Below are 288358 nucleotides of genomic sequence, written 5' to 3'. Positions count from 1 at the left end.
TGGCTTGGTTCTCTTCCCTCCCTCTGCTGGGTTTCCAGAACCCTCAGTCCGTCATCTTATTTCTCTAAGATTTGCTCCTCATTGTCTTTCGGTCTCAGCTCCTATGGCCTCCATTTTTGCCCTGAGTTCTGGCCATACTCACCCGGCTTGCCTCCAACCTTGCAGATTTCGCTCATGCTACCATCATCCTTCCAGATGCCCCCATCTAATTCTTCCTTGTGCAAGATCACTCTTCCTCCTCCTGTTTCACCCCACTGGGGAGCTTTGCTCTGTCTTTCACATTCTGTACCAAATCTCCGTGTCCATAAAATCTGTCTACTGGGATCCTTAGGAAGACGTCATCTCGTGTAGAGCATCTTGTAGAAACGGGGACATATGTCCTTTATTTAACAACTATCCACTTACAACGTAATATATCCTCGATATTATTGTATATACCATCCATATCAACTGATTACCTATATGTAACCATTGTTATGGTTCCTATTTTATAGATCATCGAACTGAAGCACAGGGAAGGTTAAATAACGTGCTGGAAAGTTCTAGAGGCATGACTTGAATCTAAGCAAATGATCTGGCTGAGGGAGTTAATTGGGAGTTGAGACAGGACACAGGTAGGGACTTTCAATTGTCAAGCTGAGGAAAGTGTATTTTTTTTTCTTTTCTTTTTTTTAGGCAGTGGAATCTACAGGAGGTCTTAGCATTCTTGTAATATGGATGGTCCAGAGGAGCTCTGAGCTCTGGATGGAGCTGAGCAGATGGCAGCTGCCCTGCTCTGGTCTGTGCTGGTTGGGAGAGGCTGAGGGATGCGGCATGAGGTCACTACCAGGTCACCAGGGCAGGGCATGTGGATCCTATCAGTGTGGCAGGAAGAATGGTGGCAGGCTCTTCTGTGTATTGAAAGAAAGAAACCAACTGCTTGCTATTTTGGTCTTCTTTCCTTCTCTGGAGCTCCGAGGCTAGACCTGAGTGAGGAAAGCAGGTGTCACAAGCTTTGCAAATAGTTAGGAGCATCTGGCTGCTCCCAGGGGGAAATTAGCATCTTGACTCCTAAGCCTACCTTCGGGCTGGGTCACAGTTGGTAGGGTGAACAGGTAAAAGAGGAAATTCAGTGGCTCTAACACTTGGGTTTAATTGTGGAGCTATTTCCAGTCTGTTTCAATGAAGTGATTCTGTGCTGTGTATGGATGAGTTTGGGAAGCAGAAAAGGTGGTGGGAAATGGAGGGGCATTGCAGACTCAGGTTGTACATTCAAAATTTACATGTTGAAGTCTTAACCCTCAGGATGGAGGGTGTTTGGGGGTTGAGACTTTACGGCAGTAATAAAGTTTACTGAGGACATCCTTAGTGGGCCTTGACTCTGGTGCTGCATCAGAAGAGGAGGTGAGGACTCAGACTCCAACATACAAAGTCACAAGAAGGAGACACCCGTCCACTGCACCTGGAGAGAGGCTTTACAAGACACCAAATCTGGACCAGGTAAAGTGCTCATGCCTGTAATCCCAGCTACTTAGGAGGCATAGCTGGGAAGATCAAGGTCCTAGGCTAGCCCAGGCAAAATATAAGATCCTATGAGAAAAATAAGGAGAGAGAAAGAGAGAGAGAGAGAGAGAGACAGACAGACAGACAGACAGAGACAGAGACAGAGACAGAAGAGGAGGAAGACTGGGAAAAAATGGTAGAGCTCTGGGTTTGCAAGCATAAAACCCTGAGCTCAAATCTCACCCTGAATCCAAACACAAAGCAAGAAAATAAATAAAACAAAACAACAACAAACAACAAACCAAAATGAAAACCCACTGAGGGTGCTGATGCTTTGCTCTAGAACTTCGAGCCCTCGGACTATGAGAATGTAAATCTCTACTGCTTTGACCACACAGGCAAGAACTTAGATCTTGGAGCAAGATGGCACTTGGTCCCCAAGGGTTTAGGCCAGGCAAATGGGAAGGGCTTCCAGGACAGGAGGGGCTCCGAGAGGGTCACCTTGGGCACTGTGTCTTGGTCCTGCAGAGTTTTCAGACTTGACAAGACAGCCGCAGCCCGTGGAGTCCCTTGGTGGGACCCCACCCGAGCCCACGGTGAGGGAACTCCTAATCCCACAGCGCTGGAAGGATCGCTGTCCGGGATGGCATCTCAGACAAGGTGCTTTGAAGAAGGGGGACGGGGTGCGGGGAGGCGCAGAGGGACGGGCACTCTGTCTGTGTCTCTTGACCTAGCTGTTACTCTTGTGGCTCTCACACAGCTCTCCCAGCATTGCTGAAATGATGATGTCATCCACGCCTTTCCCTGGGTACAGTGTGTGTGGGGGGAGGGGAGCGGAGGGGAGGGGGTGGTGGTGAGGTCTATGTAGAGATCCACTCGTTACCAAATGGAACTGAGAACCGAGAGGTGAGAACACAAGGAGAACTTGCCAGCTGGCATTGGGTGCAGGGTTCCCTCCGCCGGGCACCCTGGGAGGCTCCATAGGTGGGTGACGCATGCATGGAGGCAGGAACTGAAAAAGGGACCTGAAAGATGCATTTTCTCGGTAACAGGAGGAGGAGGAGGGCAGCATCTGAGGGGCCACGGCCCCAGCGGCTTCCCAGGAGCAGATTTCTGCCGGTCAGGGCCGTGACACTCTGAAAGGTCACCTGTCCTGAAGATGCCACCAAGGCTGCCCGTGGCCTTTGATGGCTACTGATTTTGATAGGACCAAAAGATACATTTAACATCTTTTCATAAGTCAAGATTGATTGATTGATGATTGATTGATTTTACCCAGAGTCCAGATATCCAGATACCACAATATCTAGGCAAAGGAGGCTGGGTTGGCAGCTGGGAGGGGGAGAGTCTGGGACATTGTGAACTATGGTGGCCCCAAGAATGAGGCTAGAAGCACCTGTTGAGTATCAGGGGTGGGGTGGGGGCAATCACAGAAGGGGAGGGGGTGCTACCTGGTCCCCCAGGGCCTCGTTGACTCTGAAAGCCCAGGCTGAGGTACCTGCGTGCCTAGCGGGAGCCCGGCAGGCTGCAGATGTTACTTGGTGTAGGGTGTAGTTTCTTCCCCGTGCATTTTCCTGGGTCCTGCAGCTGAGCGGACCCGAGGAAATGAAAGTTAACCACAAGTCGAGGACTTTGGGATCTCTAATCGTAAAGACTCACAGCACTTCCCAGCCACTGCAGACGACTGCTTGCCTCCCTGAGGGCGAGTTCTTTGTGGCAAGGAGAGAGGGCTGACCCCTGAGCACAGACATCGCAGGGGAGCTGTCAGGGTTAGCTTGTAGCTTCAGACTACAGTGTAACAGACTGATAGGGTTGAAGGTGTCCCCCTCCCCAAATGACTGTCTTAATCTGATTCATCCGTAGAGTTTAACGGGGGAAGCCACTAGCTGCATGCGTGGATGTTCTCAGTGCTGGCTAGACCTGGAACGCTAGCCTGATTTACAACTCCAGGACACCGAGGCTGGAGTGGAAGGCCTAGACACAGAGTGGACCACTGAGGACCCCGGGAGAAAGATTAGGTGGCCTTTAATAACAGTGAATGAGTTAAAAAAAAATTCCTGAATCCTGGCTAGCCCATCCTACCACTCTAAGGCCAAGAAGTCCTAAGATGTTGCATGGCCCAACTTCGCAGGACTGCTGTGGTTGGGGATTGAAGGTGGCCAAGCACAGCAGGAAGGCGGAGGCTGCTCAAATCCTCAGTGACATCACTGCACTCAAAGGGGGAAAAAATACACCGGGCAGAAGAGAAAGAAAACATCTCTTGACAAATCCCCTGTCTCTGTTGCTCTGTCTCTGCCTCTCTCTGCCATTGTCTCTGTCTCTGTGCTACTGTCTCTCTCTTTGAGGCCAATGAACAAACAGGAAAGCTGCGTCAGGCCTGCTCCCAGGGCAGATGGCGTTCTTGGGTTTCAGAATGAGTCGGTTGTTGCATAAACACGGTGGCTCCGGGTGGGGCTGGCTGCGCACTGATGGCTGCCTCCTGTCTGGGCTTAGGCCCTCCTTCACATGCACACTTTTCCAGCCCATGCCCCACCCTGCAGACCCTCCACTATGTGCACTGCCTGGCCACTGACAGTTGCTATCAACGACGTCTGCCCAGTTTGGCACTACGGTGAGGCCCATGGTATGGGAAGGACAATTCTGAGTTTCAGAAGGGCGACCTGGCTCTCTCAAGGTCAGGTGGAGAGGAAATGGCGAGGCAGGTGCAGTACACAGGGCTGTATTTGGCCAACTGACCGGGAAGTTCATTTAGAAGGGAGGAGGACCACAGGCTTGACCTTGGGGAGGGATGCTGAGTGAACTTGAGCGATGCTCTGGTACAAAAGAATGGGAGCCAGAGCCCCAGATCCTCATCCTGCTGGCAGTGTGACTTTCAGGGCTGGTTTCTGAATGTTTCTGAGCCTCACTGTTCCCCATCTGCAGAATGGGGATTTCGTGTCCCCTGCCCCCTGCGTCTGTGCTGCGGATGGACCGGGTTGAGTGTTTAAAGACCCCGCGGGCTATCTACCACATCCTCTCCTCCAGCCTTTCCTTGGCGTCTTGTATTTATGTTCTGAGTAACTTAGGAGGATTTCCATTTTACCACGACCCAAGGCTCACAGAGGCTCAATCGTTTGTCTTAGATCCAGTGAGAAGCAGGGCTGGCTTTGTTGGAGCTGGGGCTTGCGGTGTCAAATCTGGCTTGTTCCTGGCAGTGCCCAAGTTCCCTGTGCTGAAGTTCTTGGGCTTGCTGGCCACCATTGGGTTCCAGGAGTCTGTGACACGCGGCCTGAGGGCTGGTCCTGGGTGAGGCAGCCACGGATTCTCCTTCTGCTCATTTCCCTGCATTGCTGGGAGCCTCCAGCCTCCTGAATCTGCCCATTCATTCTGCTCTAATGGATGCCAGTGTGTCCCCAGGTCTCAGAGCACACAGTCCGACATTCCCATTCTCTGATTCACTGAGGCCTGCTGGGCTTTCTTCGAGGGGTTGCTCTGAGAGCCCCAGGAATGTCTTGGAGTCCAAGCAGAAAGCAAACTTGGAGCTGCTGGAGAAAAGCAGTGTGCTCACTGTCTAATTGTCATGCGAGCACAGCGACACACAGCTCAGTTATCTGAAGGAAATGAGTCAGGCGTGGGGAGAGTGAGTAGTAAAGAAAACTGATCTCAAACTTGGGCATCAGGAAAGGCTTCCTCAAGCAAGGGCTGTTTGAGCTGTGATTTGAAAGGCAAGTGTGAGCCAGCTGGTAGAGTGAGATGGAGGGGCTTTCCAGGCCCTGGAGACAGCGTGTGCAAGGGGTGGATGGGTAGGGGGAGGAAGAGACTTTCTGATTGATTGAGAATGTGGCTGGAGAGATGCAGGAGATAGGGCTGGAGAGGCAGACAGATGTTGGGATTTGGAGGGATTTGGTGCTACCCGAAGGGATGTAAGTTTCAATCACAGGGGGAAACGAGAGACCACTACTAGAGAGTTTTTAACCTGGAGTCTAGTAGTAGTGAGGTGTTCATAGACTTGTGTATAGATCTTTAATAGATTCCCCAGGCTTGGTGTGTGTGTGTGTGTGTGTGTGTCTAGTTTAGAAGGAGACCAGAGTAGTTACAAAGATACAACTCAGAGGCTATGAAGTGGGACAGGTAATAGTGGACAATACCTTGGACCAAGGTAGAGATGGTGGTGTTGGAGACACACAGATGCACACTCTGCTCCAGGTCCTGCAATAGACCCTTGGACAGGGGATAAGACCCAGAACCCCCTTCAGAGGGCCTGCGGGGCCTAGAAGGAAGGAGGCACACAGGCATCAATCATATCCGCTCAGGCATGGCTGCTGGGAACAGAGGACTGGAAGGCCTGTCCACACCATGTGCTATATAACTGGCTCTTTCCACCATGCACTTTGTCCGTCAAGCATGGTAGAAACAAGGTAGGTGAGCCTTCACTGTCCTGGCCTGCTCTACCCTATCTGGGAAGTGTGGAGACTTTCTGGAACAATCCCACGCAGCCTCCTTGATGATGAGAGGTACATGGTTCTATTATCTCTGACACCACAGGTGACAGCAAACAACCATCAGATGTGCAAATAAACACCTTAGACAGTGGAGACCCTACCCCCGGTGGGCGCAGGAAGCATGAGCGAGTTCAGCCAAGACCAACTGAGCCTGTCCCAGAGCAGCAGAGGGGTCAGACAGCATGTAGATCCATGACCGTTAATAAGTGCTTCTTGCTATGATTCATTAACTGTGGCCCACAGGGCGGATCAGTTCTGTTTTTATACATAAAGTTTTATTAGAACATACTCATATCCATTTCTCTACAATGGTTTCACAGGAAGGTCTTTGTACCAACAACAGGGACTGTTACTCTGCCTAGAGCAGAGCCTAAAATATTTCACTATATGATGACCTTTAAGAAAATGCTTGTTGACTTCTGGTTTAAAGTCTTGAGTTTTGGAGCAGTTTGTTACATAGCACTAGCTAACTGATGCACTAAGGGCTACAATAAAGAGGTCAGGAAGACACAAAGGAAGGATGGGTTAGGTCTCTGATGACCGTGCCATGGAGTGGTTGGGAAGAGGCTCAGTAGAGGAAGTGATGCTGTGTCTTAAGCCATGAGTAACTCTGGGCTCAGAGGGAAACGATGAGGAAATCAAGGGTCAGAGGGATTGTGATGAGACTCGAGTCTTGTGGCAGGTTTCCTGGTTCCTGTTTAGTGACATTTTCTTCCCTTGCTGTGGTAGGCAAGCTAAACTTTTGGGGAAGAGAGAGAGAGAGGGCCACGGGGCCAGACAGAGCAGAGTTTCAGCTGTTCCATTTCTGAGATGTGGGATTTGGTTAACTCACTTCATTTCTTGGTTCCTCCGTCTCTCCATTCACAGGGCAGGCGCGATCCTAGCCGTCCGTGGGATTGTTACGGAATTTCATGAGAAAATGGCTGATGGTTCTGGCACACAGCTTTATAATTATAAAGAAGAGCCACGGAGATGGTGACAGCTTCCTATTTTAAACTGGGACAGAGATTCAACTAAAGGACCACTGGACTTTCTGGAGGGGCCTCATAGTTCGGGGTGTCAGACATTGTGCACTCATGGGCCCTATATCACATGGACGCCAAAGCTTCCCTGCTGAAGGATTTCATCTTGAGGTCTCCCATCAATAGCATCTTGGGGCCCCCAAAGTTCTCTCTCTCTCTCCCCCACCTCTCTCTCTCCCCTAGCCCACCACCCTGGGTCTGTGTAGTTCTGTGGTGAGGGCACTCAGCCATTGGCTCTTACTGATAAGTTCTGGTTCTCTGGATGGGGCCCACGCAGGCAGTGAGGCCCCAGGAAAGGCATGGGTCCAGGAGAATGCTCCTCTGTGTATATGCACGCACCAGCACGGTGCCAGGCCAAGGGAGCAGAGAAGGACCCAGGCCTGGACCGTCTGTTTTTCTACAACACAGGGGGTCTGTCAAATAGGCTTTTAGCCTAACGTGATAAATGTAGAGGCAGAGAAGCATGGGGATTCCTGGGGCCCAGGGCGTGCTCAGGCTGTGTGAGGTGACAGGGGGAAAGCATACAGCAGAGGGTGGGTGTGAGCCTGTAGCTCAGCCTGAGCAAGGCATGATGGGAACTGATGCTGCAGAGCAAGGAGCCAGAGTCCAGGTCAAGGAGACAGTAGGTCCAGCAGCAGTGACCAGAACGAACACGGACTAAGACTCCATCCTCACCGTCACCCGGAGGATGGGAATGGGGAGGCCTGAAGACAGGAAATGAAGGACGAAGGGATCTCATGGTCACCATTGCAGGTGATGGTGTCTGTGGGCCTTCTTGGCCCCAAGCAGGAGAAAGTGTGAGGAAGTTTCTAGACTCATGGTGAGTTCATTCCGACGTGGAGCTCTCCTCCTGTGCGACACTGTGTGGTAGCGTGTGTCTTCCACACCTGACAGCAGATTTCCTCGTGTCTCTTCATCCCCTGGGCCGGGCTGATGATGCACGTGGACCCTTTGAGCAGGGCACCGGGGAGGCAAAGAGGAGGAGGACGCAGATCTCTCATCCGGAGCTGCGGGGTTCAGAGAGGGGACAGCTCGGATGTGGGGCTGAAGCGGGTCCCTGGGACTCAGAGGCCAGGGCTGGTCAGTATTTGGAAATCTTTTATGCTCTTGCAGATGAATGAAGAAGTGAATCAAAGCTAGAAGTAGATATTTAAAAAAAAAAAGTCCCATCATCACTTTGGGAGATGAGATGTCCCAGTGCCACGGAGGAAGAGGAACTGGCCGGCAAGGGGGAAAAGCACCCTTCCAACACACTTCCTGCCAGGCAGCCAACGCGGGGCGCGCGGGGGGTTGCTCCATCCAGCCCGTGTTCTCGCTGGGTTCGCTTTGAATGCCGAGGGGCTTGATTCCCTCCGGTCCTGCTTGGTGCTGCGCACTCCAGCCACAGGAAGGGAGCCCGCTGGCTGCTCTGATTATACAGGACTGTGACAGACCAACTCTTGAGTTTTCTTCCACGTGGAGAGCGTGGGGAGAACAGGCATTGGCTGGTGCCCCTGACCCTCCTGTGCCTGGCAGGCCGTGTGCAGGAGGAGGAGGGGAGGGGAGGGCACAGCACCCCTCCCCTCCCCTCCCCTCCAGTGCTCCAGCCTGCCATTCTCCCCACGATCCCACAGATGTGACAGCTGAAGAGACCCCATAGCACCCATAGCACACACTGAGGCCGTGCGACACTTCACCCAACGACACTCCCTGCCTCAGGTCGCTCACAGTCAGGAGGGGGAGACAAGGTCACTCACGTGCCCTCTGGGCATCACAGGAAAGGGGCTCCGCGCTCACTTCCAGTTGTGTGGGCTGGCTGGTGAGGATGTTTGTGCTGGGTGTGAATGTGAGGGTGAGTGTGTGTGGGCCTGCACGGATGTGTGGAGGAGAGTCAAGTGTGTGTGGATGGGTGGATGAGTGTGTGTAGGTGTGAAGGTGTGAGAGTTGAGTAGAGGTGGTGTGTGTGAGTGTGTGAACATGAGTCAGAGTGAAGTCATGCATGGATTAAATGAAAGTGTGTGTGTGTGTGTAAATGTAGATACCGGCATGTGGCGATGTGCTTGTACCAGGTGGTTCACATGTGTGTGTATGTGTGTGTGTAAATGTAGATACTGGCATGTGGCAATGTGCTTGTACTAGGTGGTTCATATGTGTGTGTGTGTGTGAATGTAGATACTGGCATGTGGCAATGTGCTGTACTAGGTGGTTCATATATGTGTGTGTGTGTAAATGTAGATACTGGCATGTGGCGATGTGCTGTACTAGGTGGTTCATGTGTGTGTGTGTGTGTAAATGTAGATACTGGCATGTGGCGATGTGCTGTACTAGGTGGTTCATATGTGTGTGTGTGTGTAAATGTAGATACTGGCATGTGGCAATGTGCTGTACTAGGTGGTTCATGTGTGTGTGTGTGTGTAAATGTAGATACTGGCATGTGGCGATGTGCTGTACTAGGTGGTTCATGTGTGTGTGTGTGTGTGTGTGTAAATGTAGACACTGGCATGTGGCGATGTGCTTGTACTAGGTGGTTCATGTGTGTGTGTGAGACCCGGGTGCACATGCTCATGTGTGTGGCAGTGTGTGTGAGTGCACGGGTGTGGGGATTAGGTGTGCATGCTGTGTGTGGCACTGTGCCTGTGGCTCTGAGTGTGTGAAGGCTGGAGGTACCTGCTCTGTATGACAGTGTGAGGGCGAGTGTGTCTAAGTGTGTGAGTTGGCGTGCATGCTCTGCGTGTGTGTGTGTGTGTGTGTGTGTGTGTGTGTGTGTGAGTACCTCAGTGCCAGTGCGAAGGCTGTGGAACATGGCGGGAGACCTGGGCTTCGGGTGCTGAGCCTCTGCAGTTGCAGTGGGAGCTGAGGCTCGAGGTCCCCTCTGCAGGCAGACATGAGGAAGAGGAGGGCTGCGTTGGGCAGCAGCTGTGCCTGGCTTGTGTGTGTGTGTGTGTGTGTGTGTGTGTGTGTGTGTGTATGTGTCCCACGGGGACCTCTTGCATGGCTGTGGGGGACAGTGCCCCCTCCCTGTCCCTCCAGGCTCCTCATCCTTGGCCACACCTGGGCCACACCCCAGCTTCACAGCCCGCCCACCCTGGTGCTCGCTGGAGCCGTCCTGCGTGGAGCTCCTCTGGCTTGGAGGGCTTCTGGTCTCGTTCTCCTGGCTGCTCTGCGGGGTTTGGATGAATCCCGGCTCCCTCATGATTTCAGGCTTGTTTTGCTTCCGCTCAGAGCACTGTCTTGCCCTCCCTGGGCCAGGGCTCAGCTGGCTCTGGGGAGGAGAAGAGGGATTGCCCCATCCAGCTGGGTCCTGCCCGGAGCCCCGTGGGCAGCTGTCAACAGCCCGGCCAGTTCCTCCTTAGACAAGATCCCTTTCCCGCGTTGCCCAGCTGGCTGCTTCCGGCACAGCCTCACCCCTACCCGCACCTCCCGTCGTGCCAGGGTGCCCACGGAGCCAGAGACGTGGTTCTCTTCACTGGACTTGTGCACACAGCACCTGCAGCGTGCCGCCTCTGCTCGCTGCAGGGAGGACCCCGCTAGAAAGACAGGCCACAGGCACGGAACTTGGGTGCTGGATGGGAGACGAGTTGGGTGCTCGGTTCTGATTGGTTGAGCGAATGAGCTTGATTGGCAATGAACTTGCACAGGGAGATAGAAAGTGGTCACAGAGGGTGTGTAGAGAAGGTGACGCTTAGCCAAAGACTGGGAGAAGGCAAGGGAGAAGGCCCCACAGCAGTACAGGAGAGGATGTGTTAAGATGTGTGGCAGCAAGTGCAAAGGCCCTGAGGTGGGAGCGTGTGGGTGGATTCCAGGGAAGTGGCTGGACCAGGAGGGCCGGGTAGGTCATGAGATCAGGGACTGAGCAAGAATGATCTGATAAGGCCTGGGAGCTTATCCTGAGTCACCTGAGGGGCTTTGAAAGCAGAAGTGAGAGGAATGGAGACGCTAAGGCTGTCCTGGCTGTTTGGAGAACCTGGGAGAGACCAGAGAGGAACAGGAAAACAGAAAGGGACCATTCAGTGGGAGTGCGCCCCCCTCCCCCCAGCCCATCCAAGCCCAGCTCAGGGGTGTTGGGTCCACACAGGGGACTCTTTTGCATTTGTTGTCACAACTGACAGCATCGTGATCACCAGCTGTGTAAACTTACAAAAGCTGGGTGGTTTTTTTCCCCCCTGTCTGCACATCACTTTTCTTTATTTTAAAATGGGGACACTCATATCTACTTTTCGGGGGAGGGGTGATCTTGAGGGAATCATTGTTATTCAGAACTATGATCTGGCCAGAAATCGGATAACTGGTACCCCTACATCAGTGGTGAGGAAATTGGGGCCATAATTTGCCCAACCAATCCGAAGTGTTGACAGTTAAATAGCCCCAAATCCAGGCTGGGTACAGAGATGTGTAGGATCCAGCTGTGATCCCTTCTGCCCAACCTAGCTCCCAGCCTCATGAGATACCAGGCCCCACTCCGAACTACTAGAGTCCTGGGTACTGCCCATTTGAGTACCCCATGTTTGCAATCCTTCCTTCTTTCCTTGCTTGCTTCCTCCCTCTCTTTCCCCTCCCTCCCTCCCTCCCTTCCTCCCTCCCTCCCTCCCTCCCTCCCTTCCTTCCTTCCTTCCTTCCTTCCTTCCTTCCTTCCTTCCTTCCTTCCTTCCTTCCTTCCTTCCTTCCTTCCTTCCTTCCTTCCTCCCTCCCTTCCTTCCTTCCTTCTGTGAATCACTGGGATTTGAACTCCAGCTCTACCATTTGACTCATATCCTTAGCCCTTTTTGCTTACATTACTTTCCTTGCTGTTGCTGTTGCTTACAAATACTTACAGTTTTCTTGATGAGTCTCATTTGGTTAATTGCCATGTTTGATTCCAGTCTGTAAGTGCTTCCCAAGCACTGCTCTGGGCTTGTGGCTTGCTGTGAATCTGGTCTTAGGAGTGGGTTTACTAATTTTCCCTAGATACTCGTGGATCCATCCTCTTGTTCTCTGGGTCTTGGAGGTGCAGAGACGACTGTCCTCTTCACTTGGCAGGAGAGCTCCTTTGATTAGCGATGGAGAATCCAAGAACTCTGGGAGGCATTGAAGGGTCCGCAGAAACTGAAAAATACCAAGGCCTGTGAGAGCAGTGCCTCTCTGGGAGGAGGTGGGTCAGGAAGCTTTTCTTCACGGATGGGCCGGTGCACCGCACTGGAAAGATGACAGGAAGGAGATGAGGGAGAGGAGAACTTGACAAAGCCCAGAGGGTATTATTAGCTTGTGAGTCGGGATTTATATTCTTTCATGGCTTCTCTGTCAGGCAGTGATCCGTCATACGTTATACACTCTCCTAGCATCTAACTCATGGAACTCTTTCTAGGTAGAGTTTCTAAAGAAGCCATGCGAGTTATTTAACTTTTGATGATTTTTTTTGTCAGCAGGATGTACACATAGCATTTATCCTGTAAGGTGAGAGGATTAAGAGTCCGTGAGTGGTGGATGTGATGATGGGCAGTACTCAACAGATGCTCAAGAAAGGTATTATTATTCTAGTGGCAACGGCCTTGATGAACTGAGGAACTAGCCTGAGCAGAAGCATGCTTATTCCCGCCTATTCTTAGGTTCCTGAACTCAGAGTTCTCTTCAGCAAGTGTCTTGCAGACACTTGACTTCAATGAATGCGTCTGAGGCGAACATCTACCCTGTCTGTAGGAGGCATCTCACCCCAGATTCGGCCCCTTGGGGGATGTAGGCCCAAGCCTGGCCTGCGGTGGAAGAAGGAAGACCCTCAGGACACTGAACCAGTCCTGCATTTTCCTGCACATGGCTTTGTGAGTTCCTGTTGGGGAGAGAACATTTGACCCCTGTTTTAGAAAGATTGCCTTTCACAATCTCCCAGTTCCCTCCGTGCAACTTGCTGAGCTGACAGGATGCACAGAGAAGAACTAACTATTTTTAGGGTAAACTGGAAGGATTAGAACTTGGCTCTCTTCTCAGATATCAAATCTAGTCTTTTAAGGAGCCCAGACAGGAATCACTGCGGAATTGGACACAGAGAGCTGTTTACTGCTCTCTCGTTGCTTGCAATTCCCACCTAAAAATGATACCAGGCCTCAGGGTACCAAGCCTCAGAGCTTTGTATAGATTGCATCTTTTATTTATTACATCAACCTCCTAGGTCTGGTTTAATTCACTCCCTTTTGCTGATAGGAAAATAGAAGCAAGGGGAAGGGAAGGAACTTGACTTCAACCACACAAGAGAGGACCAAGGGGAGATGGAATTGAAGGCTGCTCTGTCTGGCTTCTGGACCTGAAATCTCAGAGGATGACAATAATGAACCAGTCCACACAAGAAAGATGCCCCAGCCTTGCTGAGGCCAACCATTTGTTCTGGTGGGTTTGTCCAGAGCCTCACCTTGATGAGGGTTGGGGTAGTAGCTGATTCTCAGGCGGGGCATTCAGGCTTCTGCCTCTGAGCTCACAGCCTCCCAAGCAATGAGTAAAGTTTTACAACGGTCAGAGTCTTTCATTTTTCCTTTTGGACATTTTCTTCCCAGACACAGGCCTCCTAGGGAGTCTGGACAAGACTCCACAGGATTCTGGCCGGGGGTGGCAAATTGCCATCTTCGCAGGAAAGGAAGTGATGGGATCAGGCTTGCAGAGGCTAAAGCGGAGCAGCCCAGGAACACCTTGGGTACCACTGCCCACTGGCCTCTGCCATCTGGCTCTTAGAATGGCTACTCCTCCTCCCTCCCACAGGCTGCCTTTGAACCCACACCTCCACTCTTCTCCCAGCTGTCCTTCTTGTCGTCTAGGAAGGGAAGGTCCCAGGCCACTTTCCAGACTCTCTGGCAGCTAGGGATGGTCTGTGGCTTGGCCAGTGTGATGCGAGTGTACGTCTGATGAGATGTCTCCTTTCTCCTTGTGTGTAGAATGTGGGCATGATGGTTGGAGCCATGGCAGATACTTTACGAATATGAGGGAATAGTAAGAGAACTGCAAAGCTGGTCACGATACAAACTCACAGCAGCAGAGTCAACTTGAGTTGTCTCACTGTGTTTCACATCAATCTTGTGAAGTTAACATTATTTGTACCTTTGATTTTCTGGTACAGAACAAGCTTGGACTTTAAATATTATGGTAGTGAAAAAAAAATAGAAGCAATTCATCTCAACGATGGCAGTTTCATGAAAGGGGTGGCTTGGAGCTGAATTTTGAAGGATGAATTTTGATAAACACAGGGCATAATGGAGAGAGCATTCCTAGTTGAACTAAGAGCAGCAAATCCCAAAGCACAAAGATGCTCGGGTGACCCGGTTTGCCTCCAGTCCTTCACTTCGCTTCCCATGGTTGAACATGGCTGCCAGCAGCTTCTGGACTACATAGTGCTTCTCTCCTTAGTAGGTAGAGATGGAGATGAATTTTCTCTTTTGCTTCCAGCAGACACCTTGAAATCCACTCTGACTGGGTCAACTGACATCACATATTTACCTATAGAGCAATTCCTGATTGAGGGTAGCTGGAACTCAATGATTGGCTTAACCATGGTCACGTGGCTAGAACTGGGGTTGGGAAGAGCTAGCCTGACCCCAACCCCATAGGGAAATCAGGAGAAGATGAGAGCATGAGGATGTGTTCTTGGAAGATGCCTACATTCTCCTTCATCATCTTAAAAATTTTATATATTACTAGTCTTTCCCAGTTGGTTTTACTTATTATTAATTTTAAACAGTATGTCATTTTTTCCCTGTTGGTTTTAATAAAGAGGACTCTAAAGTTAGACTTGAAGCTAGGGAATGAAAACTTGGTCTTTAATCTGACAAAAAAACCCCAAGGGATAACTGGGCAAATGAACTGAACAGGTAGTTCTTGGAAGACGTAAACATGCTCAATAAACATATGAAACAATATTCAATAGCCCTGGTTATAAAGGAAATTAAAAAATGAGGGAGAATCCATCTCACCCCAGTCAAGAAATACTCACCATCAAGAAAACTAAAAGCAAATTCTGGCAAAGAGGTAGATGGGTGGGGGACAAGGACCCCCATACACTGCTGGGTGAGAAGGTAATGAGGGTGAGCACTATTGAAATCAGTACGGAGTTTTCTTAAAAAACAAACTATGAGCAAACGTAGTCATTATATTCAATGTACATTATGTAACGAGGGTAGGGACAAAAAGGGGGATGGCGGAAGGGGTGACATTGACTAAGAAGAATTGTAACCTCATTATACAACTAAATCATCATCATCATCATCAACATCAACATAAACCAGCCTCATGACTCTACCATGATCCTCTTGACTCACAGTGGCAGGCCAAAGATGCTTCTGTCTGGGCCTGGCCATTCCGATGCCCCAGGCCATGCTGTCATCAACGAATGCACACGTCTTTGGGAGGTCAAAGGCTGAGCAGGAAGCAATGAGGGAAGGGGACATTGCATCCGTCCATGCCCCCTCTTCAAGGGGCTCAGCTGCTGTGTGAGGTGGATGGGAAGAGCACTGGAAGGAGGTCAGTCCTTGGAGTCCAGGCCCCAGGTTCCAGTCCCAGTGCCCTCCCTGTGGGCTTCAGGTCCTCGCTGCCTACGATCTCATTTCAGCATCAGGGTACAGCTGGTTCTCTTCTTCCATAGGCAAGGATTGAAAAAGGCAGCAAGTGACCAGCGAAAGATGCAAGAGAGTGGACTCTTACTATCAAAAATAAGACAACTTGAAAGCCAGACTCCAGCCGTTGCCAGCACACCAGGGATGAAGATGTGACAGACCCAGGGGAAGAGGAAGAGCTGTGCTTGGACTTTCCTTCCCAGCGACTTCTCGGTGTCTTTTCCTTAGAGGCTACAGGGACCTGGAGGCCACGCCTCAGGCCCTCTCAGCGGAGACAACCTGTGCTGCCTGCACCTGCCGGCACCACCAGAGAGTCAGCACCAGGCCACCCACGCCACCTGTGGCCACCTCATCACTGACTCAGAGTCCCTGCTTCCTAAACTCCAAGCTTAAACTCTGCCCTGGGGACGCTGGCCTCCCGGCTCCTGTCTACTCATCGCTTCCGTGGTATTTAAAGTTCACCCTTCCTTCCTTCCTTCCTTCCTTCCTTCCTTCCTTCCTTCCTTCCTTCCTTCCTTCCTTCCTTCCTTCCTTCCTTCCTTCCTCCCTTCCTCCTTTCCTTCTTTCCTTCCTTCCTCCTTTCCTTCCTTCCTTCCTTCCTTCCTTCCTTCCTTCCTTCCTTCCTTCCTTCCTTCCTTCCCTCCTTCCTTCCTTCCCTCCTTCCTTCCTTCCTTCCTTCCTTCCTTCCTTCCTTCCTTCCTTCCTTCCTTCCTTCCTTCCTTCCTTCCTCCTTTCCTTCTTTCCTTCCTTCCTTCCTTCCTTCTCTCTCTCTTTCTTTCTTTCCTTCTTTCTTTTTTTCTTTCTTTCTTTCTCTCTCTCTCTCTTTCTTTTTTTCTCTCTCTGTCTCTTTCGTTCTCTCTTTCCTTCTCTTTCTTTCTTTCTTTTTTTCCTTCTCTTTCTTTCTTTCTGTACTAAAGTTTGAATTCAGGTCTCACACTAGTTAGGCTAGTTCTCTGTCACTTGGGTCACTCTACTTGTCTTCCTTTTTTAAACTGGTAATTTTAAGATGGAGTCTCACTTTCTGCTTGGGCCAGCTTGCTGCCCTGGGCCACTGGGATAACAGGCGTTCATCACCATGGCCGCCCAGTGGTCGAGACAGAGTCTTGCAAAGTTTTCTTTCCAGGTTGGCCTCAAACCTTGATCCCCTGATCTCCACCTCCCAAGTACCTAGGTTTATAGGTTTGTGCCCCAACACTCAGCCACTCTCATTCTCAAATGCCATCCCCAGAAATATCATATCATGAGTGCAAACCCAGGTTACTTGTCAAAGGCATAAAAAATACATACTCATGAAAATAAACTAGCCGTGTATATGCTGCCATCTGAGTTCATGCACCGCGCTGGGAGAGAGCTCCGGAACAGCGATGCTGTCAGTGCCCCGGGAGCCTCACAGGCAGGAGACCACACTCATCTTGTCCACCCAGGAGACAATGGCTCTGGTTTAATCCTAGCCTTTGGGTCATTGTACAGAGGAGGCAGCCCAGGACCAAAGAGAGATTAATTGACTCTGTTAGAAAAAAGTAGAATTTGAGATGAACGTGGAGTTTGAAACCCCAGGCTTCCCCCAACCCCCAACACTGTTTATAGAGTTCCACCAACAGAGGTTGCTGCTGTGGCTCCGTGGCTCACAGGTGGGCTGGGGGTGCTCTGCCAGGCTGGGTGCAGGGACAGCTTCCCCTCAGCCCGGCAGGTGGCAGGGCCGACCCAGGGGGTGAAGTTATTCTCCCTTTCCTGCATAAAGAGACCATCAATGGCATGAGATTTCATTGGGTGGAAGGCCGGCTGGATTCCTTTGCTCAGGGTCTATGTGCGGGGCTCCGTTTGAGGTGACCTTCAGGGTTTCTCCCCTGCACTCACTGTGAGTCCCGACTGCCGTCCTTGCTGCTCCTGGCTACGCGGTGCTGGGGAAGGCAGCGGGCACTCTGCCTTAGCGCCTTCATCGTTCCCGCGGGCCCCTGGGGGAGAAGCGTTGCCTGCCTCTCAGGATGGCCGCGTGGGGGGTGTTCACAGGGGTGCCTCACAGGAGGGCAAATGAGTCTGCAGAGTGACGGGTGCGTGGATTCGAGTGATGGCCAAGCATTCCTAGAGTGGCCACTTGGGGCTGTCTGCCCGTAAGTGCTGAGCTATCGTGAGAGTATTGTGGGAAACAGATCCATAAACACAGACTATGCACATGTATCCTGGGAGACGGGTCCCCAAACAAGCAGACTCAATCCAAGAGGAATGACTGAGTGCCACCTGACCCAGCCGACAATGGTATGGCTATGTATGTGCACACTGCGTTCACTTACACACACACACACACACACACACACACACACACACTCTCTCTCTCTCTCTCACACACACACACATGTTCATTCCCATTTTCTGCAAGGATCTTCCTTTAACATTTTTTTTGGTAATTTTTCTTTCTTTTTATTATTATCTTTAAGTAGTTGTACAAAGGAATTGCATTTAACAAAGCAGTGTATGAACATAATGTGTCTTGATCAATGACACCCCTTTCAATGACACAAATGTAATATTAATTGTACAAAGGGGTTTCATTATTATACATCATATGCTTACTTGAATTCACTTCCTCTGTTATTCTGTTTACCCTTCCATTCCCCCCCCCCCCCCTTTTTTTTTATCAGTCGTGGGGCTTGAATGCTGGGCCTGGGCGCTGTCGCTCAGCTCTTCAGCTCAAGGCTAGTGCTCTACCACTTGAGCCACAGCGCCACTTCTGGTTTTCTGAGTGGTTTATTGGAGATAAGAGTCTCACAGACTTTCCTGCCCTGGCTGGCTTTGAACAGTGATCCTCAGATCTCAGCCTCCTGAGTAGCTAGGATTACAGGCGTGAGCCACCAGCGCCCGGCTCCCCCCTCTTTTTAAATTAATTTTTAAATTGCTATTATAAAGGTGATGTACAGAGAGGTTACAGTGATGTAAGTCAGGTAAAGAGTACACTTCTTTTTGGACAATGATACCCCCTCCTTTTTATTTATTTATTAAAAAAACAGTTTTGATGGGCTTTATTAACAAATATAAAGTGTTTTAAAGCTGGGCACTGGTAGCTGATGCCTGTAATTTTGGCTGCTTTGGTGGCTGAGAATGAGAGGATCATGGTTTAAGGCCAGGCTGGGTAGAAGAGTTCTTAAGGACTGGCGCCCCTGCCCCCCGGCCCGCTCCCCATAGCTGGTCATAGTTGCACACATCTGTCATGAAAGGCAGAGATCGGGAGCATCATGGCATGGTACCAGGAGTCTCTGAAAACTCCTCAGGACTCCATCTGTGTGAAGGGAAGCTGGCCTCAGGAGCTCTGGCTCTGTAGGCCCTAGCAACTCCGGAAGTCTATAGTAGGTAGATTGAGGCCCAGGTGCATCTGGGCAAAAAAGGGACATCTTATGAAAAAAAAATATAACCACTAAAGACAGAGGTGAGTTAGGTGTGGCCTGGCTGCACAGCCGCAGCCTAGCGAGTGTGAGGCCCTGAGATGCAGCCTCCTCTCCGCTCACACCCCCCTTCCAGCGAGTGTGAGGCCCTGAGATGCAGCCTCCTCTCCGCTCACACCCCCCTTCCAGCCGATTCCCCCCTTCAGTCTCCCTGGTAGAGCCAAGTCTTTGTGTGTGTCTCTTACAGAGACCAAAGTGGACAAGAAGAATACTACTGCACCTTTGTTAAGGTTTGATCAATGAGTTTTGTTCCACCCTATCACTCAACAGATACACAGAATGTTCAAGGCTTTGTGTTCTTGAGAAAATGCAATGTCCTTCCAGAGTCTTCAACCGTGAGAGCCCAGAATGCCCCGGGGGTGCAGTTCCACGTTGCTACAAAGTGGCTGGGGTGGTGAGAGCGAGCAATGTTTGCCCGGTCACAGGAGACAGGAGTCAGGTTGAGATGAGAGGGTTGGGGGTGGGGGGCCGGGCACTCCGGGGAGCCGGCCCAGAGCAGCAGTCTGAGAGCCGGAGTTCACGTTTGTCACCCGTTTCATAAGCTTTTGTGCTTATCTGTCAATTAGTGAGCTGTGGGTGGAGGATGTTCAGATTAAATACACCACTCTCCTTGCTTTCTGGAGATCAAAGGAGCCAGGCATGGTGGCGCCTGCCTGTAATCCCAGCACTCAGGAGGATGAGACAGGGGGATCCTATATTTGAGGCCAGTTTGTATACAGAGGAAAATCTTATCTCAACAGACATGGGAGGTGAGGAAAGGCTGGTAGGAAACAAATGTACAAAGTGCTTGTTAAAAATCTGTGATGCTAACGAGTCACTTGGGGTTTTGTTCAAAGTGCTCTGAGAAGGTGTTTGTGCACTGCACCCTGGAAAGACACAGGCTTCCAGGATGGCTGCCACGGGGTTTCATTTCCAGCTCTGCCAGTTCACTCCCTGCATGACCTTAGAAAAGTTACGTAGTCTCTCTGAGCTTTGGTTTTCCTATCTAGACAAGAGCAAATAAAAGCCATCTTTGGGCACTGGTGAAGAAAGGGGAAACAGGATATTCTTGATAAAGCTTCTGGCTCAGTAAATGGGGTCTGTCATCATCTTCAACTGTGAGGGCCACGGGCCAGATGTTCAACTTCTCCTAGCATCTGGGAGCTTCAGATGTGCTTGTCATACAAGGAGGCCCAGCAGCTGCGAGAGGCGGAGCAAAGGACGGTTGTCATCTGATGATTGGCCAGTCCTCCTTGGGGCAGGGGAGGCCGCACAGCACGGAGGTCTGTCCAAGTCTAGCAAGGAACTCCAGGGTTGTAGGAGTAGGGTAGGCGAGCCAGGCAACCTTGGTGACCTCAGGTCCCTCTCATCCTCAACCCCTCTGGCTTCTGTCTGCAAGTGACCCCCTTCTGGGCCAGGCCCTGCTGATCCTGGGCAAAGACTTCCCCTGGGAGGGGGCCTTACCCTGGGCCTGAGAAAGAAGTCAGGCGTGCTTGGAATGCAATTGCAACAGAAGTTACCAGAGCCTGAGAGAATGCTGAAATCAAGTGATGTCGAGAGGTTGTGTTATTTTTGAAAAAAAAAATGACTCATTCTGAGAAACTCTCACAGCTTCCAGAACATTTACCTAGTGGCCTGTGTGTGCAGTCCCGAGAAATGCATCCTGTTGTCACAGTTGGGGGGAAGGAAAGTGGGGGGAGGTACAGGGCGGGAGGGGGGCTGGCTGGGAGGGTTGGGGGATTGTGAGAGGGAGTCTGAATGACTCTTCAACCCCAGTCAAGTTTAATTCCTGAGTCCTTTTGTCCACATTGTCACCACAAAACACATATTCTTTGAATAACTGTACTGAGTTGGAGGTGTGTGTGTGTGTGTGTGTGTGTGTGTGTGTGTGTGTGCGCGCGCGCACACACACGCGCACATGCTTCTATTTGATAGAGAAATGAGCTCTAGGCTTCTGGCTTCTTCTTCAGGAAGAAGGAGAGACAGAGAGAGAGGAAAAAGACAAAGAACAGGAAAAGGAGGGGGAGAATGAAGAGAGGAGGGAAGGTGAAAGGCAGGTGACTCATGAGTGGTTGTTTAAGAAAGACAACCCTATCTTGGAGGGCTGAGTCTGAGAGGGTACCGTGGGACTGACTCCTTGTTTGGGACACTCAGGGGCACACAGGAAAGAGTAGTAGGACATGATCCTCAGCCACCTGGGTGATATTGAGAGATACAGGTTCCCCCCCCCTCCAATCACACCTCCATTTCCCACCTGTAAAAGTAGGAGTGTGTGCAGGTAAAATGGACTCTGAGCTTCTTAAACGTGATAGGCATTCGAATATTCCAGGGAACTTGTTATAATCTAGATTGCTGGCCCCACTTTGGGAGCCTGCCTTTCGGACAGGCTGCCGTGGGTCTGTGGGTCTCCCTTGGAGTGGCGTGGGACTGCACGCTCCTGCACGCTCCTGCTGGTCTGTCACTCAGAGGAGCAAAGCACTTGAGGGCTCGTGGCCTGCTGAGTGTCATGCCACGGGCACGGAACACAAAAAGGAGTCAGATGTGGCTTTGGCCTTCTGGGTCTGGAGTACAGCTGTGGAATCAATTGGGAGAACAGATAACGTATCACACGACATGCGAGAACTGAAAAGGCTGGCGGGGTGGGTGGCCTGTGTGGGCTTCAGAGCACAGTGCTGGGCAGGCCCTTGGCGATCATCGCTATTCATCAGGCGGATGCATGCGGCTGTGGAAGCTGCTGGGGGAAGGGGTGGGGTTAGGGGGGTCGGACTTAAGGGAGTGCTTGACAGCTAAAATCTCAGAACCACAGACGAGGATTTAATATATACTGTGTATATACACGATACACACACACACACACACACACACACACACACACACACACACACACACAGGAGTGCCTGATGGCCAGAATCTCAGAACTGCTGGTAAATATTTAATATATATTTCATATATTAGTATATTGTATAAATGTATGTATAATGTATTGTATATATAAGTATATAAGCAAACACACATACAGATGATTGTATATGACCAGACACATACACATGCACACAGACTTCAAATTCATTATGCAGTTTCCGTATGTGCAAGTTCACCTTCTTCCTGAGGTTTACTGTACGCCCCCAAATCAATGTTGATGACGTGTTCTCAGTCACCGGCACACACGTGCGGGGAGCTGTGATCGCTCTGACTCACCCAACGCCCATGCTCACGGTGGGGTGCAACGAGGTGGTGTCCCACCTTCTTGTTTTAGCTCACACAATAAACAAGGTTCCTTTTTGTGGTCCATTTAGTTCCATGCTTTGAGTATTGTGCTCTAGTCAGACAGAACCTCATGTTCTAAACAGCCCCCAGAAGTGCTGACGTGCTGTCATTCGAAGCTGTGTCTCACACAGACATTATAGGTATGCTAGCTAAGCTTCACACAGCCTAGGCTGCAGCCTGGGAGATCAATACCCATGAACCAACTATGCACTCACTAAATCTTTTTGAGGTACTAGAGTTGTTTCTCAGAGCCTTACCTTTTCTAGGCTGGTACTCAACTACTTGAACCATGCCCCCAGCACTGCTCTTTGCTGGTTATGTTGGAGCTGACACCTAATGGGCTGGCATTGAAGTTCAATTATACAGATCTCAGCCACTTGAGTAGCTAGGATGACAAGCTTCCGCACTGGCTTTAAGTCTTTAAACAAAAACATTAAAAACAAGACTGTGTTTAGGCAGGTTGCTGAAAATATGATAAGCAGAGGCCTCTAGGAACCTAGCCTCTATTTTTACTAGGAAGGATGGCTTCCTATTTTCTCATCCAACATTCAAAGCAGTTCTGCAGAATGTAATTACCCTGAGTAATAGGAGAGAGGAGTACACACGTCTGTGTGCGTGCATTTATCATGACTGTGTGTGTGCACGCTGACACACATCTGTATCTTCTCATTCACGGAAGCGTTTCTGTCACTCGGAATTATACGTTGGTATATTTAACAAGATGATTCACAACTGGAAGCGAACCTTAGCCTGGTAGATAAACTTCCGGAACTTTCCTTCTCACCCTGACAATTAGCAGTCTTTATCCAGTCGAGCTGCCCAGGTTTGAGCAAAAACTGTCCTTCCAGTCATGCTGGACGTTTTCTTCGCTTGCTCACCGTGTTGCGTTTGCAGCCTCTCGCCAACTTTGGGTATGAAGGACAGGGCAAGTTTCAGCTGGTGGTTGACTGATTTGGTTCTCCATCAGTATTGATCAATGCCTGTGTTCGGTGGGTCGTAGAGGGGGACATGCTGTGGAAGCTACATCTCTTTGGAACCCCTTCATGAGGACAAGGGTTTCCGGATGCATCGCCCTACCAGGTGAGCTAGGGGGAGGCTGGTTTTCAGCAGCTGCTGGCCGAGGCCCTGCTCACCAGGCCCTGCTTCTCTGGGCCAGTCTTGTCCTTGTCCCCTAGGCTATAGCAAATAGGTCTGATGTGTCTCTGAGAGCTAGAGGCCCCTCCGGGCTTCCAGAGTAGAAGATGGTGTCTTCCCTGGGAGCCACTTTGAGGACCTTCCCATCTCTCTGTGTGGATGTGCTCAGGGGGGTGTTGGGGTGCTCCAGGCCTTCTGTTACTGGACCTTCTGTCTCCCTGGAGCTTTGCTGGTCAGTGGAGCGAGAGGAAGCACTGAGGCTGAAGAAGCTCAGCAGCTGGCGGCCATCCCACACAGACCTAGCCTGTCACCGTGAATTATTTACACACCAGGAGGAGGTCAGTGGGATGTTTAACAGGCTTGTTCGTAGGAAGGCTGCAGGTACTGCCTCCCATAGCCTAGATTCCTGGGGTGGGGGTGCATAGAAAATGGAGGGCTGGTTCGTTTCCTTCACCACCCCCTAGTGGGGCACCTGCAGCGATCCCTGCCTCCCAGCTCGGAAGCTCTCCTCCATGAGAGGCCCTCAAGGTCTGTTTCCAGACGCAGGCCTCACGTTGTCGCCTTCTCTCTTCTCTCAGCAAATGCTGTGCCAGGCCTCACGCTACACCTGTGCAGCACATGCTCCCTCCTCTGCCCGGAACCCTCCTGCGTGTCAGCAACCTTGGAGAGTGCTCCTACGCCGCCCCTCGCTGTGGCTCTCACTTCCCTTGAAGGTGCATGGCCTCTGAGTGACACCCTGAACTGTACTTCGGGCTGAGGGACGCCATGTTTCTTCACATATAACTCTGGGACCACGACAACGACTTCTTTAAAGCTTTGTGGTGTAGGCTCCAGATATTATTGCTAATGTAACTCTTATTCACCCTGTCCTAATCATGTCTTTTCCTCAAACTCATTTTTTTTTCTAGGAAACTCTAGCTCACAAAAGCACAGGGACCATACTCTCTCCCCTCTCTGACCTTATGTCTTCTAGTCCAGTACCCAGCACACAATAAATGGTACAATAGCATATACAGCCAACAGTAAGTAGCATATATAGACATAGCAGCCTCTCACCAACTTTGTAGGTTGATGGGATAGTAATAAGAGGATACATGAATGGAATACATGTGACAATAACAAGCACACATGAAGTAGTTCGATCGTAGTAGTTATGCATGGACTATACCCAACACTAGCATAGAAGCATACAAGACAGTCACCAGTAGCATACGCACAATGAATACACTTACATACACATAGAGTATGCAGGCCACATCCAACAGTAGCATGCACGTTTGCAGTATACCAAGATGTGGGGAATGTGAGTGGAATATACATCCAACAGTAGCAACAGCTTAACAGTAGCTTACATGTTTAGACCAAAGAGTATCATACACATGGAGAATATACAGAACAGTAGCATGAACACAAAGTATACATCTAACAGTGGCATATGCGCGTAGAATATACCTTACAGCAGCATACATGCATAGAATACACCCAGTAGGGGCATATACACATAGAACATAACTGACAGTAGCAGACATGCTCAGTCAACAGTAGCCTATACCCAGTAGTAGAAAACACCCCAGAGTAGCATATACGTTTAACATAATCCCAACAATATGATACATTAAAAAATATAGCCATTGGCAGCATACACTCATAGAATATACCAAACTGTAGAGTACAATCAGCATTAGTATATGTACATAGAATGCTCCCAACAGTATCATATATGAATTAAATGTACCCAGCAGTAGCATATATGCATAGAATATACCCATCAGTATATGGGCATACAATATGCCAGTGTGTGTGTGTGTATGTGTGTGTGTGTGTGTGTGTGTGTGTGTGTGTGTCTGTGTGTGTGTCTGTGTCTGTGTGTGTATAAAGTATGTGTAATAGTAGCATACACACACACAATTAACCTAATAGTGGCATTCCTGCATAGAATTCACCCACCAGTAACATACAGACATGGAATAACCCAACAGCAATATCCACGCATAGAACACACTCAATAATAGCAAACATGCCTAGAATGTAGCATTTATGCAGCTCTCTCTCTGAAGGTTGCATTCCAAGCTCTTAATTGGGAGTAAGTCATAGTAGTCCTAGTGAGATAGTGGCGCTCAGTACTCAAGCCTGGAGAAACAGGCACGAAGAGGCAAAAGCCCTCATATCAAATCACACATTTAGTGGGCAACCAAGTTGAGATTCAAATCCAGACAGCGCCGGTCAGTCTGTTCTGCTTTCTCTCATTTGGCAATGGTGACACCGACTGGATGTTTCACGGTAAAATCTGGCGCGCAGTAGTTGTTCAGTAAACTCGAGGAAGCGCTCTGGGCCTCTCTGCGTTTTGATCGCCATGTAGCTGGTCACCCCAGCAGCTACTAAAAAGGACAAGCATTTCTATTTGATAAACTTATCTCTGGGAAATTTTTCCTGATGTGTCATCTGGCCATATATCTTTCCCTGACCTGGTCTGTCTTAGATAAAGCATTTGACCTTCCAGGCATGGGAAGCAGCGTAGGCCTGCAGCGGCTCCTTGCTGCTCTCCTGTCAGCTGCAGATGTGATCCTTCTGTCTACACGCTCTGTTCTCTCTCTGTGTCTTCCTCACAGCTCCCAGGGTCCTCTGTGGAAATGGTTCTGTCTTGAGTGACCCTCCTCTTGAGGGGGAGGCTCCTTGAGTGGGAGGCGCCACCAGTATTCCTTAACAGTCCTACATCACATGCATATTGTTTGTGGATAAACACATTCACGACAAGGTAGTGAGCAGCAGAGAGAGCGAATGCCAGGCCTTCTGTTTGACTCTGTCACTGTTCAGATCTCTCTGTTGGTACCTCAGTCTTCCCTATCTGTATAATGGTGCTTACCATAGTCCACACGCCCCAGGGTCGTGTGGAAAAACACAGAGAGCACTTGGATATGATCCTAGCACTAGCACTTGTGCAGTGCTTAGTTATATCAACTCTTCTAGAATCTGATTCTTCCACATTGTGGAGTACCTCCATATGTCTCCCTCCCCCCAAGGCCTCATAAAAGGCCTGGGGCCTGGTGGGGATTCAATTTATGGAAAAGAGCCTAGTTCCACAAAGGCAAGCATTTATATGTAGCAGGAGCTCAGTATGCAAAGATGGGGGAAACTAAAAGGTCAGAATGTGTTTGGGTAAAGATTGCCCAAAGGAGACAGAATGACAGAGCGAGATACGGCAGCTACTGGCTCATTTACTCATTAAGCTCTGGTGTTCTCACTTCGGGGGAGACAGAGGAAAACAAACATACCTCTGGTCCTCCAAGAGATAGCACTGGAAACGTGCAGCACCGACCCTGACTTCTGTCGTCCAAGGGCAGCGCGTCCTTGGGAAGTTTTCCTCTTCCTCCTCCTCCTCTTGCTGTTCTTGGGCTCTGCTCATTTCTGTCCAGAAGAAGGCAGCTAAGATCTCCCGAACCCCAGAGGGCAGGTGCTACGCTCTGCAGCTGGTGTGAGGGGTATCATCAATCTTCTCCCACGCTCCTGCGCCCAGCACTATAACCCTTTTTGCAGACTTCACAACAGGCAGGCACCTTGCCTTTGCCCAAGGTGACCCTCCAGCAGCTGGAAACAGGAATTGGAGTTGGATTCCAGGATGAGCCTCCTCCCCATTCCCATGATGAGCTTCCAGGGCACCAGAAGAGCCAGGTAGGCAAGGGCAGAAGTGGAGCATTTCATTTGCTGCTCCAGGCATTTTCAGCAATAAGTGAGCTCCTTAGATCTAGATAGATCTATGCCCAGGGACTCTTGGCTGCTAAGGATGCTGCACACGGGTTTTCTTCCTGACTCAGCAGCCCCACCTGCAGGGTGTGAGGGAGCACTGCACGCATGACCCTCGGTGAGGATGCTGGAACCTGAAGCATTTCCAGAGATCTTCCGTAAAAAGTGAGAAAGACTGAGAAAGTCACTGACTTAAAGTCATAACACTGCTGGTGGCCGATCAGAAGCTGCATCCTTTCTGCCCTCTCTCTCCCCATTCTTCCATCTGCCCCCCTTCTCCTGGTCCATCTCCTGCCGCCTCCTCCATCACCTCCTTCTATTTCATTTTTTTGGACCTTTTATTGAACACTTGATAGATCTTGGGGATAGTCCCACACTGGGAGATAAAACTTGTTCTGGGGACCATTGTCACACTGCTGGTTGACACAGACAGTGGGACACATACAGCAGGAGGGGTGCAGTGGGCATTGCCATGCGTCAGGCCCAGCAGGCTTACGCTGGGGAGCACACCATGGTTCAGTAGGTGGTAGAGGTGGAACCCTGGTCCTTTCCACTCTCGAACTAGAGGACTTTAATCAATGCAGCACATTTGGTAACCAAGAAATGGCCATTTTCCAACAGCATTTTGCTCCTATTTCAAATGACTACTTATTTCCTAAGAGTCACGGGACTGTGGCCTTTAATGACTTGCTTCTTAAATCCCAAGAGTTTGTATTGAGGTATTGAGGTTCTACTATATACTGGGCTCTCTGCTTGGTGTTAGGGCCAGAAAAGTGATGGTGACACAGATAGAAGCTCCTTGTCTTGTAGGTCTCAGTGTGATACATGTGATACAACACACCTGTTTTTTTTTTTTTTTGGGTCAGTTGTGGGGCTTGAACTCAGGGCCTACGTGTTATCCCTGAGCTTTATTTTTCTTTTGGTGCAAGGCTAGTGCTCTACCACTTTGAGTCACAACTCCACTTCCGGTGTTTGAGTGGTTACTTGGAGATGAGTCTTTCAGAGTTTCCTTCCCTGGCTGGCTTCTAACTGTGAGCCTCAGATCTTAGCCTCCTGAGTAGTTAAGATTACAGGTGTGAGCCACCAGTGCCTGGCTGTGAAGTTTTTTTTAAACATAATTTATTGTTATTAAGGCATTAGACAGAGGGCTTGCCATTTGGTTAGTCAGGTAATGAGTACATTTATTTCTGGACAATGTCACCTCCTCTTCCTTTGCTGTGCTTTTTAAGTTTTACAGAAGCACATTTCTGGGTTTTGACCTAGGGAGTAGGAAATCTACTTTGGGTTCTATTTCTGCATTAACTACCAACTTGTATTTCTTTTACACTCCTAGGAATCTTACCCCCATTCTCTTTTATGGGAGTCCATGGCTAGTTTCTCTCTCTCTCTCTCTCTCTTTCACTTTGGTTGGTTGCTGAAATTAGAGTTCATCAGCTTCAGGTGGCATGCCCCAAGCCAGAAGACCAAGAAAGGTCCCTAGCAACCATGGAAGGAATTTCTCTACCTAAGTCAGAGGGGGGAATTTTAGACATCAGAGCCTGGCTACACAAACATCGCTAATGTAGAGGATGTTTTCACCCTCCCTCAGATCTCTTACCTTTCCCTAAATCATCCTCACTGGCCAAGAACATTGTGTGTATGTGTGTGTGTGTGTGTGTGTGCACGCGCGTGTGCGCGCAAATTTTAGTTTGTTTGATTTACAATAGAAAACAAGAGATTTTTTTCACTTTCCAAATAGAAAACTCATGGTACATCAACTGTATGTTTTCTCTGTTATATACCCTGGAGATATCAATTTAGACTGTCTTAGTGGACGTGTTCTTGCAGGCCAAGCTCAGGATTGGATGAGGAGTGATGAGTAAAGGAAAATCAACCAACCCACCAGCCCCCCAAGGGCTCCCAGTCCATTTGCTGGTGGCTTTTATGGTTATAAGCTCCTCTTCTGGAACCAGGAGAGTGGTCATGATGGGGTTTACCATCCCAGATGAGAGGAAGTTGCTTCTGCTCCAACCTTCATCCTATCAATATCAGAACAAGGGGCAATGGTGGCCTGGGGAGAGTTGTGGTAAGAATTCCCTCTGTCCTTCCTGGGATGTCCCTTGATTTCCCATTAATGCAGAGCCCCGGCAGCTTCGTAATGACAGGGTGATGTAAGAAGACATGCACTCTTAATTCCACTTACTTCTGGAGAAGTACATGGTAGCTCTGGCCCTCCAGGTGGTTTTAAAAAGTGAGAAATATGTGTGACTAGGCTAAGCAAAGTTTGCAACGAGCAAAGATGGGCCTTTAGTGATTCGTGCAAATAGATTGTTGGTGATTCCACCCTAGAGACTTAACATGTTTTCAAAAGTCTTGAAAAGCAGGTGTGCTATAGTGTAAACCGTACTTTCAAACAGAGCTACTCATTTCTCTATAAATACTATATATATATACACACACACTATACATCTATATATATACTATGTATATATATACACACACACTATATCTTCAGGATTGCTAGTTTCAAGAAATGAAAATAGCTAACTACAAAATGTTTTAAAAAATGATTCTTATGCTGGGAATGTGGCCTAGTGGTAGAGTGCTTACCTAGCATGCATGAAGCCCTGGGTTTGATTCCCCAGTACCACAAAAAACAGAAAAAAAAAAAACAAACCAGAAAAAGCTGGAAGTGGTGCTATGGCTCAAGTGGTAGAGTGCTAGCCTTGAATAAAAGCAGCTCAGGGACAGTACCCAGGCCCTGAGTTCAAACACCAGGACTGGCAAAAAAAAGAGATTCTCACATAAAAATAAATATGGATGCATGCATGATAGAGTCAAATGCAAGTGTCACAAGTATTTCCGAGGTAACAGCACATGATGGCTTGGTGATGGTGAGGGGTTGTTGAGCCTGGTCTTCCATCTGTCCCCCTTCTGGTGGTGGGCTGGGTGATACAGAGCCATTGTCCTCTTCTGATGAAGGTATTCTGCTGGAAACTTGTGAGACCCAGTTGTAAAATGTCCAGCAGAGAGGCCTCCCACCGCGGGGAACTTGCATTACTCCCATGGTCCTCCCCTCCTGAGGTCATGCTGTTGTAGAATGTTCTCTTTCTATAGCCAGCAGGACAATCAATAAAAGATGGCAAAGGCCATGGGATGTGCTCCACTTTGATTCCATTACGTTGTGTCACACTCTGCCTCGTCTGGGACTCCTTACGGGTTGGACAAAGCAAGCAGTCACATTGAGACACGAAGCCCACATGCTGAGGAAATCAGACATGAGTGGTAGCTCAGAGATGAAGACAGCTAACAGGAAGCCAGACCTTCCAGGAAACAGCCACAGGAAATGAATTTTGCCAACCTGATTAAGCCCGAACTATGCAGATGGGGGTGAAAATGCACACATAAAAGGGCATAAGTGACAGCCTTAAAACGATCGCAAAGCCCAGGAAAGTTGACTATATAGTTTTCTATAAAAATTGTCTCTTCAGGTTCCAAATATTTACAAGATCTCCCAAAGGACAAAACCCTCAAGGTCAAATTAAGTAACTCTTGGTAGAAACCAGGTCTGTGGAGCCCTCTTGGCCTGAGTCTGGAACATGAAAATTCTATTGAACTATATCAGGGGTCCCCTTATGGTGGAAAGGAGATGGATACCTAGGAAGTAGAGGATACTAATGGGAAAATGTTTTACCTTGGCTAACCAAAGAGTCCCTTCAGATTGTGCAGGAAACTTTGACATAGTGGCCCATACCTGTAATATTTTCTTAGGAGGCAGAGATCAAGAGGATTGTGGTTTGAGGCTAACTTAGGCAAAAAGTTAGCCAGATTCCAGCTCAACCAATAGCTGGGCACAGTGACACATACTGTGACCCCAAACATGTGGGAAGTATAAATAAAAGGATCACTGTCTAGGCTGGCCCGGGAAAAATGTGAGACCATTCCCAAATTAATTTTAAAGAAGCAACAAGTCTGGGGTATGGCTCAAGTTGTAGAGTATCTACTTAGCAAGCTCAAGGTCCTTAGTTCAAACCCCAGTATTAAAAACAAAAAGACTGTGTAAGAAAAGGACTGTGAGGTACTCAGATCTACTTTTTATTCTTCTTTCTTTCCTTTCCCTTCCTTTTCTTTTCTTTTCTTTTCTTTTTTCTTCTTTTCTTTCTTTTTCTTTTCTTTTTTTTCCTGCCAGTCCTGGGGCTTGAATTCTGGGCCTGGGCCCTGTATCTCAGCTTTCTTTTGCTCAAGGCTAGCGCTCTACCACTTGAGCCACAGCACCACTTCTGGTTTTTTCCTCAGTAGTTTATTGGAGATAAGAGGCTCACAGACTTTCCTGCCTAGGCTGGTTTTGAACTGTGATCTTCAGATTTCAGCTTCTCAGTAGCCAGGATTACAGGTGTGAGCCACCAGAGCCCAGCCAGATCTACTTTTTCCTTTTAAGTTTATAAGCTGTAAGGAAAAGGATCAAAGAACATAGTGGGTAGGTGACACTGAGTGGATCACAGAGCAGCTCACTCTTGTTCCTGGAGAGTCCACTCTGCTTAGCACTTTGTGGTTGGTCCATGTTCTTAACTCTCTTCTCCTCTCCTCTCCTTCTTTTCTTTTCTTTGGATTCACATCCCAATCCTAGCTGGGAATAGTATAATAAATATTTTCAGTCTTGTTCTATATTGTATCTCAATACCAACATCTATCTAATATAACAATAGTTACATCATTTGTTCTATTTAAATACAGAAGCTACTTTTTATTTATTTTTATTGTGAAAATACCGTATAGAGGGTTACAATTACATGGGCAAGATAATGAGTACATTTCTTATCAAGCATTGTTGCCTCCTCCTTTGTTCCCCTTCCCATCCCTTCCCATCTCCCCCTTCCCCCTTCCCCCAACTCCCCCTCCGCCAAAGTTGTACAGTTCATTTTTCAACCTAACAACTTGTACATCTCACCGTTGCAATGGGTCCACCTGTATCCCTATTTAAACAATTTGTTTTTTCCCTTCCCCTCCACAAATTATACCAACATCAAATACAGTGAAAGCAGGGGTTATACCATGGGGGAGGGACGTACAAAGCAACAAAGAAATCATCTTATAAATATGTTAGAGACAATCGCATGAAAGCAAAAACATTTGAATACTTATCTTGGCGTTCGTTTCACCTAACATCAACTTATCTGACCTTTTCTGCTTGACTCAGACATATACTAGTTGTTGCAAATAAGGGAAACCATGGGTCCTATGTTTCTTTCGGCCTGGCTTACTTCACTTAATTTTCCAAGTCTTTCCATTTCCTAACAAATGGGGCAATGTCATTCTTTCTGATGGAGACATAGAATTCCATTGTGTATATATACCACATTTTCTTAATCCATTCATCTACTGAGGGGCATCTGGGTTGGTTCCATATGTTAGCTATGGTAAATAATGCTGCAATAAACATAGTTGTGCTGGTAGCTTTAGTGTGATCTTGTTTGTAAACATTTAGGTAAATGCCCAAAAGTGGGATTGCTGGGTCATAGGGGAGCTCTCTGTGGAGTCTTTTGAGGAACCTCCATACTACTTTCCAAAGTGGTTGAACAAGTTTACACTCCCACCAACAATGCAGTAAGGTTCCCCTTCTGTCCACATCCCCTCCAGCATCTGTTGTTATTAGAGTTCTTGATTCTAGCCATTTTAACTGAGTGAGGTGGTATCTCAATGTTGTTTTGTTTGCATTTCTTTTATGGAGAAGCTACTTTTTTTTTAAAAAGAATTTATTATTGATCGTGTTTGCCCAAAAGTAGAGCCTAGGCAAGGACCTGTGGACCACAAGTCAATCTGGAGGAATCCTGGGCAGCTCCAGGAGGGAGATGCAGAAGGAGCCAACAGAAGAGCCAGAGATGGCTGTACAGGGTGTGAGTCAGTGGGCACTGCTGGCCCTGGGACTCACTTGTGCAGAGGGCCTCTGGTGGAGAGACAAGATGGTATTGTCCCAGAATTGCCTCATGGAGAGGACTTGGGTATTACCTGCTGTCTTGTTACTTGAGGGTCATTTTTGGAAGTAATAGTTTCCTGGATTTTCCTAAGAGCCAAGTGCATTGCAGTGAGAAGTGTATGAGAGCCATCACTAAACAGCAGGTGACTTGTGGGATGAAACGTTTGAGATGCGTGAACACTATCAGAAGGGAACAGCCACCTATAGTAGGACATCCCTTCCGAAGGGCACAGAAGGACTAGGGCTTATTTGGAGTCATGGCTTTCTAGGTCAGAAGATAATACATGATACGGTTAGAGTCAAGACCAGACATATGTGTATCACTGTGCACTTGAGTCACAGCCCGTGGCATCTTGGTTAGCTGCCTTAATCAGTTGGGTGCTGGGCCCATTGGTGAAGTGAGATTAGGGATGTGCTAGGAAAGTCTTCAAGAGGATATGTCAAAGCCACTGCATCTGGGTCTTGTCCATGACACTAGACTATTTATGCACAAGTGTCCTCTGTGCTAAGAATACTAGATCACCTCTTGTTTTTAAAACAGGACAAGTATTTGAGATCATCAAGAATAAGAATGAAACTTCCTTGGCCTGGAGGAGAGGGAATGGATCAAATACTAGGATTTGGCTTTAACTCCAGGCTTTGACAGCTGTGAGTAGACTGAATGTGAATTTCTTCTAAGGTTCAGACCATTTGCATAATCAATCCTACTCTTAATTAATTTCTACGATTCCTTTTTTAGCGATTAGTACATTATGGACTTTACCTGACTGTGTACTTTACCTGACTGACTTTTTGGATGATTCTCAAACAAACCTAGGAGAGAATCCAGGAGACCCTGGGTACCAGGGGGCCACTGGTTCGAAGACCACTGTTGAAGAAAAACCACGAATGCTCAGGATGCAGAGTTTGAGTTCAGAGTTGTACTGTGTATATTTTCCAGAACGCTGCCCATTTTCTGCTAAACACATGATACCTTTGAACAAATCTGGACATTTTCACTTTAATTATGTACATTCTTTTTTTACCTTGCTTTTGGAGTTTCATCAGTCTTTTTTTGGTGTGGAGAGGCAGACTTTTCACAAATTAAAGGCAGGGAAGCACTCAAGAGATCACACAATGATTTAAATACAACGGATGGTAACTCGAGGCTGATCAAGACCTTCACTGCATCAGCTCAGCTGCAAAATGAGCATGTGGGAATTTAAAATTAGTTTTGGAAAGTTCTTGTTATTAAAAATGTTTTAACTAGTTGTACAAAGGAGTTTCAATTCATTGAACCAGTTTCTAAGTATCTTTTTTTTTTTGTTGTTGTTGGTCATGGGGCTTGAACTCTGGGGTTGGGTGCTGTCCCTCAGCTCTTTAGCTCCAGGCAAGTGCTCTACCACTTGAGCCACAGAGCCATTTCCAGTTTTCTGGTGGTTTATTGGAGATAAGACTCTCATGACTTTCTTGCCTGGGCTGGTTTTGAACCGTGATCCTCAGATCTCAAGTATAATTCATCTTGATCAATGTAACCCCTTCCATCATTCTCTCTCTTCTCTTCCAGTCCTACCATCTCCTACACTGAATATAATGATATATTTTGGTATCTTTTTATTTTTCAATTAAGTATTGTGCTTGAACTCAGGGCCTGGGCACTGTCCCTTAGCTTTTTTGCTTAAATCTGATGATATACCACTTGAGCCACAGATCCTCTTCCAGCTTTTGGTGGTTAATTGGAGATAAGAGTCTCATGAACTGCTCTGCTGAGGCTAGCTTTGAACCATGATCCTCCAAACTGTGATCTCAGTCTCCTGAATAGCTAAGATTACAGATGTGAGCCACTGATGCTCAGCCCTAATTAATTTTTTGATAGTGTGTAATAAATCCATAAATAAGGTGGGCTTACTGGTTTCCTAGTGTCTCCTATTCACTTAAGTAGGATGGGACCATAATAACTTGTCTCTGTCCCAGAACTTCTATTTGTATCTATGCATAGGGTTAAGAACTTGGAGAAAAGTTCTGTTAGATGACGGTGAAGATTGTGTACTTCCTCAGAAATGGCTTGCATATAGGTGGACCAAAGAGTTAAAAATCTTTGATTGGAGTTTTGGGTTGCACAAAATACTGATGTAAGCGAAGGCTATCAAGACATCTCCTGTTGAGCAAGGCAGATGCCCTATCTCTGTGTGTAGGACAGTGTGTGTGTTGAGTGGATGGAAGAGAAGCTGTGGACCACCCTGCCCCCTGACATTGCAAACATGGCCCAGGATAAGTGGAAACAGACATCTGCTGTGGCCCAAGAGACTTTGGAAGGCCATGTTCTGGGAGTCCAGTGACTGATAAGCTTATGCTGTGTCCCACCCTTTGCTGGCTGTTTGACTTCAGGCAGGGGACTTAGTCACCAGGGAACCTACTTTTCTCATCTGTGAAATGAGGATAATGAGACCTAACTCCTGCCTTCCTCACAGGGAGGAGGAAGTTTCCTGAGATCACCTCCCAGAGCCTTTTGATGTGCTTGAAAGAACCTTCCTTAATTGCCCAGCCAGGCACTCCAACAGCAGGGAGAAAGTTTTATGGCCCAAGATTCCCACAGCCCATAATCTACATGCTCAGAAGCCCTCAGAGGTTTTTGGTGATAGATTTGGCTGGCAAAGTTTCTGCCAGGCCATCAGCAGAGATTTCTCAGAGCCTTAGTCACATAATAGGCGGTTTCTCAGGGGTGTTCTTGCCAATGCTCCACTTATTTATGTCGTGTTTCTGGAGAGTTCTTAGGAGCTCATGGCGATTTCTCAATGCTTCCCAGCCAGGCCCACAGCAGTCCTCTCTGGCATCATGGAGTGCTGTGAGCCTTTAAGGACAGCCCTTGTCTGTGAATACAACAATGTGTTTTCTTCCCCATTTTTGTTTTTGTTTTTGTTGGTGGTCATGGAGCTTGAACTCAGCACCTGGGCGCTGTCCCTGAGGTGCTTTTTTGCTCAAGGCTAGCACTCTACCACTTTGAATCACAGTGTCACATCTGGTTTTCTGGTGGTTTATTGGAGATAAGGGTCTCATGGACTTTCCTGCCTGGATTGACTGACTTTGAACCTCAGTCCTCAGATCTCAGCTTCCTGAGTAGCTAGGATTACAGGTGTGAGACACAGGCACCCTGATCTGGTTTTTACATGGGTGAAATGAGCATTACATTCACTTTCTTACTTTTGTTCTGTACTATCACCAAAGGATCCTGAAGAATTGTACTTTCTCCATTCTGGTTCTTTCTCCACAATCATCCGTGGCCAACTAATAAACAGGACATAGTGTTTAACTCCCCCCAACATATACTGTCCCTCACATTGGCTACAGAATAAGAACTGAACAAATTAACTTGGCATTTACCCCAGCTCAGTATCTGAGCCCAAGTTTCCCTTCTTTCCCCATTCCTCATCTCTTCCCTTGATCTTTCATTTACCACCTTTGGAATGCCAAGTACTCTGTTTAGCTTGGAGGCACAAAGTAGTGCTTCTGCTCCTGGGCAGAACCTCATAAAAGATGCAGACACAGAAACCAGGCAGTATCTGTGGTCTGATGGTACCCAGATGCCAGAGATATGGGTCTACAAGAGTCCATGAGGTGCCCCTACCTCTGCCCGTAGTGAGGTGAAGATGCCAGGCCTCACACTGAATCAGAGGAGGGAGAGTGGGAATCGGAACATGGCCAGACTTGGCATTTGTAAATGCCCTGGTGGCAAGCTGGGGATTTATTCTGAAAGAAAAGGAACCACAGCCATGAGATGATGTGGTCACCACACTCTTTTTAAAAAATGTTTTTTTATTGTAAAAATAGCATACAGAAGGGTTATAGTTACATGAGTAAGGTAATGAGTACATTTCCTATAAAGCATTGTTACCTCCTCCTTTGTTTTCCCCTACCATCCCTTCCTTCCCTACCTCACAACTACCCTCCAACTACCCCTGCCCCCTGCCACCCATGCCAAGTTGTAAAGTTCATTTCCTACATAGTGTCTTATATATCTCATTGTTATAATGGGTCAACCTGTATCCTTGTTTCAGCATTTTGTTATTTCCCTTCCCCTCCCCAAATTAGAAAAATGTATATGTAAGATACAGGGCACTGACATCAAATACAGTTCTAACAGGGGTATACTGTGGGGGAAGTACACACAAGAGAAACAAAAAATATCACATAGTACATTTTAGATATATTAAAAACAATAGCAAGAAAGAAAAAACAAGTTGTGTCCCTATCTTGGGGTTCAGTTTGCTTAACATCATCTTATCTGGTTATATGTACATAGCTTTTGACCTTTTCTGTTTGTCCCAGACATATACTAGTTATTGCAAATAAGGGAAACCATGGGACCTATGTTTCTTTGGGCCTGGCTTACTTCACTTAATATAACTTTTTCCAAGTCTTTCCATTTCCTAACAAATGAGGCAATGTCATTCTTTCTGATGGAGGCATAGAATTCCATTGTGTATATATACCACATTTTCTTGATCCATTCATCTACTGAGGGGCATCTGGGTTGGTTCCATATGTTATCTATGGTAAATAATGCTGCAATAAACATAGTTGTGCTGGACCACACTCTTAACTTGGTACCCTTGGTGCTTTGTGACTCCTGTCTTTGCCTTCTTCCTGACACTCTCCCTGCTTTCCCTCCCTGCCACCACTCCATTTTGTATGATCCCCTTCGATGCCATCTGTTCTTCGAGGATGCAAATCCCAGGGTCAGAATTAATTGTGCCTCTGGGCCCCTAGAGACCATTATGTGTATGCAGTCTTCCTTCTGTCCTGTGTTAGTTAGTTGTACCTGTTTGCGTCCTTCCCAGGAACTAATGCTTCTGAAACATCACATTTACCCTGGAGTGTTTACCTCTGCACTTCCCACAGCATTTAGCCGATAGTGCTTTGAGCCAGCTGCCCTTCAGGCTCCAGCCCCGCTGCTCATTCATTAGTCCTGTGATCTTGGGACAAGTCACTTTATCTCTGAGACCTTGACTTGTCTCATCTGTAAAGTGGGAGCAATGATTTTTTTTATTGCCCAGGATAATTGTGAGGATTAGGCAGAGTATCTAGTTAACACTCAGTAAACATCAGTTGCTTTTCCTCCTTCCTGCTCAAACACCTGGGGAGAGCCTCTGTGGGGGAGGGGGTGGTGCCTCATTCCTCCCATGGGCCCAGTGTAAGTGGCCCCAGCACCATGCCTGCTGGGCCAGGGTGCTGAGCGCCCGGGCAGAGGGGCAGAAGGTGAACATTATTGTGCTCGGAGTCTTGCTTTTCCATGCTAGCCGTCGCCTCCCATTCTAATCTGATTATTTTTTGACACCTTTAGTATATCACTCACCCTTAACGCAGACCAAAAGAAAGTGCTGAAAGTCACGGGCAGAAAGCAGATAGAACGATGCGATTCTCCTTGTCTAGCATTATGGCTTTCACCAAGCCAACATTGCTTCCTTCCATCTTCATAGCCCATAGTTCTTACAGCTACACTGGGAAGCAAGTAGAGTAACTGTTGTTGATTTAATTGAGACGAGAACCGAGGCACAGAGAAGTTGGGTGGCTGGTTCAAGTCCCAGCATAAGTTGAGGAATGGAGTGGTGCAAGGCTAGAATGAAAATACAGACAGTCTGAAGCCTGACAAGTTGTTTGAAAGAGATGATAGTGTTGTTTCTTGGTAGCCACCTCTGGCTTTCTATTGATGTAATGTCACCAAGAAGTTGAAGAAAAATTTTAAGTATTAATTGAAGCTAGTCTCTGTTTTATTTCCCTCTCTCTCTTCCTCCTTCTCTCCTTCCTTCTCTTCCTTCCTCTTTCCCTCCTTGTACCCTCCTTCATTGTCCATCCTTCCTTCCTTCCTCTTTTCCTGTTTCTCTCTCTCTCTCCTTCCTTCCTTCCTTCCTTCCTTCCTTCCTTCCTTCCTTCCTTCCCTCTCCCCTCCCTCCCTCCTTTTTCCTCTCCCTCCCCCAATCCTTTCCTCTCCTGCTTTTATTTGGTTTCATCATGGGAAGAGAAGGAATGGCCCCATATTGGGAGTCTCAGGAGGGCAGGATGTTTACTGGGCATGTTGGTCTACTTGCCAACTATATGTTGATCTAGAAAACAACCAATATGTGTGTATTGAGCACTAATATTGTTATCAGTGTACATTACTTATACAGATCAGTATTTCATTGTGACATTTTCACAGTATATTTCAATGAGTCTCACACTATCACTGGCAGGGCTAATACATTAAGCTTTCCTAGATCTCTCCCTCTTTGGACTATTTGCATTCTGACTTGGTTCTTTTTACTTCTATTTTTTCATGTCTCTTTCATCCTACAGATGTCCTAGGAAAATTGCTGGCTAAAGAATGAAGGTGATTCCATTTTGGTCAGCCTTTAACTTAAACATGCATACACATATAAACAACAACCACAAACCACAACCATAACAACAAAAAGATTTTTCAGGAAGGGCAGAGCCAGGCAGGAAAAGTTTAAAAATCCAAGAACGTATGTTAGCAAAGTCATTTTCTGCTCCAGCTGGAATTACCCCATTAGGAGGTGGTAGCATGGCCTTCTTAAGCCCCCTGATGGACAATTTCTTTTCCTGCAATCGTTTCAAACCATTCTGAACCATGAAACCCCTTCTCTCCACCCTCCGTTCTCAGCCACCACTCCTGTTATGAGAAGGAGACAGACAGAGGTTTCTTCATGCTCCCCTTAATGCTCCTGAGACATAGCCTGGTCATTGCTTGCTCTGGGACAAGGTGACCTACCTCCCACTTTTATACTTGAGATAATTGACATCTGTGACATTCAGGTTATTATTATTTTTTTCTTAGTTGGGTCCCTGCGAGCTCAGTTTCCTCTAATTTCTCATAGATCTTACAAAGCAACCAGCTGGGAAAAAGCCTCATGATTTACTGAGAGATATAAAGACATTGAAGAACACCTCACCTTCCATCCTCTGTAACAGCCTTGAGTTATCTCTTGGCAATGTGGGATCTTCACCTTAAGGATCCATGTTCTCTCAGATATAGTTTGTCAAGTCCCTTTCTTTCTCAAGGAATGATAAGATTTCCTGTGGCAGATGGCCAGGACCCTGGGCTTCCAGGCAGGGACTTCCCAGTCTGCTTGTGTGGGAGGCAGGAAGGCCGATCCACACCTACCACCTTAGCCAGGAATTTGCTGTGAGGGGGGCACTCTCTTTGGGGGGGAAGTAGGTGGGGCCAGGGTGGTCGTCTTCATGAAGCCCAGTCGTATGGTGCATTGGGATCTTTGAAAATATCCCACGGTGATTCTAATATTTGATATAAGGCTTATTCCAAACCTGATTACAAAACATTTAAATGTAATGACAGCGTTAATCTAGACAGATAGTTCTTTCTAGCTCTTACCCAATGGGAATAAGAACTACTGAGTGGAAGAGTTCCCAACGCTGGGGAAGAGGTGCCTAGCGCTGAGTGAGAGAAGAAGGGATGAGAAATGGTACACCCAGTTCCCAAGCCTCCTCAGAGTCAAGCCGAGACTGGATGCTTGGCCATTTCATCACCACACTGATCTTCGAGGCAAGCGCAACTTTTAGATGTCATTCAGATGACGAAAACACAGCTCTGAGAAGTCCAGGGATGTATGTGTTCCTGGACCACCAACTAGCTGACTTAGAGCTGGGATGTGAATGCGGTCTCACTCAGTCTCGAAGTCCAGTTTCGTGGTTCCCTGAGTGTGAGTGGTCCCCTGGGGACCTTCCAGCCCTGTCACAGCCCTTGTGATGGGACAGAAGCCCTCTCTCCTGAGGCCTCAGACCCCAGGACTGGCCATCATTCTAGCCCAAGCCAGGCCTTTCCTCTTACCCCTTCAACTCAAGGAGCATTTGAGACTTTTCCTGTCCATGTCTATTTAAAGTCAGCTGTACAGAAGCTGTATGAGAACACGTGTGCCACAGAGGCACCTGCGATTCTTGGTGTGGTCCTGTGGTATATTCCTGGCTCATCATGTCAAGCTCAACTTGGGAATCAGGGTCAGTTCTGGGCATTCACCTGAGGAAGAGGTGTAGAGAACATGAGCTGCATGGTGAAAGAAGCTGACAAGGGCATATGACAACCACAATAAAAAGTAATGAAAAATCAAAGTGGAAGAACAATCCCTACCAGAAAGAAAAAGTGCATACGCCCGCTATGGTGGTTCCTGCCTATAATCCTAGCACTCAGGAGACCTAGGCAAGGGGATCTTAGTTTCCAGGTCAGCCTGGACTACAGAGAAAGACTGTTTCAACAACAAAATAAACACCAGGAAGCAGGTACTGGAAAGGGATGGGGTGGGATCAAAAGGCAATGGAGTAGATGAGTAAAGAGGAAAATAGGGGGAGAGCAACACAGCCATACTAATGTGTAGCCTACAGAATTAAGAAGAGTGAAGGAGAAAGGGGGTTGGAAGGGGTGGATAAGAATGTTCAAAGGGGTGCCATTGATCAAGAAGCATGGTATTCATAAATCCTTTGTTAAATGGCCACTCCCTTGTACAACTAAAGATAATAAAACAATTTTTAAAAAACAAAAGCTGTAAATTTGAATAAGAAATTTGGAGTGGATAAGAGGAAGAAAGATAATTGCATTCGTGTGGTCTCAACAATTATTAATCATGTATTGGTTAGGCTAGGTGAGGCTGTGCTGTCATAGCAGAATGGCTCACTAACATGTCAGTGGTTTCGCTCATAGTAAGTTTATCTACATTCTGTGATGGTTCAGTGAAGATTGTGATTCTCTTTAGTTGTTTGAGATACGATGTGGAATGCACAGAATTTGGAACCACTAAAACAGGGAGGAGAGAGAGGGAAGAGGTGTATCAGCCTCAAGCTGATTCAGCCTGGGTGTGATTCATGTCAGTTCTGGTCTTAATCCAGTAGAGCTAGTTATGTGGTGGCCTGGTGTAACTGCAAGGGAGGCTGGGAAATAAAGGGCATTGAATAAATGTTTGGTAAATGTTGATTCAGTCTTTCCTTTAAAGTGAAGACGTCATATGCCAAGTACTATTTTACATATTTTATAAATATAAGGCCACCTAGTATTTATAATAACATTATGAAGTGGTTATCTTTATCTCTGTTTTTAAAAATATCTGGAAATTGAGGCTCTTCCAAGACATTAAATAGTTATCCCAGATTACTTATGCATGTATGTGTGTAAGAATGACATTCACACCTATGTACCATTGAGCCAGAATTTCTGCTCTAACCACTGCATTATGCATGCTACCCTAGCTTGTTACAGGTCTGGGGTAGTGAAAGGCTAGGACTGTTAAAGATCACCAGCTTTCAGAGAGGCAGAGCATCAAAAGGGCTCAGAAGCATTGGAGCTAATCACCCAGAGATGGCCAGGTTCTGAGGGGAAACTGAGGACTATAAAGACAAGTGATGTTTAAACTTTCCCAGTAAAGTATGTAAGCTTTGGAGCTCAAAGGCTGGTAAGATAAACTTCAAATTTAACTACAAAGGGCACAAAGACTTATCTTTCTCTTACTTTTCTTTTTTTAATGCTTTAAGACCTATGGCTTTGCATATTCTAGGGGACTCGTGTACCACCAAGCTACACCACCAGCAACAAATAGTTTTCATCATAACCACTTTAAGTCATACAAAAGTAGAAGGGATTGTGTGACAAACTCTGCATACCCCTTGCCTTGATTCAACAGGTGTCCGCATCTGTCTCTTATAATTTCACCTCTACTTCTCAAGACTGAAGGCGTGGCTCGAATGAAGATACACCCACATACCAAGCATGAGACCCTGAGTTCAAAATCCAGTACCCCTAGAAGGAGAAGAAGAAGGAGGAAGAAAAGAAGAAAGAGGAGGTGGTGGAGGAGGAGGAAGAAGAAGAGGGAGATGAAGAAGTAGAAGAAAAAGAAGAAGGAAGAGGCAGCATCCTAAGAATTTTAGGGTGGGGCGCAGAGTTTTTGCAATGAGTCCCAGACATCTTGTTCTCTACATAGGTACTTTGGGGTCCAAATTATTTTAATAGAGGATTGAGGATGGGCAGGGGCTGAGACATAGCTTAGTCCTCTGGAGAGGAATGGTGGCCATGATCAATGGAGGGTGCCATGTTTCTGCCATTAGCAAAAGACCCACACCCATTTCCTGGTCCCAGTCTAGGCCTTTCTCCACTATGAGTAACTGCTCAGCCTGCCAGACCTGGAGGAAAACATCTTGTGAAATGCTGTCTGTAACCAGGATGAGGAAAAAGAAAACACAATGTGTCTTGTAGATCCCTTAGTCGCAAGCATGTAGCTTCTCCAAGTACAGCCTCCTGCTGCTCACTGTGGGCCCCCAGCTCTGTTTGGATGCTGATGTCAGTCGAATCATCTGTGTCATTTCTGTAATCTCACTGACTCTGTTTGTCATTTCCTAGCAGCATGACTCACCCTGGCCTGCCCAGCAGGGAGACAGCCTGGAGAGATGGGCCTTATCAAACACACTCACAGCTCCTCCTTTCGAATCCAAATCCTTTCCCTTCCAAGCCTCATCTGAGCACCCATAAGAAGGACATGAGGTCATGGCCTGGAGCACCTAGATATAAGTACCAGGCTCTGGGAGGATCTCTGAAAATCAAGGAAATGTCTTTTGTCTCCCTGTCTGGTCCTTCTGTTATTCTCTACTATGTCAGAGTGAGCCCTTCCATAGTCTAGCAGAGGAAGATTTCTCCCCAGAAGCCTTCAAAACCAGCCTCCTTGCCTCCAGACAACCAAGGTAGAAGTAGAAGACTACAGCTCTGTCCCTCTGTGCATGCACTCTTCTTGTTCTCAGATTTGCTAATGACAACTGTAATGACGCCGTAAGCTGTCACCTCCTATGTCAGGCATTGTGTTTGGCTTCTGTTGCACACACTTGCTTGGAGGAGAGCCTAGGACACCCTGTCTACCTTCCTTTTAGAGACTGTCTTGCAGGACAGCAGAGCTCAACATTCCTGCTTAGCACTCTCTAGGGGCTTTCTGAGATTTGAATTCCTATAACCAATTTGGTGTTCAAAGAATGGTCCATAGCTTTGGAAAGGACTGGTGGGGAGGGGAAGGAAGGTGAAAGGCAGTCTTTGTTAGAAATACAGATGATCAAAATGTGATAATAAAAAAGAGAGAAAAAGTTCAGGCACAGTGGTTTATGCCTGTAATCCCAACTACTTGGGAAACAGAGAGGAGGAGAGTAACCAGACCAGCCTAGCCCTGGCAAAAAATTAGTGAGATTTCCATCTCAAGCAACATGCTGGATATGGTGGTATATATTTGTCATCCCAGCTCCACAGGTGGGAGACATCAATAGAACTGAGGTCCAGGCCACCCCAGGCAAAAGTGTAAGATTCTATCTGAAAAATAGCTGAAGCAAAAAGGGCTGGGACAAAGCTCAAGTGGTAGAGTGTCTGCCTAGCAAGTGTGAGGCCCTGAGTTCAAACCCAATGACAACCAGAAAAAGAGATATACAGAATCTTAGGTCCTCTCAGATTCCTGGATATTCATAGCAATTCACATGATGAGAAGTGAGAATCCTAAGGCCCAATGGGCCTAATGGATGCAGCCAACTTTGACTGTTAATTAGAATCACCTGGGAAGTTTTACAACTCTCAGGGTCCCGATTCAATCACCCCTCACTACCACCCAGAACAGAGGCATGACTAGTACTGGCTGTGGCTTGAATGTGTTCTTCAGGGCTGTCAACAAGGTGGTGATAGTACTAGAGGGAACCTTGAAGATCTAGAGCCTACTGAGCTAGTTAGATAATTGAGAGTACTTGAAAGCCATTAATGTTGGTCTCTTTGCCTGTGTTGGTTCCCAAGAGAGGGTGTTGTCACCAAAGCTCCTGAACCCCTCTGGCTTCTTGTCTTCATGTGAGACATGAGGTCATGATGATCTCCTCCATATTTAGACATAGCCAGGGAAAGTCCTCACCAGAGGCCAAGTTGATAAGACTGCTTGATCTTAGACTTTTAGCCTCTAGAACTGAGCTAAGTGAAACTCTTCTTTATAAAGTACTCAGCCTCAGGGATGTTGTTATGGCCACAGGAAACCAACCAATACAATTCCACAGCTGCAGATGAAGACATCTAACTTCAGGGAATTAAGAGGATGGGCTCTGGATTTGAACTTCTTGGGATTTGAATCCTGGCAGCACTACACACAAATCAGGAAAACTGATTAATCATCTGAGCTTCACCACCCTTATTTGTAAAACAAGCATGACAAAACACCTGTGTCATTGTGGTGATCAGAGGCTTACATGAGATCATGTGTTTATCACGGTGTGCCTGAGAACCCAGGGAACATTACCTGCCACTATCATCACTGTTGTGATTTACTATTTCTCACTCCCAAGTTTTTGGCAATACATGCTCTAAATGACCTGGCTTCTAGGATTTTTTTCTCTAGTGATTTATTTCATGGCCAGGGTGGCATGATGAAGAAAGCATGACCTTCAGAGGTCTCCCACTTGGTGTGTGATCACACGTGACCTCTCTTCATTTTCTGATTTCCTTGCCTCTGAGATGGATCTTGAGTATGGATGTCCAGGGTGAATAAGTCATGTGATGGCAGGTGCAAGGTGTGATCCTACTGGACCTCAGGACACTGCACTAGAAGGACTCTGATGGTTCCAGAAGGAAACCCATGCCCTGCCATCGAAGCATGTCCCTTGAGCCTCCACTGTAAATATAGCAGGAACCTTGAGCAACGGTGCCCTCAATGGGGAGACCAGTTCCTCTGTCCAGACAGGAGTATAGGATTGACATTGGAGATGGGCTTCATTCAGTTCTGGTGTTGGAGGAAACGGGGGTGTAGAGTAGTGTAGAGTAGATGAGTGATACCCGGGCTGCATGGGAGAGGCAGTGTGGCAGCAGATGGTGTGGGTTCTGTCTACACATTGATTTTAACCCCTACTAGCTATGCGGCTTTAAGCTCGTTACTGAATCTCTCTGTTCTTTATGTTCCTTGCCTGTTCGTTGGGGACACAGCATCTACTTCATAGAGTGGTTGACAGGGTTGAGTGTGCTTCAGAACAAAGAATGTCAAGAGTTGTTTTGAGCCCTAGCAAACATTCTATAATTGTCTATCGCCACCTCCCTGCCCTTAGTTGACTGACTTGTCTTCTTTGTGCTTCCACCCAACATGACTAGTAAGGTTCCAGTCATGAATCTCCTTTCTCCCTGAGCTCATCAATATGTTCCTGGGAGCTAGCAGCAGACTCTACCACATGCTGGGTACTTGAGGGTGAGTGTTATGAATATTTGTGAGGAGAAATGGGAGGACTCAGGGGTCATCTGATGTGAGCCGGAGACCTGCAGATTTCTGCAGTGTTATAGGGGATCAGATGTGAGTCACTGAGGCACGTGGTCATGGCCCCAGGATGCCTGGTCTCAGGCCTGGAACTCTAATCCCTTCAGTGGAAACTGGAAGAGAATTACTCAACACCTGTTCTGTGCCAGGACTTGATGAGTAGACGCCCCTCACTTTGGCCCATGAAGTTTGAAGCTGTCACCAGCCACTGCGCAGTCACCTTCATTCCCCCCTTGACTGTCAGCCAGCCAGGGAGAACCTGGGGTCTTGCTTTGCACACCACACTTTCTATCCATGCTGCTCAGGGCACAGGATGAGACTTGCAGCCTTTGGGAATCTGAAGAGTAGAGTGTCAGGTCAGAAAAACAAGCTCTTCTCTTGCTAAATCTGACTTGGCTGGGTTGTGACGCAATCATGCTGTTTTTTAACCAAATGCAGAATCAGTTAAAAATCCTTTCTCATGAGAAGGCAAGAACATCCCTTCCTTTCCTATTATTTCCCCTACTTTTACTGCCATATATAGGTGTATACATGCACATGATTATATATGTTGTTAATTTTTTCCAAAATAACGGGTTTCAATATGACTTGTGTGTGTGTGTGTGTGTGTGTGTGTGTGTGTGTGTGCGTGCATGCGTGCCAGTCCTGGAGCTTGAATTTAGAACCTGGGTGCTGTCCCTTAGGGTTTTTTTTTTAATTGTGAAAAAACCATACAGAGGGGCTGCAATTACATGGGCAAGGTAATGAGTACATTTCTTATCAAGCATTGTTGCCTCCTTCTTTGTTTCCCCTTCCCATCCCTTCCCATCTCCCACCACCCACCTCTTGGCCAAAGTTGTAAAATTTGATTTTCGACATAATGACTTGTACATCTCATGGTTGCAATGGGTCCCTATTTAAACGGTTTGTTTTTTCCCTTCCCCTCCACAAATTATACCAACATCAAATACAGTGAAAGCAGGGGTTATAGCATGGGGGAGGACATACAAAGCAACAAAGAAATAATCTTATAAATAAGCAAAAACATTTGAATACTTATCTTGGGTTTCATTTCACCTAACATCAACTTATCTGACCTTTTCTGCTTGACTCAGACATATACTAGTTGTTGCAAATAAGGGAAACCATGGGACCTATGTTTCTTTGGGCCTGGCTTACTTCAGTTAATATAATTTTTCCCAAGTCTTTCCATTTCCTAACAAATGAGGCAATGTCATTCTTTCTGATGGAGGCATAGAATTCCATTGTGTATATATACCACACTTTCTTGATCCATTCATCTACTGAGGGGCATCTGAGTTTGTTCCATATGCTAGCTATGGTAAATAAGGCTGCAATAAACATAGTTGTGCTGGTAGCTTTAGTGTGGTCTTGTTTGTGATCATTTGGGTAAATGCCCAAAAGTGAGATTACTGGGTCATAGGAGAGCTCTATGTGGAGTCTTTTGAGGAATGTCCCTTAGTTTTGTTGCTCAAAGTTGGCGTTCTTCTACTTGAACCATAGCTCCACTTCTGGCTTTTTGGTGGTTAATTGGAGAGAAGAGGCTCATAGACTTCCTGCCTAGGCTGGCTTCAAACCTCGATCCTCAGATCTCAGCTTCCTGAATAGCTAGGATTATAGGTGTGCTCCACAGTAACCAACTCTCTATATTTTTATACATGCTTACAGTGTACTTTGATTATATTTACCCCATCCTCCCTTGTCACCCTCCCCTCTCTTGATATTCCCACCAGAGTCCCCCTTTATACTTTTGTTGTTTATATTAATGTATATTTATTATAAAAAATAAGCTTCATTGTGACATTTTGATACATGAATATAGTATAATATATTCACCCATTACCCTATTTTGTACCCCTCCCCTTCCCTTCTATTAATTTTTAATTGACCAAATTACCATACAGCATTATTGTGGTCAGCTGCTAATCTCAGTATGTTTTGAACGTCAGCTCATTCTAACTGTTACAAAGTAGTAGGATTATCTCTGCTTTATGGATAAAGACACAGAGGCACAAAGAAGTCAAGTGAATTACCCAAAGTCTACAAGGGTGAGACTCCACTGGCTTGGCTACAGAATTTGGGCTCAAAATGACTAGGCTCTGCCATCTTTGAAGGCTCATGATCTTTACTTAAGTTCCTCTTTTTTTCTTTCACTCCACTCAGGACTTGAAGACGTCTTGCCCTGCAAGGTTGAATTGTTGCCAAGAACTTAGAGGACACTGAGACTCAGAGAAGATAGCTTTGTCTGTGGCAGCTAGAATTTGCTCTATTTCTGACTCCAGTGTGATGGCAGGTAATGCTAACTGGTCCATTCAATGGAGGAAATGCTACATTGGCAAATACAGAATCAGGGGTATTTCTTCACAGAAACATCAAGATTACCCTGCCCCAACCCATTCCCACACACTTGAAATCTTCTTTCTTTCCTCTTTCCTGTTTTCTCTCTTGACTTTTGCTTGGCAGCACTGGGACTTCTAGTTGGACTTTGGTTGACAGTGCTGACCACAAAGACATCTTTGTTGTGTTTTTTAACTCGAATGAGAACACAGCTCAATTTCCTCTCCTTTTTGGGGCATTTATTTGCTGGAGGTTCTATTGTGTCTGGCCTCATCCTATATCAGCAGTAGGAAGATGGAACATCAACCCATTTCTTGCCTACAGGCTGCACAGTCCTCTGACCCATCAATGTCACAATTTAGAATTGGATAAAATTTATTAATTAAATTTGATTACTATTTTAATTATTATTAAGTAGTTGTACAACAGGATTACAATTTTATAAGTTGTGAGTACATACTTCCTGGTTAAGTTGGATTATTTTATTTTTTTGAATTAAATTTAATTTTATTGTAAAGGTGATGTACAGAGGGGTTACAGTTACTTAAGTAAGGCAGTGAGTACATTTCTTGTTGAATATTGTTACCCCTCCCTTGTTTTTCTTTCACTTTCTCTCCCGCTTCGACTCCTCTGCCTCCAAGTTGTAAAGTTCACTTCCAACATGGTGTCTTGTGAGTATCACTGTTGTATTGGTTCACCCTTTATCCTTTGTCTTGCCGTTTTCTTATTACCCTTCCCTTCCCTAAATCAGATAAACATATATACAAGACACAGGGTACTGAAACCAAAAACAGTGACAACAGAGGATAAACCAAAGTGGGGAAAAAAAGAAAGGAAAAAAAAATGACTTCACACAGTACATGAAAAACAACAACAACAAAGAAAAACCTCTTGTTTCCATATCTTGGAGTTCATTTCTATTTCCTTTCTTTCTTTCGTTCTTTCTTTCTTTCCTTCCTTCCTTCCTTCTTCCTTCCTTCCTTCCTTCTTCTCTCTCTCTCTCTCTCTCTCTCTTTCTTTCTTTCTTTTCTTTCTTGTTGGTTGTGGGGCCTAAACTCTGGGTCTGGGTGCTGTCCCTCAGCTCTTCAGCTCAAGGCTAATGCTCTACCACTTGAGCCACCTTCCAAGCCATGGAGTTCATTTCTCTTAATGTCCTTTTATATGATCATATGTGTATAGCTATATTAAGCTATTGTGATCCTCTGTTCGGACTACCCTAGACATATACTAATTATCACAAATAAGGGAAACCATGGAGCCTATGTTTTTTGGGTCTGGCTTGCATCACTTAATATGATTCTTTCCAAGTCTTTCCATTTGCTTAGGAATGGGGTAATGTCATTCTTTCTGAAAGGAGTACAGAATTCCATTGTATACATATAGTAGATTTCCTTGATCCATTCATCTATTGAGGGGCATCTTGGTTGGTTCTGTATTTTAGCTATGGTAAAAAATGCTGCAATGAGCATAGTTGTGCTGGTAGCTTTAGTGTGGCCTTGTTTGTGATTGTTAGGGTAAATGCCCAGGAGTGTGATAGATGGATCATAGAGTAGTTCTATGTTTAGTCTTTTGAGGAACCTCCATACTGCTTTCCAGAGTGGTTGAACCAGCTTACATTGCCACCAACAGTGTAGTAGCATTCCCTTTGGCCACATCTACTCTCCAGCATCTACTACTATTTGTTTTCTTGATAATTGCCATTCTAACTGGGGTGAGGTGGAATCTCAGTGTGGTTTTGATTTGCATTTAGATACAGTCTTTCTCAGCTTCCCAGGCTAATCTTAAATTTATACTCTTGGCATGCACTACCACACCTCAAGATTAAAATTTTTAATTGACTTTTTTTTAGTTCGATGTTTTTGAGACATCATCTCTGTCTTCCAAGTTCTGGAATTACAGGCATATGTCAGCACATCTAGCTGACATATTTAGTTATTTAGAGCTTCAGAATTAATATAAACAATCTTAGAAGTACCTTTACGTACAAAGTAGCTACTATGTCTGCAGGCAACACGGATGATGATGGGGCTGTAAACTTCATAGTTAGGAAATCACTGAGTTAGGTAATATCAGACTTCACACGATCTTGTGTTGTGAACAGAATCATTGTATTAGTTTCCTGTGGTTGTTATAACAAAGGAACTCCGGTTTGATGGTTTAAAATAACAGGATAATTTTGTCATAGTTCTGGAGGCCAGTATTTGACATTCTAATCATCTACATGGCCAGGCTCTTATGAGACTCTCCAGAGACAGCCCTTCCCTGCCTCTTCCTCAGTGATGCCTGGGTCTGGCAGCCCTGGGCCCAGTTCGGTCTGGCTGCATAGCTCCAATCTGTTTTTGCCGTGATGTCACCTTTGCACTTCTAAGTCTTCTCTTGTCACATTCTTACAAGGATACTGACTGTTGGATGTAAGGTCTACCTGGGTAATTCAAGATGTGCTCATTTTTAAGATCCTTAGCTTAATTACAGGTGCAAAGACCCTTGATTCAAAAAAGTCATGTTCACAGGTCCCATGCATGTGGAGACATGTCTTTTGGGGTGCCATCATAAAAACCAACCAATAACAACTTTTGAACATCTAGTCTGTGCCCAGCACTGTGTTGAATGAACAGTACAGGGAAACAGAGGTGGTGAAGGTGGAGATGCTCTTCTGGGCGTCTCTACTCCCATTTGGAAATCAAGACTTCAATGTCGGTCTTTCCTTCCCATCCACCCCTCACCTCTTTTCTCTTCTTCTCTCCTCCTTCCATTCCCCTTCTTTCCTTTTTCCTTCCCTCCCTTCTCTTTTTTTTTCTGACTTAACTTTCCTTTCACATTCCCTTCTTGTTTTCCTTCTCCTCTCTCCCCTCCTGTTCCCTCCCCCTTTCATCCTTTCTTTTCTTATTCCCTCCCTCCCTCTTTCCTCCTTCCCTTCCTGTTTGCTTTATTGGGCTTGTAATTTGTATACTGAGACATTTGTTCCACTTGGGCATGCAGCTGAGGAAGTAAACTTGGAGAGGTAATACCTGAAGAGGTGTGTGGGTATGCAACACAGAGGAAGTGGACAGAGTCTGGATTTGAGTCTGCATTCTCTATAACAAGAGCCTGTATGCTAAGCTATCAGTCTACAGCCTCCATCCTCCCTCATGATCTCTAAAATCTTCCTAGGATCTTCCTCTGATCTCTTTAATTTCGGAGGCTCACGGGATCTTTTCTTGAATGCTGATGTTTAAGACTCACACAGTGAGTCTGCCCTTAGTTACAGGAACCCTAGGTTGTAAGGAGACTTTTCTGCCCTGAGAACTTGCACACCTCCTCAAAGTGTGTAGCTTACTTGTAAGGGAGGCCTTACCATGTGTTTGCCTGGCAAATTTACAGCTCGTGGCATCTCATTTTAATTTAACTAATCATCACAAAATGGACAACCGAAAGAGTGATTGCTGTGAAGATACGGATAGCTGCAGAGGGGAGGCAGGAGAGGAAGGGGAAAGCAGGGGTGGAGGGAAAGGTGGGAGAGGCAGGGAAGACTGGCTCCATACCCTCTAATTCCTGCTGTCTTGCTGCAGGCCAGATGGACAGCTGTGCTATTGCATCAATCACAACATTTCCCAAAAGTCTTGAAAATTATAATGATCACAGTGGGTCTCTTTGAGTGAGTCTTACCACAGCCAATGAGCATGAAGGCATTGCTTTGGGCGGGACATTAACAACTAAGTTTCTTTCCAACTATGTAAAGTCAGAAAGGTCCTAAATTCAGCCCTTTATGAAACTTGGTTATATAGGATAATTTTGAATATATTATTCAGTCAATAGTGGAAATGAAAACTGTATATACCATTGGTCAAACACGTGTGGTTTATCAAGATAGAAATTGCTGAAGAAATATCTGAAGACTATGAGAAGGTACAAAGACTTTCAGATCACTGTGAAATACTGGAAGATGTCTAGAATTTGCTGCCAAAGAATTGAAAAAACAAATATTGAACAACTTCATGTGAGCCATTCAGTTGCTTGAAAGAACAGAGGTTTTACACATATTTCATCTTAGACTATTAGTAAATTCTTATAATGGACATAGGAAGACCCAATTTTGTGAGTGGTTAGACAAAAAAATGTACTAAAATAGTATTAATAGTCAACGAATTTCTTAACAAAAACGGTGTGTGTGTGTGTGTGTGTGTGTGTGTGTGTGTGTGTGTTTGTGTTAACTGGAATGAAACATGAGGCTGGAATCTCTTGTGTAATTTATTTACTAAGTTGTTCACAGGAAGCTATGGAGTCAAAGAGGCTATGTCACCAAAGGACAAGGTATAGTTACTGAGGGTCACTGTGGAGTGTTAGAATACTGAGGCTACAGCAGAATTTTTTACAATACTTAGATCAGAAGAGAGTGAGCCTGAAATATTCTGTGCAAATAAATATTTCCTCAACTTTGGAAAAATAGTTGAGACAGAGTCAAGAGGAAGGCCACAAGCTTGCTAGGCACTTGCTCTACCATTTTGAATTCCACCCCAAACCAGTTTATATTTGGCTCAGTTTATATTTCAGATAGCTTCTTCTATTTGCCTGGGCCAGATTTGGACTGTTACAATGTTAACTTTACATCCTGAGTAGCTGGGATTACAGAAATGCATCACATGCCCCAATACTTGGTCTTTTTATTTTTTTCTTTTTAAAATGGTGAATGACTGTCTGATATAGTCTACTGTAGATACATCTGAAGATTTACATGCTATTAAGTTGTCTCATAGAGAACATTTATCCAGAAGGTAAATGTTATGATTTAATAATGAGTGAAATGGAACTTATAGACTTCAATGAGATACTCTTATACATGCATCTAAATGACCAAAATGAAAATAAATACCAAGAGTTGTAAGAATGTAATATGACTAGAAATCTTATACTTTACATATGAAGCAGAATGAGTGAACCCAAATCTAATAACCCCGAAATTCCACTGTATCTACTCAACAGAAATGCATCAAGATACTAAATTTAGACACAGGAATGTATGTAACACTGCCATTTCCAATACTCGAATTCTAGAAATGACCCAAATGCTGATTGGAAGTCACATGGATAAATTTATTGTGCACTTATACAAGGAGACACTAGATGAACAAAAGATCTACAATATTTGTCAGCGATCTGACATATCTCACAAATAAAATACAGAGCAAAAGAAGTCAGACACACAAAAGGGTGCCTCTTGAAGGATTCTACTTTTACAGGATTAAAAAGAATACTCAGGGAAAATTAAGATAGTAATTACCCTTGTGGTATGTTGGTGTGGAAATGGCTAGCAAGGAGTGTCATGTACAATATTTTGTATGCATGTGAGTATTCGATAAAAAGCCCATTTGTTCTACGAAGTCTGTGTTTATCACCTGTGCACCGAAACATGATTTCCATGTAAACATCATTGATCCCTGCATGTATAACCTATATCTCTATTTCTGAAAAGGTTGAAATAGAAAATTCTAGCTTGTTCTGAATTTCCACATGAAATATTCTAGGGCATATTGAACCTATTTGTGTTTTAAAGAAAACGACTTCTTCTAAACTGTAAAAAAAACATATGGTCATCAGAAAAGTTGGAAACTGACTGGTCAGATTGCATCAAAACTGTTGCCTAAATAGTGGATGGAATTTAAAAACAAGTATTATGAATGGATGAGTGCACCATTTCTTTCATTTCTGCCTGCATTGCTTTTTAAATTTTATTTTATTTTCATTCCTTTAAAATTTAATTTTTCTTTGTTTGGATGTGGGGGCTGAACTCTGGGCCTGGTGTCCCCCAGCTCTTCAGGCTACCACCCTAGCACTGGAACCACAGCACCACTTCTGGCTTTTTTCTGCTTATGTGGTGCTGAGGAATCCAACCCAGGGTCTTATGCATGTGAGGCAAGCACTACACTGAGCCAAGTTCTCAGCCCTTAGAATTTAATTTTACTGTCAAGGTGATGTACAGGAAGGTTACAGTTACATACATAAGGTAGTGAGTGCATTTCCTGTTCAACATTGTTACCCTTTCCCTCATTTCTCTAAGTAGTTGTACAGTTTCAGTTAAAAAAAAATCAGTTTATAAGTACAACACAGCTTGATCAATGTTCCCTCCCACCCCCCAAGCCCAAGTTCTGTGATTCCATGTTCACATATTTACATTGAATATTATGACTGTGTTTGCTCACCTTTCTTCTTCCCATTCTTCTGCACCTTGACATGTTTCAGCTCCCTGGTATTGATTTTGTTAGACTGTGAGTTGTTCCGAGAAGTCATAGTCTTGGACTCTTCCCTAGAGTACACTGTACTTTGATCACTTTGTGCGTATATGTATATGATATCTGTATAGATTTCATATATGTTTATAATTTAGATTTAACTCTCACATATGATCCAAAAAGGCACCCTTTGTTTCTTTGAGCTTGACTTAATTCACATAACATGATTTTTTTTCAGGTCCAGCCATTTCCCTGCAAATGATGTAAAATCATTCTGCCTGATGGATGACTAAAAAATTCCATTGTGTATATGTCTGTATACATACATAGATAGATATACACACATATACGTATATACATAAATGAGTATGATGGGTGAGTAATATGTATCTATGAGTAAATGATGAGTAATATCTCTATATATCTCTATCTCTCTGTACACATGAATAACATGAGTAAATTCCATTGTGTGTACACACACACACACACACACACATACACACACACACGACTCTGTACATATACTTGGCAATTTGCTGTTTGGTTCTAACAGGATCCATCTATTTTGTTCTGAGTGAGATGCAGGAGGATCCCATATACCAGCAGTGGGGAACAAGCTTTGCATGTTACCCAGGTGGGCTGCTTGGCACGTTCATGTACAGTCAGCATGCAACTGGGCAATCACACCACATCTTCCCTAGCCATTGATGTCCCTGTCTGTTTCTTTCCAGGTCCCTCATCGTGTATCTCCAATGAGAGCTCGCCTGGTTGAGCAGCACTAGGCAAAGCTCTTCTCCAGCCCTGATGCTCTGATGTATCCTGACAGCCCTGTGTTCCTTCAATTGAAGGTGTGGATAATTAAGGTAATGAACATTTTTCCACTAGCTGCTGAAAGCCTCATTAATCTACACACAGGTTGCCAAAGGCAAAATATGGCGTCAAGGGTGGGAGGATCAACAAAAAATAACTTTAGAAATTCATTAATCAGACTTAGTCAAGCACGCTGTTCAGAACGGAGAGTGCTTTTCCTGCAGTGGTCAGAGGATTAGACATGAAAGGAACTTCTTAAGCAATATTTGGGAACATCTAAGTTATTGTACTGGCAGTTATGACTAAAGTGGTTAGTGCTAATGGAATCTGTCCAAAGACCTCAGCATGGAGGATTCCATAAACATTAAATAGGCTAAGCTGGATGATCGAGGCTTCTAAATAGAGAGGAAGGAGAAACAATTGTGAGATCACACAGAAATAGTACACCCAGCTATGGCAGAGATGGCTGAGTGCTACAGATACTCATTTTTCTCCTTAACATTTGTAGTGACCCGAGTCAGGTGGGAGTCATGTGACTATTTGCTGTTGTACCTCCTCCAGCTCTCTCTTTTTCTCTGTCACAGTGGCCTTAGAGGACACTGTTTTGGATGAGAATAAACCACGATGAAGTAGGCTGTTTGAGCCGGGCTGCAAGTGTATGAAACACGAAATTGCATTATGTCAAGCTGCAGAGATTTCCTGACTTGCCTGTTAATGCAGCAGATGCTACCTCATTCTGACAAATACAACAACCACTGAAGGCTACGCATATTTTTTGCTTGAATGAGGGTGTTATTGTCTTATGATATTGTCATGAGCATTGTCTGACCTTCCATGAGATCTTCCTTCCTTCCTTCCTTCCTTCCTTCCTTCCTTCTTTCCTTCCTTCCTTCCTTCCTTCCTTCCTTCCTTCCTTCCTGGCTCCCTCCCTCCCTCCCTCCCTCCCTCCTTTCCTTCTTTCTTTTCTTTCTTTCCCTCTTTCTGCCAGTTCTAGAGCTTGAACTCTAGGTCTGGGCCCTGTCTCTGGGCCCTGTCACTTGACCCACAATTCCACTTCTGGCTTTTTGTGGTTAACTGAAGATAAGAGTGCCAGGATCTTGCTGCTGGGACTGGCTTTGAACTGTGATTCTCAGATCTCAGCTTCTGGAGTAGCTAGGGTGATAGGCATGAGCCACTCCTAGCGTCTTTAAAATGTTATTCATGGTCTGTGAATCTGCTGTTATCTGAACATGTCTCCCAAAGTCCATGTGTTGGACGTTGAATCCCCAGTGCAACAGCTGAGAGATGGAGCTGTAAGCATTCAGCGATTAGACAGAGCTCACATAGGGGATTGATTCTGTTATGGGAATGGGTTTGTTATCACAAAAATGAGTTTATTATGCAACAAGTGTTTGCCATCTGTGGTCCTCGCTAGTGACTCCCGCCTTCTCTGTCTCTCTTCTTTCTGCTCGCCACCATGAGATGATGCAGCTGAAGATCCTTACGAGGTCCTGGACTTCCCAGCCTCCAGAACTGCAAAATAATCACACCAACCAGGCTGTGATACTCTACTATAGCAGCATGAAACAAAAAAGATAACTTTAATTTTGAGTATTTCAGTTACTATTTTGAACAAAATTATACTTTAATGTATTTATACCTTTTTATATAATTTTAACAGAAATATTTGTGTATTTTAAAAATTGTTTGCTTTGGATAGATTCCTAGAAGTTTGTTTGCTAGATTGAATACTTGCATGTAGCATTGAGAATTGAACCTGGAGCCTTGTGCATGCTATGTCAGTGCTCTACCACTCTGGCTACAACACCGGCCACTGGGTTTTATGAGGCAAGAGTCTCTCTGTGTTGCTCAGGTTGGTCTTTAACTCAACATCCTTAGCCTCCTCAGTGCTGGGATGACAGGCCTGTACTATCAGTACTTTGAAAAAGCAATGGCATTGTGAAGATTCGTCGTGTACTTCTCAGGCTAGATTTTTGAGCTTTGTGGTCTTGACCTGTGATTTATCCTGCTTCCCAGATGCATTCTATTTGCTCCTTGAGCGATGTCTCTATTCTTCTTTCTTCTCTTGCTGTTGTCTTCACACCTCTTTGTTATTCCAGATCACAAATTTCTCACCCACATCTATTCTTTGGAGGTTTTCCTTTTTGGGGTCATCACCACTTCTCAGGTAGGAATTGGTTGGGGTGAAGAAACTGGACTCCTTGGAGAACTTTCTGTCTTTTCATCCAAGACCCTTTGGTGTCTCAAGAAACCTGTGGCTTTCTGCTATGTGTGGGTCCGTGCGTGGCCACGTGGGGGTGTTCTGCTCTGTGCATGCCTGGATCTTCAGAGTCATCACTTTCCTTCTTGCCACAGCTCCTCATTTGCTCAACAGCCAGTCGCTATTATAATGGCCCAGTCACTTAATTACCCTTTCTATCCATTTTCCCATCTGCAGAATGGGGACTGTTGTGCTTCTGGGCTGACAAGGTGTTGTGAGCATTAATGACTGTTTTGAGGCACGTTGAGATCTGCAGATAAACAAACCTCAAGTAGTAGAAAGTGCTAATGAGCCTCGGGTTGAGTAAGACCTGGAGAGGTGGCTTTGTTTCCCACAGAGGAGTTGGCTCCTGATCTCTGGACAGGCAGGTGTCTTCTGGTTGCTTCCAGAGGAGTCAACACAGTGAGTTCTGAAGGGAACTCTTCCTACAGACACTCAGCTCTCAAGAAAATAGGAAACTCAAAATTAGGTCTAAGGTCATATCAAAATACCTTCAGGACAGCCTGTCCAGCAAGAGTGTGCCGGAATGGTGTGTGCCAAGTAGGTACCACAGAGAACAATACGTAGGTTTCCTTAGATCAATTCCTAGATAAATTTTTCACAACTTTTCATGTTTTTGCATGCATGCGTTTTTGTGGCTACTTTCTATCTGGAGCAAGTGATACTGTTGTGTTTTTTTTTTTTCCCCCTTTCTTCTCATTCATCACAAGAATATCATTATTATTTCATTTGGTTTTTGTGCTGATCCTGGGCCTCATGGTCCTGCTTGAGCCACAGCGCCACTTCTGGCACGTTACGGTGTAATTGAAGATGGGAGTCTCACTGACTTTCCTGCCTGGGCTGACTTTGAATGGTGATCCTCAGATCTCAGTCTCCCGAGTAGCTAGGATTCCAGGCGTGAATCACTTGTAGCACAAGAATATTATTTACAGACTGTTTGCGATACATTGGACACTGCTGTAGGTATTTTGCATGAAAGCATTTAGTCACGAGTAAAGACAGGAGTAGAGCGTCCTTTGACTCTACTCTTCCTGAGACTCTAAGGAGCTTTGCCAACTCTCCAGACTGACCCAGGTTGTCGGTAGCAGAGAAAGGATCTCAATCAGGTGATTTTGGCTCCACAGCCTAGGTTTCTAATAGCCAGTGGTCCTATTTTTCTGCCACTAGATTTCCATTTGTGATACTGACGTGCGGTGCAGTTGTCTCTGGCTGTCCAAGGAGGAGTAGTTGCCAAGTCCCCCTCAGATACCAAGAGATTTATTTTTATATCCAGATTTATTTGCAGCTTTGCAAATAAATAGCTGTTATATTGTCTTGCTCATGGAATGCCGAAGAGAAAAACATCCTACCTGCTGCATACAAATGTTTGCTTTTCTCTGGATCATTTTTACTGTGGTCTGCAAATATGGAATCTACATATTTGGAGGCTCCATGGCGTACTTCTAAAAAAATCAATTTATTTAAAGTTGTAGAGGTAGGCTGATTGGAATTAGGAATTCTTTTTTTAAAAGTTTTTTTTTAATGTGAAAATACTGTACAGAGGGGTTACAGTTACATGAGCAAGGTCATGAGTACATTTCCTATCCAGCATTGTTGCCTCCTCCTTGGTTTTTCCCCTACCATCCCCACCCTCCTGGAATTAGGAATTCTAAGATACTCAATGTAATTGGATTAGGTACAGAAATTAATTTAAGAATATGGGGGTGGAAAGATGACAGGAAGGCATGGGGAGTCAATGATGGGCTGTGCTCTTTATACGGCTGTTCTGGGTCAGCATGCCAGCATTTCCTAGACTCTAACTGGAAGTCCAGATGTGTTCACCTAGAGACTCCATGGGTGAGGTCAGGAATCTACATCTGCAGCACCCCCTCCCTCCCCAAGGGCATTCCTGTGTATCACAAAGAGGTGACACACCGCTGTCTCACAACCCAATCTCTGTCCAGATGTACACAAACAGCAACAATACTGCTGATTGTCTGATGTTCCTCTGGTTTGACACTCTTTTAGCCAAATGTCAGAGAAAGACCTAGGCGAGCTGCTGCTTGTACCTACTCCAACTGAATTGAGTATCTTAGAATTCCTAATTCCAATCAACCTACCTCTACAACTTTAAACAAATTGATTTTTTAGACCTATGCTGTTGAGCCTCCAAAGAGGTAGGTTCCATATTTGCAGTGTGGTGATGGTGTGATGCTACATGCCTGCAACCCTAGCCACTCAGGGGGCAGCTGTAGGATGTAGAATTTGAGGAGTGCCTAGGATAATGTATGGCATCTGTAGTGAACATTTTCATGTTTCTTTTCCTTGTCAATTTTCTTCAACTGATATAGAATAATGATTTTCACCACATTTTCATTGAAATTAGATATAATCAGTGATCTAGAGATGATGGAAGTATATAGCAGGTCATGAGAAGGTTATATGAAAATATTACATCATTTTATGTGAAGGACTTGCACACTCTTAGATTTTGGTATCTGCTGTAGACTCTGGAACAATCCCCATGGATACTGATGCATGACTGCAGTTAGTATAATACACAGGCCTTTCAGGGACTTAATTACTAGTCATTGATGAACTACTAGTGCATAATCCCTTAGCACTGAGCATTGAGCATTTACTACAGAAACAATAATCATGCTAAAAATAACACCACCAATGCTAGTGGTGATTAAATTAGTGAGGGTTATGGCTGGTCTATTAGTTTAAGTGGCAAACTCTAGATTGTATTAGCAGATCCTTCAAATCTCCCTGGGTAAATGGTTGTTTGATGGTTTGTGGCTGTTTGGGGTGGCTCTTGTACAAAGTGTGGTTTGGGAATCTTCCATTCTGTGACTCTGTCTTCTTCATCAAGTAGTTTCCAAAGTCCTTGTGGAAGGGAAAGAGAAAATGTGGAGTGGATGACCACTTCATTGGCCAGAACCTGACTACTCTGATTTCAAGGAAGCCCAAGAGAGGTGGTCTTGGTGCCTGGGAAGAAGAGGAACAGAGCTGGTGAATGTCTAACCCATTTCTCCCATGCCGAGTGCTGAAGGAGGTCGTGCTTAACACTTGCATTCATTGGAACAATGGCTCACAGAACGATGGGAGCGTGGGAGGGCCAGGATGGGAGGCAGGGGAGGCACAATGGCAGAAACCACGGTCAGCCTCAGACACAACAGCGGTGCCAGCACCGGGAGCAGCGTCTCTGACTCTGCTGTTTCTGGACCCTGGACACCAGTAGGACTCTGAAAAGAGTCAGTGTCCTGCTCTCGAGTGAACCTATCAGTCTTGCAGACAGACTGACGCTTAAGTTCCTTCTAGTGTCCTCAGATGGACTTGGCATTCACTTTCTCCATGAGCTTCCACATGAGGAGCCAACCCTGGGATCTCTGAGGACTGATGGGAATAAAAGTGAGAGAGTGAGACTGAGAGCAAGAGGAGAGGGGGCAGGGAAGACGGAGAGAGAGAACGACTCGATTTCAGCTTATATCCTGTTCAAATTTACAACGTGCATTTTGTTTGCTTTTGCATGACAGAGCTGACACCTGTTGAAATGAATTGGGGCGAAGTGGCCTAACCAGTTGACAGAGCAGATGTGGGGAGCCGTGGGTTATAGTGAGTTTGTTTATTGGTCCATTTACTCACTCTGTGATGGGCTCTGTGATGACTTCAGGGAGATTATGATGAATCTGGTAAAGTTCCTGTCTTAAAGGAGGTCTCAGGTAAATGTTTCCAAATGGAATCTCAAGACCCAGGCACAGGACTGACCACAGGAGGGACCGGGAACGGCAATATCATGACAGGAAGTGTTCAGATGATGCGTGTGACTTGAATCTCAGGGAGGCGAAGGGACTGGAAAATCCAACTGAGCTTACAGTGTATGTCCAGAGCAGCCGCATGCAAAGCAGAGCTAGGGACTGTAGGGGAGATTACAGGCTTTGGAATCCGCACTTGCTACTTGTAAGCTAGGAGATGTTGGTTTAGAGTTACCTTTATGTTCAATTTATGAAAAGTGGAATCTACTACCCAGGGTCTCTGTGGAGATGAAGAGACCCCCAAACTGAAGATAGAAATGCCTTTTAGAGTGCATGACATAGTAGGTGCTCAATAATTGCAGTTGCATGGGAAGAAGGGTGAACTGGGGATCTGCCTTCAGGGAAATTGCTCTTTACCCACTAGGGGGCTGGATTATGGGATGGAATCAGAGACAGAGTATGTGAGAGGAGAAGTTAAATATCTGGGATCTTGGCCACAAACTGGGTCAGAATATAGAGGAACAGTGCTCATGGTGTGGTAGGGGTGAGAGTTTATCACCAGACTCCGAGTTCCTGTCTGAATTCCATCCTCCATATAATAGCAAGTTTTATTTTGTTAAACCTCAGTCTCCTCTGCTGAGAAATGGGGATGACAGTACTACCCACCGATAGGATAGTTATGAGAAAGGAATGAGCAAATCACACAGGGTTTAGCATACTGCCTGGCATCTGGCTGCTAGCACCTTCAATATTATTCCTGTGGAAGTGAAACTTGGACAGTGATCATCAGTACATCAGGAGAAGATTGAATGAGATGTTTACGTTAGGTGTCCTGCACTGCATGTGGCACATGGGTAGGTGTGCTCAGACGTCTGCCCTTGAAGGTAAAACGGATGTCAGCGCCCCAAGCGCAGTTGTGAGCTTGTTAGTTTGATTATGAGGTCAGCTGGGAAGTGGACAGTAAGCTAATAGGCAAAGTGGGGTTATTATGAAAAGAGAAACGGGCAAGGCGAAAACAAAGCAATGAAGTCATGAAAATCAAGGAAGCGGGAAACACTGCTTCCTTCTTCCTGGAGTCACGTCAGCCCCATTGTCTCCCCCTGGTGGTCATCACAAGCAAGCCGTCGCATCTCCCTTTGCAGTTTGAATATTCCTACATTTGAAACATAGCCTGAAAAAAGAAACATAGAAGGAGGGTGTTCTTTTTTTTTTTTTTTTTAAAGGTTTCCAGAATTTCTCCCCAAATCACGTGACCCTTTGTTCACCTCCCATTGCTGAAATTTTGTCACATGGCCCAAACTACCTGCAAGGAAGTCTGGAAAATATGTCTTTACTCAGAACAGCCAAGTTTTTCCAGTTACGGAAGAAATGGAGAAAGTAAAACAGAAAACAACACCAAATCTAGTAGTCTTCATTAACATATTTGCTCAAAACATTACATACCACTTTCCTATGAATTTGTCTAGACTTACGGCACCTGGTAGATGATGAAAGTCGCTTGTTCAAGGCTACACCCAGGAGGCTGCAGAGTCAGAAGAACGGAGAGTGTTTTGGTGCTAACTCTCACTACTGATGATTGTCAATGACCCCATTGATCTTGGTGAATCTGTTGGAGAGAAATGGAGCGGGTACAGTCTTTCTGCTGGGTGGTGAGAGCTTGGAGAACAGGGCCATGGTGTTTTCTGAACACACCATCATCTTTTGCTCTTAGCATGGTACCTGGAACATAGACATACTCCATAATGGAAGAACTGGCAAGTCACTGTGGAGCACCAGTTTTTCTTAATGGTGGTCTCCACACTTCTGTCGTTTCCAACTAGCTTCACAGTTTAAGTAGGAATGTTCAGTTGGAGGCTCTATTGCTCAGGCAGGCTTGTCTTTAGCACACACAAATAAATGTTTTAGTACTGGATGGGACACTCTCCAATGCGGTGTCTCTTAAATCATCCCAGGCTTTTTCAGAGCTTGAGATGATTAACTTCACTAGAGACGCAGAGAAACCGAACTTTGAAGAGGTTTAACAACTTTCAGTAAAGGGTGGAGTTGTGTTCATCCTATGGTGCCCAATGGTGGCTGTGGTTTTGGAATTCCTCCCTTCTTCATTGCTTCTTACACATCAATAAAACCCTAATAATGAGTGAGATGTGATGTTTGGAAAGCAACATGAAGGACGAATCGATGTGAGACCTGCTGTTCTTGAGACTTGGGAAATTCTGACTGTAGAACTAGCAAGTGCTAGGCTAGGGTGTGTGTGTGTGTGTGTGTGTGTGTGTGTGTGTGTGTGTGTGTGTGTGTGTGTGAAGAGATGGCCTATCTGTTGGGGGGAGCACAATTTTTCACCTCCGGAAAGTCAGGATATATACAGGGTACAAAAGGAATACAGGTAGCACAGGAGACAGGCCTTGTACACTTTAAATGCTTCTTTGCTTCCTTTTTCTAAGCTTATTATTAAACCCATGTCAGAATAAGAGTTTGAATTTGTGCCAGTTACTTCCTGGGTACATTACCTCCCTTCTCCAGGTCTCAATTACCAATCTAAAATGCAGATGGCATTAGAACTCAACAAGTAGGGTGGTTGTGAGAATTTAATGAGATAGAATATACAATAAATTCTAAGTGTTATGATATTTATGATGAATATACTCAGATAATTAACTGTACTATAAGAAGACACTTAGCTAAAGAACACGGGCAGGTGGTTAGATGATATTTCAAAATATCTGATTATTTTGCTTACTATTAAGTTTATCAGTCAAGTTGAGGCTATATTTCTCCCTCTAACCAGCAGGTGGTGCTCATGTTGTGTTTAAATTTTGAAAAGGGCTTTAAAAAATCCATACATATTCATATTTTCTATTTTTACCAGAAAGAGTAAGAAAGAAATCTTTTAAAAAAAGGCCATTGTCTATGCCATGGGGAGATAATTAGGGTATGTAAAACAGCTGATACAGTAATTAATAAGAGCAGTGACTCAAGAGTCTGGAAAAGCTTTACTGCAAAACGGCAGGAAAGTAATTGACCTCACGGGCACAGGATAAAAATCAAGAGCTCACACACAGCAGGGAAAAGCTGGCCATGTTCTTCCCTGGGGAGATTTAAAACCAAGGGAGGGGATCCTGGGGCTGTGTTTCTGAGGCTCACAGTTGAAGGTAAGTTCTACAAGGGTGGGTCTCTCCTGCCGGTTCCCATCCACATTCTCCAGGCCTACAGCGATGGCACGAACATAGTAGGTCCTCAACCAATGTGTGAATGAAAGTGCAGCACCTCATGTGCAGAATCTGGAACTGTCTCTTTCCTCACGGCTCCATTAGGTTTGGGGATTCTGGGGACTGGTCTTGATTGGAGGGTGTGGTCCTGCATGTCACCCTTCTCAGACCTGGGGGCCATTTGCCTTCCAAGTGGATGCTGTGTCCTCACTGAATTCTCTACAGAATCATCCTTGGAGTCAGGTAGAAAGAAGAGAGCGTGGATGGATCAGGGGAGTGCCACCATATTGGGTAGACAATCTGCTTCTGTCTGGGGGAAGACAGTCAATGCTAATGGAGAATTTGTGGTCAGGGCTGAGATCTGGAGAATTCTGATTCAAGCTAGGCCTGCTGTGTCTCCTCAAACAAGCTGCGAGGCCCTCCTCCTGTGGTGTCAAAGAGGAATCCTTCATGTTTGTCTCTGTGTGTGTAATAGGGCATCATCTTTCTCTAGAACTCTGTGAAAATAAACATATGTCCTCAGCATATTATATATGTTATAGGTAAGAGGGAGAAGACACGCTCTGGATTTTATCTCTACCATCTGGCCCACTTTCCATATTGTTTTGGGCCTCACAGGGGTGTGTGATTTTCTACCACAAGCTTCGGTACACTGGCGCTTCCCGTACACAAGAGAACCTGGGGCTGAGGGCAGTTGCTTGTTAGCTCTCAAGAGCTTGAAGCTATTCTTCCCCACACCCTTTCATGGCCCGGCAATGACTGATCGTGGTAGGGTTTCTGCTCAACCACACGAGTCCCCCAGGGGACATATTTGGCTTTGGGATGTTTGAACAAACTGGTTGTCATTGTTCATGCAAACCCATCTTAGCATTGCTTCTTGGAAGAGCAGAGCCTGTGTAGGGGGTAGGTAGGGTTAAGTCCGAGCTTTAGTTTTACCCATCATAGGTCTTCTTGCTAACATGGTTGACTTTCTTCTTTATTGGTTTGCAGAAAGCCAAAAGTAAGGCTCCCTCTGCCTACTGTTGAACAGCGAGGACGGATGGTCCAACTCACAGGACATTGGTTACAGCAAGGATGTCTGTTCATCATCTGCGCGTCACAGCTGGGGTCTGCCCTATCCAGCTTTTGCTTGGTTATTCTGGAGTTACAGCCTCAAAGTCCCAGAGGCAACTAAGCCCAGAGGTGTATTTCTCATTTTATTTTGTGTCAGCTGTGATCGATGTGTCTTCTGAATCCCCGCATCCAGGCTGAAGCAGCAACCCTATTGGAGCATACTGTCCTTATAGCAGGGGACAGAGAATGATAAAAAGTGGGAGAAACCATGAAATGGTTCCCAGTGGTTCTTCTCAAAGCGGCATAGGTTCCTGCTTCTGCATCTCATGTGTGGAAGCAAGACTCAGAGCTGGAGTTGATGACAACAGACAGAAAAGTAGACTTTCCCCCTGGGGAGTCATAGTAAGTCACACAGCAGAGAGATCGAGCTGTATAATCCTCTTACTTCAAGGGTGGTGAATAATTAGGAGCTTAGACACAAAGCACTGGGTCCTCACTGTTTGTGGATTCTGTCCTGGTGCATTGTTCTACTTGTTAATATGTCTCCACAGTAAACACATCAATACTCACACGCTTTCATGGTTGTTCATTCAGGCACAGAACTGTGAAAATGTTGGGCTTCCCAATGTATGCACTCCCAGCTGGAGATGAACACAAAACACTCTCCTTCCGTTTTAGCTCTGACCAGAGGCCAGCAGAAAATGCAGAATACTGGGGGATGTGGGGAGAACTTGGCAACATAGGTAGAAGAAGCCTCAATGCTGAGTAATAGGATGGGTGATGGAATTTTACTCATAACATGGGCACCTATTAGAGCAATAACCTCAGAAGAGTCCCCTAACACTTCTGGATGGAGCTTCTCTATTGAATTAGAAGTTAGATTTTAGCCAGGCATGAGGTGCACATCTGCAGTTCCTCTCTCTATTCAGGAGGGTAGAGATTGGGAGGATTACAGTTCCAGGTCAGCCAGGACAAAAGCTTAGTGAGATTCCATCTCAACCAATAGGGTGGGTATGGTGGCATGTGACTGTCATCTCAACTATGCCATTAGCATGAATAGGAGGATCTTGGCTCAGGCTAGCCTGGGTAAAAATATCAGGAGATCCTATTGTGAAAACAATTAAAGCAAGAGGGTGAAGGGAGTGACTCCAATGGTAGTGTGTTGCTTTTTTGCTTCCACTCAAAAAAAGAAGCTAGGAATCTCACAAGTTTCTGGTAGTGAAGCTTTTCATCCGTATGAGGTGTGTGGGGGTTTATTTTATTAGTCAACAGGTAATGGTAGGGAGTGTGTGTTTGAGCAAACTGCTCCTAGGAGGAGCCAGAAAGAAGAGAGACTGTGGGACCTCAGTCACGTGGGGGCATGCCCCACTGACCTACGCACCTCCCGCCTCTTAGGATCCCACCATCTCCCAACAGTACAACCAGGGACTAAGCCTTCAACATACGTATCATTCGGGGTTACTCATTGAAACCACAGTCTGACTGCCTGTCTGCCTGCCTCCTCATTATAGATTTTCTCATCCCCCCGCCCCCCAGGGGAACTGGTTCAGTGTTTGCTAATTCAGCATTTGCAATGACTTTACAGAGCATTGTCATGCATGGTGAGCATCAGGGTTATCAGAGAGCCCAAGAGAAAGCATCTCCTTTGGCCACCCAGTTTCCCAACCAAGTGAAAAAAATCAAATGAATGATAGAGCTGTGGAGAACAAACCCCACCTTTAGGATTGATGCTTGGTGAAGGCTGTGTTACAGAGCTCACATAGGCTCACTTATTCTTATCTGTGGATAAGAATATGTTTTGTTCTGCAGAGCAGACATATTTTCCCTTGTCAGGGTGACCTGTAGGTCTAGGAGGAAGAGGAAAGGGAGAGTGACCAATGATCCTCACTGAGTGATATTGGCAGATTATCTTCTGCTTAGTGGGAATGAAGCTCAATGATATTAAAAAAATTAAAATTGTTATTATAAAGGTGATGTACAGAGGGTTTACAGTGACATAAGTTAGGTAAAGAATACCTTCCTTCCCTTCCTCTCTCCCTCCCTCCTCCCTCTTCCTTCCTTCCTTCCTTTCTTCCTTTCTCTTTCTTTCTTTCTTTCTTTCTTTCTTTCTTTCTTTCTTTCTTTCTTTCTTTCTTTCTTTCTTTCTTTCTTTCTTTCTTTCTTTCTTTCTTCTCTCTCTCTCTCTCTCTCTCTCTCTCTCTCTCTCTCTCTCTCTCTCTCTCTTTCTTTCTTTGTAGTGGGGCTTGAACTTGGGGCCTGGGCGTTGTCCCTAAGCTCTTTTGCTCAAGGCGAGCACTCTACCATTTTGAGCCACAGTGCCATTTCTGGTTTTCTAGTGGTTTATTGGAGATAAGAGTCTCACAGCCTTTTCCTGCTTGGGCTGGCTTTGAACCATGATCCTCAGATCTCAGCCTCCTGAGTAGCTAGGATTACAGGTGAGCCACCTGCACCTGGTTAAGAGTACATTTCTTTTTGGACACTATCACCCCTTCCCTCTCCCTCTCCCTGTTTTTCCCTCCCATCCTACCCACAAAGCCAATGCTGTTTTAGAAGAAGCAGGAAACCTACCCCCATCTGTGGGGAGGAGGAAGTGGCAAGGGCCCATCAATATAGAGACGAGTATTACCGCTCATGGCCAGTTGTGTAGACTTTTATAGCCAAGCCATCAGAGAAAGGCAAAGATACAGACGAGTTCAGTGGATGAGTGAGTTGAGGGCTTTGTGTCTGTGTGGAGCAGTTACTATTGCTCTGGTCTGGGAGTCTCAGTCTGGTGTCTGCTCTGTCTAGTTCCCCCTTAGAGCTTGTTTGTAGAGAATTGAATGCCTCAGGCTGCAAATAAAAATTATTCCTGGCTATTTATTCCTCAGTCAATAGGAGCCTGTGATGGAATTGCTTTCCCAGAGATTTGCAGGAAGGATGACCTCGGGCAGCGAGGAAAGCTGGCGTTGACGGTGTCCACTCTAACCTTGGCAGGCATTATGTATGAGCAGGGAACTGGGGCATGAAGATTGATAAGTGTCATCCAAGGAGCAGGCAGGGGAACAATTCATCTTTGTTCTCTGTATCTTTCCCCAAGAGATTTTTTTTTGGTGGGGGTAGCTTTTTTAAGGCTAAGAAGTAGAGATGTTTCCTTGGTTACAAAGGCTTACTTACTAGGGCAAAGGTGCAGCACGTGCCACTTGGAGATGTGAATTGCGAGGCTGAACTGCAAGTGTGTGCAGGTTAGAGTCTCGGGGCTGCCATGACAAAAGACAGACAAGTAAGGGCGCTTAAGGAAGCACAGATGTGTTATTTTGTCCGTGTGGAGGCTGTTGCTCAAAGGTGAGATGTGGGCAGTGAGTGCTTCCCCGCGTCTTCGTAGCTTTCCTGTGTCTGCTAGCGGCCTTGGCGTTCCTTGGCCTGTTGGCCCATCACGAATCTTGGACTCCATATTCACCTGGCTTCTCGCGTACAAGTTCTTCCCTCTTCTAAATGTGCCAGTCATTGGATGAGGCTTCCGTTTCGTAGTAGCCTCGTTTTAATGTGATGACATTTTCCAAGACCACATTGCTGAATAAGGTCACATTCCTATATCCTAGGAATACTAGAATTTGGGAGGAGCAGTGTCCCGCCATGCATTTAGGTGGAAGGGGCCCGCAGTAGGTTTTGCACAGACCCTCCACTCTCTGCCTCCTTGTTATCACCTCTCTAGTACTTGAAAGATTTATAGATACTTCTTCTTGCAGTGATCATTAAGTCGTTGCACAAAGGAGTTGTCATTGAAAAGAGCAGCTTATGAAAACAACACATCTTGATCGAAGTCATGGGCACTTCTTTATTTGTTAATTTTTTTTTTCAGAACTAGTGTTTGAACTCAGGGTCTCGTGCTTTGCTAAGCAGGCTATCTATCACTAAGTCATGCCTTCAGCCCTGTTTTTGACTGGCTGTTTTGGGAGATAAGATCTTGCTCTCTGTGCTGATATGCACCTGAGCCTCAATCCACTTTAGACTTCTAGTCATCTCTGGGACCACAGGCATGTGCCATCATGTCCAACTTCTCTCTTTGGAGATAAAGTCTCACATACTTTTCCTGGGTTGCCTTGGAACCAACTAATCTTCGCCTCCCACATAGCTTGGGATGGTACACGTGCATCGCTGCATGCAGCTATGGGTTAAGAAGGTTTCTTCCAAACTTTTCTGCTCAGGTGGGCCTTGAACTGTGAGTCCAGCCTTCCAAGTAGGAAGGATTACAGGCGGGATACCCCAGCACCTATCTTAGAAAGACTTTTATGCTTCTTATTTCTTCTGAGTGCATAGATAGCTCAAGGCTGCATTGTGTTTTCCACTGACAGAAATAATCTAAGGCTGTGTTATCTTCCAAAGGCCACACACCTTGTGTGCGGCAGGAACAGTTACACCTGGTTCTATGTTCACTGTACCTAAGGCCCATCCATAACTTTTAGAAAAGCATCATGGCTTCTCCCTGCTTACCAAATCAATTTGACTAGTAAAGCTCAAAGCTGTTCTATGGTGACAAAGTTGTCTGACAGTGTTCCCTATGAAGGGAATTAAACAATCAACCAGGAAATCAGTTAAATGGTATCGACCCCTCCTGTGTCGGAGGTAGCTTGCCAGACTCCCAGGACTGAGCACTGAGGGAAAGAAACTTTATGACCTCGTGGAATCTCCAGGGATGCAATGAAAATGGCGGATCCCAAACAAACATGCAGGACAACAGATTGTGGCAGAAAATTATGGCAGTTATGAAGGGGAGAAGATGACATTAAAAAGGTGGTATTGATGAAGGAGAGTCAGCCTGGGCTTGGGAAAGGGGACATTGGAATGAAGCCTCATAAAAAGGGGTGATGGAATATTCCCAAAAATGTGAGCAAGGAGCTTGGTGGTTGGAAAGGTCAGGGGTCGCTGTTGGGGCAGCTGGCAGTTTAGCAAGAAATCAGGAAGATTAGAAGAGGAGGCAATTATCCAAGCACAGTGGAGAGATGTTGGGACATGTCTTTTGGCCATGGAGATGGAGGCCTGTGAGTGATTTTCAAGAGGAACCCCAAAGGAGGAAACTGGGGTGCTGGCTCCTTTGTCCAGATATGAAGGCACTGACTGACCACCGTAATGAATTTCCTTTCATGGATGGTTTCTTTGCTTAGGTATCCATCTGTCAGGCGAGAAATGACCAGTGCCAACTGGAAGGCCTACCCTGCATCCTGCTGGTGGACATGGGAACCTGGTCTCTGTCGTAGAGAATTCTGTAGCCTGTATATTGAGGTCTGTTTCAGTTGTGGGTATCACAGAATCGTTGTCCAAAGCAACTGGCGGGAGCCACAGCCTCTCAGTGAGGGACAGCCCGTCCATGCTGCTGCTCAGTTCTAAACAGAAGCAGACTTCGGAGAGCTGTTCTTAGGCAGGTCAGAAAGCTCAAAAAGAGGACTCTGGAGACTAAGTCATCTGTTTTAGGGGGCAACACCTTGAATGGGACCTTCTGAGTTACCGTCTGGGTTCTGTTGCGGGTACAGGCCAGGATTTCAGTCCCTCTCACCCTGAGCCTAGAACGTGGTGCTCACAGTGATGGTCTAGTGGATTTTTTTCCTCAGAAATTTAACATGTACAGGAGACTAGACGAATTGTAGGTGTAAATACCTGCCTGAATTTTTCTAACAGAACTGCAGTCTGTCCTCAGTACTCAGACTACAAAAGAAGGTGTACCAGCCTTCCAGAAGACTCTGTTCTCACCATCCAGTCCTCTTCTTATCCTGCCAGTGACAGACAGCCATCACATCTCTGGCCGCACCCCCACAGCTCGGTTTCCAACTGTATGCGAATGGAATTACACACACATTCAAAGTTAAGTTTGCTTGTTTCCGTTCACCACTGTGGCAATATTTCACTCTACATACACATCCTACCTTATTTGTTCATTACTTTTTGGTTTACATAGCCACATTAATTCATGTGTCAGCTGTTATAAGGGTGTATAGGTTAATACATAATTTTAGTGCAATAAATATTTGACTTGATATTGGGGGAAAATCATTCGATAAGTACTTCATCAATGAAGCCACGGGTTCCTGTCTGCAACACGAGGTGATCCTGGGTGTTCTGGACGAGGTTGAGCAGTAGGAGGCTCCCAGAAAGGAGTGAGAAAGGAGGAGGAGCACTGCCGTGAGCCAGCTCTCTGGAAGGTCACTTCCTGGAGGGGCAGGAGTGGAAATAGGGCCAGAGGAGGAGTGGGAAGCTGATGTCTGAAGGCCCCGGACTGGGAGTTGAGCCTTCATCTGACAAGGCAGGAGGGAGCTGTGGATGGGTTTGGAGCTATAGAATCTGGTTAGTGTGGATATTTATTTCCTTAATTTTTAAAAAAAGGCAAATGAAGTTTTCTGTGGTTGCCTTGAAGATCTGGGGGGGGGGGAAGTGACAGGAATTTGGGAACAGGGTAGGAGAAAGGGGCATCAGTTAACTTGTGTGCTAATGAAGTTTTCAGTGGATTGGAAAAGCCTTGCTGGGGGAAACATAGGAAGAAACAACTGAAAATGTATGTTAAGGAAATGGAGGCCAGAAAATGGCATCATACACACCTGGAAGGGGAGGACTTGGAAGAAACCGGTTCAAGGCAGGTAGGTGAGGGACCTTAACAGACCTGGGTGGACTAAGGGAGCTGCTACCCAATGGATTCTATGTCCTCCACAACACTCTTGCTAAGGTTATAAGTCACAATGTGGGTATGTGAAAATGGAGCCAAGTAAATCGAAGGGATGGGTGGGATTGAGAGAGATGGGAGACAGTGTTCATAGAGGTGAGGCTGATCAAGATATATTGTACTCACAAACTGACATGGGGAGTCGAAATCGCTTTGTGCATCTACTTAAGGCTAATAATCGAAAAGGTTCGGAATCAGCTAACTGCGAGGGAGGGCTGGTGGAGGAAGCTGGGTCAGGTTTGAAATAGTAAGTTTCAGAAAAAAAAAAACCCAACACAAAAGAATAACAGGTATGTAGGTAGATGATTGAGAGGGGCCTAGATTTAGTGCCAGCAGTTTGCAAGCAATAGTTAACAAAACATTAGCTTCTGTTCAAATCTTGCTAATCTGTCATTTGCAGCCTTGTAAATGGGAAATGTCTCAGTTTCTGACTCTCTGCAGCGTGGGTGTAACTGAGTCCTTGCTGTGTCTGTTTTATTGTTCTTTTCAGATAATCAGCTTCGGCTCCCTGTTCCCTGTTTTGTGTTTTGCTTTCCAATTTAGTAACTTTTCCTCTTGTTGTTATTATATATATTTTTGGACTTTCTTCAGATTTATTTTGTTCCTTTTGTAAGTGATTGCAAGCTTAGCTCACTAATTTTCAATCTTTCCTCTCTTCTAATGTAATATTAAAGGCTATAGTTTTCTTCTAAGAACCACTTTGGGTGAATCTACAAGTTTGATGTACAATGTTTTTGGTGTCATTTAGTTTGAAATAGTTTTGAATTTTTGCTTTCTGATTCACTTGTTGATCATTAGAAATCAAATATAAAATTCCCCAATATGATTTTCTTTTGCCTTTCAAAACCTTTTAATAAAAACTTAATTGAACAAAGAGAATTCATTGTGCTATTCCTCCATGCCTATAATGTATTTTGATCATATTCACCCCTACTTATCTTCTCTCTTGCTCCCGTTTTTAGTTCTAATGGATTTCATTGTGCTATTTTCATATATAATATGAAAAAATATATTCATTCTCCCCGATTGCCCTCTTCTTTCTGCTTTAAAAAATATTGCTTTTGCAGTAATGAGGTTTGAACTTGCTGGGCAGGTGCTCTAGTACTTGAGCCATACCCCTGTCCCTGTTTTGTTTTTCTTAAATCTTATTGTTCTGGAGAATGCTTGCTCCTTGTGGCTCCATTATTATACTGGCAATGTGCTTTTAGCACACTGGGATAGCCCTGGGGCCAAACGACTGCCTAATTTTGTAAATTAAGTTTTATTGGACTCTAGCCCCTCTCAGATTTTTTTGTTTGTTTTTATAAGCTGTGGTATCTATGAAGGTATAACCTTTTAAGATCTGTCTTGGTATACAATTTGCATTTATACATTACTATTTTTAAAATTTTTATATTTTTATCTTTAAATATTTATACAAAGGGTTTGCAACCTCGATCCTCAGATCTTAGCCTCTTGAGTAGCTAGGATTACAGGTGTAAGTCTTTGGCACCAGCTAGAAAGGAACTGTTACTAAAAAAAAAGTGTGTTTCTCCTTATCTGAGAAATAATTGAATATTTTAAGAAAAATCCCCATCTTGCAAGGACAGGGGCTAAGAATTTAGCAAGCTCTGCAGTTTCTGTCTCTAGGGTCAGATCTCCACGGTGGCAATGCGATCTCTCTAGGATCCTTTCAGGGCTGGGCTGCCTGTGCTGGTTGCCTGGGACCAATTAGAAAGACAATGTAATCCTGACTTGTAGAATACTTTGCAAAGAGCTACGTAATAGATGGGCAGTCCTGTGCTCATTGAGCTTATAGATCAAGTTGCATGGATTACTTCTTTCCTTTGTATTAATAGATGCTTGTTTAATAAATCACTGTATTTAGGAGGCTCTCCAGAGCTGAAGTGGAGCCAATAGGTTCCCTCCCTTCTTCTCTTTTCCCCTCCAAGTCCCAATTCCTTCTCTTTCCTTCCTCTCCCACTCCCTCTTCTCTGATTGTGTTCTTCTCCCTCCTCTCTCTCTCTGTCTCTGTCTCTCTGTCTCTCTCTTTCGCTCCTTGTTTTGAGACAGACAGGTCTTGCTTGACTGTCCAGGCTGGACTTCTACCTCTGCCTTCTGGGTGCTAGGATTCTAGATATGTATCATAGCAGTCAGTTCTGTCCCCCTTTTATCTACAAAAAGAAAAAAAAAAGAAAAGAAAAAGAACCAAACAATTGCACACTTCTAAACTGAGTTATCATATCAGGTAGAAGCCATTACTTTACAGCATCCAGGGATAGGATAAGTTGTCTGTCCCAATTCAGCCCTGAGCTCACTAAGTCTTCACAAATCTGCACATGTCAGTATCTTGAGGTAAATACCCAAGGCTCTGGTACTTAGGACTTGCCATGCAACTTTTACCTGGCCAAGTAGACAGCCACCCCTGTGAGGCTGGGCTACTTCTCAGGTCATGTTTCACATTCTTTATTGTGCTTTATTGATGAGATGAAGAAATGGTCTAGGGTACTTATTGCGAAGGATACCAAGGGCTAAAGAAGAAGGAAGCAATTTCTTGGTGTTCTTGTTCTACTTCAAGCCCAGTGGCTCTTCTCACATGCTGAGGGCCCTGCTCAGCTGGCCGTGCACAGTATTGACTCATAGTTCTGCTCCTGCAAAGATTTTCCAGGAAGGCGGATGGTAAATGCCATGGCCTTACGGGTGGTCCAGGCTCTTGCAGAGACCCAACTAGGCCTTTGTGTAGGAAAACATTATCCACAGACGACACAGAAGCCTGTCAACAAAACCTCATGGACAGAAATGGACATTTGTGTGTTATATAATTTTCATGTGTCACAATGTATTCTTAGTTTCATTTTTTCCCACTAGTGATATGAAAATGTTTTAGCTTGTGGGTCATAGCCAGCAGGAATGGTATGGATTATTTGGCAAACCAGGCCTTATCTTTCTGCATCTCCCTCTCTCCCTTGGTGCCTCCATCAACATTTCCCCGTCTTGACCGCTGTTCTTCAGCATCTCACTTACTTCCCATTGCAAATTAAAGTATCCGAAACAGCAATCTATATTGGCAATGCCAGACACCAGCTTTCACCTGGAAATGTACATTGTCAATTAACAGGAGTATTTTTGTTGTTGTTGTTGTTGGAATTCCACAGTCCAAGATGTCGTAATGGTGAACTTCGCTTTGGATGGGGAAGATGTTTCCTTCTGAGGTGGAACTAGCCCACAATGTGACATTTTGGAATATAGATCCTTTTGGCACAGAGCAGAAGCATGGCCATGCTTTCTATGAACTCCTCCCTCTGCCAGAAGGAGCTTGGTTGTCACCAGTCCCCTCCACCCCGTCTGAGCACTGTGCCCAAAGAGAGGGACTTGGGCCACAGGGGAAGGAACCAGAGCCAACCTCACACCAGGCAGACCTTCATAGCTGTGACATTTCCCACCTCTTCTCCTAGGACACAATTCTTTTTTTTTTTTTTTGCTGATGGGCATCTATCTACCTCAGTACCCACATTTCCTATATCCTTTCGACTTCCTGCTATGAAGAGAGTATAGAAACTCCCAAACCTCACTTCTTTCCCCCCTATACTTTACTTGTGTATGCAGTAAACATGTATGGCTTTCTGCTAGCCATCTTCTTATTGTTACTTTGTCTTATAGACTCAGTTATGAGTCTCACAGGGGAAATGGACCCCCTCCTGACAGTTTTCCAACCACAGCCTTTCCTCAGGAAGGAGGTCTTAGTCAGGGCTCACAGAGCCACAGTCTATATGGCTCTATGTAGTAGAGCTAGCAGATGTCTTAGATAGCCTTCTTTTGTGTAAATTATTTATTCATTCAACACAATCTTATAAACAACCTCAGAGCTATATATCTCTCTGCTCATAGCAGGAATTTTTCAGCAAGTGACAAAGTCTTGCTTTCAGTGTTTTCTAGAACAAATCTGCCTTGGAACAGCCTTTCCAACCCTCCTGGTCTCCACTAAATGCTATTTGTCCTGCTAATCTCAGAGCAGGAGCAGATCCTGGGGTAACCTCTGACCCTTCCTTCTCCCAGGAGCATGAGATAGCTCTTCTGAGTCACTCTGAGCCCATTTTCCCCTGTTTAAGTCTCCATATTACTGATCAATGGCTTTATGCCTTTGTCTCTGGTAATAGACAGCTGGCATCTCAAGAGCTGTACAAATGTTATTTATAGATTCTTAACTGTGATTTAGAGATGACACATAGTAGGTGATCAACAAACATGTCTTGACTTCTTTTATTCATTCAACAGATATTTTTGAGTCCCTGTTCATGCACAAAGCATTGTTTAGAATGGTGAACAAAGAGGACAAAAATCCCTGCTATCATAAAACTTCCTGGCTAGGAGATAGGAGACAGTGAACTAAATAAAGAACAGATTATATTAAAATTATTAATATTAAAATATATAACAAATACATTACATGTATGCAAATATATTATTACAAACATATGTACAAATATATTATTACATTACAATGGAATGTTGTAGAGAAAAATAAATGTGGTCAGGGAAGCCCAGGGAATGGGGATGGGAGAGTAATTATAAATAGGATATAAATTATAAATAGGATAATCAGTGAAGGCTGTGAGAAGACAGAAGAGAGTCATGTTGCTATTAAAGAGGAGGAAAAGCTGCTGTAAAATACCTGACACCTCATTGTGTCTGGCACGTTCTAGATATGACACGAAGGCCGATGAGTCTGAAACTGAGAAAGCCAGGGAAAGAAAGAGATTTTATGGCAATAGCTTAAATGATGGAAGAAAGCATAACTTCTTGAACATTGAAGACAGCAGCTCAAGGTCAGAGAGATGAATACATTTTTAGGATCACACAATACAGGTGGTTAGTGTGTGATCTGCAGCCTTGGGACCATGCCAGAAAAACCCTCGCAGGGCGAATGCAGAGACAAAGACTGCACTGTGCTGAAGGATGTCCCTCCCCCCCTTTTTTGTTTGTTTTAGTTAAGTTTTTTTTTTTGCCTTCTGCCTTAGCTTCCCAAATTCTGGGATTACAGGCCTGCACCACCATGCTCATCTGGAATTATTTCTTTAAGGGGTATCTTGAATAAAAGTAGAGGATAAAATTCATTCAGACATGGTGTCCAAGGAGTGAGTGTCACAGCTTTTCTACTACCAGCACTTTGAAGTTGCCTCTATTTCTGCTCAGGTGGGATGTTTTCTTGCTCTGAAACCTTGTAGCGAGTGACAGGTATGGCTCTGGGATTGTTCCTGCGCAGAAGTCTTTGCTGAAGCCTTTAGACAGTCACTTCATTTCAGAGTCAAGGACTGCCCTGGAGGCAAAACCACTCAGGGAGTGTTTTATATTTGCAAACCGTTGCTTTGACATGTTTTCACTGATTTCTCTCAACAGCTCGGTGAGACTGGTCTCCTGCGCACGGAGCAGCTGGGAGGAAGGGAAGGGCAAGGCACCTTTAGCTGGCAGTCATTATCATCATCAGTGGAGCCACCATCGTCATCAGCATTATCAGCATGTGCTTGTTTCTGTGGTGGTTAGGTACATGCTCTCGTACAAGCTGCTTGTAAGACATTTACAGACAGCTTGGGTAGCCAAATCAATTCCTTCCTTCCTATATTCATCCAAATAATACCTTCACTCATCGCCTTTCCATCATTTTTAGATTCTTGTTATATCCTAGACGAATAATTGGACATGTCTGTGTAAACTCCCAAAGTATAAGGCATAACTCCTGCCAGTAGAAAATGTACCATCATCGAAGAAGGTTTCATTCAGCTCCAGTTACAGTCTAGATAATTATTGGGAGCCCAAATGGACACTCGCAATCCTGAGGCAGGTGTTAGGAGGAAGCTTCAGAGGAAAGATCAGCTTTGCACAGTCTTCCAGAGAGCATGCATGGGATAGTTGAGGGAATAAAATTGGAAAGAGGATGATTAGTTTAGGCCAATGGTGTGAAGAGGGGGACAAGGAAGGGTGTGGCCACTTTCTGGGAGGTGGAGAGTCTTGGGTAGCTGGAATATCAGAGGGCAATGCTGGCGTGGCTGGAGGTGCCATGGATCAGCCAGATAGGGGTGAGGTCTGTGTGCCGCTGCAAAGCAGGCTTCTGCTGGAAGAAAAGGAGCAGGGTAGGGACATGATTGTCTGTGGGGTTTTCAGGAAGACCAACTGAGCGCAGTGCAGAAACGACTGGTAACAAGGTACACAGGTCCACGCACCACGATGGAGACAGAACTACAAAACAACCCGGGAATAATGCAAGAGGTGAAGTCACACAGGGCAGGTAAAGGAGAATGCATCTGCTCACACCGGATATTCCCTTCCACGTGTAGAAGGCCTTTGCCAAACACCCCCGGCACATGCTCTGTTCAGCCCCAGCAGACATGGGGGTAGACCTTATGTCTAGGATACTGAATGGATTGTCTGCTAAGTTATGTGCTTCAGGGTTAGGAATGCCACTTACTCTAATTTATAATATGCATTCTCTACTGGCAGTGTTATTTTCTTTTAGGTTTTTTTTTTAAATTTTTATTTTTTTGTGAACACATTGTACAGAGGGGTTACAATTACATGGGCAGGTTAATGCGTACATTTCTTATCAAGCGGAAGTGGCGCTGTAGCTCAAGCGGTAGAGCACTCACCTTGAGCTGAAGAGCTGAGGGACAACGCCCAGGCCCAGAGTTCAAGCCTCACGACCGACAAAAAAAAAAACACCAACATTTCTTATCAAGCATTGCAGCCTCCTCCTTTATTTACCCTTCACATCCCTTCCCACCCTCCCCCCCCCAATCCCCTCTGCCTTCTCCCCCCCCCCCCCCCCCCCCCCCCGCACCAACATTGTAAAGCTCGTTTTTGACATGGCATCTTGTACTTCTCATTGTTGCAACAGGTCCACCTGTATCCTTAAACGACTTGTTTTTCCCCATCTCCTCTACAAGTTATACTGACATCAAATATAGTGAAAGCAGGGGTTATACTGTGGGGGAGGGACATACAAAGCTACAAAGAGATAATCTTATAAATTCGTTAGAAACAAATGCATGAAAGGAAAAAAAACATTAAAATACATATCTAAGGGTTCATTTTCCTAACATCACATTATCTGACCTTTTCCGCTTGACTCATACATATACTAGATATTGCAAATAAGGGAAACCATGGGACTTATGTTTCTTTGGGCCTGGCTTACTTCACTAGATAGCCCGGGCTGGCAGCATGGGCTGAAACTTCCTATGTAGCCAAGGATGGCCTCATTAAATCCTCCTGTCCTAGCTTCCTGTTCCTGAGTACTAGGATTCCTGGTCATCATTTATCAATTAAAAAAAGATACCTTGGTTTTTCCGAGAAGTGGACTCTTTGTGTTGTTTCTCAACTCATTTAGAACTGGGTAGTGAAGAGAATATTCATACTGGACCTTCTCAAAGAGTTAAAAGGAATGCCTCTGGTACTGGACAGGATACCCTGGAGCATGGAACTAATGTCAGCACCCACTTACCTGCAGCTTACTTGGCACAAGATTATGATAAAGTGATACTTGTTTAGTTCAGGGTGAATGTATTCGTGATATAAGAAGGTCATGACTCCCTTCAATCCAGCCCTCCAGAGAGGGCTGGGTTGAAGATTGGGGATTGAGAGCCATTGCATTCAGAAGAGAGTAGAAATCCTAACACTAGGTATTCAGGGAGCCCCAATCAGGGCACCTGCCCTCAGGTAGCAGCCTGAAGTAAGGTGTTCAGGCACTGGGTTCTTGGGGTAAGTTGAGGTACCCGTCACTGGGCTCTGGCTTTGCTGGGCATTCTGGGAAGCTTCTTGCTCTTCCTGATGGAGAGGGACAGTAGGCACCGTCTCTTTGCTTTTTCTTACTGCCTCATACGTAGGAGCTGCAGGAAACCTTGAAGCATTAAGCAGGAGAAATAGTCAAGAGAACAGCCTTGATTCTAGTCTTGACATTATCGAGCTATTGAACCAACGCCAGCCACTACTTAACCTCCAGACAGTCTGATCTGTGACTGGGGCGATGTTCTGCTTGTTTAAATTGGGGTGGTGGTGGTGGGGCATGCATCAGGCTTTCTAATACATTGATTGCACTCCTAACAGATAAAGGAAGGTTGTCACACCATTAAGTCCAGCCCACCAGCAAGGACAGATCGGAATGGTGGGGGCTGCCCCCCCCAGATTAGATAAAAGTGAAAGTCATGTGGATGAGCACAGAGTGGCAAGAATGGGGGGGGAGGGGTCATGCGTGGAGACAATCTCAAGTAGCAGGATGCCCTCTCGGTGTCAAATCATCCCATTTGTCTTAGCATTTGCCCACAAAGAGAAGACACTTGGCTTGAGAACCAATGGCAGTTTAGCAAGCCGTCTTCTTAGCTGGGCGCCGGAGGCTCACACCTGTAATCCTAGCTACTCAGGAGGCTGAGATCTGCGGATCATAATTTGAAGCCATCAGGGCAAGAAAGTCCCTCGGACTCTTGTCTCCAATTAACCACTAGAAAACCGGAAGTGGCGCTGTCTCTTAACATGGTAGAGTACTACCTTTGGGTGGAAAAAGCTCAAGGATTTGCACCCAGGCTCTGAGGTCAAGCTCCACACCAACAGATAGACAGACAAGCAGAGAGATGGAGGGAGGGAGGGAGGGAGAAGGAGGGGGAGAGAGAGAGACAGACAGACAGACAGACAGAGACAGAGACAGAGAGAGACAGAGACAGAGAGACAGAGAGACAGAGAGAGACAGAGAGAGACAGAGAGAGACAGAGAGAGACATAGAGACAAAGAGAGAGAGAGTCCTCTTGAAAAGGGATTCCTTGACTTGTTGGGATCCCTAAGTAGCATTTGTATTCATGGAGGAGGGGGCTTGCCCCCATCCATCCATCCTTCCTTCCTTCCTTCCTTCCTTCCTTCCTTCCTTCCTTCCTTCCTTCCTTCCTTCCTTCCCTCCCTCCCTCCCCCTTCTTTCCCTCCTTCCCTCCCTCCTTCCTCCTTCCTTCCTTCTTCCTTCCTCCTTCCTTCCCTTTTTCCTTCCTTCCCTCCTTCATTCTTTTCTTTCCTCCTTCCTTCCCTCCCTCCTTTCCTTCTTTCCCTCCCTCTCTCCTTCCTTCCTTCCCTCCCTCCTTTCCTTCTTTCCCTTCCTCCCTCCCTCCTTCCTTCCTTTCTCCTTCTCTCCCTCCCTCCTTCCTTCCTTCCTTTCTCCCTCCCTTCCTCCCTCCTTCCTTCCTTCCCTCCCTCCTTTCTTCCTTCTTTTCCTTTCCTTCTTTCCTTTCCTTCCTTCCTTCCTTCTTTCCTTCCTTCCTTCCTTCCTTCCCTCCTTTCCTTCTTTCTCTCCCTATTTTCCTTTTTCCCTCCATCCTTCCTTCCCACCTTCCTTCCTTTTCTTTCCTTCCCTCCTTCCTTCCCTCCCTTCTTCTTCCTTCTTTTCCTTCCTACCCTCCTTCCTTCCCTTCCTCCTTCCTTTCCTTCTTTCCCTTCCTCCTTCCTTCCTTTTTCCTTCCTTCCTGTCTTCATTCCTTCTCTCCTTCCTTGTTTTCCTTGCCTTCCTTCCTTTTTTCTTTCCTTCCCTCTTTCCCTTCTTCCTTCCCTCTTTCCCTTCTTCCTTCCCTCCTTTCCTTCTTTCTCTCCCTCCCTCCTTTCTTCTTTTCCTTTCCTTCCTTCCCTCCTTCCTTTCCTTCTTTCCCCCCCTCCCTCCTTCCTTCCTTCTTTCTTTTCCTTTCCTTCCTTCCATCCTTCCCTTCTTCCTTCTTTTCCTTTCCCTTCCTTCCTTCCTTCTTTCCTTCTTTCCTTCCTTCCTTCCCTCCTTTCTTCCATCCCTCATTTCCTTCCCTCCTTCTTTCTTTTCCCTCCCTCCTTCCTTGCTTCTTTCCTTCTTTCTTTCCTTCCTTCCCTCCTTTCTTCCATCCCTCCTTTCCTTCTTTCTCTCCCTCCCTCCTTCCCTCCTTCTCTCCTTCCCTCCTTCCTTCCTTCCTTCCTTCCTTCCTTCCTTCCTTCCTTCCTTCCTTCCTTCCTTCCTTCCTCCTCTCCCTCACTCCTTCCTTTCCTCCTTCCCTCCTTCTCTCCTTCCCTCCTTCCCGCCTTCCTGCCTCCCTGGCTTCCCTCTCCTCCTCCTTTTCCTCTTCCTCCTCCTCCTCCTCCTCTTTTTCTTCCTTTTCCTCCTCCTCCTCCTTTTTTCTCTTCTTCCTCTTCCTTTTCCTCTTCTCCTTAGCCTCCTCCCCTCCTCCCCTGTTTTTTGCAGGTAGTAGTGGACTGGTGTATCATTGTCTTATGCTTGATAAGCAGGTGCTCTATGGCTGAGCCACATCTCCAACTCTGTTTTTCACTGGTTATTTTTGAGATAGTCTCACTTCCTGCCTAGGTGTGTGCCTGAACTGTAAGCTGCCTATTTCTGGCTTACATCACATCTAGTGACAGATGCAAGCCAGTTTTCCTCTGTAGAAATGGAGTCCCCGGCTTTTCTGCCCAGGCTGTCTTAGAACTTCCATTTTCCCAATCTTAGTTTCCCACATAGCTTTGAATGCAGTGTAGTGCTACGGTGCTGAGAAGGAGTCTCTCAACATTTTCTGCTTGCACTGGGCTTAACTCAGAACCTCCCCATTCTTGTCCTCCAAAGTGGCTAGGTAGCTAGTAGCTTCACAGAGGACACTCAGAGTAACAAGTTTGGAATTCTTGCTTTCAGCAATCTATTTGGTCTTTTCAAGCCTCCTTTCCCTCCCAGGGCCTAGATTCAGGAATTGATCTTTGAAGGTCCATGATTTGTACTGCTTAGTGTTCTGTTGATATGGTTTTCAAATGCTACTTTACAGTTTGTCTTATTTTTTTTTTTTGCCAGAAGGTGGTGCTATTGAGTCCTCTATCTTACACCAGAGAGCTCTGAATTTGCTTCATGTTCTGGGAGATCCAAGGTGGTCTACCTTAGAGGCTTTGAGCGTGAACTTTTGGTTCCCAACGTCTCCTTGTGGGCTGTGGAGATTCATTGCTTTCTGGCCTTCCCAAGACCTGACAGCTCAGGCTGCAGTCGGTCCATTTCTCTTCAAGTTTCAGAACTGCAATGGCTAGCTCAGGTTAGCCCACAGAAGGAGGGATAGGAGCATGCGGATTGTTGAGAGCGTGGGGCGACGAGGGTTTGAGGCTTGGAGCCCTTTGACCATGGCTGGTGTCGACTATGCGGCTGGTTGGCCTGGCTGAGGACCGCAGCAGAAATGGTGTTCACAGGCCCCCTAAGACTATCCTATTCCCCACCCCAGCTCCCATGTCTCCACACCCCTTGGTTTCCTGCTTGTGGAGCTACTTTTCATGTGTGGAACTCCACTCTGGCTCTCCATCTCTAGTGACAAGACTGTGGCCAAGCCTGAGGCCACAGGAGACTGGGATGTAGCTCAGCGGCAATGTGCTTGCCTAGCCGAGTGCAATGTCCTGAGACTGATCCCCAAAAAGAAAACACAGAAGATACAGTTAACATCCTCCCCCCAACAAAATAAAACAACACCCTTAAACAAAAGTCAAAAACCCTTAGCTGGGCACAGGTGGCTCACACCTGTAAGCCTAACTACTCAAGAAGCTGAGATCTGGGGATCACAGTTCAAATCCAGCCTGGGCAGGAAAGTCTGTGAGATTCTTATCTCCAGAAAAACTGGAAGTGGTGCTGTGGTTTGAAACACCAGCCTCAAGCCAAAGAGCTTAGGGACAGCTCCAAGCCCTGAGTTCAAGCCCCACCACTGACAAAGAAACAAAAAGAAGACCTCATAGGGCCCTGGATTTGGATGGGGAGAGAGAGTCCTTGGGCACAGGGTCCTTCATAATACAGCGGGGTAAGCTCTTGATGGTGAGCCATTCTGTTTCCTATAGCAACAATCAGTGCCACTTTCTCTCAGACAGACAGGAAAGTTGGAGCGGGAAAGCGGAAAGGCATTTGAACAAAAGTGCTCGGCAGGAAGGGCTGCCCACAAGAGACCTGCCTCCAAGGTCCTGTCTTTCTTGGTATTGGTCCCTGAGACTTACCAGTTACCATCTTGTTCAGGGGCCACCCTGCCCTCTGGGAGCCCCTTATTTGCTAGCCCGACTGAGGAACTTGCTGCAGTCCAATCAACCTGTGCCTCCTGGAGCCTTCTAGGGTGAGTCACAAGGCTCTATGGATTTTCCTGTGGGTCAGAGAGAGTGGAAGTTCTGGAAATGCAGGAACTGGATGAAGCATGACCACCTGTTTCCCCTGCTTGGAGCTGTAGCTACCTACGCGCTAGTCATTTAAATTCTCTCTGTGTCAGCCCCGACCAGGCCAACATTGAAGGTGATGAGGAGAGGGTGATGCCTGGGCGTCACCAGGTTTAGACTGTGCAAACCCTGGCCACAGTTTTAGCAAGCCGTTTCTCTCCTACACCAGCTGAGTGAGCAGCACTTGCTTTTCTAGGCAACAGACTCTCAGGTCTAAGTGATTCTATGTAAGTAAATTATGAGCAACATTAAAGATGAAGTGTATGATTTCAATGTCAAATGAACTTAAGAACCAGACAGGTGCCACGGTGAAAAATATTAGCCTGGTCGTGACTGACAAACCAGAGAACATGTATCTTAAAGAGGGGTGGGCATTGTACAAGTTTCAGGCTGTTACTCGGAGGGATAGGCTGGGTAAAGAGTTTGGCCAAGAGTGCTAAATACCTGGCTTGAAGGTCTCTGGTACGAACTCCATCCCTGGTTCCGGTTATCTCTGTATTCAACCCTTGTGAGTTTAACTTGGCAGTGTCTTCCTGTAAGCTATCACAATGGGCTCATTTCTTGGTGAATGCAGAGTCAAACCAGACAGAGCCAAGAAATAGGATTGTGGGAAGAGATTTATTTACTGTAGTGGAAGAGAAGGCTGCAGATGTTATTTCCAAAGTGGTGTCCTCCTCTAGAAAGAGAGCAAAGGGCCTTTGTCTAGGGATCCTATCCATATCCACGCAGGAAAGCATTTTAAGGGTGAGCCCCTTCTGGAGGATGCCTACTTTGAGGTTTCACTGTAAGAAGGAAAGATGGCAGATGCATTTTGAGCATGCTTAAAGTCATAGGGTATATGTTTAATAGGTGAAAATGTAGACAGGAAGGCCTCTAGGTAATCTCAGTTCTTGCACGGTAAATTTTTGTTTGTTTGTTGGTCATGGGGCTTGAACTCTGGGCCTGGGCGCTGTCCCTCAGCTCTTCAGCTCAAGGTTAGCGCTCCACCACTTGAGCTACAGCGCCACTTCGGTTTTCTGGTGGTTAATTGGAGATAAAAGTCTCATGGACTTTCCTTCCCAGGCTGGCTTTGAATTGTGATCCTCAGATCTTATCCTCTTGTGTAGCTAGGATTACAGGCATGAGCCACTGGTGCCTGGCACACCATAAATTTTAAGATGAAAAATAAAAAGGAAAGGATACTGTGAAGGCGCCCTTATATAAGACTTTGCTCCACAGGTGTCTGCTCTGCTTAGGGCCTAATTTTCTTACTATGGCTAGGTATACTTCAGTTCTCAGTTCTCTGATCTTCTCATGCAAATGACTGGTTTTGGCCAATAGGGTGTTAGCCACATGAGGCCAAGATGGAGGTTGGAGATTCCCTTAAATATGCCAGATTGTTCCTGGTACCTCTGTCTTCCCCATGGCCACAAGAACATACTGGATCCCAGAAAGGGAAGGAGAGCTGTATGGGGCTCCTCAACCAGGCAACCCTTGGTTGACTGGAGCTTGTAAGAATATATGATATTTATGATGGTTGTTCTAAGCCCCTAGGTTTTGGGAGGTAGTTGGATTTGTAGTGATGGTGTAACAGAAGAGAAAGCAAAATGGCATTATGAATGGAGTTTCCTTCTCTTTGCATCCTATAGAGAGCTCTGGATCTTTTCTCTACACAAGCTTGCCGCTAATGACTATGAGTCTGTGGGAACGAGGACATCAGGTGCACTGCCCTTCAGACCTTGCAGATTTGGAAGGCCTGTCTAGAGTTTGGGTGCCTCTTCTTCCCTTGCTTTGTTCTGTCTTGACCTGTCCTAAGCCAGAGAAAGCTGGTGCCTCCATCACCAGGAGCTATTCGGCCCTTACAGCGTACACAACTAGTCTCTTTGGTTCCTTTTCTTAGCATTTATATTGTGGGCTTTTCACAACTTCAAAGAGCGTCTCACCCATAAGCACTAATTAATTCATTACTCCTCCGAGTAAAACCTGCAGCAGTGCTATGAAAATGTCATTAGTGAGAATACCGGAGGCTCATTATGGAAGAGAGTGCCCAGAGCCAGGCCCCTCTACCAGACCTGTTAACCCCTTCACGACTGACAGTGCCTTCCCAGGCAAGAGTATCCCAGAGGATCAACAAGCACCCGTGGGTGCTCAGTGACACCAGCACCAGTGGGCTTTAACAAGTTGTAATACATGATTTCCAGCTGTGACCTCTACACCTCTCATGTAAAAATAAGTCTTTAGAGACCCCTTTGGTAACTTTGGAGTCATCTACCACTGAGTTTGAGTCGTGGTAATTTATAAGCTCAGCGATCTTGGGCTACACAGCCCCTTTGAGCCTGAGTTTCCTCATCTTAGAGGAATACTAGCTGGGCGCTGGTGGCTCATGCCTGTAATCCTAGCTATTCAGGAGACTGAGATCCGAGGATCATGGTTTGAAACCAGCCTAGGCAGGAAAGTCTGTGAGACTCTTATCTCTAAGTAGCCACCAGTTACACCAATCTCACTCATATGGTGTTTGATATACCTCTCTAATCCCCTGTCTGGCAAAAGCCTGCAGGATGGAAAAAGATGCCATACAGTGTAGAAGGTGAGGAACACTTTTACAGTTGGGCAGAGCAGAAGGAGGACACAGAAAGACAGAGTGGAGGGGAACCAAGAGAATGCAATAAAAGCACACAGAGGCTGGGAAGGTGGCTCAGTGGTAGAGCGCATGCCTTGCATGCCAGAGGCCCTGGGTTCGATTCCTCAGCACCACATAAGCAAAAAAAAAAAAAAAAAAAAAAAAGAAAAAAAAAAGCACACAGAGGCAAGGGAGAGTTTCAGAATCTTGAGGAAGGGTTGGCCTGCTTCATCCTGGGTTGAAGAGAGATGGATCAGGATGTATCACACCATCCATTTACCTGATAGTTGTGAAGTTCCTGGGATGAAAGTCTTTCCTATCTGGGTTTGGCTGTAATATGCATCTCCTGGGTTGTGACCAGCCAACAATTGAAGAGGGTGGGCTATTCTTATGGGATGGAAGACTTCTATTCTGGGCTCTCTAAAGGCCTGGCTGAAACTTCCTTAGAATTATGCTGCCATTTAGCCTCTTTCAATCCAACTCCTTTTTCTTTTACCTTTCCTTGTTCAGTTCTCAGCGTTATGTTACAGTCCCAAGGCTCTTCTTGCCCTTTCCTTTTATTTTTAATAGATGCATCCCCCAATGCATCTCCTGCATGTCTGATTCCATCTTGACACTGAGTTCCTGAGAGATCCAAAGCAACCCCAGATAACACAGTACCGATTATGTGTCATGCAGTGATTTATGCAGTAGGGCTGTAATGGTGACCAAGATAAACTTCCCTGATGTGCAACTAGTGGTAAAGACGAGGTGATGACAGAGAAAAAACAGGTCAGTAAATACACAGATATACATTCTAGCTTTAGACGGTGAAACTTGCTGCCATGACCACAAAACGGACCAAACCAAACCATGGAGGCTATGTTAGGTTGCATGATGGGAGAGGGCCTCTCAAAAGGTGATGTTGGACTGGAGACCAGAAAGTTGAGGTGCCCATTTTCAAGCCATAGAGCTGGAGTGTTGAATGGTTAATTTTATCTGTCAGTCTGACTGGGTTACAGTGCCCAGATATGGGATCAAATGTTATTTTGGATGTTTCTATAAGCGAGTTTTTGGATGAGCTTAAAACACTGAAATCAGTGGACTTTCAGCTAAGAGATTACTTTTCATGATGTAAGCAGGCCACCTTTAATTTTTGGAGACTGGATACAACAAAAGACTGACTTCCTCTGAGCAAGAGAAAGAATTCTGGCCTTTTCAGCTGAACGGCACCACCAGCTCTTCCTGAGCCTCCAGCCTGCCGACCTTTTGATTCAGACGACCACAGTGGCTTTCCCTGCGTCTGCATCCTGCTGCCCACCCTGCATATCTTGGCATTGCTAATCTCTGTGATCAGAACAGTCATTTTCCAAAGTAAATCTCTTCTCTGTACATACCCACCCAACTGGTCTGACTTTCTCAGAAAGCCCTGAGTGACTCTAGGTAAGAGGAAACAACAAAGGGAGCAGCAAAAAAGAAAAAGAAAAGGAAAGGAAAGAAAAGAAGTGAGCTTTACTCTCATTTTTATTCTTAATTTTTGATAAAATATCGTGGAAGAGGGTCTGTACATGTGGCTTGGTGCCTGCTCACCTGGTACATAATAGTAAGAAATAGCTCATGATTTAAATTCCAGTCACAATGCAGACCTGGCCTCTGGGTTAACCGGGAGGTTAGAAATGAAGGATATCTGGGTTTCTAAATTCCTGGCAGTTCATACACCCACCCTCCTGCATAGAGTAAGATAGAGCCCAGCATGGCCCAGGCCAGAAAGAATTTGAGGCTCCATATTCCTTCACAGTATTTAGACACAGTATTTAGACTCCTGTGGCCAATATTGCTCAATTGATTTTGTGCTTTTTACTCCTGTGATGGTTTTATATTTGTTTTATTCATCTTCTTCTTAAGCAATGCAACTTGAATCTATAGGGAAAATAAAATTAAAATTAAATAACAAAAAGAAAGAAACAAGGCTTCACATCATCAGGAAGATAGGATGGCTGGGACTGAGGGAGGAAGAGGGTCTTGAGGAGGGATGAGGCCTGCTGGGAACAATCAGGGGGCAGAAAACCAAATCTCGATGGTGTTTGAGAGTACTGTTACTCCAGCCAGGTTCCCAAGGATTGAACCCAGGGCCTGGGCCTTGCCAGGAAAGTGCTCTGCCTCTTAAGCCACACCCCCAATCTCTTTTATTTGTATATTTTTAATGCAGATATATATTCGGTTGGTTGTGGGGCTTGAACTCTGGACCTGGGTGCTGTCCTGGAGCTCTTTTGCTCACGGCTAGCACTCTACCACTTTGAGACACAGTGCCATTTCTGGTTATGTGTTGGAGATAAGTCTCATGGACTTTCCTGCCTAGTCTGGCTTTAAACTGTGATCCTCAGATCTCAGCCTCCTGAGTAGCTAGGATTATGGGTGTGAACCACCAGCACCCCATAATATACAGAGATTTAAAAAGTACTTTTAGTAGTTGTACAGATGGGTTTCAATTCCACATGCCCATTTATGAGTACAATACACCCTGATCCATGTCACCCCTTACTTTGACCTGTTCTCAAACTTGGGATTTTCCTGCCTCCACCGCCTCAGTAGCTGACGTTATAGGTATGTACTACTCTAGTTGATCCGATGACTCAGAGAGTACCATAGTATACAGAGAAGCACAGGAGGCTGATTTTTGTTTTAAGAAAAAAGAATCTTACCCTTGGGCATGGCTGGACTTGTGACAGAGATTGGCATAGCAAGGGGATAGAGAAGAAGCAACTGGTAGGACAAAGTCCCAGACCTAGTGAACACATAGGGCGCAACCGTGGGCTGAACAGCGACACCCTGTCCTGAAGTGTATCTATGTCTTACTACGTACATCATGTGAAGATGACTTTAGGTGGGAAAGTTCTCTGCCGATGTAATGAAGCTAAAAATCTCGATGCAAACTCATCTTGGATACCTAGCTGAGTCTTAAATTCAGCAACAACCATTCTTATAAGAGTCAGAAGAAAAGATCTAGGGACCTACAGAGATCAACTGGACCATGAAGGCAGAGAGTAGAGCATGACAGAAAAAATGGATAGCTTGGGGCCACCAGGGATTCCAGAAAGGACACGGGGCTGCTGACAACTTGACAGAGCACTTCCAGGCTCCAGAACCCTGATGCGACACAGCTCGATTGTTTTAGAGCAAGGGAGTTGGTGGCATTTTGCTCTAATAACCCTGGAAAACAAAGGCAGGTGCCTACAGTTAAATCGAAATGACTATCCTTCCTCCTTCCAAGATGAGGTGCCCACCTGTCTGGGATGCTACGGTTCCCATGATCTCTGTTCCTTGGGCACTTGTTCCTGAACATTCCTTTTGTTTCCATAATAGGAGGCCAAGAGTGGTAAGGCCAACATGCCAGACATTGATACACTGCTTCTGGTATGTGGCTGTGTGGTGATATGGGGTCTCAGTTAATTTCAGTCTCCATTGGGTCTTTAGGTTCTAATTTACACAGAACACTTAGCGCAGAGTCTGAGATCTGACATGCACTTGATCAGTGTCCCTCACTTCTCTCAATGGGTCCTATTCATCTTTACACCTCCTTAAGTGTTCCTAGCTGTTGTAAATCCATGATGGCAGTTTGTTGTTGGCTGAGATTTTGGTTTGCCACTGTGTATGGTACAGTTGTCTATTTCTTGAGTGACTGCTGGATGTCAGAAACTCACATCATTTAAATGCCAAGGTTCAGGCATTGCTACCTTTGTTCTACGGGTGAGAAAAAGAAGCTGAAGCTCTGGTTGATGCCCAGAGCTAATTCCTGTGCCGTTGACACTCCGGATGCCCAGGACCATTGAGAGAGAAGTCTGACTGCCTACATCCTTGCCATCAGCTTCCTGAGAGCGAACTTAGGTTCTTCCTTCTGCCATCTGTGTGTCTGCATTCGCTAGCAAGCCCCAGAGCCAAACTCCCTCCTGGCTCCATTCCAGCGTTCCCCACCAGTATTTGTCTTTCTTGTTCTTTTCCCCACAGTGGGTGTAGGGTTAAAGCATGTCGCTGGAAGTGTGTCTCTTCATGGATCTTTTCTCCTAACATTTAATCGCTGGTAATGAGTATGACCTCAGCGGCAGCCATCTAGTGAACTCCAAGTTGGCATTTCAATTAGCTGTACTGATTGCTGGGCTTGGGCATTTCATGTATTTGCGAGGAAGCTTAGCCTAAGAGCACTCACTCAGCTAAGGGACTTATTACACAGTGCTTCTTGGGGGGGAATAAATAACCTCATTACTGCTCCTTTTTTTGCTCTGGTTGCAAGAAAAGAAGCAAAGTTGGAGCTCTCAGGCAGTTTCTTGTGCAGGGAGTCACTCAGTGCCCATAGCTCTGGGAACATGGAGGAGGGATTTCTTTACTCTCTGCTGTCCCTTTTCCCTCCTCACAGTCTCCTCCCCTTCCCTTTTCCCCTTCCTTCCTCTTCTCCTTTCCTTTCTCTACTCCTTTCCCTTTTTCTCTCCTCTTTCTTCCTCCTTCTCCTTCCCTCCCTCCTCACTTCCTTCCTTTGCCCTTTCCCTCCCTCCTTCCCCTCTCCCTCTTCCCCTCCCTTTCTCTTTTCTCTGAATCCCACTAGTCTTCATTTCTTGTTAAAGCTTTTAATGGAATTACAGGAACATAATGTCTTCAGTACTCACTAATCCATGGGGACACATAGTCACTATTGCATATGCTCATACGCAAACACACACACACACACACACACACACACACACACACATGCACACACACACACCCCATCAATTTTACCAAACTTCTTGTTGCATGAGTTTGCTCACTTTGTTCCATTTCCTTTGCTGAGTGTCCCTGGGAGCCTAGCTAGTTCTCATGAACAAGGTGCTCCAGAGCAGCTGCGCTGTGGCTCCTGCCATGTTCTTTCTTTCCTAAGGGTATCCTGTTACAGTATCTCCTTCTTTCTTGGATCCCTGCTGGGTATCACTACAGCCTGAGATGCTGGCATCCTTGTTGGGAGATCAATACTCCTAGGAGCCCTATGTGCCTTGATGCTTGTTCAGCTCACTGGTCCTGCGATGGGGCCACTTGGAGCCCTCAGGAAGTAAAGACAAGTCACTGAGCATTGGAAATGGCCCCTGGTATCCTGATGTTTGGAGATGTCTGTCACTCTCCACTTTCTCTTCTCTCTTCTGGATGCTGAACCTCCCACTGTCTCCTTTCCCTGTACCTTGTTCTCTTCCCCATTCCCCAATAACTGGCAGGTCAGGTGGGTACACAGGCTCCGTGGGGCTCAGCCGGGATACACTGCCACCTCCCAATCATTACAAATGAGAGTTTTTTTTTTTTGATTTTTTTATGTACTCTACTCCACACTCTACTTTCAAAAAGCTTCACTGGAAGCCAGGCACCACTACAAGCTCACGCCTGTAATTCTAGCTACACAGGAGGCTGAGATCTGAGGATTGTGGTTCAAAGCCAGCCCAGGCAGGAGAGTCTGTGAGACTCTTATCTCCAATTAACCACCCGAAAACAGGAAGTGGTGCTGTGGCCCAAGTGGTAGAGTGCTTGCCTTGAGCTGAAGAGCTGAGGGACAGTGCCCAGGCCCAGAGTTCAAGCCTCAAAACTAACTAAAAAATAATGCTTCACTGTAATATAGTGTTATTTTCCCAGATGAGCCCATGCGTGGGCCTTGGTAGAGTGGGAGGCACTGGCTTTAATCCTTACCACCTTAAATTGTAAAACTTGACCTGTTCACCATTCTCCTCTTAACTTCTTCAACTTCAAACCAGTTGAGTTGAATGTGATTATTCAAAATTTTTTTCCTGGTATGTGATAAGAATATGACGTATTTTTTTCAAACATGTTCAAAATTCAGCATATCATTTCAAAAACTTGCATTGGCCTGCTGTCTGGGATCTGACCTCTTCCATCTGGCACCCACACAATGGTCTCCCGGAACCCTTGTATTTGTCTTGGCCCTACCCATCTCATCTTAATCCATGAGTTGAGAAAGGAATAGGATTTGAACAAACCAAAGAGATCAGGCTTTCATTCAGCTCCATTGAATTTATACAGGTTCACAGGAACAGAACTAAGGTCCTATTCCTTTATCTTCAACATCTTCTATATGATGAGGAATGTGGACTCTGTAGTGTGCAGCGAAGGGTTTAGCATCTTCTTTTTTATTTTAGGGAGGTGCCCACCACCTTCTTCAAAGTGTCATTCAAGTTCCATCACATACTGAGGCTGAGTTTCTGGGGCGGTGGCCAGGGAGACAGTTGGGGCTTTCTGGCAAGTTTGTGGGAGATGCTAAAGAGATCTCTTCCTATTTAGCTTGAAAAAGAGAAGCACATATAAGAAGGGAGGAAGGGGATAATGAGGAGAGCCTGGAAAACATTTAGATTCAGAGATGACTCTTTGTCTCTCTTACAGAGCAATCTTCCTGTCTGTTGGCACACTGCACAGTGCAGCAGGAAGATGAAATTGAACTGGATTGGGTTCTATGTCTTATTGGGAGCTCACACAGCAGAGGACTCCTCATGCCTTAACTGAGGAGACTCAGAGAGTTGTCTTCTTGGACTTTCTGAAAATGTTCCCAAGACCACAAATATTGTTTTCATTATAATGGAGAAAGAGAACTGGATCCATCCTTTCCTCCTAGTTACAGCCCCTTTAACACCAACTCCAAATTAATGTTTACTTTAATATTCTCATGAAGGGACCAATTAGAGTCTAACTTATTCCTCTTATAGCTGAGAATCCCAGGTGTCAGGTAAGCAGGCAGTGGCTGCAGGAAATAAAAACACTTCTAGGGCTTTACTTGGTGCCTGGAATGGTGTTGGGCTGTAAATGCAGTTACCTTATTTATCCACACAACTATTTCATGATATTTGTTATTACTATTGTCATTGCTGTTGTTATTATTACTTTATACAGAAGGACAAAGCAGCTTAAAAACACCATCTTAGTCATTTTCTGCTGCTATAATCAAAGACCATAGACAGGGCAATTTGTAAACAATAGAAAATTAGTTTTCTGTTGTTCCAGGGGATGAGAAGGGGAGAACAAGGTGCTTTTGACCAGGTTTGGTGCCTGCTTCCTGGTTAACAGATGGGGCCTTCTTGCTGTGGCCTCACATGTGAGTCTGGGCTGCTGCTCAAGGGCACTAATTGCATTTTCAGGATTCAGTCTTCATGATAGAATTGCTTCCCCAAAGGCCCACCTCCCAATACCATGACCCGGAAGTGAAGATATCAACATATGGATGCTGAGGAGACGCAAATATTCAGATCACAGCAGATAGTACTCCTGGAGCTTATGCATTAAGGAAATTTTAGACATAGACACCTTCCTAGGTCTGTATGACAAAGATTTGCAAGAGTTCTTTACAATAACCAGGTAAGAAGAAAGAGTTCTTTTTGAAACCAAACCACTTCGTGTCCATTTAAATTACTCAATACTGAGGGAGGACTAATCTGAGAGAGAAGCTATCTTTGCTCTGTATTCTTAAGACAAACCAGATAATATCCAGGCTAAGCTTAGCTTCCAGAACAGATATTACCCTAAGTGCTTTCAAGCATTGAATCTTATTTAATTTTCTCAGTATCTTGCAGGAGAGAGATTAACATCTCCATTTTACCGGCAAAGCCACTTGAAGTTCATCTGGAATTAGCTTGCACTAGACTTCCTGAAACCAGGATCAAAATTTTAAGGGAGCAAACTGCTTCAAAACTAAGTAATAGAAAATAACAGCTATGTTACATGATCACATTTTAGGGGTTTTGCATTCAGACAGCTTCCTGATGAATAGGGCGTCCCTAGCCAAGGCCGTACTCAAAGTTGGTTTTGTCTCTATCGGAGGCATTTACCTAGGGCTGGTTCTTGGCTTTTCATTTCATTTCTGCTGGTACTGAGGCTGTTCATCTTCAGCCTAGGAGGGCACGGTTAGCACAGTTGGGGCTGTTCGTGCCTTCTTTTTCTTCTGCCCATCACTGGACATCATGTATTTCCTCACAGCATAGTGGCTTCAGGGAACATGGGATTCTTACCTGGCAATTGGCTATGTTTCTCCAGAGCTGGGTTTCTCAGCCTTGTTACAATGACCTTTTATTATGGTAAAGTATGCATAACAATATTTGCAATTTTGACCATTTTTAAAGGCATGGTTGGCTGCATTAAGGAGGTTACATTTTGGCACAGACATCAAGTTCTGCGCCCATATTGTAACTTTTAATCTTTATGAATTTGACTGTTTGAGTTGTCTCATAGGAGCAGATTTACTCAGCATTTGTTCTTTGATGACTAGTTTATTTCACTTAGCTTAATGTTTTCAGGGTCCATCTATGTGGTAGTACATGTCAGAATTAATTTTTTATTTCTTATTTTTGGTGGTATTGGGACTTAAACTCAGGTCCTTGAGTTTGTTAAGCTGGAACATTACCACTTCAGCCATGCCATTTGCTCTTTTTTTTTTTTTGCTGGTTATTTTGGAAAAGGAGTCTAGTGAACTAGTTTGGTAATTGAATCTTGATCCTCAGATCACAGCCTCCTGAGTAATTAGGATTAATCACAAGCCATTGGTACCTGGTCAAGCATTTATTGTCTTTTTAAGAATCAAAAAACAAATCTACCATATCTATTCAGTTTTAAATTTTCTTTGGCCTGTAAACATTGGGAAGCAACAATTGCAGTGTAACTTAGAATTTTCTCTTAGAAATTCCAACCTTAAATTTTGGATTTGTGCTATATTCGTCATGAGGGTACAGCTCAGGAAGACTTAATAAAATAGTACATGGGATTCTGCGTTTTCTCCTATGATGTGATTTAAATGTATACTAGAATTGGATGGCTCTAGAACAGAGTGCTTTTATTTTATTGTTCTGAAGGAAAATATGCTACACACATTTCACATTTATTATTATTATTATTAGGAGGAGGAGGGGGTGGAGGAAGAAGAGGAGGATGAAGAGGAAGCAAAGGAGGAGAGATATAATAGTCTGAATCTCTATCTTCACCCCAAATTCACATGTTGAGATCTAATCCCCAGGGTTGTAACATCACAAGTGGGAGATAAGTAGGTCATGATGATGGAGCACTTATGAATATGATTAGTATCCTTATCAAAGAGCCCCAATGAGGCTTGTTTGGCTACGTGAAGGGAAATAGAAGGTACCATTTATGGGGAATGGGTTTTACCAACCCCTAAATCTGTTGATGTTTTGGTCTTGGACTGCTAAGAACTCTGGCTCACAAATTGTTGTCTGTAAATTTCCTAGTCTGAGGTGTTTTGTTGTAGCAATTCAAGTAGACTAAGACAAGGAATAGTACAGGAGGAAATAGGCAAAGTGACTGGCTCAAGACCCTGAAGTAACTAAAGGTCTTGAGCTGTAAGATGTTAGAACTTGAAACTAGTTCAGGGCTTATCTAATCTCCATGATTTGCTTTACTGCCATTAATAATAATTAGCAGCATATGTTAGGATATGCTGTGCTAGCTCCAGATTTAAGAGCCAGAGTCATATATAGATACAAGGATATGCCTATAGCTACATGATGACAAGAACCAATCAGTGACTAAAAGAGAACTTGGAACTACTCTCCCAACCTCCACCCTTTCTGCTGTCTGAGCCATTCTTGAATTTGTTTTATTTTTATTTTATTATATTTAAATAGTTGTACTTAAGTGGGTTTCAATTCAACATACTGTACTTGAATTTAAATTCAAAATTCTGGGACTTGGTCCCTAGGACACCACTGTTGAACTTTTCTCGAGGACTCCTTGTTATGGCACACATTACAACTCTTAACAATTCTACAAAGGAGAGTGTAAAAGAACCATTATTTATATGATCCAACATATGACATGCTATTTGGGTGCTTTGTGTGTATGTGATCTTTGAATTTTTTTCCAAGAAATTCTGACATGTTAGAGTTAGTGACACTGAGACTTACAGGTGCAATGACTTGTTCATCTTGGCTAGAGCAATAGATCTTAGAGGGATTCTAGCCCCAAACATATCAGCATCATGAAAAATGTAGTTTAGGAGGTAAAGCAAGAACTCATTCTAGAGCTGCTCTGTCCATTTTCCTGTATGCTACGATTCCTGTTTTATTCTGCCCCTTTCAAAGTCAGGCCTCCATGCAACCTTAGACTCTCTCCTCTGGCTGCCTGATAGCATTTGGGAGTTTGGGAAAACGTTCTGTGACATTTCTATACTCATCAAAGTCACTAGGCAATCATAGCAGGTGTCTGCAGAGTGCAAACCAGACTGGCAATTTGGGGAAGAGTGATGTATGATCTTTAAGGCACTTCTTTCTGGGACAATCTCCTTTCTTGGTGTTGCTCATCATTGGTTGGAAATGGACCAGGGTATGTGTGAGGTTGCGTATGGTGTCAGGGATGTGTATCACCTGAGCTACCAAGAGACAGGGTGGTAATTGTTTTGGGGCATCTGAGAAGGCTTAACTATAAACATTATGGTAGATAGTTCCTCTATAGGTCAGCTCAAGGATGTTTTTCTATTTTCTTATAAAAAAGTGGAAAGGGGCGCTGAAATGAATTTGAGCCATAAAGGATAAAAGTTTGATATTTTACCTCACCACATCTGTCTGGTGACCTCCAGTTCACCCATGTATTCATTTGCAAACAAAAAGTGTCAACATAATACTAGGGATCACAATCTTTGGAGTCTTTAGTAGACAGCTTCCCATGGAAGTTGTGATTCAATTGATTCTGATACCTAGAAGGTACTTAAGAAATATTGCATGAGTGAAGTAAAGAGCTGTGATTTGAAAGCAACCTCAGTTTGATATCTGTGTGCACACCAAAAGATTCAACTGAGAACCTTTTGCACACAATTAAAGGTTCTTGCCTTCCTGGCTTCAACTCTTCCCTTTAATATGCAGGGTACATCCTTGTTCAACTTGGGTGAAAAAATACGCTCTTGGGCTAGCTTAAAATCTCATTTGACAAGAGGCGAAGTCAAGTAATGTGTCTTTAGCACTGGTATATCTTAAGAGTCAGGCACCAGTAGGAAGCGGAGAAAATATACCTGGGAGCCAGGTCATTCTAAGCCTGTTTGGGAGGAATGCGGAACTCTGCATGGCGGGAGGGACAAGCAAGGCAGCTTGATGTGCAGCAATGCACCATCCCAGGGTACCGTGGCCCAGGATGAGGGGAGTGAGGAGGCAGCTTATAAACTCCAAAATTCTAGAATTGTCCTGGAGTTAGCATGTATATTCTATGAGATTCTGCTCTTTCTACCGACAGCAAATTAAGGGTCCTGTCAGTCTAACTAGATTTAAATCATTGGCTTTCCACTTTAACCAGTTGAGGGATTTCAAAGAGCATATCTCTGAGATGGTTACCTTGTCTGTAAAAGGTCTGTTTGTCCTTACTCTAACATAGGGACAGGTGTTAAATTAGTAAATATATAAGTGAATAGTTGGAATATATAATTTCAGTGTTTTTTGTGTGGAAGAATTTGGTTTGTCTTAATGTATTAAATGACCAAAGTGGATTGTTTCTAGCTATAAAAGTAATACATGTTCACTGTAAAAAGCAAACAGATTATATATTATGTTTTAAGAAGTGTATTTGTATGTTGGTGCCATATTTCACTGAAGGTTTTATCGAAATGATAAAAACAATGTTAATGTAAAAATAACTCACTTTATCATCCAGAGAATCATTAGAAATGTGTGTGTATATATACACATATGTATACATATATTTTTTTCTATTTCTATGATTGTGTGAATTCTTTAATTTCTATATAAGAACACATTATATTATTTGTAATGACCTCAAACTCAATGGTATAACTGTTTATTTAATGCAGTATATATAAAACTTTTCTCTCCTTTCACTTATTAAAATAGAGTTTGGTTAAAAAAAAAAAGAGCTGTGATTTGTTCTAAGGGTTAAAATTATACAAGTGTCAGTCATGGAAAATAGAAAAACATTCTTAGTTAGACCTCATTATTTCAAAGACTTACATGGCGTCCTCTCAATTAAGGTTCTTGTTAAAAATTAGTGAAAAAACACACTGAGCAAAGATAATAAAGAAGTCCTCGAATTCATTACGGCTTGAATATGAAATACCCCCCACCGGCTCCCTGCTGAATGTTTTATCCTCAGTTTGTGATGCTATTTTGAGCGGTGATGGAAATTTCAACCTGTGGGCCCTACATCCTATTTGGAGGAAGTAGCTCAAGGTGGGGATGGGAGGACTTTGAGGGCTAAACTTGGTCCTTTCCTGTCTGTGTTATTGGTTGCCATGAGGTGATCAACCTCCACCATAGGCTTCTACCGCTGTAATATTTCGCCTTACCATTGGACCCGACACACAGCACCGAGGGACAGTGCACTGAACCCTCTGAAAACTAACCTTTTCTTATGCAAGTCATTTATTTCAGGTATTTAAAAAATCGTGACTCCAAGTTTAATGGATACAATGTTCCTTCTCTACTTGACCATCTTAGAGGTTAGTGAGGAGGGTCTAGTTCAGTCAGTGAAGTACTGCATCAAGGCCCCATGCCTCAGGGAGCTTTTTCCTTTTTTTTTTTATTGAGAAAATGCTGTACAGAGAGGTTACGGTTACATGAGCAAGGTAATGAGTACATTTCTTTCTTTTTTTTTTTGGGTCCAGTCGTGGGACCTCAACTCTACGCCTGGGCGTTGTCCCTCAGCTCTTCAGCTCAAGGCTAGCGCTCTACCACTTGAGCCACAGTGTCACTTCCGGCTTTTTTCTTTTTGCTTATGTGGTGCTGGGGAATCGAACCCAGGGCCTCATGCATGCAAAGCAAGCGCTCTACCCACTGAGCCACCTTCCCAGCCCCATTTCTTATCAAGCACTGTTGCTTCCTCCTTTGTTTTTCCCCTACCATTCCTTCCCTCCTACCTCCTCAACTACACTCCCAAGCCTTTTCCCAAGCACCCCAGCTTGCAGCTTTCTCTTTCTTCTCTGGAACCTTTATTTTTGCTTCTGATTACATGGAGGCTGATGGTTCTCTTGTTTGATCAAATCATGTCAAATTTCCTATTCACTCACTCATCAAGTACTTAATTGCCTTTCCTATAGGTGAGGCATTGCTCATGTTGCAGGGGATGTAGCAATGAATAATATGGAAAAAAATCTTGTCTTCTTGAAACATGAACTGTGATGGGATGGGGCACAGCAGATGACAAATAAATATGTTATACATCAAATTAGATTGTGACAATTATAGTGGTATCGCTGAAATAAGGAAATATGACAGAGTGCAAATGGAAGGCGGAGGTGATGTTTTTTTTATTGTGAAAATACTGTACATAGGGGTTACAATTACATGGGCAAGATAATGAGTACATTTCTTACCAAGCATTATAGCCTACTCCTTTGTTTCCCCTTCCCATCCCATCCTCCCCCTGGCCCCCCACCCAACTCTCCTCCCCCCACAAACCCTCCTTCCCCCCACCACCGAAGTTGTAAAGTTCATTTTCAACATAACGACTTGTACATCTGTATCCCTATTTAAACAATTTGTTTTTCCCCTTCCCCTCCACAAACTATACCAACATCAAATACAGTGAAAGCAGGGGTTATACTGTGGGGGAGGGACTTACAAAGCAACAAAGAAATAATCTTATAAATGTGTTAGAAACAATCACATGAAAGAATAACAAACATTTGAATACATATCTTAGGGTTCATTTCCCTAACATCAACTTATCTGACCTTTTTGGCTTGACTCAGACATATACTAGTTATTGCAAATAAGGGAAACCATGGGACCTATGTTTCTTTGGGCCTGGCTTACTTCACTTAATATAATTTTTTCCAAGTCTTTCCATTTCCTAACAAATGGGGCAATGTCATTCTTTCTGATGGAGGCATAGAATTCCATTGTGTATATATACCACATTTTCTTGATCCATTCATCTACTGAGGGGCATCTGGGTTGGTTCCATATGTTAGCTATGGTAAATAATGCTGCAATAAACATAGTCGTGCTGGTAGCTTTAGTGTGGTCTTGTTTGTGATCATTTGGGTAAATGCCCAAAAGTGGGATTACTGGGTCATAGGGGAGCTCTATGTAGAGTCTTTTGAGGAACCTCCATACTACTTTTCTAAGTGGTTGAACAAGTTTACACTCCCACCAACAATGCAGTAAGGTTCCCTTCTGTCCACATCCCCTCCAGGATCTGGTGTTATTAGAGTTCTTGATTATAGCCATTCTAACTGGGGTGAGGTGGTATCTCAATGTTGTTTTGATTTGCATTTCTTTTATGGCTAGAGAGGGTAAGCATTTCTTCATGTGTCTATTGGCCTCTTGAGAGAAGTTTCTCTTTAAGTCTCTAGCCCACTTATTTATTGGGCAGTTGTTTCTTTGAAGATTTATTTTTGGGGGATTTAATTTTTTAAGGTCCAGGTATATTTTAGATATGTGACCCTTCAGACCCCATTTTTATAAAGACCAATTATATATAGGATTTAGAGTTGGAATTGGAATCTACATCTTGCAAAGGACAAAGTCCTGTTAAACACTAGTTAAATGAATAAATAAATTAATAAAATAGGTATCTCTGCTTGGATTATTTAGCATTTTTGTAGAGAAAAGTAGCACACTTTTCTTCCTCATTTACTTTTAGAAGCACAACTGATAACCTGGTTTTACTTTTTACTGGATGAGTGCAGTTCATATCAAACAGTAAAGTATAATAAAGAAAATGGTTGTAATGCTGCATTTTCATGGGTCACCTTGCCTGGGCCATGGGTTTCCAGATAGGTGGTCACACATTGTTCTGGAGGTGTTCTTTATTTTTGGAGTCAGATTGATATTTAAATCAATAGATTACAGTGCATTTTCCTTCCCAATATAAGTGGGCTTCCTTCACATGATTGGAGGCCTACACAGAACAAAAGGCTGAATAAGAGAATTTGTTCTCTCTGATTCTGTTTTCAAGCTGGGATATCAGTCTTTTTGCACTGGAACTGCAACTTAAACTATTGGGACTTCTGTTCTCAGGTCTTCTGCATCACCCACTCTCTTGGGTCTCCATTTTGCATCTATAATTATGTGAATCAATTCTTACTTTAGGTTTGGATTCTCTGGAGACTACTGAACAATATGTGTTTATATTTGTGAATGTAGGAAACCAATGCACCACAACTGTATTACGTGGGCTCAAAATAGAGCCAGGCCTGTGTTCTAAATCCCAACCTTGCCACCAATCTTGGGCTAAAGCATTTGAGTTGAGGTTAAAGGAATATTAAGCGGTGTACTCATTGTTGTTTATACTGTGGTGAATAATAAACGATTTCTCTTCTATAAAACACATCATACACTACTTAGCACTTAGTAAAGAATCAATAAATGTTTGTTTTAATAAAAAGATGACTAGATCTATTATGTCTGTCATTGAGGATGGCCTAAAGTATAATTTATATTTGACTTGGTTGTTCCAAAGCTCCTACAAGAGAGAAAAATAAAAGAGATGAGGCCAGCTGCTATGGTCAGAAAAGCTGACAGCTTTTTCTCTATGATAATGTCCCTAGGCTAGATTCCCAGAAGTGATATAACTGGGAACTGGCATTTCAAATTCTCTTCACACACATTGCTGAATTGTTGCCCCCAAGGATTGTACCATTCTTAATATCACCAGCAAATATGGGCAAATACCTCTTTTACTTCATGTTGGCTAGCATTCTAGAATTGTTATTTCAAATAATTTTTTTCTGGTAGGCAAAATGTGGAGTTATAATTTCAATTTCATTTCTTTACTAGTAACTAAAATTATCCTCTGGATATCATAAATCTTCTACGGTTGGTGTAGATTCAGAAATACTTAGTAGAATGAGCTATAGGAATCTGGGAAGTGAGCTTCCCCAGCTCCCTAGTAATTTAAAGTGGTGTAAAGAAATGAGAGAAATTGAGGTCATTTGCCTTCCATTATCCCTTGTTCAGCCAGAATATCCTGGTTATGTTTCTCCTGATATTTTTCTGTCTTCTTCCTGAATGAAAATAGGTAAAGGGTAACTTACCATGTTACCATCAGGGCTGCCCCAGGAAGATAATTATTTTTTCACAGTTTCTCTGTCCACATGAACAGTATGAGCCAATTCCAATTCAATGTGCTAGTATACCATTTTGATGACCAAATATTGCATGATTTTTTTTTTGGCGGTCATGGGGCTTGAACTCTGGGCCTGGGCATTGTCCCTCAGCTCTTCAGCTCAAGGTGAGTGCTCTACCACTTGAGCCACAGCACCACTTCTGGTTTTCTGGTGGTTAATTGTAGATAAGAGTCCACACACTTTCCTGCCTGGGCTGGCTTAGAAGTGTGATCCGCCTATCTCAGGCTCCTGAGTAGTTAGGATTACAGGTGTGAGCCACTGGTGCCTGGGTTCAAGTATGATTTTTGTGAAGTGAATACCCATGCTGGCCCGTGAGAGCCATCTCCTAACCAGGCCACTCTTCTGGAACTGGAGTCTAGTTATTGGAAAATTCACAGGTTCAAGTCCTGAGAGTGCATAGGACATCTGGTCAACCATGTAGAAAAGATAGGAAATTGAGAGTTAAGAAAGCAAAGCAAATGGGAGAAACAACCTGAAAGCTCTATTTTGATCAAGGCTTGGTATATGTTGCCTAATAATGTTGTTTTTTCAAGACCCACTTAGGTGGCAAGAATGTTTTGAGAAAATCAGGATGACAGCCTAAATCCTATGGTTCATGGATGGAGTGTAAAGGCAAGTTGTTATTATGGCACTGACATACAGTGGAGCTGTTTCTATTGGCCAGGACTACCTATGTTAGGTGCATTACAGTGAGCTGGATTTTTACTGTTATTCATCTTCCAAATGCAAAAGTGGTGCATAAATGCAGACAAACTGGCTTGCTCAGGCAATCTGATGTGCACACCAGGCTGCAGCCTGATCCCCAGTTAGCTCTACTTTAGAGCTAATTGAAGGCTTTCTTGGCTCATTGTCTCCATGAAAGAGTCCTTTTTCTACTTGCTCTTTTTTTTTTAACCTCTTTACTTCTCTAGGTTCTTCTTCCTGATCTCTCCCATTAGATATCTGACTTGTATCAACATCCAATGCTATCTAATTTCTTAGTGACCTCTAAACCAGTTCCTTTCCTTGGCAGCATTTTATATTTAAGATGTCTTTGGACATTCAGAGAGAACTTTTCAAGCAGCATTTAATTACAGGTGTTCATTGCAGTAGACTGACTGCACAAACGGCAGGGTAACAACTTAGCTGCAAAGGACCATACTCCTTATGCTCAAACCTGTTAGCACTTAGTTTGAATAGCTACCCCAAAAATCTGAGGAATGTCACCCCTCCAGTATTTTCCTAGGGAAATGTCAAATGAATATATAATTTCAGAAGCATCTCCTCATTAAAATGCAATATAGTTAGCTATTGTGGTTTTTTTCCATGACTTCAGATCTTGTCACAAAGTATCCATTCACATCTTTCCCTGCTGGAGTCTATAACAGTCACAGAAATAGTGGAGCAATTTTGAAGTCTGCAGTCAAAGTGCTACATTTCTCTACTTTTTAAAGGTGATGTTAAGGTGTGGCTGAATCTTTTTCTTTACATTCCACAGCTTAATTAGAAATGCAGCCAGCAGGTGAAATTAGACTATCTATATAAAATTGCATATAATTTTGTGTGTGATTTGCAAATATATGGAAATAATTGGACTGTTAGTCCCACACTGGGCAGGTGTGAGTTCACATTATGTAAGGACCACTAAGAAATCTGTCATTTTCTTATGAAAAGAATATCATTTTATTTGCTTTTCATTGTTAAAGGTGGCATATAAGGGACCAGAAGGCTTGGTGTTCAGCCACAGAACCTGTGGTTTGAATACTTTACATTTGTCAATGGGAATCCTTTTGGCATCTCATCAGAACACAATGAATTTGATTTTGAAGAGGCGGGAGATCCCCTACACTATTTTTCTTGCAACAGAAACATCTATTGTGTGATCCAAAGAGCCAGTTTGAGTTCCTCTAACTCACAATTCTGCCTTCAATTGTCAAACAGTTATGGTTTCTCCAACTTTTGACATTCCCATTTTATGTGATTATATTGAAAGGGAATTGTGGCATCTACGATTTAATTTAAGTCTGTTTATAGTAACAAGCTGACACTGTGAGGGCTACTAGGCTGAATCCATGAAGGCTGAAATGGTTGCATACAGAAAAAAAAATAGAAAGCTTTAGTGAGGACACAATAAGCCAGGGGAATTGTCATCCACAGAGAGAACCAGCTATGGGAAAAGAAGATCCAGGTTATCACAATCCAATCTGCAGCACTATTAAGCACAAGAATGAAATGGTTTTTTTCCCCCCTTTATCATGCACAGTGCAAAATCTAAGCTAAAATTTACTAAGTGCAGAGGAAAATAATTTTCTGTTAATCCAGCAAAAAGTTTTGTATTATTTCCATTTGTCCCACAGTGGAATAGACTGCCTCAAGAAAGTCAAGACCTCAATCCACGATGCCCCTGTTTAGAAAGTAATGTGGTGGCATTTGGCTGGCAAGATATCTTGAGACTCCAAAAGACTAAGAGGTCACTCTGCAATCACATCAATCTTAAGGGTTCGATTTTGATCTCCAGTCTATCAGATCCTGAATCCTTTACTTTCTCTATGCCATGCTATTCTTCTATAAATCCCAGAGAGGCCAGACAGAGACAGGTTAATAGGAAGATTTGTTTTCTGGATAGACATTTAGGCTGAATGACCTTTCAGATCATTTCTTTCAAGGTTGGTAATTCTATGACATTGAGATGGACAGTCTCCTTGCTAAGACAAATGGAAAAGTGGGGGGGGGGGGCGGTCACATTTATTTTAATACTAGTAAAGATGTTCTTCATTTATTCCTTTGAGCTCATTCTTCCTTTCTTGTGGCTGCCATACTCAAAGGCTACCAAGCATCGTTAGCACTTAACATACTAGACCTATAAAGTTTGTTCTCATGTTTGTCTCTCCTGATAGATATTAGCATTCATCTCTCAGAATCAATGTTCTAGACACTTATTCTACAGAAATCCACACTCGTTAGTTTGGAAGAGACCAAGATTTTAGAGAGGGGGAAGACTGATCTCATAGTATAACATACAAGTCACGTGAGGAGGTAGATTTTAGGAAGATGATAAAAGTAACAAATGCAGCATATATTTAAATTGAATTTGGAAAACAAAGAGATCCTCAATTATTCATCAAGTCTTGTTCCTTCAAACTCCTTAACATTTGTGGATCCCATCTTTCTCCTTAAATCTCTATTGGCAATTCCATGCATTCTTCCTAACTTCTAGCCAACTCCTAACTGGTCCCCAGAACCCTCCTCAACTTAGTGGACATGCTTTTCTCCTACACTCTGGCTTAGAGAGAAATGATAAGAGATTCCCTGATGAACTATCTTCTTTCCTTATCTCTACTTTCTGTCTTTTTCTGGATAGAAAGGACAAATTTCTCCAATTCGTTTCTTTGTATTGAACTGGGACCTCCATTATATAAAACTGTTATCTCAATTATGGCAAGTCAGTGTCTGGATAATATTACAGGAGGAAGATAAAAGGAGTTTAGAAAAATCTCCTTGGAAAAACCTATATTTCAATACTATTATCTGGTTGTAACTTTCTGTTTTGCATATCTGTGCAGCAATAATAATTACTTCCTTCAAAGATTGATCTCACTTTTCTTACTTCCATCCCCGACCAGGCAGATGGGTGATGTAGATTGATTACACAGATTATAGACACAGAAATGTAAAAGAGAAAAGCTCATTAATTGGTTTAAAATATTACCCTGGCAATTATCCTTGTTTTATAGCAGAAAAATCTGAAGCTTAGAGAAGTTAAATGACTTTCCTACTCACAGTTAATAAATGACAGTAGCAAGATTGAAATCCCCAGCATATGCTGTTTCCAAGGGGGCACTGTGACATCCAAAAATGCTTTGCCTAATGGGGCAAGAGAACGTGGAGCTCCCAGAGGAGGAGCCAGGGTTTGAGGGACAGTGTCGATGTGAAAAGCAATGGTGTTCTTTGTTCCCCACACTCCTGACCCATCATGCCCTCTGCCGCATTTTAAGTTTGCTAAGTGGGTGGTCTTCTTTCCCTGCTCTAGAAATTTGCAAGGCATTTTAGTGTGGGAATTTTTGGTGTCATGCAACTTTTCTTTCCCATTTTCCTTCCTTTGTTCCTTCCTTCTTTCGGGTTTCTTTCTTTCTTGTCTGCTAGGATTAGAGGATTTATAAAATGGGTGGATTCTCATCTGGGAAACCTAAGTCAAAAGAGCAGGTAGTGACAAAAGTCAAGATTTTGTAGTGAGACTTCTAGAGTCTTTTGTTAGAAAATTTGGGGGAGGATTTAAACCTCCAGAGCAGGTGGGATTGGGCATTATTTTATTCTTTTTGTGTTGGGCTTGAATTCAGAGCATGAGTGCTGTCCCTGACTTTTTTGGCTCTAGGCTAGTGCACTGCCTCTTGAGCCACAGCTCCACCTCTGGCCTTTTTTGGTGGTTAGTTGTAGGTAAGAGTCTCATGGACTTTCCTTCTCTGGCTGGCTTTGAACTGTGATCTTCAGCTCTTAGCCTCCTCAGTAGTCAGGATTACAAGACTGAGCCAGCAGCATCTGTGTGGAATTGAACATTTTGAGCTTCCTGTATCCAACTGTCCTCCAGGCAGGTAAACCCCAGCTGATCTCTGGGTTTTATCTGGCCTCTCTCCCATTATACACATTCCTGGGGTATAAGGACCATAACTATTTTATTCCTCTTCACCTCTAGACTCTACCATGGTCCCTACTTCACAGCAAAAATGAATGAATGGTTTCTTTGATGCCATTGTTCAAGAATTCTGATCTGGTAGAACTTGGTGGAAGTTTCCCTGAATGAAGTTCAGAAGAAAGCCTAAGATGGAAGTTATTGAAGGAAGTGACACTGACCTCATATTTAATCAATTCAATAGCAGTATCTGGAATATGGAGCACAATTGAATTAATGTATAATTACTGATTTAAGGTAAGAACTACATGGCTTAGTGATGTTATTCAGTAGAGGGGATACAAAGGATTTTCTATTAGGAATAAATCATTTTCTTTTTGATTATCATTGTTTCAGTAAAACAATTCATGAAGTCACCTAAACATCACCTCACCTTGTCTGAAAACAATTGTTATCTCGCATTCCTTCTCTAAGTCTGTACAAAGATTTTCCAGAAGCTCCAGTGTATAGTTCATAGTTTACATGGAGACTCTACTGGAACTGACTTCTGATTGCTTCTCCTGCCCTAACTTTCCCTCTCTTCAAGGATGCTATGTTCTACCTATGTTTAACCCCCTGCAGTTTCTAGAAAGTGCCATGCTCTTCTTACAGATTATCTGCTTTCCAATGCTATTCGGTCTGCTTGAAACTTCCTTTTTCACTCCTTTTCTGCATGGCAAAGTTATCTTCTTAGTACAAGTAATGCTTCTTCCCGAAAGCCTTTTCCTGCCTCAGTCACCCCCAAAATCCCTTAGCAGTCTGCACTCTCCTCTTTGCTCACCCCAGGCATTGTTGTTTGATCTTCTGTGTAGAACCTGTCAAGACCTAAGTTTTTGATGGAAGAAGTACTGTCTGCTGCCTCTTGTGTCCAGTTCCTTAGCCTGACTCTTGATAGGACTGCTGTAATTTCCTAGCAGCTGAAAGAAACAAGAGCAAAGAACACTTAGCTATTTGTAGCAGTATTTCAAAAGTCTACTGCTTGTTTCCATTTTATTGCTTTAAAAGATGAATGTTTTATTGTTTGTTATGTTTTTGGCTGCTTGAGTCTAAATTCTACTTTCCCCTGACATCATGGCGTAGTCTATTTCAGATCTGTACAGAGTTCCTGGAAATAGTTATAGTAACGTAAAACACACTAAATATTTTCGTCTCTTCCAATGTGATTACTATAGCTGAGCACCTCATCTTAGTTCTCTGTGTGCCATCTGAGCAGGTTTGTTCATGACTGTATCTGTTTTCAGTTTCAGACAATAATATTTAGGGCAGAGATCTTTATAGAACTCAATATATTTTTTCCTTCAGCACTAATATCTTGGGATAATTTTTTCCAAACTGATATTCCTTGGTTTGGTCAAAATATTTTTTATGAGTCTTTTATATTTTTACTGTTATTATAAATGTGATGTACAAAGGGGTTACATAAATTTATTTTTTGGCCGGGGGAGTCAGTCGTGGGGCCTGAACTCTGGGCCTGGGCGCTGTCGCTCAGCTCTTCAGCTCAAGGCTAGTGCTCTACCACTTGAGCCACTGTGCCACTTCCAGCTTTTTTTGTTTATGTGGTACTGAGGAATAGAACCCAGGGCCTCATGCATGGGAGTCAAGCACTTTACCACTGAGCCACCCTCCCAGCCCTTACACAAGTTTTTATGATTCTTGTCACCATGTTGAGGTGTGATCTGTAGTCAGCTCTTTCTGTCTTAGACTTTGCTGCTTGAAGTGAAAGGTGTGCTAACAGCCCCTAGAGGTAAGAGAGGAGGAAAGGAAGATCTAAGAGGAGGAGAAAGCATAGAAGAAAGAGGAAGAAGAAGAGGAAGAGCAGGAGAAAAAGGAGGAGGAATAAAGGAGGAAGAATAGGATGGGAGGTAGAAGAGGGGGAGATAAAAGAAAAGAAGGAGGAGGAGGGGTAAAGGAGTAAAGGGTAAAGGAGGAAAAGGAAGAGAAGAAAGAGGAGGAGGAGGGGGAGGAGGAGGAGGGGGAGGAGGAGGAGGGGGAGGAGGAAGTGATAAGGCCTGAGCTTTGGCATTGACTTTTTTCCAAATGACAAATCCACACGATGACCCTCAGAGGCAGGGCGTTGCACACATCAGTGCTTTGTCTTCCCCAGAGCTGGCCCTAGTTACTTTCAGGCATTAGCCTCTCTCCAAAGCTACTGCCTGCCAGGGGCCAATTCTCTTGCCCTTTGCCCAGGCTTTTGATCAGAGGGTGCCCAGCACTAAAGCCACAGCTAGGGAGCTGTTCCTTAGGGCTTCCTGGGAAGGCTTCAAAGGTTGGAAAGCAATTTGCAGCTTTTGTGTGGAAGGCCAGGGGATCTGGGGAGGGATTGCTCTAGTCGGTGGGAGAGCTAATTAGGCCCAGTAGCTGTTTGGCCACCTTACAGTCTCCTTTGAAAGTCCTCCAGGATGACGGAGTGAGGACGATGGGGACCACTTTGTGCTCAGCAGGCAGTGTGCTGCTGCAGTTCAAGGGAGCAGGTTTGGGAAAAGACGTCTGGGGAGACCAGTACTTAATAATCCCCAAGAGAGTGGTTGTTTTGCATTTATATCCTGTGGTAGATTGTGTGAAGGCCACAATAGTCTAATGCTGTACATGTTTTTTTTCCTCTTCTTTTCTGGGATGGTTTTCTATGTAGAACTACACATTTTAGATCACATATACTGTTGTATCCTTATTAATAAAAGATACCCTCTCTTATCAATGAATTAACAGTTTCCATAGTGACTAATGTACTTTTCAAGAGGGAAATTGCAATATTCTAAAAGCAGCTCCCCTAAGGAAATGCCAGAGAATTCAAAAGGCATTTGGATTATTTATGAGCTATGATCTGCCAGGTGTTTGTGAGGAGAGGAGTAGGAAGCTGTGGCATTAGATCCACTTTTAGGGGATACGGAGAATATGTTGAACCCTAGTTAGTGAGGGCTTCATTTCTAAGGTAGAAAAGACTCAATCCTGATTTTGAAATCACTGTTTGCCAGCTGTGTAATTCTGCACATTTAGCTCTCATCTTGAGCTTATGGCATCATGAGACTAATTACTGAAGATCATAAGATTGTGAATAACTTACTAAGCCAGGAAGGCACACAGCATGTGTGCAGCGCAGATTGTATCACACAAACAATTCTCTCCTACTAGTTACTAAAGTTAGGACGTAACTACCACAGTTCAGTCACCAGCTTCTCACTCCTTCGCCTTTCCTTTCCTCCCAATAACATAAGAGCTTTCTGTTCATTCCCATCCCATCTCCCGCAAATGATGGAGTCGTTGAGATTTTTAGGTCAGCAGCCATGACTGGATAAACTCATGCCGATTTCTCAAGGAGTTAGGCTAAATGGTGCTGCTTATGCAGGTTTTTTTTTTTTTTTTACCTCTCCCCTTTTATTTCAATAATGTCTTTCATTTCCTGTGGCCTTTGTGTTTTCATGTTTTCCGCTTGTGTTCTTTATATGTGCATTGAAGTGGTTTCATAGGCTGCTTTGAAATACTCAGACCTGAGGTCTAAGTATTCTATTGATGGGGCTTGATCATCTTAAGTTGACGTGCTTCCTTTCTCTCAGGTAGTGTCACGATCCTGTGAGATTGGGTATCGGCATCTATGGACTGTGAATCTGTCAGCAGTGAGCTACGCATTGCTTCTTCTTTACTCATCCCCACCCCCAGTATTAAATTGGGCTTGTACTTGCCAGGTAGGCACTTCAGCCATGCTTCTACCTCCCCCTTATTTTTGCTTTTATTTGTTGACTATGATCACACCTTTCTGCTTGGGCTGTCTTGGACCATGATCCTTCTATTTAGGTGCCTACTGTTTCATCAGTTGAGGGGAGAGGGTAGTAAAATATCATGAAACTTTGGCTCATGCTAGCCTCAAACTGTGATCCTTTTGATTGCTACCTCCTGAGTAGATGGGCTCACAGGTTTGCCAGTACGCTGGACAACTTCCTGAGTTTTAAGTGCCAATCGTGATTAGGATATCAAATATAAAGTACAAGTGAGGTAAAGTAAATATGAATTATTTTTTCCTGCTTAAGGTTGAGCTGAGTGAGTGGTACAGGTATTTTACCTCCTCAGAAGCTGCCCATCTTTGGCTTTTTCTCCTCCATTTCCTATCTTCCTTTTCTAACCTTAAGTGTGAGCCAAATAGAGATTGTGTAGACCTGAAGTCCACATACCTTCTATCACCATGGATTTTAGTAATTTGTTCTAGTCAATTTGCGTTAAGAAAAGTTTAATTTCAAGTTTAATTTTTGTTAAAGAATTGACTTCCTTATAAAGTGTTCCCAGTAAGACTCATTATAGGAAGCTTCATAATTTTTAACGTTCACATTTAGGTATATTATTAATTTAAAAAATTGTTCTTTCAGAGTTGATTTTTGTTTTTATGGTGTTAAATAAAAGTCTAAGATTTCTTATTTCTGTTGTTTCTTATAAATATTCAATTTTCCTCAGCAGTTTTTGAAGAGTCTATACCTTACCATTGAATTTCCCTTTGAGAAATATTATTGATGAAAATAGAGTAGATTTCTGGATCCTCTTCTATTTCTTGGCCTCTAGTTTTATTTTTTTTTATGTCAACACTACACTGTTTTGATTCATGTAGTTTATAGTAAGCTTTGAAATTTAGTCTGAAAAATGGTGGTCCAAAGGATTTTGATGTCTTAATCCCAGGAATCTGTGAATGTTACCTTATATGATTATTTTTTTAAAAGATCTTTTTAGATTAATTCGAATGTCTAGACTTTCTGGGTGTCTTTTAAGTGGCACTGTAATTATTTTATTGAAAGAGGCAGAGAGATGAACACACATACGCAGAGGGAGGGAAAGAAACAGAAATTTGAAAATGTTGGCTAAGAAAATTGGAGTAATTTGGCTACAAGCCAAAGAATGGTAGCAGCCACAAGAATCAGAGTCAAGAAGCAGATTGTCTCCTAGAGTCTGGAGGAAGCAGGCTGATACCTTGTCTGTGGCCCAAGCTGATTGTGAGAGATACCTCTGTTGGCCCAAGCACCCACGTCTGTAATAATTTGTTACATGAGCCATAGAAAAATAATACAGACGGTGTTAAGTTCTCATGAATCTCTCTTTGCTTTTGACTTCCAGTAATGTGACTTTGATATGTTTAGGTGTTGGGTCTTCAATGGTACTGCAGAAGATGGACAGGATCCAAGGAAAGGTAAGTGCGCCACGTGCCCCTTCCCAGCCTCCCTTAGCCTCGGAGACAATCAGATGCAGCAGGGAGTCAAGTCAAGCAGGAACTCGTTTATTACCACATAGCAAGCAGGTTTTAAAGCGGAAAAACCGCGCAGCATAAAAGGGGAGGAAAAGGAACCAACCAATTTCTGTAAACCAATCAAGGGCCTAAGCTTTATCCAATCAGATTTTAATGTAAACAACTTGGGCTCTGCCCATTCAACTTCCTCTCAGCGCCATCTTTGCTACCCATGTGCCCCACAGATTCTCCCTTTTTGTTTTAATGGCAGACCCACCTCCTTGCTGAGGTTCGGGTCAGGGCACCTCTTATGAGGTTCACTCAATTGGCACCTCCTCTTTCCGAGGTTTGCCTAAGGTAGGGGGTAATCTTCGGCAGTGAGCTTATCATAATGGACGTGGAGAGCTATGATTTGGATCTCTTGGGCTCTATCTTTTTTGATATAACCGCAACTCCTACATCCTGACCCCCCCCCCCCCCCCCCCCCGAGTTAGTTATCCTTTTTCCCTCCTCTGTAAAGGTTATTTTAACAGGATTACATCGGTAAGAAGAGCATCGGCCATGCAGGGGGTTCGAGGCAAGTCTGGGGGTCGAGATTCGCTGGACAAGGATAAGGTCCTTGTGCATGATCCAAGAGCCTGTCCCAGTTACTTCACACCCCCACCTAGCACAGTAATAAACATCAGCCCCACCACAGTTAGAAATGTCTGAAGCAGTTCGATTACTTCCGGGGCATATATAAAAGTCAGTATCTCATAAGGTCGCCCTCTTTAAAACATGGGAGCAGCCTGGGCTTTGGGGGTCCCACACAAGAGGCATGGTGCATCCTCGTGGGCCCCCACACTCAGGCTGCCCTTGGTGAAGGGGGGTCCAATCTCCAACCTCCCAGGATCCTCTAGCCAGGTCATAGAAGTCAAAATGAAGGTCAGGCCACCAGGTCAAAGGGACAGCTTCCCTTGTGGTGTTATTGATGATTTCTCCATTGCCAGTGCTGATCACTGCCCAGGTCACCCGTTGAGGTTGATGTAGATTCCGTAGGGTCATTACTGGGACTAGGAGGGCCAGGACAGCCAACAGCCGGAGTATCACCATCTGCAATTGTGAGGGAACACAAGAGTTTCTCAAGGGCTGGTTGTCCTTGGGGATGGTTAGTAGTTATCTTTTTAGCTTTCTCTCTTTTAAACACAAGGCTCAACCACATAACCATTTTTCTTTCCTTGTTGGTTAGTTTAGCCTTGGGCATCCTCCTGTGTAGAGGAAATGGGTAAAAACTTAAGGTTCCTGGCTGGGATCCAAATGGGGGTTGTCTCCCCTATGGGAAAAATGCATCCAAATCCCCTGCCCATGGTAACTAGGGGGTGAGGTCCTCTCCATTGTTGTGTCAGAGGGTCCTTCCACCTGACTTTCACTTGGTGCTTATGGTTTAGTTGTCCCCAGTGCTTCTGAAATCTGGATTCAGTTGCCCCTTTGAAAAAATTTAAAATGTTAATGGTAAACAAAGCTATCTGTAACTATATATGGGGGCTAACTCCCCTTTCTTGTTTTAATAATTGCTCCTTATGACATTGGTGATTTCTTTCTATAATTGCTTGGCCTTGGGGATATAGGGAATTCCTGTAGTACGATTAATATGCCATCTATCAAAAAACGCTGACATTGCTTTACTAACAAAACAGGGTCCATTATCGGTTTTGACTTGTGCTGGTAGACCCAAGGTGGCAAAGCATTGAAGAAAATGTGTTCATGAATGTTTAGTTCTTTCTCCTGTATGTGCTGTGGCCCAACATGCTCCTGAGTCGGTATCTATAGAGACAAAGATATATTTAAACTTACCAAAGGCTTGGAAATGAGTAACATCAGTTTGCCAGAGGACATTGGATTTAAGGTCCCTGGGAGGGGCTCCTCGCCCTTCTAATAGGCCACTAAGGGTACCTTTTAGGGACATTCCTACTAATTCCATCCTTTCATCTTGGAGCATTCGCCAGGCTCCTGAGGCTTTTTGGATAACAAATACATGTGTGTTCCCAGGACTCATAGAAGGGCTTATGTGCCCAAGGTTTATCTGTTCCTCCACTAGAAGGTGGAGGGCTACAAATTTATGTTTGGTAAATGGCCACTGTTCCACCCAAATAGGACCTCCCGGCTTAAAAAAATCCTTTAACTCCCTCTAGATCCCATTTAAGCCTTTGTGCTTCTTCTCCATTCAGGATATCATCGTAGAATGTTTGAGGATCCCTAGTGATCACAGCATCCATTTGTCCTAGTATGTCTTGCCCTAGCAAATTGGTGGTGAGGTTTTTTGCCACTAAAGGGCATATCTTTCCCTGCTCTCCATCTGGGCTAGTCCATTTGATAAGGGTGACCATTTCCTTGGACTGGGAGTTGCTTCCTACCCCCAATATTGGGTGCCCGGGTGCAACTTTCCAGTCCGAGGGCACTTCCTCCTCCCTGAGTACAGTTCAATCTGCCCCCATGTCAATTAGACAGTGAAACCACTTCCCGCCTATAAAAATACTCATTTTAGGGCGGAGTCCTTTCACCAGGGGATGGTCCAATGGGCCTGGGTCATCCTGCCATGAGGCTGCCTGGGCCTTACAGCAGAGGGGGTTCCTCCTTGAGTTAACGAGGCTGGAGGATGCCCCTCCCCTAGTTTAAAGGCTTCCTATCTAAATCAAATTTGGATTGACAATCCTTTTTCCAATGGTACCCCTTCCTGCACCTGGGGTAGGGGGCGGTTTGGACACCCCTGGGCTGGTTGGCAGGGGATTGTTGTGAACAGTCCCTCTTAAAGTGGCCCTCCTGTCTGCATTTAAAACAAGTCCCTCTCCTCGATGGTCTTGGGGTTCCTTGGCCCTGGGCTTCCAGCGCCTGGGTGATAGCCTCAGTCATTGCAGATGTCTGAGCTTGTAAAGCTAAGGCTAGTGATTGTGAAACCAGTAGCTTTACAAACTGATCCTGGAGTTCCCCTGCCAGCAACTTGCCGTGAACACTCTATTGGACTCGGTCTATAAAATCAGGTAGAGGTTCACCTGGTTTTTGTCTCACTCCTGCTATGGGTGACTCAGAGGGCCTTCATCCATTTTGTACCACTCGGCAAGTCCTGCCTGCCTCACCTGGTCACGGTAGGGGCCAGGTATTGCGGCCTGTTGGATGCCAGTGGAGTACCCTTCCCCTGTCCCTGTTAACATGGTGTAAGTAATAGGTATTGCAGGTGGGGCCTGCGGGTGATTTTCTGCCTGCACTCTGCATTCCTCCTTAAAGAAGGCACACCATTTAATAAACTGAGAACTGGTGAGGACAGCTTTGGCCACATGCAGCCAGTCCTTAGGGACACATGGGTGATAAGCAATGTCCTGTAATAGGGTCTGGGCTCAAGGAGAGTTTGGGCCATCCTCTGCCACTGCCTTGTGGAGCTCTTTAAGATCCTTAGCTTCCCATGGATACCATTCCAAGGGTCTGTTAGCTCCTGGTGCCAGATTGACCGGATACGCTTGGGGAAGTGAATCTTGTGGCTCAGGGTCTGGGCTCCCAGGTGGCCCTTCCTTTACAGGGTAGGCCTTCTCATAGGTTACTTTCCTGGCCCTTAGCCCCTCCGTGGAAGGTCAGTAGGGGTCCAGGTCTCGCAGGTCCCTTTGTAGGGCGTGTAAGGTGCCATACCTCCCCCCCAATCGGGTCATTGGGTGGGGGCCTAGGACAGTCAGGGATACCCGAGTGGGGTGTTTTGACTTCCACTGAACATGCTTCTGTCTGATCAGTGCGTTCTCGGTGGAATTTGACCCATTACTTTTCCTCCTCACTTCCCAAGTCCTCCTGCGAGATAGCATTACCCATACTAAGGGTTTCACTTACCCTGAGAGACTGCTTAGCCTCGGCCGGTATATTTTCCTTTCGTGCCCCACGTTGGGCACCAGATGTTGGGTCTTCGTCCATCCCATGGAAGATGGACAGAGTCCAAGGAAAGGTAAGTGTGCCGTTCGCCCATTCCCCAGCCTCCCTTAGCCTCGGAGACAGTCAGATGCAGTGGGGAGTCAAGTCAAACAGGAACTTGTTTATTACCACACAGCAAGCACCTTGTAAAGTGAAAAACCATGCAGCATAAAAGGGGAGGAAAAGGAATCAACCAACTACTGTAAACCTATCATGCGCCTAAGCTTTATCCAATCAGGTTTTAATGTAAACAACTCGGGCTCTGCCCACTCAACTTCCTCTCAGCACCATCTTTGCTGCCCGTATGCCCTACATTTAGGTGTAAATATGTTAATGTTTATTATACTTGTGGTTTGTTGAGAATTTTGGGTTTACATATTAATACATTTTGGGGCATTTTGGCCTTTACTTTCTTTTTTTAAAAATTTTTTTTTTTTTTGGGTCCGGCCGTGGGGCCTGAACTCTGGGCCTGGGCACTGTCCCTCAGCTCTTCAGCTCAAGGATAGCGCTCTACCACTTGAGCCACAGCGCCACTTCCGGCTTTTTTCTTTTTGTTTATGTGGTGCTGAGGAATCCCAGGGCCTCAGGCATGCAAGGCAAGCACTCTACCACTGAGCCACCTTCCCAGCCCATAGCCTTTACTTTTCAAACTTTTTACCTTATTCTCTCTTCTCTCCTTTGTTGACTCCTCTTACAAGTAGGTTGGTAAGTCTGATGGAATCCTTGTAAGGATAACACATAGTCTTGGAGTTCAAGTTCTTCAATTTCTAAAAATTCTTTGATCAGATTGGATAATTTTATTGTCCTATGTTCAAGTTCACTCCTTATTTCTTTTGCTATTTAAAACACACTGTTGAAAGGCTCAATAGCTATCTGCATATGATCACTAACATGATGTATATAAAAATGAACTCCAAGAAATAGAAACAAGGGTTTAAAAAATTTTTTGATTTTTGTCTCCTTTGTCACTGTTTTTGGTTTCTGTATCTTTTTGTCTTGTACATTAGTTTATGTTAGTTTACCTGTCTTAGGGAGGTTAAGGGGGAATACAGAAATGGTAAGACAAAGAGTGAACTCATTCAGCCAGTGATACTCACTAGACACTATGATGAAAATGAACTATACAACTTGTGGATGAGGATAGGAGGGAAAAACCTGGGAGGGAGCAATGGAGGGGATGACATTGTTCAAAAAGAAATGTACTCTTTACCTGATTTCTATAACTGTAACCCCTCTGTACATCACCTTTACAATAACAGAGGAAAAAAACTTGCTGTTAATCTCATGTAGCAAAAATTTTGAATATAGAATTTCCATTTGTTCCCTTTAAGAATTAGTTTCTATTTCTCAATTGTGATGAGTTGGAGTCATTGTCATTACACTTTCCTTTAACTCTTTAAATGCCATTGGAACATCTAGCTACTCGGAAGTCTTGGCTAAATCTAGCATATAGAGACCCTCTGAAATGGCTTCATTGACTTTTTTTCTCCTCTGAGATTTGTTCATATTTACCTGTTTCTTTGCATGTTGATGACTTTTTCTAGATAAACTTATCATTAAAATATTATGATTAAATATCCTATTACAGTCATAATAATCACCATACACATGTGAAAATGAAACAAGGTAACTTGAGGGAATTGGTAGATCTGAAATGAGTATGACACTGATCTAGATGCACTGTACTCATCAACTGATGTGTTGAATTAAAACACCTTCAAACAACTATTTAAAGATAGTAAAAAGTTTAAAAATAAAGTATAGCAGTTCTGATATAGGAATGTTTATTTATTTACTTTTTATAAGGTCAGTCATGGGGCTTGAACTCAGGGCCTGGGCACTGTCCCTGAGCTCTTTTTTTTCAATGCTAGCTCTTTACCACCTCGAGACACAGCTTTGCTTCCAGTTTCCTGGTGGTTAACTGGAGGTAAGAGTCTCATGGAATTTCCTGCCTGTGCTGGCTTTGAACTATGATTCTCAGATCTCAGCCACCTGAGCAGCTAGGATTACAGGCATGAGCCACCAGCACCTGGTTATACGAATGTTTTTGGTAACTTAGCTGAGGAATTTGTTTTTCTATCTCTGCCTCTGCTCAATATTTCATTCTTGTTCTTAACTTTTTAAAAATTTTACTTTTGTATTATCTTTTACTGTATGAAAGTTGCTATTTAACAAAGCAGTTTATGAATGTCATGCATCCTGACCAATCTCATTCCTTTTATAATTCTTATTCAGTTACCAGGATTACCTGTATGTTTGCATTGCTTAGTGGCAAACCAATGATATGGATAAAGATTTTGCTTATACACTTCAATCTCATGAAGCTCCCACCCTCTACTTATGGATATATTTTAGGAATAGAGTGAATAATCACTACAGGCAACTCTCAAGTCTGTGTGTGTGTGTGTATATATGTGTGTGTGTGTGTTTTGTATTTTTTTTGTTGTAAAATGATATACAGAGGGGTTACAGTTATATGACTAGGGTAATGAGGACATTTCCTATCAAGCATTGTTACCTCCTCCTTTATTTTCCCCCTACCATCACTTCCTTCCCCGCCTCCCCAACTCATCCCACCACCCTCCCCTGACATTGTAACATTCGTTTTCAATATAGTGTCCTGTACATCTTGTCATCACAATGGGTTAGCCTGCATCCCATTTAAGAGTTCCGTAATATCCCTTCCCCTCTCCAAATTACAAAAATGTATATAAAAGATGCAGAACACAGGCATCAAATCCAGTGAAAACAGTGGTTATACCATGGGAGGAGAACCTACAATAGAAACAAAAGAATCACATAGTGCATTATAAATACATTAAAAATACTAGCAAGCAAGCAAGAAAAAAAAACACTTGTGTCTCTGTATTGGGGTACATTTTGCTTAACATTATCTCATGTGGTCCCATGTACATGGCCTTTGACCTTCTCTGCTTGTCCTAACATGTATTAGTCACTGAAAACAAAGGAAACCAAGGGACCTATGTTTCTTTGGGCCTGGCTTACTTCACTTAATATAATTTTTTCCAAGTCTTTTCATTTCCTAACAAAAGAGGCAATGTCATTCTTTCTGACAGAGACATAGAATTCACACACACACACACACACACACACACACACACACACACACACATGCCACATTTTCTTGATCCATTCATCCACTGAGGGGCATCTGGGTTGGTTCCATATCTCAGCTATGGTAAATAATGCTGCAATAAATATGGTTGCACTGGTAGCTTTGATATGATCTTGTTTGTCATCATTTAGGTAAATGCCCCCAAATGGGATTACTGGGTCATAAGGGAGCTCTATGTGGAGAATTTGGAGGAACCTCCATACTGCTTTCCAGAGTGGTTGAACAAGTTTACGCTCCCACCAACAATGTAGTAGAGTTCCATTTTGGCCACATCCCCTCCATCATCTGTTGTTACTAGATTTCTTTTCTTTTTTTTTGCCACTAAATTCTTTTTTATTTTTGATATGGACATTTCTTTCCTTTTGCTTAGTATCAGCTGTTCCCTCCTCCTGTCTCATTCCCTCGCTCCCATCGCTGCCCTTGAGTTGCTTAGTTCGTTTTCTTCAATGTCCAGGGCAGCTGATGAGCCCTTCTGTCGTATTCTTTTTCTTACCCACTTTCCATTGATTCTGTGTTCTGCTCCCAGATTCCCTCATTTGCGTGCATGTATACACCATATATGAAGTAAAGAATTCAGACTCATCTAAACACGATAGGACTAATTATAGCCATTCTAGCTGGGGTGAGGTGGAATCTCAGCGTTGTCTTGATTTGCATTTCTTTTATGGCTAGAGAGATTGAGCATTTCTTCATGGCATTGGCCATTCTTATTTCCTTTTCAGAGAAGTCTCTCTTAAAGTCTATAGCCCATTTATTAATCAGGCAGTTGTTTCTTTGAGGATTTGTTGTTGGGGGATTTAGTTTTTTGAGTTCAAGGTATATTTTAGATATGAGACCCTTGTCCGTTGTATGGCTAGTGAAGATCTTCTCTCAGTCTGTGGGCTTTCTGGTGATCTTGCTAACTATGTCCTCCTCAGTCAGTGATGTCGAGAGTATATGTGGTCATCTTATGGCTCTCTCACTTTAGTCTTGTAAAATTTCAGGCTGATTTTCTGCTCACTCCAGTCAGGTTGTCACCTTAGGCTAGCATCACTGCTGGATTGTCCCATTCATGGTGTCATCTGGTCAGATTCATGCCCTCTGCCAGTTTGTCCTAACTGGTAGGATGGTTGCCAGTTTTAGGTTTCTTTTCCCTATCCTGGATGGGGTAACAAGGTTGTTGAGGTGGTTTTGCTCAGTCATTCACTCTTCACTTGGGTCTGAAAATTCTAAGGGGCTACTAAAAGAAATAAGTGGAGTGACTGCCTCTATCTTTCATCTGTCTCCTTTAATCTGAGCCATTCTCTCCTGCAGTCACCTTGGATTTAAGGAACAGTGAATCTGATGGATTCTGATCTGTCCCCGTAGGTAGCAATGACTACCTGGATCAGTCCTGAGAAAATGATCAACCAAACCATAGCTGATCAACTGTTAATGCTTCTTTTTCCACCTCTGTCTCTTCCCCATATAATCTGAGCACTCATATCAGCCCTGAAGATAGTAGTTTGTCCCATTCGCCTTCCCAGAATAATTGTACTGATTAAAGTTCCTTTCTGTTGTCAACATTAGTGTTTCTGTTTGTTTTTGACTTGGTTTGTTTGGGCTCCCTTAGTCAAGCCTATGGTCCAGGACACTGGTAACAAAACACTACTACTCTGGTCAAATTGTCAGGACATGGGTGTCCTTTTGTTTGGAAAGGTCATAAATTCCTGTTGCTCTCAGCCAAAGTTTTTGTCAGTCTTTCAATTGGTTTGATTTCAGATAACTTGCTAGGATGGTTTATGAAAATTTTGTCCAGTACATAGTTTGAGAAAAATTGGCAGAATCTTTACACTACCAAAGCTCAAAATTTCCAGGAACTATTTTTAAATAATAATTTAAAGTTAACAATTTACTATCAGTAATAATTTATATCAGAAATGACACAATCACAATATGCTCCAGAAACAATACTTGGGTTGTAATAAGTTAAGCAAGAAGGACAAGTCTGGGTAGGAGAAACAAGGATGCTGGAATGGGAAGGAAAGTCTTAGAGATCCAGTGGAGGTTGGGCAGAGCTGATCTCATGCACACAGAATAGGGGATTGAAGAGACACATCAAAGGACAATGAATAGATCTGAGGGATGCTAATTTTCTTGTATTCAGAGTGCTTCATATTTGAAAATCCTCTTGTCATATGTAGTTCTTCAGTTTTGTGTGTTATTCACCCCCATTAGAATTTATGGCAAGGAGAGGGGCCTCTTTTACATTAAAATGTAATCCTCAATGGCTACTCTATAGCTAGACCTGTACTAATATATCTAATATATATATATATATTTATAGTATACATATGTGTATGAGTGGTGGGTATGTACATATTTGCACACCACAACAGCTTGATTAAAAACAGTGTGATTAACTCTGAGTCTAGAAATTTCAATTTTGATTCTAACTTGCTTTGAAGCCCAGATAAATCATGTGTTTTTTCTTGACTTTATTACTTTTATCTTGTCAATAGGAATTATAATCATACAGTAATAATGTTAATATGAAATATGCTTCATTTTTACCCAAGGAGTGTGATAAAGAATAATAGGTGAATCTCAAGTGAATATAATGGCAAGATTTAAATGTGCTCCGAGTAAATAATAAATTTCTCCAACAACTGGCTCACAAAGGATGGTTAATACAGGTTATTCCTCATCTTCCTATCATCATGGTGGTATGAGCAGATGCTTGATTTTTATCATGTTTTCAAAAAGGCCTAATGGCTTTCAAAAAGCTATGTGTTATGTGTTGAATGACCATTTCAAAGAGAAGCAATAAACCACAATCTGGTTTCCAATATCTCAACAGAAGCAAGTTGACCTAAGGTTCACATAAAATTAACACATCCATTGTTTTTCACAGCCAGACTCGAGGGAAGTTATTACTCTGTTTTGCTTTGAAGATGTGTTCTTAGAGCATCAAGAAAACTATTCCTAGAAGCAAAAAAGAAAGACAGTGTGGAATAGCGTTCAGATTTTCAGAAGTTTTACAACAAATGACACTTGTTTTTTTCTTCTATATTACCAGGTATAAAAGTCACACGGTCATAAAATAATCTCAGAACCATTTATAGACATGAAGGAAATGTGATTTCCCTAGGTCATTAGAGATGGAGAAGCCCCAAAGCAGATTCTGTATCTGAACTTCACTCTAGGCTCTTCCCAGATAGCTGAGTCTTTGCATCCATTTCTATTCCTCTCACAAAGGTACAAGCCTAAGAACCATTTTTGTTTACATAATATACATCTACCAAAATCAGTTAAGAACACCTGTATATAAGTATCTGAAATAACAAAGTGCTTAAGTTGCTTCTCTGGAGAGTTTTCCAGGTTGGGTTGAAACTGACTTTTCAAGAATGGACAGATAAAGCCAGGCACTGGTGACTCATGCCTAACCCTAGCTACTCAATATGATCTGAGGATCATAGTTCAAAGGAAAGTCCATGAGACTCTTATTTCTAATAAATGACTAGAAAAACCAGAAGTGGTACTGTGGCTCAAGTGGTAGAGCATTAACCTTGAGCTGAAGAGCTGAGGGACAACACCCAGGCCCAGAGTTCAAGCCCCATGACTGACCAAAAAAAAAAGGGACATATATGGAAGAGTTCATACAGCCTGGTCAATTGTCTGGTCAATGACCTGTTACTGTCACAAGCTCAAAATCCCCCATGAAGAAACATACAACCTATGAAGAGGTCCAATGGCCATCTACTTGTGCACAAAAAGACTGAAACTCTTCTCATTAGCCAGGCAACAAAACATTCTGTCCCTTTTCTCATAAATTCTCTTACTACTTTTGGGGAAACATAGCTGAACCTGTAGTTCTTGATGTTGGTGGTTGACTGCACAATAGCGCTCCCCCCCTACAAAAAAAGCTAGTAGCATAGTATTATGATGTGATGTTTGGCAGGGAGTCATTGCTCTGAATCATTATTTCTAATAATTATCTTTGTATTTTTTAGAGGCCCAGGAAGTACTGAATTACAAGCAGAGAAATCAAGGTTGCAGAACTAAAAGGTTTCCACTCCCTTGGATATCTATCTATCTATCTATCTATCTATCTATCTATCTATCTATCTATCTATCTGTCTGTCTGTCTGTCTGTCTGTCTGTCTGTCTGTCTGTCTGTCTGTCTGTCTGTCTGTCTGTCTGTCTGTCTACCTACCTACCTATCTATGTGTTGGTTGTGAAGCTGGAACTCTTGGCCTGCACACTGTCCTTGAGCTCTTTAGCTCTTTAGCTCAAGGCTAGTGCTCTTACCAGGAAAGTCTCACAGACTTTCCTCCCTGGGGCTGGCCTTAATCTGGGATTCTCAGATCTCAGCCTCTTCTGAGTAGCTAGGTTTACAAGCATGAGTCATTGGTACCTGGTGGAGAAATATTTTTAAGTATGGGTAATCTCTGCTCCCCCAAGTTGCAGTGTGGAATCTGAAAGAGAAAACAGGCCAGGCCATTTTAGACCTTGGCTGCCAATGCCTGTTACTGTTGTTGCCAAGTGTCTTCTATGCTTAGTGTGTGCTCCAGCTGGAGCTGAGATGTTTGCATCTGTACAACCGCAGGTGGTTATATAATTAGCCACATCAATTTGTAGATCTATAGAGAGAAGACTAGTAACAAATCCATCCTTGTTGTACATCTGTTGCCTGTTGCAATGGACTAGAAAAGATTCTGCTCTTAAAATGAAGTGATCAAATTGCCTTTGTGTTTGAAATCTTTCTGAGGTTGTCTATTTCATCCAACATAATAGTGAAGCTTAAGTGACAGTGGAAAAATTACTTTAAGTGTATCTGTGTCCTCAGCTACCTACTTGGTTTGCTGGAGCCACTCATGTTGTCAGGAGAGAGCACAGCACAATAGAACCTGTTGCACTTCTTATCTTCTGCCTTGTATTAGGAGTTGTAGAATTGACATAGGATCTGACATATCTTATGCTAGAGTATAGAGATACATGTTTCCATTGCATAGATTTTCTCTAAGTAGACATTTTAATCAAATGTGATTCAAATAAAGTACATGACTTTTAACTAAAGATGCATTGAATAGCTAGGCACTGATGGCTCAGGTGTATAATCCTAACAACTATGGGGGCAGAGACCCGGAGATTCACTTCTCAAAGGCAGCCTGAGCAGAAGTGTCTGCAAGATTCTTATCTTTAAAATAATTGACAAAAATGTCAGGTTGGAGGCATGATTCAAGTGGTTGAGTGTTACCTGAGCAAAGAAGCAGAACAAGTATGACATCCAGAGTTCAAACTCTGGGCCTGGCAAAAAGAATATGCATTGACTACAAAAGGAATATTGACAACATTGTGGAAGATACTTAACAGGCTCTTCTTTAATTTTTTTCTGCATGGTTATTCATTTCTACAGTGCACAAAGAGTACTTAGAACTAAATATCTTGATAATCTCATCATATGTGTTGGATTGGAGGCTGTTTCCACTTGCTACTTTTCACCCTTCAAGACTTGTTCAGAACTATGTGTAGAAAAGAGTTGTTTGGCACATCCTGAAAATCACCAATGAGATTATTTTATTATTTCTGGATGAGCCTGACTTCTCCAGGTATAGTATAAGACCTTGTAATTTTGGATAAACTGGAAAACTGCCACTCAACATGCACCCTACTCTTTATTTAATGGCTGTTTTCTCTGTATGGAAAATGGTTCTGGCAGAAAGCTAGCCAGGCTTCCATCAATAGTGAAAGAAGAATACTAGTTATTGGCCATTGGCTCAATGATTGACATCAAATGGGCCTGGTGATTAAAATTGGAATTTCATTAAGCATTTGGAAAGACTCAGTGTGATTGTTCTTCAATGTTTGCTGAGGTGTTTACCTAAAGACTCTTAGGATTGAGAATTAAATACTTTATTTGGATAAAAGGCATGCTTTCAGAAAATTGGTAAAGGCAGGAGTCAGGCCTTCGTATGTGTGTGTGTGTGTGTGTGTGTGTGTGTGCGCGCACGTGCACGCACATTATATATCCAAGAATGTCTGTTACCCCTGACAAGATGTTTTCATGGTTAACATCTTGGATTACCTGACTCCAGATACAGATTCTGATTTGAAAATTTATCACTGTAGAGATGAAAACCAAAACCACTTTCTCATAGATAGGACAAAGAGACTTCTTGAAAATCTCTTTTGAATTAGAGTATAAGGCAAGAGAAATGAGACTGTTTAGAATTTTATACTTATAAAAGCCAGGAAATTTCCTGAGTGTCTTTTGCCAACAGCAAGTAATTGAAACAGTTGAAAATGTAAGCAAAGCTAGATTGGCTCATCCTTAATTTAAGATACAAAAGGGGAGAGTAATTAACAAAAATTGAAACCTTGGGGACCCAAAGGAAATTTCTAGAAGCTTCAGTGTTTAGATAAGGTGTCCCTCGTTCCAATATTCTCTTTTCTAAATCATTTGGCTCATGATTGTTTGTTTAAGTAATCCTTTTGTATATATTTTCCCTAATCAGACCTTTAAAAAAATGGCATATTGTTCTTGGGAGAACACTGGAGTCAAGTATCTGGCTTTCAAAGATCATCTATTTGTCTGTTTCTTTTCTTGTGGTGCTGGGACTGGAACCTAGGTCTTTTTCTATGCTAAGCAAGTGCTTTACCACTGACATCTCTAACTCTCAAAGGCCAGCTTGTGTTGGTATCTGCCCATCTGCCAGACTCTCTATAGGTATAGTCAAATGATTTTCCGTTTTTCCTGGGCATCTGATGTGTGTTTTACCTGACAGACTGAAGATGTAATTCTCATATTCTGGTATACCTGAAATTTTCTTAGGAAACTTGTTAAAATATAAAGACCATTTGGGCACCAGTGACTCATACCTGTAATCCTAGCTACTCAGGGAAATTGAGATCTGAGGTTCACAGTTAAAAGCTAGCTAGGGCAGGAATGTCCATGAGACTTTTACCTCCATCGAACTACCAAAATATCCAGAAGTGTAGCTGTGGCACAAGTGGTAGAACACTAGCCTTGAACAAAAAATCTCAGGGACAGAACCCAAACCCCAAATTCAAGTCCCAGGATACTCTCTCTGTCTCTGTCTCTGTCTCTCTGTGTCTCTCATCTCTCTCTTCCACCTTCTTTCTCTTCTGTGACTATCTCCTTATATCTAGCTCTGCTTGTGTAAGTCCTAGCCTTGTTTGTAGACTAATTCCAGATTTAACAGCCTTCCAACTTAGATAAGTGAATATAGAAGGCAGGAGAAAAACCAAGCATAAAAGGTTGTATTTGGAAATAATTAAAGCTACTTGGACATAAATTCCTTAAGTGATGGCATGTTCAGATTGTGTCTAAGTGACCTAGGAGTGCCTAATGTGGGTGCCCAGAGGAAGCCCAGTGCTCTTCATGGGAAAGGTGCCAGCTTTGAGGTTAGAGCTGAGTCAAAGCCCTCACTCACTGGAGTGAATGTAATCAAGTGGCTGGCTCAGTGAATGTAATCAAGACTCTATTCCTTTTATGTCTAGTTCATGCACTTGGGAAATGGTCCAGGTCATTTTTTTTCTTGTAGGAAATAGACATTATACTATAGTAATAAGTTCAGTACATATTGGGTACTTAATCTTCGTTGGTTTCTCCCTTCTTTTCTGTCTCTCAGGGCAGCTGAGACAGAACGAGACAAGTTGTTGTGACATGTTGGCAGATGCTGCAAGTGCTTTGTGTCATCCCATATTTCCAATCACTGACCTCTGCATCCCTGTGCTTGAGGAATTTTCTTTCCGAGGAATGCTTTCCTTGCTCATGTGGTGTGATGCAAATGTTAGGGAAGTACCAGTCCTCTGGAGAAGACGTTATTGTGGGGGTTGTTGTGTGAACACCCCAGCTTCCCTTGGTGCAATAACTCAGACACAATTTTATATTGATGCTGAGTGACTCTGTCAAATCAAACTTCAGACATGCAAGGTGGTAGCTGGCATGACAACATATCTTTAATTGGTTGACTCTTTCCCTTGTCTCATCTACTCACTTGCTTGGTGTTTTCTTTAACTCCCAAATAAACAACTTGTCTTTGACTCACAAACCCAGAGAACTGCTTCTTTTGGAAGAATCCAACTAACATAGACTCTTAGTCTTCATTTCTAGTCTAGCTGCTCCCGATTGTTTTATGGATCTGGATGGCAGAATAAGTATATCACCTTAGTCAGTATATGCCGTGCTGTCATCGTGTAACATAAGAAATGCGACAGTGGCAATAACACCTTACATCTTAGTCACTCTAATGTGTAAACTAATATAACCATCGGGCACATTCCACATCTCTGATATTAAATGATGACTGAATTATTGATAACCAGTCCTGCAGTCCCATGAATCAAATATTAATATAGTAATATCTTGCTTGTGGTGTCTGGATTCTTTTTGAGTGATTTCATCACTCAGAAATCCAGCCACGTTGTTCACCTCATACAAGATGAATTGGGTACATTTCAGAAAGACAACTCGAGGAAATGGAACGTTTAAACATGGGCTGTTGTGTTCCATTAGAGTTGACATGAGGCAGGTTTTCCTTGGCACAAGTGTCAACCACCAAAGAAGGATTTCAAGTGTTTGATTCTTCCATTAGGGTCCATTACAGAATTTGCTTTTGCTGACCTATTTCTTAGTAGCCTGGGAAACACAAAACTCAGGCATAGCAAAACTAGATCAGACTTTCCATCATGAGCTTCACACCCAGCAAAGATTTTGGTTCATATAATCTTCCCCACCCCCTGGATTCTGTAGTATGTTTGGTTTATATTGCTCTTAGGGATCTTATTAATGCTCTGTATTTTGTATTTTGGGGGCCTATCTTCTTTTTTTAAAATTCTCTTTGATGTTATGTAACTCACGTTGCTGAGATATTCTCCCACCAGAGATCTTATACCTATTCTTGTATTCTTTGCACTGAAAGAGGATCCTGTTGCATTAAAACTTTCCCTAAATGATTGTTCAGTGACATTTCACACAGACTACCTGAGATACTGAAATCTCTGTAACACGAGGCCTGTGTGCTCAGTACAGTTTGTTTACTGTGGAGTTCTTAGTTACTATCCTCATTATCTCTCTTATGGATCACAGCTGTTCTTTCTAAAGATCTAAGAAGGAAAGAAAATATGCTAAATGATTCCTTTGAGATGTTGAATATTAATAGTACAATGTAAGAGATTTTATTAGGATATTTTCATATAAGCATATGATGTACTTTTATCATATTCACCCTCACTACTACACTTTCTTATCTCTTCTCCCTCTCTCCAACATTTCCTTTCCTCTTTAACATCTCTATCAGACCGCCTTTAACTTTCATGATCTTGTTTTTTTTCCATAAATTCCACATGTGAGATGAAACATACATTCTCCCTTGTAGCTTTCAAAAATCTTTCCTTGTTCTCTGTATGTTAGTATCTTAACTATAGTAAAGCATGGAGATGTTCTATTGTGGTCTTGTCTGTTTCACCGGAAGGCTTGCTATACCAAAATGGGCATTTTCCTTCTCAAGATTTGGAAAGTTTTCTGTCTTTACTTAATCAAATTATGTTTCCTGGATCTTTAGTCTTCACCTCTTTTTCTTCTTTAATGCTCAGGATTTTTATGTTTGGTCTTTTAAATGGAACCTCAGGTTTCTTGGATACAGTATTTCTTCATCATTTTTCCTTATTCTCATCTACTTTTTCTTTTTCTTTTTTAAATGACATCTACTTTGCCTTCAAGACACACAACACTGTATCTTCCACTTGATTCAGATTGTCTTACTCTCCTGGCTTTAGCACTTTCTCCTGCTCCACATCAAAGCTTCCTGTGTCTTTCTTTAGCTACTTGGATAGAACCTGGGCACTTCCACCCCAAGGATTTTTCATATGTGTATTTGCCAGTGCAAATTCTCCCTCTTCAAGCTCAATTTACAGCCCAATCAGAGAATACTCGTGTGAAAAATCGAACAAGAAGCTTTTACTCTATGCTTCATTCCCATAATGTCTTGCACTTTCCCATCATTCATCTTAGCATATTTGTCTGTCATTTCCTGCAAAGCATGATTTCCTTTGGTGAGCAACTGTATTGATCCTGTTTACTTTTATGACATCAGTGCTTAGCAAGTGATACTAAAACCTAGCAGGAACTCAATGACACAGGTGACATAAAACCTAGTAGATAGTCCATAAATGTTCATTCAGTGATTTAATGAATATGAAATCCTGAGACAATTTCTTTTCAAGTAAGGCATAGAACCCATTTCAGCAGCTTTCGATTCACTGATTTGTCAAGCCTCCTTGTTAATGGGCTGGGCTGACTCACATGCCAGCCAGCTAAGATTGTTAACTAAATAGCACATTTCTTTCTTTCCCCTAAAAGTAATTACTGGTTGCTAAATATTCAAACATACATTGAAAAAGCAGCTCATTACATTATGTTAAGAAATAAATTACTCTTCTTAATTGCTTCTAGTAGTTAATTACTTCTAATTATTAGTCTGAGTAGTAAATTACTGCTTCTGATTATGTTGTGGGCACAGTTGGAGCATTCAAAAATGTAATTTTCACTGTTGTTTACATCAGAAAATGTTTACAGAACTATAGAGCCCTAATTACCCTGAATAACTGGTACTGAAAAATAATAAACATTTGATAAATTCAATTGAAATATGTCATTTCTTTGTCAGCTTATTCAAAAGATCAGGCACTAAAATGAAACAACCATGCCTGACTTTTTCAGTCTCTTCAGGGGATAACAATATGTTAAAATTGAAGTTTTTGCTTTGTTTTGGTTGAATGAAAACTGAATTACAGCTTCTTTTGTTATTTAAAACAAGAAAAATAATCAGGCTCCTAATAGCATGAAATTAGTTTATGCCACCAGCATACAACTCAGAGGATGAAATAAATTATGGCTGCTTAAAAGTTCTAAGAAATAGTAAAAACTCCAGAAACATTTTACTAACTCATGACATATCTGGGAGCTCTGCCACTTAAACAATGCCTGTAGCCCCCTTCCACCCTTTTTTTGCTTTTTTATTTTTTCAGATAAGTTCTTGAGTTCTTGCCCAAGTTTTTCTTGGACTGTGAATCTACTGTAGCTGGTATTATAGGCATAAATTACGAGGCTCAGGTGATTTTTGAGATGGCATATATCTAACTTTTTGCTGAGCCTGCTATTGAGCCTCCATCTTCATCTCCATCTCTAAAATAGTTAATTTTCCAGTAAGAGCCACCATGCTTAGCACTCACAGGTATACAGATTTTAAGTGTGGAATTTAAAGACATCAAAACCCTTGGCTTAAATCTGCTATTTTACCTGCCAGTTTGTTAAGACAATGACACAAGTAGATAAGTTATGGCAAACTATGGGATGACTTCTTGAAAGAATTCCTACTAATTCATACGCCTACCTATTATTAAGTAGTTTTAGACTTTTATCATCATCCCCTGTGTGCTAGAAACTTTTTCAAAGGATGTTCCCAGGCTTACCATACCTCTTGTATAAACCCTTCCCAGTGAATGTGGGCCAGATCTGTGACATGCTTCTAACCAATAGAAAATGACTGAGATTGCACAGAAGTGATTGTGTGATTAATTACACAAGCCATAGGGTCTGTCTGTCCTTCTTGGTGGCTTTGAGGAAGCCAAGTGGAAAAACTATGTGCCAAGTAACTACGGTTAGCTTTGGAAGCTGAGCATGATCCCTACTCAACAACCAAAAGGTAGTGAAGGTCTCAGTCCTCCAACTACAAGGAACTGAATTCTGTCATAGCCCCAGTAAACTTTGAACCAGATCTTTCCCAGTATGAACTTGAGACCAAATTTCAGGTCCAGTGCATATCTTAATTGCATACTGGTGAGACCTTAAACAGGGGCCACAAAGCCATGCATGGACTCTTGGTTTACAGAAATTTGGACTTCATTACATATGCTGCTATGTGCTTCTAAATTTGTGATAATATTGAAATTTGGAAGAACCTGTCTTCTCTCTTCCTATGGTCACTAGCAATTATGGGGTCTTAAGAGACAGACCTCCATGCAAAGTTTATTGAAAGTGTCACCACCATTGCCCTCAAATGCTCACATATGGTCAAATGTGTGGAGTAGCCAGTAGAACCCAGAATTTGGAGCAGAAGGCTGCTTGAGTTGAGCCATGTAAAATGGCCATGCAGTGGAACTAAAATGACAGACAAGTTCAGGAACTTAAGCTTCTTGACTCTTCCACTAATAGCAATTAGCTTAGAAAGAGCCATTCAGTTCATTGTTACTTCTTGACTGTGTCAAATCAAGAATAACAAAAACTAGTATGCTTTAGGTTTTTTACCTGCTTTGTTTCACTCTATCTTCAGAGATACCTGTGTTAGTATTAATCACTTCATTTATCAAATGAGATTGAGGCTCTGGGAGGTACACAAACAATAGAAAGTTATACAGCAGTATGGGCTGGATTCAGTCTTGCCAAGCTAACTCAAGAACTTGTGATCTTTAATTCATTATCCTACAATTCTTCTCTAATAACAAAATCAGTGAAGTTGAAGACTATGTTTATCCTGCCAGACAGATATGGGTGTGAAATCTAGTTTTACTTCTTTGTATCATTGGGAGAGTTACTTTACATCCCTTGGTCTGATTTTGCTAAACTAAAACATGGATTTACAGTAGTTGTCTCCTAAAAGTCTTCTGACAACCTATTGAAGTAATATAAGGTAAGAACATGATGAACACTCAAAAAACATTGCTTGCTTAACTAATACTGTGAGAGTAAAATGAGTTTATATGAATTAAATCTAGTAGCATGGTAGTTTTGTTAATAGTTATTGCAAATGTTCAGTCCTTCAATATTTAGAAAGTGGGGAGATACTTGTCAAGTTAGTATGAATTATAATGGCCAACTAATGAAGGAATGTGTCCTACAAAATTAGCCAAAGAAAGAAAAGGAGAAAAGCATTTGGTTGTCATCAGAGCAGAGAATATCTGCAAGCTAAGTTGAACAAATTTGTGATTTGAATAAATCCTACTATTAGGATTTACACAATCCTAATAGTAGGATTTATACAAATATCCCTGAACTCCTTAGTGATCATTGTTTACCAGAATCTACCATTCTTTTCTTCCTTTGGCTTCTAATTAGCTGTGCACACAGAACTTCTCAAATGAATAATTTGGAAGGGACAGTTTGGTGAGTAGAGTGTGACATGATCTAATTTGAATTTTAAAATAACATTGCTCAGTGGGGCTGAGAGTAGACCACAGGGAGACAAGTTCAAAACAAGAGACAAAAGTGGTTATGATCATCTAAGAAAGCAATGGGTTATTGTGGTTGTAAAAGAGAAGAGGGACATAGTCTAAAATTGGATTCACTTCAGAGAGACAGAGGCAGCAAGGTGTACTGGTGGCTTGTATGTGGACAGAAGAAAGAAAAAAACAGGGAGGAAGAAGATAATGAGAGAGTTAAAAAGAAAGATTCTGAGCATGATTCTAGATTTTAGTCTTTGTCATAGGGAGGATAGATTTTCTACTTACTGACATGTCAAAACTCCCCAAATGGTTGATCAGTAGGGAAGAGGAGGAGTTCAAATGTCTGCAACTAGGGTTCAGGTAGCTACTAGAATTCTGTCATAGGCAGAGGAAAAGGTAAGCCTGGTTTGGGTTGGAGAAGTACAAATAGATGGTATTTGGAAGTACAAATAGATGGTATTTGGAAATAGGAGACTTTAGAAAATGTTGAAGGGACTAAGGACACAGGGAAAAGTTACAATGACCTAAAGTAGGGTGGTAGTGGTGGAAGTGATGAGGAGGGGTTGAGTCACAACCAGAGTCTATGGGAAGTAGGAAAAAGTATCAGGGTGCTACTACACCAAGCTGTTTCGATGTGTATGGGGAAGGATGGGGTTTATCATTACAGAGAGGGGATGACTGGAGGGGGACCACAGGTGGAAGAGTTCATCAGGATTTCTCTAGTACCTAAGGGCACAGAATAGGAAGGGGCAGTTGTGAGTGGACAAAGTTGCACAGTGGGTGGGGCGTTCGGCCATTGGAGGCTTCACCAAGGGGTACAATGATCTTGATATTCTAAAGGAAAAACCCAACTGTAGGGCATGGTAGCTTAGCCTGGAGCCTGACTGCTTGCTAAAGGTGTGTGTTCCCCAAATGTAGCTACAAGGTTACTGCTTCCCTTGCCCACTAGCCTCATGTTCACCAAGCAGCCCCGTTGCATCCAGGCCTAATGTACCTCAGGGCACACAGAGTGACACATGATGTTCCCAAGGGTGCTAGATCATGATGGGAAAATAAACAGGTGTGGTATGCTCTGAAGTGGCTCACAGCACCAATCTCATTGCATTGCTCTCTTCTTCATCCAGGTTTGTAGGTGCCACCATCTGGTCCATGGCAGAGATCACCATTGCTCTCTGGCCTGCAGAGTACCACCACCAAGCATGCCATCTTCTAGGGTAAGACTCAGGTGAGGGAAGCACAAAGGAAAATGGAATGATTTATCTACCTTCCTAGCTCTACTTCTCCCACTGGAATCTGGGCCTCTGTGTGACCTGGATCAGGATGTAGTTCACTGTTTTCTTAATGCTATGGGCTTTGTGGTCCTAATCAGACATTAGGAAACCTGGTCTTGGGCAAACATAGCTCACTGTTAGTTTCTATTAACACAACTTACCTGAAACAGTTATATCCATCTGTCCTGGGTGTCCTCAGGCCATAGAGCAGAGGGAAGTGGTTGCAGCAGGAAATATGAAAACTAAGAAGACTACATATTTTGTAATCCAACTCTTCATAGGAAAAAAAAAATTAATCTATCTGGAGTCAAGCTAGTTACCCTAACAGTTTCCCATGCATTATCCTTCCCCCATCCATCCATACAGAAGGAAATAATATTTTTTGGTTTCCTAATAAGAATTGAAATTCACTGAGTGCCATATATATATATATATATATGTATATATATATATATAATTTTAGTGGAGGACAAGTTTCAGCATTTTTCTCTGAGAATATGGTTTATTTGTGTTGTTGTGTCTTTTTGAAAACCAAGTGGACACTGTGTTTGTACAAAAGTCTTCGTGTTCTGCATTTGCTGGCATTGTGAAACATACCGTGGTGTGTGAGGCGTGGGCTGTTTGTGTTATGTTGCTATATTTTGGGAGTCTTTCCAAATCTTAAAGTTGAAGATCTCTCTATTAAGTACAAAATAATACATTGGCCTCAAAATGTGAGAGGGTGGGAAAAGGGACAGGGGGAAGGAAGAGGAAGAAAGCAAGAGGGAGAGAGAGAAGGAGAAGAAGAACTGAGGAAAAGATGGAGAACAGTTGGGCAAAAGGGAAGCCCAGCTGGCTTCACTATTTTGGGATTTGGAAAAAAACTAATGCATCCAAACTCTGGAAATCAGTATATGAAAACGTGTTGGAACACAGGAGAGGGAAATACTGAAGTTGGGTAAAATGCTCATAATAGGAAATTACTGTCACCATCACAGACAACTTGGTTGACCTTTTCAACAAATCTGGCCTTGGGTTATCTTGAGTCCTTTTAGCTGTGCACAAGCTCAGACACATTCTTGTTGTTTTCGTCTCCTGGAATTGCTTTATGTGTACATCATGAATAGTAATCAGTTCAAGCTGTGCAGATGTGGGGCCAGTGAGCTCCTTGCATTGAGGGGTAGTTAGGAAGAGAGTGAGCAGACCCCCATCAAAGATATTATGCTTATTATGCCATTATTGTTTGGTATATACTTGATGCTAAAAAGAGTCACTGGATGGTAAAACAGAGTTAGATTGGGGAACTTATTAGTCTGTTTAAGCCAAACCTCAGATCCTAATCTCAGTGATACCTTTTGCAACATTTAAATTGTGGCAAAGACCATAGAGATATTTAGCCAGTTGTTTCCATTTACTGATATGCAGACTCCCTGAAAGATCTGTGGTTTCTTCTCTTGAATTGCGTATCACTGACCGAGAGAATTTGGCTTCCCTGAGTCATTGCTTTTGTCTTTGCCAGGACCAGGTTTTAAAGGTAGGTCTCATGTTTGCTCAAATGGACTTTAACACTTGAGCCATGACTCTAGCCCTGCTTTTCACTGATGTGTGTGTATATGTATGTGTGTGTGTGTATGTGTGTGCACGCGTGCATGCGTGCATATACATGCGCACATGCTGGTTTTGGAGCTTAAACTCAGAGTGTGGGCACTGTCCTTGAACTTCTTTGGCTCAAGGCTATCACTCTACTACTTGAGCCACAGCACTATTTCTTTTTTTTTTTTCTGAGTAGTTTGTTGGAGATACGAGTCTTATGGCTTTTCCTGCTTGGTCCGGCTTTGAGCTGTGATCCTCAGATCTCAGCCTCATGAGTAGCTAGGATTACAGGCATGAGCCACCATTATGTATATATATATATATATACACACATACATACATATATGTATATATGTATGTATATGGGTGTCATGAACTTTTTTTGCCCAGGATGGTTTTGAATTGTGATTCTCTGGATCACTACTCTCCTGAGTAGCTAGTGTTACTGGTGTGAGCCACCTTAGCCTGGCTCTTGAGACACTTCTTAGAAGAAAGTGGCCCAGCAGAGATGCTCATTTTCATAAACTATGATGTAAATAGAAAAGAAAAAAATTCACCATTCAAATTTGGGGTTGGTAGTAGTAGTAGTTGGTGTTAACTATCTGCCTTAATGTGTTTGTACTATCTGGATAACTTAGATAAAAAGTAATGGCTTTTAGGGATAAATACCTTAAGTTGAAAAATAACATTGTATAGAGCAAAGAAAATAAGGTAACTAGAGCTGCATGCATATAATTACAGCATCAGTAAAAATGTGAATCCAAAATACATCCCATATTACAACATTTATATAAAGCTCAAAATATGAAAGTGAAATGATGTATTATTTAGTAATATGAATAGATGTAGTAAAACAAAAAAGCAAAAAGGAAGATAATGTTAACCTAGGGAATGACAGACAGGAATGCTAGAAGCAAAGGTAATACAGAAGAAACCCAAAACTATTGGCAAAACTTAAAGCAAATTCTTAAAGCTGGATGGAGGTATAAGATCAATTATTTAATAATAACCTTCTTAACAAATATTTATTATATCTGGTTATGGTTTTGATATGATTTTTCCCTAAAGGCTCCTGTGCTTTCACTGGGTCCCAGAGTAGTGTCCAAAGGTATTTGGATCATGAGAGTTGGATTAATGCATTGATAAGCTTATAGCCAAGTGTATTATTAGGAGACAGGATCTAGTGAGAGGACTCGTATCACTGGGACATGTCTTTGGAGGGTTATTTCCTCCTTATACTCATCCTTGGTGACATCCTCTGCTCATTCTCCTTTTCCTGACTCTCTTTCCCTTCCCTCCCTCCCTCCCTCCCTCTTTCTCTGATGTGCATGCACATTTCTCTGCTTCCTGCCTTCGATGAGGTGAGCAGCTTTCCTCCATTATACCATCCATCACAATGTTTCTGTCTTGCCCCCAGCCATGGAACCTAACCCAGTACTGAAACTCTCCAATTGTGAGCCAAGATAAACTTCTTTTCCTTTAAGTACCCCCTCCTCTCACCACCCTGGTGTTATCTCACTGTGATGGAGACTGAATAGCACATGCATATATCTGAATATATGAAATTATGAGATAGACATTATTGCCAATTTAATCACATTTGTATACTGGATTCCATAAACTATATATATTGTATTCAGTTGTGGTTTATACAGATACACTTGATTGTGTGCAGTATATCATTACATCACTCTAGAGATGTGTGGACTCATTACTATAGAAGACTACATATAAAGCTATGAGGTTGGGAGAAGTAATGGACTTTCAAGACTAACTCTGGTCAAATACAGGTGTTCGTTTAGTTGCTAACACTGGAGTCCAAGCTTTCTATAAAAAGCCGCTCTGGTAAACTGTCTGAATCTTGTTAGAGAAATATTTTCTAAGTTGACTCCTCAGATTTCTGTAAGTTCATAAGCTAGTTGTGAACATTTGACATTATAGGAGTTAATGTCCATTCTCTTTTAAGTAAGAGCACCTATACTAACAAGTCATTGTAGTTGTTTTAACTGGAATTAAGCAATGCAGGTTGGTGCCAGTACTTACATATTTCATGCTGATTAGAGGTTCTGGTTAGCAATTTATCTATTTTTGATTAATTAAATGGAGGAAAGCCTAATTTTTCACTAGTCTTTGCTTGGAAGACTAAATTTATCAAAGCATGAGGCCCATAGAAAGAAATTAATAAGAGGAAATTCAGCCTAAGGGACTGGGGAAAGGACTTAGAAACAGTGTCTGTATTAATTTAAATTCATTTGTTTTTGTTATTCATTTGTTAACTTATTCATTCAGCCATCATTTACTGAGGACCAGCTCTGTGCAGGGTGGTTCCAGCGCTGTGGAATGATGATGAGCAGCCCCAGTGCCGGTGCTCTTGTTGAACTTGTAGCCTAAGGGTGGGTCTGGATGTAAGTAAGTTTAGCTGACAAAGGGAAAGGAGGCGTGGAACTTAAAGTTCCAAAACTCCACTCAAGGTATCAGACGCACCTGTATTAACACCTGTCATTGTCATTTAACAATGCAGAACATGGAGCAAGGGACTTAATTTCATGAAGTTTTTCACTTCTGTAAAGCAGAATGTAGGGTCTACCTCAGAAAGTTACTGTGAGGAGTTGATGTGGTTATACCTAGCTGATATAGGCCTATGTGCATAGAAACTGCTCTGGATGCTATCTCCTGTGTTGGTTACTGCATCTCATCCAATCCTCTCAGTAAACAGGTGGGGGGGCATGGTTTGCTTGTCTCTTCTTTGGGCAATGTGACTACTGGGATTAGAGAAGTGAGAAAGTTTAGGTGACACTGGTCCTCAGGAGCAGAGCTGATAGAACTCAAACCCAGGTCCATTCTCCATCAAAGCCTGACTTAACTGCATTGTTTTATGGCTTCTCTGTGATTGGTAATCAAGAAAGCCAAAAGGATAGAAACGTTTTCCTTTTTGTTAAAGGGTCTGGCATGGCCCTTTCCTTCTAGTTATTGATGCTCAGACTTGCAAGTGGAATGGAATTGCACTGCAGGGGTATATTGCAATCCACAAGAGGTTGGGAGAGGCAAGTTTGAATGAACATCTAATTTCTTTTTAAGAAATATAATGCTGTTTATTTTATTGTAAAGGTGATGAAACATACAATACCTTAGCATATACTTTTACCTACGTCATAATTTAATTTGAACTGTCAGATTAAAAAGGAAAAGACACATATTTAGACAAGCAGAGTGTAGTTTATGAAACAGAATGAGATTTTGAACTTCTGGATACCCTTCAAAGATACCCTTGTCTGGGGCTTTTATGCAATTGTTGGGTCTGGCCTAGTAGCTTTCAGAAACATTTAGCGGAACTGCTTATTAAAATCAAAGCTTTCATATGTCAGACAGATCTTGCATGCTAATAAAGATGTCTACTGGAATACCATGTGTGTGGTGTAGAATAGAACTAGCTTCCTTTAATACTGCAGTTAGTCTATTCCCTGGTGAGCAATGGAGAGCAACATTTCTGCTAATTATCATAACCAATTAGTTGAAATCAGAGTGAAAAATCTTCCAGGCACAATCACTAATTCATGCTGCTCACAAGAAGTTATTAAGTCATATATGTTTTGGCCATTTCATAAACCACAGGGAAGAGACCTGGGAAGGATTCTGGCCACGAGGTGCATCTTCACTTGTAGAACAACACCTGGAAGGAACTGATGACAGCTGATAGCCAGTGAATGGACACAGAGCATCAGAACACTGCTTTAGGTGGGAGGACAACAGCAATAGAAAAATTACTTCAAAGTGGAGACTCCAGGAGCTTAGAGTCTGCACTCTGTGGCCTTGAAAATGGGAATGGAAGGTGCCAATGACCTGGAATCTAATGCTAGCGTGGGTCTTGCTTGCAAGGGGAAGTGGAATTCTGAAAACTACAGATGCAGGACATGAAATTCAAAGCTTATAGAAGAGCACGTAAATGTTAATCTTTTTTTAAAGATGACGAAACAGAGACAGAGTGGAAATAAGGACAGCCACAGCAAATAGCCTGAAGAAGTCAAACCTAGACTTTCCTGATGGTAGGACATCGTGTTATTCTTAGGTCTGGGACCAAGGGAGGAAAGTGCATGGCCAGAATGCACAAGCGGTATCATCTGACATGTTTTTGGAAGAAAGATCAGGCAGGAAAAACTGGAGCCAAAGCCAAGGGGTTAAGTGCAGGAAGCTAGAATGTGGAGCTTCCATAAGACTGCTCATTACTTAGGGGAAGTAAATGTCTTTTCTCATAAATATGTACAAGTATTTCTGATGATTGTAAGGGATACATCTAGTGAAGAGTAATTCCTCCTTCAATTTGAACTACTGTTGGCCATACTCAATGATCTGGTCACATATATTCTAGTTGTGGAGGAAGGGAGAGCATTCTCATGTTACTGCCTTTTGAGGGTTCATGTTCAAGGTCACTGACTGTGGTAAATTGAGAACACAGAGGCACAAACAGAGTATTAGTTTGACCACTAGGAATAATTGACTATAAGGATGCACATAGTGCCTGGAGTGAAATACTGGCCATTTATTCATTCATTGTCTTCATATATTTGAATTTTCTCCCATGTGTGAAGCACTTATCTTAATAATACCTTCTCAGAGATATAATAATGATAGTTTTCATTAATGTTTACTATGTGCCAAACACTCTCTTCAGTGATTTAAATGTATAATCTCATTTACCTTTGTAATAGCCCTATGAGATAGTTCCCATCAGGACAGTCATTTTATAGACAAGGAAACGAGCTTCAGAGAGGTGAGATAACTTGCTCATAGTCTTTCATATAGTAAATGACACAAATGATGCACAAGCATGGAGAGTTCTTGTTCTCTGATGGCATAGGAATAAGACCAGGTGCAGAGAAGGCAGTTATATACAGAGAATGTAAAGACCATTCAGAAGAATGAACAGCAGGACCCACAAACTGCTTGTCCCTCTTGGGGTATCTGGGCTGTTGTTTTATGTTAACCCTACCCCCTATCTCTTTTTTTGCCTCCCTTTAGACAATTTGTCAGATTGTGATTGGTTTGGCTAAAACAGGCAAGACCCTCCCTGGGCAGTAGCCACAGGATGGCGCTGGCTGGATACATTATGACATTTTCTCCTTTTCTCTTTCTTCAAAGACAGGATTCAAGGCCAATTGTGTGCTTCAAGATCATGTGCCTTTGTCTTCTACACTACATTCTTCTCCAGATACTTACCTCAGGAATATTCTGTATTCCATTTTTTATTCACTCCATCCCTCGCTGATGTTTGCTCCTTTTGTAGTTATAAAAAGAAGTTGAGTCACTTAAGTTGAGAACACTTAAGTTGAGAACTTAAGTGTTACCCACCAGATAAAACTCACACAATTAGGTTTGCACTCAAGACTTGCTGTCAGTGTAGAAGAGAAGAGCAGGAACCAGAAATGCTTAGTTCCACCATAACAATTCATATAAGGTACAGCCTCATTCATGGAATCTTGGTTCATCTGTCATCTATGTGTATTTTTAATTAGTTTTTAACAACATCAGCATCCTTGGCTTCACAACTAAGTATATACTATACTTAACACGATTTCTGCAAATTCCCCATTGATCCAGGGATACACAGTCTTGTGAATGGGTAGTGATTGTATGCCAACTTCTCATTTATTCATGCTGGGATGGTGAAGTTTTATTGCTACCTATGAGATGAGGCATGGTCTTATTTGAACTTACCTTCACAGTCTTCCACTGTAGATTCTTTTCCAAGTATCTCTGTAGTCCAAAACATTTGTGAAGGTTCATGTATCAACACTAGTACAAGCCTTAACTACGACAGGAATGGGATTCTCAAAATTTTTAGCATGTGTGAGGTTCCCAGGCCTCTGTTAGTTGCAGCAAATATAGAGATAAGGGGAAAAAAAAGAAACCAGGATTTATGTTGTCCCCTTGTGGACTGCAAAATTTCATGGCACATAGATGCCATTATAGATGCAGAACAGGATGTCACAAAGTACTGAAATGTAATGTTTTTCTCAATAATGTCAGGAGATGTGTGGATTCTTGGTCAGCAATGAGAACCTTGTACAGATTTTTCTGTCAGGTTGCCTGCAATGACCTCAACCCTTAGGTGTATTATGGGTAATGAGTCTGTCAGAGGTATTTACCTGTGCACTCACTCTTTCCTGGTATGCAGCAATGTCAGACACGTTGGTTTATCATTTAAATATCTCACTGCCGGCTCTTCTCATCACTGTCAACTTATTCTCCTGAAGAACTGACACATCTAAAAGCTCCATGTCCTTAACACTTGTTAGATTTCTGTGATCAGCTATTGCTGAGGAGGTTAAAGAACATGGCATGGCTTCCCAGAGATGTTTTATGAGCATTTGAAAATTTGTTTGGGATTAAAATTCTCATCATATACAGCCTCAGAAAATTTATACATGTAATTCTTGGCTGTTTTATGATCAATGGAAGCTTTTTCCAACCCAGACCTTCAAATATTTTGCATCATGACATTTGCTAATTTCTGTAGCCTACCATCTAAATATTCATACTCACCTCCAGTATTCACTTCTTTATGGGATAGTCCAGCTGGTTTCATGGTTCACAAATAAATCAGCAACATATATCTACTTTATTGTCATTCAATCTATTATGTCTCAACTGACAGCAGTTTTAATTTCCCCAGTGAAATGTTTCATTGTTTTTTGTTCAGAATTTGGTTATCATTGTCACTGTAAAACATTAACAAATTATCTTTCAGATTTAGTAAATTGTACACATTAAAAATTCCCATATTGCATTTTATGGTAAGATCTCACAGACATGCTATTATTTCTTCAAAACCCTCCATTTTTTGTTGTTGATAAAAAAAGTCTTCTTTCTCTCTGTTCTCTGTTATTCACAGGGGTATCTTGACTTTTTTGTTTGACATGTTTTAGAGGACGATTCAATGCTCCAAAAACCTCTTGGTGCCACAAACCCTCAGCCAGCATTGGAGAGACACATGAGTAAGACAGAACTGAAAGCAGAGATCGGTTATGGTGTAGTTTTGTCACCAAGTTTGGTACCAAACTTGCACACTACAGCATTATATTCAGATCTTTTTGGATTCTGAAATCTGTATCTTCAATTGGCAAACATGGAAATTGAAGATTGACAGAATAATCAGGACTGACATTTATGAGAATTTTTCTTCAGTTAATTTTTGAAGCTAGACTGAGTTTTCTTGCAGACCCAACTTTGCTGTGTGACTTGGGCAAGTTGTTTCTGCTTCAGGTGTCTTTTTCTTCAGTGTTGAAATTAAAACACTAATCCTTACCTTGAAAATTAGCAAGAGAATTGAATCACATAGTGGATTTTACTGTATAATCTGATTAGGGATGGATATAATGTTCTTTGTGTTTACACCTCTTTTTCACACTCAAATCAAAAATGAAAAATTGAAATACACCAATGGATGGTGTTAGGTGAGAAAGCAAAGTAGACTCTGAAAAAACTTGTATTGGGGGCTGGGAAGGTGGCTCAGTGGTAGAGTGCTTGCCTTGCATGCCTGAGGCCCTGGGTTCGATTCCTCAGCACCACATAAGCAAAAAAAAAAAAAAAAGCCGGAAGTTGCGCTGTGGCTCAAGTGGTAGAGTGCTAGCCTTGAGTTGAAGAGCTGACGGACAGCACTCAGGCCCAGAGTACAGGCCCCATGACCAGATCCCCCCCCAAAAAAAACTTGTATTGGATGTGGCAGTTGTAAAAACCAAGATCTTTTGCTGTAGGCACTGGGATTTGGGGAGAGAAGTAGTTTTATTCTAGGCCAGTACCCTAACTTTGAGTACCAAACACCAGATATCCTAGAGGATTCATGGTGGGGTATGGTAGGCTGAAAAATGGCTCTTTAAAGATGTCAACATCCTAATTTCCAGGTTAGTGGGTATCTTTCCCTAATAGCAGAAGAATATTGTAGGTGTGATTAAACACAATGATATTGAGAAGGTTTTTCTGTGTTATCATTGTGACACAATCTTCTCACACGGATTCTTAAGAGTAGAGACTGCTTTCTGTTTTAGATCCGTAGAAGAAATGTGATGATGGAGGCAGTTAGAGCCATGCTACATAGCTGGCTTTGAAAATGGAAGAAGGGGCCATAGGACAAGGGATGAGGATGGGCTAAGAAGATGGAGGAAACAAGTAAATGAAAACCTCCCGGAATCCACCAGATGATGTTTTCTGACGCTTTGAGATTCTTTTAGTTCCTGTGCCACTGGAACTGGAAACATCAGAAAATGTTGGAGTCAGAGTCCTTGAATTACAAGTTTATTATGGTCACCCCTGAGAGACTTAGTGATTATTTTTAATGCAAAACACAGAGACATCTACAAGACAGCATTCTTGGTCTTAGCTCTTTTGTCAACTTCCTGAGTGAGTTTGAATAATTAATTAACCATTTCTTGACCTCTTGGGATTTTCCCCTCTTCTTCAAGAAGATACAATATGTCCATTTCCTTCTCTTCAGTTTTGCTTTTTCTCTTCTTGCCTTTCCTTCATGTTTTACTTCTCAACTCCTGGGAAGGTGGGGATGGTGAACTAGGAACTTGCTGTGAAAGTCTTTGAACTTTTTTGCTTCTTTGGGAGACAGAGCATCTGGAAGGGATGATATCTCTTTGAGGAACACCATGAAATACTGATATACTTAACTCTGGGATATGCAATAGGAACTGTGTTGCTTCCAGTCAATATGGCAATCTGTGTACAATATAAAAACTGCCACCTTGAGAACACATGTCCACGAAGAGAACAAGCTGTTGGTCTAAACATGGCCAGCTGTTTCTGAGTTTTTCTGGTAATATTTGTCTATTGCTTGTTCACTTATTTTTTTCATCTGCCAGTACTTTAGGTAACAGATGTCGAAAAATTTAAGAAAGATGTATCTGGGAAGAAAATTGGAAAAAAAGATCTTAAACCACTTTGTTTTTCTCTTGAGGACAGAAAGACAAAAACAAAGGATACTCTTTGGTTTCAGGGCAGAACAATTCAGAAGGCTTCAGAGTGCTGGCAGTGAGTAGCACTATGTTGGAGAACTCTCATACCACAAGTGTTAATGAGATTCTTTCCAGGAAAGACACTTTCTTGCTCCTCTTTGTACTCTTGGGCATATTTCATTTTTTTTGCACTCTCTGTTCAGTTTTTAATAATAGCTAATATTTATTGAAAACTTGCAGGTACTCAGATATCACGCTAAGTCCTGAGGGCATACTGGGATATTACTATTAGAATCTCAGTCTTAGAGCTGAGACAGTCAACCTCACACAAATTTCTGCTTAGAAGAGCCAAGATCAAATCAAAGTTGGTAGGCCACTGCTTGGGTGCAGAGACTTGTCTCAGTTTTCTACTTCTAACCATACGGCCATCCTTCACTGCCTCATCCTCTTTGAAGCCCCTCTGTCTTTTACCTCCTGCCCTAGGATGCACTGGTGAGTTCTCACAGAGTGAGTTCTCACAGAATGAGTTCTCACAGAATTCATTCAGAGCTTGACTCTGTGCTCTATCTCCTTATGCAATTGTTACCTCCTCTAGTCTGGTCACTGGCAGCTTCTGGAGCACCAATCACTCCAACCTTGTAGGTCCTGTTATGAACTGAAGAACATCACAGAGCATAAGACAGAGAACCCAGAAGGGGGCCCCTAACTCTATTCTTGACCAACATGCCAACTTTTTAGTGAGATAATTCCCTCTTCCTATCATCTGAAATAGACATGTTCCCCCTTCCCCCCCCCCCCGCCCCGCCAGATACCTCTTTGTTTTATTTCCCTAATAGTATGTGTCCCTATCAGATACTAAGTAGTTTACTCACTAATTAGTTTATTGTCTGATCCTTTTCCCCAAGCATGTGAACTCTAGGAAGACAGAACTGTGCATCCCTCTTGCTCACATTGTCAAGAACAATGGTTGCCATATAAAATAATGTGTTGGAAAAGTGCATGAATGACTATCCTAAAATGATCTTAAAATGATAGGTAAATGGAAGTAAATGAATATTGAGTATCTGCTTTGTGGCAGACACCATCCTGACACCTATACAGTAGCAAGCACTGTAAATTAATTAAAAAAATGTGGACTCTTGTCTAAATAATTACTTGGTCAATATGTCAGTGATCCTATGTCTTGTTACAAACATACAAATACACAGTGTATATGACACTTCTGGCCCACAGTTCATTATTTGCAGATATAGTATTTCTTCTGGCAATTCCTCTGATTTTTATGTACAGATGTCTACATCCTCCAGACCTTAGGATGTGTGGTCCTCACATGACTCCATGCTCAGTATAAAGATGGGAAGGACAGGCCATCCCTCTATCAATTAGCACAACATCTTTCCTCAGAGGAGAAGGAAGATGTACCAGTCAGAATAAATATCAGGATTTGCACAATTAACAGTCCCAAACATGCATTTGTGCACATGTTACTGAACATGAGCAGTAAGACAATTCTACTTCTGGACAACCAAGTTCTCAGGTTCCTGTTTTGTTTTTCCTTCTTTTCTTTTTGAGACGAGGGCTCACTATTTCTTATAGGCTGGCCTGAAACTATGCTGAACATCTTGATTGCTACAAATATAGGTATGAACCACCATATCCATCCAGGTGTCTCTGTGAGAATATCATTTTACTAATAAGAATCTAGGATAAAAGGAGAATCATTGAATTAGAAAATATCTGCTGGATTTTGCTTAAGCTTACCCCCAAAGTATGTTATCTTGTTAAGTTTATTCTAAAACTATATGGCTTTCTATTACTGGTTTAAAGTACCTAATATTTTGCTTAACATATTATAAATTTTTTATGTACCACAACTACTTACTCCTTCACAATAGCTTTATTAGATTAACAATTTATGGCTGTACCATAAAGTCTTTAAATGAAACTAGTTTAATTAAGAAAAAAAGAACCTAGAATATCTAGATAGCACATCCTCACATAATTTAGAGTGTGTTTAAACACATGACAAATTCCACATACTGATACTGAAGTTAGGCACAGTGCATGTGAGTTGTGACTTGATGTGAACTGTGTGGTATGGAGGCCATCTTTAGAGAAACTTCCTTAGCACAGACTTTAAAAAGTCAATTGATTTCTTCAAGATCATCCTTTATTTTTACTTAGGGCACCTAGTCTACTCGAAGGAGTAGTATTGTGTTCTTGGAAAAGAGGCAATCAGGGCTGGAAAGGTGGCTCAGTGGTACAGTGCTTGCCTTGCATGCATGAGGCCCTGGGTTCGGTTCCTCAGCACCACATAAGCAACAAGAAAAAAGCTGGAAGTGGCGCTGTGGCTCAAGTGGTAGAGCGCTAGCCTTGAGCTGAAGAGCTGAGGGACAGCACCCAGGCCCAGAGTACAAGCCCCACGACCAACCCCCCCCCCTCCAAAAAAAAAAAGAAAAGAGGCAATCAGTTTTTATTATCAAAAATTTACCCCAAGCTTAAGTAAATACTACTCCTGAAGCCTTGGAATTCATAAGATACACTTATTTTTCATTTATGTAAATTAAGCAAAAAGAGGTTAAAGAAGCAACGTACCATCTGTAATGTTTATACTCCTAAACACAGAAGTCCACAGACATGATTGATTCTCTGAAGAGGATTGGAGGTACGGGGAATTATGGATTTTGCTTGGGTCTGGTTGTTTCCAGTCGAAGCCATTTCACAGTTCTCAATTCAGACAGAATGAAATCTGAGAATTCAAGACTTGTGGCTTTTGAATCTTAGGGCTTTTAAATAATAGTTATGGGCGTTTGTTAAAAAATACAAATTCCCAGCCTTCACTCCAAAAGATTCTGATTCAACTTTGCATTTTCAACAAGCCTACCTCCCCCTGGTGACTACGATGTGATAATCTCCAAAATATTATTTAAGGAGTAGAGATTTTGAAATATAATTGTCCAATAAAAATGAGAGAAGGCATTTGCTGTGTGAATTATTCAATGCTTTCATGGAACACTAAAAGCCAATGATGATCGCAGTTCTAGGAATGCATAGCATTTGGAACCAAAGCAACCTGTCGTCTTCTCTTTAGTGCTCAATCTTGTTATTGGTTTAGAAGAAGTTACCCCTATGAGAAAAGGCAAGCACATAAAGGTTCAGTGTTTCGGGGGGAGGTTTTGGAGCCAAAAGTGTCTTTCCTTCTAAGTTTCCATTAGGATGAAAGAGGCAGGCTGGAGCTCAGACAGCTACTCCTTTGTCTTCATCTAGAAGTGACAATGGAGAGACACTAACGTCGATGTCAGCAAAGAAGAGTTGGAAAATATTCTGGAGCATCAATAATTCACCAGTCTGCTTTCTTACATCCTTGTCAGACTAAAAGGAAGAAATTTTCTTCCTAAGATAGATACACACAACATTAGGTAAAAGAAAAGATAGAGAAGGAATGAACGTACATGCATATATTTGTGACTCCTCTGTGACACTCAGGGAAAGGCTTTGATAGATTAAGTGGCTTCTCAGGGTCATATAGCTATTATTCCTAATTATCCTCCATTTTTAATAAACTGCTCTACGATGCAAGGTCTTTACACAACACTTTATTGCTGTGTTTCAGAGTGTTCTGTGGTGGGGGCAGGCTTAGCCCAGTGGTTGTAACTGGAGGGTCTCTTTCACATGTCTGTACTCAGGTAGCAATGGAGCTTGGAGAGATCCAAAGGCTCAGTGCAGTCAGATGCCCAGGATGCCCTTTTCATTCACATGCTTGCTGTCTTGGGGTTTGGCCTTTTCTCTTCCCGTTTCACAGCTCATACTTTGAGGTCGTGCTGGAGACTTTGTACAGCATAGTAGACTTACATGAGAGTATCAGGTAATTGTATGGCAGCTACATTTCCATGATAGATGACTTCTCAAATGGCAGAGAGAAGCAACTCCCAGGCTAGTGAGTGCCGTATTTAGGACTGGTACATTATTCATACCATATTCTATTGATCAAAGCTGTTTATAAAGTTCTCCCAGATCTAAAGAGCTAGAAAATATATTCTTTATAAAATATACTCTATGGCAAGGTCATATTTCAGAAAAAGTGGAATGGAAAATATCTTTGTATTCACTTTGGTATGAGTTTCTTTTACATGTGGGAAGGATGCACTAGTAAGAACAGCTAGTAATTTATTTAGGCAAGAAATGTATTCATTATCTTACTTATGTAACTGTAGCCCCTCAGTATATCACCTTGACAATAAAATTAAATTTAAAAAGTTAAATATCAGACCTTGTGCTAAGTTTAGCATATATATAGTTCATATGCATATTCATTCCTGGTTTATAAACATATATCAATCCTTACAATGGCCATACTTGACTGAAAGTAAGACTATGATACCATTTTATAGATGTAGACACAGAGGTTTAGAGCCTAAAGTAACTTGATCTGGGAGCCTACAACCTACTATGTGGTAGAACTGGAGTTCACGACAGAAAGGCTGACACCAAGAGCTCACTCTTGTCTGAGGCCAAATCTCACGTTCTCTATTTCACACTTCTGCATCCTTTTCTATTCAGGCTCAAATGACCCCATTAAGACTTTAGTTAATAGAACCAAACCATATCTCAGTGCAATCAAGGAGGAAAAAAGTAGGAAAATTGGTTGGAATACAGGATTGGAGTTGCATGAGAGCTGGGGTTTCAAGTATCATTCCTTCTGTGTTCTAAAATTTCCAGATTGCTTCCTGGGACTGATCTAAGAACAGGTGTCATGCAAAAGTAGGTGGAGGCCAGAAATAGCTAATTTGAGGTGGCGTGTGCAAATGCAATTTCAGTCGAGATGATTTTGGCAAGACCATGGGGTGGCCAGACAGGAGAAGATGAGAGAGCACAAGGTGCTTCTGCCCTTCAGTCACCCGAAGTCCCCAAAACTGCAGTAAGGAATTTTTGCAAGACCTGGATGACTATCTGAGCTGCCTGAACTGGTTCATGCTGTGAGGTAATGTCGAAGCTCCACGTTTTGTGTCAATTCTGTTTACTTAAGGAGAGGAGAGATACTGCCAGACCTACCTACCAGTGAATAATGAGATTACCTGTCCTTGCCATCTGGCCATGCAGCCCTCCCAACTCCAACAGTGGAGGGTGGTTACATCACTTGTCTCTTCTGCTTTTGCTGCCTTTGCCAGCATAATCAAGTACCTAAGAGAATGTCTAGATACTGATGCTCAATAAACATTTGCTTGGTGAATGAACTCCTGAATCCTTTACTCTTCAGTATTTAGTAATATTCATGAGGTAATATGAGAATTTCCCTCTAGTTCCTGAGGCTGATAATTGCTCGGTGGTCCTCAAATCCTTTGTTACATCAAGAATTCTAAATGGGACAATTTCACCCACCCAGTTGATATTCAAGTATTTTGAACATCAACTCTGTCTCTATGCATAAGACCTCGTTGCTCTTCATACATAGCTATTCTCAGTAGCATAACGTTATGTAAAACTTCTTTAAAAGTTTAGCTTAGAGGGGCGATATAGTAATCCAATGGATATACTAGCTGTCCACAACTAATCATGTTTAGTATGTAAAGATTTTGTCATTCACGTACCACCAAGCAGGGAGCCTTTCTGCTCTTTTTGGAGAACAGTATTCTATTTTTAAAAACTGTTCCTAATAGGAACACTATTCAGACTATAGATTAGAACTAAAAGACTATAGATTAGAACTAAAAGTGTTTTTTAAGATAAGCAGAAATGCAAGAGACCCAGGAAGGACTCGTCCCACAACTTCTCAAACCCTCTTCTGATTCCTGCTCACCTCTTCTAGTCTCTTTCTGTGTATGGAGTGGTTTCTGTCTCTCTGTCTAGTACTGGGGATTGAACTCAAGGTCTCACCCTTGCTTTAAGCCATTTTTTTTTAACCTGTTATCTTTTGGTTCGGTTTTTTTTTTTTTTTGGATAGAATCCTATACTTTTGCCAAGGCTGTCCTTCAACTTCCAGAGTAGCTGGGATTACATTGCCTTTCCCAATTGGTCTGTCTCTAGTGACCCAATTTCCTTGATCTAGTTTTCATGCTTACCTTCATTCACCTGGTGGTGGACATTGGAATTTCTTGAGATTTGGTCCTATGTTCTCTTTCTTCTTCCAAAATATTTTACTCTGGCATTCTTTTCAAATATCCCAACTTTGTTACTGCATAAGACAGATGTTACTCAGGTCGTATCTCCAGATTAGATTCTTCACTGAACTCCAGGCTCATGAGAGTTCTGCTTGGATACTATAAAGGTAACTTGAACATCCCAGTGTTGAAGATGAGCTTACGGTTTTTCCTTTACTCTCCACTGTCACATTGTTCTTCTTCCTCTCTTAGCACCTATTAATGAAAAGGAGCTGTGAAGTCTAGAAACTTAGAAATCATGCTTGACACCTCTGCTCTTTCATTCCTATACCTAATCTACTTGCAATTACCACTTAATTTAAACTCCTCAATATTGCTCCAACGATTCCATTTCTCTCCAGTTATACTTCCATCTCATTTGAATACACTATTGTTTTTAAACTCTAATTCACCTTTTTAGTTGACTATTTACAACCATACAGTTCTTGTTTTTAGCAAAATACATTTTCACAAACAACACAGCAACCAAGCAACCACCCATCCATCCACCCCAGTCCCACTTATCACCTCTAACCCTGGCTCACGATGTCTGTATCGCATGTATCACTGTCTGAAATAGTGAATGTTTCTTGTGTGTTTATCTATTAGTTTTTTCTGTATAAGGCAAGAAATACAATGGTGCATCATTTTATGTGTGAACTTGAGTAGTCTACTGGAGGCCTTGATAGTTGGTTGAGTAGTATGTCTGATGTGTTTATGAGGGCAATTCTAGAAGAGATTATCATTTGAATTTGTTCCTGGAGTAAAGCCAACAGCCCTGCTTCCTGCCCACCCTCCCTAACCTCCCCATCCCCACCCCTGCCTCAAGTGAATAGATTTTTCCAATCCATTGAGGGACTGGTTAGAATAGGAAGATGGAGTATGGTTGCATCAACCTTTGCTTAGACTGAGACATTTATCATCTTCTACCTTCTGTGCTCACATTTTTTAGGCCTTCTGATGTAGACTTGACTCTACAGTATTACGTTACAGGCTTTCAGGCATTTGAATTGCATTATCAGTCTTTTTAGATCTCAGACTTAGTCAGTAAGCAATTACCTATAATTGCCTAAGTCAATATCTTATGATACATTTCTTTATATATTTACATCTAATAAATTTATATCTATATTCATCTTACCTAAATCCATCTGTTTGCATTGAGAAACAGAAACAAAAAAACCTCATCCTTTTTCTATCTGTCTGTCTTAAAAAGGATATACTGACTTTGTTTCTAATACAAATTCCATGAGGAAAGAAAGCATGTTTTGTTCACTGTGAAATTCCTCATTCCCAGTAGAGGACATGATTTATAATACATTCCTCATAAATAAATAACAAATGGCTGAATTATGGCAATGGACTGCCAAGTCATTTCCTTAAATACACTGTAATGCTATCCAATCCATCCTTTACTCTTGAGAGTTAAAATTTCCAAGTAGGGATTAGTTTATCTCAGGTCTCTTCTTATTTAAAACACTTCAAACCTTCTCTTTGGTTTTTCAACCAGATAAAAACAAATGTATTTAACAAGTATACAAAAGACTCTTGTCTTTCGTAAAGATGCATGGCAGGTAACAAGGGATTGAATTTTCATTTTGACATTTCTTCTCAGAATAATCTTGAGCAATTAGCTAATTTCTTTTCTTTTCTTTTTGTGCTAGTACTTGGACTTGAATTGAGTCTCATTTGACATTTTTGCACAAGTCTAATGCTCTGCCACTTGATCACACCTCCACTTTTGGCTATTTACTGCATAATTAGGATTGCTCATCTTTGGAATTTGTCTGCTAGGACTGGCTTCAAACTGGAATCTGCAGATCTCAGCTTCTTGAGTAACTAGAATTACAAGTGTGAGCCACCAATGCTTAGTAAATCTCTTAAGGATTGTTTCCAAATTTGTGGAATGGTGGCACTTAGTGTAACGGTGCTGCCTCGTAAAGGTGCTGTGATAATTGTATAAGGGCTCAGAGTAGAAGTGACACATAGAGATGTGTCAGCTGGTCTGTGGTACCTCTCCAGTCACGTCTTTCCATTTACTCAAAATCTTGCTTTAGTTCCCCTTTACTTTTGCTGATTTCATTGTCTCCTAGTCCCCTCTCCCTCCCTGTACCTGCTGAACTCTCATTCACACTTCAGATCCCAGATCAAGAAGTCTTTCCTTGGAGAAATCTTTCTGTATTTCTCCAGGTAAAGGCAGTTCCTAGAGTTAGTAGGAAGAAGAAGCAGAAACTCACTATCATTGTCTTTAGATATGGATAACAGTGGTCAAATTGTATATATAAGGGATACATACACATTAGGTATCCAATTTCAGTTACATACTCATGTATGAATATTGTTTTGTGAGCTTATAAAACTGTACTGACAAATTTTAAAAAATTCCATGTGCTAAAAGAGGCATAACTAACACTTGGGCGAGCTGGAAGAAATAATAAAGGAAATGAATCATTTGAATATAGAAAAGTATCTGGAAGCGACATGGCACCCTGTATGCTAGCACATCTAAGGGGCCTATAAAATCCCTAGACTTATTTCATAAATGAGGTGATGAGCGCAAATGAATGCAAATAAAGTCATGAAGCGAGACCAAATGTGGAAATCTGTGAGGAGCATAAGAGAAATAGGATATCTTGTTTGACGCACCCAGCTAAAAAAACATGGCAACTGATCCACATGCTTGAAAGGGCTCCCGCCTCCCAGTACCTGTGAGAAGGAAACAGTGACTACAAGAATCAACAGAAGTGGTTACAGTTAGTACAGTGGCAGGTCCCTGATCTCTGAGACGATTGGGATAGACATGTTCTCTTATGGTGGTCAAATCTGCAACCATACAACTCCCCTGCAGCATAGGAATGCCAGGGGAAATCATAATTTCAAAGAAATAAAAATCAATGAAGAGTATTCTTCCTTTTTCTCTTGCTGAGATTAAATTGTGTTGACACAAAGTGTAATCCATGGCTTTACGGTCACTCTGTGAATTTGCACTTCATAGATCAGTGGTTTATATACTTTATTTTTTTAAAAACAAGGTAATAGCTAAGAATAAATTTCCCAGTAAAAACACTCAGAAAATTCACATACAGAAAAGAAATACAAAAGATGCTGCTCTGGTTAAGTCAGGGGAGGAGGCCCCGCCCTGTGCCTCACATCCCGGCTCTTGCTCAAGTGTGGTTTGCTTGACAGTGACTCCAAGAATTCCCAGGGCTCTGTGAAACTCTGCTTGAAATTCACCACTCAAGAGCTACTGAGTTCCCACTCTCCACAGTACTTGATAAGGAGGTGCTCAGAATTGAGTGTCTCTGGATACTTTGCCATTCTTTTGGACCTTAGTTTTGATAGTGTTGGCTTCTTAATTCAAGGGGGCAAGTTGGCTATGGACTTTGCAACCTATAGCTCACCCACATTTTCCCACTCTTTAGTTAGGTTGTTGAGTGAACAAACCATACACACATATATGCGTGTGTGTACACACATGCACACGTCTACCCGTAGCTTTCTCCCTGGTGTTCTCTTTGCCTCCAGTGCTGATCTTTGTCCCAAAACTGTTCAAAAATCATCACAATAGTTTCTTTCTAGGCAGCCTTTCCTCTTCTCTACTGTGAGAAATGCTTGTTCTACTTTTCTTTCAACATTGAAGCCTTTGCATAGGCTAGTAGGTATTGTGCTCTGAAAATCTGAAATGTAAAATGTCTAAAATAAGAATTTTTAATAAACATTCTCATACAGTTTGAGATTTTGAAATACTTCAGATTCACATTAAAGAAGAGTTTAAGCAAATATAAAAACCCAAACCAGAAATTCTTCTACTCCCAAGCATTCAGATGGATACTCACCCTGTATTTTACACTGCATGGAAATGATTGTTTATTTGTTCTACCTGTTCATTAATCAAGTGCCTATAATATGCCAGATATCGCTATAGATGTTGGAGACCTGGCGATAAACAAAACATGTAAAACTTATGAGACCAAAGCTTCCTCAAGAGAGCTCTTCTCATTTTCACTTCAGCTACTCCGTAACCCACATGTGGCTCAATGCGCTCAGATGAAATGTCACCAGATCTGTTATTCCAGTACTGATCACAGTTCATATACCTAGACAATAGCATTCCAGTACTGATCACAGTTCATACACCTAGACAATAGCATTAAGCTAGGAAGATAATTATCTACTTCCCATATATTTTGGAAATCCTTATCATGAAGGTCCACATTCTTCTGGCTTCATTTATGTCACACAGGTAGCCTTTGTTGAAGACCAGCTCTCACCATAGTCTACTTGGTGTTGCCATAATGAATTTCATGAAACATCATGAAGAACGCAAAGAGGTTTATTTGGCTCATAATTCTGGCACTATAAAGTCCAATCTGCACATTTGCAGTGTCCTAAGAGGGAGGGCATCTCTAACTATGCCACAACCTGACAAGTGCAAAGGAAACTGGCAGCATGCAGAAAGGGTTTGTGTGCAAACAAGGCAAAGGGAGACCTGAGAGGAGCTAGGCTAGCTCTTTTTGCAATAGCCTGTTCCCTCAGGAGCTCATTGACATGTGCCTAACCTGGCCCACTCCAGAGAGGTAGCATGACTCTGTGTATGAAGGCTGAATCCCCCTGACATGTCCCATCACATCAAGTCTTCCGCCCTGGTCCAGGATCCCCAGCACACGGAGAAAATCCTCACCCACACATCTACAGCACCCTACCTGCCAAAACTGTGTCTTTAGGAAGTCTGAGGAAGAAAGTGCTTTGTTTCCATTACCTTGTGGGTTTCTACGGAAGAGAAAGGCATGCATAGTGCTTCAAGATAGAGGGTGTGCTATTCATCTCCATTGTTCTGTGTAGTAATGCTCCCTTCATCTTTATTGTGGTATAGTTGCTCATTGTGTGAACACACTGCAACCCATTCATTCATTCTGCTACGCTAGGCATTTGAGCTGTTCTCTAGGTAGGATAGTTGTGAATAATGCTGATATGTAAATTTTTATTTGTTTTTTTATACACTTCTATGTTTTTATACATATACACATTTGTTGTATAATGTACCTGAGGGAGCAGAACTCATTCATCACATGCAAGTATTTTATTTGTGAATTACTCCCAGAAAGTTTTTTTTTAAAGTGATTACCCTGATTGATACACCCTGTGAGCCTATGGGAAGTCTAAAGGTTCTATACCCTGCCAACAGTGGTATTGTCTTTCTTCTTCATTTTAGTCACTCCAGTGGGTTTATGAAAGGTTATTATTGTACAGTTAGCTTGCATTCCCTAGATGGCCAACAAGATAAAGTGTTTTACTATGTGCTTGGGGCTATTCAGGAGGGTGAGCCATATATCATTGTCTGTCTAGGTCAGTCCTGGCTTGCTTCTGTTGCCTGGTATGATTATTAGATGGGCCCCTTTTACTCTCAGAAGTCATGTCTGCTTCAACAACACATTGCGGAGCTACACTACATAACATATGCTTTTAAAATGAGTACTTGTTCAAGAATTTTGATCACGTTTCTATTGTGTGGTCTGTTTTATTTTCTCACTTATATTAAGAACTATTTATGTAATCTTTGTGAAAGTTGTAACTTATTTGTTGGTTATATAGACTACAAATGTATTTTACTCTGTGTCACGACAGGATGAATTCTGAATTCATTCATTCATTTTAGTGTTGTTTATCATATGCCTAATTCATTTGGTTTAAACAATAATTAGACTGACTTCTTATTCTTTGTCAGTCATGGGGCTTGAACTAAGGGCGTTGGCACTTTCCTGAGCATTTTTGCTCAAGGCTGGTGCTTTACCTTTTTGAGCCACAGCCCCCTTCCAGTTTTTTGAGTAGTTAATTGGAGATAAGAGTCTCATGGGGACTTTTCTGCCTGGGCTGGTTTTGAACTGTGATCCTCAGATCTTAGCCTCCTGAGTAGCTAGGTTTACCGCTGTGAGTCACCAGCATCTGGCTGACTTTCTTCTTCTTCTTCTTTTTTTTTGTTATGGGTCAGATGCTGAAATCTTGTTTTAGCCCTGGTGGCCTGTGGATGATGATGAGTCATGGTTTGGTGGTTTGTATTGTGTCTATCTGTCCTCTAAGAAAATTCCAAGCAAACTTGAAGGATAGACAGGGGTTTTCAGTCTGTCTCTTCCTGTCCTACAGGACTTTTTTTCTCCTTTATGGCTCTGCTGGAACTGATCTCTGAATTATGCCATTTATTTAATTTTCAAATTAAAAGGAGTAACTTAATTTACAAATGAAAAGAAGAAAGAAGAGTTTGAGTGAATTCTGAAGAGAAAGGAAAACCCAAGTTGGATATCCCATTATGTCATTTTATTTTATAATTAATCTCTTAACCTACAAGATTTTTTTAGATAATGATTAAGTAGCATGTATTATATAAAGACATATGACACCAAACCTGCAGAATAGATGCTTGACATGTGCAAATTTTCATTTTTCTTTCCTTTATCCTCTTCTTTTTTCTTGTCTTCTTTATTACTACTATTAATATTGTTATTTACAATTATTAGTCCTCTTTCCTTTCTGTTTTGAGAGTCATGAATAGAATTCTTTGAGCTGAAGAACATATTTAGTACACATGAAACAATAATAAAGGAATACACAATCAAGTACAAAAGTATGCGCATGTGTATGTACATGTGTGTGTGTGTGTGTGTGTTTGAGAGAGAGAGAGACAGAGAAAGAGAGAGAAAGAGAGAGTAGGAGTGTCACAAGTTAAGAATCTGATAAAAATTCAGAGATAGGGAAAATTGCCCATAAACCATGAAAAAAGCACAAAAGAATGATTTCTTCCAAGCTCATGTGAAAAGATAACATTCATCAACTCTTCGATATAACTGCATGATGAAAGATTGCTCGTTATCCTTGAAATCTTTGAAGTGAGTGTTTTCAAATTTCAGTTGTTCATCCACTAGAAGCAGACATCTGCAATTTGAGGAGTGAAAACAAGCAGCACATCATGTTCTTCAAGTCTTTTCTTCTTTTTGTTATGCACTCATAAAACCAGGCCAGTCAATGACACATCACCCTAATTGATTTTAATTAGTTCCCTTCCCCCAGTCCAGATAAAACAACACTGACAGAACATGTACCCAGGTGGTATCTGTAAGCACTGTTGAACTGGAAGTACCTAGGTTATCTATAGCAAATAAAGATGGATTACCACAGCTTTGATGAAAATATTATATCTTTCCCATTATCACAGTCACTTTCAGTAAAGTATAGCAAAGAATAAGAGCTTGAAGTAGGATCATATTTTTTACCTGACAAGTATAAGAAGAGAGTCTACATATATGATTATTTTTTTGCTGTTATTTGTTACTTTGTGGTGCTGACGATTGAACCCAGGGCATTGCCCAGGCTGGTCAAGAGCTCTACCAAGTGTGGAATTGCTCCTTCCCTCTTGATCAGTTATTGATAACCTCAAAATGGGACATTTGCTTCTGTTCCTCTCTCCTTGCATACACATTGATGCTCCTTAATGTGTAAATGGAATTCAGAGAAATCCCATTTGTCTATGCATAGGAATTTAGGAATTTAGTTTTAAATGATGGATACCAGGTCTATTCATCAGTCAGATTTAATTGGTATGAGATGGGATCTGGAAATTCTAATTCTTTTTAAAATTAAAAAAAATTTTTTTTGGGTCCGGGCGTGGGGCCTGAGCTCTGGGCCTGGGCGCTGTCCCTCTGCTCTTCAGCTCAAGGCTAGCGCTCTACCACTTGAGCCACAGTGTCACTTCCGGCTTTTTTCTTTTTGCTTATGTGGTGCTGGGGAATTGAACCCAGGGCCTCATGCATGCAAAGGCAAGTGCTCTACCACTGAGCCACCTTCCCAGCCCCTGGAAATTCTAATTTTTATAACATTCCTCTCAGTCAGGATTTGGAGCCACTCTTCTACTAAATAAGGACAACATTTCTTAGCATGGCACTGAGGCCCTCTGGAATATTCCCAACACCTTGATTTCTCCTTCCCAGCTTGTGCCTGGCTATTTCTCTTATGTTCAAACAAGGTACCAGGAGCCCTCCAAACATGACAGGTCTAGGGTAAGACTTTTTTGTACCAGCTGCCTGTTTGGTGAACTCGACAACCTTAGAGAGCTAGTTCAATCTACACCTCTGTTTGAGGGCTAGTTCAATCTACACCTCTGTTTCTGGATTCCCCAGTAACCGCCCATGCCCATCTGCCTTCAGGATTAACTGACATCCCTCTTTGTGTTCCCATAATACACCGAACAGTTATTTCATCTGTTATAGTTACAGTGACAAATTTTCCACTCACAGAATTGGCACAAACAGCCAAATAGTGGGATAAAGTATTTTAAAATAGAACGAAGCATTTAAATTTATTTTTCTGCTTAATTTTTTAAAGTTTACAGCCAAGATTAAAAATAATACTTGTTATATCAAGAAATACCAAAGTGAGCTTAACAGTCCCTCCCCCCCCCGCCCCCGCAGAACTCTCCCTAGAGCCATAAAAATACCTCAGGTCTTTCCTTCCTAATCTAGCCCCCTTTTTCTGAGGTAATAGTTTAGAAAAAAAATGAAAAGTTTTGACCAGATGACACAAAATTTGGTAGAATGAGAGGCAGTTCCTGTTTTTGTTGCCAGTTATCTATTAGCCCCACCGTAGGTAAAATCTGTTGCCTGTTTTCTATATTCTAGCAGAGATATTGTGTGTGTGTGTGTGTGTATGTGTATGTGTTGTATTTTCAGTAGTATATTCAAATTCGCACAAACATACAGACTCCATAAATTATGGGTACATATCGCACCTTGCTTTTATTATGTAACAATTTATCTTGAAGATTTATTCCATATCAGTACACAAAGTGATTTCTCATTATTTTTGGTGGCATATTATTTCTTGCCATTGGCTATTCTATAATTTACTTAACAAATTTGGTATGCTGCTTAACTTTTGCTGCTATAAATAATTCTGACACATACGTATATGGGACTTTTTAATTTTATGGTACCAGCACACTTGTGGATAAGTTATCAGAACTGAAATTTTTGCTGTGTAAATTTTTATATTTGGTGGTAGTACTGGGGTTTGAATTCAGGGCCTAATGTTTGCTAGGCAGATACCCTGCCATTTCAGGCCAGAGTTTCAGCCCTTTCTGTTTTAGTTATTTTTCAGATAGAAACTTTTTTTTTAACTTCAGACCACAATTTTCTTACCCTCATTTCCTACATTGCTTAGAATTACAAGTATAAAATATTACATCTGGCTTCTTATTTGATATAGACTTGTTATTGACTTTTGACCAGGCTGGCAAAGAACTGTAATCCTCTTATTTCTACCTCCCAAGTAGCTGGGCTTATAGGCATGAGACACTTGGCTTGTAACTCAGATTTTTCAGGTTGTTCTTCATAGAAAATAGAGGAAGCTTTGTTCCCTCCACAAATACAGTTGGTGAATGCTAGTGTTACTAAGATTTTTTTCCTTTTTGCCAATGTGGTATTTAAGGGATGGCATCTACTCATAGCTTAATTAGTATATGACATTGTAATGAAGGTGCACATCTGTTCATAAGATGAAGCGGTAGCTATGTTTTCTGTAGGAGATTTCACTGTGATTTTCCACACATGCATAGCATGAACCCCCTTAGTTGCTCTCTTATCTCCTTCTAAACCTTTCCTGCTTTTCTCACATTTAAAGGCTGTAGAGGTGGGAGGGAAGGGAGAGTAGAGGAAAAACAAAGGAGGAGGTAACAGTGATTGATAGGAAATGTACTCATTACCTTGATCATGTAACTGTAACCCCTCTGTATGGTATTTTTACAATAAAAACCGTATTTCAAAAAAAAGGTTTTCATTTTTCCACTTTCATAGTTGCATATAACATACTTCGAACACATTTAACCCTGTTGAGCTTTTCTTTTTATTCTCTCCCTCCCACTGGTTTCGATTCCCAAATAAGTCCCAAGTTTATGTTCATGTCATAATTTTTCATAGGTCTACATTCCGCAGCTCCTTTAATTTCTTTTTGTAGTTTCACTTGTTTTTTGTTTTAAACGTTTTGATATGACCCTTCTTTTATGATTGTTTTCTTCCAGAATCAACTCCTGACTTCTATAGGCCGATGATGTGCACTTCTCTTTGTTGTATGGCTATAATGGTGTTGAACAAAGTTTTCCTCTGTTTTGAGAATGAGCTTCATTAGGATAACAATTGGATGCATTTCTATGCTGGTAAGTTTTCAAGACTATGTTTTCCTAGTAGATGCTCTTTTCGATTTGGATTTTCATTGCTGCTTCTTTAAGTAGTAAATATTGTATATGTGGGAGCTATTTTTGATAATTATGAAAACGAATGTGGTGAATTCTTTGGAAAAGTAGCCTTTGATGTCTGATTCATGTGGAAGTGAAGCTCGAGCATTTTCTTAGGAGAGCAAGGATTCCCCTGTTTCAATATTAAAATTTTCTTGACAGCTGGTTGTGTGCATGAGTTCTTTTAGCATAGACTATTCCCAGATCAACAGATAGCAGCCAGTGTTGCAACTTTGGACTCAGATTTCCTTCTAAGCAATCTCATAGTTGTCCTTTGTGATAAGAGGAAAGGCTCAGAGATGATTCCCTCACCAGATTTTAGATTCCTATTCGAATTGTTGCAAAAAGGGGCTAGCTATTATGACTCTCAGGATAAACTAGTTGCTTTTCAAACTGCTCTGCTGTCTCTGAGATTCAGAACCACAGACATTCTTTCTAGATGTTTTTCCAGGCTTGAATTTAAATATACAAGGCAGCTCTTTCTCACACATACGAAGTCCAATTATTGTTCCCATTTTACAATAACAAAAATAAGAGCTCAATGAAACCAAACCAGACCATACAAGGTCACTTAATTAATGAGTGCTAGAATTGAATTTTAAAGCTGAGACCATAGCTGTAGGTGTAGAGGAGTGTGTGTGTGTGTGTGTGTGTGTGTGTGTGTGTGTGTGTGTGTGTGTGTGTGTGTGTGTGTGTGTTGAGTATAGGGATTTCAATTTCTAACTAACTTTTTAGCTTACAACTTCACTCACGTGTCATGGTTTGTTCTCTAGTTGATGTAGGTTGAATCTTTTATGCTCATGAGATGATAAATCCTTGAATTTAAAGAATATGTTTTCTATTTCTAGATTATTAGGAGCATCATATGCTTGGTAGATAATTGATTTGCTTCTGCTACTGGATGAAAAGAAAGAAGGGTAAAAACCAGATAAAACTAGAAATAGGAAAACATCGGAAAGAATGAATTTTACCAGCTTTCTTCCTAAGAAAGCTATCCCCACTTCTATTTGAAAAAGGTCTAAGTGACATGTCATGAGTTCCACATTACAGTCTTCATCCATTCCCATCATTTTATAGTTGCGGAGTCTATCTTTACTTGGAGATCCTACATTGGCAGACTTAATTGCTTTCTCCATAAAATCCTACTTGTGCTATTTTAGAACCAGTCAGGCACCACATGTAAGTGGGGGGACTTACTTGGTGAGGTGGATTCTTGGGAGAGAATTGGTATTCTGGCAAGGATAGTTTTCTCCTTGGTATGTGGACAAAAAACGCTGGTGGCAGGATATAGATTTTCTCCTGAAGGTACTTTCTGTTTGATTTTGTTTCCTTATTTTCTTATTTCCTTGCTTCATGAAGATGTAGAGATAACAGGGGGAAAAGTGCTAGAAGAGTATATTCTTTACAGGCATATTAAAATGACATATGAGCTTTTGATTTATGTTTACATTTTTCTCATCCTTAGTCTTGGACACTAAGAAAAGACTTGATTCTAAACAGGAGTGATTTTTTTGTAAGCCACTTAGGGCTATGTCTAAATTTATTAGAAAATTTTATGTTTATTGATGAAAGGGATATTTTGGTATACTTGGGTTAGAACCATCTTCATGGAAACAAAACCCTCAAAATCTGCAGTCAAAAATCAAAATTAATAGTTTGAAAAGTTACAGAAAGTATTAAGAATTTCCATTCACTTCTTGAATACATTAATTTTCTTTCTTTATATTCCTTTCTAGGTCCTGTTCTAATATAGACCAACTTTAAGAAGGTGGCTTCAAGCAAGGCATACATCTTATTGTCATCTTTACTTACTATGTAATGTATCACAAACATCTTCATAACTTTAAGCTTTAGTGACTTTGTATAAAAAAATCTACTGAGTTTACAGCACCGTAATTTTATCACCTTTCAATGACCAGATTTTAAGGAATTTTTTGCTTGTGATTAATACCACAATAAAGAGCTTCACAGATCTATGTTTTCCTTTGTTAAAGTATTTATGAAAGATAGATTGCTTATAGTAGAATTTATAGACTCAGGAGGGTTGACATTTTCCAATGCATGTTGTCAAATGGTTTCTAGAAGCCTTCTCTCATATCCATACTTCCCCAGAATAGACTGGAGCCATTTGTTTCCTTCACCAAAGGCAGGAGTGTTCAAGCAGAGGCTATTGGTCAATTACAGTGCCACCAGTTTGGCCTAATCACTTGCTAGTCTGATCAATACTAGTAGCTTCTTACATGACTTCTTCCTGTTGTCACCCTTGACCTTCTGACACCTTTTCTTTACACATTTGTTAAAGCACAGGTCTCACAATATTTATTCAGGCCCTTTCTTACTGCAGTTAGAATGCATGTACAATATTTCCCAAAGCCTAGAAGCCACCCATGGTTTGGCTCAGCTTATATTCTCTGAACCCTGCAACTGCTGCTGACTTCTTGCTTCCCAGTCTTACTGTCCTTCTCCTTCTAAAAGTGTTCCAGGATCATTCATGTCTCAAGGCCTTTGCTCTTGGCCTTTGCTCTACCTCTTCATCTTCCTCCAGACACTCACGCACACTTCTTTCTTCTTTTATAGATTTCAGCCTGAGTGATACTTCCTTGGCAATGCCCTTTGATCATGCCTGCGAGAGGAACAACCTGTCTCCCACGTGTTTGCCATACTTGCGCTTTAGTTCAGCACCACAGGATTCAGGCTAGACTTTCTCTTTCCTTATTTATAATTTCTCTCCCACAGTAAGAAATGTGGCTCTCATTACTGATGGTAGATTACTTGCTCAATCCCAGAATACATATAAGCAGTTTCAAAATGATCAACCATACCTTTGTAAAAAATACATTTTCTAATGAAAGTACAACATTTGTGTAGAGTTCAGTTTATGTCCAGTTCAGTTTATGTCCAGCCTGAGGGTTCATGGTTAACACTTTTGAAAGCTATCTTTAAGAAGTCGTACAATGGGTTTTAATTTAACATGCCCATTTACGAGTACGAGGCACTCATTTTCGATGATATGAAAGTCAACTCACATTTCCACAAAACTCATGCCAGGGTATAATATTTTTAGGCAAGTTATTTTTTCATTTAACCTTAGAATACATAGGTAATAGTTATTTTCTTAAAATCACTGTAAATCTAAGGTCAAGCTTCTGTCTGCCTTGGTCAGTATAAATGCAGCCACAGCTATTACTAAGGATTCCTTTCCTCAGTCCTTGGGTGGTGCAGAAAAGCTTTAGCCACCTTCAGATAGGAGACGTGCTCTGGGGACATCTCGCCAGTGTAGGGACTATACTACAGGAGGACTCGCTAGTTTCTGTGTTTGGGAATGCTGGTATTCATACACTTACTTGCTAAGATGTGCCACTAGCCGGGGCCCTATCTGGATGAGTTTTGGAAGTGTGTGCTACCTCTCCTCTGTGAATCTCTCTAACACACTTGGTTGGTTTGCTTGGGAAATAAACTAATTAATTAAGACTGCGTATTCTTCTGACTACAGAGTGTTAGCATGTGGTTGGTTGTTCCACAGTGAATATTTTCCTAATTTTCCTCTCCTCAGGCTTAGTCCACAGTTTTCCTTTGCTTGCACCATTGTACCAGTCTAGAGCTGCAATCCTGAGGGGGATTCTGCCTCAGGATCCAGGGCAGCCTCCTCTGGGCACAGCTTCGCCGAGGGCTCCCTCATGACCTTTCATCCACCACCACGCCTTATGCCTTTGAGGATCAAGAACGCTTAAAAAAATAAAAACCAAATAAAACAAAAAGCAAAAAAACATTTCTCAACCTTTCAGGACTCATTTTTATTTTCTTGCCCTTAGAGGATTCTATTCCTATTTTCTTGGCTAATATTGTTTTGTTTGGTTCCCTGTTTCCTCGACTATTATTATTTTGCTATTATTATTAGTTTATTGAAGGCTGTCAAAGTTAGTGGGTTCAGTGCAGGATCCCGAGTCAGGATTGCAGAATATATATTCATAAAACAATTCAGAATGCTTTACAGCCTTTCATTTTGAATTGTCTTTTGCGTTGTTTCTGAGCCAAATAAAGAACACTTTATGTTATGGTAGGACATTTTCAGACCAGAAGGTTGCTATACTGTCTAGTTACTAACCATATTTGATAGCAAATCATTCAAGTTTCTTACAATAAAGCCTACCATCGAAGTAGATAATGATAAATTTATTTTTCTTCTAAAGGTAATTTCACTCAAAATTTCTGTTTGCTGTAAAAAGTACCTGGCTTTACAGGGTGCATATATCCATAGGTCATGATACTTGTATGACTGTATATTTTCTGGTATATTTGCTACAAAATATTTATAATTGTCCTGTAGTCTTCTTATAGATACTCCTCCCTACCAATGAAGTTATTTTTTGTTTTCGGTACAAAATCTCGGACTTGTTGCCTTTGACTTGTTCTTTTCAAGAAGTAAGACCTCCATGGGAAGAGAGAATTTACCTCACTGTCTTCCAGGAACCTGGGAATTGGCACTGTTTTATTCTACATTAGTTCTAGATTAAAGCCTGGAAGAGTAAGGAAACATAATTATTTAGAATTATTTAGTAATCAAATGCTAGGTATGTACAATAGGGATAGTGGTGTTATTTCTAGGTCTAGATCTCACGCACACACACACACACACACACACACACACACACCACTCCCGCTGACTTTTCAATCAGTCTTCCCTTTCTGCTTTTGCTTTCATCTTCACTTCTAAAAGAACTTTCTAAAGCATCCAAGGAAGAAAAGGGGTGACTCCTTAGTTTGTCCTACCTCTGGTAAAGAGCTCATCTTTTTCAGGACAGCCGTGAATGTGATCACTCATCGTCCTCTTTTCTAGCTTTAATTTATTGTGGTTATCCTGTGTTTTTCTTTGTGTGTATGTTTTGTTTTGTCGTTTTTCATCTATTTAAAGTTCTAAGTAGATTTCTGAGAGACAGGCAGAAGCAAATGTATTTTTCTAGGAAATCTTTAAAAGCATCATACAAGAAGTCTGTAAGAACATATAACTGAAAGGCGAACTGCAGGAAAAGTACTGCTATCCACTGAGTCAATTGATCAATTCAAAGGGAAATGTAGATTATTAAAAAGGTTGAAATTCTATACACAAAAACGAAGCAGTTTATTAAGAAATTTCAGTCTTTATCTAGTTCTATTTGTGTTTCTCAGTAAGATACTACTTCCTGAATGGGGTGTTGGTGCTCATATCTATAATCTTAGCTCCTGAGAAGATTGAGATCTGAGGATAGAGGTCTGAAACCAGACTGGGAAGACAAATCAGTGGGACTTTTATTTCTAATTAATGAACTCAAAAATATTTGTATTATACTACTTGCATACAAATAATAGAGTACTAATAGCATAATACAGATACTATTTCTATTTCATTTTTATACTTTTTTATTGTAAAATTACTGTACAGAAGGGTGACAGTTACATGAGCAAGGGTAATGAGTGCATTTCCTACCCTCCTCCTTTGTTTTTCCCCTACCCTCCCTTCCCTCCCACCTCCACAGCTACACTCCCTCCAACCCCCTCTATTTCATTTCTGTAATACAAATAATATGCTAAAGTGAATGATAAATTGTGTAGATTGTATAGATATTATATGTTGTACAATTATACATAACATGTAAGTATTAACCAATTACTTTAACAATAATACATAGCTAGAGATTAGAGGAAGACAAAAACATGCATGTGTTGTGTACATTTAGGAAGCTATGTCAAGCCACGTTGCATGATTGTGATGAGTGGACATATTTCAGGTCATACAAGTTTGGCAGCCTATTTGAGAACAAGAGCTAAATTGTCACAGCTATCATAGGACAATGAATTAAGTTCTGAATCCCATTCCAACGACATGTTGCAAATCCATATTTTCTGGTCAGTCCAACTCAATTGAAGTAAAGTGAAGAGTGAGAACAATTATTTGCCAAGTTTGGACAAGTATAAAACTAAGTCAAAGAGAAGCTGAGCCTTTACTTAAATAATCCTCAATACTACTGCGGAAAAAATTCCTTTCTTGGGCTGGGAAGGTGGCTCAGTGGTAGAGTGCTTGCCTTGCATGCATGAGGCCCTGGGTTTGATTCCTCAGCACCACATATGCAGAAAAAGCCGGAAGTGGCGCTGTGACTCAAGTGGTAGAGTTCTTGCCTGGAACTGAAGAGCTGAGGGACAGCGCCCAGGCCCAGAGTTCAGGCCCCATGACCAGCAAAAAAAAAAAAGAAAAAGAAAAAATTCCTTTCTTTAGTGGTAGGTTCCTGAAATTGCTGAGACTAAGCTGTGACTAACTGACTAAGTTGTGAGATTTTGGTTTCTTATTGATGACTGAGTCACTATTGCTTCATATCACACAACCACTCACATGCTTACAAATTGGACAATTTGAAACTCTGTGTGTGTGTGTGTAGAATACTGGGGTTTGAACTCAGGACCTCAGGCTTGTTACAACTTGTAGCTTCATCTCCACATCCAGGCATTTTGATTAAGCCCCAGCCCACCTAGACTTTGATCTTTCTATTTACATTTCCCATATAATTATCTCTCTGTTTCTTCATTTCTCTTTTCTTTCCTCCCTCCCTCCCTCTCTCCCTCCTTCTCTCTCTCTCTCTCTCTCTCTGTCTCTTCATCTCTTCCTACCTTCCTCCCCCCATGCACAGAAAAGACATTGGATATGACAAATTATATAGGGCTGGAGACATGTGGACACTGAGACCAAAGGAGAATATGCATAGGTGTGCTTGGCAAAGGCTCGATAGCTATGTGTATATGATCATATAAAATAATATTTTATGGAATGGACTCCAAGAAAAGGAAACAACAGATATTTTTAGTTGGTGTTGTTATTGTTTTTGCTTTCTTTTCCTTTTGTTTTGTTTGTTTGTATTTGGGATGGTAAGGGGGCACAGAAAAGATGGAACAAAGAGTGAACAAATACAACAGTGGTACTTACTAGACACTTTGTGAAAATGAAGTGTATATCTTGTGAGTAGGGACAGGAGAGAAAAACTTGGAGAGAGTGGGGGAAGGGCAGACAAGGTTCAAAGAGAATAGTACTCATTACCTGATACCCTTTGTGTGTCACCTCTACAATAACAGTAAAAATAATAAAAAAGAAATTTTACTAAGTCGGAGTGGAATGACTATCTATAAGCTATGGAAAGTACCTCACCAGAAACGAACTCTAAACACATCTTGACTTCATTTTTGGAGACTTCCAGCCTCTAGAACTATGAAGAAATAGGTTTTTGGGGTTTAAGCAACTTAGTCTGCAGCATGCTATTATGGCAGCCAAGCAAACTAATACAGGTGGGAATAGTCACAACTGAAAATATTCCAAATGCCATTTGTTCAGAGGTCTAGGAGATATTGCATTCATAAAATAAGGATATGCTTCTGGGAAATTGGAAACTTTCTAAGACCCAAAAAATTCTTAGAAAGTTAAATTCTAATTTTCAAAATAAAATATTCAATAGGAAGCCTGGGATATTGAGAAAATCTCTCAGGGCAAAGAGTAAAATGAAAGAGAGAGGAAAAAATATTAAGGAGAAGGCTAGAGATGTACAGGGTCAAGTAGATATCCAATCTAGGATTAACAGGCTTTCCACATAAATCAGGAAAAATGGAGAGGACAAAATTACTTTGAAAAATAGAAAAATAAATCCTAAAGCTAAAGAAATATACAACGTCAAGTAGGAAGAATAAAAAGAGGCACCCACTTAGAAAGGCATTTATAAAACTCCATTGATATTTGAAGAAAGATAACATACTATTACTAACTGCCTATTACTAAACTTATAGGGATATTAGAATAGCAATATTGATGCTCTAAGACAACAAAAAAAATCTTCCAAAATTTTTCAGGCAAACAGTGTGTATATTAATTCCAAGGCTCAACATTGATTGAATGTCAGATCCTAGAAATTGTTCTATGTGATTTATATAACTTTTATTTTCCTCAGAATAATGTTTTAAAATAGATATTTTTGTTATAAACATACTTTTCCAGATAAGGGAATTGAAGTAGAGAGTTTAATGGCATTCTCTAAGCAGAATTATAGAGTGTTCTCAGACTGAATACATTATTCAGGTCTGAGTGAAGAAATAATTCTGATATTCATGATTTTAAACACATGAAATGTGAGCTAAGTGCTTGTGGCTCGACACCTATAATCTTAGCTACTTTAGAGGCTGAAATCTGGAGTATGGTAGTTTAGTGTCAGACTGGGTAGAAAAAGTAACCAAGAGTTTGTCTTAAAACAATCAGCACAAAGCCAGATTCGAGGGAAGCCTTCATTGGTAGAAGAAGAGAGTTCAAGCTCCAGTTAAAATAAAAATCTTCGAAAATTACATTAAAACTCTTCTTAAAACAAATGAAACAACAAGCACATAGACATCAAAGCAAAAGAAAGCACAGAAGTAAGATGAGCTGTTTTTAAAAGCTGATCCACTTAGTTAATGTGAAGAAATCCCAGAATTTCAGCTGTAAAGTTTTAAGAAATAGCTTAGTTTAGTAGTCCATGTTGCATGTCCTTAGTGATACCGTAAAAAAAAGCATGCTTTTCTTTTGTCAGTAAGAAAAAGAAAGCCTGGCTGGGTAGTAGTGGCTCACGCTTGTCATCCTAGCTACTCAGGAGGCTGAGATCTGAGGATCATAGTTCAAATCCAGCCAGGGCAGGAAAGTCTGTGAGACTTTTATCTCCAATTAACCACCAGAAAACTGGAAGTGGCACTGTGGCTCAAGCAGTAGAGTGCTAGCCTTGAGCTGAAAAGCTGAGGGACAGTGCCCAGGCACAGAGTTCAAACCCCACGACTGATTTAAAAAATAAAATAAAATAAAGCCTGTTAGAAACCTCAAGCAAAACGAAGCTCTCTACAAGCAAGTCACTCCCTAAACGTTTCAATCTGCTCTGTGGTATGACAATGGCAATAGCGATGCGTGAGAAGTAGAAGTAATGAGAGAGTCCATTAAACTCTAACTTTAGCCGCTTGGTTCTTTGAGTGACATAGATAATGGCGTTATGGATTAAATAGGGTACTTAGAGATAAATCATATCATTATATTTAAAATATGTGCCATCATACATAGTATTGCAGATGACATTTTTATTACTTTTCAGTGTTTACAACATGTGCATTATATTTACATTTACGTATTTACATGTTTACAACATGTACATAATATATATATATATATATGTATATATATATATATATATATAGCATAAAATTCAAATGTGTGTTTGGAGGCGAACGTGCATAAGGACTGTTAAGATGGAAATACTGATGCAGTAATAAAAATCAGAAGGAGTTGAGAGAAATACAGGAGGAAGAAAGGTAGAAGGTAATTTAAGAGGCCAATTTTGTCACCTCACATCATGTACAAGCAAATACTGTGTTGTCTGCTGGCTTCTCAGGGAGGCAGACATGGAGATGGAGTTAGGGGGTAAGAGGTTTATTGGGGGCAGAGCCTATGGAAGACAAAAGGAGGGGGTGGAGACAGGGGTAGCTTGGGAAAGTCCTCAGGCTGCCATGTGGGTAAGCCATCTGAGGAAGAAAAGTGGAATGGAAGTTCGGTCATGCATGGAAAACTTCATTGCCTGATTCATCGGGTGGATTAAATCAGCCATGTTTTCTGCTCATTGGAGGAGTCCTGAGAGGATGAGCAAACCCTAACATTATTGTTGTGCATTGTCATTGGCTAGGAAAAACCAGGACATGGCCTCAAAACCAATTAAAGATGTTGTAGCTGGAGACTGGACTGTTATATTCAAGGCCAAATTGAGGAGCACGGAACTTGTTCAATGATACACAGCCTCACACTAAGAAGGGCTCTTTGCTTGCCCTAACACTCTGCTCTTGTCAATTACCACCTGGTCTTGGGTGTGTCACCATGGATACAAAACAAACAGTATTATCCTAAAACTGGTTAGAAATAGAAACTGAAGATTATGTCTCACAGTCATAAAGTGAAGTGATTGTTATTAGTGAAAGTGTTTTGTTCTGATTGGGATGTCAGAGATATTTCACACATTCAGTGTGGTGAGGATGAAACAGTTTGGGCCCACCACAAGTGTGGAATAAACTGACCCTTTCATTCTTGTGGAAAGCATGGCACATTTCCCTTCTGCCCCACACTCACACTCTTCAGCAGATACAGCTGAAGTCCTTCATGCAAGGCCATCTCGTCCACCTGGGAAGGCAACAAAAGCTGTCCTCTCCCTTTGTCCAGGCACCACCAGATCTCTAGTTTGATCTGGCTCACAAGTCAGAATTCCAATCAAATCCTTGCTTGTTTTCCCATATATTGTGCTGGTCTCATTTCTACCATCTTCATGCTAGAGACCTGGTCTTGGTGATCTGAGAGTTTCACTAACTGTGAATGTGATATGTTAATAAATATTGAGTAAGTTTCAAGAATGAAAATAGAGGCAGAAGTGGGTTAGAATTCTGGTATAAATGGCCAGGAACACTTAGGTAGTTACTTTTGGAAAATAGAATTGAGTGAAGAACAAGCTTCCATGGTACAAAACTTCTAATCCTTGATTTAATACATTTGGCACAATGTACTTCTCTTCTCCCCTTAATGCACACGTAGCTTACAATTCAGAAATAAAAATCCGTGTTCAAATGATACATTGACCATAGGTTTAACTTTCCCTCTCTAAACCCTCATTAAAATATGAAAAACAATCAAAAGAGTTATTAAGATTTCAAAACTGAAGAGAATAAAAGGAGAGTCATTAGCACATTTCCAGAAAATAGTTGGTAACCCTAGCTCCTCAGGAGACTGAGACCTTGAGTATCCTGGTTCAAAGCCAGCCTAGACAGAAAAGTCTGCAAAACTCCATTTCCAATTAATCAGCAACATGTTGGACTAGAAGCATGGGTCAATTGGTGAGCAAGAAAGCCCAGAGTATGAGGCCCTGGGTTCAAGTCCTAGCACACACACACACACACACACACACAGAGGAAAAAGAAAGAAAGAAGAGAAAGAGAGGAAAAAATGAAAGAAAAAGTGGTAATTTATGCTGAGGGAACATAATCTTCGCAAGAAGATGAGCTTCAGGCAGGAGAGGAGCCAATCAGATGACCTCTGGAATTGGTAGCAGGAGGGAAAGGGTCACAGTCTAAGGCTGAGAATGAGAGATTCTGTGAATGACTGTGTGTAGAGTAGTGGCCCTGCCTACACTTCTCTTTCTGTATGTGCAGGGTTCATTGGTTGAATATTTGTCACAAGCAAGCACCAAACAAGCAAGCAGGCAAACCATCAAATGTAGCCTCCTAAGACTTTATCAACAAGGATAAATTTTAGCAAGATTTCCATATTCTGGTACTTAGGAATCCATTACTATGATTACTAACAACTTAGGATCTCTCATGAAGAGAGGGCTGCTGATCTGTAAGGCTTATGTTCACATGAAGTTACCAGCCAGCTGTTACACTGTACCATTTAACTGTGAACCTAGAGCCAACAAGTACAATGTATAGTTGAAAAAAATCATGAGAAATAGTAGGAAAAATTACTCCCCCAAAACAGATATATTTAAGGAAAAGGAAGATAACCTTAAAACATTAAGCAAGTACAAAATCTTCATTTTATCTTGAACTATTAATAAGAAACTATATTTATAAAGTGAAATAAATGGAAGTAGGGAACAATATAAAGTACTTGGAAGTTCAATAGTAATTTTGGTACCCTGCATCTTGTATATACATTTGTTTAATCTGGGCAGGGTAAGGGAAATAATAAGATGCTGAAGTAAGGACACAGGATGACCCATTGGAACAAGGATATCCACAGGACAGAATATTGGAAACGAACTTTACAACTTTGGGCGAGGGAGGGGGGATGGGGAGGAAGAGTGTGGGAGGTGGGGAAGGGAAGAAATAGTGGGATAACAATAAGGGAAGGGTAACAGTGACCGACAAGTAATGTATTCATTGCTTTACTCATGTAACTGTAACCCCTCTACAGCACTTTTACAATAAAATAAAAATACAAAAAATATCCTCTAAAGATTTGTAAACTCTAAAAAGAGAAGTACAGAAATGAGTGTGTGTGTGTGTGTGTGTGTGTGTGTGTGTGTGTGTGAAAGAGAGAGAGGAAAGAGAAAAGAGGAAAGAGAGAAGGGAAAATCAGAGAGAAAAGGTATTGGTAGAAAAGGTTCATTGAAGAGGTTTAACATCAGGCTAATTCTAGAAAATGAAATAAACTATGTACAATATTTACATTAAAAATTATCTAATACTTTTATGGTTAGGGAGGTTGAGCATTTCTTCATGTGTCTATTGGCCATCTTTCTTTCCTCTTCAGAGAAATTTCTCTTTAAGTCTTTAGCCCACTTATTTATTGGGCAGTTGTTTCTTTGAGGATTTGTTTTTGGGGGATTTAATTTTTTGAGTTCCAAGTATATTTTAGATATGAGACCCTTGTCCATTGTATGGCTAGTAAAGATCTTCTCCCAATCCGTGGGTTTTCTATTGATCTTGCTAGCAGAAGCTCTGCAATTTCATGCAATCTCATTTGTCCAACCTTTCTTTGATTTGTTGTGTTTCTGGGTCTCTATTAAGAAAATTTGGGCCTGTGCCAAGAAGACCTAGGATTTCTCCTATTCCATCCTGTAATGTTTTCAGGGTGTCTGCTTTGACTCCAAGGTTTTTGATGCATTTGGAGTTGATTCTGGTGCAGGGTGATATATAAGGATTTAACTTTAGTTTTCTACAGGTGATTAACCAGTTTTGCCAGCACCATTTACTGAAGAGGCTGTCTTTCTTCCATTCTATTTTTTTAGTTGCCTTATCAAAGATTAGATGGCTATATGTCTGTAGGTTCATTTCTGGGTTTTCAATTCTATTCCATTGGTCCTGAGGTGTGTTCTTGTGCCAGTACCAAGCTGTTTTGATTACTGTGGCTTTGTACACTGAGATACCACCTCACCCCAGTAAGAATGGCTATAATCAAGAATTCTAATAACAACTGGGAGTGTAAATTTGTTCAACCACTTTGGAAACTAGTATGGAAGTTCCTCAAAAGACTCCACATAGAGCTCCTCCTGACCCAGCGATCCCACTTTTGGGCATTTACCCAAATGATCACAAACAAGACCATACTAAAGCTACCAGCGCAACTATGTTTATTGCAGCATTATTTACCATATCTAAGATATGGAACCAACCCCGATGCCCCTCAGTAGATGAACGGATCAAGAAAATGTGGTATATATACACAATGAAATTCTATGCCTCCATCAGAAAGAATGACACTGCCCCATTTGTTAGGAAATGGAAAGACTTGGAAAAAATTCGATGAAGTGAAGTAAGCCAGGCCTAAAGAAATATAGGTCCCATGGTTTCCCTTATTTGCAATAACTAGTATATGTCTGAGACAAGCAGAAAAGGTCAAATAAGTTGATGTTAGGTAAAATGAACCTAAACAAGATAAGGACTCAAATGGTTTTTCTTTCTTGCTATTGTTTCTAACATATTTATAAGATTATTTCTTTGTTGCTTTATATGTCCCTCCCCTGCGGTATAACTCCTGTTTCCACTGTATTTGATGTTGGTATAATTTGTGGAGGGGAAGGGAAAAACCAGTTGTTTAATTAGGGATACAGGTGGACCCATTGCAACAATGAGATGTACAAGACATTATCTGGAAGAATGAACTTTACAATTTTGGTTTTGGGGGGGGGGGTGGGAGACGGGAGGGCAGGGATGGTAAGGGGAAACAGAGGAGGCAAAAATGCTTGATAAGAAATGTACTCATTACCTTGCTCATGTAACTCCTCTGTACTGTATTTTCACAATAGAAACACCTTATTAATAAAAAAATAAAGTAACTTACCTAATACTAAAACTTAAATTTAGGAGGAATATGTTAAAAAGGGAAGTATTTCTGTGAAATGTTTTTACCAAAGATTATAATGTGGGCACCACAACTATATCTAACTTATGTAACACATAAAGACAACTTATTGATATTTCACAGCAACAATAAGAAAGAAGAAAGGAGTGAAACATTGCTTTAGGCAATGGATCTTACAAATAGCAAATACACTGAGGACTAGTCTATTAACCATGAAACCAACCAGGCTATTCCATGAAGGAGTGAACACTGGAGGTGTTTATGAATATTTAGATGGTTGGCTGCTACAGAAATTAATGAATGTCACGGTATAAAATACTTGAAGATTTGGGTTGAAAAACTTCCATTGATCACCAAACAGCCCAGAATCCAATGTATAAATTTGCTAAGATCATATCTGTGGAAAACCTTAATCTTGAACAAATTTGCAAAGGCTGATGAAACATCACTTCTTCTGTCATGTTGGTTAAACTCTTCAGTGATGGTTGACCTCAGACGCCACACAGGTTTTAAGGACACAGAACTGTGAGATGCGTCAGTTCTCCAGGAGAATAAGTTGATAGTGATGGAGAAGAACTGATGTGTGTATGTGTAAATACATAAATAAATAAATTGAAATGATATATCTATTTGTCTGTCATTGCTGGAAACCCATGAGTGAGTGAGCAGAAAAACATCCTTAACAGATTCAGTACCCATGATACATCCCATAGCCTGAGGTCATTGCAGGCAATCTGGACTAGAAGAAGCTGTGGGGTTCTATTGCTCTTGGTCCTGACTCCAAACTCTCTCCTCCTGAACTTTTTGAGGATAATGTTGAGCACTTAACTTTCTGCTCAGTGTTGAGTCAGTAGCACAGCCTTCCACGAAGAGCTTCTCCTATTTTGTTTTTCTTTAATTGCATGTTGCTGAAATTAATAATCCCAAATGTGTTTAAAGAGTTGAGTCCCGAGGGTGTTATTTTGGCAGTAACTAATCTTGGAACAATGCTGATAGAGAATGTAAATGGAGGGTTTCACGATGTGAAGCCAAACTAAAGAACTTAAGTAGGAAAATGGAGGAGAGGGAAGGAGAGGAAATGAAGGAAAGGGCAGGGTTTTAATGTACTTATCTATGAATATTTTTCTCCTTTTTATCATGTGTGTTAATTGTACAAAGGGCTTTCATTGTCATATTTCTTTTTTTAATGTAAAATACCATATAGAGGGGTTACAATTATATGGGCAAGATAATGAGTACATTTCTTATCAAGCATTGTTGCCTCCTCTTCATTGTCATATTTCTATATAGGATTCATATATGCTTAAGACATACTGTTAATATTTGATAAACAATTGTTTAAATTTAAATCTGCTAAATACATTGAAAATATGATATATCTTTGGGGGAAGAAAGAAGCTGGAGTGGTAGCAAGTATATATTTGGAATCAGAAGTGCATTATATTAACAAAATTAGGGTGCCAGATGGCAATAATAAAACACTATGGTCTCCTTCCTATTCCTGTTCATTCCTAGTTGCCCCCCAGTAGAGGACCTAATGTGCCCCTTTAACAACCATATGAGTATATAGAGTTTTGAGTGTGATCTTCAAAATCACACACAAATTTCTAAAGGAAGGCAAAAGTAGAATTTTGGGAAGGGCAGGTTTTTAAGAGAGAAAGAAGATCCTGATAACACAATTTTACGTAAGAATCATGTCATTTTAAGAGCATACTTCTGCAGTATCTATGTTATTTCATCCTCATAGAAATTTTGGAGTCTGGTAGCCTTTATATTTTCAAATTATTTTAAGGATTGAAAAACCAAGCAGAGAAAATGAGTGATTTTCCCAAAGTTCCACAGATAGGAAAGTGTAGATCTTGTCTTCTACTCTCTTACTCCTTTCCTTCCTTCTGAATGTTGGTGGGTCCTGAATACTGGTCTTTGGAATTTGCAGGGACAGCAAGACATTTTTATTCATTCCAGAGCTGTTGCTTCTTTTTTTTTTTTTTTTGTTGGTTGTGGGGCCTGAACTCTGGTCCTGGGCACTGTCCCTCAGCTCTTCAGCTCAAGGCTATCACTCTACCACTTGAGCCACAGCACCACTTCTGGTTTTTGGAGTGATTTATTGGAGATAAGAGTCTCACAGACTTTCCTGCCTGGGCTGGCTTTGAACCCTGGTCCTCAGATCTCAGCTTTCTGAGGAGCTAGGATTACAGGCGTGAGCCACCAGTGCTGGGCTTTGGTCCAGAGATTCTTTTAGGTAAATTCTGGAGTACTACTTTTTGACTTACACCACTCTCAGCTTTGTAGTACTAAGGACAGACAGATAGACTAACTCTAATCTCCTTCTTGAAGCTTTTGTGTCCTCCTCAACTTTTCACCTATCCAGCATTGAAAATATCCAGGATGGAGAGTTGAAGTTTGACCTTCACCTTTTCAAGTATAGTTCTGTCATTTTAGGGGCCAGTTTTTCAGAGATGACTTTTGTGAAGTGTGAATGTCCCGGTGACATTCAGATTTACATTTCTAGTCTCTTAGATGTTCTGGGATTTGTGCTGTGATGATTGTTCTCAAAAGGACATGTCAGTTTCTGAAGATTTGTTGAGATGGCATTTCAGCTTTCTTTCACGGTTTTGGAATTGGACTCTGATTGACAATTTGTTCTTTGAAGTTAAGCACAGATTCAGAATGCACTGTTTCCTGTCCAGCTAAATCCCACATTAAATCCTTGCTATAATTCCTATTGTCCATTTCAATCAAATCATTTTGGTTTTGTCCAATGATGAAAGTCCTAACTTAGGGATTTTGCTGAGAATGCCAGCTTATCTTCTTCCTCTAGAATTCTCTTCTGTCACTGGCAGTGGGTTATTTGTATATTAACATAATAAAAAATTCCCAAATGTGTGATGTATATGCTTTCCTTTTGGAGAAGCAATACAGATATTGATAGTTGATGTATTTTTATGCATTCATACCATTTTCAGAATACTAGTTTATATTTAAGAGTATATGGTTGCTTATTATCTTATCAATGTCAAGAAAATTAGTTACCTAATCTGGGTTTCAGTTTGCTTGGAGGTAAAATCACAATGATATTTTTACTATAGTATGGGTTTGAAATGTCCCATTAAAGCCCATGTGTTAAAGACTTGATACTCAGATTCGGTACTGCTGGAAAATGGTTTAACTTTTAAGGCACCAGGCCTAAAGGAAAAATTCAAGTTGCTTGGGATGTGTCCTGGGAGGAGATTGTGGGTTGTGGGTCTCTTCCTGTCTCTCTTTGCTTCCTGGTTTCCATGAGATAAACAGGTAATTCCAGAATATGCTCCCTACCAGACGTACCCCCTAGGGGTAGGAGTCATCCTACTCACTATCGCATAGGTCTTTTTGATATTTATATTCTAATAATTATTTGACTTACAAGTATGTTTAGGTAATTTAGGTAATTTGCATATATGAACTGACAAACGGATGCCCATCTCCTGCCCAGAATGGCCCTGCCTCTAGTCACTGCCTTCTTGGAATTCCTCTGCAGTCAGCTCTATCCAGTTTTGTTTCAGGCTGCCAACATTCCAGCAAGCCTTGCTGTGAAGACCTTTGGTGTATAAATGCATCGTTTTGAATTTTGTAGGTGGCTATAAACTGAATGCCATTTAATATTCCAAAAGAACTAAAGCTTTCATGGATCTATATGGGGATTTAAATGATGTCAGCAGAATGTGGCCATTATTGTTGTGGATAACCAATTCTTTTTGTAATTGCTATTTCCCAATACTCCGTGCTCTGAACATGTCCAAGACCCGGTCTCAAGACATCAAGAGTGCAGGCTTCTGGGCCTAGCACTATGAGATGATGATTGTTGCTTTATACTTAGTCTCTGTCTTACTGAGAGTTTTCTTTCTAATTTCTCAGTAAAATACATGTGGCAGTGGCAGAGATGGGTTTCCTCTCCAATGTGACCGGGTAACAAATAGAACAGTTTTTGCTTTTAATCCTGTGGTTACTGGTTTAATTAATTACTCTCTGTGAGATGGCTTTATTTGCACAGTCCATAGAGAACTCACTGGGTGGATATTTGGTGGAGATCTCTGAGTTCAGAGGGCTTAACCCAAATTTGTTTAAACTCATCTAAAAATGAAGCAGTTATCGATTTGCTCAGTATCCCAACACCTTATTCATTGGCAGAATCAGCACATGGTTGTACATCTGCTGGCTTATTCGAATCTCATTTGGATATTAATGTGAGTCTGAATCAGCCTCCCTTTCATGTGTCCCTTGAGTATAGCATCCTGGCCTACTCTCAAAACTCTTGAGTAGTCAAGATTTCTGAGCGTTTGTGGACACACTGGTACCTATCTTTTCAGACCCACTTTGCAACACACACTGCCTGAGTCACTTCTGATATCTGTTCAGTGCATGATGGGAGCTAAAGGAGCTGTTGTCAGATTCCATGTGGTGTGCCCAAATCTGGAGAGTTTGCACACTTGGAGAAAGTAGTCTGAGTTCTGGATGTCCAGTCTCGTTCTCAAATGGGGATATAAACAGAGATGCCAACAGTGCAGCTGGGAGGTCCTAAAGAAGAGAAAGATATCAAATTGCCAGGTAGTGCTTCACTCTTCATATAACTGGATAACTTATCCCCTGTAGAGCCTGGGAATTTCTCAGGATCACGGGAGGGAGAGGATCCCCATCTGGGAACCCAAAACATTTTAGCTGGGTGTCAGTGACTTAAGTCTATAATATTAGCTACTCAGGAGGGAGGTTTGAGAACATGGTCGAAGGCAGCCTGGGCAGACAAGTCCTCATGATTCTCATCAGCAACTCCCTGCCCTCCCCCATAACCTAGAAGTGAAGGAGTGGCAAAGAAAAGCTGAATGATAGCAAGAGGGCCTCAGTTCAAGTCCCACTAGCAGCACACACAGACACAGTACTGGGATTTTCAAGTCAAACATCACTGGCTGTTTTGGAGGTGTTCTTATTTTTTTTTTCCGCCTAAGATTATAGCTATGAGCTTTTGCTGACTGTCCCACCTTGTCAGATTCTTATCCTTCATTTCTACATCTATGTGTTCCTGGAATCTGACTCTCCTGTTTACCTATTCTCCAGTTATATCTTTTCTGGATGTTTTCATGACACAGTCAGTTGAGCTTCTCAAGTCTTTAGCATGGCTGATTTCAGAAGCCTCTGAATTAGCTTCTGGCATGGTTGTTTTCTCCTCTAATCTACCTTAAATATCATAGATATGGCCCAGCCAGTTTCCCAAAGACATTGCTTCTCAAAGCTGCTGGGGAAACTGATGGGGAATGGGTTTGACTACTCTGATGCCTAGATCTTTCCCCTCTTACCTGGTGCTCTGGACCAAGTCATTTGATAGCTTATAGACTCAGTTTTCTCATTTGTAAAGTAAGGATAACATTATCTACCTCAATAGGTTTTTCTGAGGATTAAACAGGAATGTCAATGAAGCCCTCAGCTATAGGAAGCACTCAAGTGTCAAATCTTCTTTCTATTCTCATTCATGTCTGAACTCTTAAAATCAGACCCTGAGACAAGGATCAACATGCAAGTAGTTCATTTGGGAAATCATCCTAGAAAAAGATGGTAAAGATGCAGGGTGAGACAAGGAAGAGAATATAAACAGTAAGGCAAAACCTACTTTTATCCAGGTTGTCATTACAGGCAACTGGGGTAAATCTCCCCTCCCCAGAATTCTCCATGGACAATAAATCTTCCCATGTCCACTAACTTGAACCTCTCCCTTTAGTTCCTGAAACTCAATGGCCCCTATTTTACTGGGCCTATTTCTTCTCCTTCTGAGGAGCAACCTCAGAAGAAAGTGTCTGCAACCTTCCATCAAGGCAGATGTAAGAATTATTTCAGGACACTGACAGAATGTGCTTTCTGGTGATGGGCACCAGTCACTGTTGACTCTACTGAGTAATAGTTCAGCTCTTATTGAGCAGGGCTGATGGAGCAGAGACAGGGCATCAATACTAGGTTAGTTCGAGGCTCTTCAGAAAAGAACAACTCTCATCCCTCATGTCCTTAACTTCTGGAGCCACTGTTGACATGGCTCGGTCACTGGGAATCATGTAAGGTATGTGGGACAAGGTCTTCTCCCAGATTGTGCATAGACTTGGCCTCCCTAAGGTGTGTACTGATTAGAGACAATCCCCTCCCTCTTTGCTAATCAGTTCTCTTCTCATTCACAGCCTGAACATATCTGATAGCACCAAAGCCAGCGCAGACTCCAAGTCAATTCATGTTTATTAGCAATGCTGCCCTGTCTCTGTATCACTTCTAGTCTTTACAAACAGAGGCTTTCCTGGTCCCATGTTTAGTGAGCAATTGTGCCTCATAGGACCCTTCTTACGGTTAGGATACTTTGTTCTTCTGTTGTCATCCTTCAATTTCCAATGTAAGCGTTGTGTAATCTCAGCTAGAGATTTTCTATTTGTTCTCACTGTGTCTGTTCTAGGAAGATGATTCCTCCTCATATGTGATTAATCCCCCTTGATCCCTTATTTTTCAACTTCTTTGTCCTCTGTGCCAAGGTGAAAGTCTTTGTTTATTTGTCCTAAACATGTCTAGATGATTAGCAGCAAGAGCTTCATTTCCAATTCCCCCTCCCGCCCCCCCCGCCCCACTGCCAACTGTAATATGCAGTCATACGAGTCACTTTATTGCATCAAGTAGGCATTGACAGTGTTCTGTGTTTATCGACCATAGCTAGGTATGGGGGACCTCAGGGAAGCATAAAACCTGAGGCTGATAGAATCCTCAGCCACTAAACAGTTAAGTAACTGGACACCAATTCAAATTACCCTGTGTGTTACAAGCCATGTTGTGATTTTATGGTGGCTTGGATGCAGAGAACAGCTTGCACTGGAGTGAGGATCAGGGACATTTTTTTTTTTTTGTATGAGGAGAAGCTGTTCACCTTTATTGATACTGCCAAAAGCATGCCTCAGATATGACCATTTTCCAAAGGATGAAAGGAGCTCATAAAAACATACACTTGTAGTGTCAGTACCTTTTAGTGGATAAAGACTGAAGTCATCAGGGGAAAGGGTGCTAAGATGGAGCATAGGTGAAACCAGGTGCAGCATTGCAGTTATCCTCTCTCTGTGGTTCATGGACAGCTCTTGATTCTCCTAGGAAAGAAGAGTGAACATAGACATATAGCAATGTCAAACGAGGAAGTGTGGCCAAGATGTGATATTCATGCTGTGCACCGAAAATGGAGAAGTGGATTTAGTCATATATTCACCAGCTCAAGGACCTCTGTTGCTCAAACTCTAGTCCCTTTAGAGATCAAATGGATACAGTAAGGCCCAATGCTCTAGACATATAAAATAAGGCATCCAATGCAAGTCAGATTGTTGGCATAAATCAGTGTTATCTAAGGCCTTAGGTATTCTAAGATGCTATTATCAGGTGGAATACTCAAAGGTCTTAAGCTTTATTTCTCGTAAGTATAGGTTCAGGGCCATTCTTAAAGAATTTGCTGATTTGGAGCAGTCTTGGTCAGATGAGTTATCCCTTTATTGGATATCACTACTCTTACCCTATATCCTATTATAAATCAGTGCAATAATAGAAGGAAAGATCTCACTCCTCTGGCAAATTTAGTCTAAATCCTAAATTTGCAAAAGGGAGGATCACAAAGGAAAAGTCATCTCTGTTAGAAATATTCTCTCTGTTGTTCTCCAGCTAGAAAGGTGGTTTTTCTGCAAGGAACCCAATAGAACTGGAAATACCACTGTTGAGAGCTTTCTATGATAGGACATTTGCATGTATAATTTTGTTCCTAGCTTCTCTGGAAGATATTTACATTCAACTCTGGTGTCAGACTTGACACCAGGTGGAAGACTCCTTTAAGACAGACACAGTGACATGTTCGTGTTGGTAGCTTTTGGGCCTACTGCCCACCTCATAAAGTATGTGTTCAAAGGGGTTGATAGTATATGGGCATACGTGAAGAAACATTTACCCCTGTGGTAAATGATGTCAAAGCCAGAAATAAAGTCCAGATATTGTTCTACACAATTCCTGTGAGCAATACTGTGAAAACCAGCAGAAAGGATGTCCGCTGTCTCAAAGTCCATACTTTTAAGTACTTTACCATATTTACCCTCCATCACTAATGCATTTTACCCACTCCCTCCTGATGCTACTCACCCCTAAATCTATTTTACATTTGTCATTCATTATCCTCAGCTTTTTAATAGCACCAATTAGTTACAAAAGGGATTTTTATTTTGATAGATCCACCTTTATCACCTTCCGTTACTCTCCTGAATCTTCCCATTTTAAAACCAGTCTAAGAAAGATTTATGTTTCCATTTTCACCCTTGTACATAAAGTATTTTAATTATATTCACCCTTTACTCCTTCTGCTTGCTCTTCCTTACTTCTACTAGTAGTCATATCCCAGATAAAGTGCTTCCAGATGATTCCTTGGGTTGATTTTTTAGTTTCTCAGAAAAAATGACACTGGAATGTTGATGGAGGATGCCCTTGAATCTATAGATTGCCTTTGGAAATATTGCCATTTTTAAAATACTAATTCTGCTGGTCCCTGATGTGAGAGGTCTTTTTATCTTCTGAAACCTTTTTTAATTTTTTTCTTTATGTCTTTCACAGCCTGTTAATTATTTGTATGTAGAAGATATACTGATTAATTATAATAATATAAAATTATTGTTAATTTTACATTATGCTACTTTGCCTAAATTATTTATCAGATTTAAGAATGTTGTTGGCAGAATCTTTACCGCTCTTTAAGTATAGTATCATATAATCTTCAAATAGGATATTTGCCTATTTGTAGCCCTTTCTTTCTCTTGTCTTATTGCTTTGTCTAACAATTCTATCACTATCTTTTTTGTTTTTTGTTTTTGTTTTGTTTTGTTTTCTTTTTTTTTCTTTTATTTGTGAACATACTGTACAGAGGGGTTACAATTACATGGGCAGGATAATGCGTATATTTCTTACCAAGCATTGCAGCCTCCTCCTTTGTTTACCCTTCCCAGCCTCCCCTCTCCTCCCCCCAGTCCCAATCCTTCTCCCCCTCCCCCCCCCCCCCGCACCGACGTTGTAAAGCTCGTTTTGGACATGACAACTTGTACTTCTCATTGTTGCAACAGGTCCACCTGTATCCTTAAATGACTTGTTTTTCCCCATCTCCTCCACAAGTTATACTAACATCAAATATAGTGAAAGCAGGGGTTATACTGTGAGGGAGGGACACACAAAGCAACAAAGAAATAATCTTATAAATGCGTTAGAAACACATGCATGAAAGAAAAAAAACATTAAAATACATATCTAAGGGTTCATTTTCCTGACATCACATTATCTGACCTTTTCCGCTTGACTCATACATATACTAGATATTGCAAATAAGGGAAACCATGGGACCTATGTTTCTTTGGGCCTGGCTTACTTCACTTAATATAATTTTTTCCAAGTCTTTCCATTTCCTAACAAATGGGGCAATGTCATTCTTTCTGATGGAGGCATAGAATTCCATTGTGTATATATACCACATTTTCTTGATCCATTCATCTACTGAGGGACATCTGGGTTGGTTCCATATCTTAGCTATGGTAAATAATGCTGCAATAAACATAGTTGTGCTGGTAGCTTTAGTGTGGTCTTGTTTGTAATCATTTGGGTAAATGCCCAAAAGTGGGATTGCTGGGTCATAGGGGAGTTCTATGTGAAGTCTTTTGAGGAACCTCCATACTGCTTTCCAAAGTGGTTGAACAAGTTTACATTCCCACCAACAATGAAGTAAGGTTCCTTTCTGTCCACATCCCCTCCAGCATCTGTTGTTGTTAGAGTTCTTGATTTTTGCCATTCTAACTGGAGTGAGGTGGTATCTCAATGTTGTTTTGATTTGCATTTCTTAATTCTATCACTATCTTAAATAAGAGTGGAGAGAATGACAATTCTTTGTCTCATTCGTGATTTTAGAGGAAATGGTTTTGGTACTTTTTTGCCCATTTAGTATGATATAGGTTTATTGTACACAACCATTATGTTGCACATTCCTTCTTTTATCATAAAGGGATGATGAACTTTGTGAAAGAGTATTTCTGTATCTATTGAAACAATCTTGTGTGATTTTAGTCCTTTATTCTGCTTATGAAATGTATTATGTTAATAGATTTGCATGTATCAAGCCATCCTTATATTCTTGGAATGAAATCAACTTGATTATGATGTATGATCTCTAAAATATACTGTTGAGGTCACTTTATGTGTGTTTTATTTTCTATGTTTATCAGAAAGCATTTCTTGTAATTTTCTTTTATCATTGTGGGGTTATTTGGTTTCTGTATCAGGTAATCATAGTGGGGCAACTTCAGGCTTGTGGACTAGACTTGGAGATGTGTAGAAGGGTCTTTGAGCTCAGTTGGTGGGACAAGGATCACATTACTAAGTGCTCCCACTTCTTGACAACCACGAAACAGCCCTGGCTTGTCTTCAGTGAGCTTTTCGTTTCCTATCTAGGCCTCTAGTTCAATGTTTCATTTTTAGGGCAAAAGCCAATGTCAGTTGTGTATATACATTAAGTGCTTGCTTAGCCAGTGGATTTGGAGCTGTCATCGCCTGGCTTTCTCATTCTTACATCCATCCTTTGACTTGAGCTGGAGCTGCAGTCACTCAATGGCTTCCTTCCACTATTCAGTGCATGGCTTTCTGGCCTATGCTTGGCTCTCCATGCAATCATTTTGTTTGCATAATGCTACTCATTGGTAGCTCTTACCCCAAACAACAAAATAGAGCAAATAAACAAACAAAAATGGGTCTGGGATTGTCAAAGGATTAAAAAATTCAGTTCGGTACTCTATCTGGAAATCAGTTTCGGGGTCTGCTCTAGCAAATTTTCTCTTTCTTTTTCAGTTGTGGGGCTTGAGCTCAAGGTCTGGGAGTGGTCTCTGAGCTTTTTCCTGTCAGGGTTAGCGCTAACCACTTTGAGCTACTTCTGGTTTGCTAGTGGTTAACCGCAGATGAGTCTTATGAACTTTCCTGCCCAGGATGTCTTTGAGCAGCTATGCTCAGATCCCAGCCTCCTGGGGAGCTAAGATCAAGGGAGTGAGCCATGGTACCCGGCTCTATTTGTTTTTCTTGCAGAATGCATGTTCAGTATTTAACATTTTTTTCTGTCACTATCTTATATTCCCTCTCCCTCCTTAGTTTACAAAATTGATTGCCTTTCCTTGTAGCCAATGTCTTATTTCTGGTTTATGGATAAATGGGAATTGAGTGCCTGCCTGCAATTCACTATTTTTGTTCTCTTCTTTCACTCTTTTATAGTTGTTCGGTCCACCAGTTGATCTTGTTCATCGGTCAATAAACACATGCATTTTGAAACCCAGGCATATGTGAAAAAATTTACTTGTCTTTCAATATAATTAGTTTCCTATAATCCTATGAACTTAATATAATGTATTTAAAAATAGTACTTAAATAATCCTCGTTTTGCTAGACTTTTTTCCAAAAGTGTCAATAGCCCCAAATTGGTTAGAAAGCACCCATTTCTTAGTCGTAGTTCTTTGTGATTCTCCCAACACCTGTGCATTTTTCTAACAAGGTAATTTCTAAGGTGATGGAATAGTCCTTCGAATGTCTGTCTCAATAACCAAGTCAATGTACATTCCAGAGAAGAGCTGAGTTCTGTTTGTTTGACTACTTTGGGGATCAGCAGGTGACCAGTCATGTCTGCGGAATGAATTGCTAAGTGTTGAATAAATGATGCAGAGGACTTTTCAATAAGTATGCTGGCATCAAGGTTGTGGTTGTATATTTTTCACTCGTTCAAAGTACTTGTCTTTGGGGAAGCCATGTATTCACTCTTCTTGGTCTTCCCTTGCTAGTGTTTCCAGAGTCCTCGGTTAGTTACCTTCTTGGCCTGGTTCTGAAAGCACTGCTAAGTAATTCAGTCCATAAAAATCAATCAGATTAGAGTTGTGACCCTCTTTGATTGTCTAGCTTTTTGTTTATGATCAGCTCTGGGTGACTTTCAGCAAAGAGACATCAAAGACAAAACTACTTTTAGAACATTAAAAGTTATGCCAAAGAAGCTACTCAGAAGTATGTGTTTCACACTTGAAAAAGGATTCTAGATAAAGGATGGTAATAGCAACTTTGTTGGAATAAGTTTATAGTTTTCCAAACACATCACATTAAATTGACAAGAACATATGTAAAGGTGATTTTTCTGTTTATAAAATAACATCAGTTTTTGATTTGCTACTCTTTTTCTTTGTAAATTATGCTGCCCTTCAACTCTCAGTCCTCTTGTCTCTGCCTTCTGTAGTGGTGGGCTTGGATTACAGGTACATGCTATCTCTTCCAGGTGACTCTAGACTTCTATTTGTGGCAGTCTTGCAGAAGTTTCAGTAGCCCCTCCATCTGAATCAACAAATTCTATGGTATATTTCAGTCTGGCTGCCACAGTCAACAGTCCCCCAAACACAATGCAGTTACTTTTCTTGCAATTTCTCCTTCTGGAGGTATAAGTGTTGAAGGTCTAATGCTTGAGTCAGTCTATCAGGTATTTTACTGTTGTACAACACATATTCAACCCCATTGACATTTGATCAGAGATTTACATATTCATGAACTCCCTGAAGGGTGAGCATTGCACTGTCCCATATTAAAGATTCCCTTCACTAATCAGGGTTCTTTTATCTCATACTAGATAGGATTAGACACATCTATGGAGAATTATAAGAATTTAGATTGATGCTTTTCCATTAATATCCCTTTTTATTCATTCCTCTGGTGTTCAAGGAATGAAAGCCACAAACAAATCTTTCTTGTAATGCTGCTTTTAATTTCATAGGAAACAAATAAACAACACAAACACTAAGAATTAACAAAGGCCCAATGAAGGTTAACCATAGAACAGTTTCCCTCACTATTCTCTGACCTTTGGCAGATCAATTGTAAAGATCTATCCATTGAAGATTATTAAAGATGTACTTTGTAAAAACTGCTTCTTGAGAGCTCTCTAGGCTTAAAGAAAACAATATTGATTTATTTGGTTTCCAATCCAATAAGCTATGTGTTAATCATCATCCACTGCAGATAGTTCAAAGGAGAAAAAAAACACTGGAAAGAGAAAAGTCTCTATGACAACTTGAGATGTCTCAAAAATCTCCTTTTATATTTAAATTCCCAGGCTGTGGATGTATCAATTTGGAGATTCATATTTGTATAATTTGTTGACATGCTCCTGGGGGCTAGCAGATTTGAATCTGTTAATTATGTAATATAATTATGGCAAGAAACATCTGTGCCTTTTCTCCTGCCCTACATTAATAGAGAGATGCATTTACATAGTAGTGGGGAGCATGATTTTTACTTTTAAAAGTGTATAAAAATGTATTTAGCTGGGAGTCAGTGGCTCACACTTATAGTCCTAGTTACTCTGGAGGCTGAGATCTGAGGATCATAGTTTGTAGCCAGCCCAGGCAAGAAAATTTGTCCAATAAAAGAGCAAAAAGTCCAAAGTGGAGTTGTAGTTCAAGTAGTAGAGTACTAGCCTTGAGCAAAAACAGTTCAGGGACAATGTCCAAGCTCTGAGTTCAAATCCCAGGACTATGACATACAGATAAAAAAGTATATGCTCTTTTGCTATCTTACTTAACTTTAGCAAAAATGTAATTTTTGTTATATGACCTCTCCACTACTTCAAAAGACACAATAAGAGAAAGTACATTTGCAAGGTGATAGCCATAATTATTTGTAATCCAATCATGGAAGTGATATTCCATCATTTTTGTCATGTTTTTGTAAACACTAGGTATAGCTCATAAATTGGATAAGAATTCAGAAGATATGAATTTCAGAAGTTGGGAATCACATATACATGAATCCTACCACGATATTGTTCATGCATAGAAAGTCAATCCTCCTTAATTTCTGCCAGACATTTACAACTAGTGGGTCTTGTTATGACTTTCCCAGGTGCTTTGCCTCTTTGCATTTTTGATGTTGATTTCCACCTCGGAAATGCTCCTCTCTTCATTTCCTGGAAATTGCTTCAGCTTCTTTTTGTCCCCATAGTTTGGCATTTGATGCATGGAGTTCTACCTAACTCCAACAGGGGTTCTTAGTCTCTGTCTCCTCTGTGACACCTGTACCTTTGCACATACAATTTTTCAGGCAAATTGTTGCATATCATTGAACTTCAGTATCTCCATGTGAGGATTTTTTCTTCTATGTTGCTTCTTCTTTGGTTATACAGATTAAATTTTAATTATTCTTTTATTCATGGGCTTTGCTCAGTAATTATCTCAAAGAAAACACTGTACATGGTGCTTTTTTGTGGCCAGATAATAGAAGGCAGTTGATAATTGCACTATATTTTAATTTCTCTATTCAGTCTTTGGAACTTATGACCTGAGTACCTGCTATGTGTTATTCAAATGAAGAGATTCACGAACTCTAGAAAATAAAATACCAAACAAACCTCACAAGGTAGGTATTGTCTCTACTGTCTTTAAAGGTTTGGAAATTGAGGTTTAAAAGAGGTTAATTAACTTTCCTGAGCCTCTTCTCCTCAGCTCTCTTCTAGCTAATGGAGTCATTAAACACACTTTTGGTCAATGACAGGCAATTAGATGTCTGCTGGTGTGGACTCTAGAAAAACTTTTGTTTTCCTGATTAAAAATGGGCCACCTCAGCTGGAACATCTTACTTTTTGTCTTTTTCTTTCTTTCTGTTTTTCTTTAGGACCTGTAGTAATCTTTGGAAGTCCAGTGGACATCTTATAACCACGAGGCTTCAGGCATGAGGACACTCAGGAGAGAAGAGAAACTGAAAAGAGGGAGCCTGGAATCTTGACATCTGTGATCAGCTGCATTGGCCTTCCTAGACTTGTAGTTAAGTGACGAAAAGTATTCCTTTATTGTCTTCCTTCCTTCCTTCCTTCCTTCCTTCCTTCCTTCCTTCCTTCCTTCCTTCCTTCCTTCCTTCCTTCCTTCCTTCCTTCCTTCCTTCCTTCTTTCTTTCCTTCCTTCCTTCCTTCCCTCCTATCAAATCTTAACTAATATTAGTGAGTGTAGAGCTTGTACTCAAATGAAAGTCTTTACACAACATTGAATATTAACTTCACTTTGTCATAATCTATTTTCATATCACATAATTCATCTAACTAATATAAACAGAAAGAGACAGATCAAGGATCCATTGACCAGTTGTACTCTCTGTTCACATTTTTTCATAGGTAGGTGAGATGATCAGAGACTACATTCCTAGTCTTAAGGGCAGAATTTGGATGATCTAAGAGGAAGAGACCAGGGGCAGTGTCATCTTGAGCAGGAAGAATGACTTGAATATCATCAGTGAAGGAGAAATATGAATGCTTGCATTCTTGCCTGCTTCCTTTTACTTTCACATCTTCTGTGGGAAAAGCCATTGTATGCTTTTCCCGAATCTTTAGCAAAGAGTTTGATGAGTCATAACATCATTATAAGTAATGATCAGGAAGTAAAGATCAATGCAAGAGGAATGTTGAGGGTTCTCTGGCAAGAAAAAGCACTACCAAGCTAAGCCAGGCAATGGAGTAGAGTTGAGTTGGGCAGTCAGGATGAGCTGCTGTCTGTGTGCTCACTGGTGGCTCAAATGCACTTAGTGAAGGCTTTGTCCCAATCCTTACACTAAGATACAGTGCTGCTGTCAGGAAATCCCAGGGTTGTCCTCATAATCAGATAGAATTCTGACAAGCATAAGAACCAGCCTCCTGAGCTATTCAGGACCTTTATAAAATACTTTCCTTAGAGTTAGAGGGTGTTTGCACAGATTTCGTGTCCAACAAAGTCTTGACTGGCTAGTCTACATTCCTTCAAATACACAATTTCTTCTGAGGGGGCAATTAGGCCTGGCAATAGTTTTCAGCTTTTTCATTGCCTAACTATTTTTTTTTTTTTTGGTTTTTGCCTACACAGATTAAAAACAGTATCACTATCCTTTGACAGCTTTGCCCAGAAGACTTAACAAAAGCAAGCGCATTTAGGATATTTCCTTAACATCTTTCAAACTTTGCCTGTGCAGTGACTTGGAAGTGATAATTCTTGCTAGATTATGCACTAGTTATTCACATATTGTAGACTCAGGTAGCAATGCCCGTCCTGAATAACTATTGGAACTCATTTTCCTGTAGTAAATTTTGTCACAAAGAATTGTTATTTAGGTTCTTCCTAAATTTCTTTTATCAAGATGGTTTTTATTCACAAACTGCTTTGTTGAATGACATCTCCTTTGTACAACCACTTAAAGATAATAAAAATATATTAAAAAAAACCTCTGCAAAAAATTAATTTTATTTTTAACATTTTACCAGCATATACTAGTTATACAGGGTTCATTATATTTCATGCATCTATACAATATTTTCTGCTAAAATTCATCCCCTCTAATTATTATCCCTTGTATTCATCCCTTTCAATATCAACAAGTTTCATTGTTCTATTTCACACATGTATATAAAGTGTTTCTACCATGTTGCCTTCCATTATCTTTTCTGTTTGTCCTTTTCTTCCCATTGGTCCCACTTCCCCAACAAAACCTGTTTACATTCCTGCCATTCATTTTTAGTGTATATCAATTGTACAATTTGATTCACTATGATATTTCACACACATTTTTAACATTATGACCAGGCGAATCCTTCTATTGCTCTCTCTTCCTCTCATCTTCCCACCTCCCTTATTCACTCACTTCTAGTGAATTTTGTTATGTCATCTTCATATATAGATGCAATGCTATTCTACATTATTTATCACTCACCATTCCTTTACCCTCTCCCCTCTTTCTCATATTCCTTCCCAGTCTCACATTTATAATCATGTTCTCTATGTGTCTGTCTCTGTCTCTCTATGTTTGTATGAATGTATGTATGCATGTATGTGTCTGTCTGTCTGTCTCTATGTATGTATGTATCTGTCTGTTTACTATTTATCTCTTTCAGGCTAAATTTCTTTGATTGGATAATTCTATGTGCTCCTTTGTGGTGGTTTAGTTTCAAAATATCCCCCAAAGGCTGCTGTGTTCAAAGTTTGTTTTCCAGCAGGTGGAGAATGAGATTTTTAACACTAGATCTATAAGGTTTTGCCTCTATCAAGGAGCTGATTTCTTGATGGATTCATAATATGATGACATTATTGGAAGGTGATGGAGCTCAGTCTCAAACACAGGTGTTCTCTCAAGATTACTTCTTGTTATAGGATCCTCTTTCTACTCTCCACACACACACACACACACACACACACACACACAGGGAGCCACAGGATGCCTTTTTTCACTTTCAATAGCCTCAGTGCTAGGGCAGCCACACAAATGCCTGCACTGAGTCTAGGTCTCGTGGGGATGTGTGCATATGTGGCTGGCAGATGGGCAGTTTGCCAGCAGGGCCGTTGCGGTGTCTTATGGTAGTATGGTCAGCTTCCCCTTCTTCTCTTGGGGACCTAGGGATGGGACTTGGGCCCCTCTGCTTCTTTACGTGGGTGACGCTCCTTTCACTGTGATTTTCTGTGTTTGAACATCTGTTCTGTGGTTCCCAATGCTCTTCCCTTCTTCTATCTCTTCAAATACAGTCTTTCCCGAGTTACCTGACTCCTTTCACTCACGGAATCACAACAGGGAACACTTCTAATCTGCCGCCTTGGCTCCTTCCTCCAGCTTTCTCCTTGCCCAGAATTCGTTGGCTATTTAATATCTTTCATCTTGGTATATAAATTTTAGGACTTTTGTCTCTTTGTAACTATTATCCTTGGAATTTGGATCAGGGATGCACCACTTTAAGTCACATGAATTGTTAACAATATTGATTACGGCAGTCATGAACATAGACTATCTCTTTATTTGTGTAATATAATTTCTTTCAGTGTTTTATAGTATCAGCGTATAAGCCTTTCATCTCAATTTATTAATTAGCTCTGACTTTATTATTATTATTATTATTCTTTTAGGCATGGGCTTTGAACTGAGTGTCTCTTGCTTGCATGGTTTGATTGCTCATGGCTATTGCTCTACTAGTTGAGCATACTGCCAACCTGATTTTTTTTTTTTTTTGCTAATTATTTTAAAGATAGGGTCTCAAAGAGTTTCATGCCTTGATTGACTTCAAACCATTCAGATGTTACCCTTCTAAGTAGCTAAGATTGCAAACATGAGCCACCAGTATTAAACTAAGTTCTAAGACTTTGTGTGTGTATAATGGCTTTAGAGTTTTTCACATGTAGAATTATGCCATTTAGAGACATAGGTAATTTTGTGTATTCCTTTTCTAACTTGGATATTTGATTCTCTTTTTTTGACAAATTGGTCTGGTTAAAATTGAAGTCAATCTTAGAGGAAAAGATTTTTAACTTTTTACCATTGAGTATGATTTTTCACTATAGTCTTGTGTGTCCTGAATATTTTAAATCATGAAATTATATTACATTTTGGCAATTTTTATGTATCTGTACCTAAAGTCTTTATCCGTAATGTTTTTTGAAATGATGATGTACCTTTTGTTCTTTGTTCTGTATGCAGTACATCATAAGAGTGTGTTTTGTGTATTGAATTATCCTTTCAGTCAAGGATAAGTTCAGTTTATTCATATTATACAATTCTTTTTATGTGCTGTTGAATTCACGTTAGTGACATTTTGTGAAAGGGGTTTGAATATATGTTCATCAGGGATCTTGGCCAGTATTTTTCTTTTCTTTTTTTCTTTTGCTCACTTTGGTATTATTGTTGTGCTGACTTCCTAAAAGGAGTTAGGAAATACTACCATTTTTTGGAAAGAGTTTTAAAGGATTGATATTACTTCTTCTTTAAGTATTTGTTAAAATTTGCCTGTGAAATCACCTAATCCTGATCTTTTCTTTCTTGGGAAGTTTCTGATCACTAATTCAATCTCCTTATTTACTACTGGTCTGTTTAAACTTCTGTTAATTCTTTTTTAAAAAATAATTATTCTGCTATTCATTTATTTATTTGTCAGTCCTGGGGCTTGAACTCAGGGTCTGGGCACTGTCCCTGAGCTTCATTTGGTCAAGGCTAGCACTTTACCACTTGAGTCACAGTGCCACTTTTGGCTCCCCCCTCCCCCCGCCCCCCGTGTATGTAGTATTGAGGAATTGAACCCAGGGCTTCATGCCTTCTACATAAGCACTCTATCACGAGGCCACATTCCCAGCCCTCTGTTAACTTTTAATTCAGTTTTCATATGTGGAATTTTTTTTCAATTTCTTCATTTCTTTTCTCAGTTTCTTCTGTGTTGTGAAGTTTACTGGATTGAATACTCAGTGAGAATGTAGTTACTCTTACATAGAGATGAAAAGGAAGAGTTCTTATACTACCATCTTCTGAATTGTTCACAGTAAACTCTCCTGACTGTGGTCAGTACCTGTCTTGTGTTACATTCCTTAAGAATGAAAAAATGAGCATGACTGCATTTTGAAAAAGCAAAGAGGTGTGCTTACTCAAAGCACATGCACCAATTGGAGCAATGCAGAGGTTATCATGGTCCCAGCACAAGGAAAAGCAAAGGGGGCTAAGAAAGAAAAAAGAATGACCAGGCAGAAGATGCTGAAGACAAATTTAAGCTAGTGTGAAATTTCTTGGGGGATCATATTCAGTAAGAAATTTTAGATGAGGTTAGATATGACATCAAGATAGCGTTCCACCCTGAAGACAGTTTGTAATTCTTTTTTATTTATTATTCATGTATTCGTTATAATTATTCATTCATCAAGCATTTACTGGGGCCCTAGGCTCTATGCCAGAAAAATGAGGATGACCAGAGAACAATTTCTGCCATTGAGTTGCTAGGAAATTTGAAAGGGAAGGAAATCTGAAGCCGAAATCTTATAGTATATAAATTGGTTATTATGAATTATTATAAATACATTAACAGAGAACTTTGGGAGCTCAGGGGCAAATAGATAACACTTAAAAATGGTATAAATGGGATCTGGAGCTCCAGATTATCTCATTAGTAACTAATTAATTAAGCAAGTCCTCACCCTGGTACCAGACTCTCTGCTGGTGACATGCTGGTGTGAAAATGAGATAGATACATTTTTCTTTTAATTTTTGAGCATTTTGGGGGTATGGGGAAGAAGGCATAAGAAATAGAGGTATGTGTAGTGATTTGAGAAGGTAGAAAATAATTAACTTAGGCTGCCTGGAAAATAGAATGTGGAAGGCTAAACAGGATTTTTCTTTTGGTTTAGTTAAGTCACATTGAATTCAATTGTTGATAAAAGGTCCCTAACACCAAAGGTTCACTAGCTATACATCATTTTTATTTCACTGTACACTTGAAATTCTTTACTGAAATGATCATATAGAGACTACAGACAACAGACTCTTTGATGGTATAAATACAAAAGATATGTTCTCATTTTGTTTTTTTGTTTTTTTTTTTTTTGGGTCCGGTAGTGGGGCCTGAACTCTGGGCCTGGGTGCTGTCCCTCAGCTCTTCAGCTCAAGGCTAGTGCTCTACCACTTGAGCCACAGCGCCACCTCCGGCTTTTTTCTTTTTGCTTATGTGGTGCTGGGAATCGAACTCCGGGCCTCAGACATGCAAGGCAAGCGCTCTACCACTGAGCCATCTTCCCAGCCCAAAAGATATGTTCTCTACATTAGCAATGCTACACTTGAGCGAGAAAGATCATAACAATATTGGCAATAAAGAGATCCTTACTAGAAAAAAAATGGGAATGTTTATAATCTACAAAGTGAATAAGCTTAGCGCTAGGGAATAAGTTGTTATATTTTTGCTATTGCATATATACTATTTTCTCTTATTCCTTTGTTTCCTACAACTTTCTGTTAAGCTACACATTGATTTTTTTAAATCTAAATGACTTTTATGATTAGTATATGCTAATAAAACAGAACAGTGAGCTTGAACTCTTTAGAGATGCTATAGGGTGAGAAAAATTGTATAATCATTTAATCACTATTTATTCTCATTTATATATTTAAGTATCCTATATAATGCAGTAGCTACAATTTCTTTCATTCATTTATTCATGGGTTTATTTGTTTAGTCACTCAGTGCCTTAAAAGAATCTATTCGGATTTGTTTTTGCCCTTCCCCTCCACAAATTATACCATCAAAAACAGTGAAAGCATGGATTATACTGTGGGGGAGGGACATGCAAAGCAACATAGAAATCATCTTATAAATAAGTTAGAAGCAATTGCATGAAAGGAAAAAAAAAAACCAAAAAAATTTGGATACTTATCTTGGACTAGGGATACAGGTGGACCCATTGCAACAATGAGATGTACAAGTCTTTATGTCGAAAAACGAACTTTACAACTTTGGTGGGGGGTGGGGGGAGCATAGGGAGGGGGGGAGGGGGGAAGGGATGGGAAGGGGAAATAAAGAGGAGGCAACAATGCTTGATAAGAAATGTACTCGTTATCTTGCCCATGTAATTGTAACTCCTCTGTACGGTATTCTCACAATAAAAAATAAAATTAAAAAGAAAAGAAAAGAAAAAAAAGAATCTATTCAGAATATTGTATATGGAGGAGCCAATGGTGGAGGGGTAAAGATTAGCTACAAAAAATGTATCCAAGTATCTCTTGTTTGTATGAGGTTTTAAAATCTAGAGAAGAAAAACAAAATTATATTATTTATGTAAAATGTAGATGAAAAAGTATGCTGTAGTGATTCCAGTTGCATTTCAAAGACATTGGTAGAATTAAAGGAAGCTTTCTGGTTAGGGCCTTCACAGTGACATCAGTGGCTCATTAAGAGACAGATGCGGTCATTGCTCTATATGGACACTTTGACCTAACCACAACCATTTTGTGTCACAACTGCCATTTTTGCTTCTCACTCACCCTGGTTAGTTTTCCACAACAGAGTTTTCCAGTATACTTTCATACATAAAACTAACAGAGTGTTACATGAAACTTTAGACCTTGCTTCTATCAGTACCAGGAACATGCTGAATGCCCTTAATAAGCTTGAGATAAAGTAGGTATATTTTAGCTTTGAATTGATTGCTTCTAGACACTTTATAAACTTCCTACTTCTGACCTAATTACAGAGATCCACCTAGCTTTGCAGCTACTGGATTCACGTGTCTACCAGTATTTCCTCCAAAATATTGTATTCTGTACAATTCTCTGACTCATGCAATGCAGCAAGAAGAACCCAGCACGTGCCACACGGATGACTGCCCTACACTCCTAGACGTTTCAGTCTCCAAAACTGTCAGCTAAATATACTCTATTCCGTATATGTTTCTGAGTTTCAAGCATTTAAACATATTTTTATTATAATTAAGTAGTTGTACCAAGGAGTTGCCATGTACCAAACAGTTGATGAATACAGCAATCTTGATCAATATTATTTATCCCTTTCACCATTCGCATCCACCTCTCCTAACCCACCCTTTCTCTCACTTACCTTAATTTTAAGTCATGTATTTATTTTTTGCAATTTAACAAAACAGTTCATGTGTGTGCAATGCATCTTGTTCTGTCACACCACTTCAGCTTCTTTACCCCCTTTTCACTCATCCTTTCCCTTATATTTTTCAATTCTGTGGTATATACAATGAATTCTTGCCTGCATTCTTCCCATTTCCCCTCTTGCAAGTGCCTATTTTCTGGTACTTATTTTGTAGGGCTTTGACTTAGGGATAAAAAAAATTAACCTTCCCCCCAAATAAACTCATAAATAACTAACAACCCAATTAATCAATAGGCTAATGACTGAAAGAGACCTTTCTCAGAAGAAGAAGTAGAAATGCCCAAAAGACACATGAAGAAATGTTCAACATCTCTGGCCATATATGAAATGCAAACATCACTGAGATTCCCCCTCACTTCAGTTCAGATGGCCACTATCAAGAAAACTAACAATAATCTGGGTACTGGTGGCTCATGACTATAATCCTAGCTACTCAAGAGGCTGAAATCTGAGGATCTCAGTTAGAAGCTAGTCTGGGCAGCAAAGTTCATGAGATGCTTATCTCCAATTAAGTACCAAAAAACTGAAAGTGACTGTGTGACTCTAAGTGGTTGTGCACAATCCTCGAGCTTTTTTGCCTTTTAAAAAATTTTTAGCCAACAAAGCTCAAGGATAACGCCCAGGCCTTGGGTTCAAGACCTGTAACTGACCAGAAAAAAAATAAAAGAAGAGAAAACCAACAACCACAAATGCTAGCGTGGATGTGGCCAAAAGGGAATTCTATCACACTGCTGCTGGGAATGTAAGCATGGAAATTCCTCAAGAAACTAAACATAGAGTTACCCTATGACTCAGCAACTCCACTCCTGGACATTTATCCAGTTGAGGCATAAACAAGGCCACATCAAAGCATGATCATATTCACTGCAGCATTATGTACCAGAGCTAAGATACAGGAATCAGCCCAGATGCTCCTCATGGGACAAATGAATCAAGAGAATGTGGTAGATATACACGATGGAATTCTTCCCATCCATCAGAAAGAATGATATTGTACCATTTGTAAAGAAATGGAAAGACGGAAAAATTATATTAAGGGACATAATCCAGACCCAGAGAAATGTAGGTTGCATGGTTTCTCTCATTTATGGTAGTTAGAATGTGCCTATAAATCACACTGCTTGGTAAGCAAGGGGTTACAAAAGAATTAACTGAAGCGTAATAGATGCTATGGAGAACACAAATAGTATAATTCTTTAAAAAAATACTGAATGTCAAGCATTTTTGTCATAGCAATAGGAAGTGGAGTCATACAGACTGGGCAGAAGGCAAGGGTGTGAAACCAACTAATTTTGTCCATTGAAAGATAGGGAGGTTGCTGATAACAAAAGATCATGCACCTTGTGAAGTGTGACCTTTCTGAAGAGTTTAAACCAGAGGAAGAACATGGATTTTTTTTTGAAAGTTATTTCCGGCAAGTAAGAAGAGGTAAAATGAGGTCTTTTCGATAGTTGAAGGTAGAATCTACTGGGTCTATTTTCTACATCTTCCCTCTCATCTTCCTTCTTGTGCTGCCCCCGCTCAAATGCCTACACATTATGAATATACTCTAGTAAGAAATCACTGCCATCCTATCTTTTGGCCAAGAAACCAGAAAATCATTCCAGTCTTAAATCTTCATTGCTGTTTTGATGGCTGTTATACGGAAAGCTGACATCTCTACTGACTTATCTGCTTTTCTCACTCACTACTGCTTTTTTTAAAAGGCATTTTAATTATCTCAAAGATTCCATTAGAATACATGAACAGAATCGTAAGTTCTTCCAAACCAGCATTCTCCAGTGGTTTACATTATTTTTGACAGTGGCGTGGATCTTATAGGCCTATATCTCTGATGAACATTGTCTCTTCATTTCTTGGTTAATATCTTGGTTTACTATTTATCCTTGTGGCCATTCATCTTCCTGATCAATCTGAGTGATTGGTAATCTGCAAATAAATCCCCTTGGCTCCCTGTGCCATTTTACTGATCATTAACCAATAGATTGAATTCCTTTTCAAGGTTAGTTGAGAGTACATTCATTTCCACCTTTTAACCTTGTTTGAATCCAACACAGGAGATGTTCCAATCTAGTTTTGAGGATGACCAGCAAAATATTATTTTTTTGTTATGACATTTTAAGGTATGATTTTCCAATTGCATTTTACTATGCTCTAAAGACTTGCTTATTAGAGCAGGACAGTCCCTTCCCTGCTCTTCCATACCACGATTGAGAAGCTAGGAGGGAGAATGCACATCAAACTGCACCGTAAAAATTAACTCTTGTGGCCTAGTCACATATTTGATTCTTCACGTATTTTCTTTGATCATCACACAAAAATTCTAGGTATTGTTTTGATTTTTTGCAGGTAAATAGATACATAGAGACAATTTGTTCCCAAAAGCTCTTCATGGGTAGGAGAAAAGATTTCAACTCAAGTGTAGCTGACACTAAGGGTGTTATATCCCACTTGTTGACATTTATCTTATTTCTTTAAATATTCGTTTTCTCTTTTCTAGCTCTATCTCCCCATTTCCCTCCCCCTCTCTCTCTCCTCCATGCTTCTCTCCTCTTCCTTCTTTGCCTTTCTGTCTGTCTCTCCTTTTCTCCCATTCTCTTTTGTTCTCCTCTTTTTTACTGAGGAAATGGAGGAAAGATTAAGAACTTCCACAGAAGCCTTTTGCCCTTTGTGTCACTTTCCTTCATTTTTGTTTTCAGGCACTCTTCAGATGAACATGTATTTCAATGGCAATTTGTATAAATGTCAGCTGGTGCCATCTTTGCCATAACTTTCCCAAGGAAAATTAGATTAGGGAAGTTTCCTCTGCCACTATTTCAGATTGAGTCAAATTGATGACCTTTCAAGTGATTTTTTGCTCAGTGTTTAAAAGGGCTTTGTCTCAGGCACAGGACTGGGAGCTCAACTTCAGAGACACAGTAAAGAATCAGTAACTGCTAGAACTTTAGGGAACTAGAAACCATTTTTTGGAAAAGGAGTCAGTTCAAGTCAGTTCCTAGTTCACATCTAAAATGAGATTATTAACAGGGACTTAACAACTGGTTATGAGTATTAAACAAATTAGTATTTGTAAATTAATTAACAGCTGTTCCAAGCACTTGAAAATATCATAGAAAAAAACTTAAAAAAGAATCCAATGTATATTCTACAAGATTGAAAAGAGTAAAGGAGGAGTAGGAAAGGGAGGGCTGGGAGGGAATGTTGAAAGGGGCGGCATTGATCAAGATGTATTGTATTCCTAAACTGCTTTGTTAAGTGGCAGCTCCTTTGTGCAAATACTTAAATATAATTAAAAAATAAAATACAGGAATAAAAAATCATGCAATGTTTGAAATGCAATCATGTGTCCAAGGTCACAGATTTGGAAAGGCACAGTGTTTTTCTGAATAGACATACAGAAGTTTCTAGTCCCAGTTCAATTGTATAATTTGGGGAAACTCATCTAACTTTTAGAAGTACTGTACATTTCGCTGACTACTCAAAATGAGAGAGGATTCTAACGCCACAGAATTTTTGTGAGGTTAAATGAGGTAAGGCTAGCCCAGCCTGTGGGGCCCCGTGTCTGAGCAGTGAGCTGAGCCCCTGGCAAATTCAGTGTGCTTTCTAAATCTTGGGAACATTTTATATGATTGCAAAGGATGGAGATTTCATATCTATACTGTAAGTGTTTCTTGTAGAGGTTGGGGGTGGAATGTTTAATATATCTCATGGCAGCTGAAGGCAACATGTGTAAATGGAAGGAGGAACATGTTCCAGAGACATGTTCCGTTCTTCCTGTTGGCACCAACAGCAGTTAGCACATTGTCATACACTGAGTTTTGTTAGCGTTCTCCAAAACTGGCAAGATTGGTTAAGCCCAGTTCTGCACTTGAGTCTGGAGGAAGATATTCTAAGCAGAGTATTTCATTATCTTGGGTTATTATTCTTTCTTTATCTTACTAGGCTAAGCATCACTTAGATCTCAATACTAACTCAGCTGTCACTAGCTGGATAACCTTGGGAAAGTCAAGTCACCTCCAATGATCTTTTTTTTTTCCATTGGTGGTGGGGCTTGAACCCAGTCCCTGAGTTCTTTTACTCGAGGCTAGCACTCTACCACTTTGAGCCACAGCAGAGCTTTTGGTTTTCTGGTAGTTCATTGGAAATGAGTCTCATGGACTTTCCTGTCCAGGCTAGCTTTGAACCATGATTCTCAGACCTCAGCCTCTTGAATAGCTAGGATTACAAGTGTGAGCCACCAGTGCCTGGAACCTCCAATGTTCTTTAACAGTGAACAGCCTCTACTCCCCTAGCTAACCTTTTCTTCAGACTCTTCCTATTATTTATTTAGTACTTTTCTATTGTATAGCAAGTAGAGATTTAAAGAAAAATAATGAAAGTATCTTGCATTTTCTTTACTAGTTTCCCCAATTACCAGTTCTCTTACATCAACATGGTGCATTTATTTCAGTTCTGATACATTTGCATCACGTTCATTTTTCTTTGGATTTCACTAGTTTTTACCCCCTTTTCTCTTCTATAATCCCATTCTAGATTCTATTATCTGTAGTTTCATATCTTAGACGCTTCTTGGCTGTCAGAAGTGTTTAGACTTTTCTTGTTTTCCATGACGTTGATCTTTTATGAGGTACTGGTTGGTGTTTTGCTTCTTGCCCTTCCAAGGGGGGCTTGTCGGATGCTTTTCTCACGGTTCAGTGGTGGCGTGGTGTCTACAGGAGACCTCAGAGGCAGTGTGTGCTGTTCTCACCAAATCATAGTAAGAATGGTTTTTAACTATAGACAGAATTTACCACCTTTAATGCTGACTTGATCGCTCCTGTCACATTTCCCTTTTGTAAAGACACTCTTCTTCTTTCTCAGGTACATTTTGGAGGTCAGTATGCTCCACCTCCTTAAACGCAAAATGATTACATACATCATTTGGAATTGTTTGGTATTGTAGGTTTGCACTTTTTATTTGTTTATTCATTTGTTCAACAACAATACAAAGTACTCATGAATTTCTACTTTAGATTTGAGTTACAATTCAATACTAATGTAGCTTGCTACTAAAATGATTCTAATTTTGGTCATTAGAAAATCATTGCTTTGTTTTTTGTGTTGCTTTGACCTTATTGCTATGAATGTATTTGGCTCTGGGGTGTTGCTTCTTCCTCATCAGCTTACAGAAGTATAGAAATATTTGTGTTGATTACACACTTAACTTTAATGCTTTCATATAAAATATGTGTATCAAAATGAATTATGAGGTCAGAGAGGTGTCTCCAACTCCAACCTATTACCATCTGAATTTTTCTAAAAATTTCCTTTTGCTTATCTTGAATCTTTCATTCCAGTCATGAAAAACACGTTCCTACAATTTGCCATCTGTTTCCTCAATTTCTCAACTCTAGAGCACAAGGCAGTGGGCTCAGACTGCTACCATGTATATGCATGGGAAAACTTCATCAACTAGAATATGGTGCTTGTGGACACTGGCTTGTGTCTCATAGTCTTAGATTCATATTTAAATATTCCTCTGTGTGTGGCATTGTCAATTAGACTTCAAAAATTGTGTTTTTAATTGTGTAATTGTATAATTTACTTATTGCTGATTGATAACTGACTTTTGTTTCTTAAAAGATAATACTGTGACCCGGATACATAAATTTAGTAATTTGAGGTGAGGGTTATTTTTTATGTGGTACAGAAGTTTGAACTCAGGGTTATACAGCTTGCTACACTGGCACTCTACCACTTGAACCATGCTTCCAACTTCTGATTATTTTTGAGATAGAGTCTGGTTTTCCTTTGCCTAGGCAGACTAGAATCAATATCCCCTTTATGCTGTCCTCTCTAGCTGGAGTGAAAGGCACATACAACCATGCTCAGCTTTTTCTGGTGAGAAGGAGGCTTATGAACATTCCACTAGGACTGGCTTCAAACTCTGCCTCTCAAGTAGTTAGAATTGCAGGTGTGAGACACTGGCATTGGGTGAGGAGGGATTTTTTTCCAAATTATACATAAACAGTCATGCCATCTGTGAGTGGTTTTTATTTTCTTATGTGCATATAATGTATTTTCTTTTATCTTTCTATTTAAAAAATCTAAGATAACATTTATTTCAAGTGATGAGAAAAGACTACCTTTGCTTAGTGTGAGACTCTAGTTTATCTCCATTTATTGTGAGGTTAGCTCTAATTTGATTTGGTTTGATAGATATTCTTTATCAACTTTAAGTAATTGTCTTCCATTCCTAATTTGATAATTTTTTTTGAAAATCATAAATTGCCATTGAATTTTGTCAATAGCTTATTAATCATCAATTGATCCAATCACTTGGTTTTTATTCTTTAATATGTTAATGTAATAGATTACACTGATGTTTGAATGTTCAATCAACATTGTTTATCTGGAGCAAATCACAATTTGCTGTGTTTATTCTTCTTACACATTTAGGGGCTTCTTTTAGATATCTGGGGTTTGTAATTTTGTCATGTGTGTGTGTGTGTGTGTGTGTGTGTGTGCACGTGCACGTGCACGTATTGGTACTAGAGCTTGAACTGAGGGCTTGATCTCTCTTCTTTAACATTTTTCACTCAACACTGGCACTCTGCCACTTGAGCCATAACTCCACTTCTGGTTTTTTGGCTGGGTATTGGAGATCAGAGTCTCACAGATTCTGCCTTGGCTGGCTTAGAACTATAATTCTCATATCTGCACTACTTGAGTAGCTAGGATTACTGGGATGAGTCACTGGCACACAGGTGAAATTTGTCTTTTATTGCAGACCAGAATGGACTACGATCCTACAATGAACCCTGTCTTCCATCATATATCCCAGTTTCTTCAAATTCTACTTTCCTTTAAGATTGGCTTCCATTTGTCTTATCTCTTCTGTTCAATCCTTCCAAATTCTCTTCTACTCTTATTTTTCTTTGTTGGATTCCTCTAATGGTTTGTGTCACTATGTTGTACTTGAATTTTCTCTGCTTTATAGATTTTTTTCAAAGAATGCCATTCTGTTTGACATCTCTATTTATTACAGATAAAATTTAAAACATTTTAATACATTGAATTCAACGAGATAAAACAAATTAAAGATAAGTCTAAGTGGATAAGGATAGTGTGACAGAAGCAATTGGCATAGGAAAGATATCATGAAGTCAGAGGAGGGGTTACTGCATGATGCGAGTCTTGTTTTTCAAGTTGCATTTGAGTTTCTAGCACAACATGATACATTTTCCGAACTACCTTGTAACACTCTTATTTTTTATTTTAAAAATTAACTATATTTACTTTTGCATGTATATACACATACACATATATTTTTGTCAAGTTAAAAAGCCTAGGTTTCAGAAATGCATGAGGTAATGAATAACAGAACAACAAACAAAAAGAATCCCAATTTTCAAAAAATCCCCAATCCTTTTACATATATCCCAATTCACTACAGGATTATGGTATTTGTGGGGAAGACTCCGTGCTTTGCATTCCCAAATTTTTCTCAATTGGAACATTAGCACATTGATTAGAATGCTCTCACTGTTACATTAAAGTTTGAAAACAACATGACAGTGTTTGCTAGTAAGTTCAACAAGAAATGTACTCATTACCTTACTCATGTAACTGTATCTCCCTGTACATCATCTTTAAAATAAAATAAAGTAAAAAAGAAAACAACTAAAAAAAGAAGTTCATGTATGATTTTTTCCAAGTCTTTCCATTTCCTTATGAATGTTACAATATCATTGTTTCTGATGGATGAGTAGAATTGATTGTGTACGTATAGCATATTTTCTTGATCCATCTGTTCACTGAGTGACGTCTAGATTGATTCCATATCTTGGCTATGGTAAACAATGCTGCAATGAACATAGTTGTGCTGGTAGCTTAGTGTGGCCTGGTTTGTGGTCATTGGATAAATGCCCAGGAATGGGATTTCTGTGTCATAGGGAAGCTCTATGTTTAGTCTTTTAAGAAGCCTCTATAGTTTTCCAGAGTGGTTGAATGAGTTTACATTCCTACCAACACTGTAATAGAGCTCCCTTTTGGCCATGTCTCCACCTGTATTGGTTATTGTAGTTTTCCTGATAATGCCATTCTAACTGGAGTGAGGTGGAAAATAACTGGATATGTGGGTGGTGATGGGAAGGAAAAACAAGGAGAGAGTGACAGGAGGGGAGACATGGTTCAAACAATGAGATATACAAGACACTATGTTGAGGGCTGGGAAGGTGGCTCAGTGGTAGAGTACTGGCCTTGCATGCATGAGGGCCTGGGTTCGATTCCTCAGCACCACATAATCAAAAAGAAAAAAGCCGGAAGTGGCGCTGTGGCTCAAGTGGTAGAACGCTAGCTTTGAGCTGAAGAGCTGAGGGACAGCGCCCAAGCCCAGAGTTCAGGCCTCATAACCGCCGCCCCCCCCCCCCAAAAAAAAAGACACTATGATGAAAACAAACTTTACAACTTCAGGGGTGGGGGGGGAAGGGAGGAGTTAGGGAGGGCAGGGAAGGTATGGAAAAAACAAAGGAGGAGGTAACTACGCTTGATAGGAAATGTACTCATTACCTTACTCATGTAACTATAAGCCTTCTGTACAGTAGTTTACCATAAAAATTATATAAAAAAAGAAATGTACTTACTACTCATTACCTGATTCATGTAACTGTAACCCCTCTGTAAAAAATGTTAAAAACTATTACCTCATTAAGAAAAAAAGCACTGGTGCCAAAATTGGTTAATCACTTGGAGAACTATAAAGCTAGATACTTATATATCACTCTGCACCAGAATCAACTCCAAATGGATCAAAGACCTCGGAATCAAAGCAGACACGCTGAAAACATTACAGGATAGAATAGGAGAAAATCTAGGTCTTCTTGTCACAGGCCCAAATTTTCTTAATAGAGCCCCAGCAACACAACAAATCAAAGAAAGATTGGACAAATGGGATTGCATGAAATTGCAGAGCTTCTGCATGGCAAAGGACATAGCTAGCAAGACCAATAGAAAGCCCATGGATTGGGAGAAGATCTTCACTAGCCATACAATAGACAAGGATCTCATATCTAAAATATACCTGGAACTCAAAAAATTAAATCCCCCAACAACAAATCCTCAAAGAAACAACTGCCCAATAAATAAGTGGGATAAAGACTTAAAGAGAAACTTCTCTGAAGAAGAAAGAAGGTTGGCCAATAGACACATGAAGAAATGCTCAACCTTCCTAGACATAAAAGAAATGCAAATCAAAACAACATTGAGATACCACCTCACCCCAGTTAGAATGGCTATAATCAAGAACTCTAATAACAACAGATGCTGGAGGGGATGTGGACAGAAGGGAACCTTACTGCATTGTTGGTGGGAGTGTAAACTTGTTCAGCCACTTTGGAAAGCAGTATAGAGGTTCCTCAAAAGACTCCACAGAAAGCTCCCCTTTGACCCAGCAATCTCACTTTTGGGCATTTACCCAAATATTTACAAACAAGACCACACTAAAGCTACCAGCACAACTATGTTTATTGCAGCATTATTTACTATAGCTAAGATATGGAAACAACCCAGATGCCCCTCAGTAGACGAATGAATCAAGAAAATGTGATATATATATACACAATGGAATTCTATGCCTCCATCAGAAAGAATAACATTGCCCCATTTGTTAGGAAATGGAAAGACTTGGAAAAAATTCTATGAAGTGAAGTAAGTCAGGCCCAAAGAAACATAGGTCCCATGGTTTCCCTTATTTGCAATAACTGGTATATGTCTGAGACAAGCAGAAAAGGTCAGATAAGTTGATGTTAGGTGAAATGAACCACAAGGTAAAAAAACATTCAAATGTTTTTTCTTTCTTGTGATTGTTTCTAACACATTTATAAGATGATTTCTTTGTTGCTTTGTATGTCCCTCCCCCATGGTATAACCCCTGTTTTCGCTGTATTTGATGTTGGTATAATTTGTGGAGGGGAAAGGAAAAAACAAATCGTTTAAATAGGGATACAGGTGGACCCATTGCAACCATGAGATGTACAAGTCATTATGTCGAAAAACGAACTTTACAACTTTGGTGGGGGTGGGGGAGGGGTCGGGAGGTGGGAAGCGATGGGAAGCGGAAACAAAGGAGGCAACAGTGCTTGATAAGAAAAGTACTCATTACCTTCCCCATGTAATTGTAACCACTCTGTACGGTATTTTCACACACACACACACAAAAAGCACTGGGCGTTGGTGGCTCATGCCTGTAATCCTAGCTATTCAGGAGGCTGAGGATTGCCGTTCATAGTCAGCCTGGCCAGGAAAGATGGTGAGACTCTTATCTCCAATTAACCACTGGAAAACCGGAAGTGGCTCTGTGGCTCAAGTGGTATAGCGTTTGTCTTGAGCTGAAGAGCTGAGGGACAGTGTCCAGGCCCAAAGTTCAAGCCCCACAGTCGACAAAAAACAAAACAAAAATGAAAGAAAAGGAAAAGAGAAAAAGAACTTGATATAACACAATATGAGGACTCATTCTTCTTTCCTATCTCTCCCAACTCAACCCATCTCTGTTTACTTAGTACACACACACACACACACACACACACACACACACACACACACACACACACACATGTATTTATATATGCATTGAATACCATTCCTTATTTTTATAAAAGACAGAAGTGCTATTTGATACTTATTGGACCTAAAATATTGTGTGCAGCTTGAATAACTAGTGTAATTTCTAAAGTTCCTTGTAAAAGGAAATGTGGAAGTAATACAAGCAAACAACTGTCTGAGGTTGAAAAGAAGAGCCACTTTGTTTGGTGGCTTCGATGGAGATAAAGGGAGATTCTCTGATATTGGGATGACTGGTTGGACTTTTCAATATCCTTGAGTTTCTGAGAACTATCCATCAGTAGTTTACAGGGAGAGTCAGAATTTTAAAAGGACAGGAATTCAAGATTCATTCTTTTGACTCAGAGCCATAGATATCTTTAGCAAGGGCCAGTGACTGTAGCTTGTACAAATAGGGAAAATTAATGTGTGGGGCAGATTGCGTAATGCTAATGACAGTAAATTAGCCTTAAGAAAAGACCATTGCTAATTTGACTAATCTTTTTTTTTTTTTTTTTTTTTGGGTCCAGTCGTGATGTCTGAACTCTGGGCCTGGGTGCTGTCCCTCAGCTCTTCAGCTCAAGGCTAGCGCTCTACCACTTGAGCCACGGCGCCACTTCCGGCTTTTTTCTTTTTGCTTATGTGGTGCTGAGGAATTGAACCCAGGGCCTCATGCACGCAAGGCAAGCGCTCTACCACTGAGCCACCTTCCCAGCCCTAATTTGACTAATCTTAAATTCATAGCATATTTCAAGATTGTATAAAGAGACCAGTTAGCCAGATTAATACAAGTTTGAATGGAATGCAATTCATTTTCAAATTTTAAGAAACAGGATTACTCTCTCACCTTGGGTATCAAAAAGCAATCTATATCCATTACAACAACCAAGTGTCAAGAATTACTGTTATAAGAAACAACTCATTGCTGGGCGCTGGTGGCTCACGCCTGTAATCCTAGCTACTCAGGAGGCTGAGATCTGAGGATCGCGGTTCAAAGCCAGCCCGGGAAGGAGAGACCGTAAGACTCCTATCTCCAATAAACCACCAGAAAACCGGAAGTGGCGCTGTAGCTCAAGTGGTAGAGCGCTCACCCTGAGCTGAAGAGCTAAAGGACATCGCCCAGGCCCAGAGTTCAAGCCCCACAACCGACAAAAAAAAAAAAAAAAAGAAACAACTCACATGCCAAAAAATAGACATCAAGGAGTGGGATTAAGGGGAGGGGAGTAGAGGAGAGAGGAATGCATATCCTAAAAAAGGAAGAAAATTAAGGGAGGAAGTGAGGCTGAGAAGGATGGGGGAGAACGATGAAAATGGTGACATTAATCAAGATGCATCATACTAAAAAACTGCTTTGTAAATGGCAACTACTTTGTATAACCTCTTAAAGACAATCATAATAGTAATAATAGTAAAAGAAACAATTTGTCTCCTGAGTAGGCAAGAAGTCGCAATCTTCATACCTGTCTGTCCCATGTCATAAACCAGAGCATGTTATAAAACTGAATATGAACTCTACTGCAACTGTGCTAATTAAAATACAGATGCTAGAACAGAGCATGAACATCTGCCTTTTTCTTCTTACCTGTCAGCCCTGTACTAAGTCTGACAGTTGAGAACTGTCAGCTGGTAAAACATGAGCTTTAGGTTCAGGCAAGCCAGAATTTAAATGGAAACAGTCACTAATGATTGACAAGTTGCCTCAGTTGTATGAACTATAGATTCTTTATTTGCACACTGAAAATAAAAATACCAACTTTGGCTGGGTGCTAGTGGCTCCTGTCATCCTAGTTACTCAGGAGGTTGAAATATATGGGGTTATGGTTTGAAGCCAGCTGGGGCAGAAAAGTCCATGAATCTCCATCTCCAACTAACCAGCAAAAATCTGGACTGGAGGTATGGCTGAAGTGGTAGAGTGCCAGCTGTAGTCAACCAAAGTGAGTTCAAGTCCTGGTATAGGCAATGAAACCAAATCAAATTAAACGAAACTGAAAAAAACAACCCTAATTCTAATATGATTCCAAACCTAACTCTAATGATTCCATGAGGTGTGACATCTGGAATTCTCACTTCAGCATTCTTAATTTTTCTACTTGGTTCCAGGGCATCACTTAGGCTGACAAATGTTTGTGGAGTTTCTAAGTCAGTCCATTTCTTTTGTGTCTAGTCTAAAAGTTCTCCTGCTTCACAAGCCTGCCTATGGTTCCACGTGAAATCATTTTGGACTGTGACTGGCAGAGCAGAACACTGAGAATGACACTTTTGAAATGACAATGTGTCCTTAATCTTCATTCCACTTGAAGCCATCTTGAAGACGGTGGCACAAATGAAAATGATTAAAAGATTGCTTTTTCCAAGGCTGAACTTTCTTTGACAACCTAAAATGAAAAAGTCTTTGTTATGTTTACCAGGGATCATACAGTAGCTAGATTAAGCCATTAATCAAGTTAAGTTGGTAAAGTAATGCGTAGTCTGCTTGTGCTAACATTTAGTCACATGGTTGCAGAGGCATACTTTCTTTTATGTGCAAGGATATATAGAAAAAAAATTGGCCGTTGATTTAGAAGATCTTGTCTCCCTGTCTGCCTCCTTCTCTCCTTCTTTCCTTCCCTTATTTCCTGCATCTCTCTGATTTTACCTTTATCACTTCTTTTATTATACGGAGTTAAATAAGGAAAATTACTTCTCTTGTTCTTACTTAATTTTTTAAATAAAATGTAAATAATGACTCCTTGTCTGATCTATTTTTCAAAGACATTCATGAAGATCAAATGAAATAGGTAAAGTCTCCTTTGATAAACTATAAACTCCTATTTTTTATGTGCATGACTTGGATGAATCTAGAATGAGGATGTATATGAATAACATCCATCGATTTGCTTATGGTTGATTGCTAGCTAGTGCAATCACTTATCATTAGCAAATCCATATTGAGAAGTTACAATTAAAATATAGATTCTGCTAAATCCTATCACTTGTATTGTTTCATTCAGTCTTTGCCTTGATCTTAAAAGCTAGCTATTATTTTCTTTATTGAAAAATTTTGAGCATGAGGTTGGGATCAGACCTCAGGAAGCAGAGTCTTGCAAGTACAATGCCTTAAATTCAAATACCAGTATTGCCAAAAGATCAAAAGTAAATGGGAAGGAAAGAAAGGAAGGAAAATAATCTAGAAAAATGTCACAAACGTAGGCTCAAGGTTGAGGTCGCTCCTTAGCTCAGTCTGACTATGAGTAAGATGAGGCAGTAAATGAATATATGAAAAGAAGCTGATTTTTAAAAAGATGTGAAAGCTTTCTGACGTGCTTGATACCTCAGCAAGATCTCTTTTCTGAGTAATAAGGATTTTGTGTCTCTCATTACCTCTGTAATTTTCCATCTAATAACGTAGTGGGACTCCTAACCCTTTTCTTAGATTGGCAAAATCATGCAGACCAAGTCTGACATGATGACAATTCAGCTTTCTGCCAGCCACAGCTCATCCACCAGTTATGGTTAGAATGAAATTCAGGCAGCCCCGGGGGATGGGATAGCAAAACACTTAAAACAGAGACAACTTCTAATGACTCAGTTAGTTTCCATGTATTTTACCTTTTGTGGTTCTTTTTCTTTTGTTTTCCCCCTTTTATCACTGTTTTATTTTTTTATTTCTGCACCCTTCGTCTTGTATGTAAGTTTATCTGATTTAGGGAGGGGAAGGGAAAACACGGAAATGGTGAGACAAAGGTGAACTAATTCAGCAGACACGAATTCACTAGATACTATGTTGGAAATGAACTATATAACTTGGGGGAGTGGGTGTTGGGAGGGAAAAAATGGGAGAAAATGAGGGAGGGGGTGACACTGTTCAAAAAGAAATGTACTTAATACCTGACTTAAGTAACTGTAACCTCTCTGTACATCACCTTTACAATAAAAATTTAAAAAATAAAGTAGATTTTTTTAAAAAGGACAGAGGCTGAAGCAACTTCTTCTTCTTCTTCTTCTTCTTCTTCTTCTTCTTCTTCTTCTTCTTCTTCTTCTTCTTCTTCTTCTTCTTCTTCTTCTTCTTCTTCTTCTTCTTCTTCTTCTCTTCCTCCTCCTCCTCCTTCTTCTTATTCTTATTCTTTTTCTTTCTTCTTTCTTTTTTCTTCTTTCTTCTTTTTGGGTCGATCATGGGGCTTGAACTCTAGTCTTGGGTGCTGTCCCTCAGCTCTTCAGCTCAAGGTCAACGCTCTACCACTTGAGCAACAACACCACTTCTGGTTTTCTGGTGGTTAATTGGAGATAAGAATCTCATGGACTTTCTTGCCTGGGCTGGCTTTGAAGCATGATCCTTAGATCTTAGCCTTCTGAGTAGCTAGGATTACAGGCATGAGCAGCAACTTCAATTTTACAGGTAAACTCTTCAGAATAACTGCAACACCGTAAGTGTCAGAGTGGTGGGGTCATGCTGCAATTTCAAAATTATAACTTAGGCTGCATGCAGGTGGCTCACACCTGGAATCCTAGCGACTCAGGAGGCTGAGATCTAAGGATCACAGTTTAAAGCCAACTTGGGCAGAAAAGTCCCCATGAGACTCTTGTCTCCAATTAGCCACTCAAAAGTGAAGCTGTAGCTCAAAGTGGTAGAGTACTAGACTTGAGCAAAAGAGCTCAGGGACTATACCCTGGCCCCAAGTTCAAGCCCATGAACATCCAAGAAAAAAATTGTAGCTTAGGTTCTTGCATAACTTCAGAGTCCAGGATCCCATTTCCTATTGTTTTCCTCTGATCCTTCTCATTGTCTCACTGTCTCACGGTGGAGAGGCTGCAGAAACGTTCTTTCTGGAACTCATGTCAATTTGGGTCTCAACTCACATGCTGAGTGCCGCCAGCCCTGAGTCTCCATTCTCTCTATGCCCTGTGGATGATCATTCCCATCATTGCTGCCTCCTTGCTTCCAAGTTCTTGACTTCACTTCCCTGTATTCTTCTGACAGAACCACTAGTACAGCTTCTCCCTGGTGGGGCCACATGGTTACTGCCACCAAGGCTCTTTGCTTAAGATCACTTAAAGGATTTCTACGGGAAGCCACTCCTCTATCCTCGTGGGGCTTGGTGGCTAAGAGCCAAGCTGGGGTTCTTGGAATTACTGTGGGATAGTAGAAAGACAATAGATCTCATCACTTCATTTTATACAATAGAATGGACCAAGGAACAAATGTCTCATGGTATTTTTTGCTGATTGAACTCCAAAATTTCATTATTCTTTGATTTATATGTAATCCTTTTACCAGTCCATGGGGGTTTTTGTGACAAGTTCAAGAAACATTTTCCTCATAACTCTGTAAGGATTATTTCCTATTCCAACTCTTGGGGTCTAAATGGAATTTTGCTGGTTTTTTCCTTTTGACATTTCATATGGTGACTATACATGAGCATGCTAGATGTTGAAAATAGAATAATTCATGCTTTTTCCCCCCTTTGGTGCTAGTCCTGGGGCTGAAACTCAGGGCTTGGGTTCTGCCCTAAGCTTTCTTGTGCTCAAGGCTAACACTCTACCACTTGAGCCACAGCTCTACTTCTGGCCTTTTGGTGGTTAATTAGAGATAAGAGTCCCATGGCCTTTCCTGTCCAGGCTGGGCATTGAACAGAGATCCTCAGCCCCAGCCTCCTGAGTAGCTAAGATTACAGGCATGGATCACTGGTGCCTGGGCCAAATCGTCCCAGTTTTCATAAGAGATTACCCATGAAGGACCTGGGGCAAGACAGAGTGCGTGTTCTTTGGAACTGCCAACTATTGAAGTATGAAATAAGGTAGATTTGGAGACTAGAATGTAAGCTTTGTGAAGACTGGGGTTATTTTCTGCTCATTTTCTATTCCCAGTGTTTAGAACAGGGCTAATCTAATAAAAAGTTCTCAATAATGATCTGTCAAGGGAATAATAAATAAATAATGCATGATCAATTATTGACTTAGGGATCAGAGAAGGAAATATGAGAAGCTGGAGATTGGGCTGTTCAGAAAGGAAGCAGCAGCAGTCTATGGTAGTTCAGAAGGGAAGAAGGCAGAAGAAATATCCCTGACCTGGTGGAGAGCGGCAGGTAGGAGCATGTCTCATTCTAGCTGTGTGTAGTGACAAAGCAAGCAATAATAGATCTCGTAGTGCAGTGACATCCTAGGTTTTTACACAATACTCTTTATTTTACCTGAAACACTCATCTTAGAGATCTAGGTCCAGGTACAATATGTGTCTGATTCTAGAAGCTCTTCTAATCTTGCCAAGCAATCCTACTGATGAGACTTACACACATCTTCGAGTGTCCTTGTGAGTCTAGATGTGGCTGGGGAATTAGGCTATGACATAGGACTCAGAGTCTTCCATCTCTTGTGACCATGGTAGGGATGTTGAGAATAAATTGCTGTCTCCCTAGAACAGTATACCTTCTACCCAAACCAATGGCAGTAGTTGTGTCTCAGCCATTGTGGCAGAGGTTCTGTTGAACTGTGTGGGACACTATAGACTCATGACTATAATGGTGGCTAAGGTGAAGAAGGAATCCTGGCACAGTGGGCACATTTTAAATATTCTCTCATCAACATGATGATAACTTCTTGGAACAGAAGAAAGAAAGCCAGACTGGTGTTTATATAGTGACCTTGAGAAAGAGGGAAAGAAAGATATGCTTTAGTCATAGGTGTGTTCTATGGTCTCAGGGTTACTCATTGTTCATATTAAGAAGAATGTGCTCCTGAGCAGAAGGAGCAGGACCTGGTGAGGATTCAAAAAAAATCATCTCACAAGTTCCTGCAGTCTTCAGTTGACTTTCTTGTAGAGCAGCCATTTGTTATTCTTTGTCAGAGTCCCATTATTGCACCTTTTTCTGTTTGCCCTGGAGACCTGTCAGCACCTGTTTAAATCAATGGAGGTTCTGTCAGGGATTGGCAGTTGAGATCAGAGTCTTATGACTATAGTTCACTTCATGGCCAGTATTCCTGTGACATTATTAGCTACTGTATGCACTTCTGTGTTCTATCTATATGATGATTGAATGTGTATTAAGTAAGAATGGATATACACATATTATTTTGGTGGAGGAGACCAAGACTTAGAAGGTCTGGATGTGGGCAAAACTTCCTAAGGCAGGAACTGCTTAGAACCTGGATTGGCAGAATGGGCAGTGCTTGGTCTTCTAACACATCTAGTGCTGCTTCTATGACCAAGGGTGGTTTCTACACCAGAATCAACACAGAATTTGGAATCAAGTTGAATCTAAGCGGGACAGATTTTGTGGGCTTAAAACCTGGGTGTTTGTGTGTCATGCCACCTTCAAAGCTCTATGTGCTTTGCCTACTGCCCTTGTGTTTCTGTCTTAGAATTCTTTTTGTTGTTGTTGTTATTGGTCGTGGGGCCTGAACTCTGGGCCTGGGCGCTGTCCCTCAGCTCTTCAGCTCAAGGCTAGTGCTCTACCACTTGAGCCACAGCACCACTTCTGGCTTTTTCTGCTTTTGTGGTACTGAGGAATTGAACCCAAGGCCTCATGCATGCAAGGCATGCTACTGAGTCACCTTCCCAGCTCCAGTCTTAGAAATTCTTAATACTTTATTGAAAGAGAGGCCCTGATTTTCGTTTTGCCCTCAGCCCTGAAAATTAGGTAGCAGGTGTATAGTTCAAGCTTATGACTTTGGTTGGATACTTTCCTTAACTTCCTGTAAATCTCAAGTTTTCTCATCTAACAGTCAAAAACAATAAAACAACACGCATGTCAACACAATAGTAAGCAGGCCAACAAGCTTTTGGTGCATGTGTTATCCTGGAGAAATTTTAACTTCATTGCTATTAATACCAGAAAAAACCCTCTTCATTAACATCTCATTAAGTCAGCATTAGAATATGGGTCACAAGTGCACAAGCTTAGTTTTGTGCTGAAGAAGATAGTTATTTGGATTTTGCTTTTGTGAGAGAGGATAAAAGGTAACAGCTACTACGGAACAAGAGCAAACTCGGGAAGCAGGTTGATAGGAGAGATACCTGAATCAGAAGCATAGGTTATGTCGTGAGTCTTTCCCATGGTTAGCCAGCAATTCCAGGAGCACTGGTGCGTCTCAGAGCAGCACAGAGCTGGGTCAGCTGTAGATGCTAGGTAAGATGGATGATGCTGGGTGATAAGAAAAAAATAAGTAAAGAGTGCAGGAATGAATGCTCCTGACATTTAAGAAATTTGATGGGTAGCAATGATAGAGCTGCTTGAATTATATCAACTTAGTTAAGCTTTTAACAACTGTACAAGGTGTGCAAGGTTAGCAACATTTTGTGAATGTGGAGACTAAGTCCACCGGATGCTTACTGTACTAGAGGATCCTTTAGAATAGATAGTATTTATAACACATCCTGGTCAAGAAGGAAAGAGCTAGGTGACATCATTGGAATTGTCTAGAAAGCCATGACAAATAGGTTTTGTTTCATGCTGTAGCCATTATGTTTCTGGTAGGGTTGTGTTTCGAAGGATTTTGTGACTGTCTAGATTGGGTAGCAATGCCTTCCTCGGGTTCTGGAAGAATGGTAGTGGCATGCAAGTTAGATTTTACTATCTCAATACAGTCTTCACGTATTTCAAATTGCGTATGTATAATAGGGTTACAATTCATAGAGTCCGCTATTGCCAGAGCCTGTTTTAATCTTAGTTACTGATCTTTAGGATAAGGCATGTTTCGTTACTAAAAAAACAAACAAACACAAAAAACCTAACCAAATAACAAAACAGAATAAAACAGGAAGACATTGATTTCAATAGAACAGAAAAAGAATTAGTCCTAGAGGAGTCTTCTCAAGATCCATACAATTGTATCTTAGGGTGTTTTCAACTTGAGCATGCATCAAGGCTTTTGAAACACAGGTTGCCAAGCCCCAGACACAGCATTTTTATTTGATAGGTGAGGGAAAGGAGCTGGGACTTGAGAAAAGGTTGAGGCTCTCTATGGTCTACAACCACCCTTTGGAAGCTGCTATCCTTTGAGATCTGCCCAGTAGTAACTTTCCTTGATTACTGATTGGGTTGCTCTTAAAGCAAAATTAATTATTTAAATTACAATAAAAAAAAGGTTATCTGAGAGACTGTTTCCCATCCCCACTGGATTTATTAGTAGGAAATTGTGAACATTGTATCAAGATTTATTTAATTAATGTTTGTTTTGGCAGCACATTTACAAAAATAGGAAGTACATGCTCCCTTGGGCATGGATGTTCCCTGAGTTCTTGAAATATTCCCTACTTTCTGGAACCCTTGTGTGCTGTTAGTGGGAATGGAAACTGGTTTTCTGATGTGGAAAGCAGTATGGATTTCCCCCTAAAATTGAAAAAGTAAATATAACAAATGATCAGTAATCTTTTTTTGAGAATATGTGCAAAGGAATTTAATGAAGAATCTTGAAAAGATATTTGCATACTCATGTTGATTGCAAAATATCACAATATCCAGGAGGTAGAAGTAACTTAAATGTCCACTGACACATGAATGCGTAAAGATACATTTTACACACACACACACACACACACACACACACACACACACACACACACACACATTCAATAGATTTTTGTTCAGTTCTTAAAAGGAACAAAATCATATGGTGGGCAGCAACATCAGTGATTCTTGAAGGCATCTTGCCATATTTATGCTAAGCAAAATATGCCAGTCACAAAAAGACAAATACTGTATCATACTATTTATGTGAGGTACCAAAAGTAACTCACAGAAACAGGAAGCAGAATGCTGGCTTCCAGGAGCTGATAGGAAAAGAACATGATAATTGAACTCAGTGGATAGAGAGTTTCAGTTTTGCACAATGGAAGAGTTCCAGAGATCTGTTGCAAAAACAAAATGAATATATGACTTACTTAACTCTAAACTGCATAACTTAAGATGATGAAGATGGCAAATTTTGTCATGTGTGTTTTCCCACCATTTAAATAAACTTGTTTATTTAAGCATAACTTTTTCTGGGATCACAGCAATACTTAGAGCTACAGATGGCTATATAGAGATGGAGGCCACCCTCTTTGAGTTCACGCTGGCTAGGTACTTGTTCTGGCTTCCAGCTTAGCCAATCCTATCTTCTTTGTAGGCCCAACTTCTTTTAAGTGATTCTTTCAAGTACTAGTGCTGGAGCTATTACAAGAGAAGCTGGCTTCTCCTGTGGTGTGAGTTGGTGAGCAAGGGTATTTGAAGGTTCCCCAGATGGTAGCCAAAACTACAAAAGCATTGGTGAATCAGTGATTTGCAACTTGAGGACCATTACACAGGAACTCTTTGAACATGTTGTCAAACTATGTAGGCTTAAGATGCTTCCATTTCTGCCATTACTGCCCTTGCTAATGTTCATTATCAATGTAATGCTGCCCTGTCTCCTCCTAAAAATTTGAGAAATACAGCACTAGTTGATCTTTACTGCTTTCTTTGGATAAAATAGGTTATGAACCTCAGTGCCAGGAAGTTAAGTTCCTCATCAGCTGCTATGTATGTGACCAAATTCTATGCCGAGACGGATGAGACCTGCTTAGCTTTGATGGCCGATGTTGATGTGGACACCTCGTCTTTTCAACCTTCAGTTAAAGCAGACCATCGAAGCTGACATGATGATGCTAAATTATAACATGTAAGTTCCATCATTTTGTTTGTATATTGAATCTGACAGACTATGAATAACTTGTGTGACTGAACGATAAAGGGATAACAGAAGTTAAGATGTGTGTGCTGGGATTAGACCTTGCCAAGAGTGATTTCTTTCCAGTTTTCTAAAAATCCATGGTATCAGAGGGTAAGTGGACTCTCCCGAAGCATTAGAGCTACTGTTAAGATGTGTTCTATATCAAAGAACACCAAGGGGAACAACTCCCCCACAGTCATTTATTGGAAACCAATTTAGATACTTATGAGATCAGAAATTTGGCAGTGCACAATACAGGGGAGTTGCCAACATAATGCTGTTTAATATTAATTAAACTTAATATAGTTCAGTATCTGCTCTTCAGATAATCCCCGGAAGGATATCAGAGAGGAGAAAAATAAATCTATGATTGTATTACCTATATTTAGATTACATAATCATAAACTTATTCATAATTATACATTCAGATGATGTAATGCATGATCATCATATCAACCAACTTTCTGAATGATTCTAGAATAACCGAGGAGAATGAACAGATTTGCCAAACGATTTATTCTTGTGAAATAAGCTCCCTGGAGAAACTCACATGAGCACCTACTGATGTAGGTCTTATGTGTAATTGCCCACATTTTCAGTATCATGAGCAGGCTAAAATGGTGATACATGCTCTGCACAGTGGGCGTTCAAGACAGGGTGTAATGGAAGTTGCCTCAAAATTTGTAAGTGAATACTCAGGTTTTAATTCATGTCTAAGAATTAACCAATACCATTAAAATACATGGTCACGGGAAGGGATGGTGGGAGAACAACAAGGGAGGGGTAACAATGTTCGACAAGAAATGTACTCACTGCCTTACTCATGTAACTGTAACCCCTCTGTACAGCATCTTTACAATAAAATAAAAAAAAAACACATGTTCACAGAGATGGGGTTACCTTGGACAGGCATCCAATTACATTTAAAAGATAAAAATGGAAAGCCAAGTGTTGGTGGCTCATGCTTGCAATCTTAGTTACTCAGGAGGTTGAGATTTGAGGATTATGGGTCAAAGCCAGCCCAGGCAGGAAAGTCTCAAGAATCTTGTCTCTAATTAACTACCCAAAACTCAAAAATGAAGCTTTGGCTCAAAGTGGGGTTGTGAGCCTTGAATACACAAGCACATCGTCCAGGACCTGAGTTCCAGCTTCAGGACAGGCACCAAAGGAAAATAAAAGGACAAAAATAGATAATATTTTCAGCATTAAAGCTTCAGTAGCTTTCCCTTTTGGGAAGACAATTACATTTTGCACCTGATTAGAAGCTGATTGTCCCTTCCTCATGTGGCACAAGCGTGTGGTAGTTATAGCAGGGCAAGAATCAGTCCATTTTTATGAAACAATCCAGTTTTATTTCAATAGTCTTTCAAATATTTATGCTATAATTAAGATTCTGACACGAGATATACATGTGGATGACAGAAGAAGTCAAGGCTAGAGGGTTAGATAACCTGGGTCCAGAGTCCTAGTCATGCTGCAAAATATTCCACAGACCTCAGGTTTCATTAGATGTAAAATGGGAGGTTGCTTTGTACTTTGCAAGCCAAGATCACCAATGAATAAATTGGGGAGGTTTGAAAGTATACAGATTCCTAAGATTGGCCCATAATTTATATAGAAAGCAAAAACCATGTACAAAAACCATACTTTATATAGAATGCAAGAACCATGTACAAAAACCATACTTTATATAGAACTCAAGAACCATGTACAAAAACCATACTTCCAACCAAGGTGGAACAATCAGAGTTACATTAACGTGCCCAAAGAAACAATGAGAAAACAAGACAAAATACACAACAGAATATCTTTTGAAGGCATTGTATGTCAGAAAGCAAAAGACAACGTATCTCTGAGAGATAAGAAAGAAGTGTGTGATTTTTTTGTTTCTTTTGTCTGTTCTTCCCCCTATGGTATAACCCCTGTTTTCACTGTATTTGTTTCTGGTGCCCTGCATCTGGTATATACATATTTCTTATTTCAGGAGGGGAAGGGAAATAACAAAATGCTTAAATAAGGATACAGGTTGACCCATTGTAACAATGAGACGTACAAGAGACAATGTTGAAAATGAGCTTTACAACTTGGCGGGGAGGGGAGGGGGGAGGGAGAGAAGCTGGGGATAGGGGGAGGGAAGGGATGGTAAAGGAAAAACAAATGACGAGGTAACAATGCTTGATAGGAAATGTACTCATTACCTTACTCATGCAACTGTAACCCCTCTGCACAGTATTTCTATAATAAAAAAGAAAGAAGAGTGATGAACCCTGTGGCCATCCCAGGTCATTACTTGAGGGAGTATCTGGGTCATGTTGCTGGCAGGTGGTGCTCACACTGAGCCTGAGGTTCTCCCTGTAGTGAGGAAATGTCCATAGAAATCTGAGGAAGCTAGAGAGGCTCAAGTTTAGGAGGTTAAGTATTGGAGAAGACAGAGCAATGGCAAGAGAGAAAACCCTACAAACTGCAGAAGATCTCCCCTCTTGTCAGCCACAAAGTACTTTAGAACTTTAAACTCAACTTGACAATTAGATGCGTTGTGGGGGAATGGGGCGAGGAAGTGCAGCATCACTTTTTGTCAAAAATTCTCAGCAAACTAGGGAAAGAGAACCTCAGTTTGATAAAAGCCATGTTTGAAAACTATCAGGCCTAATGGCGAGTGATGGGATGATTTCCTTGAGGGATCTGGACTAAGGCAGAGATACTTGCTCTCCCCATTTCTCTTCAACATTGTACTGGATGTCCTAACTAAGGTGATTCATCAAGAAAAGGAACAAAACTTGCAGACTGCTAAGAATGAAGTAAGTTCATATTTACATGGCTTAATTTTGCAAATAGAAAATCCAGTGGAATTTACAGAACTGTTAGAATAGTTCAATGGAGCAAAGTTGTAGGATATGGAATTAATATACAGAACTTAGTTGTACTTAAATATGTCAGCAATAAATACTTGGAATTTAAACAAATGCCATTTGAAAGAACATAAATATGAAATATTTAGGGATAGATTTAGTAAATGAACATGGAATCTCTGTGCATTGAAAATGGCAAAATAACGCTGAGAAAAATTACACAAGACTTAAATGGAGAAAGCTTGTCTGTATATTGGAAGATTATTAAAATGTCTATCTCCAAATTGATCTAAAGCATATTATCATAATCCCAATCAAAGTACTAGCAAGTTTTTTTTGTGGATAGAAGATGTCAAGTTGATTTTAAAGTTCTGAAGACACTAGACAGGGTCTAAAACAGGCAAATCAACTTTGGAAATAAAGAATAAACTTAAGACTAACATAGTGGATGAGTAAACAGACTAGACTGGATCTGCTTAAAGTTATATATATGGCAGTACCTTAGGGAAACTAGACATGATATTGTCATTGGTTCCCTATGTGACAAATGATTAATATGATGAGTTAAACAATACCCTAGACATATGTTAGTTATAGTTCAGTTGGAATATTATATACTAAAAGGAAAGAAACACAGGTATGGGTATTGGGGGTTGAAACCCCTCAAATTGCATTGTAACAGAATCTACAAATATTACATAGAAATGGACAAGAGATATTTACCTACCTGCTCTTATTCTTGTAGGAATTAACAAATACAAATAAGTTTTTTCAAGCACAAAATATTATACAGCTCTTAAATTGTTAGGATGAAATTTTGAGTCCTTCCAAAATGGGAAAGTTACCCAGATATTATCAATTCTGAAAGGAAAATGTGCCCAAAGAAAGATTTGTTAATTACTACTTGTAAGTTGTGAAAACATTGTGTTCAGCCCCAGAATTTAAGCTTTGGATATTAATCTAGGGGACAACAGTGGAAAAGAAGGAAATCTAATTTAGATAAATAGCAATGGATAGATATTGTGTGCTAATAATAAGTCTTGAGGACTAAAAGAGAGAAAAATATGAAGACTAGGAAGTAGAAAATATGGTACTTAGTATAGAATTTTATAATGTTAGTGAGAACTCATGTGGTTTTCAAGCAACACCCATTCCCCATACAACAACAACAGTAGCATTTTCTGTTAGAAAACAGGGTAGTAAAAGCATTCAATTCTGTAGGAAATAATTTAGGCCGTGCAATTTTTCTATTTCTGCTATTGCCATGGTTACTTGGAAGCTCAGAACCAATTACGAAACACAGTCCTTACAAGTGTAAAATCTCTATCAGTTTTTAGCTTTGATTTATCTTCCCTTGGATGCTCTTTTATTTCCAATTATATTTCTCATAAACAAACTTTTTTTTGAAAAGAGGAAGAAAGATCCAATGAATGAATAAATATTTTGTATGTATGCGTCAAGGTGCATAAGTACTTCTATATGATTGATGCATATGGCAAAACTCTTGCTATATATTTATTTACATTCATGCATGAACTACTGAGTCAGATTTTATGTAAGGCTCACCTGAAAACTCAAGTCCTTATTCTGTAATTACCCAGCATTGTGAGTGCATTTGAATCAATCTGTGTCTGTGTCTCTCCTCATTCCATCGAATCATACTCTTTAGAAAGTCTGAGTTGAAAGAAAATCTATTCTTTTTTGGCCAAGGAGGATGAAGCATTAGCTAATTAAATTCCTTATAGGCATCTATTCCTGATGCAGTAATACTAAATCCAAGGATAAGTTGTCCTGGCAACGGCTTTGGTGGCTGCTCCCAGCCTGCTTTTCCAGCTTGTGAATAAAGATATTTGAGAATGTAAATCACTAGCTGAGGTGAACTTTTTCCCCCTCTTCCTCTTCCAAAGAAGCTGGACACTAATTGATAACACACTGTCCTGCACTTTCGTTTATGTGAGTGTAATAAAGCAGCATTCGTGGCTCAGCCGTTGGACGATTACATATATTATTCATGCTTTCAAAATGTAATAAAGATACATACTTAATATCAGTTTTCCAATTAAAGTTTATGACCAAGCTCAGTGATGGTTATAGTTTTTGGCAGAGGTTTTTAATTTTCCTCAAATGCTTTCTTGAGATTCACAAAACAGCTTCCAGAATAAACATGGTTAGCTGGGGTGTCGGGGGAGGGGGGAGCGGGGGAGGAGACAGAAACAAGCATATGCATGCAAAGATGCCACCAGCACACAAAGATAATTCAATTTGGCAAAAGAATCGACACAGTGCTTTCTAAAAAAAAGTAATTTCCTTTTAATAAAATTTAAACCCCTTTAGTGTTCAAGGCACTGGAAAAATTGGCAAGTGAGTCCATCTGTTAACTATCTATTTTGTGGCTACTTAATGTGCACTGGCATTCTTAGCACTGAAAGAATATGTGCTGATAAAAACCATCTGACTCGGTGATTCAGCAGGCCTCTCTTAGGCATCACACAGAATTCCACGTAGAAACCTATCAGATTAAAACAGTTATGCAGGTAGAAGGGGGCCTAGAAATTCTTCACTTCACAGTGAGAAGTGTCCTGGTTTACAGAGAAATCATGGAGGTCCTAAGTCTGTTGGAAAGTGAGCTGAGGACATGTGTCCTCCTATGGGACCACAGTGACATGGGGTCTTGCGGAGGTGGCCTTGCCTGAGCATTCATTATGGCTGAAACAGCTCTCTGAGGAGACATTGCTAATCAGCAACAGAATAGCTGCTTCATGGTTACTTTTATGTCAGCAACAAGAAAAGACAACAACATTTCTCTTCTCGTCTCTTTTCCCCTTCCCCATCCTCTCTCTTTTCGATCCTGATTATTTTATTTAAAGTAGTTTTCCCCATACAAGACAAAAGGAAATCCAGTACCTTCTGTATAGACCAGTAGGGGAATCCCAACGATTCATAGAATCATTTCTCAATAGTCTACTAATCATGGATCAATGAAGCTAGGTAGGCATATAGCCTATCATAATATTAGAAAGATATTTCCATTTACGTACAAAATGGAAAGGAGGTGTACCATTAGACTCTGTTCTGTAAACCAGGGGTGACTTCAGCTTTGAGGTTTTGCTCATCTGTTCCTAGTCTTCCCATGCTGTGTGAGTCAAGATCATAACCCATGGTATCACAGGTTCTCTAAGTGTGTGATCTTCCTTGGTGTAAAGCCCTCCTTCATTCTCCTGGTGCTGTAGGAAAACAAACAAGATGCGCACAGGCATTTGTACTCAAAGATGGAAGGTGAGATAAACTCTTTCTGAGATAGTCCGTAGGAAGGTTTCTTATTTCCCATCAAACTTCTCTTAGGTGTGTGGTGTTTGAAGACTTTGTTGTGGGGAGTCTGCATCTCAGCTTCTGAAGTCACATGTTCCTACAGTGATTTTGGAAGGCAAGACCTAGAGCAACTGAAGCCTGGCTCGCTTGCTTTATGATTTGACTTTGTAGACACCACTGGGCTCTTTACCCATTTGGTGGAGCCTTCCTGGTAGCTGAGTACAAGGCTGCTTTTAAAAGCTAGTGTTTCAGTGCAATACTTCCCAAAATTGTCCTCTAATTCCCAACTAAATTCATTAACATAAAATTGTAATGGTCATTTGATAAGCTTTCCAATTCCTTTCAACTGCTTGAAATCTTTTTGTTTTTGTTGTTGTTGTTTTTCTAGTGGTACAACCACTTTGTTTCTCAGACCCTCAAAAAATCATTGACTTCTAGAGCGGTGCAGTATCAATATAATTTGTGTTCCATTTGATTTAAGAAACAGCTGGTGCTGGTGGCTCACATCTATAATCCTAGCTACTCAAAAGGCTGAGTTTCGAAATCAGCCTGCGCTGTGAAGTCTGTGTGACTCCAGCTCCAAAATAACCAGCAAGAAGCAGGGCTGGTTCAAGAGGTAGAGTGCCAGTTTAGCAAGCATGGGGTCCTAAGTCCAAACCCTGGTACTGGCGAAAGAAAAAGAAAAATGAAGAAAGATAAAGGAAAAAAGAACCGAGAAAAAAAGTGTAAATAAGGAAAATATTTGTATTTATTCAATTAATATTTTAGTGCTTTTTGTTTAAGACCTTTTGTCTGTGTTTTCATTTCATAGCAATAACAATCCTAAGAAAGCCTAGCATCAGTGACTCATACCTGTAATCTTAGCTACTTGGGAGTCTGAGATCTAAGGTGGTTCAAAGCCAGCCTGGGGAAGGAAAGTTCTTGAGACCCTTATCTCCAATTAACCACCCAAAATGCCAGAACTGAAGCTGTGGCTCAAGTGAGTTCATATACTAACTGGAGGCTGTCTGGCCCCAGTAAATTCTATCAAATTTTCACACATTTACCACCCTTGAAAAAACAGGCTGGTGTGTTGTATGAAACTCATACTTCATATCTAGATTCCAGGTTCCTTTGCTTGAGAGTTTTATCTACTCATTATAGTAAATGTGACAAAACTTAAAAATTAGATATTTATTTGAATCAGTTTGTGTCTTGGAGGAAACTGTGTGTCTTTGGAGTAAATGTTTTTTTCATCCAATTAATTATTTCTTATTACATAATTTAAAAACACGTGTGCTGAGCAGTATTATTCAGTCATGAAAAAAAGAATGAAATTATGTCATTTGTATAGAGATGGATGGAACTGGAGATCATCACATGAAGCAAAATAAATCAGACTCAGAAAGACAAATATTTCATGCTTTCTCTCATATGCAGAATCTAGAAGCTTAAAAAAGATATAAAAGCAAGAGGAAACTTTTTGGATAGATGAAGAGACTGGCAAAGGTGTGGGGGAGAATGGTAAATATTCAACAGGGGTTAATATAATCAAAGCAAATTATATACAATATGAAACGTCATAATGAAGCCTATTTTTGTACAATTATCACACACTAATAAAATAAGAAAGAAAAAAGTATCTTCATACCCACATGTATGTATTTTGTTCCCTCAATTAAGTCCAGTCATAAAATTTGTCATTTGTTGTTGAATTTTCCTTTTAGGATGGAGAGGAATCTCATTTTCTGAAGATACTGTCTGAGAAAGCTGATTGTCAATCTGACTTTATCTACAGTCATTCCATGCAGCTTTGGCCAAAAGAAGTAACTCATTTCCCTCCTCTTGGTCAATGAGAATGAAGGCTGTTTCACAGCTCTTACTCTTTTTTGAACATTCAAAGATAGTTTTATAATTATGAGTCCATTATCTAGAAGTAGTTGTACAAAGGGGTTTTACTTCAACAAATCAGTTTATGGGTACAATACATCTTGATCAAGGCTAGGTTTAGTAGATGACAAACAGAATTTCCTAGCAATTGAAGTGGCCTGAGAATTGGAGGAGCTTCTTAATAACAAGGCCAATAAACTGCAAAGAAGAACTGAAGAGACAGTCCTTCATAGTTCAAGACAGTGAAGATTTAGAAATGGATTTGACTTGACCAAGGTTTTTGTTGCTGAGTACCTTGTCCTTTCTTGACCTCTGTCACTTGCTATTCAACAGGGAATACGTGTGCACCTGTAGCCTGCATATCATGCCTAGTGTCTATGTCTGTATCATTATCTTCACTGGGAAGCATCCAGAGACTTCCTTTCCTTACAGAATATTTCCTTTCCAGAAAGTAGGCTTGCTCACTCAATCTGTTTTAAGGAAGCTGCTGTAATAGTCACTGTAGAGTGACCACAAGGTGGCAGCCACTTAGAATGTTAACCCTTGTAGAAGTCCTGAGAGCCCTCTTGGTGTAGCATTCTTGCTTGGGAGCTTAGTTTTATTAATTTAATAGGGTCAAGGGTCAGTCCAGAGGTCCATCAGCTTCCACTCTTAGAAACACCTTTTTGACTTTTCCTCATGCTCATTTTACATTCATATTTTTATAGCAAAAGAATATGAAGTAAAATTAGCAAAGGGATAAGCAACAAAAGGCAAAGTCTATAGGAAACCAGGGACAAGTGGTCCTCTAGATTCACAGGGGGACATTTAATTCTTCCAGCATTGACTTCCAGGCATTGACAGTCTTGTCTGAAAAACACCAATACCATACCATCACTCTTCATTTTAGAGCACTCTAGCTTTCAGAAAGATTTGTTCCCTCTCAAGAATGTAAACTCCAACTTGTTTATGAGAAAAATAAATAGGAGAGAGAGACTCTTCCTTCTGTTTTCCTATTATTCAGAGTCATTGGTTCTCACCTTGGATATACATTAGAATATCCAGAGGAACTTCTAAATAACTCTCTGGGGCAACATCCTGGAGATTAATTTTTAAAGGACTGCAGGTGATTCTCAAATGTATTCTGGTTGAGAGCCATCTCTTCAGGTCCTCTCAATTTATTCATTCATTCCCTCACCATTTACTGCACACTTCCTCATGTCAGCTTTGAGTAAGGCGATGGTGATGATGTAAAATGAGATTCTACAATTGCCCTTGATGACCTTGCAAGTCAGTAATTCAATTCGATGGAAGTCAATTCAGCAAACATTTATCAAGCTCCCAGTACAGGACAGGTATGATGGCAGATACTTAGCAGGCAGAAGCGAAGGCAATTCCTGTTGTCCATCATTTATATTTTAGCGAGTTGTGTGTGCAATGAATTATCATACAGGAAGAATGTGGTATTATTCATATCTTACCTTTCTAAAGCATTTCACAGGAACACATTTTCACCAACATATATAGTGTGAGGTTCCCTGAGTACTTCCTGACACTGGTGAGTAGCCTGTTCTCAGTATCTGAAGTTTAGAACAGAGACTAGCATGGCTTCCCAATTAGAAGTAGTTAGCCCTCACACCCACATTTGTGGATTCTCTGAAGTGCTTCGTACCTCCTTTCAAGCTATTTGTGGAACCCTGGAAATAATGGCTAATTTGACTGCAGATATAAAAGTGTCTATTTGGGCACTTTCCCATGGGAATTCTATTTCCTGGAGAAGAGAAGAGGGCTGTTTCTGTCCACACATCTCCAAAGATACTTTCTCTGTCCAATACAAAGCCATCTTCTGGGCTTGTCTTTCTGTAATGTCCCTGTAAAAACTATAATCGCCTCCTTTCACTGAATGTTGATCTCTGAAATGGCCCTGACTGTCTATTATCTTGAAGAGAAAACTGAAAATATTTGCTTCCATCATGAGATCTGCTTATCATCAGCTTCTGCCAGTTACAGAGAGGTTTAATTAGGGAGCTAAGTATTAGTCCAAATGTACATTAGAGGAGCCAGATACATTTCATTTTCAGAGATCTCCATTATGACAGTTAATAGAGTGTGGCGCTAAATGCCATATGGATGAGACTGGCACGGAAGATGGTTGAGGATGAACATGTATTCAGGATTAACCTTATGGTCGATTTGGAGAGTTGATTCTTAAGGGAGCAGAGGATGAGTAAATATGTTCCTTAGATGAAGAACTAAAGTCTGAACAACCCTTAGGAGTAATAAGAACAGGACAATATTCCTGGACAAATGACTCTGTGTTTCCATAATAGTAGATGGATTGCCAGATGACCTATAGACTTCCTATCACATAGAGTTGTTGCTCAGACCTGTCTTGGGGCTGTGTAACTATCAATCCATTCTCTAAAGGCTTGGCACTCCCAGAATTGTACATGTTTTGTCACCATAGCCTTAAAAAATGGATACATGGAAGTATGTCCAGCAAAATGCCATCCTATAGCAAAGAATCTGAAAGGTCAGTTGAAGAAATGTAAACTTTTAGGCTAAAGAAGCAAGGACACAAATGCAAGTGAAAGCACGAGGAAATCCTCAGTTACGCAAATATCTCTTTATGGAAAGAGGATTGATGTCACTCCTTTCAACATTCCCACCCATTCCTCCCCACCGCACCCCTTCCCTCACTCTTCTTGATTTTGTAGGCTTTGCATTGGATACTGACTACATTCTCACCTTCTTCTCCTCTTCCTTCGTCTACCCTCTTCCCTTAACCCACCCCAACCCTTTTGAGTACCACCTTCATGGTGTTTGATTTGGCTGAATTTTGATTTGGCTTTCTAAGAAATTACACCATTTGTGATCTCCCTTGAATCTGCCATATTTCAGTTCACATATGTATACGCTTACATGTCATGCAGCATATTTACTTACAAGTTTATAAGCTAAATCTAGATTTCACATACACAATAGAAGTCTGCTTATCCATTTGAAAGAAAATAATTGTAGCATTTGTGAAGAAATAGAATCACCTTGGTATTTTTAAATTTTATTTTATTGTAAAGATGCTGTACAGAGGAGTTACAGTTACACGTAAGGTAATAGGTACATTTCTTGTTGCACTGTGGGGGAGGGAAGGGATAGTGGAAAAAAAAACAAAGGAGGGGGTAACAATGTTCCACTTTTGAATCTTAAGGTGCCCAGTGGATCACCAGAGTTCTTCCTTCCTTCACACAGGTATTTCTTCCATCTGCCACTAGGGGCACTCAACTCATCTCTGGTCCATCTCTACTATCAGCCATAGCCTCTGCTCTCCATCCATCCACCAATACCTTCCAGGTCTTTCTTTCTGCTCCATGCAATGAGTTTGCGTTTTAGGAACTTTTCTTCAGGAAGCTTTTGACACTGACCTTCCAACCTAGCCAGGGACTCAGGATGTAGCAGAGGCAGGCTCTCAGTGGTAAGGCACAGGTGGCAGGCAGGAACAGTTCTGCATCCCCTGTAAGTTTGGAAAGATGCTAAATGCTAATCAGAGTTCTTATTTTAAAAAGATTATTTTAAATGACTGTACTCGCCTCATATGGTTTTTGGGAGGATTACATGCTGTACCCTTAGAGACAAGAGCTTATTAACTTTTTCTAAGTAATTTCGTAAGAGTTCCAAAAGCGATTCTGAATCTAAAGATGAAAGTGGGGCTAATTTGATTTTCATTAGAGGAAGTGCCGAACAACTTCACGGGGAATGGGTTTTGAATAGACTGGCATAGCAGTAGCTAAGTAGATCATTCCCCAGGGGGAAGAAATGACATTTACCAACGTCAGAGGTTGGGAACTGGGATAAAGTTGCGATGGCATGAGGTGCTGGAGAGGGGAAAGCAGTAGCAAATACGGTGGAGGAGATAAGCAGAGGTCAATCTGGAATAAAGCTTGAAGCATGAACTCGAGGATTTGGACTGAATTGTGGTTTTGCTTTCTGCGGAGGATAGGAGAGGCACTGGGAAGTGTAGAAGGTGTTCTAAGAAAATTGCATTTGAATCAGACTTGGAACTGGATTGTATCAAATATTTTATTAGGATAGTAACATCTTAAATTTTGTTATTATGCTTATCTGCTGATGAGTTAGCAAGTGGTTTAAAACATAGGCTAGAGGTGAAGAAAAAAACTAGTCTTCAATTTTGTGTGTGTGTGTGTGTGTGTGGTGGTACGGAAGTAGAAAACTAGCAGTCTGAGGTCAGATCCATTTTGCCAGGACTCTGGAGATCACCTAGACTTCCTACTCGCTTCATTATCTATAAAATGGGGTTGGTAAATACCTTCCTTTTGTGTTGTTGTACAGATGGAAGAGGGTAACAGATATAAACACTTGACTTTCTAACTGAAACATGCTGCTCTGGACTCTTTTTTTCACACTCCTGTTCCTCATGTCTTTTTTCTTTCTTTCTTGTCTTCTTCTTCCTACTCCTTTCTACTCTCCCCTTCTCTTACTCTCTCTGTTCTCATTACTATCCACAACTTTCTTCTTGTCAAGAATTGGCTTTGTTGTAGGATAATAGAGTTAAGTTGAAAACCAAACACCTAGTGCAGACTTCACTCTGACATAGATTATCTCTGTCTTATGAAATCCAGTCTGTCCCAGTAGGATATCAAACTATTAAGGGCCACAAAGTGTGACCCTTGACTTAGATGGTAAAATCAAACCGGCAAGATATGTGGACTCAGGTACTTTTGGCTATGGAATTGGTGTAATATCTGGATTCTCTTTTGATAAAAGAATACAAAATTTAGGTACAAATGGGATTCTGTCACAGATGTTTAAGTTGGATTAAATCAGGTTGTATAACATGTAACTTGTTGGTTTTTTTCTCATTTTCACTTAATCAGAATCATCCCCACTCCTGAATTCATTCTTCATCTTGTAGTTGAGTCAAAGCCAGAATTTGTCGGCTGTCTTCTAATGTAATAAGCATGGAATTATGGAAATAGATAGGGCTGTTTCTACCTTAGCTTTGTTTTTGTATGTTTGTGATTAAAAACCTTCTTGATCAGAAGAAGGGAAAGTGCTGATAAGTGGAGAGTGTTCGTGCCTGTGACAATAATTAAATGTTGGCTATTTTCTGGGACAGTTAGGATGTAATATGTGGCCATAGTGGGGAGAAACCAGCAATTCATGATACTAATCTTACACATCGCTACCTGGGCATTAAGAAAATAATCTGTCCTCCTAACTGGGATAACCTTCCCGAGTAGGCTGAGAATGTCAATTTCTTAGATATGCTAAACAGAAAGATTTTCTATTGCATCTTTTGGCTTCCCTTCCTCCTGTGTCAGTGGGAACTTATGCTGACTCCTGCCAGAGTATTGTGGGAAAGATTAATTAGCTAATATTGGTAAAGGGCCTTTGATGATGACTGCTAAGTGTTTGCACCATGTAATTGCCACTTTCCAAGAAAATGTCCATAGAGTTACTAATTAGACATTGTTGAAGCCACCTCATGCCCCATTATTTTACAGTTGTCTTGCAATTAACTAGCATCACTACCATTTCAAATGACATTTATTGCCCATTTCCCTGGTTTAATTTTTGGAAATTTTATGGGAAGCCTGGGTTTTGTTTCTTATTCAATGCAACTTGAATAATTAACAACGTAAATATGGCTTTGGGTGGTGATATTGTCAACAACAACAGTTCTTTAGAGATTTTAATTAAGAACAGTGCTGCTGTACTTTGTGGGAAAGTTTATTATAATGCCTAAGTACTGTAAGTGCTACTCCCTGTGGACTGTGACTCATGCCTGTGTGTGTGTGTGTGTGTGTGTGTGCGTGTGTGTGTGTGTGTGTGTGTGTGTGTGTGTGTGTGTGTGTGTGTGTGTATCACCGTAGTGTACATGTGGAAACCTATGTTTTCATGTCCATCATTTGTCTTAGCTTTCTAGCAGGCAACTAACTTGATTCACCTTTTTCCTGCTACAACTTAGAGATTTGACTTGGCTCAAGTCAAACATCATTTATGTGTTCCAGCTACTGAACTAGTTATGTTTCTTGCTTTCTTCAATCTTTATGTCACATCAATGAACTCTCATAAATGACAAAACAAAGGCTCTGTGAGGTTAAGATGCCCAGGGTCATACAGCTAGTTGTAGATGAAGACAGGACTTCAATTCAAGTCTTTGGGGTTCCAGTCTTTTCTCTTTCTGCTCCACTGTTCAAATATGATTACTGAGCTTTCTACCTAGAAATTTAAATTATACGCTTACCCCAAGGGGCAATTGGCACTTTTCCCTAGCAGTCTTGCAGGGCTATTTATCTAAATTCATCTTTTTTTCTATACTTTATTATTACTATCTATCACTTTTAACAGTTTAATTCTAATTTTTCTATGTACTGGGGAAGAAAACCATGAATTTTGGAGTCAATTGTATTGTATTTCTTACTCTTCTCCTTTTCATCTGAGTTAGTTATTTTCTCATGGCTGTGACAGAATGCTCAACACAAACAACGTAAAGGAAATAATTATTCATTTGACTCACAGTTTCATTGGTTCTATTCGTAACACCTTGACCCTACAGGCTTAGGAAAAATCTCATGATGGCAGGAACATGTGTTGGGAGAGAGGGAGACAGGAAAGAGGCCAGGGACAAGATACCAAAGACCTGGTCCCAGTAAACAACTTCCTCCAGTTAGTTAGGCTTTACTTCCTAATGTTTTCAGAACCTCCCCAGTTCATCTCATCAGCTAGAGTACTAGGCGTAAGCATAGGAGCCAGTGGAGGACATTTTATATTCACAGTGCTACCTAAATCATTGTGGACAGAGTTTAGAACCCTTTAAGCATCATATTGTTGTCATAAGGCAAAAGGATAGGATGTGTAGAAACTCCTTGGAATGCTTTATGGTACATAAAAAATGAACACAATACATATAGGTTGAATTGAGAGGCTGAGGTTGCGATGGCAAAGGTTCAAGGCCAGCTCAGACAGATAAGCCAGAAAGACTCTATCTCCTGCAAGGAAATCTGGACTTGGGCAGGAGTGTGTTCCTGTCATGTGAAGCCTAAAGTAGGCAGATTGTAGCTTAGCTCAGGTGTATAGCTGGGTGGGAAGTGAGATCTATCACAAAATAAACAGCAAAACACAGGGCTGGAGGCTTGCTGTAATGGTAGAGTGTCATCCTAGCATGCATGAGGCTAGAATTTCTACAAAATGGAATTAAATACATAAATGAATGTCTCTGACATTTTCTGTCACTCAAAGTCCAGTGTATGTTCATGTCTTCAATATTGCTTATCATTTCAGTTTATAGTCAGTATTGTTTCAACAAATAATTTAGAAATGAAACTGAGTTTTAAGGAGATTTGAGAAAGCCAAGTGTATAAGACTGAGGTCCGGGCAAATCTCTGTGGTGGGAAAACTAGATTATCTTTATTATCATACATATAAATGCTTGAAAACAGTTGCCACTAAACATGAATTGATTATTTAATGCAATTAATTAATTAACAAATTAATAACTGATTAATTAATGTTCTGAAATACAAAGACCCATATCTGCTAGGAAAGGTGGAGTTTCACTCTAGTCACTTACTTTTTCTTCAGTTTTTGCTCTTTTCAGCCTTGGGTCCTCAGGTTCTATATAACTTCAACAGGCACAAGAACTTCTCCCAGTTCTCCCTGTCCCAGTGAAATGTGAGAATCGAGTCTCATGGACAGGATTTATAAGCAAGGCTAAATGGGTTTAAGCTCTGATTCTATCACTTGGCAACTAGCTGACTACTCATCTTCTCAGGATTTGGCTTTATTTTCATCTGAAAAATGAAATGAGAATAGGGGATGTTGTAACCATGCCACAATTGTGTGCAAATGTCTGTTTCTTAAAAGGGGGGGCATGAACTGAGGCTTTTGAGCTGGAGGGCTCTGCAGACTCTTCCACTTGAAAGAGAATGATTTGCTTTTATTTGTATAATCAAAGCTGATGAGATTCCTTCTTAAGTTAGACTAGCAATGTCCACACCCCTCCTCTTTTCCCCTGGCTCCACTTCATCCTATTTCCATGTCCAAATTCAATCTAGATCATAGCAAACTATTTCCTCCTACTAGTGCATAGCTCAACCATGCATTAGGATAACTGAGAAAGACATAATTAGTTATTTCATTATCTTCCCACGTTACCCCATGCCATGAAGCATAGGCCTTGCAAAATTCCATGAGTGTAGTACATGCAAACAATGGCTATTTCCTCTACCTTACATTCTCAACAGACTTAATTCAAGGGCTGAGATGATCTTAGTTGAATGTATGTCAAGCCAGTAATTTAGAACTTTTTTAGCTGAAAATGTCCATTATCTATCACTAAATGCCTAGTTTTGACCTAGAGATTGATAACGAAAATCCTTGTCAGGTAGTTGAGAAAATGTGGCTTTTCACTATTTTACATAAGCAATTTCTTCTGTTACTAATACCCTTCCTTCTTAGTTGGTGAAGTCAGGTCCCAAGGTTCAAATCTAGCTCAGATGACACCTCTAAGGGAAGTTTTTTTGACCTTTGCACAAATAGTAGAGTCTCAGCTGTACAGTCTCCTCCCCACCCCCTGACCATTTAAATTTTTTGTAGCATCTCAGCTCTGATTCTGCTGTTACGTAGTTAAAAGTCTCTCTCTTCTGCAGACGCTGAAGTCCTTGAAGGGAGATACTAAATTTTATTTATATTTTTGATTCAGTACATAGAATGAGTCCACAATTGTAAATTGAATAGATGATTAGATGCATATAAATATAGAAAGAAATAATTCCCAAGTGTTTTTCTTTCCAACTGGAATATTTATAATTCATTGTTTTTTTGGAGACATATATTTTTTGAGCTCAGGCAAAATTAGGCTATTTTTTTCAAGGAATAAAACAATTAAAAAATCATGACAGAAACACCACGTTCGTTTTTCTTCAGTTCCTCCTTTCTCTACTTTGGAGAAGGTCATGACTTTTTAAATTTCTGCCTTTTAAATAGGCTGCTCCTACATGCATGATTATCTAGTGAACTACTGGGCTGATTTAGTGATGACCTCTGTCTGATATATAGGGTCAGTACCTTAGAACTATTGCTCTGCTGAGTTGGGTGAAAGATGTAGCCCAAAGTGAATTAAATTGTCACTTTCTGGACATTTACAAAAAAAACACAGATGAAATGCTGGAAAAATTACATTCATTATCTTAATAATAAATCAACCCTACCATTCCTTTTGGGTAGTTAAAAAAAAGGAAGATCATCGAGTAGGTTAATTTGCTGGACTTCGTTAGCCTGAGCTGATAGTTTCCTACAGACTGGAGACTCAGTGGGATTCAGGCAGGACAAAGGAAGGCTTTCACTGGGATGGGTTGTGTGTGGATGATGTCCAGTTTCTGCCAACCCTGATATTCTATGCTGAGGGTGGCTTGGCAGAGAACGCTACAGGCAGAACTGTGCATACTGGCGAGAAGTTGATGAGGTTGGAGGTGAAGGAGATGGATGAAGGATCTGAATTTCATTATTTATATGGTGTCTAACTGAGAGCACTAGGTGCTCTGTCATTTGGGTCCCTGCTCAGTTGCCTTCCAGGCTCTGTGAAAGATCTCTCTTCTGTGTAAGCGTATCTGTTTTGGGAGGGTAAGTGGGAGAACAGAAAAGGTGGGACCAAAGGTGAACAAAACGCAGCAGGCATACTCATTGGACACTATGTTGAAAATGAACTATACAACTTGTGAGGGGGAGGCTGGGAGGGAAAAAACTGGAAGAAAACAAGGGAAGAGGTGACACTGTTCAAAAAGAAACGTACTCATTACCTGACTTAAGTTGCTATAAGTCCTCTGTACATCACCTTTACAATAAATAAATAAATAAATGTATGTGTAAATGTTTTTTAAAAGGATCTCTCTTCACCCAGAGATTGGACCCTGTAGGGGCTGCAGCGCTTGCCTCTCATAGTTTTAATTCTCTCCCTAACATTTCCCTGCCCTGGGTTTGACCACACTGGGTGGCTTCTGCACCTGCTCTCTTGTTATGACAAGTGCTGTTTCATCTGCCTAAACGCTTCACCTCATTTCTCAAGTGACTCTTACCTGCTGAAGACTCTTATCTTCCAACTCCCAGCCAAGCATCTCCTTCAGGTAGATGTTGCTGTTGCCCCAGAGCCAGCTCAGCTTGCTTTGTGAGTCACTAACACAGACCTCTCTTCCTTCCTTTAAGAATATCACACACACTTTGCTGCTGCTCACTAGCTGATGGACTGGATGATTGAAAGCTGTCTTTCCTTTTAGACGGTAAGTTCTGTAAGAAGAGGGACATCCTTCCATGACTGGCATAGAGCCTACATATCAGCCGATCCCATGCACCCTCTGTGGATAAATTCAGATGTCCTACCGAATCCCAGATGGTCCCCAGTATGTGAAGCTAGTGTACAGTAGGTGTTAAATCAGTATTTGTGACTCACTATTAAAAGAGTTCCATTCATTTAGAATATGTAGTAAATTAATTCATAGCTTTACATTCCTTAGCGGCCAAATGACTAATAATGAATGAGTGGAGAAAGGAAGGGATGATATAAGTGTTACTTAGCGAGAAGGCTTCAGTTTCAGAATGCTGTAATTTTACAGGCTTCTGATCTCTGCTGGAGATCTTGGGAGTGAGTCTTGCCTTACCTGATCAGGAGCCTACGTCCATAGTAAAAATATTTATAGCATTGTGGGGAGTTGAGACAGTGATACCATTGACTTTGGAGGAAGATCACATGCAGCTAAAACCCAAATCCATTACTAATTGTCTCTGTGAATTTAAGTAAGTTTTTAAACCTGACTCTGCCTCAGTTTTGCCATGTGTAAAATAGGCCAATGATAATATTTGTGTTGTAGGCTTGCTGTGAAGTTAAGCAATTTATATGCATTTTATAGCATTCAGAAAAGCTCCAAACATACAATGAATAACATAAAACACCTTCAATTACTTTTATTTTCTTATGAGACAGAACATGCCGTGCCTTCTCAGATGACAATGCTGTGTAACTTCTTACTAGTTTTCTTGCCATTTCTTTTTTTTCCTGGTAATTGTAGTGTTTGCCTCCTTTCTGACCTAATCTAAGATCCGAGCATGTCTTGCCCTGGATTCTACCTATGTTTTATCATCATGATTGTTTTCCTTTGTGTTTCCATGGAAAAATGCCAGTTCTTTACTGATAGGAAATAATCTTACCATTTCACGGTGTGTAGTTGAGACGATCCCAAGAAAATTTGGTGTAGCAGGTTCAAAAAGAATCAGCTGGTCAGATGTAAGGGAGTTGTAGAAAGATGTATTGTGTCATAAGCTTAGTTCACTAACTGAGTTCTGGATCCAATGTGAGTTTCTATGCCAGCCAGCTTGACCTTTTCTCACCCTGTGGGCCCCTTGGGTAGCAAGCTGGCATTAAACAAACAGAAATGCTAACGAAAGTCCTCATCTAGATGGCTCCCAGTGCCATTTACTGAAAAGAGTATTCAAATCCTCTAATGTCATAAAAATGTTGAACCTTGGAAATCTGAGCTTGCCAAGACAGAGGATATTTTCTGGTGTGGAGGACAAAACTCGAGTCCAGAGTTTTGAGTTCAGTCCAGACTCCACCACTTATGACTTCAATGACCTTGGGGCAAGTCCCTGCTGCTCTCCAGGGCTCCCTATCTGTAAAGGAAAATGTCCATTCATTCATTTATCCAACATCTATGGAATTCCTACTATGTTCTTGATGTGGCTGGACAGATGAACTTTTGGATGCCTTGCAGTAATTCATTCTGGGAAGTGTATCTATGTATGAAACCTTAACTAGGGTGAATACAAGGACAGGAAAACACCAGGATGCACTGTTTTAATCTGCTTGATTAACATATACTATAGAGTCTGGAAATAGTGTTCTTTTTATAAAAACAATCCTCCTTTTGCATTTATCCTTTGCTGAGAGTTTTACATATGATTTTACTAACTTATATTTTAAACTTATTATCTCTTTTCTTTGTTCTTATTTTACGTTCCCTGAAAAATAGAAACTCAAACTTTTTTTGGGACGGGGTCTGGTCTAAATATAACTATATAAAGTTGTAAATTTCCCCCCTGGTGTTTCATTGGCTGAGCCCTGAAAATTTTGAAATGTACAATTCCATGATTAAAATGTACTATTTCATAATGATGATTTTATTATTTTATTATTTGAACTATTGTAATGTCCCATTTGATTTCTTTGACTCATGTGGCATTGAGACACATACCATTTAGTTTCTAAATATTTGCGAACCTATGCATCACAGTTATTGCATTCCTACGTGTTTCCATCCTTCATACTCTCAAATCTAGGCTACACCTCCAGCCAGCTCTAGAGGAGGTGATGTTTATTATATTACAGCTTGGTCTGGGACAAGGATTCATGGAGACTTCCCTAGGGGGCAGTTTGGGAACTACTGTATTCATTGTTTCCTCTTTGTAACTCTGCCTTGCAAACTCCAGGTGCATTAGTAATCTTTGACATGCATCTCTGTCTCCCTGGGTTCTTTTCCTTCCTTGGGTTTTAACTGTTTGTGATGTATAGGGATCTTCATCTATGAGGTATCTATTCATTTGCATAGGTTTATCAATCAGCTAAACTTTCACAAGGGGAGCACTTTGGGGCAAAGGATCCTGCTGCATACTATATGGACTATAAAATAACAAAAGCTTCCTGCCCACATGCTCAAGACATGAGTGGGAAGCTCAGGCACGGTGATGTGCAAATGACTACTTAAATGTTAAAAATGAAAAAAAAGAGTAAAATTGTATGAGGAACAAATGGCTAGAAGGTAATAGCTTTTTCAGAGAAGAATCTGTGAACTGGAGTTAACTGGGAAATGTTTTTACAGACAGATTGTATTATGAAGGGAAGATTGTAAAACATAGATATTCTTATGCCCTGAAAACTCTTGCTGTTTAAAGCCAGTGGTTGTGGTTTGATACAAAGATTCAGGAACCTTCTTGTTCTCTAAAACACAGTAAGATGTTGTCTAATTTGACATCCTTTGTCACTGCTGCTTCCTTTGGGATACAAGTCATCTTGGTTCTGATCTTTTATTCTTAATAGAATTAAAGATTTGCTCATTTAGTTTCTTGACCTTCCATCCTTCATTCCGATCATTGCCTCTTCACTTGGAAGTTAGTCCAAGGTGCCTTTGCTTCCAGTAATGAGACTGCCTCATATTCTGAGACTAAACATGGTTAGAGACCCCTGTGGACTTCTATAAGTGAATGAGGTACAACAGGCTTGAAAGAACATCTTTGAAAATACCCAATACTCCATAATTGTTTTATATAGAGACCCTTGGAACTGAAGCATTGCAAATATGGTACTGTAAAGATATTATTGCTTTGAGGCCAGATCTGAACATTTTCCATTCCCTGGTCATGTGGCAGCTTATACTAAAGAAAACCTCTCTTCCCGGAACATGACATGGGAATGGTGATCGTATTGCCTTCAGTCAAGGTGAACTTAGCCATATGGCTTTCAGGAAGGATAGACAAGCAAGCACAAATTCCAACGTATAGCTCAGCTACCCTCCACAGTGGGGATGAAAGCATTTTCCCATCCCTGTTTGAAACGGACTGAGAAGTGATACAAGCTTCTACAAAAGAACAAATAATTGAATCGACCAACAAGCAAGGCAAATGAATTCCAAATGAAATACAAACGACAAACATATAAAAAAATTCAACATTCCCAGACACCAAGAAGATGCAAATCAAAACGACATTGAGTTTCTACCTCATCCCAGTCAGTACAGCTAATATCAAGAAAACGTAAGAACAAATGCTGACAAGGATGTAGGGAAAAGGAGCCTCTACCTACTGCTGGGAGGAATGTAAATCAGTGCTGCCAATAGGGAAATCAGTGTCGAGTTTCCTCAAAAATTAGAAATACTGCTTCCATATGGACCTAGTCATACCACCTCTGGGACTACACTCTCCCAAATCAAAGTCAGCTTACCAGAGCAATATCTGCACTCTCCCCCCCCCCCCCCACCGTGTTTCTCATGGCACTATTCAATAACAGCTGAATGGTGAAATTAGCTGACATGTCCACCAGTGACTGAATAGATAAAAGAAAATGTGCTAGGCTATATATATACAAGGGAATTTGGCTCAGCCATACAGAATAAAGAGGTGGTATCGTTTGCTGGAAAATAAATTGAACTGGAGCTGAGCATGTCCTGATGTATTCCCAATAAAGAGACTGACAGAGGGAAGAGACAGTAACCATACCCAGTGACATGGGAGGGACACAATCAAGACTTGGGTGTTGCGAAGTCTAATGAAGAAAGTAAAACAAACAAACAAAAGAACTAGTTATGGTAGTACTGATATGAAATTCCAACATCTGGGAGATGATTGCCAGTTTGTAAAGATTGTAAGTTTGGAGCCAGTTTGAGCTAGACAGTGAGACTCTGTCACAAGCAAAGAGAAATCTACTGACAGCTTAAATCAGAATATAACAGAATTGACCTGTATCATATGCAGTGTGGTTACAGCTGACTCACCTGAGTCTTCGTTCTCATTTTTTCCCTTCTATGCTACACAGTATTAGGTACTTCTTAGTGATAGTAAATGTAATTAAATGGTCCTCCAAGGAATTTATGACTATTCAATCAATTAAACAAGATTTACTGCACAATTACTACATGTAAGGCGTTCCACGAGGAATAGAAACATGACAAGGGACACATGTCTGATTTAATTGGAAACACAAGACACAAACACACAGACTGTTCAACTGGAGCACAAGAAAATCCTACAAGATATGTCACAATCCAATGAAGGCTGCAAGAAATGGCAGTATATAAGGGTATGTACTTTATGGCAAAGTGATATGCAACCCAAATTAGAGAAATCTGGAAAAGCTTCATGAAAAGGCACATAAAAGTAGAAACATGGGAAACATTGGAGGTTAAGAAACATTGTTTCCACAAACAATTTTGAAAAAGGATCTGGATATAAAAAGTAAACATGACAACATAGATGAAGGTGAGGGAGATTTTGCTGTGTGAAACAAACCAACCACAGGGCTTGGCGGGGGACAGATACTTCCTACTATTAGTCGATTATTATAAATTTTCTGAGAGACTTTGAAGATTAAGGTAAAAAGTACTACATTGGGTTAAATGCTGTCTTTCCTCAGAGAATAGCAAGAGTAAACGTGAGTGGTGCCGGTAAAAGGGTTGGGTATATGTAAGTGGTAGGTAAGTGTGAGTCTTACAGTGTGTTTTTGTCTTCTGTCCACACACGTCCCGTTGGAAGTCAGCTGTGCCCTGCATGTTCTTAGAACAAGCTGATGTAAGTGACAGATTCGCCTTAATTCCCCAAAGCCTGACATGGACCCCCATGGTTCCTCCACTCTGTATTCTCCAAGTCAGCTGTAGCCTAGAAGTTAAAGGGAAAGGTCGTCATGTACAAATAAAGTCCACAACAAATTAGGAACTGTTGTGGAGGTTCAAGAAAATGAATCTCAGACCGACTGGAACAAATGGCAAGCCACCAGCCTACTAGTGATAGGCATTCCTGAGGCTATACTTCAGTTAGACTCTGGCTTGTAGCTGCTGAGCTGAAAGGTCCTACTTTCTTCTTTTCTCCCAGCTTGCCCTTCCTCTACTTTCCTTTATATAGTGATTTGGTAAATGCAAAATGAGAGTCTACTTGAAGTGTAAATCTCTACAACTGCAAGAAGAGAGAAGAAAAATCCATCCTTTCTCCAAGACTGGGCAAAGCTGTGCTACATGCTTATTAAACCTTTGGGGGAATAGACAGTTTCATATTTTTACATTGTTAATCCACCATAGAGTTACTCTTTTACACAACATATAGAAATTAATTAGAAGAAAAAATTTAAACAAAGAAGAAAATGCAATTATCAACTATTTCATTAGATTCAATAGATACGGCATTTTTCCCCTGTCAAACTGCTAAGAAAGTTTCTATAACTGTACTCTCAATTTCATGGTTCATCTTATTATAGATGGAAAACTAACATCTCCTTGGGTCTGGAATGTCTTGGAGTATTGCTTTCTTACAGTTAAATATTCTAAAAGAATATTGTGATTAATTTTTAAGTTGGAATTTGACTCTGATAATCTATCTATCTATCTATCTATCTATCTATCTATCTATCTATCTATCTATGATTATAGTCACCTTAAAAAGTGGATCTGTTCATATTGCAAGTTTTTTAAATCCTCCTTTAATTGTTGATATAAATCTTTAGGGTAATGTTTTGGTTATCAAAAATACTTTTGAATTTTTTTGTATCTCAAAGGATTTTACAATAAAATATCCAACAGGTCAATCTTTTTTTTTCAAATTTTTTATTGTGATTAAGTGGTTACAAAATTCCCCAAATTTCACAGTATTGTGGGATAATGAAGCTTAGTTAAAGTCACAAACACATTCTAACTTTCATAGGATAAATGGTCTATCACATTTATGAGTTCTATGAGCTTTGGAATACAGTTATTTCTTCTACATCGGGTGATATGTACATTTCTTTTGCTTTGCATAGCATCAGCTGTTCCGTCTTTCCCACTTGTTCCCTCCCTCCCATCGCTGCCATTGACCAACAGGTCAATCTTTTACTTCAGATATGTTTCTGCTTCCTTATAAAAACATGCTATTTATTTTTAGAAATTATATTCCATTTAGTCTTATTCTTATTCTTGAACATCTTCTTACTTCTATGTTTTTAAGGCAAGGGAGTTAGGCAATAGTAGTTTTCAATTCCTGTTTAAAATCTAGTTCTATGTCCTATAGACTCAAATCTATATATCTGGGACCTAATGAGCGTTATGCTTATTTTACTTATCCTAGCTTTATTTGATTGTATCAAAAGTATTGTCTTCTTTTTTTGCATGTGGTATATTCTTTATTATATGTAAAAAATAAAATAAAGTTCTCATTTTATGAAGAAATTTGCTAAATCCTTTCTTTTTTAAAATTTTGTATCTCTTTTTACTCATTAGAATTTCCTTCAAAAGATTTAATATTCTTTGAAAGAGAAGTATGATATTTCATTGTATGGATATACTCTTTTAATATAAAATATGTGTTTGGTTTCCAGTCCCATTTCCTGACTTATGGCTCCTAAGACCTTTTTTGTATGTTTTTTATTGTAAAAATGCTGTATAGGGGGGTTACAGTTATATGAGCAAGGTAATGAGTACATTTCCTATTGATCATTGTTGCCTCCTAAGTCTTGTCTTCTTTAAGTCTAAAAGGCAAAATCTGGAGTCATTCAGTGTTGGGTTTTAAATATTACTTTATCTCCTCCTGGAACCATGCACTGGTAGGTATCCTTGCACTTGTAGGTGAAGAAAAATAAAAGTGTTTTCTCATCTTCATTTATTAGATCTCAGATGGAGCTCTGTAGCAAAAGACACTGTAACAGAGTAAAGTGAATAGAAGGCTTTTAAAAACTTCGCATCTATACATCTCATCTATACAGGGAGAGACCCAAGAGATGAATGACTACAAGGTTTGTTTAAGGGTAGAGTTATTTAGTGTTTCCATCAAGGGCACTACAAATTTTTAGAGAAGTATGGGACAAGGCACTATTATGTTTTGCCTTAAAGCAAATAGGAAGATGATAGAGAGCTCTTGGTTTATAACTTCACCATCATCTTTAGTGCAGAATAATCATGACACCACTTCACCCTACTTTGAAAGAGCAACTTCTGCCATACCAAATATTCAAAGTTACAAAACTCTACTCCTAGAAAAATAGTCAAGGTAAACTGGTATTAATGTATATATTAGATTTAATACCTTGGTGTTTAAAAGTAGTTTGCAATGAAAGTCATTTGTTCAATTGTACAAAAATAGATTATCACGGAATGAAAACAAGAGTTGAAGGGAAAAAAGAGATAAGGAATATCTCTCTATAAATCTACCACTATTTACCTATCATCCATCTATCAATCTATCATATGCCTATTATAAAACAGACCATATTTAAGAAGAAAATTAACTGCCTTTGTGCATAGCCTAGTTGTTAAGTGCATACATCCTTGAGTCAGACTACTTAGGCTCAAGTCTATCTGACATGATTGATGGAATTGTGATTGGAGTAAAAAAAAACCAAAACCTCCCTTAAGTATGACATAAGTACAGGTAAGAAAAAAAGGCCATCTTCCTTACAATGTGGTGAAGATTAAATGAGACCATTCATTTAAACATTTATATAGTGGCCTTGGAACTGTGGGGATCAAGAGGCATGGGGAATACTTCAATTCTTTGACAGCTACCAGTAATCCTTACAAGCTAAGTATGAAACAGGGAAAGCTGAATGCTGTAAGAAGAATGACTGAATGGATGACTGGACGGGGGCAGTAAGTAGTGTGACCATTCACTAACCAGGAAGGTAAGACTCAAGATACTGGCTGGTTATTCTTACTTCCCTGATATCCAGAACCAGGTCTGAGACAATTTAGCCAATCAAGTCCAAAAAATAGAGAAGCAGGCTTGATGGAATCTACTCACAGCTTCTCTGCTTATTAGCTACATGGTCTTTGGCAAAGTGAGTCAGATTCGAGGAGCCTTTAATATCTGTATTTGTTAAGCTGAGATAATACCACCTATCTTGGAAAATTGCTATGGGTTTTAGATGAGATGATGCATTAAAGAGCTGTATGGGGTGCCTGGCTCACAGCAAGTATCCAATATATCTTAACCTTTATTAATAGTAATATAAATACTCTCCTTCATCCTAGGGCTGCTGTAAATTACTTAGTTCTATTTTTGTATCCAATTTTTACTTCTAAATAGCTCATACAAGACAGGAACAATCAGAAATAATAGATACATTGAGATAAATGCTACAATTATGAGCCAAAGTCTTCCCAGAAGAAGGAATTAATTGTGAAATGAGGTGGTTGGAGTTTTCTTCCTTCCTCTCTAATCTCCCACAAGAGGTTCAAAACACTCCAGCTCTTGAGAAAAGGAGGACAGAAATCTCTGGACAATGCAGTCTGAATTAAGCATCTTGGGCAATTCCTGGCACCCAAAAGATGTCCATTACACATTGCATTGTGGCTTTTTATGACGACTAGAAACATTTGGTATGACTGCTCCACAGACACCTCACATCCTTAAACAAAGTAGACCTGGCAGTTTCAAGCTCTGAGTAATGCTAGAAGAGGAAAATCTCTCTGTGTGGGAAAAAAAGTTATGGCTTTCATTTGCAAGTCATTTGTAATGAAGTCTCTAAAAATACGTGCTTTTAAGGATTTGGGTTTCTTTTAAAATGTGAAGTGGTTAAACCTCTCAAAGCTGTCTCTTTTTGTTTGAAAGATGATTGTGGACGGAATGATAATGAATGCCATTGAAAACCAAATAAGCTAGGGAACTCAAGGAAGCCCGAGCTGTGATGAGAAAATCACTATCCGAACCCAGGGTGCAGATAGGCCGTCTGTATGCTACTCAGTCACGCCTGAGTTCACCAAGCTCTGGCATGCACAGAAATACATACTAGGCCCTAGAGGAGGCCTGTGAAGTGTAAGTCAAATCTGTGTTCCATTGCCATTGGGAAGACAAGACATATAGGATAATGAAGTGGTGTCCAGGATTTAATAAAAATTCTGTCATAAGGACTCAAATGCAAAATGTGGTTCAGTCCAGATGAGAGACATAAGCAGGGAGGAAAAGAAAGGAAAAAAGAAAAAAAAAACTCTGAAGGCTGAAAAGATCAGGGAAGACTTCATGGAAGAGGTGCAATCTTGGTTTGAAACTCAAGTGGATGGTGAACCCCAGGAGCTGGGTAAAAGAACAGAGCACAGTATTATTTACCATAGCTAAGATATGGAACCAACCCAGATGCCCCTCAGTAGATGAATGGATCAAGAAAATGTGGTGTGTATACACAATGGAATTCTATGCCTCCATCAGAAAGAATGACATTGACCCATTTGTTAGGAAATGGAAAGACTTGGACAAAATTCTATGAAGTGAAGTAAGACAGTCCCAAAGAAACATAGGTCCCATGGTTTCCCTTATTTGCAATAACTAGTGTAAGTCAAGGACAAGCAGAAAATGTCAAAAGCTATTTACATATGATCATATAAGATGATGTTAAGTGAAATGAACCCCAAGATAGGGACACAACTTGGTTTTTCTTTCTTGCTATTGTTTTTTAACATACCTAAAATGTACTGTGTGATTTTTTTGTTTCTCTTGTATGTTCTTCCCCCACGGTATAACTCCTCTTTTCACTGTATTTGACGTCAGTGCCCTACACCTTATATATACATTTTTCTAATTTGGTGAGGGGAAGGGATAAAAACAACATGCTGAAACAAGAATACAGGTTTAGAGGGGAGCGGGGGGAGGCTGGGAAGGGATGGGAAGGGTAAACAAAGGAGGAGGCTACAATGCTTGATAAGAAATGTACTCATTATCTTGCCATGTAATTGTAACCCCTCTGTACAGTATTTCCACAATAAAAAAAAGAATACAGGTTGACCCATTGTAACAATGAGATGTACTGTACAAGACACTATGTAGAAAACAAACTCTACAACTTGGGAAAAGAGAAGTTGGGGAAGAGGGGAGGAAAGGGATAGTAGGGAAAAACAAAGGAGGAAGTAACAATGTACTCATTACTCATGTAACTGTAACCCCTCTGTTCACTATTTTTACAATAAAAAAACATAAAAAAGAACAGAGCTACTCTAGGGCCATGAGCAAGAATTGATGGGCTTCTGTGAGAGCAGGCAGGAATAGTCTCTCTCTCTCTCTCTCTCTCTCTCTTCCTCTCCTCTCTCTCTCTCTCTCTCTCTCTAACACACACTCACACATGTTATATCCTCATGTAATGGCAGGCATTGGTTCAGATTCTTTAGGAATGGAGATTCTGAGAGAAAATATAAAAGAATGATAGAGGGGTGAGGAGGATCACTTAGGCCTCAATCCCAGTGCAAAAGCAGGAGATTCATTTATTGCACCGAGTTTCTTCCTATAAATTTCCACTCAGAATTTGTGACCATCTTAAAATGGGAGACTCTGTGATAGATAGAGGAAACTTCATGCCTGCTTTAAAGTTGTGCAGGGGGGCCTGCTCTCAATATCTGACTGAATGCAATAGATTAGCTCCTATCTTATGACAAAACTACCATCAAGGTACAATTTATACCCCACAGCTCCATGCAGGACAGGCTAGAGTCTGAGGCCTCCTGAGAAATCACACTCTTGCTTGGGTTGCTCTTTACCTGCTTCTTCCTCTCCTTTCCTGATTTATTGTAGGTACTTTTCCTTAATTATCACTTGCTCTAGAATTCTGCTTCTGCATTCATGAGAAAAAGGTATTTAAGAATATGAATGAAGGCTTAAAGGAGAAAATAAAACACATGAAGTTTGCTTGTGGTGACCAGTCTCACTTAGTTAGAAAAAGTTTGAATTAAAAATTCTAGAAAATTGGGTTAGGAATGTGACCTAGAGATAGAGTGCTTGCCTAGCATGCTTGAAGCCCTAGGTTCAATTCCTCAGTACCACATAAACAGAAAAAGCCAGAAGTGGTGCTGTGGATCAAGTGGCAGAGTGCTAGCCTTGAATAACTGAAGCTAAGGGACAGTGTCCAGGCTCTGAGTTCAAGCTCCAGGACTGGCGATAAAATTCTAGAAAAAGTATTCACATAACATTTTTTCAAAATTTAATGAAGTGAAACAAATTCATAATTTTTCTTTGCCTGCGTATCAATGGAGGCAACTTATTACTGATGGGATTTCCTAGATTCAACCAGAACGTGGTAGAATCTATGTCCCAACAATCCATCTTAAGATTTAGAACTGAGTTCAAGAGCAGCTTCCACATACTTGTCCAGGCTCCTCACTCATCTCTTCCTGTGTCAGTGGTCCAGGAAGTTGATTCTTGCCACAAGAACTCATATATTCTCATACCTGAAGATACCCTCTGACATGGCTTGATATCTGATACGAGGTGGGCTGAAAATACAGAGGAGCTAATATTCTCAGAGCATCTTTCACTGAGTAAGTAACAAATATACTAGATCTCTTATTGCTCAGGTAAGCCAGCTCTGAAGCATGTTTCACAGAATCTCATGGAAACTGAGAGCCACTTGTGCACCATAGAGTTCTCCTGCAGTTCCCTTTCTGATCTGTCTCTATTCTCCATCCCATTAGTGGTGCTTTTTGAGACCCCATTCCAAATCTACTTCCTATAATCCTTGTGACAAGGTATTTTTTTTGGGCGTGGGGGAAGAGATCAAAGCCTGAATTTTTATAAGGACCTTTCTAGTTTCCATGCATGCTCTCTCCTGAGACACTGGGTCTTTAAGAGACAATTTACCTGCAGAACTGCTCAGTAAATTTGAGGCATGCTCTTTTAGAATAAAAAAGGTATGTTCTATAACACATTTATGAATATTATTAGTAAACATATCATTTTTAAAAGGAAATTGTGACTATGGCTTGAATAATCATGAATAATATTGCAAGCAGAATACTTCTAGAGAAAATGAAATCATGACTCATATACAGGCCTTATCCTGGAAGGGATGGAGATCTATGTTTCATGTCACTGATTCACCCGGTGTTTACCAAGTCTTGGTTGTGCACAATGAACCACACAGGAGGCACGTTAACTATGCATGGAGATTTGACTTTGTGGAGAGGAACATGTCTCTTCATTCTGAAAACAGGAGGGGGTTCAAGTTGGTTAACCAGGGAGTGAAAGTGATTTCAGTAGCACTCAGAAGCTGTTGCAGGAGTCATATTCTACCATGAAGATTTCCTTCTTGGTTCTGAGTAAAGAAATGGAACTTGGAATAAATGCATGTCTAGTCTTTTATGACTAGCTGGTTAGCAGCTTCTAACAGTCATTAGTCTATGAGACAAAAATTTTAAAAACTAAAATTAATTCTAAACTAAATGATTCCATCCTCTACCGCATACAGTCTTCGCAGAGAATCTAATTTCTTTATGTTAGTCTGTCTTGTTTCTACAATAAGAGTGTGGGATGTGTTGGATCAGCCCTATATGTTATGCAATTGTAAAGGCATGATACGTTCACCTATTATTAATTTCATGAGCGTTTATAGAGTGCTTAAAGTGTGCCAGGCCCACTGCCTTTTGGGAACAGATGCCTGTTATCTACTGAAACCTTTCATCTCTGGCTGTGCAGAGGCAATAAAGAGCACAGAGCACATGGTCCTGGGAGTTCCTGGCTTAGTGGCAGAGAAAAACCAAGAAAGAGAAACTTGCTGACTGCAGTGGTGAGTGCCATGATAGAGAAGGGTATGGAATGGGAGAATTTCAGCCAACTCAGCCTCAAGAAGGTAGAAAAAATGGGAGCAAAATTGGGGCTGGATGAAGACAAAATATGTTGAAAAGTCCTACTGGTAGGTATTGAGGATAAAAACTGAGTTCCACTATGAACCCCATCTCCAAACATAGAATAGCTTTGATATTATGACTGTGTAAGTCATAAGAGAGAAATGTCTTACAGTTTCCTTTCCCCACTGTAGTAGTTCAAACAAGATCTCCCTTGCTGAGGCTTTTTTTATTTAGTCTTAATTTTTTAAAATCATTCCCCAATAATTTTAAAATTGTTATTGTAAAGGTGATGTATGGATGAGTTATAGTTACATAAGTCAGATAATTAGTTCATTGTTTTGAACAGTGTCACTTCTACTTTCATTTTATCCTAGTTTTTTTTCCCTCCTGAACCTTCCCCCATAAGTTCAGCATAGTGTCTAGAGAGTATCACTGCTGTATTTGTTCACCATTTGTCCCACCATTTCTGTGCTCCCCCTTACACTCCCAAACAGATAAACTTACATACAAGACAAAAAGTACAGAAGTCAAAAAACAGCAAAAAAGGAGAAAAACAAAACAAGGAGTACAATAACATAAAAACTCTTATTTTCACTTCTCAAAAGTCATTTAGATAAACATCATTTTATATGATCATATGCCCATAGCTATTGAACATTTATTCTGGAAAGCAGTATGGAGGTTCCTCAAAAAAAGGCTAAACATAGAGTTTTCTGATAACCCAGCAATTCCATTCCTGGGCATTTATCCTAAAGATCACAAACAAGGACACACTAAAGCTACCAGCACAACCATGTTCATTGCAGCATTGTTTATCATAGCCAGAATTTGGAAACAATCCAGATGCCCCTTAGTAGATGAATCAATTAAGAAAATGTGGTAAATGCATACAATGGAAATCTACTCTTCCATCAGAAAGAATGATATTGTATCACTTATAAGGAAATGGAAAAACTTGGAAAAAATTATATTAGGCAAAGTAAGCTAGACCCAAAGAAACATAGGTTGCATGGTTTCCCTCATTTGTGGTAACTAGAATATTCCTATGAGTTACAAATAAATACATTGGATGGTAAAAAAAGAAAAAAAAACACACTTGGGCATGAAAAATTACACAGGATTCTAGATAGGATGTACATTGAATTCTTGATTGCATTCTCTCCTGTCCTTTATTTTTTCAGTTTTGGTGATCAGACTTGGTGCCTTGTGCAAAGATGAGTTCTTCTAGATTTGTAACAACTTCTTCAGGCTTTATCTTGCAGTAATTCTTCAGAGTAGGAGGTCAGCCAGAAGGGAAACAGTTGTCTCAATAAGGATCTAAGAAGATAGGTTTTTATTTTCAGAATAAAGAGGAAGAGAGAAAAATAACAGTATAGTTTAGAGAGTTGCACACAAATGTTAGTTAAAAGAAAGACTTCTAAGTTTGATGAAGGAGGGCAATTACTAAATAGGTCAACAGGACTCAAAATGACTTGACTAGAGTGGAAAAGGAAGTCAAGTAAATTCTCTCAGACAGGGCAGAATTGCCTATCTGTCAGTTACATGCAATCGACAGAGATACAAAATAACTCAAATAAAAAAGAATAGAATCTGATAATCCCATGAAAATGAAAAATTTCCTCTCCCTTTTGATCAAAAACAATCTCAGTGAAAGATGATTCTTTGTCCTTAAGTAAGGTTGGTCTCAGAAATTTGTCCTTACTATTTACCCAGCTGCCAAGAATGGCAATTCACATATTGGTCTTTTTCCATTTGCTCTGCTGGAAGTTTTCATTTTAAAAAAGATCTCAAACTGCATTTCTGAAAGCGTCTTGAGTGTAAGAAGCCAAGACAAACCTTCACCTTTACACTTCATCTGCAGAACCTATTGATTTGGCAGGAAATTGTTTCGCTTCTTGAGGTAACCAAACCAAATTTGCTGAGCCTGCTGAGAAGTCACTTTCTTGTGTACCCACCATGCTGAGAATTCTGTGAAGCCAGGAATCAGGCCAGGTTCTCCAAGAGGAACTTTGTAAGCATTGGCTCCATAAAATCAACCTTATTTCTTAAAAGTGTCTTCCCAAATCTGATTAAATAAGAGTCACTCTCAGATATGGCCTTCCAGGCAGAACTTGATTGGATTGCCAATGTTTCCAATTATGTCCTGTTAACAAGGAGAACCAACTCCTTGAATCTCTCTCTGCAAATGACTGTATTGCCACGAAGATGCGAACACTCATTAAGAATATCTGAACTTTGAAAGGGTCAGTCAGGGAAGAAGAAAGAAAAGTTTTGTTTCTGTTTGCAAGAAATGAGCACAATGTATGAAGTTATTTTTTCGATAGTTAAGGAGAAAAGTGAAAGGAATTCCTGACATCCAGAAAATAGACTGTTAATATTTCAGAGAAAAGTCACAATTGTCCTCATTTGCCTATTTAGTTCTCTCGACACTAGTACCCCTTACACATTATTTCACCTCCAATTTGGTTTTAGTTACTTGCAGCCAAGACCAGTACAATGGGAGATTCCAGTAATAAGTAATTTTGTATTATTTGTTTTTGCTTGAACTCAGGTCCTGGACACTGTCCCTGAGCTTCTTTTGCTCAAGGCTAGCAATCTGTCCCTTGAGCCATAGGGCCACTGTACAGCATTTAAAAAATTCTCTTTAAATAAATAAATAAACCAATATTTACTTACTAAAACTTTAAATAAACATATTTAAGTGAATATTAAATAAAATGTAAAATAAACAAATATTTATTAAATATTTAAATAAGTAAATAATTATCTTTAATGTTGCTCCATCTGTCTTTATTCTACTAGTATGTGGAGCATCCCTCTGTTCAAAGTATCCACATTGTGGGCACAACCCACTTGAGCACAATCTGTGGTAGTATTTTGAGTTTTAAGTAGTTTGGGAGAAAGGGATTCCTTATATCTCAAATGTAGAATATTCTATCAATACTACCACTGCAAAGAAAACCCATAACCATCCACCATTAGTTTATTCCATCCTATGCAATTAATCCCTGTTCTTCATGACCTTGCATTAGCAGACTTGTGAACCTATGCCTTTAGTTTAAATCCTGGCTCAGTGCACTGGTACAGTTCCTTAATCAATGTTCCCAGAGGCTTTTACCTATAGAATCTGGCATAGTTTTTTCCATGGGTCTCCGATGAAATATTTAAATTTTTTAAAATGTTTTTTCAAGACAAAGCCCTCCAGCTGGTAGCTGATTTTTAGTACCCCCAGGGAAGAATCAAAGTACAACACAAAGTCATTTCTAGAAGACAAGACTTAAAATGGATGTGGTTGACATATTTTGCTAATTTTCAAAAGTAAAAGATCTGTTGAAAGTTAACTACAAAATAATGCAACTGACAGGGAAATTTGATGATGTGGCACTTAGAAGTCAGTCAAAAAGTTTTAGATAAAGTATATATATATATGTAAAGATTAAGTTCTATTTTAAAAGAAGAGTAGGTATTGCATCTAACTTAGGAAGGTGGATCAGCATAATTTTAACAGAGGAAGAAAATTTCAGATGTTATTAGCATGAGAAAAGGTGCCATGAATATATCAAGCATGCAGTTAGAAAAAACCAAGAATGGATTTAGCTTATCAGGCAAAAAGAAGCAAAAATGCATTTACTTAGAATGCCCTCTTGCAAAGATCACAACAAGATCTTATTCCTTTCATCATGGCCTCACTTTATAATTTTTGTGAGGATTTTTTTTTGTCTTTGTTTTTTTTTTTTTGGTCAGTCGTGGGGCCTGAACTCTGGGTCTGGGCACCATCCCTGAGCTCTTCAGCTCAAGGTTAGCGCTCTACCACTTGAGACACAGTGCCACTTCTGGCTTTTTCTGCTTATGTGGTGCTGAGGAATTGAACCCAGGGCCTCACGCATGCAAGGCAAGCATTCTTACCACTGAGCCACCTTCCCAGCCCCGAGGATTTTTTTTTGTCAATGAGTAAAGTTAAAGTGGCAAGCGCAATATGAGGGCTGAAGCTCTAGTGATATGTATGTTGGGGTCTTTACACTGCCCTGTGCCCAGGTGTGGAATGTTTTCTATGAATACTGTGGACTCAATTTTAGGGGAGGGATGGAGAGAAGACAAAACAACAATCTGGTGTCCCTCAGATCTACCTGCAAGGATAAAATATCTAGCCTGTTTCCAATTAGTCTTTGCTTCAGGCCATTCTTGTTGTCCATGAGCTCTTCTAGAGTTACCAACAAGGTCAGAAGGACTAACAGTTTAAATAAGCATAAGGAATTGAGTGTGGGAAAGTCAGCTAGAGGTAGCCAGGGAGATGGCACAGGTCAGGCTGTTGAAGTGGGAGAGATGCAAGTGTTATATGAGAAATTGATAGGGAGTTACAGAGAAGTTACATTTTGAGAGGTCACATTGGGAGTCATTATTAGAAAGTCAGCCCCCCAAAACTTATAGCCTCGAATACACACAGTACTGTAGGAAGCTGATTCAATAGGGTAGTAAAGAAAGAGTAGAAAATCAGTCTTAATAAAACAGATCAACCCTAATGGAGAGTTGAAGAAGGACACCATGGTGACCTGAGGAGAGTCAGGAGACATGAGGCTGGCACAAAATGGCGGCAGAGGTGCTGGGGCCTAAACAGAGTCATGGTTGGGGGGCAGGATCACAGAGAACTTGACAGGTCAAAGAGTTTATGGTACAGGTCTGGCAGGTCTGGCACACCTATCACCTGGGGGCAGAGGGTGGGATTTCAACTCTAAGAGTTTTTGGAAATTCCTTATCATCCACCATGTTGGTGGATAACATCAGTTAGACCCAGTATCCATATTTCAAAAGGACTTAAGGTAGTTAAAGAGGACTTTGGAAGGGAGGAGATGTCAGAATAAGTGATGAGGGAAGACAGGTTGCAGAAGGTAACAGTGCTCGACAAGAAATGTACTCATTGCCTAACTCATGTAACTGCAATTCCTCTGTACAGCATCTTTACAATAAAATAAATTTTTTTTAAAAAGAGAAGGCATTGGTATAGAATGGTGGCCTTTGAGGGCAGCAATGGAATTTGAAAAGCTTTTGTGGAAGAGGCATTGTTCCTAACAAGAAATAAAATTCCAACAGTAACAACCAAAAAAAAAAAGAAAGAAAGAAAAACAAAAGAAAAGAAAAAAGAAAAAGAGGCAATGTATGGCTGTAAGTGAAATCTTGAAGGTATGGGATGCACAAACCTTCAGAGAGTGAAACAATTTGTAAAGATCCTCAGTTTCTCTAAGAAGATCATGGAAGTTTTAAGTTGTGTAATTTTGTCACTTTAAAGAAATTAGACAGTATTTTCACAATAAAAAAAATTAGAAACTAGATTGAGTTAGCATTTCAGTGGCAGAGCATGTAGTGTACAATCGAAGGGTGTGGAGAAGAGGGAGCTACTGACAGTTTGCTCCAATAATGGAAGGAATACTTTGCCATACGAAAGGCCTTGGGACTTTTGGAGAGAGGCATGATTTTCTGGAAGAGAAAAAAAGGCAGAAGAACAAGACAAAGATGAGAGATGAATAAATTCAGTCCTTTCTGTGCTACAACAGGAAAATAAATGGCTGGAACAATGGATTGGAAGTCACGACTGATTTCCCCAGCCATGTACCGGGTGAAGATGGCATCTGCTGAGAAGCAGCGAGCCTCCCCTCCGAGTCACAACATCATTACTGTCAAAGAAAAAGTGGTTTCACTTCACTTAATATAACTTTGTCCAAGGGTTTCCATTTCTTTACAAATGGCACAGTATCATTTTTTTCTAATAGAGGGGTAAAATTCCACTGGTGGCTTTACTGTCACCATGATTGTGATCTATTGGATAACTGCCCAGGAGTGGGATTGGTGGGTCATAGGGTAGTTCTATGTTTAGTTTTTTGAGGAAGCTTCAATCTGCTTTTCAGCGTGGTTGAACGATTTTACATTCCCATTAGAGTTCCTTTTTTGCCTCTTATTCACCAACATTTGTTGTTTGTTTTCTTGATAATGGGATTTAGGAGACTCCCAGTGCTGTTTTGATTTGCACTTCCTTTATGGCCAGAGATGATGAGTATTTCTTCATGTATCTATTGATTATTTATACTTCTTCTGGAAAGTAATTATCGTAAGCCAGACTCAGAGAAACAAAGATCTCATCCTTTCCTTCATTTGAGGTAGATAAAATGTACCTGTAAATCTATAAGTAGACATATTTGGCATTGTGCAAGTGGTTACAAATAAATTAACTGACGTATAATAGACTCTATGGAGAGCTCAAATGCTATAATCTTTTAGAAAGTCTAGGTCAAAACCCATGAAAATCAACACCAGGAAATGTGTACATCTAGGAGGTGGGATGGAGCAAAGGGTAGGGAGGTAGATGACTGATGGGGGAAAAAGGGAGACTGCAACCAAGATTTCACTGTATGTACCACAAAACTAAGAAAAGTAAGGGAAGGGGTGGGTTAAAGGAGGAAGTGAGAATGTTGAAGAGAGTGACACTGATCAAGATGCACTGTACACATAAATTCCTTTGTTATAGGGAACCTCCTTTGGACAACCACTTAAAGTTAATAATAAATTAAAAAAATAAAAACTTATAACCTGTACTTGGATATGGTCAACTACCATTAAAGGGGATCTGCAATAGAGGAAGAAAAATGTTATATCAGAAGGATGCTGACTGCTTAAGTTAGAAATCTATCCGAGAAAGAATGAGAGAGAAAAGTCATAAAAATACAGATATTGTGGGAAAAAAAGGGGAATCTGAGAACTGCTGATCAAGGGAGCAAGGAGGGTCTTGCAACCTAGCAAACACCATCAAATGTTGCTAAGAACAGTAAAGTCAAGGATGCGGTAAAGAAAAAAGAATGATGAGTTGGAAAGTTATTTCAAGCCTCCCATGCTGGAAGACTCTTGGACTTGCCTACAACAAATATCTGTAGTGGTCATATGCCAATAATACAGCAATACTCAAACATTTGCAGGCAAAAATAGAAGAAATTTTGGCTAATAGTTTGGAAAGTCAACTGGAAGCTTTTTGTGTCAGGACTAGCTTTGATAGAAGTTTTACTTGTGTGATTAAATTGAGCCTAAAATGATTTGGAGTCATTACTAATAGGACCTTTCCTTCTTAGTGTTTATCATTGTATCCATTATTTTTGTTGTTAGAGAGGAAGGTGGGTTAATTTACAGAATTTTCCTCTCTGGAAGTACACATTATGTTTAGAAGGTGGACAGTTTCCATATATTTAACAGCTCTGTTAACTGATAAGAAATTGTCTTTTAATGTTTTCCTAATATTTTGATATCAAACATTTTTTATTTCGAGCTACAAGAGAAGTGATTTGAATTATCTAAACTTTTATGAATGATAAGATGCGTTAGGAGCATTGTTAACTCTAAAGAGGTGCCAAGAATTCCTTCACTTACATATGGATGGAAAAGCTTATTAATATATAGATAAATGCTAATCTGTATGGGAAAGATATTCACAATTGTGTCAGAATCTTGATGTGGCTTTACCTAATACTAGACAAAAGTATAATGTCATTATTACTAATTTCTGTTATTAAAAATATCATTAACGTGGTTTCCAGTTCAGTTCTTTAATTTAAACCCAGTATAATTAGGCCAGTAGTTTTCTCTTGGGAATTCATTGTTTAGGCATTTTAATTGTACAGATTGTTTAGGCATTTTATTGTACAGATGCTTACAGCGTAATACAGATTTATTGAGTGTTTACTCATTTATTAATGTTTGAGTCTTATTTATTAAAGATTTTCATTCTTGCTGAAATCTTTATGATTTTGGTAAATTCTAAGATGTATCAGCTAAAGTCTCAGGATTTTTGTATCTGAAATAATTTTTCTGCAAAGCTTGCATGTATCTATTTTCATAAATTACATGTACTATTCACTCTTCACTGAAAATGTTGTTGAAATATTATGTTTGAAGATGATTTGTTAATGCTTTTTGTTGATTGACTTGAAACAACCAGATGTGCCTGTCAATTGCATTATTCTTGTAATGAACTATATTTAGATTGCTTTGAAAAAAATACCATTAAGTGGCATAGGCATCTTTAGTCTACAGGTGGAATTTCTTATTTTTGCTGTGCAATTATTGAATAAACACACATTTCAAGAACAACAATGTGACTGAAATTACATTGAACTTGAAACTACATTGGAAAATACATACATATTATATACACATACCTAATATATAGAGTATATGTATATATACTAGGTTTCTAATATTTATATATAGTGATATTACATATTACTACATATATATTATAAATGCATTCGATCACATACATAATGATTTCTGAAGAAAAAGTTATGGAGCATATAAGGACATACAGATAGAATTTTTTTGCTTGCTTTGTTTCACTGTGGTGCTTCCATGAAGTCTTTGCACTCAATTGTATATCAGTTTTCTATCTTCAATGAAGAGGAAGTCATAGAACCCAGTGGAAAAAGACCATAGCAGACACTCTGGGATACAGATTCTGATTACATTATTTAAACAACAATGAGATTGACTCTTCTATTGAGTCAGAGGGTCTAGATATCTAAAGAACAATTAAATATGTTTGTGAGACAACCAATCCAAGGCTGAGTGGAATAAAAATGAATTAACATAGTTCTGTACTCATTGGGTATGTTTCCAGAACCACAGTTGATGTCAGAAACTGAAGATCCAACCAAAGCCTACCAGTTAATACTGCTACATGCACTATTGCCATGACTTGTATAGCTTGAGATACAACAGCAAAAGTAGCATGGATTTGCTTTTCCTCCTTTACAATTTCACAAATAAATGTGTGCCTAATTGTTGGTTTTAATTTCAGTCTTTTCTTCTTATTAAGTAGAGATCTTTTACCTTTCTGTTTAATAGAACTTCTTTGCATCATATGTTGAATTGCTGATACAGGTTCTTCAGCTTTGGAGTCATTAAGAAGTAAGAGAATTGAATGTTAGTATCATATTACATGACTGTTGATCTGGGAGCAGATGGGTGAGTAGCAGGTGGGTTGTGTATACAGTGTGGCTACATTGGACAAAGGGATCATTCATATCCTGGGTGTGATAGCTCCAGATGGTCCAGTATCTCATCATGCTACTCAGAACTCCATGCAACTAAAGATTTCTGAATGGCTCAACACTGGAGCTTCCACTTCACTGCGGTTGACTGCAGGTGACTACAGAAAGTAAAACTACGTGTGAACAGAGACAATGCACAGTGAACTAAATGAGCAAATCAGGGCCAATTTTGACTGTTCTCTGAAATATCATTATGTTAATGGCCTAATTTCTGGATGTCAAGCATTCCTTTCACTTTTTTCCTTGGCTATCATCCAAAATAATTCCATACATTGTGCTCATTTCTTGTAAACAGAAACAAAACTTTTCCTCCCTGACTCATCCTTTCAAAGTTCAGAAATTCTTAGTATTCTCATCTTCAGTGTATATAGTCATTTGCAGAGATTCAAGGAGTTGGCTCTCCTTGTTAACAGGACATAATTGGAAACATTGGCAATCCAATCAAGTTCTGCCTGGAAGGCCATATCTAACAGTGACTCTTATTTAATCAGATTTGGGAAGACACTTTTAAGAAATAAGGTTGATTTTATGGAGCCAATGCTTACAAAGTTCCTCTTGGGGAACCTGGCCTGATTCCTGGCTTCACAGAGTTCTTAGTGTGGTAGGTGAGCAAGGAAGTGACGTCCCAACAGGCTTAGGAAATGTTGGCTGCTTTATTACCTCAAGAAAAAGAAGAAAGCAAGTCCTGCTAAATCAGTAAGTTCTGGAGGTGAGATGTGAGGGCAAGGTTATTGTCTTGGATTCTTAAACTCAAGGGACATTGAAAAGTAAAACCTGATATTTTAAATAAAAACTTCCTGCAGGAGCAAGTGTAAGAAGATCAACATGCAAATTGCCATTCTTGCTGCAGCTGTATAAATAGCCAGACTTATTTGGTGATCAAGAATAATCTTTCTTAGGGGTTTCCTTTGATCAAAATAGGTGACAGAAAACCACAGAAGGTAAGTTTCCATTCCAGTGAAAAATTAAAACAAATGCATCCTTCTAGATTATCAGATCCTAACAATATGTCTTACTGTGTTAGCTATTTTTTTTAATCTTTTTTAAAATTGCATTTAACCAATGAATATGCAAGCTCTCTTGTTCAATTGCTGAGCTCTCTCACTGTGGAAAACTAAGCAAAGCTTGAGAACCTACTGTAAATTCGATTATATACTTACCTTGAATATAGTGCTAACTCTTACTAGGTTTTCTACTCTTTTTGCTTCTGAACTATCTGTCTAAAAATGAACAGCCTTCAAACTAATCTTTCAAATTTTTTAAAATGACTCTTGACTTTAATTTAGTGAGAGATAAACCCACGCTTCTCAGATTCTATTGTGACTTGGCTGTTTTATAGATCATTTTTCTCCTTTAGGAAAAGCACAAGCCTAAGGGCTTATAAACCTAGACGAACTTACCTTCCCATCTGACTGTATGTGGTCAGCAGTCACCCTAGGTAAGTGACTACTGAGACTTCTGGAAATTCTCAGGTCATGGATTCCCTTACTGCCCTTTTCGACACTGTGGACCACAGACCAATATAATTGATATCCATCATCAGAAACTCAGTGAGTGTTGAGACACATGAATTGGTAGGATTTGGATATGGTTTGATTTTAACCCCCAAAGCTTCCTGGGGTGGAAGCTTGGGCCTCGGTACATCAGGATGGAGGTGTTATAGCCCTTTAAGAAGTTGGGTCTACATTTGGGTAAATGCCCAAAAGTGGGATTGCTGGGTCATAGGGGAGCTCTTGTGGAGTCTTTTGAGGAACCTCCATACTACTTTCCAAATGTTCACAAACAAGACCACACTAAAGCTACCAGCAGGACTATGTTTATTGCAGTATTATATACTATAGCTAACATATGGAACCAACCCAGATGCCCCTCAGTAGATGAATGGATCAAGAAAATGTGGTATATATACACAATGGAATTCTATGCCTCCATCAGAAAGAATGACATTGGCCCATTTATTAGGAAATGGAAAGACTTGGACAAAATTCTATGAAGTGAAGTAAGCCAGGCCCAAAGAAACATAGGTCCTATGGTTTCCCTTATTTGCAATAACTAGTATATGTCTGAGTCAAGCAGAAAAGGTCAGATAAGTTGATGTTAGAGAAATATGTATTCAAATGTTTTTTTCTTTCATGCGATTGTTTCTAACACATTTATAAGATTATTTCTTTGTGGACCCATTGCAACAATGAGACGTACAAGTCGTATGTCGAAAACAAACTTTACAACTTTGGTGGGGGGGGAGGAGGTTTGGGTGGGGGAGGATGGGATGGGAAGGGGAAAAATAGGAGGAGGCTACAATGCTTGATAAGAAATGTACTCATTATCTTGCCCATGTAATTGTAACCCCTCTGTACAGTATTTTCACAATAAAAAAATAAAATAAAATAAATAAAATAAAAAAAGAAGTTGTGTCTAAATGGAAAGTGGTTAGATCATGGGACACCAACCTCAGAAGAAATTTTGCTGGTATTGAGGATTATACTAGTTCTTGAGAGAATGAGTTCTTATAAAGCAAGTTCAGTTGACTGGGATCCTATTATTTCCTATCATACCATGTGATCTCACTCTGTGGCTTGTACTTCCCCCATGATGTCTCCCTCACAAGACCCTCATGAAAACCAAGTAGATGCTAGCACCATATTCTGGCGCCACCTCTGAGTCAAATGAACACTTTTTAATTAAAAAATCACTATTAGGTATTTCGTTATGGCAATAGAAAATGGACTGACAGATGATAGCTCTTCCATAAATATAAGTTTAACTCCAGTCATAGCCTCTGTATTACTTCTAGTCTAAGAACCTACCTAGAACCTTCTGAGCACTGATTTCTCTATCAGTCAGGACCTAGTCAATAATTTGCCAGATCCTTTAACTTTTGTCCACTTTGAATTCAAAACTCACTATAGAAAATCTGGCTATGTAAGGCTAACCAATCACATTGGTTAATCTGTTTTAGTTAGCCTGCATCTAACTTTTCTATAGCTATCATCTTGAGTTAGGCAGCAGTGACACCTTCCCTCTTTTCTGATTACTGAGTTTCCCTGCTGCTCTACCTACATTTGAGTCACTCAGAAACAGAAGGGACAGATGATGACTGAGTCTATTAATAAAGAAGCTATTGAACAAATAGCATTTGTTCTCAGTTCAATGATCTTCACTTATTTCCAGTTTTTCTGGAAGTTTTTCTAAGAGATAGCCTGCACTGCCATGACCAGAGTGCAGCTCCCAACCTGTGGTGGAATCCTCAGCTTTCCTGCTTATCAGGTAGACTGATGTAATCCATATGTTAATTTCCTACTATATTAAGTTCTTAGTCTGGATCCCTGCTTTTGTTATCAGTTTCCATTTGTTTTGCATTTTTTGGTAAAAATTCATCCATGTTTTTAATCCTTTGTGTTACTCTTTGGTGTCAAAGTGTGGTTCATTGTAGGGAGAATCCCAAGGTTCAACAGAGGCATAGACATTGTGAGCCAGACCCCCAGAACAGTGAGCTTGCATTCTTTCCTCCAACATGGTCTTCTTCTCAGTTCTGTGTATTGCCTTGCTTCCATGTGGTGACCTGTGCACTGGTTTTTTTCATGTGCTCTAAACCAATAGACACTTCTTTGTCCTTGCCTGGCTAGGACAGTAATGGATTTTGGCAGGCATGCCTTAGGCATTGATTGGAACCCTTCCTATTTCTCCAAGGTTCTTCACTAAGAAATATCAGAATTACAAATGTCCCTTTGGGTTCATTGTTAATATGTAGATATTTCCTACTTTGTCTGGTGAACAAGGAAGCGCACAAAATCAAATTCCATTTACTTGCTCTCAGCCCTAGCTAAAAAAGGTATCATATTTCAAAAGATAAATTATAAAATTTCCAGGACACAGTTCATTATTTGAGACATGGCCTATTTAAGCAGGGGAAGGAAAGCACACTCTGCTGATAGATTGAACTAAAAAACTTTGCCCCGGACTCTTTTCACAATGACATCTGAAGAGATTTAGACTATGTGCTGCAGGCAGAGGTGCAAGTTTGCTGTGATTTTTAACATCTCCTTTATGATAACTAAGTCCTCACTCAGAGACTTTGATCTGGGAACCCAAACAAGAAATGGCCTTCCACAAATAATGTTTGCTCCCCAAATAAAATCACTAATCCTAAAAAAACTAATTTTTTTTTAGCAATTCATGCACAAGAAATCTGGGCCTGCCCTTAGTGTTTCAATTCAGTTTCATAGAAACCATCAAAAACCACTTGCTTTCTATTGCTCAGCAATAGAAATGTTCTAAATGTGTGTCCCTTTAAGCTTAGGGCAATAGGTACAGCTGCAAACCTGATGATTCAGCAGAACGAATTCTAGGTTCTCTGTGCAATCTCACTTATTCTTGTGAAACACACATGATATGAGTGCACCCAGCAGCTTATTATCTTGTGACCTCACTATTTACCCATGTGACACATCAGATCCCACTCCTCTCCTAAAATAAGAGCAATATCAAAATCATCTTCAATTAGAAAGCTTTCTGTGCCTTTCATATGTGATTTAGGGACCTCGCTGAGAAACCTGACCTAGCATCCTATTGATGGCTTGTTTCCCACAACTGACATCAGAGGCTATTAAGTAGGATATGTTATCAGTCATTGAAAATCGATTTGTACTTGGTACTGGCACAACATCAGGATTGACAATCAATAGAGTAAAGTAGAAGGCCCAGAAATAAAGCCATATACTTAGAGTTATCTGATATTTGACAAAGGAAACAAAGATATGCAGTAGAAAAAAGATAGCCTCTTAAATAACTTGTGTTGGGTAAACTGAATATCCATATGTTGAAAACTAAAATTGAATCCCTGTTTGTTACCATGTACTGATATCAACTAAGTGGATCAAACCTCAACATTAGACTTGAAACTTTGAAATTACTGCGGTCGAGTAGGAGAAACATTAGATCTAATAGGCATAGGCAGAAACTTTTTGAATAGAATCCCAGGGGCACAGCAAATAGGAGAGTGACTTAAAAGTGGGATTACATAAAAATAAAATAATTCTGCATAGCAAAGGACATAGTTACTAAACCAGAAAGGCAGCCAATAGACAGGGAGAATATCTTTACCAGCAATACATCAGACAAAGGCTTAATATCCAAAATATACAAGGAGCCCCAAATCCTAACAGTCCCTCAAAACAAATAAACCAATCAACAAATGGGCAAAGGAGCTAAAGAGAGACTTCTCAGAAGAAGTAAAAATAGCAAATAAACACATGAGGAAATGCTCAATATCACTATCATAAAGGAAATGTGAATCAAAACAACGTTGGGATTCCATCTCACTCCAGACAGATTGGTCAACATTAAGAAGCTAAACAACAACAAATGCTAGTGGGGATGAGGGGAAAAGGAATCCTGATACACTGCTGGTTGGAATGTAAACTAGTACAAACACTCTGGAAGGAGGTTTGGAGGTTCCAAAAATCTGAAGATAGGACTTCTCAATGATGAAGCCATATCACTCTTGGAGGCCTACCCAGAACAGTACAAGTCAAGGTATGGTAGACACCTGCATATCCATGTTCATTGCTACACTATTTAGCCAAATTATGGAAACACACGCACACACACACACACACACACACACACACACACACACACACACACACACACACACACACACACACACAATGGAATTTTACTCATCCATTAGAAAGAATGAGATTTTAGAGAAATGAGTGAACCTAGAACAAATGTTAAGTGAGGTAAGCCAAGGTCAGAGAAACTACACCTTTTGTCTAGATCTAAAATATAACTGGATATGGTTACCTATACAGGGCTCTAGGTATTCACATATAGCCAGACTACATGAGGATATCCTGAGGGGAGGAACCCAAAGGTGCAACTTCTCTGAACATTGAAAACAGCATTTATCAAAATGAATTACAAAGATGGAAACCTGTTTGTGTTATTTGTAGTGGTGGTTATGGCTGTGATGGTGTTAGTTTTTGCTGTTGGATGTTTTTTCTTTCTTCTAGAGGGCTTAGTGAGAGAATCTCAGCAAGAACAGGAGACGGTGAACAAATGCAGTCATGCTGTCAGTATACAATATGTGGAAGATGAACTATAGGAAGTGGTGCTCTGGCTCAAGCGGTAGAGCGCTAGCCTGGAGCTGAAGATCTGAGGGACAGTGCCCAGGCCCAGAGTTCAGGCCCCATGACCGACAAAAAAAATATGAACTATGTAACTTGTGGGCAGGGATGGGCAGCTGCTGGCAAGCAAAGGAAGGAGTGATATTGTCCAAAAAAGGGGCAATGTATGCATTACCCGAATTATGAAATGGCTTCCTCTCTGTATAACACCTTAATTACAACAAAATTACATTAAAGAAAATAGATCCATAAAATATAATTTTCTGCCTGAATGAAAATCAGCCTGATGAGAAAATCTTCTACACTGACTAGAGTTTGTCAACTTGCCAAATACATTGCAAAGTAACCATCCATGTAGATGGTAGAGGCTTTTGGAGTAGTATGTGACCTATGGAGTAGTATGACCTATATGGAGTAGTATGATAAAGGGTTTGTCAGCTCACAAAAGTCAAGAGGTGACCTTTCCAAAAAAATGGTTAACAGGTTAAGGAACTTTGAGATGCAATCCTGCTTCTTCAGGAGATGGCAGTTAGAAAGAGTATGCTGTTTTAATTTATCGTTATGCTAAACAAGGGGTCCTAACCAAGGTTGTACTATCTATGCCCTCAAAGGAACTCTCTAGTGAGATTTTGAAAAGAAAGAACGGGGGAAAATTATCTCTGACATACTCACAAAGGCCTTCTTGCTGTCCTTCAATCATTTCAAGGAGAAGTTAAGTAAACTTCTCCATGAAACTACTCATTGTGGACTGGACACCTTGATGGATGACTTAAAGTCATCCAGAGAATGGAGACTAACGAAGAAACAGAAGTTATTTCCCGTCATGTCATGTCAATAACATAATCATGGAAGAACTAAAAGTAGGACATGGCCCGGACTCAGAACATAAATGACACATTGAACACCTTCAGATAAATTTTCTCCAGCTCTCAACCTGCATAGGATTTGAATATGTATGAGTTATTATCTTTATTTCAGGATGGGGTACAGTACTGATAAATATAGCCCTTACAGTGACAGCTTAATATGATGATTCCAACTTGGGACATTTTAAGTTTTATCCCAAATGATGGGCACTCACCGAACAAAAGTAACTATGAAAGAACTCTGATGACCCTTTACTTGGAAAGCAATTTGATCCTTACCACCTGTGCTTTTCTGGAAAGACCAACAGCTTCCCTAATCGAAACTGAAAAACTCTCAGAAACCCCTGAATTCAGCCAAATGTGTTCCCACGAGCTCTTCAGTTACACTATCCACCCACTCAAGAATGTATCTGTTATCTCTCCATGAAGGAGTCCTGGGGGCTCATGCAATTATAAATTTTTACCCCTGCTACTGATTGTGAGTGTCAAAGGGTTAAGTCACTGTGCCCAGTCCTAATAGGTTCAAACTAGTTTCCTAAATTACCTCTTCACAAGGTTCAACCATTGCATCTGTTGCAGTGATTTAAAAGAAAAAATTATTCTTCATTTTATGGGAGACGGTTTTCTAGGACTTGGTAGCAACAAACGTAATAGTAAAACTCTAAAATAGAGTTAATGCCTGGGGCAATCTGGAATTCCATACAGTTGGGAGAATATTCCATCAACTAGGGGAGTTTCAGAAAGCCAGTAGACATAGCTGATACTGGAAAAGAAATGGTGGTTCTCAATCATTGTAAAAAGAAAATAGCATAACATAGTGGGCAGAGCTGGCAAAAATGTTGAGTGATTGGTGAGTGTTTTCCTGCTCTTAAGTTTATGAAAACATGCTTTACCAAAAGCAACTATCTCCCCCAAACAAGGTAAGAGTGAATGTGATTAATTGAAGTGATAAAGTGAAAAGTTTAGAGTTGTTGAAAGGCATTGTGTCTTTAGCAGAGCTTGAGCAACATTATTGTAAAAATAAATTAAGAATCTCCAGCACAGTACTAAACTCTGTATCCTTATAAGTTTTTCCCTGAAGGATAATACAAGATTCCAATGGCCTACTGAAGTTATTCTTCCTTTCATTTTCTACACATCTTTGGTTGTCATTCACTTATAATAAACAATTTTCTCCTTTCTTCCCTCTTTAGCATAATCATTCTCTACAAAAATACTCATTTACATTTTAGTTTTAGTTTACCCTAAACATATAATGGCATTATATAGTGAACAATGAACCTCAGGTTGCTAGGCTTGTACTCTACCACTTGAGCCACACCTCCAGACCTCTTTTTATTTTACTGGTTATATTTGAGATAAGGTATTGCTTTGCATCAGGGCATTTGCCTGAGTCTCAATCTGCCTATTTTAAGCTTTCTGTCATTGCTAAGATCACAGGCATGAAGCACTGCCATGGAGAAAGAATCTGTTAAAACTTTTTCTTTTTTGGCCAGGACTAGCATAGAGCTAAGATATTCCCAACCTCAGACTCTCACATAGCTTCAGATGAAGGGTGCATTCCCCTGCACACGTCTGTAAGTTTCTCATAGACTTTTCTTTTCCAGCAGTCCTTGAACTACAATACTTCCAATCTCAACATACCAAGTAGTAGGATTACATTTGTGAGTCACTGGCCCATGGCTTCTCTGTGGCCTTACTGATGGATATTCCATTCATCCCCTGATCTTATTATAAAAACCCCTGGGCAATTCCTATCTTACAGTGTAAGACCATAAGGAGTTGTGGCAGATAGTGTTTTTACTGCAATCCACGTGAAGAGATGATCTTAAGTAAATCAACCTATAACTGTACTCATGTCTCTCCTGTCCTACAAGAGTTATTTTTACAATTTATTGACACTATATAATTCTAAATTGAACTCAACAGACTTCTTAGAGAGATAGATGAAATATTTGTAATCTGGAAAAGATTATTCTAGGTCTAGATATCAACCCAATCTTACAATCTAGCAGTTCTAAAGTGATGTTGCTTATATTAAAAGAATTTCACTCATCAACCTCTTGGAATCTCTTAGAATCGTGATCCCTAGGGTTTGACTTCTGATTGCCTTAATTGAACTTTTTTACCAAGTTATTTCTCTCCAACATGTTTGCTTAAGGCATCTACTTTTCAGGATTCTAAAACAATTGACCTCTTATTTATTTAGTTATTTTTATTTTTTATTTGTTGGTCATGGGGTTTGAACTCTGGGCTTTGGTGCTGTCCCTGCACTCTTCAGCTCAGGGCGAGTGCCACAGCGCTTGAGCCACAGCGCCGTCCCCGTTTTCTGGTGTTTTTTTTTTTTTTTTAATTGGAGATAAGAGTCTCATGGACTTTTCTGCCTGGGCTGGCTTTGAACCAGGATCCTCAGATCTCAGCCTCCTGAGTAGCTAAGATTAGAGGCATGAGCCACCAATGCTCAGCTGGGCTTTTATTATTATTTTTATCATATCTCATCAGATAGTTCAATTTATGTTACAGGAACAGTACTCATGACAGCCTCATAATATTTATTAAAACCTGCTTTTCCCCACACAGGATTTTTATGATTGTTTCTGAGTTGTTCAATAATTGTATTCATTCGTGTTGAACAAAACACGAACTTTGTTGAACTTTGTCTCAGCTATGTATTCCTGGGAAGCAGTGATGGTTAAGATATCTACCCATGATTTTTGATCTAATAATGGTCTTCCATCAACCATTCTTCTCTATAAGATTTAGATAAGATTCTCTGTCCATTTTTCCTCATGACTTCAGTAAGACGAATAGACAGAGATGTCTGTGGTCCACTGACGTTTAGGAAGGATGTTATGAGTGCTCACGGGGAAAGCATAATCTTTTCAATAAATAATGGTTCTGGGACAACTGGGTAGTCAGAGGCTAAAAAAATGAAGTTTAAGTTTTATTTAATAATACATAAAATAAATGAATCAAAATAAAAGAAATCAAATAAGTAGACAAGAACATAGATTTCTGAGAAGGAAATAGGTACTTCTTTTAAAAATAATATTAGACATTTTTAGATGGGACACCAAAAGTACAAGTAGCAGCAGAAAGTAAAACCCCCAAATTGAGTTTCATCAAAAGCAAAAACAGTGTAATTCAGAGTATACACAAGCAAATGATAGTTGGTAGTTGTAACTCAGTGACAGAATACTTTCTTAGCATCTATAAAGCCCTGAGTTCAAATCCTAGTACTTCTAAAGGAGAGAGAGGGAGGGAGAGTGTATGTGTGTGTGTGTGTGTGTGTGTGTGTGAGAGAGAGAGAGAGAGAGAGAGAGACAGACAGACAGACAGACAGACAGAGAAAGAGACAGAGACAGACAGAGACACACACACAGAGTTAGAAATGTTTACACATTATGCATCAGATAAGGAATTACCTAAAAAGTAGCGCAGGACTTAAAAAAAACAATCTAACAGTTATTTCAAATAACTAAATGTTGATTTATCATTTGGTCCAGAAGTTCCAACTGTAAATATATAGTCAAGAGAAATGAAAATATATATCTACATAAAACTTGAGCACAAGTGCTTACTGTAACTTTATTCGTGACAACTGCATGGTAAAATCAGTCTAACTGTCCTTCATCTGGCAAATGGATGAACACGATCTGGAATACCCATATGGTTGAATAATTTTTGACCACATGAAAAATGAAGTGCCCATATATGATACAGTACGGGTGAAGCTTAGGCTGCCCTACCCCTTCATGTCTATAGAGGGCAGAAGTAACCATGTTAATATGAAAATATAAATACAATTATACTGCCGGTCTAATAGTTGGCTTTGTGTATATTGGAAAGTACTTAGGACTCTCTTTTTGAAAACTATGTTTGCCCACACATTTCCCCTCCAAGCCTTTCATGAGGACTTTTATATTCATAATGTAATGAATACATTATGCTAAGTGAACCACGCCAGTCACAAAAGAGCACATATTACACAATTCATTTGTATGTAATGTCCAGAATAAGAAAGCCTACAGAGACAAAAGTAGGTTAAAGGTTGCTTACAGAAGGGAAGGGTGAAGAGGATGCAGTGTGTGCCCAAGGATAATTAATTTTGAGATGGTGATGATTCTCCAGAGTGATAATTAGGTTTAAAAATACATGACTATATCACTATAAGATGTCCTTTAAATGAGTGAGTTACATATTATGTAAATTATATCTTACTGAAACAGTTGCAAATGAAAGAAAACATCACCCATGTTGGCAAATATTTAGCTATTTTGTATTAGATGGACAGTTATTTAAATTACTTTTCTACATGGTTCTGTTTTTATTTCAGATCCCTGTGTGTGTCTGTTGGGTGAGCTCCAGAGCGACATCGTGTGAGTGGTCTGCATGATTGGTTTCTGCTGGTGATCTAATAAACTGGAAGGTATGGGAGGGCCTTTCTCACTTGTTTGGCCATGATGTTGCCTTGGACTAGTAAACTTTGGTAGTTGAATTTTGATTCTTCTTCTTGTCTGTCTTAAAGAAGTACAGTTTCTTAAGTCCAATCTAAGAAATAAAACATCACATTTTTATTTCTGCTACTTTCAACTGATAAAATTTTAAAGCTAGCTTAGACTTCAGAAAATGGAGAACGAGATTCCACAACTGAATGGGAGTTACATGGTAATATAGCTCTCGCTTACTGGGATGGGACGTTGATGGACACTAAAAAATGCCTAGCACAATCTTGTAAAACATTATAGTTTATCCTTTGATGGTCAAGACATCTCTGGAAGATATTAAGCAGGGTAATTTGTGTTTTAGAAAGATGGGTAAGGCCGTGTGGAAGATGAACTGAGATCAAGAAAAATTGAAGTGAGGTCAAATATATTTGGAGTCATAATATAGTCTATTTAAAGATGACAAGGACTTACACAAAGACTGAATGAAGAAAAACATGCATTTGTGACACTCTGTTTAGGGTCCAGCAAGTATCAACCCCACTTACAGAAAGCTAAGCCACCGTACTGTGATTACTGTATTGTGAGCAGTTCATTATGTACCATTGTAATAATACAAAAATATATCAGGCGAAAGAAAGCAAAAAAATTTAATGAGAATAGAAAAGGCACAGGAGTGGGGGACAGAGGGCGCGGTGCGGGGCGGGGAGACCGGATGGGAAACAAAGGAGGAGGCTACAATGCTTGATAAGAAATGTACTCATTACCTTGCTCATGTAATTGTAACCCCTGTGTACGGTACTTTCACAATAAAAAAGAAAGAAAAGAATCTAGGGTGATTTTCTTTGCCAGGTGTATGAGTTACTATAAAATTCCAGATTTTGTATTAAGTGATGGGCTCCTATTTGCTTATGAGATTGTTTTAAAATACGAATGAGAAAAGAAGGTAGTTACAGACCACAGATGAAAGCAGAAGAAGAGGCCAGACTTGTTTTGCATGTCTAACCCAGAAATGAAAGAAAATATGAGTGTGTACAGCAAATCTCCGGTGAGCTAGATGACATGCAGTGTTCTCCAAACTTGCTGACTATCAGCTCGTGGATCTTGAGAAGTGTCTACAAACTCATCATTACCATTCACAAAAGAGGAACTCAAATTGAGATGTAAAATAAACTTGTTCTGTCTTATACCAAACCTAACTTTTTTCTTCTTTTATTTATATTGGCTTTTATCAATTTATTTAGCTAATAAGCATTTAATAACAATTATATGTTACAAAGAATATGTTTCTGCTAAGGTTTTGGGAATTCTATAAAATATATAAAAGCTATATCCTATCTTCTAGGGTTGAATTATCCTGTAGAATGACTAAGTCTTTGTGCTTGAAATTCAGGTAAAATATAAGAGATACTAAATTTTTAAATGAAATGAGCTTTAATTCGAAGTTAGAATATTTTCCATTAGATATAACTCTAGTGCTTTGGTGAGATTACATTTTGCTTAAACTATTGAAAAATCAGCATCCAAATTGAGATGTTCAGTGTACATTGTGTTTGGAAGACTTGGGATGAAAAAAATGTAAAATGTCTCACTAATAATCTTTATTTTGTCAGTCATAAGGCTTGAGCTCAGGACCTGGGCACTGTCCTGAGCTCTTCTGCTCAAGGCTAGCTCTTTACTTGATTGAAACACAGCTCCACTTCTGCATTTCTTACAGTAGTTGGAGATGCGAGTGTCACAGACTTTTCCTGCTTGGGCTGGCTTTTAGCCGCGGTCCTCAGATCTCAGCTTCCTGAGTAGTTAGGATTATAGGAGTGAGCCACCAAAGCCCAGATTGGTGTTGCTGTTTTTTAACTGTATTTTTTTTGTCTTTTCTTTTTTGGTACTGGGGATTGAACCCAGGACCTTGCTATTGCTAGGTAAGCACTTTGCCACTGAGCTACATTCCAGCCCTGATAATCTTTATATTTATTATGCATAAAAGTGATCATTTTCATATACTTATTATTATCTATCATAATAATTTACTTGGAAGCAAATGAAATACATTATTGAAACCAATCTTACCTATTTTTTATCACTTTAAAATGCCTGCTAGAAAATTAATGAGCCACGGACAGACCAAAGTGACAACATTATTCTAGGGTAATTGTTCTCAGGTAAAATGCAGAGCCTGGACTTTGAGCAGTGAACCTGGTCAGGTGGAAGATTCCCTTCCATGGCTTTCTGAGTGGTAAGTTATTACTGGCTATTGATTCTTCCCAACTTCTATCACAGTCTGTGGTCTGCAGGTCTCTTGGCAGCACTGTGAGCCAGGCAGAGCGTGGGAAGGCTGGCAGGTGTCTGTGCTCTGTGTCAGTGTAATCTGGAGAGGCAGCACTCATGACTAATTAGTGGCCTCTACTTGACTTGTCTGTTTAACCAATTTTGAAAGCCATGTATCATTTGCCTGACTAAAAATGTAGTAGAGGATATTGCTTTAAAGGACCTTTCACTGAAGCTTTTTTTTTTTGTCAGAGCAGAGTTATCCTCAGGGCCATACAAACTGCTCATGTATCTGCCAATGACAAAAAAAAGATAGAAAGGATGGGAAAGTACTGAGAAAAAACACTGAAAGCTCGAAGGTGCCCAAGCCTTCGTCACGGTGTTATGCAAAACTGTATTCTGGGACAGAAAGCCTGGGGCTCATTCCTTTCAGAGGGAAGCTCTGATTCCTGAAAGACATGTGAGGATGACAGAAAAAAACGGTCTAGAAAGGAGTGTGTTGATACAATATATGTAATGTACGACGCTTTCCCTTCCAAATGTAGCTCAGAGGTACAGCACTTGCCAAGCCCCCACCAAACCCCTGGACTTCCATCCCAGTACAGCAAAACCAAAACAACAACAACAATAAAAGCCAAATATTTTCCCCTTACAGATCAGCATCCAGACGGAGATGCACACAGTAAACATATGCATTTCTTCATTTAGCAAACATTTATTTAATAGTTGACCCATGCTAATAGATTATGTGTAGATGAACAGAACAGAGGAGTCACTAATACATTATTGGTTTCTTGACTGACCAATTGGGTGGTGTCACTTATTGCCCTGTAAGAATTTTTGGGTACAGTTTGCTTTGGTTTCTTTGGGTAGACAAGGTAGAGATGAAGAGAGCTATTGTATATATGTTAAGTTTGAGAAACTTATAATCTGTTTAATATATACAGTTCTGATTCCACCAAGAATAAAATATTTAAAAGTATATTGAGCTGGGCACTGGTGGTTCAGGTCTTTTATCCTAGCTATTCAAGAGGCTGAAATACAAGGATCATGGTTCAAAGTCTGCCAGGAAAGAAGTATGTGAGACTTTTCTCTCCAATTAAACACCATAAAGCTTGAGCTGTGAGCAGTAGCTCTGAGCCAACAAACAAAAAACTCAAGGACAGTTCCCAGGCCTTCAGTTCAAGCCCCTACACCAGCACACACACCACACACACACACACACACACACACACACACACACACACACACACGAGTGACATAAGGGCCTTCATGTGTTATAGTTATAGTGGCTTTGGTAGTAAATAAAATTTCCTCATGACTCTAGGGTGCACATAAAGTCAGCTTCCACTAGAATAGATTGCTGTGTTGATAAGAGTTCTGGTGTGTGACAGGGCAAAGAGGTTTTATAAAGAAAGAAGATCCATTCCATTTTGGATAAGTGAGAAAGAAGAAACAATGCTTTCCCATTTTAGATTTACTTTCATATCTTTTTTGTATATATTTTTATTGTAAAAATACTGTATAGAGAGTTACAGTTGCATGAGTAAGGTAATGAGTACATTTCTTATCAAACATTGTTACCTCCTCCTTTGTTTTTCCCCTACCATCCCTCCCCCATCTTCCCAACTTCCCTCCCCTCTCCCCCAAAGTTGTAAAGTTCATTTTCAACATAGTATCTTGTTTATGGAAGACATATAAAATTAGTCAGTTGCTATGTAAGTACTAGGAACCTCAATGGCTATGGGCGCTGAACAATACATGGTATAACAAAGGAGGTAAAAATGCCTAGTTAGATCCAGCATTGCTGTTACCTAACACTGAGCTTAGACAGGTCATTAACCTCTCTTATGATTAATTCCCATAGCTGGAAAATATGAATCACATACCTACCGCTCTAAGTCATTAAAATCATTAAACAATTGAGCATCCATGAAGTAAGGTACTTGTCAACTTGGCATTACTATAAAAGAATACTTAAGACAGAGAACTTATAAATTATTTTTTAAAAAAGATTTTTTTAGCTCACAATTTGGTAAATTTAAAGTTCAAGAAGGGACAAGAGGTTTGCCATCTAGTGAGCATGGTGGATGGTAGTGTGTCATTGTGGAGGCATGTGTAGAAGCAAATGGTTACGTCTTGAACTGAGATGATGGAAAGGGGAGAGAGAGAAAAAAATGAGAAGGAGAAAGAGGAGGAGGAGGAGGAAGGAAGAGAAGGAGAAAGAGGAGGAAGAGGAAGGAGAAGAAGGAGGAGGAGGAAGAGGAGGAAGAGGAGGGGAAGAAGAAGAAGGAGGAAGAGGGGAAGAAGGAGGAGAAGGAGGGGAAGAAGAAGAAGAAGAAGGAGAAGAAGGAGAAGAAGGAGAAGAAGGAGAGGAAGAAGAGGAAGAAGAGGAAGAAGAGGAAGAAGAGGAAGAAGAAGAGGCGAAGGAGGAAGAGGCAGAGGAGGAGGAGGAGGAGGAGGAGGAGGAGGAGGAGGAGGAGGAGGAAAAGGAGGAGGAGGAAAAGGAGGAGGAGGAGGAGGAGGAGGAGGAAGCAGCCAGCAGCAGACTAGGAAGAGGAGGAAGTAAACGATAAGGAGGAGGAGGAAGCAGGGGTACTGGAGTCTCTCAGACCCCTTCAGGAGTACATTTCCCACCAGGCTTTACCTCCCAAAGATTCAACTTTCTCCCAAGAGTGTCGGCCTGAGGCCAAGCTTTAAAATTTCACAGGTCTTTGGGGCTGTTTAACATGCAGACTGTAACTACTAGTCACCCCAATGGCTTACCTATGAGCTTCTCTGTAAATGTAACCATTATTATACTTTCCTTTTATGTGTTTGGAATTTCTTATTTTAATGCAGAGTTCTGGGGCTATCAGGAGAAAGGCACATAAACGCATAATTTAGTTGCTTTCAGTTGTTTCCCTAATTTCTTGATAGGCTCATGCAGATATATTTCCCCTTCATGCTTACAAATACCTTCACATGTCAGAGCAAAATATTACTCATTTTCCACCTGCAGAATCTGTAAGATTGGGTGTGAATAGTGGAATTATCCCTGGGAGCCTTCCCCAGCACTTGTAGTAATAAAAGTGTAGAATTAGCCTCCTGTACAAATACTTCATTTGGAGACTACAGCAGTCATAATTGTTTTATTTGCTTCTTATTTTTACTGTCCCCAAACTTCTTCACGAATCCAACGAATCCATCTTTCTATCTGGCTGCTGCTACGGGAGAGTTGGTTTACATACTTTGAGGAGAGCTGAACCAAAGAAGTCGACAACTAGTATATTAGGCTTCATGGGCTTTTTAAATTAAACTTCTTTTTAAACACCTAGCCAGCATTTTAAACACATAGAATATAGCTTGAATTTTTTAATACCTAGTGGAGGCCCATATGTATTGGGGTATGTAATTCTTAAAGCTCAGTGTTGGGTACACAAAGATGTATTCTGTCACCTCTAGTGTGTCCAAAATATTTCTTGAAATCTTGCTTTGGCAGCAGTATAGCCTCATGACCTCAAAGCCTTGGAAGGAATGATTTTGTGCCCTCACATTACTTGCAGCCTCTCTTGTGCCTGGAGTTTTTCCACATATATGGGATATAAGCACTTTGTTGCTTGTCTTCTATAAATTTTTTTGCCACTGCTTTTTTTTTTTTTTAATACCCAAAGAGAGCAATTCCCCAGTTCCACAAAGAGCAGAAGGAAGAATGGTTTTGTTAAAACTTCTTTTTTTTTGCTAAATTAATACTGATACCAAAATATATAACTAAAGTTCTCATTAATAAATATTCTGCATACTTATTTATGCAAAAAGTATCCTTCTGGGAGAGAAGGAAGGCCAAGAAGGAAAGGCTTTCTTTCTCCTTCCAAGAGTATTTTGAACTTTGTCTTCTTTGTTAACCCTTGAAAATGGATGCTCATTTGCTTTTTCATTTTTGGTGCCCTGATTTAATTCCTTCTACCTGTCACTGCATGTTAGAATAATTTCAAATGGGATATTCTGATTTCTGATTTTCAATGGCTGAACAGGATTGTGAACATCCACAAGAGCTCCTAAAACAATAGGAACTAGGATCCTGTCTTGCAGAGTAAGGGTCTGCCAGTCGAACCTCCAGTCAAGGGCATGGGACCGCCAGCACTAGAACAGTTGGTGTGTCCTGGAGGGGGTGTCTAAAGACATGCTACCATGAGGGCTCAGACCTAATCAATGAGTTAGTCACAGATGTAGTTAAAATCTCAATTGACAACTTGGTGATGTTGGAACTATGGAGTAGCCATCTAGTTGGAAGAAGTGGGTTCCTAGGAAAGTGCCCTTGTGTGTGTAAGTTTGTGTGTGTGGAGTGGGGGTATGTCTTGTCCCTGGATTCTTCCTGTCTCCCTCACTGCTTTCTGACAATAAGCAAAATAAATCCTTCCTCCTTTATAATTGTTTCTCAAGTATTTGTCACAGAGATGACAATCTGACTAACAACAGCCAAAGAATCCAGTTAAAGAAGATGATGGGTTGGATTTAGTAAAAAAAAAAAAAAAGAGAGAGAGAGAAAATGGATTTGGAACTTACGGACTATATTGCGTGTGAAAATCTTGAATTTTGCTCAAGGAGAGACAGATGATGGTACAGAAAGGAGAGACAAGAGAGAAGATGAAGGCAGGCCAATAGATGACTGTGTTCTCTATTATTTCTTATTATTGTTATTTTAATGTTGTGCATCACAAAAAGAAAGATCTACAAAGCTTCAGGCTTAGTGGCTGAACAGGTGGTGTTCCCTGACTGAGAAGACTCTGAGATAACAGTATGGATCTTCTAACTTCAGTTAAAACCACACTGGGAAGTGGAAGAAACCTTATTGCCATTCTCCATGCTGAAGCATGGCTGGAGTAAGTAGCTTTGTATTAAAAAAGACTCTTACCCATCAGGAAGAGTGGAGTGGCCCGCAGCCAGTGTGTTGCACAAAAGACAAAGGTTCTTCAGCAACAGGCCTGTCAGCCAGTGAATAGACCTGATATGTAGGCATCTATTGTTCCAGGTGCTCTAGGAAGTCTAAGTTGAGGTCTAGGCACAATTACAGCATGTAGTGGGAGCTTTTAATAAGCTCTAGGAGAAGAAGGTGGTTTAAAAACACATTGCCTGCAGTTAGGCTGCACCAAGAGGCTAATGTTAAAATTTATGAGAAAGGGGCTTGAGGAAGACATGAGCCATAATAAAAGCTAGACATAATTTCTATTTTGGAAAAAGAATTAGATTATTCTTTCATAAGAAGTGTCTACCCTAGTGTTTATTAAGTTTTCATAGTACTCAGGCTTTCCCCCCCCCACCCTTTCCTCCCAGTGATGCTTGAAGTTTAGGCTGAGAACAGCCCAATGGAATATATGATGATCTGGTGAATGTCTTTGTGAACTCTTTACCTATAGAAAGATGCCACTGGATGAAGTGTAAATGTAAGGTGGTTTGCTCCAATCATCTAACTAAGGTCAGTTGACTATCATATTTCTATCAAACTCATTCATTTATGTCTTCACTCAGACATGTTGTTATTCAACACATTTTTCAACATTTACCTAGATTAACTATGTATGTTGCCCACAGATGGGAAACTTACATGATACAAAGGGGGTATAATTATTACTGCTTTGATTATCAAAGGCTAGGTATAAACTACCTTCAACCTCACTGACCTAAAACATCACTACTATTCTCGTCTCTGTTGACTGGGCTTGGCTGAATGGTCTCATTTGTGGCTATTCATGTGGCTACTGGGTGTGGGTGGTGTCATTTAAGTGTCAACAAGGTTAGAGGGTAGATGGTCTAGATAAACCCTCCTATGGCTGTCACCATGAAATCCAATTGAGTTGTTAACCTGAACATCTATGTGTGACCTCTTGGTGTGGCTTGTGTTTGACATTCCATGACCCTGGGGACAGAAAGAAGGTATCAACAGGAACAGGTGGAAAATCAAAATCCTCTAAAAGATGATGTTACAGTGCCATGCATAGGGAGGAGTCTACTGACCATTCTGTGGACCAAAAAGAGTCCTAGCACCACTTGGGGCCAAGGTATGGAGTGAACATACCCTTCATCTTGACAAGGCAATGGGATTCACAGATAAGAAGAAGGGGTGGTCATCTCAGAGAAGCTATTTCGATATGACCTTAGGACAAGACATAGAACTCAGAACTATTCCAGGGACTGCCATGAAACTCAATCCCACTCTACTTCTTACCTTATGAAATAGGTTTGATAATAACAAAAATGTCTAATGGCTAATTTAATAAAGATTAGGTGAAATAATTCCTATGAAACTTGAAACCTTGTGTTGGACACATGATTTCTCTCCGCTTTTTTAGTTTCAGGTGGATCATGCTCTTCTCTACCTTTATTTTCTTTTAACATAACTTAGATCCTAAATATCATTCACCTAATAGGTACAAATATAGCTTCACTGTTGTTAGTGTCCAAAGCCAAGCATACTCACTTTCAACCTTGTTTGCCATGTACTACAATGCTGTCATTGTCTTTGGGATTCAATTCCCAGTACTGTCAAAGGAAAAATAAAATGCCTACAAGCAGCAAAGACTACATAAGGACACAACAACATTTGGATTAGGCTTTGTAGAAAAGAAATGAGTAGATGAAAAAGGAACACATTTGTAATTTTGGGGATTCTTTAATTTGTTCTCCTGCTTTTCTGTCAGGGGTACAATACCAAATGGAAGCCAAATTCAAGGTACATCCCCATCATATGAGCCTTGGAAGTCCACCCCACATTGGTGCACACTCGCATGGGAGAATGCACTCTGCACTGACAGTGGTTTGAAACCTGGCTGGACAAATGTGTCATCTGTGATGAGCATGAACACTCTCTATGCCTGTTTTCCCATCTACAAAGCGGGAGGCAGTTGTCCCCGCATTGTAGCTTCCCCATTTGTAATTTACTCTGAGAGACAATAGTTTTTAAAATCCTTAAAACAATAGTCAATGCATATTTACTTTTTGTTTGGTCAGTCGTGGGGCTTGAACTCTGGGCCTGGGTACTATCCCTCAGCTCTTCAGCTCAAGGCGAGTGCTCTACCACTTGAGCCACAGTGCCACTTTCTGGTGGTTAATCAGAGATAAGAGTCTCAAGGACTTTCCTGCCTGGGTTGACTTTGAACCATGATCTCAGCTTCCTGAGTAGCTAGGTATGAGCCACCTGCACCCAGTTGCATATTTACTTTTTAAAGAATCAAAGAGATCAGTTTGTTTTTAAAGCTAGGCAAGTATGTCTAAAGGTAAAATGCATTTGTGCTTAGTATTTCAAGAGGTCCTAACTCAGCTTTGAAAATAATCAAAGCCATCAGTTCCCTCTCTTCCAACATCTGAAAGTCACTTTTTTTCTGCTGCTGATCAACACCAAAAAATGTGTTATTAGTCTATTTCAACAAATGGAAATCTAATATATATCCTGAATATGTATTAAAATTTCCTCTAATAGAGCCAAAACTCTGATTTCCACAGGTGAATCATTGTTCACCTCCAAGTTTTGCCCACCTCAATGACATTCTTCCTACAGCCCTGGTAGAATGACTTTAATACAATTCTGAACAATACTGACATTAATCAGTGAGTAGCCTTGACACATGTATATTACCCAGTCAACACATATTCATTTTATTGTGAATTTTGTCCATAAAATATATGAATTTATTTACAATAAAATACATGACCAATTCGCTTTTTAGACAATGACAGTCTAGTCTTTAAGCATATCTCTTTCCTTTGAATATACTGAGTAACTTGGTTTAGCCTTCGTTGAAGATGCCATCACTGTCATGAATATCCTGATTTTCCACTTTGAAGTTTGCCATTCGTTCCCTGCAGACCCATGACCTGCAGGCCATGACCAGCAGCAGCTTTCCCAACTTCATCTCTGCTGCACAAACCACAATCAGTTCTCCGGGGAATCGGAAATCACTTTCGTATGAATCCTATCTCTATCCACACCCCTTTCATCTTTGTAGGTTTAGGTAAGCTGTCTGCTCTGCTTCAAAACTCTACTTTCTTCTTTTTATTCTCCTGCCTGCATCCCTTTGTTATCATCATTCATAGCCCATCTCAGCATCCCCTCTGTCTTCTCTCTCATGACACAAGGTTAGCCCTGGCTCCCTGGTGCTCCTGTGAAAGCCGGGGCATGTCTCGGTAATGACACTTGTCACAAATATCATATTCTTCCTTATCTTTCTATGCAGATCACCATTGGATTCTGACCTTGATGAACTATTTTACATTAATCTTTGATTTCCACTGTCTATCAGAAAAAAACTACTACTTAATATCATTTTAAACTTAAATAAGAATCATAAGTCCGTGCACATTGAGGTTTCTCTTCTGTTGGAGCAAAAGTAAGACAGAGCTGGGCTTAATGAATTAACCATAATAAGGTCTTTGAGGACCATTCTTTGACTTGGTTTACTATTTCATGGATGTTTATTGAACACATAACTGTATGCAAAGTATCGAGTTTATTTTGGTGAGTGAAGGGTAAAAACAATGTATACTTCCATGAGATGGCAAAGGTTGGACACTGAGAAAATAGGGGTATATATTTGAGATTTTCTGGGCTTCTGACTGTATCACCAAAAGAATAATGAAAGTTATTTCTCCAGAAGAGAAAAGACACATATATGTATATATATGTATAACATATATATATGTCCTCTAACATTTAGGATTTAATAAATCTTTATAAAATTAAGGTGAATGAGAAAGGTAGTTATATAAGTTTCTTAAGGTAGCTTTAACAATAAACTGGCTAGCTTTTAAATTATCTTTTATATTATTTTAGTGTTAACGTGTATTTATAATAAAATGTTTCACTGTGATATTTCCATACATATGCTTTGTACATTAGGAACAATTTCACACCCCTCTATCACATTCACATTCATCTGCTACCTTCTCCCACCTTTTCAAACAATATTTGGTGGGGTTCCTGATCTTGTATTCATGTATGTGTTATTTAATGGATGAGTAATAGTCCATCCCTTGATATTATATTTTCTTTAAAAGCGCACTGGTTGTTGGCACTTTATCTGACTACGCACTTTGGTTATTATCAATAGAGCTGTGATCGATGTAGATAAGAGGAGGGGAGCTCAGGAGGGAAAAACTGGGAGAAAGCAAGGGAAGGGGTGACATGGTTCAAAAAGACATGTACTCATTACTTGACTTACCTAACTTTAGCCCTGCTATAGATCACCACCTTTTCAATAATAATACAAATAATAAAAATTTAAAAATAGCTGGAAGTAAAAAAAAGAATATTTTCATATGCTCATTAAAGCGATTGGTCCACAAGTTCTTTTCCTGTGTTCTTGTTTGCCTTGTGACCTTTTGGAATGATTATAATAGCTGCAGTATAGAATGAATTTGGTAGTGCTACTTTCCTTTCTAGTTCATGGAAAAGTTTTGGTATTGCTTCTAATAAGTGGTCGAATTTGGCAGTAAATCCACTGTGTCTTGGACTTTTCTTTGTTGGGAAACTATTTACTACTGTTTTAACCTCATTGCTTATTATAGATCAGTTTAAGTAGTTCATACCTTCTTGCTTCAAGTTTGGGAGGTCAAATGTTTTGCCCCATTGTATTTAGTGAGCCCCAAATGGGTCAAAATTGATTTCATGTCTGAGAGAATTTAAGATAAAAAATGTATGCAAAGAAATATCCTTTTCTTTCCTCAAAGGAAAGAAAATTTGTAAAAACAGTTACCAACCTCAAAATGTCATGTATAAATAATGCTTCCAAACTTTCCAAGGCGAAAAACTGTCGGACATAAAAAAATTATAAAGATGCAGGAAATGTATGACTCAATGGTGTCATTCAGTGTTTTCTGGCTAAGGCAATATATTCCTTTATTTGGGTATAAAAAGTAGGGCAAATCAGCTCCATGTGTTTTATTAATTTTCAATTAATTGAACATATTTCATAAAAATAAAAGTATTTGTTGAAACTTATTAGAAAGAGTACAGATTAAAAAAATTCTATATCTTAAGGCCAAAGAGAAACAAAACAAAAACTTGTCATTTAAAAAATTTTATAATTAAAATCTAACTTAACTCTTCTGTATTTTTTTAGAAAGTTTACTTAGTAATCCAGAGCCATTTTGCTCTCATTAATATGATAAAAACAATATGGACCAAGCTTGATTTAAAAGATACATATTTAAGGGCTGTTCAGTACTTGCCTGGTTTGATTCTTCAACACCACCTAAGCAGAAAAAGCCAGAAGTGGAGCTGTGGCTTAAGTAGAGCACTAGCCTTGAGCTGAAGAGCTGAGGGACAGTGCCCAGGCCCAGAGTTCAGGCCCCACAACCGATTAAAAAAAAAAAAAAGATACACATTTAAGACAATAAAGGAGACATCATGAAATTTTAAACTGCAAAATTGTAGCAGCGTAGTATTTATATCAAAATCATTACCTAACCCTAATATGTGCCTTGCTCATAGTAGATAGCCTATGGTTGCTTGTCAAATGAATTAAAAAGCAAATAGTCTTAAATATCTGAGTAGGAGTAACTAAGAGAATGTGCTTGAATTCCATGCTGAATAGCTTATATCTTGAGATGAGAACTTTTTAAAAAATCAAAATTGATATGGTAGTGGTGAATGCAAAGCTAAGAGTTGAAACTGGTGTGGGATATCTTGTTGGAAATGTGATCTGCAGAAATTAAGAGTGAGAAGGATGTCATCATCCTTGCTGCAGAAACTGAGCAAGGAGTAGAGGTTTGTGTTCATGCTGGGTGATTTCAAATGGCCTGAGTATTTTCTCATCACCACATTAGCTGAATGTGAGAAACCATGACCCATTATCCTTTTGAATGAAGGAAGTGACATCAAGATAGTGAAACATCTTCACATACCACTCCAACTAGTGAGAAAAAGGAGGGATATTTACAGCAAGGCTTATATGTTACCAAACCTCCTCTCCTGTTAAATCACCCTTCCTTTTCATACAGAATAAAAAGAAATAAGACTTCTCAGAATTGCACTCAATATTGTCCAACACTCTGTAAAGCATGGATGACAGCGAAGAACCAGCTATTACTCTTAGAAAACTGGGCCAAATCTATCCCTGCTCTTCATCCCTTCCTCTTAGTTAGGAATATGGTTATGTGCTTTCCTTCATTTTTCTCAATTCTATAAGTACCTTTATGATGCTCCGAAGAACACCCCATTTCTCTGCAGAATTACATTCATTGATCCTGCCACTGTAGTCTAACCCAGTCTCTTTTTACCCTCCTTGGCTATGTCTAACTAAGAGAGCCTGACATTTTCCATGATTGCTAGTTGTGGGACCTCTGCCAACATCAAAGCAGAAATGAAGCATTCGTTTGTTCTTGAGAGAAGAATCTTATTCTTTCATAACCTCAGGCCCCAAACGCAGTCATGGAATCCATCTTTCTTCCTTATTCTCCACTGGCCTCCATAGAGAATACAGATGCTAACAGGTTCTATCCACATTCAAATTACCCGGAGGTTCTTATTAGTGAATAGGTGCGTGGGAGTGAGGAGCTCACAAGGAATACTGGGTTATGATTAAAAAAAAAACAAAGATGGAAGACCTGAAGTGAAAAGCGCACCTGACAGGTAGACATATGGAATAACAATCTAAATGAGGTTGACAGTACTTTTTTTTCTTACCTCAAAGTACAAGAGAGCAAACTATTGAAGAAGTCTTTGCAAGAGGCGGTCCCCAGGTGTCATTTCTGAGGGTTGTTTTGACCTCCCTGGTTTCCTGGCTCTCAAATTACTATGCTTCCAGGAACTCTCACTCTCTGACACCTCACTGAAAAAAAGAGAGGTGTCTCTAATGTCATTACCAAAGTGAAGAATGCCGACCTTTCTGAGAGAAAGAAGGCTAGACATTTATCAACTAAAAGGAACAAGGGTTTGTATACGTGGGACTTCAGTGTGTCAGCTTACGTTTGAGCCTAACGATCAAACACTGAATTTCAGTGCTGTGACAGGCAATCCCTTTACACACATGCAAGTTCAATGTATGTTTAATAAAAGAATAACTTCCCCTTATTAGATCATGGCTCAGATTTTCAAGCCCCGCTGCTAGAAATCTTCATTAAAATTCATCTTATGACTTGGTTGTGCTGTCATTCTTATTGCCAACTACATTAAAAATAATGATAACGCATTGCATTATTGTGGTTTTTAAGTAAAATAGAAAAGATGAGTGCCAAATTTCTATATTGTATACTAAACTTTTAAAATAGTCCATACACTACATATGGAATAATGTATTTTCTTAGAAACGGGGCTAAAGTTGTATATTGTGTGGTATGGGGTCTCATATTGAAGAATACTCTGATCTGAGAATGATTTGAATCCACCATTAGAACTAGCTTTGTGACTTGAGGTCAACAATATTTACTGGCCTGTTCTTGATTTGTAACATTAGGGCTTTCTTCTGTGAAAGCCGGTAATGGGAAGGAAAAAAAGGGCATTCTAAATCCCGGTATCTATGAATCTGAGTTTTTATAAAAAAGTGAATTGATCTGTAGACAGAATGACAATTGCTCAGTGGTTGACCTTAAGTTGTAGAAACCATCCTAGATTATCCAGATCGATTTTGTAATCCTGGGGGTTCTTGTCAAAGAAGAGAGGGGCAGAAGAGCGAAGAGATTGAGGAGACAATGCTGGGCGAATGACTGCCCCCAACTTGCCTGGCTTTGAGGATGGAGGAAGCAGACACCAGTGCAGTGATGTGGACAGGCTGTGGAAACTGGAGAGGTTAGAGTATGGACTCTCTCCTAGAGCCTAGGAACACAGCTTTGCCTACTCTTTGATTTTTATTTTACCCCAATCCTGGCTTCTCATTTCTGTCTTCTCACTTGTGGCTTCACAAGTGTGAAATGAGAAAGTCATGTTTCTCAGAACCATTAAGATGGTGGTAATTTGCTATAGTAGCAACACTGACTTCTGTGAAATACATTTTCTGATCAGAAAATGTTTTTCCACATAGCTCTACAAACAGGATGGATGACATTAACTAAATTCTAAATACTGAACCATCTTTGCCTTCTTGGAGTAAAACATATCTGCCTGAAAGTTAAAAAAAAAATCCTTCAGTTCTGTTTTTGTCATATTTTATTTGAAAAATTTAGTACTAGTATTCACTGATTGCACTGGTGCCCCTCAATGGATGAATGGATCAAGAAAATGTGATACACACACACACACACACACACACACACACACACACACAAACACACACAATGGAATTTTACACGTCATTTAGAAAGAATGATATTGTATCATATGCAAAGAAACTATGTGAATGTATGCAAAATATATCAACTTAAGTAAGGCAGATTCGAAGAGAGCTCAAATTGCACTTTCTTAGAAAGGCTCAATCAAAGTTCAGCAAAATAAACACCAGTAAATGTACTTTTGAAAGGGGTACGGTGAGGCCAAGGGGAGAGGTTAGATAAATGAAGAGAAGAAAGAAGTGTGGGGGAATGCTGTTAAAAATTCAATGCATATTTTATAAACTTAAGAAAAGGAAGGGAAGGGTGGGTTGGGAGGGATGGGTGAGATTGATGAATGGGATGAATTGTTCAAGATGCATTGTATTTTTAAACTGTTTCATTGAATCACAACTCCTTTGTGTAACTAGTAAAGGTAATAAAATTATACTTTAAAATCATTTGTTTATTCATTTACTTATTTTCAATTTTTGAGCTAGAGTCTCATTTTGGACCCCAGGTTGGCCAAAAACCTTGTGACACTTCTGCCTTAGTCTTCTGAGCGCTTGGAATGATTAGCAAGAGTCATCATGCCTGGCTTGAAAGGCATTTTATTCTCCATGCTTTGCTTAAGGACCGTTCCTGCAGAGAAAAAGCATACTTTGTACTTAAGCACATTTGCACCTCTGAAGACTGAAGTAACTGGAAGTCACCTCACAGCACAAAGTCATCTTACAGATCTTTAGACCTGAAGAGCTAGTGCCCAGCTATATATTTTCATTTTTTGATAAAGGCAATTTAACATCCATTTTCTCTTTGAATGTATTCAGTTATTCCACAAATTCTGATGTATCCTACGGCATAATCATTGATTTTGAGAAAATTTTGTTTTTCATAATTATTTATTTATTGTCTGTAAGTAATTGTACAAATGACTTGCCTCTTAACAAAGCAGTTTATGAATATAATATATCATGATTAATGTCACCTCTTTTAACATTCCCACTCAGACCTCCCCTCCCCTTGCCTTCCCTCACTCTTGATTTTGTAGGCTATATATTTGATTCTTAACTGAATTCCCCCTCTCTCTTCCTCTTCATTTGTCTACCCTTTCCTCTTGACTCCCACCCCTTTCAAATACCTGCTTCTGGGTGTTTTATTTTGCTGATATCTGGCTTCGTCATTCCTTAGAATGGACCCCTCAATGGACAAATGGATCAAGAAAATACATACACAATGGAATTTTATTCATCCACTAGAAAGAGTGCTATTATACTATTGGTTAAGAAATGGAAAGACTTGGAAAAATTATGTTAAGGGAAATAAGTCAGGGCCAGAGAGAGAAAAGATATACATTTTCCCTTGTATGTGGAAGCTGGACTTAGTTTATAAGTAAATATGCAAGTATATGAACTGAAATATGGTAGATTCAAGTTTTTACAGTTTTGCTTTTTAAATTAATAAGTTTTTTATTGTGAAAATACCGTACAGAGGGGTTACAATTACATAAGCAAGGTAATGAGTACATTTCTTATCAAGCATTGTTGCATACTCCTTTGTTTCCCCTTACCATCCCTGCCCTCCCATCTCCCCCTCCATCCGCCCC

Source organism: Dipodomys spectabilis, unplaced genomic scaffold (assembly GCF_019054845.1).
Source record: "Dipodomys spectabilis isolate Male_0828 unplaced genomic scaffold, ASM1905484v1 ptg000783l, whole genome shotgun sequence".
Classification (NCBI taxonomy): domain Eukaryota; kingdom Metazoa; phylum Chordata; class Mammalia; order Rodentia; family Heteromyidae; genus Dipodomys; species Dipodomys spectabilis.
Note: the sequence above shows the minus strand (reverse complement) of the source record.